At 38.6% G+C, this 243,818-nt stretch overlaps 1 protein-coding gene and 4 long non-coding RNA genes across 11 annotated transcripts; 2 read left to right on the top strand and 3 right to left on the bottom strand.

Annotated features, from left to right (window-relative positions):
* Positions 1-16,802: 16,802 nt before the first annotated feature.
* Positions 16,803-198,625, top strand: SLC9A9 (solute carrier family 9 member A9). Of its 2 annotated transcripts, XM_064666392.1 has the most exons (16): positions 16,803-17,146; positions 24,872-25,074; positions 28,011-28,088; positions 28,698-28,774; positions 57,124-57,239; positions 65,320-65,425; positions 87,877-88,020; positions 88,864-88,964; positions 97,280-97,368; positions 114,814-114,927; positions 116,710-116,821; positions 122,260-122,413; positions 147,735-147,783; positions 152,607-152,686; positions 194,928-195,033; positions 195,555-198,625. In XM_064666392.1, the coding sequence occupies exons 1-16, from the start codon at positions 16,972-16,974 to the stop codon at positions 195,759-195,761; spliced, it is 1,911 nt and encodes a 636-aa protein (XP_064522462.1). In that variant the 5' UTR covers positions 16,803-16,971; the 3' UTR covers positions 195,762-198,625. The 2 variants fall into 2 exon arrangements, with proteins under 2 accessions (XP_064522462.1, XP_064522463.1); XM_064666393.1 differs by lacking the exon at positions 114,814-114,927.
* LOC135419698 (uncharacterized) lies at positions 23,520-41,331 on the bottom strand. 4 transcript variants are annotated; one of them, XR_010433101.1, is made up of 4 exons: positions 40,944-41,331; positions 38,056-39,435; positions 31,668-31,771; positions 23,520-26,613 (listed from the first exon to the last, which is right to left on the bottom strand). It is a non-coding gene; the product is annotated as an uncharacterized LOC135419698 (long non-coding RNA). The 4 variants fall into 4 exon arrangements; XR_010433103.1 differs by lacking the exon at positions 23,520-26,613 and adding an exon at positions 28,770-29,009; XR_010433102.1 differs by lacking the exon at positions 23,520-26,613 and adding an exon at positions 29,166-29,262 and having other exon boundaries at positions 41,087-41,331.
* On the bottom strand, positions 142,112-142,754 carry LOC135419703 (uncharacterized). The gene is made up of 2 exons (XR_010433110.1): positions 142,625-142,754; positions 142,112-142,293 (listed from the first exon to the last, which is right to left on the bottom strand). It is a non-coding gene; the product is annotated as an uncharacterized LOC135419703 (long non-coding RNA).
* On the bottom strand, positions 173,484-238,995 carry LOC135419699 (uncharacterized). 2 transcript variants are annotated; one of them, XR_010433104.1, is made up of 4 exons: positions 238,873-238,995; positions 174,887-175,008; positions 174,667-174,792; positions 173,484-173,630 (listed from the first exon to the last, which is right to left on the bottom strand). It is a non-coding gene; the product is annotated as an uncharacterized LOC135419699 (long non-coding RNA). The 2 variants fall into 2 exon arrangements; XR_010433105.1 differs by lacking the exon at positions 174,667-174,792.
* Positions 238,996-239,096: 101 nt separating this feature from the next.
* LOC135419700 (uncharacterized) lies at positions 239,097-243,444 on the top strand. 2 transcript variants are annotated; one of them, XR_010433107.1, is made up of 3 exons: positions 239,097-239,193; positions 239,832-240,022; positions 243,330-243,444. It is a non-coding gene; the product is annotated as an uncharacterized LOC135419700 (long non-coding RNA). The 2 variants fall into 2 exon arrangements; XR_010433106.1 differs by lacking the exon at positions 239,097-239,193 and having other exon boundaries at positions 239,205-240,022.
* Positions 243,445-243,818: the final 374 nt, after the last annotated feature.

Raw genomic sequence — 243,818 nt, forward strand, 5'->3', positions numbered from 1 at the left:
GTAAAATAATCACATTAATCGTCTTAAAAATCTTATCAGAGAAGTATTTGATGTTATCCCTCCTTCAAAGATGAGGAAAATAGAACACAGAGAGATTAAAAGTCAGATTGAAAATTCTAGTATTACTTGTAGAAGTAGAGTTTTGCTTGTCATAGAAAAGGGTCAAAAGAATTAAAATTTTGCCTTACGGTTTGCCATGCTGGTCCTGTTATCAAAAAACCAAACAAACGATACACTAGGAGTGGAAAAGACTCAGAAAAGAGCAGAAGGGTGATCAAAAATATAACTTCCTTACTAGGAGCCATTAAGTAAAATAGGATTGTTCAGTTTGAGAAAAAGATATTATGGAGGGATTAAACCCCCTACAAATTAAGGTTGTAGGATCCTCTTTCAGAGCAATGAGAGCTGCAATGGGTAATTGAGCTCTCAGTATTAGGTGAAAGTATATGTGCATCCTATTCCTACTGCTTCCTAGGCATCCTTTCCATGGATACATTTAATGACAGGGTATTGGTCTACTTGGATATTTAGTTTGGGCCAGTGGGCTTGTCCTTCAGTGTCCATACCCCATAAACAGCATCTCCTTTCAAAGTATAAAACAACTATAAGGTATTTAGTCTTACTATATTTGGTTTTCACACATGAAACAAATGCAAATATTTGAACATTGTTGGCAGATCAACTGTTTGACAGTAGGTCCATTATTATTCTGTTTATAAAACGTTGCATCTTCAAACGCTTCAACTTCAGTGTAAACTGAAGGGTTTAAACACTTGCTTTCATGTCCATTCATTGACATATTTTTTAAAACCTAATTGAAAGTGTGCTGCCACTGGGATGAAACTTTTAAAGAATGTAGAAGTTCTCTTAACTGCATTTTGATAACTTTCAAGAGTAGGAAACATAATGTGAAATTACTGAGCTCATTAAAATTAAGTAATACTGGAAGAAACAAACATTTGGTGACTCTGAAAGTCCTTACCACAGTAATAAGATGCAGAACTGGCTTCCACAAAAGACACTACATTTTTAATATGATTTCTTTTCTATTCCTTTATGAATATCACTTATGGTGCATTCATACCACCCCTGCAGCACACACACACCATATCCCTGCTAGCAAAACCTTGCCACATAAACCCAATATAGAAATCTTCGAGGAAACTAAATATTTTGACTATGCTATACTTGCCAAACAATCTTAAAGCTTCACCTGGCAGATAAATAACAAATTAAAAGAGAAATTAAATAAATTTTACTGTCATACAAAGTATGTGCTAGAACCATTTATGACAGCTTATGAAAATAGTAGTAATGAGAAATATAAAACTAAATTTTAAACTACGGTAACAGGAATTAAGTTTTTGCAAGGAGAGTAAAATGCGAAGAATACAGGACATACTGTATGGCAATAAATGTGTTTAAAAATTAAGATTTTATATAGAAAAAATAGGACATGTAGGAATTGGTAGATAAGTTCAAGCCTTATCATAGGGCTGCCAATATAACTGTGTCTTTAAGTAGAGGTTCTGTAATACACTGCAAACTATTGTAAATAATTATAGTCAAGGGACTGCATGAATAATTATAATCAAGGGACCTCGCCATTTTAAGAATATTTGCTTAGGAAGGGAAGTTCTGAAATTGGCATCTAATTAGAAAATGCTGCAGTCAAGATTAGATATTCAGAGTAAAGGATTAACCATTGGAAGTGTTACCATGATCCACTAGTAGCCTACATGCCCTTCACTAACAAAGGATACCTTTTTCCTGTGGGGACTCTTCCCACCTTGTTTTCTCTGCTTAGATGACAACTGAAGTCACGGACACCTCAGCTGTCAGAACTGCCCCAGTGCTCTGGACACACCAGTACGAATCCCTTACAGGTTCCAGTGTAAATGATAAATGAACCACTCACTTTAAACACAATTATATCTGGTAAGTGAGAGCATCAAGGAAGTATGGGTTAAAGCAACAAACAGTAGAGGGTTTTTTAAAAGGCTCTCTGAGTCACTGAGAACAGGACTACTAAAGGGAATTGAGGTATTTTTCTTCTGCTTTAACACTAAGTGTGGGATAAAGCTTTGATTTCTGTGGAATGGAGAAAATCCACAAAAGGCAAAATGAGGCTTTTACGTCTTACAATAGTGGATAAAACCAAACTACTTTCATTACTCTTTTATGAAAGAGTACACATAGAGACACAACCTGGAGAATAATAAACCACACCAGGATACAGCGATTTAAAAAAAATTGTAAGGGCCATGCTTTCAAAGAAAAGTCTGACCACATAAGAATTTAGCCCACCTCTTTCCCAAAAAATACAATTCAAAGAAGAATGTAATCTTTTTCTTAACTATTAAATATGTTATTTAGTCCAGAATCAGAACTATTACTATATAGGAGCTATGAAAAGTTCCACATTGTCCAGTGAGATGGATTAGTTTAGCCTAGGGACAAATCTCTCCAAGGTATTTGTCTAACAAAATAGAAACTTATCTCTGGCAAGGAAATAATTCTCTAGAACAATTTTACTTTGTCTTATACAGGCAGATTTTTCTTTTTTCTTAGTCAAGCAACCACTGGGGATTCTTAAAAATTCAATAGAACAACCAAAATGTGTTGGAAGCAGAATTCTTTTTCAATATTGCATGTTGTTTTACAAGTTCAGAAAAAAGTTTTGCTGAGAGGTGGAATATCCTGTGTCAGTCAGCACCCACAAAGTATAGCCAATGACTGTTGGTTCACTGTTGGTTCACAGCTGACACCATGTCTGAGCAGGAAGGCACAGTTTGTTCCCATCTACCTGTAAAGCCCTGCAGAGCCACTCCACTGCTGTCCCAAGGTCTTAATAACAAGTTGGTAATGAGTCTAGAAGGGTAGGACTGGGGCCACTTGAAAGTAGCTGAAAGCACCTCATCCTGGACATGCTTTCATCAGGGAAAAGGACTAGGTGATCTGACTTCCTTTGAAACCCAAAATAATCTGCAATTCTGTGGGGTTTTTTCCAATTCACAATTGCAGAATAAGCTGCTGTTTGATTAAGCAGTGGATTTAGCTTAATGAAAGGGTAACTGTCTGAAATTTAACTGTATGCAGTAAGACCCCAAGCTGTATGATTCAGTACTCCTTTCTGGTCTAGGAAACAACGAAGCTCAGGAAAATGCAACCCATCTTTTAATATTACAATAGTAGATATACCAGAAGTAGAAAAATGGATTCAATATATACAGTCATCTGCTCAACACTCTACTGAGGCTTTGTTGAGAAATAAATAACAAATTGCTGTCAAGTTGGCGTAACTTAAAAGCCAGTTCTAGCTAGTTTTTGCTTCAGTCAACAGTTTCACACATGGAAAACCATACAGTGCTTATTCTGCTTTGCAGATGGACATGATAACAAGGCCAAATGTTTGCAGACCTCCTAATAAGGATGACTAGTGTAAGGAGTATCATGGTTAATCATGCCTCAGACCTTCAGGAAAGTTGATTATTTCCACACAACTGGATGTAGGTAGATCACAGCCACAGCAAATTCAGCTGAAAGGTTGGCGTTTGCTGGCTACTCTGTATTAGGAGACAGTGTGCTTTTGGTCTGAAGTTTGACCTAAAGATCACAATCTGGAAATACATGATTTCTAGCAAGTAACCATGAAGATGAGTAGAGCTGGGTTTTTTATTTAGCAATCCAAAGAAGCTTACTTTTAGGTATCTGAGGTCATAGCATTGAGCAGCAGTATTACAGAGTGCTGTCTGTAATACTGGTATGTCTTTCAAGTTCACAAATAATTCACATTTCAGAGCAAGTTTTGCAGCAGTCCATACTAATCACTGATACATCTCATATGAAGGACAGAAGAAAAAAGGAAATGGCCCCACCAAGCCAAAATATCAATAGTTTCAGCCTCTGATTCTGAAAACTCCTACAGAGACAAGGTCAGTTAAATTACATACTTTCTGTACTTCAGCTGACAATCTGCTGGTTATAATGCAAGAACACAAGGGCTCAAATAGATTTTCCTGCCATGCTGTACCATCTGGCACAGAGCAGTCTCACAAATGCTGCTTCCCCGCTCTGCTTCTGCAGATCTAGTGACGGGATAATTGTAAGCCCTGTCAGTTTTCAGCAGCAAAGTCAGCTTAATGCAATCTATCTGTAGGTATCAAAGTCACTTGCCAGATGCAAATGTTTCATGGTCCAAAGTTAAAGATGTAACTATATTTCCAGGCAGAAAATAAATCTCCAACATTGGAAGCACCTTTGAAAGTGTAGCAGGATTAAAACAAAAAGTAGGGATTATATCTGGGACTGGTTGGTAAATTGATGCTTAATGGAATAATGCATTAGGTAGCAAATGAGTTATTTCACTGTTATGGGCCCAGATTGTGATCTTATTTCCTCAGATGCAAGGGAGATGAGAATCTGCTTTTAATAAGTGAAGCAGTACCAGAATGAACCATCCTGCAGTCTCATGCTGAAGTGTTCCCAAGCAGCACTGTCAGTACATCTCAGTGCTGAGGCAGGAATGCGTGTCTGTCTAACTTGGATTTCATAGCATTCAGAATGATGCTACAGTGTGTGGTAATGCTGGGATGCTGCACAGATGGGCACTGTCATAAAATTCCTCTTTCATTTGTGATTCAACTCAGAATCCAACCTTAGGTCTTCAGCAGGGACAGGAGAGAAAACCAACTCACAACAACAGGTTTTTTTCTTTCAATGAAATTTTTAAAATATCTGCTTGATGCTGCTGTTGCTGATGAAATCTTAGTTCCTAAATATTAATGCTACAAGGAAAAAAAGACCTGCAGAGTTTACAGTAAAAGCATCATGTATTCTGATATGCTGAATAGCTAGATCTGCTGTTCTAAAAGATACCTTTTAATACAAAGATCCCATCCTATTTTTTCCATACTTATCTATGTATGGCACTAACTGGTGTTGATTTCATCTTCCTCAGGACAAAATTCAGTGTTCAAGTGAACAGAAGGTGCTCCTTCAACCATTTATGATATAATATTGTTCACTGAAGCCAATATACAGCTCAGACTGTAAAGGTACACAAAGAAATTGGGTACACTTGGATTTAACAACCATAATTTTGTACTCCTACAGGTAAGATTCCAGCTTTCTGTGGTTCTGCAGTTTTAGGAATGCCATTTTCCCATGGAAATCACTGTTCACTGTGGTAACTTAAAATTGGTGGCCCATGAGCTACAGTCCATAGGGTACATAGTGTAAAGCACAATTTAGTCCTTAAAGAACACAGACACATTAGTTTTCTGTAAATGGGACTGAAACAGAGGGCAATTGAAAGAAAAGATGTGTCTTCTGTAGAGTTATTGGCAGCATTTCTTCAATGGCATATCCAAATAGAGGGTTGGGCATGGTAGCATCAAAATATTAAGCCCCTACACAGCTGGATGTGTTCCTTTAGGAAAATGCTGAATTACTTGGCAATTCTTCAGTAACAGTACTGAACACTTGTATAGTAACTGCTCAGAAATCCAAAAATTGTTCATAAACATGAGTAAATTGTACCTCACAAGTCATAAATTCCCTATGGGAAGTATGTGGCAAAGTCAGGCAAGGAATTCAGATGTCTCATCTCCCAGAACTGGGCTTTAGAAGAACTAGACTTCATACATTTTACATTTTTTATAAGAAATTTTCACTCTGAGTGATCAATTGCTGAAAAAGAAAGCATCAGAGCCCCCAAGAGGTAACAAAAAGCCCCAGTTTTTGAGAAGTGGTGTCCTAACACCTTAGTGCTTTGGGACAGTATTTTCTCTCAGTTTACAGGATCCATCTATTTGGATGATGCTGCCTTCTTCCAGTGCCAGCTCAACACTGGTCTCAGTATTGAGGGCTCAGAGTTTTTCCTCAATTCTACATATTGACTGAATTTGCCTGTCCTTCCTTGTTTTCCTACAAGACAAAATGACTGTCCCAGAAGAAATAGTTTCTGCCTCTTCATGAGAGAGGGATGGGGCCAATTCCAGTTTCCTTGTAGATGTACTACCATCTGCAACAGTTGTCCAATGCCTTAAGAACAAGATGGAAAAATACATGGTGACTTGTTCAAAAGTAGTTTCAGTTTAGAGGCCCTTTTACATTTTACTTCAAGATTTCTTAATCACTGGCTGGTTTTTTTGTTGATTTTGTTTAGTTGGGTTTTTTTAAGAAAACCATATCATATGAAAAGAAGTGGGGGGAAAAATCCTATTTATAACCCCCAAAATATTTACTATTATTTAAGAAATAAATATCTTTTTCCCCATTAATAAAACGATATTGACTTCTATTTGCTTTGCAACAGAAGCTCAAAGGAGTAACTTTTGCTTACAGATATGAATGCTGGAAACAAAATCCATTATTTACAGTACTTTTGAAAATGTTATCTCAGTTACAGGAAGATGTTTGGACTATTTAAAGTAATTTTACCGCTTCCTTAGGACAAAGCACATACTCTATTTTACCATATTAGCTAGTAATAAAAAAAAAAAAAAAACAAATCTAAATTCATATCTAAAAATATCAAATGATATTTGTTTTTATAATGAATCCAGGTAGAATGACAGAACACAAGAAACAAGTAGTGAATTGCTTGTTTTTATGGCAATATCACCTTTATGAATTGCAAAACAAATGTGTCTGCATTAGATTTAGATTGCACAGAAAGAAAAAGCCAAGCTGAAACAGAACAATAATTTATGGCTGAGCAGATGGCAACTCAGGATAACTCTGGATTTGATTCCAGAGCAAAAATTCTGTTTTAAATACATCGTTAATCTGGCTAGCTACTTTTATGGCCCCCTCCCATTCATTGCAAATGAGTGATAAATTTGAGGATTGTCCCAAGGGGTTCTTGCAATATCAAAAATTGTATTATTTCCCTTTAAAAAAATATAATTTTAATATAAATTCTAATAATGTTAAGGAAGGACATGTAAATTTGATAATTCCCATTTGGAATGCAAATATTCCTCTATTTGCCTACTATGACTGCCATTCAGTTTAAGATCACATTTTAGCCTACTTTTTAAAATGCTATATATCTTTTGAAATATCACATGGAAAGTTACGTGACCCACTTTAAAGAAAAAAAAACAGTGTAGTAAAAGGTATTTCTCAGCTTACCATATTTCATTTTGGGGATATGCTGAATGACATATTAGTCAGTAACTTTAAATAATATATTAAAACATTTTTGCTGACTTTTTTCCTAAAAATTCTAGCTCTTATGTTAGATGTGAATTATTAAATTTCATAGTACCAAATTCTATGAGGGATTTAGGAGGAGATTTTTAAATCTGAATTTTCATTGGGAAAATGCAACCCATTGTATTATCAGAATACTAACATACTCTCACTTTCTTCTACTATTTTAAGACATGAAAAATACCTATCGTTATAAAATATTACTATATCTGCATTCCAAGTGTTATCATTAATATTATATTTTGAGATTTATAATTCCTAGATAGAGGAGCAACTTGCAAAGCCTGATAATGGTATTTGCAATTTTACTTCCTTTAAAACCCCTAAAACTAAGTTAGTATGCAAAATGTAAATGGAACTCAAGGAATTACTTTCTTCAGAGCCAATAACTGACTTTTTGCTCACCCACAGTGTGTCTTTCATAGAAAGGCCATATTCAAAACCAGACAACAGATTAACAAAATAGTCTGTACTCTGCTGGCAGAGTTTTCCAGAGTCACAAAGAGAACCTTTAAGCCTGCACAGGAATGTGGTAAACATGTTTTATGATGTTATACACCCCATTTAACACCCCAAAAATACCCTGGGTTTTTTTTTCCATGGGGAATATTGTGAAATATATTAAGAACTACATGCAAATACTATTTCTCTATACATTTAGAAGATGGGAAGAATAGGAAAGCAACAACAAGTGGAGTGCTAAATCTTTGTGACTGTTCTGTCTCCACATCCAGGAGAAGCCAACTGGTCAGGAAGTTCCGACTTTTCCACTTTTCCAAGGCCAGTTCAATTCATTCCTCTTTGGAGTGACAGAATATGTGGATGCACAAAAGTTGTGGGATTTGCTGCTACTAAAACAAACCAAAAAGGGCTGCTGTGAGACAGTGATCTAATACGTCCTTATTTATGGCTCTGCTCAGTGTAGAGAATCTTATTTGTGTTCGGTGAGGACCTATCCTGCTGTCCTCTGTACACATGTAGGGTGTGCTCTGCAGGTAGAGTGTTGCCAGCTTTAGACTGTCAGACAGGGAGCAGAGAACATTCCTCGAAGAAGAATTCAAGCTGTGCTCCAGAGGAGTTTCTAAGCTGTAATGGCAACGTTTCTCCATTTCATACTTCTCCCATAGCAAATGAAACACTCTGTTTATTCTGGCCTAGCACTTTAGAAAGGATCAATGGCAGTTATTTCATGTACTTTCACAATTTTCTTTCATCTAGTCATGACTGCTTAAAATGAGCAGATTTTCATACAAAATATGCATGGTAGAAGTCTTCTTATAGATTTCTGAGGTTTCAAATTTTGCAGCAGCTGTTGAAGTGGGCATGTCAGAGATATTATTCTGAGCATACCAAAAATCAGACATTTTGTAATCTTGCCTGTAACTTAGCCCTTACTGAGGGGATCAAGGGGAAGAACTTCTATTCTTCTGACACAAGCTCACAGCATATTTCCCCACAGGTTCACAAAAACAGTGGATAAACAGGAGAACAGTAATCAGTTCCTAAAAAAGCCACCAAATGAAGGCACAAGCCACTACAACTGACATATGTGATAATTTGGGTATAACCTAACAAAACAAACATATGTGGATGCACACATCAAATATAGTGCTTTCCAGTCTCAGTTTCTCCTTGAATTGGATTCCCATGACTTTAAAAGTATCTCCAGGATACCTTAAATAGAACAGAAATAGCTCAAAGGGAAAGTTGACTTTAAGACATTCTTCAGAGGTCATTCCCACAGTGTCAAAAAAGATTCAGGGAGACTGCCAAGAAATAATGTCTTCTGGAAGAGCAGCATTATATCTACCTTTCCAGCAGGGATACCACTTCTGTGAAGTGATGATGTCTTCTTGAAAACCTTTACTCTCTTGTCACACTTTTCTTGTCACACAAAGCAACAAAAGGGAAACATTTCTCCTGGAAGAAAAACAAAATGATCAAAGTATTTTAAAGATTTTTGTTTTACAATTCCTCTATTTAAAAGCATACACACACCATCCCCACAAGGACCATGACATGTTTGGTCTGAGAACTGACTATTTAGAATCACAAAATTTCTATATTATTCAGAAGAAAAAGACTATCATTTAAGTCAGACTTTACTAAAATACAGTCACAGACATCAGAGCTTTGTTACCAGGTTCAGCTATTACTGTCTGAATGAAGCCATACTCTGCCACTGAGCTGAAAGTAGATTCCTTTTGTTATTTATGGACTGGGGAGTTTAGGATCAAACTGTGGTCTCACTGAAGTTAATGGCAAAACTCCCACTGACTTCAATTAGAACAGAATTTGGCTCACAGTCTCATTACTGAGCATAACAATTAAAAGAAGCTTTTACAAGCTGTATTGCTGTGTAAAAGGGCATGAACCACGTAGCAGATTTCATTGAACCCACAGCCAACAGTCATTGCTATAGCAACTGAGGTTCTAACAAAGGTAGTCACTGTCTCTGTAATCATCAGGTGTCTCTATAGCAACTAGAGTTTCCAGAGAACAAGAGAAAAATATTTGAAAACTGTCAGTTGAAAGAAAAGAGGTCTGTGAATAAGGAGGTTGGAACCAAAAGCAACGTAAGGGTAAAACATGGCTCAGAGTAAAGAGAAATGATTGTCCTGAACATACACAGACAATGGCAAAGGAAGAGAGAGCACAGGCCAAGAGCTCAACTGGAGATGAGACACGGCTTTCCCTTGGGTAAGGAAAGCAATATGGCACTTCAAAGAGATATTCCCAGATCTAAATTAGTTATATATCAGACATAATTCTGTTAAAGAAAGATTAGTTACTATGTGAGAGAAGCAGGGCCAAACCTTGTCTGTAATAGGAGTTACAGTCCACTGGGGCTTTCAAAAGCACCTGCCTGCACTTCTTGTGCCTACATTCCTTTACAAGCACAGCCCTGTTTCTCTTCAGAATGGAAGAACACAACCTGTGTTATTGAGCTGCTGTTAGCACAGTGCAACTAGAAATGATGGTTAAATGTTCTTATTCACAAATTTTTAAACAGTGTTGAAGTGAAAAAAGGAATAGCTGCTGTTTGGATACTGATAGAGATGAAAACAGCATTGTTAGTCATAGATCTATTCAGTAAAATATGCTTTTAATCTCCAAGGTCGGAAGATAGCAGGGTTACACATAAGACCAGCAAATGTAAATATCAGACCCCACAAAACAATGCTTTAGTGGTATTGTCAGAACCCAGAAAATAAAAATTTTGGACTAATCTGATTCCTACCGATATCAGGGAAATATGAATTTGGGTGACGTGTTTAATTTAAGCAGGAATTATCTAAAATATTTCCGTTCACAGACTAAAAATAATTTAATTGGATCGGCGTGCTTCCTCTGAAAGTAAAGTCACAACACTAATTATATACTCCAAATGGGATCCTATCCACTATACTTATGCACTACAATGCGTTTCTTAAGTAAACCAAAACCCATCTTTAACCTGAAAAATTGATAAAAAATCCAGTAGTTCTAAAGTCAGATTTCCATTTCACGTGTAAGGAGAGCCCTCTAGTGGGATGAACTTTCAGATTCGACTCACGGAAAAGAGCAGTCCTTGTTATGCAAGTCAGTTAAATCAGGTATTTTCCCCACTTTCCTTACTAGCATTTTGTTACAACACAGTACAGTTTGTATCCAAAACAGAAGTCACCACACGACACACTGATGAACAATGAACCTGAGAAAAATGAAAAGCACTATACTGATATACTTTGTCAGGGAGCTTTTGTTTGTTTGTTTGGGGGTTTTTTGTTTGAGTTTGGTGGGGTTCCATGAGGGATGGCAGGAGGTTAAGCTTTAAATGGCAGTGACAGTCAGGGTGTTTGCTGCTGAGATATGGCAGTCCTAGATTTGTCTGCATTTCTGTAGTTGCTGTTTACCCAACACAATTGAATCAGTGCTGCCATATCACTGTTGATATGGAAGCCTGGGGTATTAATGTCACCAGCCCAGGAGAGCAGATTGATCTCCAAATGTGGCTTCTTCAAATCACAAAGACCTCCCAACATGCAGAAGGTCAAGCAAGCAGGGCAGAAGGCTGGTGTAGATGAAAAAGGAATACTTGGCTGAACTCAAATTGGAAAAGGAAGCACAGAAAGTGAAAGCAGGAAGAGGCAATACAGGAGGAATATAAAGATGTTGCTTGAGCATACAGAGAAATGTTGAGGCAACTAGAGTTGAAACTCCCTAGGGATATAAGGAAAAGCGCTTCTGTGACTACACCGGCAGCAAAAGTAGCTCTTGGAAACGTAGACCCAGGCCTCAGTGTGGCAGAGAAATTAGTGACAAAGGACATGGAAAAGCCAAAGGAATTCAATGACCTTTTTGCCTCAGTTTTTACTTCACACGACCTGTAGCAGAGTTTGTGGGACTGATGCATTGCCTGCTTTATAGGAAATTAAACTTAAACAAGTTGATATGAACTAGCCCATGGTCCAAACAGTTGAACATGAGTCAGTTCCCCAAAGTAGTCTCACACCAGGAAACACTAACTTCATTATCTTTCCATTTTTAAGTTAAATCTTGCCATCTAGATTCTTTTTGAGTTTATTAAAATGTGAAAGAAAATACCACAGGACAGCAGTTCAAGCTGAAAATGAACATTAAACCCACAAAAGTAAACTTGGAAATACCTCCTTCATAATCCTGACATTTAATGATGTGGATTAATTTAAACTGTATAAACAGGTGATATCAGTTCCCAGAATTTTGTAAGAACTCATTTTAGTTCTGAACCTATTGGTTAAAATTGTCTAAACTGGAACAGATTAACCGTACAATAACAACTCATAGAACCAAACTCCTCCCTCTCTTTCAGAGCTTTAATTTCTTCAGGTGTGCTGGCATTTCTGTCTTCTCAGTGAGAAAAATGCACACAAGCATTTCTACTCTCTCAGAACTGAATTTGGTCTCTAAAGGAGATCCCAGCATGATGATTACAGTGCGCTGAGCTGGTTGTTACATCACATGGTGCATTGAATTCATTCATGCTCTAAAAGGAGGAAATATTTTCCTGTGTTGATACAATGCCTGGAGACAGTGACATATGAGCAGAAGTATCACAACTCTTGGGAGATTAAAAGTCCAGTTCCACTCAACTTAATGTATATTCATCATAATTAGCACTGTATTGTGATCAGTCACTAAAACAGGCTCCAAATCAAGGAGGGAAAAAAAAAAAACCAACCTAGACTTTACCTTCTGGATAGAAAGATGTATTCCAGTAAGCAGAAATTATTTTTAAAGCTATTTTTGAGCTAAGGGTAATAGCTGTAATATAATAGATATATAGATTATGTGGATTTATTTCTGTCACTAGAGACTTTGTGACCAATGTAGATGGAATACCAGCAATGTCGAATAAGCAATAGTAAAACCAGAGTCTGACCTCAGAAAGAAAGAGAACAAGATCAATAACAACCTGCAAATAAACTGATTTCATAGGAAGCCTATTCCAAGCAGTAGAAGAATAGATTTCAAAATACACTGAAGCCTGGCAGTTATAAACTGACCCTTAGCCCAGTACTGTGGGCTTAGTGGCCTTAAGTGGCCTTAGCCCACAGTATTTCCTAGGCAGTTGTGTATCAGAACAGGAGCTAGCAGGGCAGATCTTCTTGGCTGGAATGGATTAGAGAAGGATAACCACTTGTGATCCCACTAATCCTGTTCCAGTCTGTCTGGGGATTTTAGGCAAGCGAGCTGTGACAGAACATTTGTTATCTGTGCACTCACAATGTGGTTGATTTCTCAGTTTCAGAGTTGGCTTTGCTCGTTTTTTTAATTACATATATAGATACACTTGTTTTCAGTGTTTGCTTTTACTTTTGGCTCTACTTTTCCTATGCTTGCAGAATTGCCAGTACTGCTAAAGCTTTGCATCTTTGCTTGGAATTCTCACTAACTATAATTAATTACAATTTTTACATTGTGCTCCTTTTCTGACTTTATATTTTCCAAAGTGAGAATCCCTCTACTGATTTACAAGATTCTTCTTGCTTTCTGTTCCATCTTGATAGTTTCTATAAGAGCAGACTTCTACATCTGCCAAGCTAAGGGAGGAAAGGATTATTTTTCTGTGAAATGCGTAGAGTTGATAAGGTGAACATAGAAAATTAGTAAGAACTACCTCCTGTTCATCAAAATTACATGCCAAGGGAGATAAAGCGTGGTATTATGAGAATTACTTGATGCACTGCCTTCCAGAAACTTCAATTTGTTTGGCTTTGTATTTGGCCTGTTAAATAATATTCAAAACACCCTCCATGTGAAAACTTTCTTCATTTACCTGGTAGCCTATTCTGAAAGTCAAAATGTAACTTTCTATTTTATCAAGTTCCTTTCTTCTTGAATTACCATCTGCTATTAATATTGCAAATATGATGCAACTGCTGCAATATGCTGTTGTCCTATCTGACATGCAAACCAACCAAAACTTGGAGAGAAGTTATTCCAGTTAGGAGGCGAAATTGGTGAGGGGTTTGGATACCACTGAAAATCTGGTTACATGTAAGAATGTGGAAAGACCTGAGCACAGAAAGAATCAAACAGATTACCTGGTAATATTGCCAACACTTTTTCAAATGAGAACCTATTGCAAAACCTGATTAGGTTTTCTGAGGCTATACAGTTTTCTTGTGTATTCTTCATGGGTAGCTCTGCTTTCTCAGTAGAGCTGCTTTTCATCTACCTAAACTCATTCTTCTTTACAAAACTGTACGTAGCAAAAGTTTCCTGAAGAAAAACTGGAGAGGTGATTTGGTTTAATTTAGCTCAAGAGGTATTTGGCTCCGTGTATCTATATTTCTAATAAAATAATATGGCATGCAGAGAACAATAATACAGCCATACCATTCAGCACAAAGTATAACAAAACTAACTGGATTGAAACTTATAATATAGCCTCTTCTATTACTTACAAGTTTCACATTAGCTCTTCTCCATGTATGAGCCTGAACATTTGGGACATCCCTCTGAGTAGCCTATAAGTGCCAAAATATCCTCAGATTATTAAAAGCAAAAAGCATTCTTAAGGTCCTGCACCATTTAGTTCCAATATATTTCCCCAATAACACATATATATAATTCTCACTTGCAAACATGCTGCAACAGATAGTTAGCTTGCCTTAATCATCATATCTTTTGCATATTACAGATGGTGTACTGTAATAATTAATTGATACAATGTTTGAGGATGCAAAGAGAAACAACAGTTTTGGATGTCATTTCTGGATTGCTCGTAAGTGGCAGCTGTGATGGGTGGCTGTGGCTGGAAAGCTGGTTTGAAGTCCCCTGACATCTCTGAGAGCAGAGCAACACCTGAAATCCCAGTCCTGTAACCTGATGAGCGCTCCCTAGAACCAGACCTCCCTGGAGTTATATAAGGAGCTTTGTCAGAATTTAAGCCCCAAGCCCAACACCTGCAAGCCTGGTAACTAAATCTGACATTCTGTTTTCATTTAAGCTCTGGCGTGGTGCAAATCACTGTAATGTGCAATTGTTTCATGAACATGCATCAGATTATCTTGTGAGATAGGGCAGAGTCATAACCCAATTTTGCTTCGGGAAATTAACACTTATGTGTTTCAAATATTTCATACTGCACCTACTCGAGCAGTAAGATTAAGGAACCCCTTTTTATTTGATGAAAAATATGGGTTTGGGTAAATGCAAATAAAAAACTGGACTTGGTCTCCCAAATCTGAGGTAAACAATCTAATCACTGAGATTCTTCGTATAAGTGACCTCCTTTCACTGTTTCATGCTTCTTCTCCATGGATTTTATTATAAGTGCTTGCAAATTACCTATTTGACAGGGTAGAAAAGAACTGGCTTTCATAGTAAACAAACCTTTGGTTTTCATTGCAAAAGATACTGAATGTGATTATTTTCAATTGATCTTTTTTGCTTACTTTTGATACCTCCACATTGGAGATGGATGATCAGACTCACAAAATTGAGGTCATTATCATTCTAAACTGTGAATATGACATCCACATCAAGTCTTCATTTTTATTTTTTCTCCTTTATAAAGGGTAGAAGCCTTAGCTATTTGACTAACACTTTTTAGACAGTTGCATCTGTTGTATAATGAAATTGCTGCACCTAATTCCCTTACACATTATTTTTTAATTCAAAATTTAGTATTGAATACTTCTCAAAAAGTATAGGTTACCACCATTATCCTTGCTTAAAATTGACTTGCCCGGTTCATTAGTTTGGGAAGTGTCATCTGGGCTTTGCCAACTTTTCATCTCACAGAGACTCCCTTGAAAATCATTTCAGAAATATAGTTTTGCCTTAACCAATGCTGACTGTGTTTGCAAATTATCAGGTAAAATTACAAAAAGAAAGAGAAAATGAGGGAAACACAAAGGAGAGAAGATAGTGAAAGAGTGGAGTGAACAGAGTGAAACCGCTCTCAGATAGAGATGGAAAAAATATCTGGTAAGCAAGGAGAAAGCATTAACTGAAAAGGAACTAGAAGGAGTCAACTTTTCTTACAAGCTGAAAGAAAAAAAATGAAAACCTGTAAAATGGGATGAAATTAGTTTATGCAGAGGACAGAGCTGATTGATTATCAAGCTAAAATTATTTTAAAACATGATAGATTGATTGAAGCAACAGTGCCTCCCCAAGAACACTCAGCCCTGAAAGTACTGAGAGTATGGACAGCTGGGTATTTCTGGTTTATTCACCTGTGACACATATCTGACTTGGAATAGATTGTGTTCAGATTAGTTTGCCCCAAAATGTTTTAAAAAATAAATTTTAGCAGACTTTAACATCAAATAATGAGAAGATTGTCTTTTCGTAATGAGAAGCAGAATTGATGTTTTTTTCTGATGAAGATGAGAATTTATTTGGAATTCTTCCATATAGACATGCATTGCATCCTTGAGCTTAGATAGAAAAGCTTCCAGGAGGATTTGCTGTACATAGTTAGAGTATTTCTACTGTTTTCCTGGCTTAATTGAGTAAATGAAAACATGCAAACAGCAGAAACGATGGGGAGTAAATTCCACTGCATTTTGTTCCATTTGATAGAGGTTTTTAATTACTTTTAATTCTAGGTAATTAGACCCTTGCTTTTACAGAGATCACTCTGTCTTCTGGCAGGTTCAATACATGTGCAATGCCTAAATCTTGAAATCCTTATTCACTGATTTCTTTTTTTCTTCTGTCTTTGCACCATAGTAAAGTGTCACTTGTATTCTACCTCACCTGCACTTAAACATGGGCAATTGGGAAACAGGAAAGATTTTTAAACTTCTGAAATGTAGTAAACGTTTCTATGTCATTCTTTTAACATAATTTTTTCTGTCTTGAGCTGTCAAGGCAAAATATGATTTTTAGGATTCAGATTGTGCTATTAACTGCAGGGACAAACACTATGAACATGTATTGAGTTTTACAACAGAATTTTAGAAATTAAGAGAGTCTGATGCTCAGAGGCAGTTTGTGCATCCACAGCTTGAGCAAGCGCAGTCCAGCGACACAACTGTAACATTAAAAATGAGACAGGGCAGCTTTAAGAGAGAAACAGGAAGCTGTAACTAGAATCCAGCTGAATTCTGAGCTGGGGCACTTTACTATGAGGCTGCAAATGGAACAGATGTGCTTGCTGTGAATTTCTGTAGTGTCTGGACTAATTGTACCAAAGGTGATAACACTTCTGTTCCTGTGATTTTTTTTTCTTCTTTTATTTTTCACATATTTTTCCATAAAGGGAATGAAATGGAGAAGTTGAAGAAATACATACCAGTGAAAGATGAAGATCAGTTTTATCATCAGGGAGCTGTGGAGCTGCTAGTCTTTAACTTTTTGCTCATTCTTACAATATTAACAATTTGGTTGTTTAAAAACCATCGATTCCGCTTTCTGCATGAAACTGGAGGAGCTATGCTTTATGGTGAGTAAAAATTCAAGTGCCAGCATAACATGGGGCTAGTTGCATATTTTTGATCAGGCACTTGAGATCAAGTGCTGACAAAGCTCAGAAAATGTGTGAATTAAATGTCATCAGCTCCTTAACTGTATGGTAAAATAATAATGTAGCAGCATCTTTCCTGAAGTAGCTGGAGGCTGCCTTGAGGAGAGAGCAATTGTCATGAGCTGGTTATCCTCAGGATGTGCATGTTCTGTTCCTCTGTGGTCCAACAGCCACTGCATGACACCTTGGGAGTTGGGGAGTTTGCTGTTTACCAAAGAATGAAATGTCCTCAGTGGCTTTTATAACACTCAAAGATATTAGATTAAGGAGCCTTGTGGGTACAGACATGTTGTCTAATAAAGTTTAAATGATCTTTAGAGTTTTCTTTTGGTTTTGCTCTGTGCCTTTGAAAAACACAATATGACGAATGCCTCTGTCAGTCTTCTCTGAATGCTGTCATTGTGCTGTAAGTTCAGTTTGCCTGTCTAGTTCTAATCTTTCATGAAGTTTTGTCATGTTACATATCGCTTTCCTGTAGAACTTCCTGCATTGTCCCCGAGCACTCACTGGTTTAATGGTATACACTTAACGTGTATGATGATTTTTCTTGTCATTCTCTTACTGTTGTTTCACTTTGAGAGATGTGGCTGCCATTTCTCCTACCATAAAACACATATAGGAAGGTAATGCTGCCAGAATGGAAGATAGAAATCAAGAGCTCAATCATTACCCATCTAAATGCCAGCCTGTTCAGGCACATTCTGTGCACATAATATACTCTAGCAGTGTAATATCCAAACCTGACTTTGCTAAGATTCCATATTCTGAAGAATATTTGTTTATCATGGGACACCACATGCAAAAAGTTTCATCTGAAAGCCTGCAACAGCAAAGGCAACTGAGCCCTACATTTTGAGGTAAACGTTTCATTTGCTATATCAAGCATTTTCAGGTGATCTCAGCATCTTTGGAGGACTGAAGCTGAAGCTCAGTCTTCCTTGTATCCCTTAAAGCTGTTTTGCGTGAGACATTAACTGTACGAATTTTCAAGAACACAGGCTGTTTCATCTTCTTGGCTCACTGTCTTCACAAGTAACTTGATACTTTAAAGGAAAGCAAGTAAAAAACAAACTCTTGTATTAATCCAGTCACTGAGCCCCTAACACTTGAGTATGTGGGATTCTTCATTCTCATCTGCCTTGCCTGTATTTTAAAGTTGTGGGAAAATATTTCTTTAATAATATACTGTTTTTCTAATCTTTAAATCTGTTACACATAGAAAACATACTTCAACTGAATCAGTTGAGACTGAAACACACATCACATGACACTTATTTGGGATACTTTTTGTTGTCAGACATCACCTGGATTGTTGTTTAACAGTTTTATGAGGTACAAGTTACAAAACACTGAGAATACATTTGCTTATTGCATTTCTGTTAACATGTCTCAAAAGGAAAATCATGAGACAGTGGGCAATATATTCATTATGATCCACTTGTAAATTGCAATGTTTTCCTAAATACATGGGTGCCTCTTCTGTAGTAGCTTTAGTATACTATTGGGCTGTTTCCCATGTACAGCTGATAACATTTGTTGAAGATTTAGACAAAAGCGTGTCAAAACAGAAATGAAATATGGAGAAATACAACATAACACAAACCAGTATTTAATTAGAGTTTTATCTGTCCTTTGGTTCTATTTTGCTGCCTGCCCAGGACATACTCTGCACATCATGAGGACAACGCACTCATATTCTTTTGATCAGTTCAGAGATTAGTGCTCCAGCAGGACAGAGCTTTTGAATTATTAAAACAGTCATGAACAAAGGAAGCATTCCTCATTATTGTAAATAAACTACCTGTTTAGTCTTTCATTATTTATGGCAATCTTCAAACAGGGAAAAAAGCTTATTTGTAGCATCCAAAAAGTTGATTATGTCCCTTTTATCCTTCAAAAGTATGGATATGGGTTTAGTTATCTTTAGCATTGGGGAGTAGCAATAATGAAAAGAAATTGAAATTTCAGAGGTCATGAGAGAGGTGTCAGATCAACAGCAACAGCTTCAGGAGTAAATCTTCATGGCACCAAGCACTGACAGCGAGTCAAATCCTGCCCTCACATAATTTTTGCCTTCCCTATCCAAACAATTCTGATTTATACCTGTTCAATACAAACTCAAAGTCTCAGTCCTACAGTTTGCTTTGCTCTTGCCCATTCAGCTATTCATTAGATATGTGAATAGCAACAAAAGAAACTGATAATTTGGCTTTGAGTGACAGAAGAATATGGCCACTTATTGCAGACTGTGCCCCACAGCATGACAGATGGGTTTGTATTTCTCATCAAGTGTGCCATTAGGGGTGCAGCAGTGGAGAGGATAGAGAAAGTGAAGTGTGAGGAAGATCAGGGGAAAAAACCCACAGAAATACAAAAACAGGAAGTTTTACAGCTACTGCAAAGTGCTGAACAGCCACAAATTGAACATAGCCTGATAGAAAGTTCTATTTAAAGTACAGAACAAATAAAAGAGGGGGTTGGCTTTTTTTTTTTCTTTTTTTGCATCAGCTTTGTAGGAAAATTCAGTTTTAGATTGAATAGTTCCAGCTCATTTAAAAATGAACATAAGCCCATAGTGGAAAACTGTCCATTTAGAAACTTTCAGAACTGAGGTGTTTCAGCTCTACTTTTTTATCAAAGAAATGGTTCAACACTAAGTATAGCTATATTTAATATCAAAGTCTTTCAGCAGTTACAAAGAAAAAAAACAAAGCATTTAACATAACCCAGTATTAATTCACAAGAAATAATTCAGCATGAATTCAACATTATTTCACAAAAAATTATGTGCACATATGTGTGTTTGCATATACATTGCAAGGCATTCAGCTTGAAAGTATTTTAAGACTCAAATTATTTTGTTTTGAGACCAAACTGAAAAATCACTCACAAACAATAAAGAATACAGATTCACCTGTTTATTCATTGATTCCTTTATTTTCCTGTATCTCAGAGAGCAAGTTTCTCTGCACGTTGCAGTTTGGTTTGATAAACAGACCTCAAATAATAACTTCAACTCACTTCCTGATATCTGTATACCAAGGAGGCAGGTGGTTATGAAACAATAACTTTGTGCCACCCAGAAGGGGATGAACATCCTTTCTATGCATTATCAGCACAGTTACTGTACAAGAGCATAGTGAGAAATAGTGTGGTAGATTATAGACACAAACAAAACCAGAATTGTCACTTCTCTCAGATCAGAGTAGGTGACCCCTCTCATAGCACCACACCCCAGGAAATGCCTCTTAGTACCAGTCAAGAGACAACCAGCCAATAAAACACTGAAGTGCCTGTAGCCACCTCCTGCAGGGCCTGGTGTCTTTAGATACCTCAGCCAAAAAAACATTAGGTGCCAAATTCTCCATATGATATCTAAGTCATGGCACTTCACATTAGTGGGGAAATAGTCTAGAGCTACACAATGAAAAACTGGGTACACATATCCCAGTGCCTCATCCTCCCCAGAATTTAGGTATTAGACCCACACAGAGAGGCCACCACTCACCTCTGATGAAGAGGCTAAAATGCTCCTGCAGGTCAGCAGCCAGAATTGAACATAAACAAAAAAAACCACCACCGCTCCCATCTGTGCCTTTTATCTGCAAGGTTAATTAGCAACTTCGTTGAAATTGTTTTCAGCTAATTATCACCCCTAGGGAGTGTGTGATACCCTTCAGGTGGAGGTGAGCCTGATTGGAGATGTACCAGCTTTCAAAGTTGTGCTCTGTGTTGAACAGACTGGAAGGAAAACGTGAAAAGGCTGAATGACAGAAGAGTCACTGGAGTGCTCACACAAAAATGGCTTTGTGTTGCAGTGCTTAGAGGGGCTTCCCCAAGTTTTGAGGGGATGTGTGTGACACGTGTGCAATGGGAAAGCTGACTCACAGCAGCCCTTCCCCAGCCTCTTCTGAGGATCCCATTCAGCATGTTTGGAAATAAGGCACAGTCAGATCTTGATTCAGCTTTGGTAGAGGTGTCTAATGATTAAGCAATATGATTCTTGCACTTTCTAAATCCAGTGAAAACAATTGTAGTTGCCTTCTGATGGTGAGCGTGTTCTGAGTAGCCCTAATTCTCAAAGGCAGCAATGGATGTAACAAGTCTCAGAAAAAGATACCTCAATAAAATAGAGTACTACATTGTCTTCCTGCTTACAAAATTCATAATGAAGAAAGATTGCCAGGATTCAGAAAACAGTATGGGAAAATCATGACATTTGGAAGAAAATCTAAAATATTTGGAAAAACCTGCATCCCTGAGTGTCATTATTAAGGAAGGTGCTTAATAGCTGACTAGATAGAATCCTGGGGAAAGAACAGCCCTGCTTAGCTCAGGAGTTTAGCATGAGTGACTTAAGAAAACCCTTCCAATGGTCTCATCTATGATTAAGAATTTTATCCTGCTTCCACTGAACAAGCTGGAAAACCTGAATTGCCTTCAGTTGAAACATGACTGAGCCGTAGTTAGTGAGGTTTTGCTGCAAGATCTTCCTTCAAAAGACAGTTGAGCCTTTTTAAAGAAATCTGTAACATTAGTTACAGCCATTCCTGTTTCACTGCTGCATTTAAATAAATGTGCTTAAAACAGGAATTAAACGAGGCCTTGGTAGGAAAATATCTTAAATAATGGGCAGCTGAGCTGAAAACATTTATAAGTAGATTTGGACACCTAGAATATAAGATAGGTACTTTGTGCTAGTACACTCAAGTTTTGCCTTGCATAAGACTTTGCATTTACAATTATCTACATCCTTAACTCATTGAAACTTAACTATTTGAAACTTTCATTCATGACAACCCATACCTCAGTGCAATACCTACTTGTGATGTCAGGTAACAGGTGCAACATCATTCCTGACTCATCTCCAGGGAGTTTTACCTGCTGAATTCCTAGACTTACATGGTAAAGCCAAGCTTTCTGTGTGTGCCACTGGGAAATCAGAACTATTTGTAGAGAAAGTCTGTTTTTACATGCCAAAGTCATAGAGCTTTGTGAGAAAAACTTCATGTTAAATTTTTTCTGCCATGAAACATTGATTGCAAAACTTACAAGTTATTGGTCTTTTTTTCCTGGTAAATACATCCACATGGTATTTCCCAATTTTTTTCCTTTAAATGAACTATACAGCACGCTTCAGAAGATACATCACAAAAGCATGACTTCAGTCTGGAAGGGGGAGTAGTGGAAAGGAGAGTACATTATACGCTTATTTAAAAATTAATTATTTCTATTAGAATATGATCTGGACTCCTGAATGCTCTTATGAAATAAATGCTATATAATGATTTAAAGTAGAAAGTGCATTCCATTAATGATACACCTACTAAAATATTAAATACCCTCTTCCCTGATTTTTAATTCCCTGGAGATTTTATAAAGCGTCTTTGGCACATTTATTATTATTGAAGGAAGAATACAATCCCATTACTTACATTGGCTTTTGCCATATAGTGTGTTGATGGCAATTGTCTTCATCTGAACCTTCTCTCGAGCATTTGAGAATATTCTGAATCAGCCCATCATTATGGATCTTGTCCATATTTTGTTCAAATTAATATATTTTAGAATTTCCTTGGGAGTTGCAAGGACCTTAAAGCCCCACTGAAACCCTGAGAATATCAATTATTAGAATCTTCTCTAATGTATTTTCTCCAGTATGTGTATGCATTTGTTTTCACTCCAGAAAATTCCTACAGAGGCACTTTGAAATGACAGCTGAAGATAACATTTCCTCTCAGAATACAGAATAAAAGAACAGTCCTCTACTACTAGTCTAAACGTGATACAACAGGTTTAAATAATTTGCCCTTGAACCATTCAATGCAATTGCATGACTATAATTGAGAACATTAGTTTTAATTTTTAAAACAATCAAATGGACTTTGGTTCAAAGGAAATGCTCTGTTAGCCAATATAGCACACCTACCAGGAATCTTGAAATATTGTAGGACACAGGACCTGACTCTCCAACAGAGACATTACATGCAATGTCAGTCAGTCTCCACTGGTCTCCCTTGAGCAGTTCCATGTTGCCATTCTCAAAGTTATTGTGTGATTTGAAATTGAATTTTAAAACTGTGGTTCTCCTAGAGGAAATCTGATAAAAATAAGCTGAAAAGCCTGACTGTTTTAACTAATGACTGGTTTCTTGGTTTCTGACTCATGATTTTGGACATCTAGGCTGACCACTGTAGAAATCATATTTCAGAGCACATGCAGTGTTTGCTTCCCTCTACACACACATGCTTTCCCTTAAAACTTTGAGGAATTCTCTCTTTTACCACAAGTGGATTTATAATGTGATTTATTGCACAAATGCTGTGCAACTTAAGAAAGTGGCCTTGGGATTTTCTACAGCTTACTGAAATCCTCTATCATTTACAGAAAGCAACCATAGTAAACAATAGATATTAAACAAGCACAAATGCATACACAGACTGAACAGGCAATACAGCTGTTACTCAGTTCTAGCATCAGTACAAGAGCCTACAAACCTGCCTTACATGTATGCCAGGAATCTGCAGTTCAGAGAATATCTGTTATCAGAAAACTTGACAATAACAAAGACATCCTATTTATGTCTCTAGGTGTTTGTGATCACTTAGCATCTGATTACAGGACAAAACTGAAACTGTAATATTTTGTCCTGATTACAGGACAAAACTGAAACTGCAGATGCTTCTCAGCTACTTCCTGTAATTTATTTTCTTTCTTATCTTTCATTAGTAAGTATATCTATCTAGATGTTTAGATGTCTTCCATCAATATTTAATCTAAGTATTCTTAGCATTTTACCATATGTTCATAATTAGTAACTTTAAAGCTGTTCATCCTATACATGGTACTTAAAGCACATAAGACATAAAAGAAGCATGGAAATTGAATTTGAAACCAAATCCAAGTCTCTGAGGGTGGAAATAATCTCAGCAATATTATCAGCTAAATATTAGTCATCTCTCCTGAAGTAAACATGCAAGCTCCCACTAGAGCCAACAGAAAGAAGCATACCTTCCACAGGATAGTTGCAGAAGTACATTTTCCTTTTTCTTAAATGTAAAAGGAGACAAAATATCTGTCTCAGATAAGAGTCCTAAATTGTAGATAGTCAAATCAATTAGTTCCATTCTTAATCTTCCTTCCCTTCCCCCTGCTTTTATTGTCCTATGTTTATACAGTCTTAAAAATAGTCTCCTACAGAAGGCAAAATGTGCCTGAGGATGTGTCAGAGTTTTGTCCCCACAAATGAAGTGTGTAAAATCACCAACAGCACAGCTGATGTTTTTATGCTCAGTACAGCACGTTAGTTATGCAGGCATCTCCCTGCTCTGAATATCTATTAAAAATTTGGTGCATGAGAAACTCAGTTAATAATTATGCCAGCAAGTGCATCACAAAAATAAGAATATGACTGCACATGTGTCAAACCAACATCTGCATTCTAATGAAATGACCACTTTGGAAAACTATTTTATGGTCATCCATGGCGTGTTGAGAGAGGTGTATCTCTGTGAAGGTAGAAACACTGCAAAGGGGTCCTAACTTTGACAGAGTTATTTTTTCTCTAAATCAGTAATTGTGTAGCATCAAATACTTAAAAGTACTTGAATCTTTCTCATTTTTCTTTTTTTCTTTACTCTCCAGGCCTCGTAATGGGATTAATTATACGATATGTGACAAAAGCATCAGATGTAGAAAGTGGGACCGTTTATGAATGTGAAAAGCTGAAATCTGGGCCATCCACTCTTCTTATTAATATAACAAATCAGGTCTATGAATATCAATACAAAAGAGAGATCAGCCATCACAATGTCAATGGACACCAGGGCAATGCAATGCTTCAAAAGGTAAAACTTATTTTTGTTCTTAACTGTGCAGGATATTTATTTTATTTTCACTGTTGAGAGAGGAAAACAAGGTTCAAGTTAAAATGTGACAGAGGGTATTTTGAATTTAGGGTGAGAAAGGTAAGCAAGGAAGGAGAACAGGAAAAGAAATAAGGTGCAGTAGAAACCTGACCATCCTTTCACTCACAGCTGACTGTATGCTTGTGGAATAGTTGCCTGGACTCTTTTAGAAGGCAGCCCCAGATCCTGCAGACACTGAGTTCATTGCAGACACAGCTGTTAACTTGGATATTCATTGCCACCAAACCTTTATAAACCCCACTGGTATCTTTATTTGTCCTCTGTCTTAAAAAGGACTTGCTCTGGCAGGCTAATGCAGGGGAGGTTGTCTCCTGTGTACAGCACAAGTAACTACAAACTCTACACATTCTTCAAAACACAAACTTGTAAATATGTAAACTCTCATAGATAAGTGGAGGGTTTTATAATTCTTAAATTCATCACAACATTCTTGTACATTCTTTCACTCCTGCAGTGGTCCTCAGCAGGGATTTCGCTGGCTGTCCCCAAGCTTGGGGAGATGGCATTGTGGCAATTTCGGCTGGATGGAAAAAGGGAACTGTGGGGAAAAGTTTGCAGTCTTTCACAATGTCATGGCTTTTTCTGTTTTCCAGTGCATAACAATTAAAATATTTTACTTTGTTAGTTAATTTTTTCCCCACCCATGTAATATGTAGTTGTTATAATGTTTACTTCCTTCAAAAATGGCAGCAATTTGAAGAACTCTTGAGTGCACAGGCACTTTTTAAAACCCAGCTTTTGTGCTCAGAGACATTGCATATTCACATGAAGCTTCTAAGCCCTTACCAGTAGCTTTTTACAATATTGCAATGTAGTATTTTGCTTTTTTCCAAGTGCTATTGTTTATCTAGCACAGTAATGTGTGTTCCTATATACTACAGTGGTTATCGTTATAACAACTTTTAAGTTATGCTTAGAATGTACACTGGGAAGCTCAGCAGAATTAGGACATAACCATCTGCTCAAATTTCTTGCTGATGCAGCACTACTGTGTGTCTATCTGCTGTGACTGCTGGACTTGCCCTTCTCAGAAAGAACTAGACTGTCAAGGACTGTTAGAGCTGTGGTGGGTGGAGACAGGAAAACACTGTGGCAGTCAGACTAATAAGGTTTTGCTGAATCTTCATCCATTTTCCTGCTAGTTGGTTGCAATAGCTTTATCTGAGGCAAAGTGTGTGTTTAGTTTCCAGGGCATATGTCCATTCCATTTGAACATCTTCATCTAACCTGGTACACTGGAGCTGACTTGTGTTATGAAAAGGGAGGAGCACTAACTTGCACAGAAGATTCTGTTGCCCTTACAGGGGATTGCCCAGTTTTCTTTCCATAGTCTCACTTTGCTGGAAGATTCTTAAAAGTCTCAACTGTGAATTGCTGATTTCTCTATATTACTGGAGAGGCCTTAGTCTTCCTGGATTTTCACTTCTTTTCCCTTTAAAATTATCTGGCAAATGCCCTCTTGAAAAGAAAATAAAGAAAAAAGGAAAAAGAGAGAAATGCAGCCATATTTAGGAGACAATAGCAATTGCTGACAGCCTTCCTGACTGGCAAAAGCACTACTGTAAAAAGCAGAAAGCATGATCACACCATTCCCTCAGTTTTGTACAACTTTAATTCCCTTTTGAGTGCAGTAAAAGCATTTACGTATTGCATTTATCAGAGAGAATAGATTGTGCCATGCCTTATAAACATGTATACTTTAGAACGGGGTTTTGAATAATAAAACATGCAGTCAGGATTTCGGATGTCTGTGGAAAAGATATTTTTACATATTTGCTAAATTAATTCCAAAACAAGCATTTGAGCCTGTTAGTTAATAAGTGAAGCAAATCTTTTTCTGTCATGTTTTCACTGAAGGTACCAGCACAGATACAGTTCTTAGGAGGTTATTTGCCAGCTCACTTTTTTCAGCTTTCTAATTCAAAGTAAGTAGAATGGAAAAAAGCCTCAACTCTCACTTCCTGTTTATCAAATCAGGTTGTCTGTTAATAAGACAGAAGTAATTACTCTTACTCTTTTGAAACGAAATAATTATTCTAGAATACTGTAGCCTTAAAATATCACTTCATCTGAACAAGTAGCTGCAAGCCTTTGTGTTAATTACCTCCTGCCTCTTTTAAAAGTATTGATATAATACAGCCCACTGACAGAACAGTAAGCAGCACGCAGGCCCATTAAAGTATTTTTTTCTCCAGCAGTGCTGTGGTTTTAAAGCAGATTCTATTTTATTGAAAGCTACTTGTAATGAGTTGCAATGACTGAACGTTGCCCTTGGCCTTTCTCTGTGCCAGAACTTGAAGGCCAATATGAAGAATGTACTGACAACAGCTGGAACAGAAACTTTTTGGTTTCCTCATTCTAGCATTACTTTAAAAATTTTAATGGGTATTTTATAAAAGGTTTCCTTCAAAGGAAACATTACATCAGGTTTGGTAGTGTAGGCCTTTTCTTATATCACCCTTCTGCACATGGGAATTTGAGGCACAACGCTGCCAATGCGTCTGTCCTGGAACTGAGCAGGGGGTCTGTGTCTGAAGCAGGAATTCAGCCATGGGACAGTCAAGTTGCCTGGTAGTGCAGCTACTATCACAGCTAACACTGCTTGTATGTGTTCCCTGGAACGTAGTACATGACTGATTTCCTTCTTGAAGGAATACTTTTCAAGTAATAATCTGCTTCATTAAGCTGTAAGGAACTACACATTTATACTTGCAAGAAAACAACTCAGAATAATCCTGCAGACATTGAAGGTGATCCTCAGATCAGTTCTGATAAGAAGTTACGATTAGAACCTATCCTATCAAATTAAATGTTGGTTTATTTGTCCTTACCCTCTGTTTTGTCCTTTCTGGCAGATGACCTTTGATCCTTCCATCTTCTTCAATATTCTGCTGCCTCCCATTATATTCCATGCTGGATATAGTTTAAAGAAGGTATGTGTCTCTTTTTTATATGACAAAAGGGACTGAATGTGGCTGCTTCTCTGTAAGTCCGATAGGCCAGTGACAGAGGAAAGGGCCAGTTAACAACTACGTTGCACAGGAAGAACTTGACAGGAATGGCAAAAAAATGAGAGATGCATGGCCTCATTCTGCTCCCTTTCTGCTGCTGTGCAAGGATCTGACTGTGTGGGTTATAACACTTGGGCCTTCCTATTTTCAGAAGAAACCACTTTGAATCTGGTGAACTGCAGGCAGCAGCCTGTCTGTGTTTCATACACTGCCTGATCAGGGCTTTGTTTGTTCAAGGGATGGGGTCATGATACCTTTTGGATCAGATATTTTCAGTGTGAATGTCAGTTATGGTCATGAAGCATTTGTCCAGACCCGTGAATGAGGGAACTTTGATGGCATTCCCCATGGAAAAAAATTAAACATCTTAAATTGTATTTTCCAAAATAACTCAAGCCTGTATTGTTCCATCTTATATTTGAGATATGTGTAGTAACAAATGGCACTTCTAGATGCAGTGTTTCATCTTGGACTGAAAGCTCTTTTATTTACTGTATTACAAAGGACTTTTTTTCAAACTTTTTTCTCCAGAGACATTTTTTTCGCAACTTAGGATCGATTTTAACCTATGCCTTCTTGGGAACTGCCATCTCCTGCATTGTCATAGGGTAAGTGAATGCCTTCTGCTATTATTGCATGCTTGATATCTTTTTCAATTAAAAGCTAAACTGTAAAAAGAATTGCGGACCTTGCATGGTCAATATAGTTACCAATTTGTAAGGCAAAACTCTTGAATAGCCAAGAACTGTCCCAGGCATTCAGAAAATTGTGTCCTTCATTTCTGGTCTATGACTGCTGCAAGCATGAGCTGCCTTCCACACTCCATAGGTGTAACCATCTGTCCTGAGAAACAGAACCATTATCTCAAGTGAAATTCCATGCTACTAGAATTCCTTCTAGAAAAGAGCAGATCTCCAACAGAAAAGAAAGGACTTTAAATCTCAGAGGGAGTAGGAACAGATACCTGGTAGCATATATGTTAAAAAACCCCTGGAGTCATTTCACAGACTAAGTGAAACTTTTTAGTTGAAGATCACAGGAAAAGCCTCAGTGTGGAATGATGTGTGAATTTAGCCTGGATGTGAATAAATGGCTCCTGCAAAAAAGAGGAAAGGGGGAAAGCAGACGGACAAAACATCCTGTTTTATTTTCATATCTCCTTAATGAAAAATTTCTAATTTTGTTTCAAAATTTGCCTAACTAAAAGAAGTATTTGCTAGTCAGAAATAGATTATATATTTCCAGCTGGCATGATGTGAAACTTCTGTTTATCAGTTTGATTAGCTCAATCAAATTTATACAAACCGTTTAAAAATCCTTTTGGATCTTAAAAAATCAAGTCTTTCACAATATTTATGAATATCACACAGACACTTCAGCTCTCATGTTCTGGGAAAATTCCTGATGCAGGTGAAAATAAATGACCAGAGTTGGATTCTGCAGTGAGAGGGTCTCTGTGCCTGCACAGAGCCTTACTGAGGGAAGCAGGTCACTGTTCACAGTTTAACCAGAGCATCACCTGGCATTTCTGTGCTATGGAGACAGCTGAGCTAGCTCAGTCTGTATGGTCTGGGGAGGTGATGCAGCAGTGCTGCATGTAAGTAAGTCTTGCTGAGAGGCCTTGATCTTGCTGGTACTGTGCAGAATTATAATGGAAAAAAGTCACAGAACTCTCTGGTGTTCAGACTTTAGACTAGGAAGCACATCCTATCTTGTAGGTCTTATTTGAGAGCCTGGGCTGTAGAACTCTAAAATATGCCATTTATATCTCTGCATGATATGGAAAGATATGTGGAAACACTTCAGGTATTGTAAGGGTGCTTGAATTTAAAACTGGTCCAAATTCTGTACATATAAATAGCAGTTTCAAGTTATAGAAGCAGTTAATTTTTTTAATGTCAGTCTTTCCCTTCCTTTATATTAAAGATGTATGTGCTGCGTCAAGGTGTAAGGTCCTCGCTGGCATTATTATGAGAAGGAACTTTCTCCTTTAATGCCATTTTAATGATAGTAAAATACATGAATGACCTATAACTTAGAGTTCAATGATTTTAAAACCATTCTTTTATGAGTAGCCATCATATCTATCTCGATAGCCTGGATTCGTAATAATCAAGTAGCTTAGTAAGCATAATGCACCGGAGGCATTGCAGTATTAAATGTTCTGCAAGCTGTGTTCACTCCAAATGTCAGGAAACTTTAGACTCTGCAATGAAAAATGACATTCAAAGTATGGTCACCTTCTGTGCTGAACTAAGGGGTGCAAGCTCTGTGTGTGGCTGCTTCCCTTTCGTAAAGAAAAACGATGGCACATCTGTGGGCTGAGCAGAAAGGAGGCCTTCAATTCCAGACACAAATCTGTACCTACAGGAGGAATTGTACTATGTCTCCTATCTATTGGAGACAAAAAGCTTAATCTCACTTTTCTTTCTGAAATCTCTTTTTCCTTGAGAAATGGCATCTCATCACAACTCGAAGATCACAACTTGGACAGCTACACCACTCATATTTTCCCCCTGTCTTTATTTGCAATAATACACACCTCTCTATGACCTCTGCTCATGGAGTTGTTTCTTTTTATATCCATTTATATGGCAAATAGCACCCCTAAGGTTGGAATTATAAATTCGGTTAAAAAATCTGTATCCTGACAATGGGGTGAGCTGAATGGTAGCACATTAATGAGGTAACAGTGATTCTGGACCACAGTAGGACCCTTCCTGTGCTTCCTCTCACTTGTCTCAGCTATTGAACATTTTTCCTGTAAACCAATAGCTCTGTGAGACTGCAGGAAAGCAGTAGGACTGTCCAGCCCAGTGATCCTTTTAAACATGCATTTGGTTTATGACTTTGACATGTGTCATTGCCCTTTGCAAATGGAAAATGCCAGAGCAGCTTTGATGAAATTGTTAAAAGAAACATAATATATTGAGTTTAGCCTATATTCCAAATACTTTCATTCCCGTATCCATGCAATTTTATCTAAAACAGAATGAATGCAGATAGAATCTACTACAGAAAGTTCCTGTTAGGAACATTTCCTACTAGCACTTCAAAGTTCAAGCCCAAAGTCAAGGATGAAGATCCAAATGAAACTTAAAGTTAAAGAGGAGTAAGAACTGGGCCTTACAAAGTGTTCTGTACAAACCCACAACCCCACCAGAACCACTGCAGGGAAGGCACTAATATATTCAGAGCAGGGCTTATGTGAATGTGAAGCATGTTTGCATAATGTACATGTCAGGATAAGAAGGAGATACTGAGTGCACAAAGAAGAAAGGTTATATAAAAACTTTACTGAAGGAAATGAAAAATGAGTCCTAAAAGAAAAACATGTCCTAAGAGAGAAGGGGTGAAGAACTACAGTTGCTGCTACAAAAGAAAGGACAGAACCCCAAGGTACTTCCAGGTTGCATTGCTGTGGACAAATATTTTGTGCATAGATATGATTAAACGTGCTTAGTTTTTATTATATATGTGTAACACATACATGTACAATACCTCAATATCCATAGGCTCAGGGTCTGTGTATCTGCAGCCTTGCACTGGGACTGTGCTCCTCCTGCCTGAGGGAGTTACAGGGCTCCCTGTGTGAACCCTGGAGGCTGTAACAAAGAAGGACCAGACCTCTCTTTCTCAACCAGAAACAGCTGGGAAATATCATTAATAAAGGACAGAAACATCCTTTGGGTTGCTGCAAACTCTTAGAGTGCTAAAACGTTGCCATGGAACACACTGATACAATGGTGCCTGTCTCCTCTTTGTGAGTCTTTGCTTTTGTGTGAAAGGCCTCAAGAAAGAGAAGCTGTGTGGAATTTGAGTGAAAAGGCTATAATCAGATATTCCCACTGAGGGCAGGGGAAGGAGGGGTAAGAGAGATTGCTTTATTTTGGTGAAAGCAGTGCTGAAATGTAATTGCTTTCTGCTAAATATGCTCTAAGGAATGCCTGCCCATGTTAGCTGTAACACTGTCCTTGGCCACTTAACACACAGGCAAGTTATACTAATTTCTAAGCTCTCACAGCAAAGCAAAATTATGCCCTTTGCACCAAGTCTGGCTAGCAAGGATCCATGCAGAGAGATCCCATGAGGTAAAGGAGAAATTCCCCCACTCCAAGCCTTTGCAGAATTGCTGAAATTGTTCCCTTCACAGCAAAGAGAGTCTGCTGACTCTGGGTCTGTATGACATAAGATCATATAAGATCCGGTCTCTCAACAGACCTTTTCTCTGCCAGTGGTTCCAGCCTCCTGCCTCCTGAAGAATAGTGTGGGATGATCACTGAGACAGCTCTTTATTCCTGAAACCATACAGGTCAAAACCCTCTTAGGCTTTCTCTGATACAGGGCAGGCAGTCTCTTGCTGTAGCAGAGTACTCAAGTTTCATAGACTCAGAGAATAATTTAGGTTGGAAACAATGCCTGGATGTCTGCAGTCCAACCCCCTAACAAATGCATGACTGGCTTCAAATTTAAATCCAGGTGCTCAGGACCCTGTCCAGTCAACTTCTGAGTATCTCCAAGAATGTGATTTCCACTGGCTTTCTGGGAAATACGTTCCAGTCTTAACCACCCTCACTACAACTGTTTTTCTGTATATCCAACTGGAATTTCCTTTGCTTCACCTTGTAGCCTTTACCTCCCATCCTTTCCCTATGCACTCCTCAGAAGGTGGGTCGTCTATAACCACCTGAAGACAGGTCCCCTCCTAGTTACAAGAGAAAGCTCACCTGCTGCCTCTTCTCATATGTTATAGCCCCTAAATTATCTTAGTGGTTCTCTGTTGGACTGTCTCCTATCTGTCTTCCCTGTGTCAGAGGTCCAAAACTAAACACACTATTCCAGATGCCACCTCACAAGTGCCAACAAAGACTTAATGGCTTCCCTTGTCTTGCTCACTGTGCTTCCATGAACACAATGTGGTTTGCAGTTATGCTTCACAGTTGCTGTTGTGAAATCCACTTCTGACTCGTGCCCAATTTGATATCCTCCTGGGCTCCAGGGGCTTTCTGCACACACCTACGTAGCCAGCCATGCTCCTGTGGGACTGTTGCACAGGGTTATTCCATCTTTTCCATATGTACCTTGATATTAGCTCTGCATTATGACTGATTGTAAGTTGAAGCAGCACTGAGCTGAAGCTACTCAGTGAGCACATGAAAACTGCTGCTGAAAAATTAAATTAACATCTGCCCCCTCTTCCCTTTTCTTAATTTATTTTTTACATATTAGGCAGAGGCAGGGAGAAGGACCTAATTTCAACTTTTGTAAGGAATAGTGTTCCCTTCCCTTAGATTCTATTTTTAATAAACTGTGCTGGGATGCATCTTCCAGAATTGATATCCATCACAGATATTTTGAATTTTGATCATGGAAGAGTGCTCAAGTATTTGGAAGAATCTTGACACTATGGTAACAGCCTATTAGAGCAACATACTGAGTGGCAGGGGGTGTAGAAAGATTTGCATTTCCCCCTCCTTAAATCATCTTGACTTGATTTTCAGCATTCTCAGTGGTAGCCAGAGCCAAGATGCCTATGCACGGGAGCACTGGCATCATTAAGTTGGCCTTATCTGTGACTTTTGATTTGGTTTCACTTGGGTTTTCTCAAATTGCAATGCCAAAACCACATTTTTGATATTTAGAATGCAGCATGTTTGCAGTCACTTACTCATATTTTTCCAGCCTGTCTACTACTTTTGGCAAGCTGATTTTTCTGGAATTTAAAGCTTTCCAAGTGTGCAACTCAAATAACAAATGTATTTGCAGACAACTTAGGCTAAGTTTGATCTATCTTTGTGGCTGCAGTGAGAATTTTACTTGAAAAAAGCTTTGAAGTTTGGATCAGAAAAAGTAGAGTAATTGCAGTTTTGAGAAGGTGAAGTTATGAAATTCACACCACTGATAATAATGGTATTAAGGAGAGTCATTCCAAGATGATCACTGTTTTAAGGGGAAAGATGTTGGTGTTTATATCAGCTACTCAGATTGCATAACCTTCCCTGGCTGGAGAGACTTCTCCGTATTTCAATAGTTAGTTAGTTTGACCTGATTAATTCCAGTATGTCTGTGAGTACATGAGTACTTGCTTTACAATAAGTATATCAGATTGTTGCATGGTAATCAGTGCTTTAAATTGAACTTCCTATTTAAAAACCCACATAGAATCAAACTATTTCTTTGTGCATCTGTGTTTAACTGCAGTGACTAACATTTTGGAGAAAGAAGTCTCTTTTGACATTTAAATTCAAGTGTAAAGAGTAAGTCATCATCATACTTGATTCTCCCAAGCAGTTCAAGAATCCTTTCCCTTGCCATTCCTCACCATTCTACAAATGCATATTCAAATGCTTTCTGCATATGATCACTAAAGGGTAAGATTATAATAATAGCATACAATACAGTATAATAAATATTTTCTAAATTCCTTCTTTTTAAAACTGAATCTTAAGTGTTTTTATTTGAAAACCAGAACAGTTTTTTGTTTCTATACACAGACATGCACATATATAAGTAAAAATTTATAAAAGAGAAAAAAATATTAAGGAATATCAAATACGAATCCAGATATTTTTGTAGGGGAAAAAAAGGACATGAGATTGGGTGTTCCATCATAACCTTTCTACGAAAGTAGAAATTTTCCATTCAAATGTCTGTGGTATCAAGATTTCATCATCACATGATGTAATTATTTTTCTTCACTCTTAACTGCACTGTTTTAACAGCCTCTCTTTGTGCTTCCTAAAGGAGGAAGGGTTGGGCTGAGTTAATAACATTGTTGCTCAAATGAAGCAAGGGCAAGAAATGTTCAACTTTTCTTTACACAGTTTACGTGGGTAAGATGCATTCTGACATAACTGTACAGTCAGAGATTTAGTTCTCTTATCATTATACTTATACAAATGCAATTCTAAAAGTTAGGAGACAAATTCCTTCCACTGGCATACCATTAAAAAAAGACTATCTACAATTAAAAATTTTTAGTAGAAAACAGTCTTTCAAAACAAACAATCAAACAAAAGTGTAACATTTTGTATGTGTGTGTGGTGTATTCATTTCCTCCTAAAAATGTCAGCTTGTTTTACAGCCACCTTCTCACCTACAAGTCGCTTGCTGTGGCCTCCTAGGAACATGGGGTGGGACTGGGGATGTACAGATATAGTGTTGACACAGGTTCCACCTCTCCCTGAGCATGGAGCAGGCAGTGCACACCTGAGAGGTTCAGCAGGCAATAGTTGTGGTTACTGAGCACGGCTGGGGATTTCTTTTTATTTTCACAGATACTTTGATAATTTGGCAAAGGCTAGATGGAGGTTTAGTTAGGTTGTCAGTGTGTTTATTACTTTCTGTTGGGAGCTCACTGGAATATACAAATGGGATCTGCTGATGTGAAACAGTCCTGAGTTTATAATCTGACTGTTCTTTCTCACTGGAGGGCTAGGGATAGACTTTACAACTTGGAAACAAAACACTTGTAGCTGTGTGCTTCAGCAGAGCAAAGCCAAATGTTGTTTGGCTTGAATTTACTGTGTGGTGCTGTGGGATTCTTCTGGATTTTGGAACTTTTTCTGCAAGGGAAAATGGGGCCAGGTTAAGGGTAACAGGAAAAAAAATCTTCTCTCAATTAGAGCTCTCCATAAACTAAGCAAATACCTTTACAAGGATCATCTATTGCTACACCAGCTCAGCTCTTGCCTTTCCAGATGATAACTTCTGTAATAATTTAGACTCAGTTAATGTTCAAAGAAAGTAGTATTTTTTTTCTTATTAAAATACTGTTTTCTACTGCATGTTCCCATCAAATGACAAAAAAAAACCAGGTCCATCTTTCCTCCACACACCACCTGTAAATAGCAAATGCTTAACCTCCCTACAGGCAAGAATAAAAGCTTTATTCTTGGTACAAATACAAACTGGTGAGGAGGAGTGTTAATGTATCTTGGTGCTGTAGAAATTAACTCAGGGAGAAATAGGGAAAAATTATATATAGACCATTTTCCCTCCTCCATAGTAAAACCCTTGGAACATCAGATGTCTGGCTTCAATAATTTCTAATGCTCTTTTGAAGCTGATATTCAGCCTAAGAGTGGAAATAAAGACAAAACTAGTAAGCAGATATTGATTTGAAGAGTACAGTGCCTGTGTTTGTAAGGGTAGAGGGCCTGTGTTGGTACCCTTTTTGGGGGGTTCAGCTGCTTTCGTGTCCCATCCTGGAGTGAATGCAGGCATTTTCTGTCAGTCAGTATTGCCCCAGTTTTGCATTGACTTAAGGAAACTCAACAGAGATGATTTAGCTGAAAAACCAAGCTAAGTCTCTCCAGGGTCCTCCAAAGAAGGCAGCCTAACAATGAGTTTTCCAGCAGGAAAAGAGCTGGTGTTTAGTTGTCCATGTGCAGCTCAGTTTCCCAACTCAGTAGCTTTGATTCTTTGGTCAGTCCAAATCTAAGGTCATTCTGTTGCAGTCTGTGGAGTTGCCACCTGCAACTCATAGCTGCAGTTGCAAGGGGTAATTCCTATTTATCACTTTTGTTTAAAGGTGTGTAGTGAATCCAAAATGGGTTAGTAAAGTATGAGTTTAGAGAAGCTTGAAAATATGCACCCACTGTGATACCTCGTTTGGGGGATTCTGCACAGGGAATAAAGAGGGAAAAGCCTTCCTCATAGCCATAACTCTCAGAGAGTTCTAGCAGTTCTAGAAGTTATAAAGTATTAAAAAAAAAAAAAACCTTCTATTTGTATGACTTGTGAAATTGTGGATAAGAAGCTGGGTTAAATCAAGACTGATATAAAATAGTGTTTCCCAGACCACTAACACCCACACAGAGTGAAAAGTTCTTCCAAGAGTACTTTGATGCCTTCAAGTATGTGTTGCTGAAAGTTCAGTCAGAATTTGTAGCTATTTCGCAATAAACATCTGACATTGTTTACTGCAGCAAAGCTGATCAAGCAGAAAACAGTTTTTCTTCTCATAAACAGATGTGGTGAGCAGCAGGGTGTAATTATTTGTATCGTCCAGAAGAACTCCTCAGCATACTAAGGATTTTGAAAGAAATATATTACAGGGAACACCAAAGGTGTGGGCTGCAGAGACAAGCAGAACCTGGAACAGCAGGAGATTCATCTAAAATAAAAAGGCTGCTTAATTTGGTATTTGATACCCAGTAGGTTCTCCAGGAACCCATCAAAAAATTTAAATTATGTGCTCTTCTGAAAAACATGAGAACAGCATTTGTTGCAAAACAGCCAAAACACTCAAGTCCAGATATTTCCCAAGAAGAAACCCACCCTGGAGGGATGAGTTTGTTTGTGGGGTTTTTGTTTGGTTTTGTGGGGTTTTTTTGCAAACTGTCTTCCCAGCTGCCTTGAAAGCCAAAGCTTTTACTGCAGGAATTAATACTTCTGGATAGATCTCCTAATGTCTTCTCCCTGATATTCATGGATCCTTTAAGAATTGACACCCAGTGTGGTCTCCAAAGACTGCCATCGCTTATTTCTCTGGCTATAGATCACCCCTACACCTGTACAACAGCTTCCTTGGCTGCAGCATCATTTGGAAGTCTCAAGTTTGCAAGACTGCTTTCACAGTCTCTATATTGACTTTCAGGGAAAACATCTTTACAGGGCAGGTGAAATGGAAAATATGCATCCCTTATGGCCCCTTATCCTGACATCCACTGCCTTTCTCAGTACATACGGTCTTCCCAGAAAAATTCCAGGCTACAGAGGAGATGAAAACACAAGGAGAAGGAGAGACATTGACTGTGATTAGTTCATTTTCCATCTCATACAGATATTTTTCCACACTGCATGAGAAACCTGCACACCAAGCCTATGACTGAGGAGGGTATGTCCCCTTCAGCCCATGCTGTGCATTGCTCCAGGCCCTACATACCTGTATGGCTTTGCCAGGTAGTGAGCCAGGCCACATTTCCTTCTGAATCAAAATGGGACCTCTGTCATGTGCACGGGAACTTGTGGATTGGTTGAAAAGTCCTTTGAGCTGTTTCACTGTGAAAGATGTAAGAGAAATTTAAAACAGAGGAGGAGAAACCTATTCTACTTCAGTAGCATGGAGCTGCCTTTAGTCTCTTCAAACTGGGGGGATTACTGTTAGATAAAATGCTGAGCAAGATTTGGAAGTGTACAGGCAGTAGCTCGTTGGAGCAGGAATAGAGTGGGTGATGAAGCTCTCCTACCTGTTACCTTGAATATTTCATAATATGTCAACTCAAAAGATGCTTTTTTCTCCCACCCACCACTGTTTTGCATATCCCTCTTCTGAGCTAGTTGATCAAATAGTGCACTTGCATCTGACAAATCTTTTACAGAGCACAACTGCTATTAGGTTGAAACGTTCTGTAAACACACAAGTTTTCATGATGGCCCTGGGACAGATCCTACACTCAGTGGGGACAAAACCTACAAAAGCTGGTCTGATCAAGTAACCAGATTCTCCACGGAATAGAGCAGATAGATCACATTTAAATAGTATACAAAGCTTTTCTTCAGCTCCTGGTTGTTCCTGAGTATTAAGATGACAATGAATCATCTAAATGTTTCTCTAGTCTTGGCTCTCTTCTGAATACTCATTGTCTGAAAAGTCCATTACATTTGATTCCATATTCCATACACTTGACTGTGATGATAAATTGCAGCAAGTTCAGTGGGTGGCACCAAGATGGATAAGGGCTGGGACATTTGCCCTATAAAGAAGAAACTGAAGAAACTGAGCTCATTTAGCCTAAGAGGGGCTTCCAGGGGAGATTATCAAGAAAGCAAAGCCAGGCTCTGCACAGTAGTGCAAGGTGAGAGGACAAAACTGAGAGACATAAATTGTAACTTAAAAAAACCATGACTTGATATAAGCAAAAACTTTTTCATGATGAGGACAGCCAAGCATTGGAACAGATTGTCCAGAGATGCTGGATGTACAATCTCAATCCTTGGAGGTTTTCAAGACCTAAATGGCTAAAGCTCTGAGCACTCTGGTTTGGTCTCATAGCAGACTCTGCCTTAAGGAGGAATTTGGACTAGAGACAACCTGTGGTCCCTTCTAACATAAATTAGTCTACAATTCTGTGTTGCTATAAATAACATATCTTACAGCAGAACATGTGCTGCCCCCAGCCCATCCCTTTCAGCCATTTTCTACTTTCAACTTTTCTACCACTTTTTCTGTTGATTCAATTGTCTTGGTCTCCATCATCCCATATCCAACAGTTAGCTTCCAGGAGGTTTTTCTTTCTCATCACCTTTTGTTGAAATATGGAATCTGCAATAAAAGGAAATATCACTTTCATTTCTGTAATAAACTGATTGGGCACTTCCTTCCTCTTTGCAACACCACCTCTCCCCAGTTAACCACTCTCCCTCTGAAGCTTAGCAGCAACCAAAATTGAAATTAAAAGACCACAATTTCTACCCCTTTTTGACCTCTCTGTTATTGGGAGCATGGGTGCTTTTATCTTTTGTGGGGTATTTATGTCCACGTAGCAAATTTTGAACAGTATGATTTCACTGGTAAAAAAATCCACTTGATCTGTAAAGACAATGACTAGTAGTGAAACTTCTGCAATAAGAATTTTAAGGTCACGTGTAGGCACACTGACTGACCCAGAGGCTGTGCCAGCATTGCCTTTCCATAGCCTGCTGCTGTATAAGAAGATTGCTATTCCTCAGACTGAAAAGGAAAAACAAATTTTTCTTTTTTTAATTGCTCACCTTTCTTTCACCCATCCTTACTACCCACTCAGTGATGAAAACAAAACTCCTCATTTTGCCGAGGAGTAGAGATTATTTTCAGAGTTCTGTTTACCTGTTTTATTTAACCCAAGTGAGACTGCACATGAAACCATTAGATGTGTTCCCTGAGAATGATCCTAATTTATTTTGGGAGGAGAAAGAGTGCATGTTTATGCAATCTCTATGGAACATAAATATCATAAAATGAAATTAGGAAAGCAGTGGAACTGATCTGATGCTTTCAGTTCTCTTGCAAATCATGTCATCTGGTTTATGCAGTTGCCCTCCATTGTTCATTGGGATATGATGAACTGGTTTCAGTTTCTCTCCCTTAGGATGGTATTCTGAGTGAGATTGCTCTTCACCACTCTTTTGTCATCAAATAATTTGGGGTGGAATTGACCTTCAGATCCAATCCCCTGACGAAAACAAGTTAGAGCAGGTTACTTGGAGCCTGCTGGTCACGTTTTGAATACACCTCAGTGTCCATCTCTAAGGAACAGCATTAGTATCCAAGTGCCAGCTGGATTTCAAACCAATGTTCATTACTCTCTGAGCCCAGCAAGAGGGTGGGTTTGCCACCTTCTAAAGTGGGTGACTTGATTTAGCCAGCTTTCAGTAATCTTCCTATGAATGTTGTCTTATCTAGCCCATACAGGAATCCACAGTTTGTGCTTAAGCATAACATATTACCTGTCTAAGCTACCTGCTACATAGACCTTCTCTTGCAAAGATGTTAAAGTACCTTTTAAGCTCCGCTTGATTTCTAGGAAGCAGAGTATTGACCTCACTTTAGATGTGGAAAAATGCACTTGCTGACAGGTTACAGATGTGACAGAGTTGGGAGAAAACTCCAAAGCCCCTCCCCTGCCCATCCCTGGGCTGTGCTTCACCATTTGCTGTACAACCGTGAGTAACCAAAAAGCACTTTTTTTTGCCATCACCATTCAGATGGCTCAAAAATTCATTTATCATGGAGGGCAGAACAGCCTTGGTGAGGCTGGCACCAATGAGCACTGCCAGAGCCACAAGCCTTACCAGAGTAGTTGAGATACTCAGGATCTGGTTTCCTGTCCAAATCCCAACCCCATTTTGGCATCTTTCCAAAGCAGCCCTCAGCTGAGGCCAAAGGACCATTTATGCCTGATTTCCCCCCCAGCAGACCGGTGCAAGAGCCTCACTTCTGGTTTCATTCAGATTGAATGGTCCCTTTTGCTGTTGGACGCAGTTTGCCCCGCAGCTCGCGTGGCTGTTCTCCTTCAGCTGTTAGACACGAGCCATCGGCTTTGCTTCCCACGCGTCAGAAGGGGGGGGGGGGGGAACCGCATCCTGACTACTTTTAAAATACAAATAAACCACGAGAGAAACAGCAAGCAGGAGTGAGTGTTTAGCAGCAGCAGCCAGCACCGCGGTGAGGAGCAGCCCGAGCGGCCACCGGGTGGCACCCGCGCTCCGCCCGCAGCGGCGGGTTATGGGGGATTGCGGGAAAACCTGAATGAGGGAAGGAAACACTGCGGTTTGTCTCCAACAAAACTTTCTTTCAAGTGCCTGGTTTCTATTTAGAGCTCCTCTAGGCGAGTCCTGGGGGCACCAGTCCGCATGGGGGGCCTGGTCTGGGGCATCCAGATTCAGGATAACGGGTCAGGCAACGCTCCAGTTCCAAATCGGGAAGGGCCAGTGTCAGCTCTGTTGTTGATCCGGTGACAGAGCAGCTTCCAAAGTCTGCAGCAGCCAGGACACTCACTTCTCTTTTCTCAAACGCTGAGCACGGGTTGTACTGGGAATACTACATGTTGCTAAACAAGCATCATCCTTTACACATCACTCTTCAAACACTGATCTACCCAGGGATTCTGAATAACACAGTAAATGAAACAATTCTGATGAAAACTAGGGGTGTCTTGGGGGATAAGAGGGAGTCTTTTAGCTAAAATTGTAGTGCAATCTGTCTAAATGTCCGAGTCTTAACAATCAGCCTGATTTTCAAATGTTTTCACCTAGTTTTCTAAGTATGGACTTAGTTACTGGAGTTGTGACACAATGATTTGAGGTCATTGCTAACAAAATTGCACAGTTGTGGGAACACTTGCAAGACTGGAAGTGACTCAGGAGCCTGAACTAGTTGTTAAAATGCCCTCCTAGTAAAAGGAATAGACTGCAAAACCCATTACAGTTGCAACCTCTCACTGGCAAATTGCAGCCTCATTAGTAATCTTGGCAAGATGACGGGGGTTTTACATTACTGATCCCCTTGTTAGCCCTCAAGTGTGCAACTGAAGCGCTCTTTTGGGAGCAGTTTGTGGAAGTGAATGTTGTAAATATATTTCCTTTATAGGCAAACAGATGCTCTCTGTCTTTGGAGCCATCAAACTCGTGCATTCACAAACACACAACTCACTTAAAAATAAATGGGAAGTGAAAGTAGTAGCTAAACCTGCCAAAAATGAATATCTAATGATAATTGTAAGCACATAAATTTTGCTGTGTTTTCCCAGTGAGCCAAGACACATAAAGTAACATAAAGTAACTTCCTCTCCCCCAAAACTGTCTCTTCAGGGGTGTGGATGTTCTGTATAGTTTTTCTGTATGGCAAGGATGAGATATATATAGATATAGACAGATATAGATATATAAAATTGAAAAACATTAATCAATGACATAGTGACTTGCAATGTACTCACAGTGCTATAGGGCAATAGCAGTTGTTCTCAGACAGGCAGTAGGTGATCCTGTTCAGGTACTCCACTATGACAAGAAATTTATATAATTAGGAATTAGTCTGACACAAGTGTCCCCAAGCACTCCCACAGTGTCCCTCTCACCACAGTCTGGCCAGTAACATGTGTGATGCATGGAGCAAAGGAGCAACATTACTTCTCAACTGTGTCTCAATTTTTCCCATAGGTTGTTTAAAGCAGGCTGGTTTTCCATTAAGTTGACCTGGGAAAGCTGTGGAGCATCCAGGCAGACTGCTTCCACATCAGTAGAGTACATTGGTAGGAGTTTAACACGTTTCCCAATAATTGCCCACAAATGCTTTAGGAGGGACAAACAGTTCCACGAAGCTTCTCAGACAATATTCCACCTGATTACAGAGCCTCAGGAAGGGCTTTTCTGCCAAGGAGAAAGAAATGTCACACCTTGAGGAGAGTTTGTCATGGGCTGTAAACAAGGTGTCCTTAGCCACACTGTTCAAAACTCTTTCTCCTCCATGTTCTTCCTCTATTCATTAGGTACTGGCCCCTGTGTGGCTTCTGCTTTGAAAGAATTAATTATTCAAGCTGCCTACGTATCTCTTTTCAGCAAGAACTACCCCCATTGTGTTACAAGGACAAAAACCTTCCATAACAGTCAGGACAGATGGATGGAGCCTGGCAGCACTTTTCAGAGGAGTGCCAAACCTCTGTGTTATCAAACCTGGGTTTATTTGCAAACCTTGTTATCTTTGATAATTTAATTACAGTGCTACTCTTGAGGATATTCTTGTTGTACAAAAACATCATCTTCAATTAATTTTTTAGTCTCATAATGACAAAAAACGGAAAACATGATCCAGATGCAAACTAAAAGCTGAACAATCGAAAGAATACAAACTATGTCATTTAATAAAAATCTTGTTTAAGAAATTATTATATATCTCTTAGTGGGTTTTTAACATGTTGGGGATGGAAACACTGCTGTATTATTCAGCAAATATCCCTACTGGAATACTTTCTTCTTTCCATAGTGATACTATATAAGCTGTGTTGTCTCAAGGGAATTGTAACAGTGCAGTGCCAAGATGCTGTGCTGAGATATTTGTGCCTTCATACTTCCTTTCCTGCAGGGCTTTCTGCCTCTAAAAAGATGTCTGAGTTGCTTTCCCCTGTTTCTCTCACTTCTTTGATCTGTTTGATCATTACAGTCTAACCTATTCTTAATTTCCTCTTGCTGGCCCATTTTGAAAGCCTTGTGTACGATTTCCAGTGGATAAAATTGCCATTGGGATGCCCTTTCTCTCCCTTTAGCATTGATCGTCATCAGTCATGAGCAGATGCTGGGGAGGCAGATGATCTTTCAAATGTAGCAAGGAAGACTAGGAGGAGAGTGCCTGGAGGCAGATTCAACCACTTAGAAGCATGTAGTCACACACCATGGTGTTAGCTTGCTTCAGGGAGGGAGGGGAGCGAGAGCTGAACATCAAAGTGCAATGGAAATGTAAAATCCTTAGTGCTGTGATTCCTCCTTTCATCTGTGCTTTTTCTCCTGGCGAGGTGTTGCAGGCAGTTCTGCTTTCTATGCTACTGAATAGACTCAGGCTTTGGTGAATGTAAATGGAGCTCCAGGATCAGTTTTTTTATCCTTTAGAAGTTCTAACACTCTAAAATTAATTTGAGATTGAATATTTTCAATCAGCAAAAGCAGGTACAAACAGTCTTTCTAGGACAAACAAGGCACAAGTATTCTTCAGGCTCAAGTTGCAACAAGATGGGGAAGAGCAGGAAAATTGGGAAGAATCCATCCTAGGGGACTCCATATGCCGAGTCAAGTCATATGCTGCTGCATGGTGGTGACAGACCAGAAGCTTTGGTTCAGGATCCTGCCCCTCCTTTGGAGATCCTGTCTTATCCCAGCTGCAGGGCTGTCAAAGCACAGCCACATGGGGTCGGGGTGCCAGGGGCTCCCCCAAGGTCTGTGGCCAGACCTGGATCCCACAGGCACTGCCCATGCTGGGGCTGCCCCACACTGACTGTGGGATCGAGTTGTATTCCCTGAGCCCCTGTTGCTCGTGCTATTGCTCAGCTGCTCTGCTGCACTCCTCTGTCTTGTCTCTCGTATTCCATTTGGCTTTCCCTGTACATTCAGTTACTAGAGAAAACATTGGCATCATTGTCTCCCTGTACAGCCCAAGCAACTGGTGCCTTCAGTTTGGGAAGTGTGAGCAATTCTGTAACACCTCTTTCAGTGCTCCCATAGACCCATGATTATTGTACACGAGAGACTGCAGTGAGAAAAAGAAAGCTGCGTATGTAAAAAACCCTGAAATGTAATATAGAAAGTATAATATAAAGTTAACACAGCAAGAACTCCAAACTGAAGGAAATAGAGATCTTAAGGCCAGTTTTTAAAATTTTGTCAAGAAATTCTAGAAGTACTTATTAACTTAATTACTTGGAGCTATACCAACAGGCAGCCTAAAACAATAATGTTAACTTATTTCTGAAGCACTTGTTACTTTTGTGAATAGTCTCGAAATTTTTTTCCATATGTGGAGGCCCAGGCTGAATTAAGAAAGGAGAAAGGCTTCTGTAATGTGACATGCACAGTATCTGATGACCTGTGGTTCAACCTATTGAACAAACTGCTGCTGGCAAATATTTTGAGTAATCAGTTTTCTGTATGAGATTAAAGGGGAAAAAATATTTCTGCAATTTACAGATTACAGTGAGGCCTGAATAGACACTGTGTGAAAATGTTTCTATGGTGGGTTGACCCTGGCTGGATGCCAGGTGCCCACCAAAGCCACTCTGTCTCTGCCCTGCTCAGCTGGACAGGGGAGAGAAAATACAATTAAAGGCTCTCGGGTCAAGATAAGGGTAAGAAGAGATCACTCACCAATTGCTGTCATGAGCAAAATAGACACAACTTGAGGAAATTAGCTTAATTTATTACCAATCAAATCAGAGTAGGATAATGAAAAATTAAACCCTTCTCTTCTTCCCTGGCTTAACTACTCATGAGTTCTCTCCCTCCTTCCCTTGGCTGCACAGGGGGGTGGGGAATGGGGATTGTGGTCAGTCCATCACACCTAATCTCTGCTGCTCCCTCCTCCTCAGGGGGAGGACTCCCCACACCCTTGCCCTGCTTCAGCACGCACTTCCCAAGGGGTCACAGCATCCTTGGGCATCCACCTGCTCTGACATGAGGTCCTCCAGGGTCTGCAGGTGGATCTCTGCTCCAACATGGACCTGTATGGGCTGCAGAGGCACAGCTGCCTCTCCATGGTCTGACCACGGGCTGCAGGGGAATCTCTGCTCTGGCACCTGAAGCACCTCATTCCCCTCTTCCATTGACCCTGGTGTCTGCAGGGCTGTTTGTCTCACATATCCTCACTCCTGTCTCCATCTGCAGAGGTTTTTTTCCACCTCTGAAGTACCTTATCCCAGAGTCGCTGCCACCATTGCATGAGCTCAGCCTTGGCCAGTGGCTGGTCCATCTTGGGACCAGCTGGCATTGGCTCCATCAGACACAGGGGAAGCTTCTGGCAGCTTCTCAGAGAAGCCACCCCTCTAGCCTCCCCCACTACCAAAACTGCCGTGCAAACCCAATACAGTGTTAAACAAATTTGGCTACAGCTGTTGCATAAAATCAAACTCAAAAGTTACCATAGTTCATAGTGAGCAATGCTCACTGATGTAGAATCAGTTAATTTGAATCAGTGTCCTCCCAAGAAGGGAATGTTCTTCAGCCTTGCTCATTTTGGAATATAATCTTTCTCTGATCTTTGAAGTGATGAAATGAAGGAGTCAATCACAGAGGCACAGAAATTAGAGCAATAAAAGAGCTATTAGACTGTAGAGCTCATTATTCCATCCCTAAAAGGCTACTCTGCAGTGCATTCTTGGGTACTTTGTCCAGTATACCTAAAAATCTAGGAGTATGGAAAGAATGAAGGAGAAATACTACTGCACAGAAATGTCAGTCCTTTTCTCTCTGTTTTGATCCAGCTATAGGATGAAGCAAAGCAGTAATCGCTGCCATTATAGAGAACAAATCTATTTGCATTTCTACAGTGCTTCAGCTCTAGCTGTGAATGCCTAATCAGTCCTATTGCTGGAAAAATATTTTCCAGCCTCTTGTCAAATTTCTGTCTGATTGCAGTGCATTACTGCAAAGCCACTTTACTCCATCCATGTCCTGGCCCACATCACTAGAGGGCTGTGGTGAAAATTTTTGAAGCCAACACTGGTGTGTAAGAAACAATACAGCAGTGTCTGTCAGTGGTTCAGTAAATGATCTTTCACCTCTGGTAGAATTCTGCCTAGCATAACATGCAATGGTATCTGTGTTTCTAGAACTGTAAAACTCTGAATAATGGGTGTATAAAGATCCCATTGCACACTTTTACAGGAATAGTGACATTTGCCCAATGTCTGTACTGGCTTTAGCCATAACAATCACACTGCGTTTCTCTCCCCCATCCTTCCCCAGCAGTGGTGCCTGCAGGCTGTGTTTCTCATTCCCTGCTGTACACGCTTTATCACAGTGATAAGCACTATCGAGTGACTGCTACATTCTGATGCAAAGGTAACTGCGCAGGTGACATGCATTTGTAAATTTACCCTGAATCTGGAGGACTTGCACCTGCTTTTCTACTAATCAGCAGCTTTGTTCTGCCTCCACAAACCCTGTAAATTTAAGGTCAGTTTAAGCTTAGTGCACAGTTCCCAGGTCTGATATAGCCACGTTGTTTCCATCACCAGGCACAGAAGTGTTGTAACCTGGCCAGGTTAAAGATCCCTGCAGGAAAAGGAGGTGGCTGGAATAGCACAGAGCTGGCAACTGTCAAACTGTGTGAGCAATAGACATGCAAGTGGTGAGGACAGATCACTCACTACTCCTCAGTTCCACCCCTGCTCACACCTTGATATCCCATGGTTCAGCTGCAGGAGCCCTAATGTACCATGCAAAGGAAAAGTGTCATTCAATCAGCTGTCATAGACTTTGGAGGAAGAAAAAATGAACAAAAAGTGTTACTTGCAATGAAATAATCAGCTTGTTCTTACAGAGGAAGTTGACTTTACTTTCTTCTTTTTTATTATCAGTTAATTTATGTTAGTAAATACTGCGTCTTACAAAGCCTTGTATCTCATGGATTTGGTTTATCAAAAAGCAAATGTTTATATGATTCATCTGACAGAATTCTTCATGCCTAGAAAAGAAAAAGCCACTCTTTCTCCAAGCTCTTCAAATACTGAAAGATCAATAAGACTACAAAACGTGACAAGGGACTGACAGTCATGCCCAGTGAGTAACAATGTAAGACCAAAGTCACTCGTGCAGTTATTCTGCATTTACACCCTATCGAGAGGAGTCAGTGCTGGGAGTGATATTCAAGCTGAGCAAGTGAAGAAAAGGAGACATAACAGTTTTTAGTGCTATTTTCAGCCAGATCCCACATGCTTGCCTTATTCACGCTTCTATTTAATTTGATATGTAATGCACGTGAGTTAGACAAAAATTATTTGTCTCGTGGTTTGCTGTTTTTACATACACATTTAAGAATTATATTCCCTGTAATCCTCTCTCACTATGTTAGAGCTGTTCCAAAGTTGAAATCTTTCACACAAATATCTCAATCTTTTCTCACCAAAATCATTCATATTTCATGTATTTACAAAGTAAATTTTCCCTGAGAAAGCAGCCAAAATCTCACAACAGCATTTCCATTTCATCAATTCATTCAACTCACCCAGGAAACACTTAGGGCCATTTTCCACTTAATCATTTCAACTAAATCTACAGTACTAGCTTTAGATTTTAAAGATTGCAAAACCTCATCCTGTAGAATTAGAAATTTTATTTGCTAAACAAGACACAACAATTATGAAAGACCCTGTAATGGGAACAGCATGTCCTGTAACTGGGCATGTGCAATCCTTAACCTTTAGAGAAGTGCCCTTCATGAGATGCACTGAATCAATCTGTCCTAGGGGTCCTACTTCCATAAACTGTTCAGAAATGCTGTGGTAGAACTGTCTTTTATACACCCAACTTGTGCCTATGTAAGTCTTCTTCATCAGATCCTAGTGCTAGAAAAATAAAATACGTTTGTTTAGAAGGTTGTTCTGCCCTCAGGGGAAAGGAAATGAAAATCTGGGCAGGGACTGAAGAAGATCTTGATACATCCATAGATTTATGCTGGAGGTTCAATCATATATCCTACAGAATCCTATAGGTTTATGGCCTAAACCCCAGAAGGAGTAACAAATAGCTGCTACACTCTGCCTTCTACCAGCAATAACTAACCAAATTTCCTGGCACTTCCTAAGCTTAAATGGGACCTGTCCTTGGCTGTTGTCAGTGAGGAGTGTGGGCTTAGGATAGAGCCACAGAACATATCCATACTGCTGTGTGTTTGGGCTTTCTGCAGTGAGAACTAGAACAAAAGAAGAAAAAAAAAGAAGAATTCTACGTAGGGCTTTTTACAGGGTTAAAGCCTGTGAGGATCTCACTGGTATGTCCAGATCTGACAGAAAGCAGCATGATGTACTCAGAATATCTAGTGCCTTCTTGGTAGTGGGGACAGGAGATTTTCATTGACCTTTTGGGCCAGTCACTGGCATAAAACCACACCCTGAGGCTTCCTGAGGAGCAGGGACTGGAATAGAGAGGGAACAAAGAAACACAAGTCGTCCCACTTGTATCTTGTGCCCAAATTCACTCTTTCCCCATTCCCAGTGCTGCTCAGGTATAGTAACCAACTGTGCTGTCTTTGCCAGAGGTGTTTTGAGGCATCAGAGATAGAAAACTCAAATCTGCACAACAAAAGTAAAATCTGCACAACATTCTCATCATCACAATTAGCCATAAGTAAAGAACTCTTTTAACAGACACACATTTGATGCATATTGTATAAAAAAACAAGAAAGCTACAATGAAGAAATAGCTATGTTCAATGGAGCAGAACCAACACCACTGTGTGAAAAAGCTGAATTAAGTATTTCTGTTCCTACTGACTCTGCAATCGTGTGATACAGTAACATAGTCTGGTGGGGAAGATGCAACTCTCACAAGAGGGCAGACTGGTAACTGCAGACTCCTCTACAGCACACTGATACTTGTCAAACGTTATTACAACTTCAGAAGCCACAAACCTATTAAATAAGAGGGTTTTAAAATAAAAATAAAGAAGCACAATAGTGGGCCTCTCTGGGACCCCGCTGCTATATTTAATGTATTAAAAATCACTTCTATTTAGCACATCAATTAAGAATAACTGTATAAGAAAGAGATAACCTGCTTGCCACAGGTTGTTTTGAAGCTCATGTCCTGCTGATTCATTCTGAATCATATCACCACAAATACTTTCACCCTGAGAAGTTATTTATTGGCCTAGAAGGTTCCTATTTCTGAAAGTTTATCACAGTATTTTCATGTCACTTTAGACCTATCTGCATACCTGTCCTTCTGTTAATTATTTTTTTCCAACAAAAAAACCTCAATTTTCACTTGATCAATGAGCATCATTACACAATAATACTCTTATATCCCCAGTAACAGGAGCTAACCTGGACACAAGGAATTTTATCATTCTTCTTCTTCATCCCCATTTGCCATAGCAAGGATGCTGTTTAAAAAAAAAACCCAAACTTAATATGTTTTTAAAGGTTGGATGGGTTTCTTTTCTTGTCTACACACTATTTGACTGAGCTAATCCAATAAAAATTCTAAAACAGTTTCAAACATGTTTCTCTATATTTCATTTCATGCCCTATTTTACATCAGGTTATTCTCTAATTTAATTTACATTATTCTGAAATCACAAACTGATCATAATTACCTTTTAATGGTAATACAAGCTCATTTAAAGGGAACATCAGGTGCTCCAGTGAAGACCTGCTGTAGCAGTTCCTTGCAAATAAGATCATGGGGTTTATGTATTTTGATATGAAATAGTAAAAGAAAATATGTTAAATTCAATATTTACACTGTATTTTCAAATGAGGAGCAAAAATATTGCTGTTTCAGAATCTCACGGGGGGGATTGTTCTGAAATTTAGATACTAGCTGAATTGTTCATGAGTTAGTTCAGCACAAATAATAACCAGAAGCATGAGTCTGTCTTCCACATAGATTGATGGCAGGTTACTATCCAGCAATGTTTCTGTACTTGGAGAGGGAGTTCAAAACATTATTGGTTCTTGCTTTCTTGACTCAAAATAGTTCTCTTCTGAATTTCTGCTGAATCAGACTTTTTTTTCCTTTTAATCCCTCAGATCTGTGAGGTTTGAAGTCTTTCCATAGACAGGTCTTTTATCCTAACATGCTCAACTGTCCTGAACACTATTTCTGAAAGTAGGATTTTGCTGCTTCATGGAATTCTGAAGAAAACTCACATAGAAGTTTTTATGACACCTGGAATGTTCTTGAGGTTGAAAAGACAAAATGATCCTCATATATCCTTCTGTCCATATAATAATGAGGTGATATTCAGTGATATTAAAGGCTGGCGCTTTTGAAGCTTCAAAGGTGAAGAAAACAAAGTGTTGTTCTTAGTCCACAGCTAATCTGTGACAATGCTATCAGATGTGGTTAAAGCCATGGGTTTAGCAAAGTCTTTCATAATGTCAGACATTTATATGGATAATGAGATGGGATTAGGGGTCTTCACACTTCAGGATAAAAAGTACCCGCTCAGCTGAGAACTAGATAAAATTCTCTTATTGAAGGCAATTTTATAATGGGCTGCAACAGGTTTTCTTGAACTTAAAAAACCTTTTAATATTTAGACCAGATTAAATTCTTCAGGATATTGACTTCTTTTAGGTAAAGAAAGAACCTTGCACATTATGATTGCTAGAATTATGATAATCACTGAAATACCTCATTGGTGAAGTGAATTCACTGGTGGCTGAATGAGACAATTAACTAGTGAAGCCAATTTACCCGACACTCTGTGTTTTAATCCCTGTATGTGACAACAGCTGCGTAATCTGAGAACTCAGAGTTATTGACATTTAATTACAATGTTTGTAACTCCTGTAGATAATACAGACACTGTGTTATTTTCCTTCTCCAACCTGGGTATTTTCAGTCCTTCTTTTTTCATAATGAAAGCCTCTTGGTGTCACTAATATTTTTCTTAGAATTCCACTACCTTCTGTACAACAGTGGTTTAGGAATTTCTAAAACAATCATCATTATTGTATCTGGAAAATCTTATGTCTGATTATTTTAAATTCTGTTTTTACCATCAGGAGAATACCTGTCTCAAAATATATGTGTAAGACTGTCAGTAATTCATTATCTCTTAGAGGTTCTCTCAATTTATAAGACTGAGTAAAGTAAATCTTGAGGTAATGTTTGAATCTTGCAGTGCAATAAAATATTAAGTGGCACTATGATTTGGACACAGTACAGTTGACAGTGTTTCATGGCTCATTTGCCCAAGTAATTATTAGATTTTACTCACAACTCAAACAGCAAGTACAGCTTTTTCATTGCAGAGGTTCAGGTTTGTACGTATATAAAGCATAATGGCTCTAATTTAAATGGAGATCAGGAACACAGGGATCCCAAAGCTGTGTTGTACTAATTAGAGAAATATTAAAAACACATTAAATAATACTGTGCAGTTGTGAGAGGTGCCAAATTGGTTTGTATGTCTTCAATGCAAAATGTTGTAAAACTACAGTACAGTAAAGGCTATCTGAAAGTCAGTCTGAAAAAAAGAGATTTGAAATTTTAAAAACAAACCAAAACAAACATGAAATATCATTTGAGACTTTTTTGAAACCCAAAAAACCCCATGAAATACCATTTACTGACAGTTTCCAGCAATGATTGGTGATCTCAACTAAGTTTTCAACTCATGTATGTTTACACCTGACTCCCTTTTTTCCACTCTTCACTTAGTTTAGCTACACTGTTAGCATTTATCAGCAAAATCTACAATTGCATTTTGAAATTTTGAAGCTGGATAAAGCGTTTTTCACCTCTATATTTTAATAGATATTTCCCATGGTTGAATGTACTACAGAAGACTAACCAAAATAAAATTCATACCAACATGTAGCAATTCTTTACTTTCATGAGCACAAATCCATAGGAAGTTGTTTTTAATTAAGCAAAGGCTCAGGCACTGGAGCATTCTGCATAGTCTCATTCAAGTCCATCCTAAAACATCAAGCACAAATATGGTTGGTCTTTCCTAAAGTGAAATTACGTGGGTTACTTGGGCATGGCAGCCTTGAGCTGGGGCAGAGATACAGCAAGGGGTGAGGATCCAGTGAGTGCTGTAACCTCTGCCCTTGCTTGGCTGACACGGGACTGACAGAGCAGCATCTTGCAGACGTGCACTGTGCTGAAGTCAGCACTGGACACGTGTGCATGTGTTTCAGTAAGGACAGGCACTCACTGTGGTTCTGTACCAATGAAGATGGGTTATAGAACTTAAGATAAATATTTTGAAGCCTGTTTCAGATCTCTTCACTGTTTCTGTTACCAGTGGCCCCCAAATTAACTGATACAGAAACCTGGGCTGGATTTTTTTTATTTACATTCAGTACCTGTTTTCTTGACTGAATAACTGAACAGCCATCACTTTCCCAAAACTCCAGTACCACAGGACTATCTAACAAGTCAAGCTACCTACAGACCCATGGTTACCAGAACACAGCCTTTCTTACTCACACCCACATACATCATATCTCTGAGGTGTAAAACGTGTTTCTCTCCATTTACCCTTCCCATCACAACTTCTGATTGAAGAAGCAAAAAGATAATCTGTGACTACTAACAAAACGTTGGTGGCAGATCTTTTCCATTGCTCAGTGGGAAATGCCAAGCAAAAGCACTTTGCACCTCACCCCGTGCCCTCCCAGGAGCCCAGCTGTGCTCCCTGGAGCTGTTTGTCAGATCCACTGATGCTCAAGCTTTGTGTGTAGTTCTAATGTTCAGCTCCTGGGCAGTCACTGTACCCCAGGTGACTGGGTAAGCAGTGGGTTTTTAAAGCCAGGTTCTTTTCTGATCTCTCAGTTATTTCTATGGCCAGAGGGTTTTTCTTCTTCTGTGATTTATATAGAATAACTTAAGGTAACTTCACTATCACTTTATTCTTACCTGACAAACTTCACTGAGGTTTTCTCCTGCTTTGATTAGTTGGCAAATGAGTTTTTGAAGAAAAACCCATGATATTACCCTTCCTAGTGACAAAACTGATTTAAAAGACGACTAAAAGAAGAATGTAATACTACATAGAACACTCTGAAATAATGGATCACTGCAGCCAGGACATTTCATGTGAAGCATTTCATTGTATAGGAAAAGGTTATAAAAATATATTGATATAGTAGAAAGAGAAAGATAAAAATAAAGGAGTGGGTATTTAATTTTTATCTCTACTATTTATATTTTTCATCATGTATTTTAAATTCGGATAAGTGACTTTTTGTTTCTATTATGGTATCCGTCAATCACTAGGTTACTTCATATATATTCTTGGCTTATTAATGTTGCTATTCCTTGAGAAAAGGAAGAAATGTAAAGGAAGAAATATTTTTTCATCTTTTGCTTGCATGATTACAATCTGTAACTATGTTCAACTGGCTTCCAGCTACAAGATAATCACATCTAGATAAAGTAGGATTCTTTAGAGAGTTGGACTACGAGATGAAAAATGCTCTGCAGACTAGAAAACATATTTTGCAGAAAAGATTTAAATTACAAGTCTCTTTCATGCTACACAACATAACTGCACAAACACTTTAAATCAGGAATTACGCTTTTAAAACCTTTAACATAATAAAGACCCTTAGTCCCTTAGTAAGATTCAGCAGTGATAATGCAATGAACAGCAAAACTGAAAAAATACAACTGCTGATAAAATCCTCAGGCAGATGGGGCTGTCTGTACTGAGGATACGGGGTGTGTTGTACATCTTCACTTAGCAGGTTTTCTTACATTCTAATTATGTCCCCTGCAGCTTTAAATTAAGAGTAGATTCTTTTAGAACTGGTAGGTTTTCCCATTTTAGCTTGCATGTGAGGATTCAGCTACTTATCAAAGAATCAGCATTCTATAAACCAACCTGCCATTGTGTGTAGCAATAGTCTGTAAAGGCCTTAGGAGAGGGCTCTCTCTTTTTCCCCTCTACAAGTAAACAGCAGCTGGTTCAAGAATGTCCCAGTCCCAGAGTAACCTTCCTAGAGAGCAGCTTTATAAACAAATTCACTGGAAAAATCCAGCAGTTCCCAGAAAGCCAAGGTGCTTTCCAAAGTCCTTTCCTCAGTGCACGACAATAGAAGGTTATTAGCTGCAGAACTGTAGTAGTACAAAAACTGGACCCTTTACAAATGGAGATTCATCCTCCCTTTTTCACACCAGCAAGCTTCAAAATTCAGTCCAGCTTCAAAACTGTAAGGACAACCCAGTGCTCAGAATAATTAAAGCCTTGCGGAGTTTTTGTTCTGGTTGTTCAGTGTCTGTTATTTACTTCAACTTTTGTCAGCCTACAGTTTATTTTGTGCCTTTGTGCTGAGGACTCGTGGTTTTCTTGCCAATTTGTACTGGAAATTATGGTAGTTAAAGTTCAGTTTCCCAGAAGAAGATTCTTACTTCAGCAAGTCAAATATTTATATGATGTCTCCTCTACTGTGTAATGACAGCATTCTATGTAGAATTTTTTAGAGATGAGACACTTTGTAAGTTCCAGACTTGCATAATCTGGAAAATTCTGAATTCTCCTGTGTTTCATTACATTTCTGCCTCTCTCTTTTCCTGTTGAAGTAGCAAAATACTTGCTCTAGCTTGATGAGCTCCTTCCTACATTTAAAAGAAATTTGTTTGGGTGTAGAAAATGTCAGGTCTCCTGCAGCAAAGCTCATCTGAGTTTTATTCTTCTGTTGTATTGCCTTATAATGTTCCAAATCCATGACCAAATCCATTATTCACAAATACAATTTGCAGCACTGAACCAACCTTAGTCCAACTGAGAAGTTTTCAGAACAGTTATGTTGTGTGGTACTGGATGATGTGTAATAGCACCACCATTTGGAGCTCAGGTATCCAGCTGAGATCAAACTTTTCAATATCATTACTAAATTTTACAAATAGTCAAGATTTATTTTTATTTATTATTTTAATTTTTTTTTAAATGAGGAAGAAGAGTATCTCTGGTCAAAACTGCAAGCAGGTCTAGGCAATTATTTCTAAGAGGCATCCCCATGCTCACTTCCATTGCTGTGGCTTTTGAGACAATTGCAAATTGGGATAGCAGAACCACAGTCAGGTTTTGAAGGATTCATTCCTGAAAGCTGACAAATTTGTGCTGGGGATAAAAAGACTAAGTTCACTACAGGGTCCTGAGTCTTTGTTCTTTGGCAATGGAGAGAAAGTGAACTCATCAATCAAGGAGAACCATAGCTGGATAAACAGTTTTAGGGCAATTGGTGGTGAACTGTTTGCTAGGCAGCTCCTGTAAATACAGATACTCAGGACCACTGGGGAATGCTGTGGAGACTTATCTGCTGCCCTCCTAGTGGAATACAGTAAGTCTGGTAAAGTATTTGAAAGCAATTTGTAATCAACTCTCAGACTGTTGGGTAAGTAACACTTCCTATGTCCCTCAGATCTTCTGCATTTTTGGAGCTTTGGTAACACCTTAGGAGTGTAGCTGAGGGCAAAACATAGCTCAGTATGTGCATGCGTGGAGCCCTGCTGAAATGGTTGGTTTAAAGTCCAGAGTTAGAAGAGCCCAGTTGTCAATTTATGTGTTGTATTTATGGAAAAGGGATGGAATGCAATTGGGTTTATTATTAACTAGATTGGAAAGATATAAAATTGTGAAAATCTACAACAAGTTCTAACAACAACTGAAATCTCTTTTTTTCGAGGTATTTCAAGATTCTTACTATACTTCACATCTCAGATAGCATTGCCTGGTTATATAAACCAGTGATAACATTTCCTGTGAAACTGGTGAGGATGTAGCAGTGCATTTTGAAGTGTGACTTTGTTGCCTCACTGTCACTGTGAGTTGTTAAATATGTCTCATTTGGAGACCTTATCTGGAACTTTGAGTACAGCTAACATTTAAAAGCTCATAGAATAAAACTATTCATTTAGAAATATTAGAGCAAGCCACAGAGCTGATAGTGGAACTGCCTTTGTTTAAATGTTCTTCAATATTAGACAAATTAGTCTTAATAATGTCTTCTTACATTTACATTATCTTTCCTTTTGAAAAATAAACAGCTCAAACCATTGTCCTCTGCTACCAGCAGATGACAATTATTCAGAAAAGCCTTTGCTTTGGAATTGCCTCTGGTGTTTCAATACAATATTTGACAGTTGAACAGGAAATAAAATTTTTACATGATAACTGTTTATGTTCAGTATTCGTGTGATAAGTTTGCTGAAAAGAAGCTAAAGAGAATAAGAACCTGTTTAATACTGTAAATTGAGCATAAGTGTTAAATGCTCTGTCTGAATGGCTGTCTTATCTTTCCTCTGACAGGTTGATAATGTATGGCTTTGTGAAGGCCATGGTACACATGGGCCAGTTAAAGCAATGGGAATTCCACTTCACTGACTGTTTATTTTTTGGATCACTGATGTCTGCCACAGATCCAGGTAACCATTTAAATAAATTGCTTTTTCAAAAGTCAGAAGAGTAAATAAGAACATCACAATTGTAAGTCCCATAGAAATGTTTTCTTCCGATAGCTGTTAAATGTCTGATATTCTGATAATCACAAGTCAAATCAGCTCCAGAGATCCCTTGTGTTTGTTTCAGTGACTAGTTTACCTAGGTTTAGCTCACAAACTTCATAATTGGAGTTGCTGGAAAGATTGGAAAAATGTCCTCTGATCTCCAGGACACCTCCCTGCTGATTGCTGTGAGAACTGCTGTAACCTGGGGCCTCACAGTTAAAAATCTCCACATCACATCCACGTGTGATCTAACCCATCTTAAAGATACAGGGAACAAAGCTTTCAGATTTGGCCACATGAACACTGTTTATAAGGCATCAGTTACAGTTTGAAGGCAGTGCTCATATAAATACAACTCTAAAAAATCCCACACCAACAGATTGACTTGAATTTGCAGACATGAGATCTAAAGCCTGAAGTTGCAGTAAATAGCAAAGTCTGGGAAGCAGACTCGGAAGCAGACTCAGTGAGTTTCGGAATCCCAGAAGTACAGAATTCCTTACTTTGAAGGGATGTCTGGGGGTCTTCTAGTCCATCCTTCTAATCAAAACAGGGCTTATCTCAAAGTAAGCCTAGGTTTCGTAGATTTTTCCAGGTTTTGTTATGTTGAAAATGTTAATAAGGGTACTCTAATATTAAAAGGAAGGTATTGCTATTTGCATCTGTAACAGTGAAGGGTAAGGTGAAAAAAGGATTTTTTAATATGTTGTCTGCTGAGACAAAATACAAATTTTGCAAGGGTATGTTGGAATTTTTCAAAATGTTCAGCTGAGCTGTTCCAGGCAATGTAACAGAAAACATTTTGTCATGCACATTAGTGTTAACTACCCTTGAGAAACTTCTCTGAGAAACTTAGGAATAAAGCTTTCAAATCCCTGGCTTTGAAAAGAAATGAGAAAAAGCCATTTGTTCTACAATTTTTTTCCATTCTCTAAATGATCTCTCAATATTTAACAAGATACTTTTGGCTTGTGATTTATCGTTCTGATGGCTTAAAAATATGGTCTAAAACAATTTATTTCCACAAAAGCAGTTGTTGCAAGATTGCTGTAAAAGCTGCATCAAGTTGTTATTCTCAAATTAATCCAAGCATCCAATATGCTGCCACTTATCACCCAGCTACATTATTAAGATTCAGCTCAGATTGGAGCCTATCCTCAGAGCAAGAGAAAAACACAGAAACTGAAAGCACAAGGGAAACCCTGGAAAATAAACTGCTTATGGAATGAAAAGGGTGCTTACAATTTCTAAGTATGTTTCTTGATGGTGCCATGAATAGGGTTTTGCAGCTGACTTGGTTTCTTTTCCCATTTTCCAGTCCAATACTATTTAGTTTCACAAATTAACATGTTGACTTATGAGGAGTAATGTATAAGACAAATGCACTGATTTTGATTAGAATGGTACTAAATCACCACTGATTAATCTGAAACAACCATGAAATAAAAAAAGAAAACAAACCAGAAGCTCCTCTTAGACTGTAAGGAATAAGAAGTGAAAAGGATTTCTTTTCCTAGATTTTTAAATAGGCTTAAAAATCTAATGCTGCAGTTGAGAAAACTGCTTTTAGTGTGACAAACTATCATTGATTAATATTGTTGGCAATTATTCCTTACTTATATAGTGTCTGCTCATGTCCAAGAGGTTTTTTAATGTTCAGTCTTGCTCCCTCTGTTATCTACTCGCAATATTCTAAGTTGTTCCATGTGTTCACTAACGTTATCCATAAATTTCAACCACTCAAAGACTTAGAAAATTTTGAATTAAGTTTGTCATTAATTAAATGGTGGAAACTGCTGAAACTATTTCATTGTGTTGCAGGATCTGCTAATGAATTATAATCTCAAGCCATGGAAAGAGCTCACTGGCATTCCAAAAGTTAAAGCTAAAATTTTGTGCCATGGAGGACTGATATGTATTAGAGCATAAAATAATCAGTCTAATGATTTTATATGTGATAACTAGGTTTTGATTTTGTTTTCTTAAAGAAATCTTTGGTAAAATGTCAGCATTATAGAAGTAGGCTAGAACAATAAATTAATGTCTTAAGATGAAATAATAAATTCCTGTCAGATTTCCTACATGATTTTCATTTAATTTTTCACTGTGTAGGATTATAAACTCATTTTAAAAAGATATTTAATTTCCCTTGGCTGTTGGAAGCAATTAAGTCTCAAAATATGCTAAAACTGATCAGTTGAGAGAAGTTGGTTTGATTGAGTTCTGTATTTGTAATTGTAAAGATGACTGGTAGATGTTTACATGATAAATAAAGACTTTTACTAGCAGGGCAGTGAACAAATGTCTGCCAGTTAAAGTTGCCAATACTGTTAAGAAGAACAAAAAAATATCATAGCACTCTGTAGGTTTTAGTTTTGAAAGTTATCTGAAGATTATTAATCTAGACTTTTTTGCATAAAAATAATTCAGATGAGTTGCTCTTACATGCTGTGTGTTCCTTTATATAGAAAACTAGCTCTTGAACTAAGATTAAGAAATTAATTTGAGACTGGATATACTTGGGACTGTGTTTTGCATTATAGACTGTGATCCCTAAACAACAGTGATGCTTTGGGATGCCTCAAAAGAACTTTCATGTCTCTAGACAGGAAAGTTAGAAACTTCAGGGACAAAAGAAAGTTACTTTCAACTAAATAATTCGTTTTACAGAGAATATCTCCTTTCAATAATTTATTATTTTCAGCAGGAAAAGTTTGTTATTTTAAGACTTCAGGTGAGAGATTTAATTTAAAGAAACAGAATTCTAAAATTCCCAAAATATCACTTCCTCAGTCTTTGATTTAAACATGACCAGTATTTACATTTTTCTTTATTCTGATCAATCTTGTTCTTTCATCTGTATCAAACAGCACAGATATCTCTTTTGCTGTAGAAAGGGTTTCCTCGTGTTGGTATTGCATTTTGATTTCTAATGTAACCTGACTCTGGGAGTGTTTTGCTGTGATCCCCTCAAAGGGGATGGAGCAGTTCCTTCCTACATCCTCGTGCATATGTCACCCATCAAAAGCAGCAGTGGGAGTGTGGCAAAGGTGCTGCCGTGGGCGTGGAGCCCCCAGCGCTCGGCCCCTGAGCAACTGAGACCTGGCAAATGAAACCCTCTGCCGGGCGAGCACAGCCCGGGTGTTCTGACAGCAGCTGTGCTGCGCTGGGGAGGCAGGTCAGCAACGAGCCCCAGCAATCGGCTGCTCCAGGGCGCCAGTGCTTGTAGCAAATGAACGGACAGAACAAAAGGGGCACGTGAATGTAAAGATCTGAGTTCTGCCTCAGCCACCAAAAATAACCCAACAGTGCGACTGGCACGTTGTCTTGGCTGCTGCCATTAACACGTTCTGTGCAATGACCTTCCCATCCAGACACATCCCATGTGTCTTTGGCACTTCCTTTTTCTTTTTCACTTTTGACATTTCAAGTGTAGAAAACAGCTTTACCTTACAAGGGTTTGGTAGAGCACGGCTATTTCTGAGATATATGAACTCCCTTACCTTTGGTCACACTGATAATCACAAGGCTCTTCCCTATTTGGACTTACTATGGTTACAGCTGAACTGGAGCTGTGGGTTGCACTGCTCTTGTTATTGATAAAATTGGATATTTATCAGAAAGAGCAGTTTCTGTTTCTCATAAAATCAAAGGATTTCATATTAAGAAGCATAATGTACAAATACAACAACATAATACATTTCATATACTGGTTATGTAAGACTTTATAAATGTGGTTTTAATTAAAATATTTGTATGCTTTCTTCTTTTTCACCACTGAACTAATTGTGAGTGGTGTGACTGCTTAATAGGGAAAGAAGACTATAACTTAAATTGAAATCTTTATTTTTAGACCAATTCAATAGGAAATATAAGTTAAATTTCTCTCATTTTCTTCCTGTTTGACACTGCCCTCCTAAAAGAATTTATGCCCATGAGAAAGATATTAATAGTTCTAGTCAGAGGATTGAGGTACAATAATACCAGTACTTTATATAATGGCCTCATTTATTTTCTGGGTTTCCTTATTCTTTTTAAACATAACAGCAAAGTAGCATTGGATACAGTTAGTTTAGGGATTGTTGTAGTTTGCTGATATTTCAGTTGCAAATACTTTTTACAGGAATCAATAACAAGCCCATTTGTTTCTACCTATGTCAAAAGTTACCTTTCACAAACCAGCTCCACAGACAGTTGTTATGACTTGGGTACAACTGAAAGCATGCTAAGCTTATCATCTAGCAGATGTTCCCTAAGGCCACGAAGTTAAGGAAGTGAATCAGATTTCTGCTGGCACAAGTACTGTGAAAATCTTAAATGCTTCACTATTTCCTGCTTCCCATGTCTGAATTTTTAAGTGAAGGTCACAACTCTTTCTGAGTCAGCAGCTCTCATACACATTATTTCCACTGGCGTCAGTTTTCTACTGCCACAAAAGGTGTTTGTGCTCCCCCAATTACCTGTCCCTTTAGCCATCAGGTTCTTTACCTGTCTTTATCCCTGTCCTCATATACTTACACTGAAATAAGAGATGAAGAGGTATTGTGTACTTTAACGAAAAGTAGTTTGGTGTCTTTATAATACATATTGTATCTATTGAATTGTGCAAGTCTTTGAGTAGTTTCCACACAAAACCCAAGCTGTACTTACTGTTCCTCAAAGTGCCTTCAGAAAGCCAGGGAGGCCATGCTAACTGCAATGCAGTGTCTATGGTCTTTACTTAAAGTTCTCACAGATTAGACATGTCATTGTGATATATGATTATTTTAGAATTAATTCCCTTGAGTTTAAAGTCAATCGTCAGACAAAACACGATGTGTCTACTTTGGACATGATGACTATTGCTAGGGTGTGATTCTGTCCAGAGAGCAATTTAAATTAACTTTCTTCCGTAGCAGAATGTCATGTCCCTTTTATCATGTCTATTCTGACCTATACCCATAGATTCTCATAATTAATGAAGGCAAATGTGATCTGGGGGAAGTGACTACATGCTGGTTGTCAAAACAAGGTGCAAATGTTTTCTTGAGCTCTTAAACAGGGTGGGTGTGCCAAAGATTCTGCAGTTCTCTGTTGTTATGCAGATACTATTTACAATGTTCATTAATGAGTTGGCTAATGCAACAGAAGGGGCTTCTTCAATGTATAATATTATGTATAAAGGAGATTGCAAACACTTTGAAAAATGTGATTAGAACTCAATATGATTCCTGTAATGATTTAAAATCAAGAAGGATAAATGCTACACTTAGAAAAAATCAACCTCATAGATAGCAGACAAGAAGTGAGCATTCACTTATGAGAAGGATTTCAGGTTTACAACCTGAAAATGAGTCATAAGTACCAATACATAGCAAAAAAAAAGGAAAATAGGATTTATTAACATGTTCTACAGCATCTTTTCATTCTATTTCTTGACAGCAAATGTGAACTACAATACTGGTGTCTGGTTTTGGGCACCGTATTTCAGGAAAGATATGCACTGATTAGAAGGCAAGAAAACCTTACTAAAGGGAGGAGATTGAAAGTGAGTCAGTTTAGGGAGGAGATGTCTGAAATGAGTCTTTGAATAGGCAAAATGTTGCTGGAAAGAAAAACTGAATAAATGTGACAAATTATCTGTGTCTCATGAGGCTGGGAATGGAAATTACAGACTTGAAGAGCAGGAGGGGAGATTTAGGTTAGACATCATTCAGAAATAACTGCATTTATAAATTGTATGAATACTGAAGAGTAAGTTACTTTCCCTTGGGATTTGTGGAACCAGCATCACTTCAGTTCCTTAAAAACAGATCAGAAAAATATCTGTCAGCAGCGATATGGCTGAAGCTTGCTGTGTCTTGGGCCAGACAAACATAGGGACAAAGCAGAGACCAGAATCCTTGGGTCAGGGACAGGTAGTTCTGTAAAGAAGATCCTACAACCTCCACTGGAAACGAGAAAACATTTGAAATAGAAGATACTTTGTGAAAACTGGGTGAACTGGACAATCAATGTATTATTGTGTCACTTCCTTTATTATTTTGCTTTCATTTGAAAAGATTTGAAGTCATATTTTTGGGGTAGGGTTGAGAAAGAAAGCAAAAGAAATCTGTTTACTTAGGAGGAAAGAAGAAGGAGAGGAATGTGTAGGCATCTGTCTAATTGGGTTGGCCTGCTACATGTACACACCAACAGGACTTTGGACTTTACTGCTTTCTTTTCCTTCTATCATTACCACAGGGACCATTAATGAGAGTCCAAACTAATTAGCCAATAAACAAAAGCTAGAAGTGGCAAATAGTTTTAGAAAACAAGTCTGTTGTTATGGCAATGACATCAAAGAACAGGGTACTAAACTGGGTCCACATTTAGCACATTAAGTCAGCATTGCTAATCAGGAAAAAAACTGAATATAGATGTTGGTGAACCAAGAAAATATCGTTTGTCAATAAAACTCCTTCCTACACCTTTGAGCTATTCTGGGGAAAGAACTCTTTTCCTAGTTTAAATTATAGCTGCAGTGGGAGTAGATGGGTGAGGTTACCAGGATGGTTAAATATAACTAGCTAATTTAAATATAGCTATATCAGCAAATGTTCAGCTACACACATCCCCTAAATTGTCTTCTGTAGGATAACACTTCCAAAATTCTTCAAAGATAACACATCAACAGAGATCACTTTGACATAAAATCTCACAGGAGAACTGAGAATCTATTTTGGGTTTATAAACAGACTTTTAGATTACACGGATATTTAAATGTCATTTAGAAAATCTAAGGAGTAATGATTTCAAAGTTCCAAGAAATATTATTAAGACAAAACGTCATTAGCTGTTCATGTTTTTCTGTGATTTATCAGCAGTCATGTGAATGTAAAAGTATATAATTGTCATATCTAAAATGTCAGAGGTGAACATGGCATCCCAGAGGCAGTCCTAAACTTTGGGATTCCTGGGCCTTGAGGACTGAGTCATTTGCACAATTATGTACTAGAATGAGCGCCAGTGAAGCAGTGAGTTATCATGTAATTTTTAACCATACAAGTAACTGGGGGCCTTTACATTAAATTCTGTTTGAAAAGAGAAAGCTCTGCTTCACCCATGCAAAGATAAAATAATACCAACACAGAACATAAACAGTCTTCTTCAGTTGGAGATTACTGTGAGAAATAAAGAATCGGTTTTATCATTATGAAGTGCAAGGTAGATCTTGGGAAGGACTGTGATACCCTGTTTGCAGGTAAGAAAACTGAGGCATAAAACAGATAAGGCATAAGTTAATAACTGTAGGACCTTATTTCCTGAATATGAGCCAAGTGTCTAAATGCCCCTGAGGATGTTTGTCTAAATGTTTTGCCCAACTTCAATTTAAATTCAACACACTCTATTCTTTTTCTACTACACCGGTAAACTAAAAATCAAATAGAGGATAGAACTCATGAAGGAGGAAGGAACGTTAGTTAATGATATTCTGAAGGCAAAGGGTTACAGGTGTCAGATATCCTGATCTTGATCTGAAGGCTGCATGACCACAGATATGCTAATCCAAGGGGAAAGTGGTTCAGGACAGGGTAAGTTATTATGCATATTCTTCAGTGAACAAGCATAATAGATGAATAAGTGAATAAGTTTTTCCTTCTTAAAACAGGTAAACCACTACTCATTACACACAAAGTCCATGGAAAAGCCCATCTTTTCATCACCCTTGTTTTTTTCTGTAGTCACAAGATCACAGTCCCTTATGCACAGTGAAACATGCTGTGACATTTTCATATATGCATGATTCTCTGTGTGAGAGGGAAAGTGTCTTCCTAACTCAGCTGAAACACCAAAACTCATAGACCTAATGGATTTAAGGATCTTATATACTTCAGTTGATCCCTTTTAACTTATTATTAACCACCTGGGCAATAAATGGGACTAGACTTCTCAAAACTCATATTCTAACATTGCTTTATTTCTTGAACTGCCAGAGCAACATGAAAATAAGAACTCACTTTGCTTTGTTTCCATACAGTGACAGTTCTTGCTATTTTCCATGAGCTGCATGTGGATACAGATTTATACACACTCCTGTTTGGAGAGAGTGTCCTAAATGATGCTGTGGCTATAGTGCTGACATAGTAAGTACACCCACCTCCATTCTTTACTTGGCAAGATAATTACAAGCTTTAATAGCTGATGTAATTCTCACTGATATAGTCTGAGCAAGTATAGATAGAGCATTTGAAGATTTTGTTACAGAGAAGTAGTTTTGGAATTGTTCTTGGTTTGTTAAACACTAGAATTTCAATATTGTTAATGGTAACTGTGTATCCAGAATGCAGTTTTTACTTCATATTCTTCAACCTGGAAAGCAGTCTATTCTGTAAAATTTGTAAAATTAATTCAATATTATTCTTTCTCATCTAAACAAGGTATCTTGAAAAAATAATGCAGAATGAGCACCTGGGATATAGGGCAACTGTAAAATTGGAGACAGGTTCTTTTTGTTTTCTGCAATCTTTTATTTTCTAAGATTAAAACCAAAAAGTGGTACACAGTAGCCCAGTTTATCTACTCTTACCTATTGAATCTGACAGAGCTTCAGCTGATAATATTATCTTGAATTTATATATAGCTTTTTTATTCTCAGGAATCCTCAAACAGATCACAAATGATGGGCCAAAATCACACAAGTATGTGCTGTCCTAAAAACACAGATGCTAAGTACATGATTAACAGAATCTCAACTCCACTCTACATGTATTATATGCTTCCTGAAGCTTTGCTAGAAAAACAAATAATCCTCTCAGATATAAGAGTAACAGAATTGCAAAATCAAGTTCAGTTCTCCAGGATGCTTGAAGATGCTTCACAGTAATCCTCAATTCAGTGCCACCTTTCTCCTTACAACATGGTTCCTTGAACTAGGATTTATTCTATCCTTCAGAAAAAAAGACTTTTACAGATTTTACAGTTTTTAAAAAACTGAGATTTATATTTTTGTCTGAAACTCCATGCAGTTTCACTTATAATAGCTGAATTGCAAAAAAAACCACCAAACTCGTTTCAAAATACAAAAAAAAATAGTATTCTTATTTGATTTATCATTCTCCAGTTATCAGTCTAGTTACATTCACCCACACTAAACTCCTCATATTGTTTTCAGAGCAAGAGTAGTATTTTCAAACACTGTCAAGTGTCTGAGCACAGCATTTCATGATTAGATACAGCATGGCTGTCACATCCAGTGACTGGGGCTGGAATGTGTCACTTAGAAGAGCATCTGGTACATCAGCAAATAAAATGCTCAGAAGGAAAACTAATCAAAGACAAGACAACTCGGTAGAGAGAGCAGACAGAAAAGCATTAAAGCAGCTATTAGAATCAGAAAGAAGCATGTAGGTGACAGTAAGTCTGGGATCTTTTTCCTCTCCCTTGGTGTTGTTTAATAGAGGCCTAGACATTTACAGCTCATTTAGACTCTTCTCCTGTTACTGCAAGATTCCTGGGCTGAGGAACTGTAAGGCTACAAGCAACTCAAGGGCACCCAGAATGTTTTAAGTATCTCTATTTTTCAGTCACTGTGATGTCAAAGCACACAGATCCCTTCAAAGGCACAACTCAACTGCAAAACAAATCTAGAAAGACAAGAACTATCAGATAGAACATGATCCATGAGTTTCTAAACTCTGCTCTTCACAGTACTCAAGTCTAGGTTTTGAATCTCAGCCTAAATCCTTGTCGTGTTTTCTTTGCTGTACATGGGAGATTACAAATCTTTACTATACAATCTCTTGTCACTGGAAAACTAATGTTTTGGGGTTTTTTTATATTCAGTGTGACTGATAGTTTGATTTCTAGAGACATTTTTAGCAACTGAAGAGAATATATGGCATCATCAGTTTCACAATTCATGACTCTGGCTTATATAATCAGCTTCTGCAGAAATACAATGTTTCTGAAACCTAATATGATCTTCCCGTTGCCATTTAAGTAAAGATATACTGTTAACAATGTCAGCTTCAGGTCATTAACACCCCACTAAGCCAACCTGAGTTTAAATGAAGAATATTATTTTTCTATGACTGCGAAAGATCAGCTATTTTTTTTCCCTGTAACCCATACCATTCTTGTGTGCAAACACAACATGTTCATAATTACAGTAAAAGAGGTCTATTTAAAAAGGTGTGAGAATAATGTTTACAAATCTGCAAAAGCAATAATGAGTGGCTTAGTACACTACATAATGGTAAACAGAAAATAGAACAAGAAAATACACAGTGTCTTTCATTATCTAACAGAATAGACAAGATAATGTCTGCAGGAGTGACTCACTGCAGGAAAAGCACGGAGAGAAAAGAGGGAAGGCCCTTCTGGCTGGCTGTGGCAATTGGACAAGGTGACGGTGGTGTGGCTGACTGCCAACAAGGGTTTAGATTGATCTCTCTCCTTTCCTTCAGCTTCTCCCTCCAACCACTATTCTTCCTGTGCTGTTTGTCATTTAGTTTAAGAAGGACAGTAGCAGGACCAGCTACTCCTACATTTTTCTTCTGGATTTAGTAAGTCACAGGAGCTCTGTGTTGCTGCAGCAGTATGTACAGACACTGTGGCCAATTGCCCTCAGAAAATACTGATCAAGGACACAAATCTTCCAGGCCAGTTTAGAGACTCTCCTCTGGCCATCCTGCCACACCAAACACCTGGGTGTTTGTGATAATTGCAAGATTTCATTTATACTGTGCTATTTTAAGATAATCCATGCAGGAGGGATCACTGTGACTCGAATAGACAGCAGTGGCTGCAGGAAGGCTGGCAAGCTGTTGTGCATCTGGGAGAGCTCACACACACAAGGGCCTCTGGGAGCAAGGGCATTGTAGATGTGACAAGGATTTTCTCCTATAAAAGTAACTTGCAGAGTTGCTTACAACTTTTCATTATTAGGATAAAAGTCTCATTTTAATAAAAAGTTTTTGACAATTCTCACAGAAAATAAATATTTTGGAAGAAAACAAGTATTTAAATTATTAAAAATTAGTAATTTATGAGCCTGGTTTAGATCAAGGATTCAAGATATTTAAGAAAAATAATAACAGAACCTTGCAAGACAACACTTACTAGATTAGTAAACATGTCTGCTTTTAGGCAGAAAAACCTGCATGATTAATTATGCCACAAATATTTCCCACATCCTTTGTTTTCCAGAAAATTAACTTGTCACCTGTGTCCACTTTCTATTTCTATTCACAGTAGAAACTTTATATGTAGAAGTATTTTATACATACTAACATTAAAACAAATAAATAAAACATAATCTTTATGATTACAGATTATTTCCCTATTTAGAATTTCATTTTAGACAACAGATTATGGAAATCTTTTATGAAAAGGTTGATCATATCTTCATATATGTATTATATTTTACCATATCTTTATTACAATTTTAAAGAAATCATTCTCAGTTCTTCAGATATACACCAAGAACTAGTAGTACCTTATGCAAGTTAATATTGTGTTCAAACCAGCCTTTCCTGGCAGACAGTCTCCTGGAAGCTTGTATGGGGCTTTCTAAAATAACACGGCAAAGGTAACTGAGACAAATGTATTGAAAAACAATATTCACTTCCAGGGGAAATAACTTAGAAACCAGAGTTCAGCTCAGTGTGTGCTGAGCTCCCTCTAAGGTTATATCTTCTCATACAATGATCCCTATAATTATCTTAGGAAGGCAGGAGAATTCCTTCTGACACACTGGTGATTCTTACTGGTAGGCACAGTCATCATATTACTAATTTCAGTACAGTTTAGATTTCTTCAAAATATAAGAAACTCTTGATGTAATGGACCTCAAATAAAAAATTAATAAGACCCTTTAAACCTTTCTGAGTTTAGGTCTCTGTTTATGTGTATTGTTAGTACTTCAGTGGGTTCAGTGCTGTTACTATGCCATTGAACTTGAAGGTACTTTACACAGGAGGCAAATGTAATCAGAGATGGAAGAAACAGATATTTGACAAACATCAAATATAATTGCAAATATTCAGTCTATGTTTCATGTTGTCATTGGCCCAGTGAGGTGACTGTCCATTATCTGCAAGTGTTACTTTCCTAGTTTTCACAATTTCTAATTGTTATTCTTTGTGTATTATATATTAAAATCAGTAGTTCTATAAAGGACAAGAAAAGATACTACAACTATGCTGTTGAATAATTAAGTTGGGAGCTGGGACTTGAGGGAAATAATATTGGCTTTGAAAGCTATGATGGGTGTCTCCTTGATGCTTATCTCAGTAGATGTGAAGCTCCCTTTATGATTATATTATGCTTTTTTCTTTTGTCATGGACTGTCTCTAATTTGGATCCTTTGCCCTTTCATTTTTGGAGCATTGTTCTGTATAGACTTTGCTACACTTTGATCCCTGAGCACATTGAATAAGAAATATTGCAGAGGAAAGATAGCTGAATATTCTTATATCATATTTTTCCCTCAAACTGCTGTTATAGTCAGAAAGTGGCCTTTAAAAGTGACATTGTGTGCTTCCGTATGTATATCTCAAAACCTTTTTTATCATGTGTACCAATTGAGAAACAAAGACTTTGTTTCAGTTTCCTCCCCACCTGTGGGTAAGTGGGAGTTTGTTCGGTCTAAGAACACGGTGAATTCTGTCAGCCTGAATCCCAAACCTCGTGCTGAGGCACTGTTAGCAAATAGCAGAAAAATATGACTGCATCAGTACGGAGCAATCACATATTAAAAAAAGAACTTTTGTTTCTCTGTTGCCCTTGTATTTTTAACCATTTTTTTTAAGCCCTGCATTCATGCAATTTCTTAGCATCTTTTAATGTTTTATCTCAGCCACTGGAGTGAAAAAGAAACTCATTTAAGTTCTATTTAGTTCCAACGTATATCTGAGCGTAGACATTATTCACACATCCTAGGCATATCAGTACGTAAGAAACAGTGTAAAAAAACACTTCTAAGTGGGCCCTTATGTGCCCACAGTTTAAAGTTTTAGTGTACCTACACATAAAGCTTTTCAGTCTAGGTAACTGGTTTTCAAAAGTATAAAAGCCTCATTCCTTGCCAACTACTGTACAAAGCTGCACAGAGCAACACTTTTAGCCAAGGAAGGAAAGAAGAAAATAGAAGCACCTGTGCCATTAAACACATGACAAAAAGGTAAAAGTATCAACACATGCAACATTTTCCTGCTCAAAGAAAATAGATTTCTAAGTGTTGCAAGAGGTGGTGAAATGGAGATGAAAGAGAAAGTAGGAAAAAGAGCTGGTGAAAGCAACAAATGGACATTGTGAAAGCACGGCTAGGAAAAAGATTCGAGAGTGAGAAAAGACAAGACATGGTGAGAAACAAAGATAAGGCACACTGTGTAACTACAGATCATGACAGTGATACATAAACCTGTAGCCAGGACTCCTTGGAGGGAAGAAAAGCTTGTTTACTCATAGGGATGCAGAGAAAAACCTGATTATTTTTCTCTGATGCAATTTTGCGGTTTAATCTTGATTTCTTGTAAATATCTATGTTGAAATCCTTAAGCAGAACATCAGAATCTCCTCCTGAACTGTAAAGAAACTGGCAACAGAATAGGAATTAGGACAGCCAGTTCTAAAGAGTGATAGGCTGCAATCAAGCAGTGAGTCTGAATTTAGAAAAGGAATGAGATTCTGCCAGAAATACAGGGGGTTGCCCCCAGACCCTTTCTTTGTAGCTGCCTTTATGTTAACTAGTTTGGCAGACCTGCAGGAACTGAGGCCTGTATGAGCTCAGTTTGAGCAGTGGCAAGCTTAGATAGGGGTTAGGAGAGTTGTTAGGAGAGTTGTTCCATGGTACTGACTCGCATGACCTTGAATCTTTGCCAAAGATTTAGGGATTTCAATGACTGTGAGCTACAATTCTACATGAATGACTGGCTGGATCTCTGGATAAAGGCCTCGCTTCATTCCAGATAAATACTATTTGTAATTTTATTCCCACTAAGATTCCTAAGGAAGGATGTCTGTAACACTGTGGAAGAGAATAGAATAGAACCACCTGAAAACCTGAAAGCAGGCAAGGATGGAAGCTCAGCCCAAACATTTCAGTTACTCGTTCCCCTTAGACAAGATGAATTTGGCTACTATTCCCCATATTGTTGGAAAGGCTTATATACCAAGCAGCCATTCAACCAGTCAAATAACAGAGTAATTTATAAATTAATAGAGCAAGGAGTTAATTGTGCAATGAGCTAGTGAGTGATTTCAAAAGGTGGATGAGGAATCCTTTCCCTCTATTATTTCTATAATAATGAAATTATGGTTGTCCATCTGCTCTTTTTACCTTTGAGGAAGGGTTTAGTCCCAGCTTATTTTGTTGATGATAATTAGAGTTTCACGTCACTGACCATCTGGAACAGGAGATGTGAGCACTGGGAAACTAACCAAACTTGCTATTAGCAGGAACTTTAAAAGAGCTTCTTTCCCAGAATAGAGGAAATCCCACATAAAATGTTTGTGTCATTTTTTAATAAATCTTCCTTTCTTTTTTCTCCATAAGCCTTACAGTAAAGGCCAGAGTTATGCTTAAATCAGGGGGGGGAATGCTATTGAATTTCTGTAATGCTTGTTAAAGCTGGAATTTCAGCATGAAAATGGAAACTCAGAATGTTTTCAGGAGGTAATTCTCCTTATTATATTTTTTCACATTTCATATTTCAGATCCCTTTTTCCAATATTAGCTCCACATCAAAATTTTACTTCATATCTACTTAATACACACTAAAGGTCTTACTCACTGCTGTATTGGCTCTGCCTGAGCTGCAGTTCATTCTCCCCACGGAGCCCTCCCAGTGCTGGGCTTTGCCTTGGTACCAGAGAGGTGTTGATAGCACAGCAGTGTTTTGGCTGCAGCTGAGCAGAGCTGGCACAGTGCCAGAGCTGCCTCCCCAGCATCCTACCCCTCTGCTGGAAGTGGGCAAAGTCTTGGGAGAGCACACAGCCAGGACAGCTGACCCCAACTGACCAAAGGGATATTCCATACACATGACGAGCTCGGCAGGGACAGCCCAGAGAAAGGAGGAAGGGGCAGGGGAGGCTTTTGTTACTGTGTTTATCTTCCAGAGCAACTGCTACACGTACTTGCTACAGATACACATGCTCTGCTTCCCGGGAAGTGTCTGCACATCATCTACTGATGGGAAGTAGAGAATAAATATTTTGTTTTCTTTTGCTTCCACACACAGCTTTTGCTTTATTAATCTGCCTTTATCTCGACCCATGAGGTTCTTTCCATGTTATTTTGTTCCCCCCACCCCACCCTGCTGAGGAGGGGAGAGTGAGAGTGGCTGGCTGGGCACCGTCATCCATCCAGGGTCAGCCCACCACAGTTACCTAATTGGGTCTGGATTGTTTGTGCAATTTATTTGAATAGGCAGCCTTCAGTCGCATTCTGCTAAACTAGAATATATTTCAGTGAGTAATGTTATAGAGAGTGCCCTCAGGGATGTATAGAAATGTAGCTTAGCTCAAATCAGCTGGGAATGTGTGTACTTGTCACACCCAATCAAATCAGACTAGCTGCAGGTATCTCTGTCCACTGATACACAATCAGACTGATAAGATTTAAGATCAGAATTAAGAACACTGCTTGCAGCCCTTGCAAATCACATCTAAGGGGCAATTATTTTGCCACATTTTCTGCACAAATGACGGAATTGGCATCAAAGACCTATTGGGAACTCTTCAGAACTGAAGTACAGCCTGGGATGAGTCAGCTTGTTTTGTGAGCTCTTCCAGATGTTTTTTCTTGTCCAAATAACCTTTCTCTAGTGAATAAGACAGATTTTTCTGAGACCAGGATAATTTCATACAGAATCTAATTCTACTTACAGAGACAACTCCCTTTTAGTTTAAAATGATAATATGATACTATTTCCCTTGAAAGGTTCCAAAAGAAAGCTCATTTCATCCTCTCTGGATGAGATACTGTACATAAGAGTCTGTCTGGTTCTTGCAGTAGATCAACATATTTTTCAAGTCTCCTGGCAGGGAAGAGGAGGAGTGTGTATTGGAAAGGGGGGAGAGCCTGCCATTTCATTTGCTGGGTACCCACCAATACCTATTCACTGCCCAAATCCTTTCCAGAAACACAGTATTGAAGAGCACAGCTATCTCAAAGAGGCAGAGGATTTGTGACAACAGGATAAACTCTGTAAAAATTCTGTTATTCTTTGGAGATCAGGTTGTGATTAAATGAAAGGAACCTGCTCCTAGAATGGACTGCATGTTTTCAGTGGCTACCCAGGAACACAAGGAAAGACTGAAGTCTCTCATGATCCCTCTGTGAACTCCTCCAGAAGCTGTGTGCTACAGTTCAGTTGGAATTTCATCATTCTGACCTGCTCTAAGCCTTTTTTTGCTTTTACTAAAAAACAAAACTGCTTCCTACTGCAAGACTTGATCTTTTAAGACTCAAATCCTTAAGCTACTGATTCTGTTAGAACCTACAAAATTCTCCACAAAAGTCTTTTGCATGTGTGTATGTGCATATATATGTATATACACTTCTGGATATATGGGGAATTATCCATAAAGCACATCAAGATAACGCAAATGTTATCAAGTACTCAAAATTTACATAATGCCCCAAGATTTTCATATCTTACTGAAGAGGAGTTGAGAGGCACCTTTTGTAAACATTTTAATCAAATGTAATTTTTAAGTTTTTTTTTTTCATACACAGAAACCCCCTCTCTCCATACCCAAGACACTATTTTCAGTGTGCATGTTTTACCTTTTGGATTAGGAGCTTTAATGTTTTCAGGATATACTTTTGTCACTTGAGCAAAGAGAATAATTGATAACAGTAGTATACAGCTGCCTTCCCTCAGTGCCAGGCACAGCAGAAGAGACTGCATACCTCTAGCTACTGCATTTCACAGCTACTTAAACAACGAGACTCAGCAAATATCTTTTCTTAGAATTTATTTCAATGGTTATGGGCCTTTTATATTGGTCACAATCTCATTCTTTCTCTCTCCTTTGTCTATTCACAATCTCTATCTTGCTCTACCCATTTCCCTGAATTGCACAACCTCCTGCACTTCTTCTGCTGCAGTCACCAGCCCTCAGCTCTCCCATCTGAGATGGAAAGAAATTATTTCTAGAAATAAGCTAAGACTGGAAACTCTTAAACCAATCTCCTGCATTCCCTAAAGCCAAGAGATACCCTGACTTCATTTCTGCTACCCTTCTGACTATGCTGGGACAAACAGAGGAGGTGATGAGGACAAGAGAGAGAGACGTGATGGTTCTGAAGTCTGGGGACACAGCAGCTGGCAGAGTTTGGGGAGCAGCAATTGCAGGAAAAAAACATATGGTTTAGATGGCACATGCCTAATACAGATGAGATCTTATCAGATTGTTTTAGTTGATGAAGTTTATCAGATCTCCACTGAGATTTGTCATCTAAACATTTCAGAAACCTTAAAGATTTGCACAATTTTGCCACATTTTCACATTTTGAAAGATGCGTAAGTAACAGATGGGTAATTTCCTCTTTCCTCTCCTTAGAAATGACAAGTCTGAATTTCAAAGTGGTACAGTGAGAAAGCTTTGTAATTATGTGGCTGTGAGGTTTCTGTCCAAGATAAGCACAAATGTGTTCTCTCTATACTGGATCTGCAAAATGCAAAAAAAAAAAAAGGTCTTCATGGAAATTGCAAATGCAACAAGGAAATGTAGCCTCAATGGTGGCATTTTGGCAAAGTCACAAGCTATAACTGAAAGAGAGGAAACACTCAGGGCAGCAGTTGTGCAAGTGGCCCTGAGAGAGGATAATCTGACAATGCTTCTTCATTTCTACTGTGTTGAGGGCGATGGGACTTATGAACATTTCCTGTAAAGACCACTGTACCAAAGAAAGAAATCCAGGCCTTTTATCAGATTGCTCTTAATGCATGAGGTACTTTGATTTTCCCTAACTAATTGCTAATTATAATGATCTACATATGCTGAACGTAATATGCATATGTGTATGTTATTTGAATTCCTAATGAAAATCCACCACATTTCAGGGGAGACCTAGTGACATTAGAATTTGGATTTTGAAAAGCAAGGTTTAAATATAATTAAAACTTTGAACAAAGTAGCATCCCAACAATACACTGAATAAACTGATATTCACATTTTTCCCCTTAGTAATTTCTCCATTACAAAATCTCACAAAAATGAAATAATTTTCAAAATTAAAGCATTTTCAATTTGTATCCCCATTCATTTAATGTTTACTTTATTTTCATTTAAAAGAAATCAAAGAGATCTTTCTTTCTACATTGTTCTACTCATCTGTAGCAAGCACAGCCAGAAAAAAGAGCGAGAGAAATGAGAATAATAGAATGCCAAGCAGGCTGCTGTGCCCTGCCTCAGACACACTGGGAGAGGGTTACAGCTAGATGAAAATATTCCTAAAGAAAATGTGTCAGCCTCCTGAACCATTTAACAATGTATATCTTCTTTATTACAGCATTTTTATTCCTAGAGAGTAATGTTAAAGGTATTTCTAAACTCTCATTTTAGGGTGTTCAGTTTTACATTCTATTTGTAGTGTTAGCAGGACTCAGCCCATAGCTAGGAGAGTGTTTTCACTGCAATGATAGAGTGAGGTGAATGCAAAAGTTTCTGAGCCAAGACTCCTACATTCTGGTAATTATGAGGGTAATGAAGCTAGGCAGAATTATTTTCATCTTATTAATAGCTGTGTTTAAGCCTCATAGAACTGCCTGTCTAGGGAAAGTATTTATTTTTAAACTAAGTGGTGGAAATTAATGTGTTATACTAAATGTTTATCCAAAAGTCAATGGAGTCTTTAAAAAGTCAGAAGGAAAAATTGTCTGTTTGACTGCCTATCATTTTTGTGAGATTTTCCACAGTGCATTGGATAGGTCAATAGCATATACCTTAATTTTAAACAAAGAAAGGTGTTCCTTAACTCTTTTAATCTTATCATTGATAAGTAGTTCATGATCAGCTGGCAGTTGTGTGTTCAAAACCTTAGCATATGCACTTATGAATAATGCATTCTTATCAAAGTAAGAACTCCCACCCAGTATATTTGTATAAGGTCTCTTTGATTAGGTGATTTATATTTAGGAAATTGCAGAGTTAGGGTTAGGATTTTGTTATCCAGATTATTTTCAAGATTTTTCATTAGCTTTTAAATTATTCTTTAAGTGGCATGTGTTTATGCAGCAAGGCTTAAAGTTGACTTATCATTTGAAACTTCTGCACCAAGGATAAAGAAATACAGACTTCCAGGTGTTTTGAGTATAAAATCCCCAAAGATGGAAGTCAGAGCTATAGAATGAGTGTGTGAATGTGTGTGTGTTTTCTGGTTATCTCTTCTTGCTATAATCTTCAAAGATAAAGAGAATGTTTTAGTATTTTGATTGCCTTAGAATTTGGGGCTGAAATTCTATCCACATCAATTTCACTGGCTAAGTGGTGATTCCTTCTCTTTATTTTACCCCCAGAGTAAAGGGTATTGGCAGGTGTCATAATCACCACTGACTTAAGGCTTGAGGAAAACAACTTCCACAAGGTTGATCTGCCACATCTCTGCTCCCAGCAGCCCCAAGCTGCTGAAATGAACCCCTGAGGCTGTGGGTAGCTCATGACAGTTCAGAATGGCTTCAGCCAGAGCAGCCTTTTACAGCTCCCAGGCAAGGAGAAAAGGTACAAGACAGATACAAAGCCACCTTTCAGCCCATCTGCCATCCTGCCCAAGTCCCATCCTCTGACAGACTACACAGTCTGCCTCCAAACACCTCTCTTGCTCATGCTTTGTGCAATTGCTTTCCAGTCAGCATTTACTAGAGAGATAACTCCAAACTTTTTTTTCACTTTGAAATAAGTCTGGATCTATTCCTCTATCACCTTCTCAAAAAATCTATCTTTAAATAGCTTTTTCTCTAAAGAGACTTAAACATACTATACTTTCCGAGCACAATGGATTTTTCCAGTGGATTGTTATTAGTACATGTTGGGACTTGCTGGATTACACTTTCTTTGCAGAGCACTGCTCAGTAATTTTGTTTTAATGTTCTAACTTTAAAGGTATAGCAGAGATGTTAAAGAACTTCAGGCTACAGAGTGGTAAGGCAGCAAGCAATAGGTAATATGAATTTTTAAAACTTCAGCCAGAGCTTGGATAAATGAGGAGAGCCTCAGGCCCACTTTTCTCCTACAGGAATATTACTGACATTCTCTATGCAAGGCTGACCAGCTTTTCTGGCAAGAGAAGTGCCTTTCCCTAAGGTGAAATTTCATTCTGTTCATTTGCAATATTTGGGTCAGGAACAGAGACCTACAATTCAGAATATCCCTAAATCCCCACCCTCAGCTCCAGTATATCAAGAAAACAAAACATGTAACATGTTTTGTTTCTGACATTATTACTGCCAACACTAGAGCATACAATTCACATCTGGATTTATTTTAGACTTTCTCATAACAACAGCTGCATTTCTTGTCTTCACTTGGATACATTTTTAAAAATGAAAATTGCCATGGCAACAGCTGCAACCATTTATTATAAAGCAATAGAAGTGGAACTAATATTTGTGAGAGAAGCTTTGTTATCAGGATAGTATTTCATTCAGACAATGCCCAAGTCATTTTTCCCTAGCTGTTTCATTTTTTTCTAAAATATAGAAAATATTTCCAATAATGAAATGTAGGTGGGATTGAACAGCTCAGGAGATTAAAAAGATTTTCTTCTTTAGATTACTGGCTCATCTCAAATCCAGATTAGCAAGAGGCAAAAATTATCATCTGTCTGGTGGGCACATGAAAAAAATCAATAAGGATATCGAGCTTTGAAAATCCCATTCCCATACCAGCTCTGTTCCCAACTGAAGCACAGGACCAGCAGACTGAGTACACAGGGTGTGTCTTCACTGGGGGAAAAAATGATGTGACCCATCCTTGAGAAGTGCTAATGTCTAATGCAAAGGAAAATTTCATAAGCAGCTTGCAGTGCTAACACAAAACAGTTCAAAAAGAACTCTCCTTTCCTCCATGTCAGCTGCAATGGACTGTGTTACCTGAGATAAGTGTTCCCCTCGTAAAATGTGGCTAAAGAGGGACGTTTGGCACCGACCTCGAGGTTACATTGCTGCAAGTCAAGACTGAGGAAGGGTCATCTAAGGCATGGTCTGGGTACACTAGAAACCACATGGCCCATTTTGTTTGCATCTGTTTACAATATTTCTCAGAGCATTCATATTGTTTAAAAAAATCTCCACAAGGGTCTGGGTACAAGATAGACAAACTGTACTCCAGATATTGAAAAGCTACATGAAATGTAGATTTTTCCTATTTATGTCCCTTCTGGCTATGATAAAATCTGTTTTGCATGCACAGGTTATACAGGGATGACACACCATGTTGTGGACACATACTGAGGATCACATTTCTTCCTATTTATTACACATTAGAGAGTCTTAGGCAGGAGTGAGGGAGAACACCGAAATAGAAAAAACTTTAAACAGACTTTCTTACTCCTTTCACTCTAATTTCTATGGAATTCGCTGTACCTTATCTTCATCAATTACACTCAGCATCAGGTCTCCCAGTGTACTGCTCTGCACACGAGCCTCAGGATCTTCCTAAGCAGAGGCCACAGAACAAAAAAGTTTTTTGAATATTAAATAAGAACCTGCTGTAAATGTTCTTCCACTGATCAGCTAAGCAATCTGATATTGACCCTCCACCCATTTGTTCAGATTCATTAAAGGGAATTTCAAGGAAAATTATAGTGTACTGTAGTGCTGTTTAACCAGCTAAATCTCAGGGACAAGTTGATTTAAACCCTGGAGGAGGGTGAGGTGAGCAGGGCTGTGAATTTGTGAAGGATGAGAACCAGCTATTATTCCAAATGGAAGGCTGCTGTTCAACCCTGGTATTTCACACCACACACAGGTGTAGTGAGTTCTGCAGTGTTGTGATGATGAGTCAAACCCTAAATGAAGTGAGTAGTGTCTGGCATAAAATATACATCATTTTCTGTTATTTCAATCTTAAGATGCTCCTGAGAAAAATCATGGGTTGTATAATTCTGAGAAAATTACTACTCAATAAAGGTTTAGCGCAAACTGTTTTAGCTTAATCTCTGCTAGTTACCCTCAAGGGCAAAGGATTTTTTCATGGCTAACCAAGCTCCTTAAAACCTCCCTTAAAGTGTTGGGGTCATATTCTGCTTTCCTGTAACACCAGTGTAAATTTAGAACAACTGTGTTGAATCAGTGGAGTTGCTTCAGATGCTCATCATTGTGACAGTAATTTGAGGCAGTTTCTCATCTAGAGAGCTGCAGCAGAATGACAGCAAATCATAGTAATTTTGATGCTGCAGCATCCTAACACTCCATGCAGGCAACCACCAGGCTACATCATTTTATCAACAGGGAGGTAGAGTCCAATTGACGTAGATAAATGTCATATTTGTTTGCAAGAGTACAGTCACTGCGAAAGACAAGGAAAGTTGAAAGGCTTTGTTTTCTCATCCTGGAGTTATCCCAGAAATTTTAGTACAAAGGGGGAGGGTTAATTAAGACCACCCATCCTTCCAGTAATCACCTTCCCTACCTCTATGGACACGTCAGTCAGTGTCTTGTTAGTGTGCTCTGATGTTCTATTCTTTGCACTCTGTGTGTGTAGAGTAAATTAAGTCCCATAGTATCATGTTTTGCCACTTTTGCACAAATAAAGCTGAGGTGTGGATCAAATTAGGCCTCCAAGAGCACATTAAACTTGTCTATGCTGACAGAACACTTGAAATTACACGTTGATTCGATTTTTGTCTTTCAAGAGTGATATATCATTTTCACTGCAAATCCTTACTCCAGGGTCTCATCACCCTGCACTGATGGTAAGAACTGTCACGTAAGGGAAGGTTCTGTAAAGGTTTCTGATAAATATTTATTAGCACTGTTCTAAGTAACTTTGAAGGCTAGTGGCTCACAAGTCAAGGAATTGAAAGACAACACAAAGGTGAAGAATGCTATAATAAGGGAGAATAATGTAAAGCTGATAGGAGATAAAAATCTGGCTGTATATGAAGAAAGTAAGTGCTGCACACTATTATTAGAGAGATACAAATCTTTAGATCATGTTACCAGTTCAGATGGTCGGGTCTAGAAGTGCGAGAGCTGGGAGTGGACAATCGCTCTCAGCTCAGATGTTGGGGTTAGGGAGACAAAAAGATTGCTTAGACTCACAGACAAGCATCAGCAGTAGTGTTAACACATACAGCACATCTAATTCCCTTAGTGGCACGATTATCATGATGCAGCAGTTTTGGTTCAAATAACATAGAAATCTATTTGTTTTTTCCTTCAGATACTGACTGGAGAAATTTTTCCTTGTTTATTGTTTCTTGTTAACTCAGAAGGTTGGTTGTTTGCACCTTTAACAGTCATGTTTGTTATGCAGAAAAAAAAAAGTGTATTTTTTACAGTACTGTTCTAATTCGTAAGTTCCATTTTGCAAAAGCATCAGTGATTGCAGAGAGATCTGCAAGGAAGAGGAGAAATCCAGCTCTTCATATTAACACAAAAATAATTTACTTTTATCTTTATCTGTTCCTTGGTGATTGATTCTTTGTTTCTACTTTCTTAGCACTATGTACATCTTCACAGTTGATGAAGCCACTAAGAGCTCCCTAACTGGGAGGATAGACTTCAAGCTGCTCTAGATACACAGGCCTTTTCTCTCCGTGCAAGGTTTGAAAAAAATGGAAATTAAACAGCGAGCTGGATTACAGTTGTGATATCCAAATGGGAAAGGATCATTTTTTCAGGCACAGAACTGTGTAATTTATATGCCTTTTGATATCATCAGCTCATAAGTAAGGACAGTCAGGCACAGAACAGAATGCAGCACGTGCTGTCATAGGGACCCACTATCAGCCATCTGCTTTCTGCTCATGTGCTTCATTTCTCTCAAAGATATGGGACAGGAAAAGAGTTGTCACTGGGAAGTGAGTATGATCAAATAGATTTATGAAAATTAGACATTTAGAAGCAATAGCAGTCATTTGAGAATGACAACACCAAGCCACAGATATATGCAAACACATTTGACTATTAAAGCCTTAGTTTTCTTTTACATAGATTTTAAACCTAGGCTTTCTTTCTGTCAAAGATAAAAACAGGATGGTGTTTGCCTAGAACAAAGTAATGAGGAGTTAAGATACTTGTACAGATGACAGCACATACCATTTCTCAGATGCACGGGGGTAGAGAAGCTTCACCCCAGATCAGAGACGACTTTAGATTTGAAATCTCTCAGCCTGCAGCCCTGTTAGCTCGTTACTCATTGTCAAAACTATGGTCTCTCACCTCCTGTCTGTGTGTCTTTAGTGACTACAGGTCTGTAGTGACTGAGTTCTGATCAGGATCAGAAGGAGGGGGAGTGTCCAGCATCTCTGTCAGGAGGGACTTGCAGAGGTTTTCCCTGGGCACCAGAGTATTTGGGTTCAACCCCATCGAGGTGGGTGAGTTACCAGGTACTTTTAAGGCAATGGTGGTGGAATTTTCAGGGCAAGAATGGGATCACCACAATAGATGGTTTCCAAGGGTCCCTAAGGAGGTAGAGCAGGCTTCCTAAAGGTAATGGGTAGGGAGGCAGAGAAGGAGGAGGGAGAATGACAGATTTTCTACAGTCCCCGATTTTGGGGGTCGATGAGAACTAAGATCTGCATTAGGGAAAATCTACCTGGAACGACACAAACTACTTGTCCTTTTCTCTGACAAACTGCTGCCATGTGTCAGTTCAGGCCTGAACATAGAAGAAAACTGAAAATAGTTACCAGTGTAAAAAATATTTATCATCAGCTGCCAAAAATGACTCCTGATGAGCTAAACTGATTTCTGATTGCCCAAGTGATGGCACAGAGTCACTCAAATTCTGCAACTGCTGTGTAATGCTGCTGACAACTGTAGTAAGCTACACAGTTATATCAGCTCTGAAAATGCTTTGTGTCACCTAAAAAGGAGCCTGAGTCTGTCAGTAGAATAAACCTATGATTTTTTATGTTAAGTGGAAATCTAGCAGAGAGTCTGATTTCCTATTTTCATGCAGATAAATGGGAAAACGGGTTTTCCATAGGGTCTGTGATAGCTTTACCTTTCCAGCATGGATGCTTGGACATATGTCATCAGCTAGGCCCTTTGAACTGATAGCAAATCCCTTTGGAGAAAGGTTTCCATAAACACCAAAATCTCATATACAACAACAGTAAGTGCTAGTGTGGTTTAAAGTCATCAAAATTAAATGTTCCGTAAATAGTTTATAGAGTCTGGAAAAGCCTACAAAGGAACAAAAGTAAGGTCAGAAAAAAGAAGAAGCAAATAAACCATGACCCAGAGAAAAAGGAACAGTGTAATCCAAGATAGAAAATAGTTCCTAAAACAACTGCTAGACCTTCTTCTAGAATTAAAAGCAATAGTACTCATAGCAGTGTGCTGAAACCAGGTTGTCAATAGAATAAAACCCATGATGTACTGTGTTGCCAAGGAGAATAAAGTTTTGGATATCCAGAAAAATGAAGGTTCAAATACTGGCCATTCCAGCAGCAATTCAACCACCAGTACCTTTTTCTTTATCTTTTGCAGCTCTTACACACATATCAATAGAAAGTCTAATATGTGTATTTCTGTGAAATCCATGTTTCAGGAGCCTTAAATATCTAAAAACATGCAAGTATTATCAGGCATATATTCCAGAAAGATAGATTTCATTATACAGAAGGATGTTCAAAAGATTCATCCATGTTCTTTTAGTGCACCTTCTGTGCATTTGCCTTACTTATTGATCACTGTTTTAAACACATCTGAAAAATAGTGTTTGTTGTTGGAAATTTTCATCTAGAGGATCTCCATGTATTTGCCTCAAACTACTGTTACAATTGGCTGCCTAAAGTCTTCCCACACTGATGTGTCTCTGCTTTGCCTTAATTGTCTTCAAACCTTCCCTGCTTCATACGTGCTTTTGTTGGCTTGGCACACTCACGTCCCAAACCTCCTCATTTGTTTTTATTTTTATAGTTCATCTACTTGCTCTTGCTGTGTGAGGAGCTCTTTTGTGAGGAAGTCTGGAAAGCTTTATCAACCTAAAACTTGCCAAGATAAGATGTAGGTGTCTGCATGGGCTTTCACTTCTAGCTTGTAGTTGAAACACTTATACTATGGGCAAATTACAATTCTGTCTTTTCAGCTTTCTTCTAACATTTTTAAGAAAACTATATAGTTAAAAAGTTGTGTGGGAACAGAAATTCAGTTCAATCCACTTCTCTTAAAGATCCAAGTTTTCTAACACAGTATAATGACCTACCTTTTTCTATATAATTATAATGTCAGGAAAAACAACCTTTTTTCCTTCTCAAAAATAACCTTGAACTCTAGAAGCCTTTTTTCCTGGCCTGTTTTATTTTTCTTAATTAGCAGCTGATGAAATTGCCATTTAATTCTATAATTATTTATCACCTGAGGGAGATCTCACTTCATTCAATGAAGGTATTTTAAGGAACATCTGACCTTTCTGTATTTTCATGTATTTTTTCTTCACATTATTCCCGATTTTCTTCTGTGCAGTATTACATGATAAAGTGGTACATAGGAAGAAGGCCACTGGGCTAAAGGAAGCCCTTTGATTTAGCAAGTGGAAAGAAATCTTCCTGTCCAAAGATAATTAGCTGTTTGTTTTCATGTTGTTCAAATAGACAGAAGGAGGAAGAAAGGAATAAAACAGTCTGTTTACTGGTTATTTCTAATAATTGATTCCACATCATTCTACTCGAAAATTTCTGCTGTTTAAAAACATTCTCCTTCTGATGCTTGAGTGTATTTTCTTCAGCATATTGCCTTTTTCTAACAGTCATCTGATGCAGATGTTGCATCACTTTGGCTTATATCAAGAAAAGGAACCTTTTCCACTAGTTAAAGGAAAATCCTTAAGAATAATTGAAGATGTAAAAAAGGAATCAATTAAGATGTAACTGGAAATGTAACTATGCTTTCTACTGTAATAGCACTCCTCTCATGCAGACCTTTTTTGTGAGATCCCTGCACAAGTCCATAGAATGAAAGTGCTTGTTGTGCTGAGTTTTCATCCTAACATGATCTTAACAGATGAGGGGAAGAAAGAAGTGCAATAATTAGCGTGGTACAAGTGACACAAACTGCCAGTCCTTCTATCTGCTTCAAGCAAGAGCAACCACCCTAACTTGCAATTTATTGTATGAATAAATATTGCCTAGATTTCCTTTTTGAAAGCTGTGAAAACACTTGACCATGTCCAATGTTGTTTGGTGTAGGAAGCACAGAAGAACTGGAAATAAAAAGGCATCTGTTAAATAACTTTCTAATATAGAAAATACTGGCTAATCCTTATAAGAACCATCAAGGAAGCTAAGTATTATTTCTAACTCCAACCTGAAGGAGAGGCAGAGGTTACCAAACTTACATATAGACAGATAGTAGAGACTGGGGCAGGTGTTTGTGAGATACATGTATAGGGCATTCAGTGAGGATCCAACAAAAATCTTTTATTACTATCCTTCCATTCTATATCATTGTGGGTGGCAGATAAAGCATGTCTTTGTCATTAATTCTGTTCATTTATCAGTCTCTGAAAAAGGTTTTCTACTGCATTTATTTTATGCATTCCCTTAATCCACCTCTGATACAAATTTTCAGAAATAAACCCTTTTTTTCTTAAACAAGTTCAGCAATTAGAGAGCCTATAAAAACTAAACACAGTTTGAAATTTTGTATCAAACTCTCCCACACTGCTTATTAATGAACTGCAATCAACCCCTTTTGTAGCAGGCACAGAGAGCAGAGAGCAGAAATGGCAAGTCATGCCAGCACGCCTCTTGAAGTGCTCTCTGAGGAAAAGGAAGAAGAGTAGAGGAACCATAATTTTAATTATGGCTCTCTCCAGTGTTAAACTTTGCAATTTTGTTTTTACGTCAGATAATTGGTTTTGCAGGAAGTACTGGAATAAACAGGATAAAATCCTGTTCTGCTAAATTACAGCTTATATAGAAAAACTGCCAGGTAAATTAGTGTGTATTTTGGATGGTTGAAAGGGTTAAAAGTTAGTATTAAAGACTAAATATATTCAGAAAAATAAATAATGGGTCTAATACAGAATAATGCAAAGTGAAAATCTGAAGTAAATACTCTTTGAGCTGCAGGGAAACACGAGTTCTAGAAAGATTTAGTCCAGGAACCACAGTTAGGACAATGAGCATGTGCTGTGTTATGGTGCTTTTAAAAAATCCTGGGGTTTCAGGATGTATTGAGTAGAAAAATTTCCCAGTGAGAATGAGTCACTTCATATTCGTTCCTGAAATAACTACATTAAGAATAGGATGCTTTCTTCTAATTTGCTTCATACCTGAAAGCTATTGCTAAGTTGGAGGGCAAACTGGAACCCTAATTGGTCTTAATAAAGTCAACTTTTCTTCCTTTAATATTAACATACTTAATAAAAAGTCATTTAATGACTATAGTTTACATTAGACTATTAAACTTTCACTCTGTGTCAAGGGTTTTTTGTTTTACTTTTTATTACTGAGCATCCCTACCATGGGCAAAGCCCATCAATGTCACAGAATCATTTTCCTCGATTCTAGGCTGACCTCTCTGAATTCACCACTCAGTGCTGTCAGCAGTACCAATGGCAAAAAAGATCATTTCCTGATTTATAATTCACTAAGCCAAGCAGAACAGCAGCTGAAGTCTCTGTATACTTGTTTGGGGCAAACATCAGAGAACAAAGTGGCTGCTTTGCTGTCAAGACAGACCTACAAGCTTTAGATCTAACAGTTCTGGTTACACTACCAAATAGTTCCAATTTTATATAATTAGCTAAAGCAAAGCTCTCCCTAACAACACAAAATACACTTACTAAATCACACTATAACCATACTGTATCACAGCTGATAGGATTCTGCCAGTTTAGGGAATGCATCTGTGGCTTAATATAGTTCTTTATTTCATGTGGGGTCTAAACCAATACATTTTGAGTAGGCCAGAGGTGAAAAACATTTCAGGAATAATCTGAAGGCAAGAGAAACAAAGAACTGTAACTGACCCTTGGTCTGAGAGAGTCACAGTTGAAAAAGGACTGAAAATTTGGATAGCAACATGTTGCTGATTAGCATTTCCTCTGCTAATAATATTTTGTATCCTTCTATCAATAGTACTTTCCACTACAAATAACCTCACTAGTTTTGTAGTGGTGCTAATCAGCATAATTGGAGAGAACAGATTTTAAGGCTTAGTTACTTCTGTTGTAGTAGATGAGTATTCACTCCTCATAATTATTGGTGCTCCACCATATGCCTTGAGAAACCTTGTGCCATTTTTTGCAGACTGAAAGCATGAGAACTGTTTTCACATATCTCCATGTGATTTGAATGCAACTATTTAAAAAATCCTTCAAACAGAACTTCAACTCTAAACCTTATTTCAAAGTGAAAGACTGCAAAAATCACATTTTTAATATGCAAAAGCTTAAAATACTTACAACTTTTTAAATTTCTAAATTTTTAACACTTAAAATACTTATCATTTTCCAGCAATCCAAGCTGCATTCTGGGATCCAATGCCAAGCTCAGTACATTTTCTTTGACAACTAACATAAAAGACCTACAGTACTCAAAGCAACAGAACACAAAGATCTAAAGTGTTGCTTAATTAGTTTAGGAGGCTTAGAGCAATTTTTCATCTGTTAAATATAACATTTCAACAAGAAAAAAAAGACATTCATACAAGGAGTAACTGGTGTCCTGGGTAATAATTGACTGGTGGCAAATAACAACCCTGAAACTCTCAAAAATTATTTAATGGACAGCCCATTTGCTTTAGTGGCATCATTTCCTTTTCAAAAATACTCATGAGGGCTGCACTCGGGGCTGGGATACAGGAGGTGACCTTTGACAACTGCAGCAGTTTCTTTCTGTGGGACAACATTCATCCTGCCCACAAGGTCTCCTATTGCTGAGCTCTTGATGTGGCTTCAGCTCTAGTTATGAAGGGTTATACCAAAAAGGGAACTACTTTATGACAAAATTGCTGCTGCAGGTTTGGTACCTGCTGTGATTTGTGTCCCCCATTTGAGCCTCAGCCACAAACCTGCACTTTTTATCGAGTATTTGTGAATATGTAACTGCTCTGAAGACACATGGACAATAAATAATTCAAAGTTATCTATCTTCCCTGCAGTTTTCTTATACACCTATCACCTTTTAATGTTTAGTTGGCCTTGTTTATGGCACTTCTACTATACAAATGTTACTGACTTGCAGTAGACTATTGATTTACAGTGTGACACCTTAAAAATAAATTGGTTGTCCCCAGTCTTCATCTGCTCTGTTCTCATCTGCTATTAGCCTAGAGAAGCTTTGGTTTGCATTTTGAGTCCCTAAAAATATTAATTTTCAATTATTGATTCTAAAATTGTAACAACGTGATTGAGTTTGTTATTCCTTTTTCTTTCCCTCTCCCCCATCCCTTTGTTTTCTTTTCAGCTCTATATCCATTTACAGTCCTAAGGAGAATCCTAATGCTTTTGATGCTGCTGCTTTCTTCCAGTCAATGGGAAATTTCCTGGGGATCTTTGCTGGATCATTTGCCATGGGATCCTCTTATGCTGTTGTCACAGCTTTAATATCCTTTATGGTTTGTTTTCAGAGAGAAAATTTATATATGTTGGAAAAAACACCTGATATTAAACACCTGATATCTGAGACTGACCATTTTTAGTTTAAGCCTGAACCTTTTCAGTCTAGATTCAAGTCTTTGCAAACCGACAGACAAATCATAAATTGACAGAAAATGTTATTTGTCAGAACCCACAAAGAACTTTATACTCAAATTTCTTTTGAACATTAGGCAAGAGTCTGGTCTTTATCTTACTATTTGGAAATGGTTGCATTTTAAAGAAAGTGTTTTGAAGTCAAAACATGAATTTATTAAATACAGTAACTTATGTATGAACTACAAGCTAGCAGCAATTATACAAAAATACAAGGGAAACACTACACCATGTCAGTGTGACTGACAACTTCATCAGTTTACCTAAGCTAGAAATTAAAGGTCTATCTGTTGCCCTGCATTTTTTCTTGGGTTTTACAGTTCTTCGTGTAAAATGCTACTGTAGAAAGATAAGTGATTTTCATCTTTCTTGCATGGATGCAAGTGTAAACAAATGCCAGCTAGCTTATAAAACTGGACAAAATTACTTCTTTTTTCTGGGAAAAAGAATATCAAATGCAAACAACTAGGCATTAATTCAAACTCCACAAAAGCACTTAAAATAGCTGACTTCAAAACCTGCTCTAGATTTTCCTCTTTGAGATAACTTAGAAGCTGTGCAGTTGTTCCTGAATTCAACTAGTATAGATGAGTATGGTGGGGGAGCTTTCTTTCTTCTATCCTTTATCAGGTCAGGAGCAATTTTAGCTTACAAAACTGTCGGGTTTTTATTTTTCCTTAGTAATCTTTTAGCACTTGACAAAATTTACAAAGCTGTGTGAGTTTCCTATGTTGGAGACAGGTCTATTTTTCCTCCTATCCTGGAGTGCCTTCTTATCAGCAGAAGCCGCTGGGCTTACAGGTAAGTGTTGAATTTTACTGAATAAAAGCAGTTTTATAATATGCCTCTAGTGTGGGTAAAATGCATGTTTATTTTAGGCATGACATCACATAAAAATTTTCTAAAGGCCCATTGCTATATTGAAGATTGTTTCATCTTTAAGAACATTAAGAGACATTGAATAGTTCTTCCAGACAAAGACATATTAGATCAGACTCAAGTTCTCAGTCTTTCTTCCCTAGATTATCCCATCCCTATTAGTCCCAGTACTAATCCAACTATTTTCTGCCCAGCCATAGGACCAAAGATGACAGTAAGTACAAGGAAGCGAATATGCAGTGGCATGTGACTGTGAGACTGTTTGTTCCTCTGCACACACTGCATGTCCTGGTCCCTTTTTGTTCTTCCCAGTTATCAGTGACTAAACAGAGGACAGGGCCATCCTCAACATTGCCAGTGGCATCCACCTCTGTACTTAGAAAAAAAAAAAAAGGTCATCTTGTTCAGTGCCCCTCCATGAACATCTTTAGCAACAGGAGAGGCACAGCCATGTCCCAGTGACAGGTAAAGATGTGTGATCTGGTTATTTTTTCGTTAATGTCAGGAAAGAAATTATACGATCGCAGTCAGTTACATACCCAGGGCCTCCATTAAAGAGTATACAGGAGTTTAGGCAAAAATTGTTTACCTACACAGCAGCCTACTGTATAGTGTAATTCAAGAGAACACAGTTTGCATGGCCCTGATTGTTTTAATGTTTTTGAGGCCATCACCCCTGAAATCTAGTGCTCTAACTAATGTCAGGGAAAGTCAGGGGAAGAAAACTGCTTAATGGAGTGATGATGCAGCCCATGCTTGTTTGTTTGCAAAACTGTTCAAAGCCTTTTGGAGTCAACAGTTATATTTTTATATGTTTACTGAGTTGTCTGGAACTAGCATATTACTTTTTTAATATCAGCCACACAATCGCACTATGTCTGAATGGGTATCAACATCTGCATCTTCTGGCATCCTTGTCTTATTAATTAAACTATTTTGCATCCTGCTTACTGCCAAAATCTTCAGGCCAATGAATAAAAAGAGGGGCATCTGAACTTCATTTTCCTTGGATATTGTGTTTTTTCTGTTCCTTCCTTCTTAATGAACTTCAAAGGATTAAAACTAGACATCAGTATTTCCCTGTAGCTATTAAGTAATGTAATTGCAAAATAATTTCATTCTTATAATGCTTTCCATACCAGTTCTTCAATCACTCTGAGTCTTTTGAAGTCTAATATTGAAGTATTTCATAATTTAGAAATAATGGCCTATACTGTTTTTGTGTGGGTATCGTAGGTGGTAGAGCCCACTAGCAGATTTTTTAAATAAATTGTAAATGGAGAGTAATACAGGCCAATGTTTTAGAAAATATCTTATTCTTTTGCCTCAAGATATCCTGTGATATATAACACACAGTATATGGGCCTGACCCTGGTTGAAAAATGGATGTGATTGAACCAGATAATCAACATAAAAATCCTGGATGACTACACAATTATTGTCATACTGATAACTGTAAAATTATAAATTAATGTTATGGTTATTAATCTTATAGCTATATCATCAAGCTGTGATATATGCATGATAAATTGATTCTTATACAGTAGAACCTAATTTGTGCATTTTCTCATTTGCCCTGAAGTATATAATTCCTGACTGCTGAAAAAAGCTGTAATAACAGAGTACTAGAGTAAGGTCAGTGTTAATAGAGTTGTTTTCATGTTCAAACTTCATTACAGAGTATTTACTAGTAGGCTATAAAAAAATCATAAATAATTTAAATTAAACACTTGTCAAAATAAATGAGGAAAGTACATCTTGCATGTATTAATTGCTTGTTCTCTTGTTTTGTAATTAACAAAATTTGCTAAATTTTAAATGATCACTCAGTCATTAGTCTGTGAAAGATTCCATGATGTACACAAGCATTTAATGTTCACCTCACTTAGACTCTATCTACAGCTGTTTGAAATGAGTAGATATTCAAATAAAAAGAGATTAATATACCTGCAGAAATACACCCAAATGTATGTGTGAATTTACTTGCATATATGTATTCAGTGAATGCATACTGCAAAGTCATAGAGAATTTATCAGTGTAAAGGCATCAAAATTGCAGCCAACCACCTCTGATTTTTACATGGTAAAGATCTGCACTATGAAGGCAAGAAAGAAATAGGTCTTGAAGGAAAAAATGTTGAAGAGCATCTTCTTTGTTCATTTACTGGTTTTCAGAGCCCTTTGTTTTCTGAACATTATAAAGGGAAAAGTTTGTGATAATAAATTACTGTTGTTTCCTCACCTTCAGCAATTCTCATCTGAACATTTTGTGATGTGTCTGACACCTGTCTTATTCAAGGGCTCAGAGGAGAGCACAGTCTACCTAGTAGGAAAGCTTTTCCTCCAAAAATAAATAAGCAGTTTATTATGGATGATGTACCCAGGATGAGTCCAAAAATCTGGTCTCTCACTGGGGCAATTTTGTGCTACCTTTGTGTTTAGGACATAGCAAGAACAAATGTCACCAGCTTCCATTTCCTTTAGTGCTGCTGACAAAGTGCATTTATTCTGCTGTTCACTGCTCCTGTCTGTTTGCTGTAATTTGTCTTGGATCCACCATCTACCTCATCGCTTTTTAAAATGTTGTGACCAGTTCTTCTTGTGACACTCTCAGAAGGGATCTACCAAAACATTTCTGTCTGCAGTTCTGAGCACTGCAAGCCCAGGTCAGGTTGGGACCACATGGGCTTTAGTTCACTGAGCTGACATTATTCTATAAAAGGAAGTTATTCTGGGCTTTAAATTCTAAATTTTGTGGGTTTCTTTCCTTTATTCATAAGTAATGTGCCATGTTGTGTCACACAGAGAAATAGGCAGACTCCTCCCAGTAAGGAAGGAGAAGAGATACCTTGGCTTCTAGAGTAAAACTCAGTTCTCCTAAGCCGTAGATCTGCCACTCCCAGGAGCACAGTGTGAAACCTGAGCCCAATGAGAAAAGCAGGTTCTTCTGAGGTAAGAAGACGGCCCTTGCAGTGCTGTGCAGAGACGGATAACAAGTGAGCCAGATTGCTACAAATTTGGAGTCAATTCTTGGGTCTGGCTAATTTAGGGTCTGCTGTAGGTATAGCCTTTTAAGACAGTAAGGGAAAAAGAGAAAGGTATATGATTTCAGAGAAAAGTACATATTCTAGCATGGCATTAGGCTGAGACCGATGAACAGTTGCATAAAATGAGGATAGTGGAGTCTTATTGCTGTTGCATAGATTCAGGATAAACAGGGTAAGCACTCTTAGCGTGTCTAGGATAAAAGCTGTTATGTGTCACCGTAGGGGTTCCAATCTAAATTGAATTCAGCAATTCATTTGAGGTTACAAAAGTACAACACTGCAGCTCAGGTCTCGAAGCAGCCAGGTGCAATACCAATGTACCATCCCCAGATAAGGGCCAAAAAAATCCCCTCAGCTCTATCTTTTGTTACTTTCTGTCACTTCAACATAAAATAAACCTCATACAACTTCAGAGATAAAAGCTTCATGAACAAAGTACGAGCTTTAGTTCTGCATTGGTGCAGGTCTGGTGAAAGAAACCTTAAATCTTTTCTTTAGTATCAAGAAAATGATTAGTCACACTTCATACCCTCAGTGAAAACAGAGTGAATAGGGATATTGTTGCCACTGGGTGTATGGCCTTATTACCACAGCAATTTGAGGCAGACGACAGTGCCTCATTTCCTGCCACTCACACAGTCACTCTGCATCCCAGTAGGTGCTGGGGAGATTCTGACATAAATATGACTCCAAAGTACATTTTATCTGATTTAAATAATTTCTCTTTTACCCAATCCTCATTGTTCTCCTTTCCACACATTTCACCACCTTTGATGAAGACCAGTTCCTGCTGGTTTTGCTTTACTGGGGGATTTGCAGTATGTTGTGCAAATCTTTAGAGATGAACTTTTTATCCATTCCCTTGCTTCCCCAGAAGGTAGAGGTTTGGGAGTTTTCTTTTTCTATCCCTTTTTTACCACTAAAGGTCTGACAGCTGGAGACATCATGTCAGTTTTATTCTCTCAAATTAGCAAATTCTCAAGTTTTGATTGTGGTCACTCACTTCCAGGTTTACATTAAAAGCACATTGCACATGCTGCCCTGTCTAAATGTTTCTTTTTATGCATTTGTGAAATGATCAAAAAAAAAATGTTTTTTAGTGAAAATATAGAAGATGTTTTTAGATTAACTCTTGTAAATTAATTCTCACACTGTCAGGTTAATGTTCACACCATCAACAAAATACTTTTAAAAATACAAGTTATTCATTTATCCTGTATTATCTTTTCATATTACTCACTTTTGTCCTAACAATCAGCTACAAGTATTGGTAAAAACTGATGTAAGAATAAGTTCTCTAACTGTATTAACAGCTAGCAAGCTGTGTGTTTCTCTGTTATATAAGGTGGGAAAAAAAATCAAATAAAATTGTAAGATTTTTATTTCTAATAAAACCTGTTCAAAGAGGATGAGCTGCAGCTGAAAGTTTACTAGTGACTATAAGCATTTTACTGTGAAGTGTCTCATCTTTTATATTAAGAGAAAAATTTCAATAATCTGCTAATAAACACAAGGAGCTGTATTTCACTTAGCAACTGATCACTCATTTCAAATCAAACCATTACCTGGTTAAGTTAGCACTTTGTTTGGCAATTGTAGTACTAAGTGTCTCAGTAGTTGCTACTTTTGCCACTTAAAAATGAAACCAGAGAGCTGAGTCTCCAAGTCTGAAATTACTCACTGAGCACTAAGTACTGCTAAAAAGACTGTCTTGTTTTATTTGCCTCCCTACATCTAATAGATACTTTCTGTTTACAATTCCAGTATTGCCATATTTGCTCTTACCTGTTTCTCTGTGAAAGCAAGCCTGCAAAAACTTAGCAACCTCATTTACGTGCCATACTCTGTTCATACAGTATTTTGCTACCCAACTAACTTCAAGATCTAGCTTTAATAGTCTTACAAAGAAATCCAGATTGCTTTTTTCTTCTAACTAAAGAGTTCTGTGTTTGCCTCTTTAGGTACTTCTCTTTCATTTGTAGTTGCATTAAAATGTAATTGGTCCTCACTCTTAAGTAATCATTTTTATGTAAATGCATTACAAACAATTTTCTCCAAGACTCTTAATGAACCATTCATTGCAAGAGGCATGGCTGGTACATTTTAAGCTTTCTATTGTAGCAATTGAAATATTCCTCTGCATTCCCCCAGTCTTCCCTGGAAACAGGGTATCTGGTTTCTACACTTGCATAATTGCATGGTTCAGTTCATTTATTCTTATTGTAAAATCAGATTTAGGCCATTTTTTTCCTCACATCACTCAGTTCTCTCACACACATAATTAACAGTTTCTTAGCAGTCAAGAACAGTTCATAATCATATTTAATAGTCAATTTTAAAAATGCAAGATGACACTATGATGATTAATAGAGAAGAAAGTGAATCAGAAGCTCTTATCTCCATTTCTGTTACTGAGCCTGGAGCTAGTGATACTTAGCAACATTACTGACTGGCTACATTTTTAGCTGAAATATCATTGTTAGAGCATCCCATTGCATATTATCAATGCCTTGAGAATTTTTAAACTCACCAGATCATTTCTGCACAATCAAATACAATTACTGAGAAAAAAGACTTAGACACATTTATGAGAGCAATTAGACCTCACGAAAATATGAACTCCCTGAAATGTATTTAGGCAGTGACAACCTCACTGCTCCTCACGTTATTTACTGTGAAGAAAAGTCTTAGTGTAGCTAGAAAAAAATAAATATCAAAGCCAACTTAAGAAAATAAATATTAAAAAAAGAAGACATTACTTAAAGCTTGGTGGAATTTCTCTTGGCTACAGAGACAGTTCTGCAGAAGCAGTACAGGTAAATTTACAATATAAAGATAACCCAGAAGCAAAGAAAATGTCTACAGTGGTTTGTGGGGGGGGGGGGGGGGGGGAATATTATTTTTATAATATATTATTATTATTATTATTATTATTATTATTATTATTATTAAAGAAATAATCATTTTCTTTCTGATGGCAGTTATCCCTTGTGCCAAATTCATCTCAGAATTATTTACTCCATTCTTTCTTTAAAGGCATATTAATGCCAGGCCTCAGTTCTTCCCAGAAACAAGAGAGTCTTGCAAGTAAAGAAAATTGGATTTTGTTGGCCAATATTTGCATGGGTAGCAATCCAAGGAGAGTCTAGAGAAAGATGTAGTAAGGTAATAATTAATGTAACTGGTATGTGACACCGCACAGATCCCACACACACCATCTCCCTCAAATGGATTAATTTCAGCATTGTCTAAATTATTACTTTGATTTGTTCCCTTATCTGTGCCATGGTTCAGGGCAGAAGGATATTTCACCTACCTCAAAGACCCTCCTGCTGCTAAAATTCAAACATTTAGAGATTTGGATAAGCCTGTTAAAGAACATGTTGAGGCACCAGTGCTTGAAGCACCTCACACTTGTTCAGTACAGTGCCATCCATTTTTCCTGTGAGTCTGAAGCCCAGCCTGCTTCTATTAACCCTTTTGAAGTAGCAGATTGTTTATATTGGGTTGCTTTGCTAAAGGTGCAGCACTGCAAATTCCATCCCCTTACTGAGCCCCTTCTTGCTGGCCTTCATTAAGTCAGGATAGTCCCCATCCTGGAGAAGATGGAGGAAGCTTTATCCAGTTTCAAGTCCAGGACTGAAGGAAGACACTGGGATTATTTTTACATTCCACTTCATGCTTTTGCTTCCAATACAACTAGTTTATATGTTTCAGTTCATGCTACTTTAACACAATAAATGCTCAGAAAGCTGCAGCACAATCACATTGCAAGGCTGGATAGTGCCTAAATCTGAACAGATATCTTTCCGCTTGCTTTGTTGCCTCAGACTCATCAATATAATTTCAGTAAATGTGAGCAGCCTATGAGCTAAAAATTACCTAACAACGTGCAGAGCAGCCCATGAGGAAGCAGAACTGAAAGGCTAATCAGGGCATGTTGTGGCTCCTACACAGGAGGCAGGGAGTAGAAGGGCTGAAAGGCACAAGGACTAAGGCACTGTGGAAAAGTGGTTGTGTGAGCCCCGGAGATCCCTGGCACACAGTGATGCCTCCGCAGGCTGGCTCTGGGCTAAGCCAGCTGTTGCTCACATGATGTGCAGCTCAAAACCAAGCAGAACTTGCACACTCCACGTGCTTCAGGAAAAGTGTGTGAAGGTTTTCAGGGGAATGATGATCAGAATTGACACCATAAAGCCCTGAGCTGTTGTGTAAATAATTATCTATGCAGGCATGCCCAGAGTTTAAGAAAAGCCCAGGGCTTTCTTCCCACGTGGGCACTTACATATGGCTACTGGTGGACATTTTATTTTGGTTTTCCATTTTCTCCCTGTATGGGCTCCTTCTTCATTATCTGTGTCCAGAGCTGACAGGAAACTACAGTTACAATCTTGTCAGCTACTGTAATTATAATACTGCATTACGGTGATGTTACTGTATGATTCTAGTGAGTTAGAACCAGGGCCAGGGAAGAAGTATTAAAAAATAGCACTAAAAAAAAAAAAAAAATTATTATTATTCCTGAAAAACCTGCTGCCCTGCTCCTCAAGACCTTCCATAAGCTGGGAATATAACTGCTGCCATGTGTCATTGACCTGGTTGTTCTGGGCAGTGCAGTTTGCACCTGCCAGAGCATCACTTCTAAGCAATGTGTTGTTGTCCTCCTTGCACATGATTATGAAAAGGCTGCAGTCAGGCACAGACTGAATTGACTTTCCCCTGCTGCAGTCATTCAGTACCAAGCGAACTCAAACCACTTAAATGTAATAAAATTATTTTTTTCCTTTCCTATTCAGTCTCTGACAAATTTTTTCAAAAGGTCTGAAGTCCTACATACTACAGTTATGTTAGTCCTACTTTTACAATTACTGTCAGATAGATTACGGTCAGATCATACCATGTATTAGTTGAAACAAATTTTCTACAGCCTCAGGCCAAATACACAACAGTAGAAGTGCTATGAATCCATGATCGTCCAGGTAGAAGATTCAAGATCTACAGGATTTTTAGCAAAGCAAAAAAAAAAAAAAACAAACCTAATTTATTTGAAAGATGCTCTTATAAAATATATCTCAAATTTCTTCTGTTATAAAAAGGTGATAACAGACTAATTTTCTTTTTTATGCAACCTTTTGCAAACCTAAGTAAGAAAATAGAAATAGCTAATGCTGTTTTTTCTTTGAATTTCAGGTATTGTTGCAGTCCTTTTCTGTGGAGTTACACAGGCCCATTACACCTACAACAATCTGTCAACAGATTCCAAAATGAGAACTAAACAGGTATGGAAATAATTGACTTTGTGTCTTCAACTGGTGCAAGGAATAACAGCTACTGGAATATAGCTGGATAGCATTTCATTGATGCAAGGCAAGAGGCTTATGTCTTCACTAGGGGAAAGACTAGAGAAACAGTTAACTATTCTCTGGATAAGAAAAAAATACAAGAATACAAGAATCTGTCCTTGCCAAGAGACCTGAAATGCCAGTCAGGTGTGCAGACAACAGTTTACACCAGCCTCCATACAAAAATGGTTCAAAGTTAAGGAAATCAAAGAGCTCTGGTAAGACAGAAGTGCTCAGAGAGGCTGGATCCATGTAGATTTTTGGAAAAGGACAGTCTAAACTACAGTCTGGCCCACAGACTTCATTAAAAAGTGACATAATTAGAAGGATAGTGATTTTTTTTTTCCACTGTGTTATTTAGAGCTTTAGAGATGAGAAATTTGGTCATCTGCTTTTTGTTCGAACAAGTGACTAGTGCAATTGTAATTATTTTTTAAAGCTTGGAGGTGTTCTCAGATCTATGGCATTGCAATGTTCAAAATACTTTTCAGCACAAGGAGTAATTTTAGACTACCCTGCCACTACCTGGATCCTATAAAAAGTCATTTAAATGCAGTTTTCTTCCCCTTTAATGTTGACTCATATGTCCCATGAACACCAGGTTGTAGAAAATCTATCTCCTAGAACAAAATAGAAACACACAGTCCAATACTATAATTTTCATAATGTGATCTGGTACCTTTTTCAGCAGCTCCTCTCTTCTAAGCATTGGAAATTTTACGTAGAAAATTTCATCGTTTCTTGCACATCTCAATTTAATCAAAAATCCAATTTTCTATCAAAAACAACTTGATAGAAAAAAATACTGGCCATAGTCCCAGCTCAACTGTTAGAGTCTTACAGATTTTAAATCAGAAAAAAACTTCTGGTCAGTACTTCCATAATAAAGTGTTAGCTATTGAACAGGGTAAGACTTCTCAATTGCATTTCTTCATACCAGCAGAGGCTGATGCTTTCAAAAAGTATTCCAGCAGAGAAGTAACCTTTCTCTGATGACTGTATTGTAAGGGAAGGACATTTATATCTACTGTAGAATTGTTTCTCTTTTGCAGAAATACTGAATTAAATTTGCCATTGCTACCCTTGCATATAACTTCAAATTTGAATACAAGGTTTTTTCAGGGATTCATCTGCATGCTTTGGTGATGCACAGCCTCAGACAGAGAAAAAGAAAAATGGTGATATTTCTAATTACATATGAAGCTTTTTCAACTACAGAATTAACTAACGTTTTGTTTAAATGCATACTGGTTTTATTCATGTTTACTTTGTTATTCCCTTCTATTCAAGAAGTGCAAATAAAATAGTGAAAATAAACTCGATTTACCCTTGAACACACAGAAAAGGGATTATGTGTTTCTCTATGGAGTTATGAGTTTTATGCACCCTTTTCTATTCTGTTTTTCTCTTCCCTCACAAGCTCTTAATCCTCAGCCTCCTTTATGATGTAGTTCAAAAATTGTTGTTAAATTCCTTTGAATTCTTCTAATTTATTTTCTAATCCAAATATTACCCTTTCACATGCAGTTGTTTCAGTGAGACCTGCACTGCCTCTTTCTTTCTCTTCTCCCAAGAATTCTCATCAAGCAAATTTAATAAGCCATACACTTGGCATTCTCATAATCATATATGACTTCAATGCATTTCAAATTAATATTGTTGCTCAGATAGTTGGCTTTGCTCCCAATCTGAGTCTTTTTTATTACTCATTACTGGCCAAAATCAAGGGCTTTTCAGTTCATTTATAGAACTATTCCAAAGCAGTCTCTCTCTTTTGTTACAATATGACAGAAGTTTCAATAAGGAGTGCTGAACTGTAATGCACACTACAAAACATTGAGTTAAGGCTCAGGCTAAAGCTAACAAAAACCATGGAAATTAGATTGAAAACTATAAATCTGATTGTGAAATTGTGTTAGCTGTTTTTAAATAAATGCATTTTCTTTACTACTTTGCATAATTTTCTTTAAATTTTTTACTGAATTTTAACATTTCATAGCTCGATGGTAAAATCCAGCATACAATGATAGAGAAGGTATTTCTGACTATGATGCCGAGTTCTGCATATCTCATAATACCTCATCATTTTTTCTAAAAAAATAGGTAAGGGAGAAAAAAAGACAAGTATGTTTTTCTTCAGTTATTGATATAAAATGAAAACTTACCTACAGTTCTTAAATGAGAATTTAAGAACCTCAGTTAAAAATGCCTGTTAAAATATGCCATGCAATTATTAGTCCCCATGTATCCTTTATTATCCTGTCAATCCCTGTTTAACATTCCATGAAAGAGAAATACTGGATTTCAAGCATCTGCATCTGGAAGTATAAAGTAACACTAATCTTGTCAGAAAAATTGATTATTGGAACACTGTCACAAGAAAAGTAAGATAACAAAGATTTAGTGAAAATGGAGGCTTTAGATAGTTTTCATTCAATTCACTTATCCCAATTCTCATTAAGTGTTTATAAACATTCTCTCTGTGTGTTTTTACTGACTTTTTTAACATGAAAGATGTTTTATGGCAGTATTTTTAAGTCATCCTCATTGACCTGACTATGGTCATAGTGGTTTTAACATTGCAATCGACCATGCCCTCCGTGGCAACAAGGTTAGGTCAAACAGAGTGCTCCTGAGTCTCAGACACTTAAAGTTTAATTTATCCAATATATCTTTCACGAAGGAGAAGATGAAACTGCTGGGATCAGATCGAAAGCTATCTGATTCTGAGCAGCTTTCTCTGGAATTATTTACAGCTGCTATATCACCTCACATTATGCTGCAGCCAAACAACAGTTGCTTCTAAATCTTGGGACATTATAGCTCAGATTTTACATTAGGCTTCAGATATACAGTAGGGCTGGGTTGATTTGCTCTGCTACAAGTAAGTCAGTAGCTGGGCAGGGTGTTGTGAGATAAATGGAAATCCCCAGTTTGTTGAAAGTGGGCAGTATAAATCCCTACAGGTCACCTGTAGAAAGGGATGCATGCACAACACTGTGTTCTCTATGGGAAGATAAGATACACCTCGCTATCTTTTTCTCTCTGCCCTCTCTCACTTTCACTCAAATGCCAAGCTAAGATAGTCCATTTTCCTGGTGGGGGAGTACTGACTAATGGTTATAAATGTTCCCCATCATACTTAGGAGTTGTATCATTTTCTGGTTATATTCCTTTAACTCTGGGGAACAACCACAGTGATGAGAATGGTACAGGGCAATACCTTTCTTTGGTTAAGTTTGCAAGGATATGGAGAATTCCGTTCACAGACAGCATAGAGTGTCAGCAACAAATTCTGGAAAGGGAATTCTGAAAGGCATCTCCTATGGGAGTAGAGCCAGGGAATTACAAGAAGACACCAGAAAGCATGTCCAGCCAACAAGGGAGTGTGTCACACACTGCCCTGCCTGTCTCCATTCATTCCACCAGTCTAACCCTTGTTCACATAGTCACCTATAAAATAGTTTGTCTAACAAGCTAGTGAAGGTTGCTATCTCAAATTAAATGTCCTAGCCTTTCTAATCACCTTAGAGTTAAACAGGGACCTGTTTTGCTGACCCTGAGAGCAACCCCATTATGGAACACCTGTCTTAGAGATAAAAGCTTGTGACCTGATTGTTCAGCTGCACTGGGCGTGCAGTGTGCACAAGATGCCACATTAAGATTTCAGTGGCCTTTCACCTCCAAGGTTTTACATGGGTGGGACAATGAGGTAAAGGAAAAACAAGAGAGCTCAGTGCTGCTTAACCTCTGAGTAACTTTACCAAAGCATGTACTCTCACTAAGATGTTTGAGCAAATTAGTTTAGACTGGAGGACTGAAAGTTCAGACTGGTCTTGGGGCTTTTCTCATTGATGGACACAGTACTGATTGGTTCAAATTTTACTCTCCACACTATAAATGATGTCTCCACAGAGACATGATTATCTCTGATTATTAAAAGTCATCATTTTGCAGAGGAGCAGCTAATATTTCCTGGAAATTCCTTGAAAATACCTGGAATTTTAAAAGCTTTCCTATTGTTGATGACATAGCTGTATGTTTTCCAACAAGGACACAGGCTCGGGATCAATCCAACTCATTGTTGGATCATAGATTAAGCTGCATTCCAAAGAAACTTTGGTGTAAAAGGACTGTATTTATATTAATACTAATTAATCATATTCATCAGAATAGGTTGACAAAACAGTCATAAAACATGTATTTTTTAATTTCTCAAAAACTGTAAATCAAATCATTATGGTCTCTTGACCCTAATATGTTATCATATAGTTTCAATATAGACTTCAGACTTAGGATAACACAATCACTAAGGTTGGAAAAGATCTCCAAGATCATAAAATCCAACTATTGACTGAATACCACTATTGCCACTGAACTATACTGCAAAGTGTCACATCTATTCATTCTTTGAGAACTTCTGGAGATGGTGACTCCACCACTTCTCTGGGGAGCTTATCCTGATGCTTAGGTTGATGCTGTTCCATCCATGATTATAGACTCAATTCAGAAGCAAATTGAAACAGTAAAGTAAAAGTAAAGTATGGGAATGGAGGTGTAAAATCGACTGAAAGGGAAAAAGTAATCAATTAATCAAAAGAGTATTATCTGAACTCCAGCAGAAAATTTTTACTGAAAAGAGCCTTGTAGGACTAAAGGCAAAGAGGTGGCTGAAGTCAGGTTTTGGCTCACAATATCCAAATGACACACTATCACTATGACTAGTCATTCTGCTGCTTTTCTGCTGGCCTATGTGTCTTGTAAACAAGTTACAAGCAGACCTACAGCCACCATTGAAACAACAGATCTCCTTTCTCCAGACATAGGATACAGCGACTGACTTTTAGGATTCTTCCATGAGCTGTCTTTTCATAAGAAAATTAATAAGGCACTGCAGATTCTGCTCCAGTTACAGAGTGATTTCTCCTGAATCTGTTGTTAAAAACATGTGCCAGGAGCTGCAGCTGCTGTTGTTATGTTTCTGTGAGAGAAGGAAGCAGCTGAGCAGAGCTGGCCATGTGTTACTAACACCCAGACTGCATCGATCTGTTTTACAAAGGGTCCCACCCAGGATATCTTGCACCTGAGAGAAGTAGCCCTCTAAATTCACTCTAAATTCACAGGGAGAAGCAGCAGCACAAAACGAAATAGGTTGAGTACCCTTATCTTAAATCCTCCACAGTCCACAGGACATGTGTGTGCCCTGTGGCTTTGGTTCTGCTATTTGTGTGAGCATCTAAGAGACTAAACATTGGAGCTGGGCTTACTTCTATAGCACACAGCCTATACTAATATATCTCTGGCTAATGCCTACTACTCTCTGTTATCAGACATTGGATTGTTCATAGATAATGTGTTTACACTTCTGGGAAGAAAAGTACACACACAAATGTCACGTTATAATGGCTCTTACAATTCAATCTCTTGACTTATAAAAACTTTGAGAGTATTTCAAGACCGAGAAAAACCCTACTTACAGCAAAATATCCGCGATAATTAGCCAGGCAGCAACTACCACAAAACGTAATTCCCATCCTTTTGAAATGAGCAGCCTAACTGACAGCTGTTGTGATTTGTTCAGAAACTCTACTTAGGGAAAAATGACCCTTAAGGCACTGCAAGAGGTCAGGTGTTTCCAAATACACGATTAGCAGAGAGAAAGACTGAGAGAAAAGAAAGTTATCTTTCAAACAATGTTACCACCAGTACCAGATTCTAATCAGTCTTTGCATATGTGCTGTGCAGGAGGAATCTGTTTTCCCAGCACAGTCTCAGTGCCTACAGGAAAATTTCATAGTAGAATTTTTTTTTTTATTGTCTTCCAAGGTGTACAGCACCACTGGCTGTTGGATATGAGATAACATATTTGATGGCTAGTACTCTGAGGGTAAACCGAAAATTCTTCTTAACTAATTCATGGCACTGAGGTCTGGGAAAAAAAGACTCAGGTCTTCAAAAAGTATACAAGAGGTCTTTGCCCAAAGGATCCAGTAAATTCCAAATTCCTGGTTAGCATCAAACAAGTTGCATACATGAAGCACTTTTTTCCATTTAAGTGGAGACTGAGCATAAAATTTAGCTCTGATGGGCACTGTCTCCATCTGTTTCATGGTTCCCTTTCTGCAGCTGAACAAAAAAATCCTGAATTTCCAATGCCCTTGAACTCCTGCAAGGGCATTCAAAAGTTAGAAAAACTGGGGCTTCAGACAATGCTGCTCAGAAAAGAGCACAGGTGACCAACTTAGAGAGGTCAACAGAAAGGTCTGGAGAAAAAGCTCATTCTGATAACAAAAATATGAAAATAAAATAGCATTTGGAAAGATTTATTTGTATTGGAATAGCATTAGTAGAGTTTTGCCCCTGTTTTAACTAGTTTTGCTTAAAGTAAATACTTTGGAAATGAGTAACATTAGGGAAAAACCTTGCTCTTGTTTTCTTATAGTGCACACAGATTTTTTTTTAATTTTTTTTTTGGTTTTTGGGGTTTTTTTGTGAGGCCTGTAGCAAAACCTTCATTTTGCAGCTGTTCAAAACAATCAGGGAGAACAGAGAAATGCCCCGTTGTTTTTCTTTCTGAGAGAAGAAAATGATACAAACATAAAAAGCTTGTAAGCACAGTTAAAAAAGAAGAATGGTTTATGCTGCATTTAGCATATGGCTATTAGGAGTAGACACCTGAAACTGTACAGAGATTCCTGCTAAGTTTGAGATAACTAACTTATACTAGAAACAACACAAGTCACAGCCTTCTACCCTTCTAAGAGTCCAAAAACTGGCGTCTCTATACATTAGCTGTCATTACAGCTCCAGCCTAAGTACCCTGGAGAGAACAGCCCCTCATTCTTGTCCTGTGCTTTCTCTTACAACCTCCCCTTTTCCCTCCTGAGGCACTGCTGAGCTGCAGTGGTGTCCTGGACATGCTGGCTGAGCCCTGTGTTCCCGAGCTGCAGTGCCATAGCTTGGGAGCTCAGTGCATCTCTGCAGAGCCACCGGGGTGTTACAAACACGCTGCTCTCCTTCATAAATTGCCTTCTTTTCTCTAAGTGAAAATGCACCACACACGTGGTGCTTGTAATAATTATTACCTTTAAAATGGATTGCAACTGACAGGACGTGTACAATGAATTCCAGATCTCCTCACAGCTATTTTCTGTGGTTAGCAGAAAAGGCTGAAGTCTGGAAACACGCCAGGTGCATTGTTTGACCAGATGTATCATAAGATCTTATGGAACCCTGCAGAATAGTATAATGCTATAAAGAAAGCTAAAGCTGCTTACTGTATGAGTTTAACAAGAGTCGTAACAACACAAGAAAATCTTGATTTCTGCAAAAGAAAATCATGTCTTTCAATCTGAATTTCTTAACAAAATCCCTCATTATCTGACTGATGTTCCTGATTACTTAACCATGCTAAAAGAATGTTAATCTGCAGTCTCTTTACATATGACTCCCCTTAAATTTATGTGGAAACGCTGTAATTGTTTCCTCTCTTTCAGCTGTGAGCTATATGATGGATGGTAAACAGCTTGGAAACATTGCTACGAGTGAAGCGATAACAGTAGACTTTATGGTGTATCAGTAATTACCTGCATAATTTATGGTTTATATCATAAATTAGCTGCTATCCTATCCATAATACTGAAAATACCAGGTGTGCACATACAGAAATCTTGTTAGAATATTCAGTCTTATACTTCATTCTGCAGTTTTCATTTTTCCTGTTTTTGCACACCTGCATTAGTGACTCCTTAACTGCAAATGAGCACGTGTGCTCTGGCCTCATTAGTTCCCATCAAGCAAAGTGTCCCCATATTTTATAAGGAAAATCATATTCTAGTATCTTACACACACAGCCCTCTGAATAAAAAAGGTACTTTGGATCTATGAAGAAGAGAAAGTCTCTTGAAAAAACAAACCAAAAACCGTTTTCCTTCATTTTGCTTAAGCACAGTAACTGGAAAATACAACATGCTCAAATGTAATTCATACCCTGAAGTAACCCAGAACTGCAGTGAAGCAGTATTTCTACAGAGAAGCTCATCTTGCTGAAAAATGATGTCATTTTTGATGCTGGTAGGCTAAGGAACATAATGCCATATGCAAACTAGTTTCCAAATGGCTTCATTAAAGTTTTTACAATCTGTTTAAACATTAAACATTTTCTTTAAATATTAATAAAGATCTTAGATTGTTAAGGTTATAGTTTACTCTTTACAGCACAGTAGCAGATGCCAGCAGTTAGCTAACATATACCAATTGGAATTATAACCTATAGGCCCAAATCTCATTGGCATATGGAGAAATGTGTAATGAACTTCCAAACTGAGACACATGCTGTAGTTTCTTTGAAAGGTGCCCTGAATCACAAATGAGACTCTCATATATCTTCATCTGTGCGGTGGAGTCAAACTGCATGGGGCTATGTAAGCTACTGCAGAGCCCAAAACTGCTTTATGTTACTATGCAGATCATGTTACTGTGTCTTTCTTGATCTTCTCACAAGATGTTTGAAGAGTGATCTCTGAAACTTTTCTCCCTACTGTGGGTAGTTAGCACTCATCCCTAGTTTTTAAGTCTGCATCCATGCAAATATCCAGCTTCGTACCCCACTTCTGTAAAGCACATCTGGTTTTGTGAAGAGAATTCCCTCTAAGCGTGTAGCCTGTCAAATCAAGGCCCTTCCTAATTACTGCCTCCCTCCTCATCACTGCAACTGTGGAGTGTACAGAGGAAGAACAAACAAAAATCAGTCTAGTGCTGGGGTATGAACATATTCTCACATCATCAACACGTAGTGCTGAAACAGAGCAGGGTGCAGGTCAGTGTCCTGTCAGTTGACAATTACAATTCCCTTAAACATGTAGTCAGTCCCTACTCTCTCGTCTGAGAATCTGTGACAAGGATAAAAAATAAAGGTGGGATTCTTCGTTTAAGTCTTTCTTAATTTTTCATACAGATAAAGTAATTTAGCAGAGTTTTAGATAATGAACCAAAGCCCATTGACGTTAATGAGATTTGGCTTATGCTATAAATGAACAGGTTCTAAACATAATGATAACAGAAGTCAACACAGTCTCTTACTTAAAATACAGTTATGTAATGGCAATGATTTTCTCTAACTAGGAAACACTGACACTTCACATTTTTATGTGATTTTACTACAGGATTTATCAATAAATTTTCCAATTAGGGAATGAATCTCCAGAAAATATTATCTGTTTTGTATTTCTATGCATAGTACATTATACTGCTAAATTGGAGTGCAGTAAAATTATTCAGCACATAGGTTTACATAGTTTTTAATGTTGAGGGTATCAGTAATAGACTCCTTAATTATAGCCCTGTGTTGCCTTACACTTGCATGAGTACGTGTCACCCTGATCATAATTGCTTTCCTGCGAGGACACTGTGTTTGGAAACGCAATTAAGAGAGCTATTTCTGGCGTGGTTGGAGAGGCTGCACCGGGATCTTTGCAGAGTATGAAGAGTTTTTTGTTGCAAATGTGGACTGGCCTCACTCAAAGAAGCCAGCCTGGTTTGGGAGCTTTGCTATTTTTTACTTTATATTTTTTTAAACGGTGATACTTTTGCCCTGCCCAGAGAGCCTTGGGGCAATGGGAGGCCTTAAGGAATCCGAGCTCATATTATCAAACTGCTATTGACAAAGATCCACTCTTGCAGTCTGAAATACGTTTTATATGTTTCTTCTTTTTGCATGACTGCTGATTCCTCACAGTTCTCTTTCAAGGGTTATCATCTGAAATATTCCCTATCAGCTAAAAAAACTGCACAAAAGTTTTGGTCAACACTTTTTAGAAGTATGTAGCTAACACTAAAATTCTCACACAATAAGCTACAAGAAGAAAATACATGTAAATAAGGCATTATAATAGTCTAAAGCCCTTGCCAGCATCCTGTCTTTTTACTGACTGCACAGCTGTGTTTCTATTACACGATTAATGGATTTGCTACCTTCAAAAGAGACATTTGTACCAAATGGTGGCACAGTGCAAGAAATACTAAACAGCTGACTATAGCTCATCTCTTTCTCATGGTACCGTCTGTGCACATAATTAAGGGCTAAAAAGCTCTTTTGTCAAAATTTTTCAGACTGAATGTCTAAATCATGACTGGGATTCAAATAAGTGCTCTGTCTTTGCACATATTTTGGTACCTATCCACTTCCATTAACCTACAATAATGAAACAGCATGCAAGTTTGAGCATCTATTTCAGGCTTTTGACTTTTAATTCTGCTCCAGTCACACCAATCAAAGGGGTTCACGCACCTTCTGCTTTCCTACAGATTCTTACAGAAGGTATTTTTAAGTTGCATTAGTATTATTTTCACTACAGAGACCTAATTTTATTTAAAATAGTCTCCTGATCTCCCAGGTTCAAGTACAGTTGAAGGTGTATCTTAGTTTAGGAATTCCAGATTCTGTTTGTTTCACTGTGTGCCTGGTTTGTGGGGGTTTTTGTGATATCAGTCATGGGTTTAGTAAAACATCACCAAAGAGACCACAAGTAATTTAGTAGACCTGAAAACCCTGAAAATCCTTGCAATACTTTCTCCAACAGCTCAACAGCTTCTATTCTGTTGGTTTCAGCTGGAGTCACATTATGTCTCATTTATCTCATCTCCATAGAGCCTGCACTCTAGATTACAGCTTTAAGTGTCAGATGAGAAAAGTCATGTACTCTAATACTTAAGAAAAAAACGTGACACACAAAAACAGATGTGCTTTTCACACTTCTCAGTCTTTTTGTCCAAATGGATCATCAGTTTTTGAATAGCAGCCTACATCAGGAGGCAGAGAAGCTGTTTAAAGATGACTGTAGAAATGAAACAAGGAATTCCCCAAATCCCCACCCTAAACATATAAGAACAGATCAGTGGACGTACTAATTCAGTATCCTGCTTCAGATACTGAACTGCAAACAATACTGCCCAAGGGTAATACCACCATGGGGTAGCATTCTCCTAAGTTGACTCATCAGTAATAGGTCTTCAAGAATAATAAAGAGAGCTTAATATCATCAGAATCTCAAACTATTCAACACTGTTTAGAGCAAGAGCAATTCTCGGAGTGAGGATGCTCTGCATATGTTAGGAAGAGGTAAGGTCTTGGTTCCATTCCCCTCCAGCCTCTATAAACAGACTTATAACAAAACAGTATTTATATGGAAAACCTTGAACAAATAACTGTGGCACAGAAAGTAGAGACGTTATTTAATAAACGCTCTTTTATCTTAGATTAGGCACTGAATAAAAACAAAACAACATGTCATCAGAAAAAAATGCATGCAAATACTGCTACTGCTTTCTGGGTTAAGGTAAAACAGATTTATTCTTATTTTGCAGTTCTGCAGCTTTTTTTTTCCACAGAATTAGTTTTACAGACTGTAAAGGGAAACATCAATATTGGTAGCTAGAAGCTGCACTATATTATCTATAAAAGAGATGCAAAGAGGGCAAGTATTTATCCTGTAATAGTCAGATTTGGAGTGAAATGAAGACCTTACAGATATGAAGAAAAGACACCACAGACTTCATAAGAATCTCTTTTTGTTAATTCCTGATAGGTTAAAAGCCCTCATATTTGTTTCAAGTTCCTAGTACATCAAAGACTAACTTTCCAACACCCAAAACTTGGCAAGGAAACAAACTGTTTTTATGAACACAGTTCAAGAATTAGTATTGGAGCATATTTTTAGGTACAACTTAAGGCCTGATGTATAACAGCAAAAGTCGTTTGTGCTGCAGGAAAGGGAGGGATCTAAAAAGTTTCCCTTTCTTACAAATTGAGCCATGTTTGAAAAAAACCTACTTTGCAGAAATTCCCTTTCCTAGGCAACTTAGCAAGACTAACATTCTAGAGCTAGATCCAATCTACCAAAGGCAAGGTTGAATTTAAATGCTAAATTCTAATTTAGCTGCCTAACTTTCAACATTTGCAATTTAAACTTCTTTTGTCAAGCAAAGCCATTCAAGACCAATGATATTTTTAATAATAGAATTTGCCTTTATATCTGAGGCCAAGATCTTTTTCTTTGCTATTGCTAGTCAGAACTGTATTCTGTGCCAGCAGTTTTATCCACCTTCTCCCAAGCTGAACTTTTGTGATGGTGCGTAGATTATGCCAGAAAGAGTAACCATACCATGGAAATGCAAAATATTGCTGCTCTTTCCTTTCCCTTGGTGCTACTGTTTCTTTATTTCTTTTTCCTTTTCCTTTCTCAGTTCTCCCTCAGGCCTTCTCAGTCCTTTAAACCTCCCAGCTCTATAGGGAAATGGAAAGGTATTGTGAGCCTTCAATAAATCTGTTGGGGTGAAATTCATTTAATTCAGTAGCAAAGCCTACTGATAAAAAAGGCCAGAATTTTTCCCCAGGACATTAAAGATCTTGTACGAATCTCTCTCTGCTACTGTGTGTGCAAGTCTAGAGTCAGATATGCTTGGATATCAAAATTAACACCATAAACAAGTTTATATTCTATCATGAATTTGAGTCACTTTTTCTGATTCTTTCAACTAAGCATGTTATTCAGAAATGAGCATTTTATCACTACGATGTGAAGATTCATTATAGCTGTATAAGACTTCAAGCAAAAAGTTCAAATTCAAACCTTCTTTTTCTGATTTTGAAACCCCTAATCAAAATAAAATTAAATAAAGCAATTAGGCTATAAAAAAGTCTTCTACAATCTCAGAAAAAATATGGTAGTTCAAATTCTAACTGCATTTTAATTCAAAACAGTTAGGGAAAAGCAATTTTCATCAATTATTGATTTATCAATATCCTTGATTTCATGGAACATTTTTAATAGCTGTGTTCTAATTAAATAGCATTATTCAAATATAATAAATTTTATAACCATCACTTAACATTGACTGCTTGGGTTTTTAATAGCTCTCTGTCACCTTCAGATGTCTCTTAAAAAGTATAATCAATTTTACATGCTCGCTTCCTGGCTGCTGTAGGACTAGGGAAACTCTCTGTGTTTTGATGCAGGAATATATCAGTGCAGGATGTACCCCCGAGACAGGTGGCATTTCTTTGTGTTGTGACCAAAATCAGTACAACCAGAGAAGGCTTGCAGGTACCTGCAAGTGGGGGATGACATTCCTTCAGCAGGTATTAAATCAAGTGAACAAATGCAATATTGCCATCAGTGAGTAAAATTCCCTACATTTTGCTGGGAGGAAGCTGTGGATGTGATTCAGCTTTCGTCCAATACCCCCATACTAACGTTATTCCCTTCAGAGAAAAGAATGCTGTTTGCAGTTCTGCTTTTACCCAGTCCCTTCGTGCTAACTTTATTCCCTTGAGATGAAAAACGCTCTTTAAAATATTAGGATTTGAAAAATCTTATTTTCCACCTCCCCAGCCACAAGGGGCTGTGGCATAGATTGTGATCATTTTCTCCTTTTGATGATCCTTTAAAGAATTCTATTTTTATTGCAGCTGAGATTGGTACTTAGTGTGTCCCATCTTCCAGGTGCACTAATTACTTACCTAGATAATCTTTCTAACACTCAGTGAAAATATAAGTAGTTCTGTAAAATGAATAGAGTTGCAAAAGCCATTCTGGCGTATCTTGTTGCTCTAATTGGCTTGAATTTAACTGTGGGGGTTGAGGGAAGGAAGGAGAAGAAAAACATGGTGCTTTCCTTGTCTTGCTTGAAAGATAAAGCTAAAAAACTTCTATATCATATAAAATTTTTCACTTGAGTTAAAATAATGCATCAGTATAAGATAAACTCAGTGGTTACAGCAAGGCTTAAGGTGCAAACAGCCTGGACTTATTCCTTCCTGTGCCAGTGAGAACTGAACTGCAAGTGGCACTTTCCAGAAGAAGGTTCCAACTTAAAACTGATTTTTTGCACATCCCTCTTAGCACTTACAATGGCTGAGAGTAATAGAAAAACTAAGCATATTTAGTGAATGATGTGGTTTTAAATACATAAGTATTACATAAATTTTACCATAAATCTTTTGCAATAAGTACTATTTACAGAGAAAATTACTAAAGCAAAGCAAATACCAGTTTTGGTAACTCACTGAGCTAAACACCTAAACCAAGTGCCTGGATTGGTTCTGAAATGGTGGGTTTGTAATTAATACTTTACTCTGCAATGTGTTGACATTGGTGATTTATTACAGCTCTTACTTTAAAAGTATAAGCAGATTTATAGACTTTGAGGTGAGGTAGAAATGTCACATTAAAAACGAGGGGGGTTAGTTGAAAAATTTTCTTACTACTATGTGTGTATTAAAATGGTTTCTAATATAATTTTCTGTTAGCCTTGGGAAACTAATGGTGGGATATGAGCACTTTAATGCTGATTTCATTTAAAGTAGAAAGAGGTTAGTTGTCTGTGTGGGTGGCAAGGGAAGGGAATTTATGGTTACAGACAAAACACTTCTAAAGACTCAGTTTCTAGGACTTTAATCCTAACTTTTTCTTCCTATTAAAGTAATCCCACTTGCAAGGATGTATATTCAGAATAAAGAACATTTTTTAATAGCATTTAAGCAGACCATGCATCATAGCACAGACCTGGCCCATGGCCATTCAAATAAAAAAGGACTACTGTGTATGGTACAACTCCCTGGATGACCCAGGAAATTTTAAATTCCAGTTGAAGGCCTATTCCTCCTGTTTTTCTGCTTCTCATCAAAAGGTCTTGACACCTCACCTTTAAAATAGTGATAGAAACATTTGAGTGAAAGGCATGACAATTTGGGGAAATGCTCCTACGGAAGCTGTTTCTTAACATGGTTTTCAGAAGATCTCTTAAGAATAAATCGTTTTGCACTGAAGGAATTTGTGCTGCACGGCGCTGACAGTTAAGTGGTAAATGGAATATCTCAATGGGCTCTGTATTACTGTTGAACAAAACACAGAAGTTGAACACTAAATAAAACACTATGCTTAAACACAGGAATAAAAGTGAAGTCAAGAGGACAGTGGGTTTTATGTCATATCTGCAAGCGTCCTTGTTCCAGCAAAAGGCATTCAGATATCAGTTCTTTGATGACAATAACTACTTCTGAAGCAGTTGGCTTTTTTGTTTGTTTTGGGGTTTTTTCTCATGGTGAGAAATTTGAATAAGTTGCACTCCGTGAATAAAGTGTCATATGACTGAGTGATATACTTTTTGAAAGAGAGAGTAAAAGGAGATGAATCTTTCATAAGAGATCATATCATGGCTGTGACTGGAATAGGAAGGAGCTGGGCCTGCTCTAAATGAGCTATTGAAATAGCACCTGGATTTTTGCTACACAAAGGAAGGAAAGTAGTCTGGATTTAATCTTATAGCAGGCAGGCAGTGGTCTGATAGTGGAAGATCAAAATACGGAGAAACTAGAGATAAGAGAGGAAAAAAAAATAAACCAGCACATTTCAGCAAACACACACACACACAAAGGTTTGAATTAGCAAGAAACAGGATGCATGTAGTCAGTAGAAGGAGGTAAAGTTATTGGGAAATGTAAAAAATGCACTGAAGTGGATTCACAAGAAACCCATAAAGATTTCATCTTGATCAGACTGCTGGAGACAAGTGGTGAGGAGTTCAAAATCAGCTATGTCATGAAAGCACTTCAGGCAAGAGTAAAAGCTTGAATTTACTGGTAAAGATTATTGAGAAAGAGTATAGAGTGAAAGCAATGATACAGCAAAAATTTGTTTTCCTCAAAAAAAAAGTATGGTAACAGGAGATCAGAAGATACAAGAAATAAAATTTAGTTTCAGAAATTGTATTTCTAAAATGCATCAATAGTAGATCTACTTTGCCTTTTTTTAAGTCTTGAATGAGATTTTGTAAATTAAGAATGAAATATCATTCAGCTTTAAAACCTCTGGGGCACCTTTATCTTATTCCAACAACCAAAATATGCAGTTATGGCTCTTCATAGCCATAGTATCCTTCCCTAAAAGGATTTTCATGTATACACAAATAGCTATTTTATATATATGTAGATCCTATCATGACACCACTGATACATTTTTCTAATGATTTAAATAATGTATCAGATGACATTCCCACTAAGACATGGGCTCATGGTTGCTCCCAAATGGAAATGCAAGGATTTACCATCATTTCTATGGGTCACAAGATCCCATACTTTGAGGTTTTTTGACAACTGGTTTCTCTCATTTAAATTTAATGAAAATAATTTAAAACTGCTAACCTGCAAATATTTTATGTGTTTGTTTTCATGTCATTCAGTATTGCAGCACAAAATGGGGCCTATGGAATATGTGCTTGGGATAATTGATGGTGCTGCCATGGGGTCCAAAATATCTTCCCACATGCTAACAGGGTTTATGCCATTTTGCCTCACAAATTTGTTTTAATGATTGTGACAGCTCTCATTTTTCCTTTGTTAAATCTTAGTGACTGTTATTGGATATTTATTTTTAGAAGCACAAACATATTACAAAAAACACATAAGCTCACTGAGGACAAATAAAAAAATCTCCATAGTAACATTCCAAATAGTGATGTATGACTGTTGTAGACAGACTGACAAACTTCAGTCCTAACTCTGCAACAGGATTTGTTAGCATAGAATCCTGAGCTCAAAAGTGACTTCAGAAGAGAAAAGCCCTCCTCTTCTCTGTGGTTATTTGGCAGCATTTTTTTCCAAATGTGGATAAATTTATTTTATTAGTTTTTATATAATCAGCTGCAAATGCAATCAAGAACATCCCCTCAAGACAAATGAATATTTTGGCTTTGCTTGTTTGTTCACAGAAGAAATTCTACCCTAATCGTGTATTTTAATCTTATTTTATAACACCTTTAAATGATATCTTAAATAGCTTGGTTTGAAATGAGTATTGATATTGATGTCCATACAGAGCAATAAAAGTTTCCACCTGTAGGATAATATTCATGGTAGTAAGAAAGACTGTGCTATATTTCAAAGGCACAGGTTCTTGGAAGTCCATGTAGGAAATCTTTTTTTCTCTCTTGGCATTAGTGCACCCACACCCAGCCACTTTTGTAACCAGGAGCCATTTCCCAGGCTCACCTCTGTAAACACGAGTGAAGCTAAATTCCCTCAGCTCCCTTGCATTTGCACTGAAGCTTGTATAACTTACTTGCTGTTTATGTATTCTACCATTTTCTATGTCAAGCTTTCATACACGAATCAGAGAAAAACATGCAAGCAACTATGATGTTTAAAGCTAAAGGACACTCGGTATACTGTATAGCAAATTAGGTGGTTTTAAAATCCACCCTTGCAATAGCAGCAATTTCTGTCCCTTTCATCTAAACAGTTCTGCATTCCAAGGGAATCTGGAATAATCAGTTGTTTGTTACAGACATGAGTCATAATTATGTTCTTTCTCTCTCTCGTTTAAGTTGTTCGAGTTCATGAATTTTTTGGCTGAGAACGTCATCTTCTGTTACATGGGACTCGCACTATTTACATTTCAAAATCACATCTTCAATCCTCTTTTTATATTTGGTGCATTTGTATCCTTTTCTTTAAAGAAGTATGTATCTAAGTGCATGTGTATATATATAAAAAAATGTATGTTCCATGAGGAAAAAAAATAAAAGCCAACAAGCAAACCAGTCAGTTCCTTGAATACTAAAAATCAATTTTTGTCAAGTCCAAGGGGAATGATCTGTATTACCTGTACCTTAATAACTGCCCCAGGGCACATAAGCACATGTTCTTTGGACAGTTGCTGTTTTGCTCACCTGCTACCAGTTAAATGGCTTTAAACCATCTGGGGAACTTTTGCCACTGGTTTACAAGTGGAGTGGGAAATTGGGATGAGTATTGGGGCACATCTCTGGGGACAGGTGCTGGCACACGAAATCTTTTTGCCTGTCCAGAGCCAGTGCAGATCCACAAACTGTAGAGCTGCCTCCAGATAGATGTGTGCCATAAGCAGGACTTCCCCAAAACTACTTAAATGATATTAAGTCCTTAAAAGCAAGCAGTTCTGCTTTCCTTCTTTATATTTGATATCTCTAGAGTACATAGATTTATTTATACCATCATGTGCCTGACTGGTAAGAAAAAGAGTCTGTGTCTTTAATTCTGCCATGGTTTCTCAACAAATCTGTGGTTTACTTGCACAGCGCTATAGATTTTTTTTTCACACTGACAATTTACACAATGATTTGTTTGGCTCAGAGCAGCAGCCCTTTGCTTATCACTTTAAGATGAACTGTAATAGCTTTGAAAGTTGGGATCACAGTGTTTACTTACAGTAATTTCTATATGTAATTTCTAAATGAATAACAACAACCCATCAGAGGTCCCTTGGCTACAGGTTGGTTGGATGGCAGAGAGGACCCCCCGAGCCTGTTGTACCCCCCCAACAAGGCAGTACAGTCCCATGTCCTGCACTCCTGGCATGGGAAGGCAGCTGAAGGTGGGAGCAGCACTCAGCACCCAGATGGGGCTGTGCTGCAGAGCAGGGCCCTGGCTCTGTCCTTCCCTCTCCCGAGAGCCAACAGGCTGCAGCAGCGGTGGCTGAGCACAGGGAACCGGCAGCTGCCAATGCGGCTTCTCCCAAGCCCAGAGGAGCCTTGGGCAGCTCTTGCCCCAGCTGATGTGATACCCACAGACATCCCCAAAGTGCTTCATCCATGCCACTGCCCACAGCACGTCTCAGACTGAGAGTGCCAGAACTGAGCCCTAGGAGTCACAAGAAAAGGGGAGGGTGGAACGTGCTAAAAGTGTGTATGAGGAGCTCTGATTGCCCTTTTTTAAATCTGATACAGCCCCATGTTCCTAACTAAGGTAACTTTTGTGATAGTTTCATGGAGAAGTAATAAAGAACATTCAAAGAATCTACACAGAAAAGGGGAAGAAAAAGGAAAACGTGCAAGGACAATATGAATCGTCAGGAAATAAGAAAGTAATAATCAGGTCCAAAAGCACATTTATTCTTTGCAAATTGCTGCTCAAGGAGATAATGCTATCTCTGCAATTGATGATGGGCATTTTACTGAAGGGATGAAGATGAAGTCACATGTGACACAAATGTGATGAGTAGAAGTAGAGTGATTGAAGTGGGATATATAATGATGAATATAAAACCAGGATGTCTGGGGAAGGCTAATCTTTGCCACTGCACAGTTTTATTGGAAGCAGAAGGATGTGACATGTAAAATATGATGGAAGATAATAACATATTAATTTTAATTACACTTTAAAATAACTTTAGAGAAATACTTGGTTAACTCTGGTTTTGTCAGTAGTTCCTCCACTATTTTCCTCAACATCTTACATTTCAGGTGGCAGTTTTTGTAGCAAGAGCTTGCAACATATACCCACTTTCTTTCCTTTTGAATTTGGGTCGAAAACAAAAGATTCCCAGGAACTTTCAGCACATGATGATGTTTTCAGGTAAGAGCTATTTTGGTATTTTTGGTATTTTTCCTCTCCACATTAATGACTGACAAAGATAGTCATCTATCACTAGAAAAACCCATATCTATCACAAAGAATTCATTATCCTCAAAGTCAAGGTCATCTCTTCAAAGCTACTGAAGCAAATGGATGCATTCTCATCAACTGCCCTATGCTCTAGACATATTTTAATTAACTTTTTGGAAACTCACCACCCAGGAAGCCATTGTCTTTCCAAACATTGCCCTCCATTTGTCTACACTTCCATGGCAAATTGGGAATACCATGTTTGTATGCTGTGTCATTTTAAAGGCACCTGTAGTATATCTGACAGTATGCTTACATGCCAGCAAATAAATACCCAGCTTGGACACTGTTAGTACTGATACTCACATCAGACATGGTCTTTGGCATTCCTTTAACTACAGGAACAGTTTTACTTTGAAACATGAGACTAGAAGACTTTAATTCCACAGACCTTTTCATATGTGTTCCAGCTTGATATTTATTGATTTTTGTTAGCATTGTAGAATAATAGAAAAAGAATTTAAAAATCCAGAAGAGGGAGCCGTGTTCTACTATGATTTGTACTCAGCCCTGGAACTGCCAAAATCTGAACTGGATTCTCTATTTTTTGATTTGTACAAGCTAGAAATAACTCCACGTGACTTTCTGACGCTAGTTAGGAAAAACTAACTTATAAGCTAAGAACATTTGTTCAGTAAAAGACAGAGATGCAGACCCCCCAATGCCATTTATGATACAATTTTCTAAAATTAGAAACTTAGCACTTTTTTCCCCTTCATTTTCCTGCTTTTTATATAAAAATCTATTCTAGATTCTTATGGATAAAAGTCCTTGATTGACAGCCTTGATGCACACCAATCCATTTAGCCAGATAACAAGTGAAATACAATGAGCCACATTTCAAGCTTCCTCATCAGGAGTGCTCCACCTCAGGGGGCCTCATTTGTGCCAACGTAATTCCAGCTCTCTGGAGAGCAACACAGTAGTTCATTTCTATATCTATTCAATCCTTCTGCTAAAAGCTGCCACTGAAAATGTCAGTTAATACCAGCTAGACTGTAGTGAGAGATGATGACACATCCAGTGGGAATTGCCTTTCAAACCACCTGCTCACCTGGACTGTCCAACGGGTAACTTGTGTATGTAGATCACTCTAGTAAAGACAGCAGGTGGCCAACTGGACAACAGCATGAAAAACAGCTCCATATCATTTGTTATCTAGTTTTGGGGCTTCATTTGGCCTTTGTATTTCATCAGCTAAAGCATAGAATTAAAAATCTTCTGAAGTGTATCTCATTCTTTAACTTTTCTGTCCTCATTTTCTGCAGTTGAATTTCATTCTCCACAGAGCAGGAGCAGAAAGTAGCCTGCAGCCAACAAGTGAACGTGAGAACTCACACTCACACATTAGCTTTCCAGGACAATCTGGCAGCTGAGAACTGAAACAGCAGTATTGCAAAGTTCTAAACTGTAAATGTTAAAATTCTCAGAAAAGTAATTTTTAACTATTCTTGAAGAAAAAAAAAGTGTATTTTGTAGAGAAAAATGTCTTTACAACATTATAGTAAAGTAAATGGCATCATCTGCAAGGAGAATAAAGACTGACTGTCTCTCACACTGCCAGCAGCTGCACACTTCACAGAACACTTAGGATACACAGATTATCTGTGTAATTGTACTTTTTAAGATGCACCAAGATTTGTGCTTAGTTACCAATAACATTCTTATGTGCTATAAGCTGATCATGCTGTATATTGTGATAAACAGAGAACAATGACTGTCAGAAGAGAGACACGTTTCTGACATAAGTAAATAAGACACTGAATTTTAGTTTGAAGGAAAACATTATCTACCAAAGGTCAGTAGCAACAGTCATAAATAGTTTGGTTGGAGGGGATCTTCAAAGGTCTAATCCAACCCTCTGCAATAAGCAGGGACATCTTCAACTTGCTCAGGGCTCAGAGCCCCATCCAACCCGACCTTGAGTGTCTCCAGGGATGGGGGATCCACCACATCTCTGGGCAACCTGCCAGTATTTACCACCTTCATTACTCTGGTGTAGCATCAGGTTCTAGTCAATCACAGGGGAAAATGGGCTTCACTCACCACAGCATCAGACATTCAGATGTAGAAAAGAATGAATTTGGGGATAGTTTTGTTTTCTATCTTATCATTACCAAATACACCAAATATTTACTGTTTTTTTAACTGAGTTTTAGAGCCACAATCACCAAAGTGCAACTAAGGTCAGGCAACTACATTTTCAATTAGTATTTGATTATAACTTATCCTGCAAAGAATTCTACTGAAATCATCAAGTTCTGCTTTTTGAGGAGTATTAATAAATTTGAGAAAAAGAAGTGTTAGGCTTGGAAGTGAATTGAGTAGCATTTTGATTTATCACATTCTTCATCTGCTTCTGCCACTCCTCTAACAACACATTACAGAGGGTGGATTCATTTCTACAACTATGTTTAATCATGATTCCTGATAACATTCCATTGTAAATGAAAACTTGATTAGTTCTTGTAAATTAAGCCTGAGCTTCTCAAATTAAGTTGATCACCTAAAGTAAACAGTCCAGCAGTCTCTGCTCATGTGAAAAAGAAATGCTTTAAACTCTTAAATTGTAAGGGAGATATCACCACACACTAGTGGTCTATGTTCCATGAAAAATGCCTCATTTCACTTCAGACCCTATTATGATGCATTTAACAGCTAATAAAATTAAAAGGAAAGGAAAATTAATGGATACAGATGAACTTCCACTCCTCTTCCAATATCCTTATTTACTTTTTACTGTGCCCTCTTCTCTACAGCATATAAATCAGCAACAGAGAGGCTTGTGGGACACAGTGCTACAGGGATTGTTGCTGTTAATGTAAGGCATTACAGCAGCAGTAGAGTCTGAAAGGGAGGAACACAAATGCCAAAATACAACAAAAAAGAATGCCAGTGTACAGGCAGCTGTTGTGCAGGCATTTACAGCTGCACACTCATACAGACATGGAGGTGGGAAGTGTCAACGTGAACTTTTCCAAGAGACACAGATACATAAAGAAATCAACTAAATAGAAGAGAAAGCAAGGAAGAAAAGAGCAGAGAACTACAGTTGAAACCAAAACACCAGATTTACCTACAGAAAGTCTCCCTTCCTGGCAGATTCTCTTCACACCAACAACAAACACTACATCCCTCAAAGCTCCTCAGAGTGCTGGGCTGGGAGAGATGTGTCTGTGTGGAGTCTGAGCAAAGGATGGCTAACAGCCCAACTGGTTTATTCCATGGGCCTCTGACACTTAACCCTGGGGTGGTTTTCTTTGAAGGCTCTGACACATTAAAGAATATCAGTTAAAAATGAATCCATAATGGCTGGCACAGCCAGCAGAAAAATCTGATAGGAAATCTGTGATAGAGCCCAAGGATGAATGGATCACAGCACAGATGTGGAGCTGCTGTCAGTGCAGCATCTCTGAAAGATGAGGGGAGAGAATCTCTATCCACGGTTCATCAAGTGTTTTCCTTATGCAGTGCCACTCTCTCCAGGTGGAGCTGAGGTACCAGTGTCCACTGCATCCAGTCATTCCACTCTGCTGTTTTGGCATTTTTCCCTGAGGTGTTACAGAAAATCTAATCCTCCTTATCTTTCTATTTCAGCATCTTAACATTTCCTGAGGTTGTTAAAATTCCATTCCTTCATTTGTGTTATTACCCAGAATATATTTTGATATACAGAGAGAAGGGGAGTAGTGTTCCTTGCTTCTCATTGAGTCTTTACGTTTGAGGTGTATTCATCTGCTTCCCCTGCTCTAGTTGGAAGCAAAGACTTTGATCATTTATTTCACATTAGACATTTTTTAGTTGAAACTGAACTAGCTCTTATGGACCATGTTGAGTCTTGTATAAATGAAAAATGCAGTGAAGGCACTCACTACTTTTCTAAACTGAAGAAACAGCCAGTCCAGTGCTCAAGAAACAGAGATATATTAATTAACTTTTTTTTTTCCTATATCCTCTCTTATCATAACAGATATTCTGTATTTAATATTACAGTTATGGAAAGCAGCATTGTTTTCCACTGAAATGTAGCTGGGCTAGTCATCCAGATTACCACTATAACCACTGAAAAATACCTTTTCATTCCCTGTTCATTCCCTTCTCAGACACATGTTTAAAATGAGCTGATATTTTTTTCCCTGTAAGAAAATATTAAAGCATCTGCCTTCTCAGACACATCTTCTACACAAAAGCACATCCAAGGACAAGCCCTGTTGCTGACTGCAGTGTTTGGAACCTGCTACACTGACTGGGTAACTACAAGCTGGTTCTTCCTTGCAGAAATGGCTTTGTGCTGTTCCCTGGATAAACTGCCCAGCTTCTATTGCAAATAATTCACATTCTGGCTATGTAATCTTTGAGCTTTAGAGTTCTAGGCCAAAAATAGCTGCATTTAGCAGTTAATTAAATGATTCTGCATATGCCATCAGTGCCTTACAAGAGGTTTAATTACTAGATTTAATCTCTCAATTCCTCCAAAGTACTTTTTGGATTCAGTGTGTATTGTATACATGTAATAGCTTTCCTCTCTACCCTTATTTTGTGGAATTCTTTTTTAGAAAACAATAAAGTAAATTTAAATAGATAAATGAAAAGCATTGGAAAATATAGAATGTTATTTGTATTATGCATCCTGAGGGCTGGAGGCACCAGCAGGAACTTTCCCCCTCAATTTTTAAACATGGAACTCTGTGAAGACCTATTTAGTCAGCTTATTACTACCTATGGGGCTTTTTTTAAACTCATTTAGCTGTTTTCACCACCTTTGTAAGTTATTGTTTTTTCAGTCTCCGTAGGTGTATAATTTTACAACTATTATAATATTTCAAGTACACTAATTTATTTTGCATCCCCTTTTAGATACTTAGAATCATCTTTTAAAACCTATTCATTGTACTTAAGCCATATTTTTTCTGACATTTTAAGAAATGTTCTTTTTTCAAGCAAGAAACAATTCGCATGTTTGGGTACAGGTTTTAATGCCAATCCTCTTTCTCACACCTGACTTCAGGAGTAGTCCCACTGAACACAGGATATAGATTTCTTTTTCAACATGCAGAAAGTTCAGATTACTATTTCATTTGCAATTATTCAAGACAAAGAATTCAGTGGATGTAAAGCAACTGTGTGATTATTATGTGAATATGAGAGTACTTTCATTGTCCACTTTTCAAAGTTGTTTACATTGCATTCAAACCCATCCTTTCAATCAGCACAATTCAGTATTTTATAAGGAGGATTATGATCTGAAAATTTCCTCTGCCCTTGGAACTGGGTTTGGACTGAATAGAGTAAAATTCTGTTTCTCCATCACATTAAGTTCATCCTTCCTGTCTTTTTTCTTTTTTCAGGTTTACGTGGTGCAATAGCATTTGCATTGGCAATTCGAGACGCAAACTCCCAGCCCAAACAAATGATGTTTACCACAGCACTGCTAATTGTGTTTTTCACAGTCTGGGTGTTTGGTGGGGGCACGACACCAATGCTCACCTGGCTTCAGATCAGGTTAGTACTCTCTTTACAGCATCAATCACTACCTTCTCACAACGTTCTAATGCTTACATATGCGCTTTTTAAGAGTTTTAACAAGCAAAAAGGAAGTATTTGTCTACCTGGTAGAGGCTCCAGACCACAAGGAACAGGTTCTCCCCAGGTTTGTATTGGGTTTACACTTAGGTCAGACCCATCCTTATTTCCTAAGAGTTTGTTTCACTACTGTTCCTTTGAAACAATTGCTTATAATTTATTCTATATATAGCATATATTTTCCTTGTTTACAAAATGATGTTTGATTACAAGCCTTTATGTCAGCCTCTTGCTGTAAAATACCAGCTGAAGGTAACCAAATTGGAGCTTTAACAAAGAGCATAGATAAAACTCGCAGACAAAATAAGGACTAGCGTGCAAATTTACTGTATAAACACAAAATGCAGGCATCCATATGTGTGTAGGGTCTTTCTATTTCTGTGACAGTTTGATTCTTTTACATGACATGTCTCATGTCCCATAATGTCAATCAAGTTCATCACAGTTTGGATACACTCTGGCAGTATCAGCTGCCTTTCTGAGATTTGCCACTTTTTCACTGTCAGTCAGCAACAGAGTTTACATGGCAACAGAAACATGGATGAGAAGGAGTGCTCTCATTAGGTCTTGGGGGCCATATCAGTTTGGATTTCTACAAAAGAAGAATAAGGAATAATTCTGAGACTACAGCAAGGGAAAGAGGCAGTGAGCAGTAGTCACATGTCTAGTCTAAGGACTTATCACTAGATGCCTGTCCTGGTTTAGCTTTCCGGGTAATTTTTAAATGAACATTGTCAAGTGCTTTCACTAAGCCAAGCAATTTAATTGGATGTAATTTCTTCTGCTACTTAGTGCTGCCCAGAGGTGCAGAGTCCCACAACACCACAAGCAAGGGGATCTCATGAATTGTTTATACCGTTCAATGCAATCATGTGCTTCTTTCTTCACCCACCTGTACAACAGATTTAACAAAAGACACTGAAAGCAGACAGTCATTATTGATTTGAAATGGTCATCTCTTTGAGGATCTACTCTGAATCCCAGCAGATCTTCCAGGCATTTTTCCCAATCAAATAAATTGCTTTTGTAATTGGGATATAGATTTTCTTACTATAAAGCTATTAGGTTCACAATTTCCAGCTAATTTCTTGACATCAGAGCATACAGCTTCACAAATTATAAGGTGGTCAAACTGAGATAAAATTTTAAATAGACAAATGTATCTTGAGGCTCTGATTTCTCTCTCCATTGAATATATTTCACTGTCTTTATAATTTATTATACCTCAATATGGAATTTTGTCCTTAGCTACCATTTGTCTTTTTAATCTTAAGTAATTTTGCTAAGTAATTGTATCTAAAGGTGGCGGTGGTAATTCATGACAGATGATACTTGTATGGATTCTAGCAGACTTGAGTTTGCTGAGAAAGTTATGGGCCTGCTGCAAAGTACACCACCTTGCTTGGTGCACTCCCCCAGTATGTTTGCAGCTGTGCCTAAACAGCAGTTCTGAGCTGCATCTATCCCCACATTTCTTTTTATAAATTTAGAAGAAAGAGATTGTATTTTTCAAACTAGTTTGGAGGGTTCAGCTCACAAAGCCAAGGGAAACTGCATTACAACTACGCAAAAATTGTATGATTGTCTCTGAAGATATTTATTGGAATGGATTGGGGTGTCATCAGTTACATATAAAAGGGGTGAAGTGCTGCAATGACGTCTCTAAGCACACAAGAGGGAGACTCTTCTCACACTAGCCTTCAGTGTTCAACTGACATGAACCTACATCAGGCTCCACCCGGGGCAGTTTGAAACCTCTCCTGTGGAATTCCCCAGTGCTTTGGGGAAGCAGACCTACCACTACTGGTCAAATCCAAAGCACAGTGCTAGATCAGTTAATCTAAACAACTGGAAATAAAGTTATGCACATTATCAAAATAAAGTGCTTACAGGAAATTAAAAATAAATGAATGTTCACCGTAACTACACTGGATTTCTCTATATAATCTATAAGTTGCTGTACTGGTAAACCTTCTCAGGGGGCAGTAATGATCAGAAATACCATCATTTAGCAAATAACAGTTCCAAGTTGAATATGTTTTTTTGACAATTAATTCTTTCATCATAAAATGGTTATCCAGCAGATAATGTATTTCATTGAACAGGAGGCATTCAGAGACTAGTAGAGAGGACCATGTGATTTCAGTCTATTTGGATGAATTGAATCTTATTCACAGGAGTTTTGTGCTCACCCTCCCTATGTGGAATAGGCTACAGTTCCCAAGTAGCTCCAGAGATGCAACTCAGCTCCTCAAGGCTGATCAACTCAGTCTTATCCTAGAGTTAAATGCTTATTTATATAATACAGACCAACTGTTTGGTTTTAAAACATAAATAAATCTAGCATCCATTGTGTTGAATATACGTAAAAATAACACAAATCAGAAACAACTCACACCAATATCTTTACCATTTGCTCTACCATAATGCATTACAGAGTCAAGGTGAAAGAAGGTATCCAAGGTCTGTCTCTTACTGTACATTATTGTCGACATATTGTACAATGTTTCACTTATGTATTGCACTCTCCATAATTTGTGAAGTTCTCATAACAGTGACCAGGACTCTTAGGGTATAAGGAAATACAACAACGACAATTTTAAAATGATAGCAGGAATTAATAGTCTTCTGAAAAATCAATCTTTGTTTCCATAATAACTGGAATTTCCATAATCTTCCATCTCTCCTCACAGCAATAGCATCAGATGTGCTTTTCTTTTTTTTTTTCAGTTAAAATTTAACATAATGTAAATATAATCTGTCACTCTATTTTTAGAGAAAAGATGAAGATGTGTCCTCAGAGATAACTACCATTTGATTTATTCCAGGAATATATATGGCTTATACAACACTTGCAAATTGTTGCCAAAACATATAGTAAGATATATTATCAAAACTAACCATGTGCTACTGAAAAAGGCTCAACTTCCACCCCCATTTAATGCAGCAATATCACTCAACTATCCCACAAGGTTGCAGAAGCCAGCTGTGCTAAGAGCTTTTGTAAAAACAAGTTTAAATAGATCCCAGGAGTTCACCAAGTTTATTAAAGTTCAGAGTTCTAGTTCCCTTTATTTAACAAATAAATTACATTGAAACATTTATTCCTACTTAAACTGTAGCTTGAATTTAAGAAAAGTTCTTAAAGCCTTGGAAATCTGACCTGCTAACGGCAAAATTTATGTCTACATGTCTCTATATGTCAAAACACAGTTTTAAAAGAAACCCATATGAATAATTCTCATTATTTTACTACCGCATTTACTCATACAGAGCAGCCTTTAAAATGAGTCTTGAAATTCTGGGCAAAGACTAAATATTTTTTAACTTTGTTCTAAATAAAATGAAACATACACTTCTGGAAATGTCTTATTTATTTTAACTGTCTCATTTTTAGATACCTGAAACACTGTGTTTCAGGAAGTGTTTAATGTTCTCTTACTGAAAATCGGGTCCTATTTAAATGTTCCCAGTAACTTAACATTTCTGAGCAAGAGGCACATGCACAGTCCATTACAGCATTATCAGCTGGCATTCAGAGAGCAGAAGTGGTTGCACCACATTCCTAAATAATACATTGTCTTTTGGCTTATCTGAGAATTATAACTCAGGGGAAAAAAATTGCTTTTACTCCCCATGTGAAAGGACTACAATATTCTGTCCCTGGCAGACAATGAATAAACCTGCATCAGTGTGTGAGAATAATTTCATGATACATCAACACCAAGACAAAGATAGCCATGTGGGTTCCCAGTCAAATTGAAGTACTCAATAAATGTGCCTTCAGAGATGCTGAGTATTACTTGCTAATGCTTTTGGATATATGTCTCCCTTCGTTCCCCATACTCTGATTAAAAATAGAGAGCTACATTTTACAGTAAATCTGCAATGAGAGGTTTGAGGATAAAGGATTCTCCTGACAGGCAGAGCAAAAATACAAAGCTGTTAATAAAATATGTCCCATAAAAGCACTGTGCTAAGTATTAGGTCTTGTTTGTTTATCATCACCTTCTGTGTAAATGTTTGTCAAGAGATTTCCAGACTCTTTGTGCATCTCTTTGCAGCAGTTCTTCAGTTAATAAGGATATTTTTATTCCATATTCTAAATAAATACTAAGCAGCATTGAATAGTAACTTTTAATACTGTGCCCATCAGGCCATTGCCTTTTGTATGTGCTTTAGAAAAGCGTGTGCCCTTAAAATCATGCCATCTCTAGTTCACCTAAAACTTCAACTTTCTCTAAATATTAATGCCAGAGGCCTGGCATGTCACATTTCTGGGGGATGGCCTAGGCTGTCCAAACTCACGTTCTCAGCAGAAGTAGTCAAGACTTTGGTTCCTTCAGTATCCAACACTTTAATCCATTGTTCAGTATCAAAGGCTAGGGCAGTGTGTATGTTTACCCGGATGTCACACTAGGGATGCAGATGGGCAGTGGGGCTAAATGCTGTGCCTTGACTGTGTGTGACTACAGCTGTCTACCACAACAAAAACAAACCAAACCAAACCAAACAAAAACCTAGTTGGTAGTCTATGATTCTGTGCTCATCTCAGACCTTTAACGACTAGTTATAGACTGCTGAAGGACAGAACTTTATGACCCAGCAATCACACTAACAACATGACCTTGGCCAGGATTATAGCACTCCTGTTTCAAAAATATTTTTTACATTATTCCCAACTCTATAGTAGCATTCCCTGTGTTCAAAGAGATGCTGCAGAATAACACAGTGCAACAGTGGTAGCGCTTGGCACTGCCAAGTGGGAAGCTTTGAACAGATTTGGTCTGTTTTATGCTTCCAAAGTTGTTCTTTCTGCTTCCCAAAAGAGGCCCTTCAAACTAAAAAAAAAAAAAAAAAAAAACCTACACAAATCAATATCACGGTCTTTGGAAACACTTCTGCCTTATCTAGAAAGGCAACAGTTGCAGTAAGAAATCTCAAGGGCTGAAATGGTGGTAAAAATATGACTGAGCTTCGGGGCTCCAGAACAGGAGGCACTGAGCAGGAAACTTCCTTTTCCACAGCCTAAGATCAAAGGAGGATGTACTTTAGATCAAAGGATTAACAGATTGGTTTAGACAAGGTGGATGGTGCTGCCTACATTACTATACTTTCCCAGTTACACAGAAAGATTGATACATCCTTTTTTTATAATGACATGCACGTCTTTCTTATTAAAAATCTATATATTTCTGAGTTTTTCCAGAGTTAAGATCCTATTTACCATCATATGGTTGTAGCATCTGGGTAGTTTTATTCAATCTCCTGTCTCAAGTCAGTCTTAAGAGAAAATAATCCTCCAGATCCCATTTGTAGAAATTTGTATGAATGGGACCTGTGGGAGAGATGGTGAGATAAACTGGACTTTTAAATTAGGATGCTTAATCTCACAGTGTTTGCTAAACAGAAGTCTTTAGACAATAACAAACTGATTTAAAAGGACATAAGCAATATTAAAACTCGTGGTTTTCATATCAGCTTCTATTTGCAGCATTTGCTGGTTTGTGGGCAAACTCAGGTCACATAGGGCTGATACTTCAACTGACCTGAAAGTGTTTGCATGTGCTTGACACCCTCCTGCCCTGGAGCTTTAGGAGCAAACTGCACTGGACCCTTTCTGGTGCTTTCAAGTAGGTGACTGAGCCCTCTCAGCTCCTGAGACCCTGTCTCTTATTGTAAATGCAGGTACTGAGAATCTTGAGACTCTTCTAACTGTATTAAAACTTTCAGAGAGATACAATAAATATGTCTGTAAATTCCCAAGCTTTAAAACAAATAATAGAAGGTTAAACATATGTACTATGTTCTATTACAAAGCTCTATAGTCAAAAGTGGCTTAGAAACTTAAGTCCATTGCAACTCAATGGAGGAGAAGCTCCTAAGTGACTTTCAGGAGTTTGTTTTAGGTAGTTTCTCTCAGTGATAAGTGGAGCAATGCCTTCTCTAATCTTACTGGGGTGAGACACAACTATGGCACTGGAAAGGATGGTGTCCTGATAGGTGATCCAGGCAAAGAGGCTGGAGGAATCCAGGCAAGCAGGAATGATCCTTTTGCCTGGTTAGAAAGAGCCTCCTCAGAATACTGTGCTCCATTGCTGAATTCTACTCTGCTCATGGAGAAGAGCATGAGATAGTACATCTCCTTACAGTCATTTGTTATGAACTAGATTCAAACTAGAGTTTGATCTCTGTTGTTCCTCATTTATTCCTATATTAAGTAAACACATCTTGGCCTTTCTTTTTCACCCTCACATAGGTGCACAAGGATTATCCTTCCTGAAACGTAGCTAGTCCTTGAGCTACTCTGAATGTACCAGCCAAGGGCACGTGTTCATATCTTCAGTTGATCCATAATTTAATAGTTATAAATTCTAATGAACTTTCTTAATTGTTTTATTTGTATTCCTATGAGCACATTTTCCTGTCACTATATGCCCAGAGGAAGTCAGTTTAGAAGAAGAGATTTAGTTAAATGTTTTCTCCTGGCCTTGATATGTTCTCTCTACTATAACCATATTCCTTTGGGTCATATTTCCTCTAGATTCCTGGAAAAGTTTAGCTGAAGTGAAGCATCTGTTGCTTTACTATTGAAAATGGAATGTCAGCTTAAGTATCTTCAACTGCAATTTGTGAGTGACCACAACATAGAGACGAACAGGGCAATTAAAGGCACTATGTTTTTAAGTGCAGTTATATTTTTTGTACTGTTTATTATTTTGTTTTGTGCTCAGAATAGTCATAATCAGCCTAACTGGTGTTCCCTCTCAGTAACAAATATAGCTCCAATAAACAAAGCTTGCTCTTGTTTCCAGGGTCATATTCATCTTTAGCCAGAGTACAATATATATTTAAAATCACACTGCAATTAACACTCCTGTGGAGAGCCCAGTTTCAGTCAAGTCTCTTCAGCCCATCAAGTTTCTTTTCACCCAGACACACTTTCAACAGAGATCACACCATCTTTGCCTGGAAAGGCTTATAATCCTAACAACCCTCTGAAATCCAGAAACTGCTGTAATTTAATGTAACAAGTCTAATCATTAATGCTGCAGCTATTTTTAAATTACTACTGTCCTTAGTTGGCCAACTATCTGCTCCTGTGAACATCTACAGGAGAGCCTTTTGTCTGACATCTTTTATACATGATAGTTTGAATATTCCTGCATTAACAGTAATTGCATACACATGAGAAAACATTCTGCTGACTCCCTGGGCTCTCCTCAGCATTAGGACAGTACTCATTTATGGGAAGATTCTTAGGTCACAAAATCTACTTTGCTGTTTAAAGGCTGAGTTTCCCAATTGTGAAGAAGATCTTTAAAACTATTCAAATAAAACTAAACTAACAAGGAAGCTTTTGTGTGAGTTCATGGACAGTCCGAAACCACGGCTCAGAGAAGGCCCTGTCCCACAGTTATTGAAGGAGTGTTACCTTCAAGACACCATTTTGCTAATGAGCTCCAGCGTTGTTCACACACATTACTCCAGATACAACAAAAAATAGCAGTTTAGGGTTAACATAGGAAACTGCAGGGCTGTCAATCCCTCTCTGTTCACCCAGTAACCTACCCAGTATGATGGGGAACAAGTAATCCAGGAAGAGACTGGAAAAAGCAGAGTTTTGACTTCAGCTATAAGACATTTAGCCACTATAAGTAACTATCAGCAATTCCAAGTGTAGCCAAGCACATCAGATATCATTGTGATTAAGCACTGGAATAATTTGCATGGTAATCTATTGATTACTTGTGACAGAGGTCACAGAGAGCATAAGATCAGATTCTAATTTATCACTTCATTCCGTTTGATCTCCTGTAGTAGCACAGACTAAAATATTGGCTTACATCCTAGCTACAGATCTTTTTTTAATACAAAACCATTGCTTGATGTGGTACTTTCTCTTTGCTTGGTGGTCTTTGCCACCAGTTCTGGATTTGTGGATATGTAAACCCTTAGTGTGTATGTGGTATCTACAAGAGACAGGAAATGGTCTGGTGTTCCTGACTGAAGTCATTTTAGAGAATTGCATTCTGGTTCAAATCCAGAGGTGTTCAACATCACTCGTGAAATTATCTGTGAGGAAAGAAAACACTTCTTGGGGCACACCCACATTGAAAGGGTTAATATAATACTGCTTTTGTAATAGTAGCTAGAGCACCATTAGCCTGGGAAATGCTATAAATCAAGGAGGAGTATGAAACTGGACATCAAATGTATTGGATGTTATAAAAAAAGAAAAATAAATTGGATAATTTCCTTTCATTTCTATCTGAAAATGAGAAATCGTCCAGGTAATGAATCTCAGTGATCTTCTGAAATGCCTATCATTTATTTGCAAGGTACAGTTCTGCTAAGATAAGGTGTGCATTTGATCCCTCAGAATTATTCACCATAGCATTTTGCCTGAATGATACTAAACAAGATTTATAAACAATTGTGCTTCATAAGAAAATAAAAGACCAAAAATACAGAGGACTTGGGCTTTCTGACTGCAACTGTGAAGGCAGTCCTGGGCAGATGTTGAACGGGAGATTTTGGATTGCAATTGTGACTCGTGCACAACTCCTACATGACTCCACCTGTCAGCTTGTTGGTCTTTATTGGCCAGAGGGGTCTAATTTTTAGCATAGTCTCCTAACACAACAGACAGTTAAATCCCACCTCACATATCTTTTATTTCTTGATCCACATAGCTACTGAAAACAGAAAAAGAAAGAAGAAATGAAACATACACTTTTATTGCTAGGATATTTGGTACAGGAGAGAGGAAAAATTACACAGCAATAAAAGATTCATGTCTAACAACAAATGGTAAGATGAATTTTCCACAGGCCAAAAACTCTGAATAGTTTATAGGTATTTCCAGAAAATTATAAATAAACCAATAGCTTGGAATATAATCCATCCAGCTGGATTAGAGTCAATTAACTATATAGTTTGTTATATTTTAAAGTACTGTTGCTTTGATATGTCTGAGTATGAAAAAAAACAATTCTTCCATTTAATGCAATAATTTTATTCTTCCATGAAAACTTTTCTCCTTGTCATACAAAAGGTAGCTGCTATGCAGCAGTCAACATGATGAAGTTCTTCTAATTACAAATAAAGAATCTTAAAAACCTATTTGGAAATGCTGCTAAGGAACATCTTAATTATCTGGGACTTTGGAACGAAGCTGATGATTTATTACTCTCTACCAAAATATCCCAGATTAATTTGGAGCTCTAACTAGTCTGTCAGAATTAAATTGGTGCAAGAATAAACCCAGTTTACTTCATGCATATGCCAAAACTGTGTCATTTGAGGGTAAACAGAAAATACAGAAAAATAGCTGAGCCTTTAAAAGTTATGAGATAAATATGTGGTATGAAACCTGGCTCTAGAAAAAATAAGGATCACATTTATTAAGATGAATCTTATATTCCTGCTCTGTAAGTACTGATCAAGATACCTCTTAATTCTTTCTATTATTGGTTAGAATCTATTTCTGCAAAATAATTGCTCTGGAAATTCACTGAACTTTCATATTTTAAGAATTGTGTGATGGACTGAAAAATAGAGGGGTACAGAATTAATGCTCTTCACAGTTGTTAGTTTGCATAATTTCCAAAGTGCGTATATTCATTCTTTTCCCATTTAGCTTGACTAAGAATATTAGAATTTCTTCAGCAAGAAAATATGAAATGAATGTTTCATTTTGAAGAGATGAAAGTTTTCATCGTGACTTAAAATATCATTTCAGTATGAAAAAAACTCCAATGTTTTTCAAACTTTCTCAAGTTTTTTTAAGCTTTCCTGTGGTTTTCTTTCTTGCTATCAAATATTTCACAAATGCAAGAACATATAATTCCATTTTTAAACTCTACATTAAATGTAGAAAAAAACCCCCGAATATAGTTTTTTCTTCCAACAAGAATAAAGGTGGTAACTGGGAAGAGCTGGGGTCTTACAGGCCTCCTTAAGGGTCTTATACAGCAAATGGACTGTGGTATAAATATTCTTGTAAATCGAAACAAAAAGGCATCACTGGGTCTGTCTCGGTTTGCAGAGGAACTTAATGACAGAAGAGAACTGTGACTTCAAATTTCATGAAACTTGCAACCCTTGTGAAACATTCCTCTGGAAATTCTGAAATTCCTGTCCTTTTTTGAAATGTAGAGTGGAAGAAAAGGTCTGGCATCCTTGATAACAAGCCTATCAAATTGTTCCAGAATTAGTTGAGTGTGAAAAGTTAATTAAAGCAGATATTAAATAATCTAGGCTCTGCATAGTGGTATGGACTTTTAGCTTTTAATAAACAGATGCAGATTACAGGGCAATACAGACTTTTTTTATAGTGAATTATCAGTGCAGAAACAGCCCAACAGAGACTGGCTAGTCAGTACATCGATGAGCTTTAAATGAGAAAATTACCCCCTATCTCAGTAAGAGGTACTTGATTTCAATGCCCTTAAATGTATATTTCTGTTTCTGCATTTTTTACTTCTTCTAAAAGATACACCATTTAATTACATAATGACAAATAATATATAAAGGAACATTGAAAGTGTACTAAAAAATCTGGTTTTATAATTCCAAAATATTTCCTATGCAAATAAATATACAGAACTGATGTTTATATGTAAGTGCTGTTTATGTAAAATATCCTAAACAGCAATCCTAAAAAAACCCATGTTTTGCTAATCTAATCTTACAAGTAGACAAGGTGTTGTACACAGTGACCTTGACCAGTTGCATTTGCTATTCACTTATCCATGTGCATTAAGCCTGGTCAGGAATCACTGTGTAGGTTCAGGGAATCTGCCTGAATCTTGATCTGAGTCTCAATCAGTCCCTGAGCTTTTCTGATCTCCACCCAAAGGGATTCCTACAAATGCCATGACAGCCACTGTTTTCCATTTAGACACAGCATGGGGGGCTCTGCTCTCCCTTTCCTGCTGCATCCACCGGTGGCATGGACACGATGGTTCCCTTCCTCTGCCTCATTCAATGCATGTGCATTTCTTCCACCTTTATGGAAGAATTCCAGCCCAAACCTCACCAATTTTGTGTGTGTATGTGGATGTATTCACAAGGTAAAGAAAACAGAGAAGTCAGAAAATAATTTTAATTAACCAGAAAATGAGGCAAAAATATTCTGTAGACTGATGGTTAATGTGTTCACTAGGAAGGGGTCAGCTTCTGTCCAAAAAAGTGTTTCTGTTCCATTTAAAATGAGTCATCAACTAAAATACAGTCATCTCTGTGTATTAAAGATGAGAATCCAGGTCTTCCAGTACCCTGTTCAGTAGTCTACAGAAGAATGATTGCTCACATGCTTCCTGATCTAGTAACCCTTACATATACATATATTTGAATTTACTTAAGACCAACCTTCTTTAAAAGCCCAAGGATCATTATTTTTTCCTCCTGAAATCAGTGGCACTGCATAATCTCCCACTGATCTGACTGTCCTTTACTTGGCTTTGTATGACAGCTCCCATTTTAAATGGGCACCACTTGGGCTCCTCAGTGCTTCTGTTCCTTTTGAAACTGCTGCTTGGGCACAGTTTTATATTTCACTGATTCTGAAAGTCTTAAGAAAACTTCTCAGCCCATAAAATGAATTGCCAAATCTGGTTCAATTGCCATGTCTTAGTTCACTGACCAAAACAGTTGCATTATTTACTTCTTTCACATTTTGAGAAATACTACTGTAATGCTTCCATATTGACAAGTGATAAAATCATCTATTTGCTCAACTTAATTCCAAAAGACAGTCTGCAGCCTATGTACTTTCTTATTTATGCTCAGTGCAATACTGGGGGGAAAAAAACATTGTATTGGATTCTCTGTCAGAGTTTTTTGCATTGTCCTATCACTTTGAAATCTAAGTCATAATGGCTGTGTGCCACTTTTCTATCACTTACATTCAAAATCAGAATTATAAATAAGTGACAAGCTCACCAATTTAGATTAAGCAAATGTCCCAGCTTTCAATATAGTTTATTACATATATCTCAAGCTGCACTACCTTACATAAGATGCATGTCTGAGAGAAGAGTAGTGATACATTTTAAAAAGTAAAATTAATTAATGTTCTCTTTATTTCAAAGCCTTCCCAGATGTAGATGTGGCCCATTCTTTAGTGGTGAACTTGGCAGTGCTGGGTTAGCAGTTGGACTAGGTGATCTTAAAGATTTTTTCCATCCAAAATGGCTCTGTGATTCTATGGGGAATTTTCAGCATTAGACTTGCCTTTCAGCTATCAAGTTTACTGGCTCTGTACAGCAAGGTAGGAACCTGAAGCCAATGCCAAAGTATCACGTATTTATGAATACACCAACAGAAATATCACATAGGCCTGAAGTCACTGGCCACTGAGAATTACTTAGAGCCCCAGGAAAGCTGGGTGGCAGTGGATAAATGGGGACAGATCCTCAGCTGGTGCAGGCTGTTATAACGACATTCATTTATTTTCTTGGCAGAAGCACACTGTGCTTTAAGAATCCCTGATCGAGGCAATTTCTCACTCTACTTTCTCCCTTCATCTTTTCATAATCTCTTGCAAGCTATTGCTTTCATTGTCATCACTGCTAGAATTTAAATGTTGGTTCATAGTTACTCCATACAGCAGTTTATTTTCATTTTTGCAAGAAGGCAATGAGAATGGAGTCCCTTTCCTAACCATGATGCAGCAAACACCTTCTAGCACACTGCAAAGCAACACAAGAAGCTTAAGTAAAACTATAAAACTTTATAGCATGCTCCCTATCTCATCCTCCCAGCACTCCTCTTCCCCTGAACTAATTTTAAACCTCAACTGGGTGCTTCAGAGTTTTTCCTCAAGCTGTATATGGTTATAAGGAGAAGAAAAAAAAATTAAAAAAAAATAAAACCAAACCCACAATCAGCTAGAAGCTTTGAAGAGCATCTTCAAATGCTCTTATGAAAAGATAAAGACTTCAATTAATTAAAATTAAAGTGTTTTACCAATCTTAACTACAGTGTCACAATTAATAAGTACTATATTAGAAGGGGGTGACTAGCCCTCCTCCTGGGTGCTCATAAAAAGCTTGCAAGGACTGGTGCAGGCATTACAAAAATCTCAAGACAGCACATGTTTAGGAGAGAGTGCCCAGCAAACCAGACAGGAATGCTGATTCAGTTCATCACCAAAAGAAAATCAGGACATTTTTGAGATCAATAGAATGACCAGAATCAAGAGGTTTTTAGCCACAGTTGAGTTGCCAACACAAAAGGAAAAAGCTACTATTGACATCTGAAACCTTTGCCTTGCCAGAATAAGTGTGCTCAAATGCAAATAAGTGCCTGATATTACCTAAATTCTCTGAAATACAATACATCACAATGCAAATACATGTATATAAGTTGAATTTCAACAATGTTAGGGCACTGGGCCTGAGTGTCTGGATCATTTACATTCCATTTAAGCTCTTATTCTCTCCAAATGAATGAATTGATTCCCAAAGTCATGAATATTTAGAAATGTGAGACTAGTAAATTCAGGAGTAAAAAAAACCTCAAGCCTAACATTTGTATTTAGTGCACTTTCTCAATTCTAGAATGGGACTTTGCACACTGTGAAATAAGGACGGTTCCTGTAGGTCTGGATAAACACAGCAACTAACTTTAAAGTGTCTGTCTTCGGTGGTGGTGGCGTGTAAGTAAAAGTTGACTGCAAACCAAAAGGAAAAACCACCCCACTGAATAACATTGTATCAAAGCCAGACATCAGTAATAGTTTGGCATTGCCTCACATTGCAAACAGTGCAAATATATAGATCATAAATAGATCAGTATCTATTTTAGATACTTACTATTTTAGTAAGCTTTTGTATGAATTCCCTAAATAGTATTTTAAACAGCCACACGATCTAAGTGTATCACCTGCAACTGGTAAGGGTGGCCAAGTTTCTTAAGCAAAGATTACACTGCAAAAACAATTCAAAATGAACAGAAATCTGCACTGTCTAAACTAAACAGTGCAACTGTCAGAACAAGGTTATAATGGAATAAAACAATTCATGAACTAAAAACAACATGGGATGACATAAACCCTAGATGAAAGGAAGCATACTTTTCCAGCACTTCTATAGCCACTCTGTCAAAAAGACTATTACACTGTAATTGATATTTGCTATATCAGCAGCATATAATGTATGTAGGTTTGGTTTTTTAAATGACAGAGTGAAAAATTAAATAAAATTGGTGTCTTTGAGTCTTTATTTTATTTCTTGTTGCTGAGAAGCAAAGTGGTGTAAAAAAAAAATTAAAAGATAAATTTTCCATTAAGCAGCGTTTTAGAACACTGCCTCCAGAGAAGACAGTACTGTTTATCCTGCTCTATTTAAAGTGGCTTCAAAGAGTGTTTTGACACAAATGTGCACAGGTGTTTTCCTGCCATTAAAACTGAAAGGGTAATAATTGTTGACACTGCACACATCAGACAATGAAAATTTAGGCAAAATTCTTCCATTTTAGTACATGACATTTTAGTCACTCTGAGACTTTTTCCTAGATGAGGAATGTGGAAAGATCCTATCAATGCTTATTCAGACCACACCCTGCAGTGTATCTGCCTATGAACGTCATGACCTCAGCTCTAGAGGCCTGTGTGCTGCATTCCCATTTTAAGAATTCAGAAATGCCATTTTGATTTACACTTTGATTAAAAGATTGTACAGGGTATCTTTGAAAGCACATTCTCCTATATACCATATATCTGCTTTATACACCCTTGGGTGAATCAATTCATACAAGTCCTTCCTATAATTCCCTGATGTTCTGAACATTTCAGACAGAGCTTAGGTGAACATATTTCAAAGTAGGAATTAGATATGGACTTAAGCAATGCAGCTGATTTACAAGCTGCCTGTGAAAAAAACAGCCTAAATGGACATATCAGTGACAGCTTTCATGCCACCAGTTCTCAGCAGCAAAGCCAGAAGCATTTACTCAGTGTGTTTTGGTCATCCCATACATTTAGCCTGACCAGCATTAGTCTTCCCTTCTGATGGCTCTGCACAGAATTGCTCCCAGCACCAGCTTCATATGATAAATTTCAAATGTCAAGGCAAGAGATGAAGTGCATGAAATGTTTCTCCCTGTGCTGTGAGCCCAAGGAACTTAGAGCTGGTCATCTCATTATTTAGACTAATGCCTCAGGAGGATTTAATGTTTTACTTTGGGTTAATCACATTAGCAATAATATAATGCATCTACAATGGCCTGGGCTTCTTTCCAAAGCCGTGCTGTTTATGTTCAAGGAAAAAAAGGAACAGACACCTAAAGTGATTCAGAGAACAAACATTTTACTGCTCTAAAAATCACTGACATAATTCACTGGAGGGAACTGTTATTTCTGAGCCAGGAATTAACTAGACTCATCTGTAGGAAATTGTCAAAATACATCTGAGCACAGTTGCTTTTCCTCATACAGATCTTTAGTAAAATCAGTTCTAATTTTTCCTGGCTGGTAAAGCTTATTAGTAGTCTAAGTAAGATGCCAACAAAATGGCCTAATTCCTGACTTTTTTTTTTTTTGAAAGCTGTATTCATCTCCACAGAGTTCATAAAAGTAGCAATTAGGATATTTGCTATGTGTGAAAATGATACTTTTTATAATGCATCAGTGTTTCTGTCTTTTTGCATTAACTGGAAATGCATTTTTAATAATGCTCCAGGCAGTTTTTTATTTATACATTTTCAATATTGTGTACAGAGCATTTGATCTATAGACTTCCTTGCAGCGGGGGAGAGGCACGGTAATAATAATGAAAATCTTAAAGCACATGGAGTTTGATCAATATTGTGTTTTGTGTACTGTCTCTTACTGAAGAGACAATATAGAGATGTCTTTGTATGCCTATACATCTCCATTTGCAACATCTTAAGTTAAAGCAAAGAAAAGCACCTGCCATCATCAGTAGCTCCCTAAGACATGTAGGCTGATATCAGTCCCAGTAGGTGCTATTGAAAATACAAGATCATTGACTTAAATAAGGGAAATCAAAGCATACACACACATCCCTTTTTTTTTTTTTTCTGTTCCCCCAAAACACAGGGTAGAGTTTGGATGAGAGGCATCACAGTCACTTCATGAGGACATCACCATGCTGTGTTGTGATTCAATATTTCAAAAGCTCAACTTGGTTGGGATTAACTGGGTTGGCACTCAAAACAAACACCACCATTACTACCAAAAGGGACACCCAATCCCATCCTTTCTCCTGAGTCAACACTATAATACAATATCAAGTGATCTTCTTATTCTGAGTCCCAGTTTTCATCTGAGACTTAAAGCTCAGGTGAAAACTAAACAGCAAATGCAGCCTTACTGAGAAAAAGATGATTGCACTGTATATCCCAGCTACTACCATGCACATTCCTCATATCTGAGCTTCTCCTGCAGTTTCATAAAATCATTCAAGTCACATCATTTTTCACATATTGTTATTTTTCAGTTTCTCTAATTGCAATGCAGCATTTCTGAGTGATGTGACCCTTGTAACAATATTTTTTTCTAGAGGTCTCTGCATCTCAGATGAGTTTGAAGTGGATTTTTTTTTCCAATTTAAAACAAACCAAATTTTTAATGATTTGTTAACATTTAAATATCAAATAATCTACTGTTAGCATAAGAATTTCATTTTAGAATTCTTCTGGTAGCAATTATCCTGAATTTTAGATTTACTGAGGGTTTGGGGTTTGGGTTTTTTCTGTAGTGGAGGTTAAAAATAAAAATTAAAGAGGATTACAATCCTTTCAAGCTTTCCCAGCCTTCCCCATTAATCTATATCTGATTCCTACAAGCAATCATTTACCTGTTCAATAAGTAGAGTGCAACTGCAAAGGGCAGTGACTATCAACTATAGCTGTGCAACTGCATGACCCTGCTCGGGTCTTTCTGCTCTTCTTGCACTTCAAAACAAGAGGGAGATTACAGACAGAATTTAAATGCTTGAAAAGCAGGCAGTAAAGTGCTTACCTTGTTCTATAGATCTCACTTTTTACATAAATGAGCTGCATAAAACTATCTATTTCCTTCACTGAGAAAATAGCAGATGACAGCAATAGCAGTAAGTGCCAGTCTCCAGTCAGTCTGCTGATGAAAACCACACTAGATGAGTGATGCCAGTACAATCATAAGTGGAAAGTTAAAATGACCATCACATCCCTGTATAACTCAGAAATGCTGAGAGATGGCAAAGATATTAAAGAAAGACTCTTTGGAAACACCCAGTGCCAGTGTAACTCTGCTGAGAGCCTTGGGGAAACCTCCCCTCACACACTGCAACTCAGAGCCTGCTCAAAACACAGAGGGGGCATTTTAGAAAAAGAATGGATAAAAAAAACTGCTCTTTTGGGGAAGGCAGAATGGAAAGCCTCACATACAAGTACGTGACATACAGACCGGTCCTTCCTGAGGAGTGGGGAACAGAACAAAGTTTTACTGAGCTGTCAGAGGGATCTGACAGGTTCCTAGAAAAACAATTGAATCTGAGATACGTGTTTACCAAATAAGGATATTAAAAGGGGGGAAAGGGGTAGAGTTGGCCATATATTTTAGAACAGAAAGTTTATTAATTTAAATATGGACTACTAAAAATACCATCTTATGAAAGATTTTTCTTCTCCCTGAGGCAGGAGTAAAAAATATGCAAGTGTATTGTTACTCAGCAAAGAGCTATAAACACCAAAGTAGAAGGTGATAGCTGGATCACCTACCACAGTGCAACGAAAGGTACATGAACATGTGACTATAAGCATATATAAATAGGAGAACAAAAAATAAAGGGGAAACAAAAAAAAGACAGGGGGAAGTAAAGTGAAGAAGAGTCTCACAGGAGAGACAATAAAAGTAAAACAGTATTGATCAGCTGATGTCCCTAGAGTATGTTAAACATTGCTGCCAAGGGTCAGTGGGTTTCACTAGTTGTCTATGGGCCATGTATTGAATATATTTGATTGGATAATTCCTGTGAAATCCAAGAAAAAATTTTTAGAGAAAGCACAGAAATCGAATTTCTCACACATTCCCTTTGTATCAGGAAGCAATTGTGAGTTTGGATCCCTAAAGACAGCACACACGTACGTATAAACACAGGAATGTAAATTGGCCTTGCCCTGTGTTTTTCAGAATGTAGGTTTAAAGTAGGAACCCCAAGCAGCTCACTGCCTGCACAAAAACTCCTGAACTGACCTGCAGCCACCTGCTGTGAGTTCAGCCTCTTTAGTTAGCTGGAAGCAGGAAGTAAGATATTGGGGCAGAGTGGGTTTGGCAGAGTCAGTAGCTGCTATTTGTCCAATTTGACATGGAATTCAGTATAATTCATGCAATTAGTGTCTGTTGACATAAACATACAACTTGCATTTCCCATTTAGCTAAATCTGGTGATCTTTGGCATAACAAGCCTGAGTGTCCCAATAAACAGTAATACTTCTTATTCTGTCATAGAATCTACTACAATAATCTTTCCTTAAACCTGAAAACTAGTCCCAGGTCAAACAGTCGCCAGAAGTTCACATTATTTTTGTTGCTGCCAACCTTCATGCTGATTTTTTTCCTATTCTATTCACATGCACTGATATTACTACAAATGATGATTTCTAAAATTTCCACAAAAGCTAAATTATTCAGTTAGCTTAGTTTCATATTTTTGAACAAGAGGCCTGATTCCTCACTACAGGTATATTCACATGACATTCATAATCTCCTACGTGTGCCAGAAGCATTATAGGGATGTAAATCTGTGCTGCTCAGAGCCCCTGCACTGGAGTGCCATGACTGTGAGACATCTGGCACTGCACTGTGCCATGCAGATGTACTTTGCTACTTCAGAGTGACCACATTATTTTAGCACCCCAATATTAGGATAAAATAGGATTAACAGAATAGAGAACCAGATCCCAGCTATCTATAGATCCAGTTCATTGTTCTAGTTACTATGCACATAAGTGCACAATGTAAATGTAAATGCAAGCCCTCATCTATTTTTAAATTTTAGCAATTTCTTCACATGGCTGCACAGCTGTGGGGAAGTGATTGGTAAAATTTTATGCAGTGATATTACCCACAATTTTACAATCTTTTTGATACTTAAGGTCACATCTAGAAACTATAACTTGTGGATCTCTGATAGAGCACTACAGTTCTTTCTTCAACCTCTTCTTCTACTTGCATTTATACATTATCTCAAGTCATCACAGCCCTCCTTTACTTGGACTGCTTTTACAGGTATATTAATTTAACTGTCACTTCTGCAACCAGGTAGTTCTCCACATGTCCACCAAAAGCAGTGTGTAGACCTTGAGCACAGAACTAATATTTTGAATTTCCAAAAAGATTATCTTACCAGTTTTATGAAATTGCCAGTTCAAAAGTCAGACTATGGCACATTTATCTCTTACTCACATAATTCTACAGGTTTAAAATCACACTTTTTGTTCCACTTGAGTATTTTGTGTATAGAAAGCATTAGCCACAAGACAAACAGCTGTCATACCCGTTTAGGAAGCATCATTTACCTGATAATTTATTTTAATCCTCGTCAGCATGAGATTAAACTGATTTGCTCTTTCTGCTGTGAGACACAAGTGATTACTCTTGCCTTAAACTTAAACTAAAGTGTTTTCATTTATTAACAAAATCAGCTTGAGCTGAACTTTGAAGATCTATACTCATGAAGTTCTCCATGGGGTTTATGTCAATCAAATATTGTGCTATAACAAAGCAGATGTATTTGGCAGCATCAGTCCACAGTAAAAGCAGCATGTAGCACTAATATAGCAATCTAGAAGCAAAAGCAGATTTGAGGTATCAGTTTGTTAGGAATACACATCACACTTACTGCCACACTGACAAGAATAATGTCCTAAGAAATCATTATTTATCCTGAAGGTTTTTTAATTTCAATTGCAATGATTTATTAGAGATCATGAAACAATCTTTTTTGGATTTTGCTCATGTTTCTAGTCTTTACAGTTAATAATTCTGTACTGAATGCAATATGCTGATGATGGATAGCTACAAGCTTCAGATTTATTCATGCAAAAATATTCAAGACTCCTGTTGCAAATGCTGTTTAATGGCCATCTTTGAAAATTGGGTTATAAATCACTTACTCAGAAAACCCTTCCTGGGATGTGTAGTTTTTGAGATGTAAGCTGAGGCTTAAAGACTGGTTTAGTTACAATGAGACAGCCAGTGGAAGGCTGAGGGGATTGCACTGATAAGGTGAGTTCCTCCAGTAAAACCTTTGACAAGAAGCCAATATTGTTATTAATTATTTTACAGCAGCACTCTTATGATCTCTAAACAAGATCATATCTCTGCTATACTAGATTTTGTACAAACATAATGAAGAATATGTACTTACAAGCTAAATACACAAAACAGATGAGCAATAGGGTGAAGGGACTATTGTCTCTATTTCACAGTATGAGGTCAGAAATAGAAAGAGATGCCAGACTTTTCACCTTTTGAAGTGCCTTTGTTTTCCCACTGATCTAGAAAAGGAAACAGAGGAGACATGGCTAATTCTGGCCCTTATGAGACAGCTCTGTGATATATTCCACCAGGTACACATTTACCATCACACTCTTAGATCAGGGAAGACTTGCTCACGTTAGGAGATATTTCTCTTCTAAACTTTCCCAAGCCTGATGCTTTGTTAATTAAATCATTAGCTGCATTAAATAATACACTTATAAACAATTGTTTCTAAAGGCTTCACTGGTGAACAGTGAACAGCAGGAGAGTGGATAGTGCCACCACTCATGGCACCACACAGGCCAGCATTTTAGGCACTTCTGAGAGGTGTGGTGTGGAATCACCTCAGTTTGAAGCGACTGATGAAACCAGACTTCCCTGTTCTTTGCAGGACACTTGAGTTGATCAGTCATTAAATAAAAAAGGGATGGGATCAATTATATGCTCTCAGAACAGGTTTTCAAACAAAAGCAGTCCCGGCTGCCTCACCTGGAGCACAACTAACCCATGTGCACATATAGGCGCAAACTAGACTAGGTAGAACTGCAAGCAAGATTCAACTTGCAAGAACCAGGCTTTGGTTCTGCAAATACAGAAAGCCTATACAGGCCCAGAAGGAGAACTTCAGTAATTAGAACTCAGATTTCAGAGAAACATCTCTATTTACAAATTTATTGGCACCTTAAGTGAAGGAGGGCTGAGAATCACAGTTGTAAGTGTAGACACCAAAAGTTGGGCTCTGCATGCCTAGATCCTCACGAAGATGTGAGTCTATATGCTTTTCTGTGATTTCACTGTAGAAAGCAGAGATTTTATCCTATAGTGTTGACTTTGTGGTGATTTCAACTGAGGGAATTAAAAGTTTACAATGCCTGAATAGTGATTTACTATTTGATATTCATATGGATTGGGTTTGTATTTCTTACTACTGGTTCCCCTGACAATTTAGGATTTATCTTTCGATCCATTTTCATTTCAAACCACATAAGAAGAGATGTTATCGACTGCTTTGTATTCAGTGACAAATTCCTCCTCTTATTAACAAACCGTCCTGGCTCTTGCTAAAAAGATGATGCACTTGATAGCACACGGGGATTTAAATACTGTCCACTGAAAGGGTACTTGTGCAGACTAATGCACAGACCCCAGCAATTCCTAGGCCTAATTGCTACAGACTGGCTGAAGTCACAAGCTTCCAGATTTTGAGTATAGCAACTTGAAACATTCTCTGAATTCAGGTTTAGATCCAAGCCTCATTTAAAAACAGAACAAACAAAAACTAAAAAACAAACACCAGACTACACATCCTACCCCACAATTTAAAAAAAATTTTTAAAAAATGAAAAAGAAAAAAGAAAGACCCAAAGCAAAAAAGACAATACAGAGAAGCTTTTGAATTTTGATTTCCTTCTTATCTAGGGCATTTGGACCTAAGACATTTCTAAAGCCTACCTAAATATATAAACTTAATTGCAGTATAGAACTGATTAAAAAGTCTTTGCATTTGTCTTTATGGGAAAGAAGTCATCCTAATATTTAATGTGTAGAATAAAAAGATGCAAAAAAAGAAAGGCAGAAATAAAAGCATGCAATATTTAGAAGACACAAACAAGTAACAGAGCAACCAAGGAAAGTGGGACAGAAAGATGGAAAAGAGAGACTGCAAGAAGTACAGCAAGATAACAGGAGAAAGGAGACAAAAGCTGATAACAAAGAAAGGAGAAAAAAATGCTAAAAAAATATTTTCCTGAGCATCTATTAGATCTTCTTACAAGAATGTTAAAAGAGGAAAGATGTTTGTACAAATATTAACAACAGGGTATTTTTTAAAGGTCTTTGTAGTCATTTATACAAATTTTAAGTTTGCAAGTTCTACTGGCAATAGCATTAGATCTAGCAGGTCTTTTGAAGAAGCCAAGGATGTTAACTTGAAGTGCATATTTGTGATGAATTTCAGTTGCCTTGACCGTCTCATATAATTTTTTATGCTTTATTTTTTCAATATTTAAAAACTATAAAGTAGCATCCTAGTTCATGTCAAGTATATCAGAGTTAATTATAGCAGACCATGATTTGCAATGCTACGTGCCTCATGTTAGGCTGCCAAGCCTATTTTTGGATATGAAATAATTAGCCTCAATTTCAAAACTGACTGGACCAAGTCTGCTTCGTCCATACTTAATAAAATTCCCAATGGTGAAATTATTACAAAAATGTGTTGCTATTTTAACACATAGAATGCAGAGAATTTTTTGGTTCTTTTCCCAAGGGACTTTAAATCAGTTGGTAAGATTGTGCTATCCACACTAATTCCCAGTAGTGACATAGCATTCCATGAGAAAAACAGAAAATGCGTCTGACCATGTGTTTTAAATGAGATTAGAGATAAGAAAAAAGAAAAAGTGTCAGCTCTCTCTCTGTGACGTTCATTGGCATACAAGCCTTCTTTTCTTTCTCATACGTGAAAAATCTAAGACAGAAGTTTGATTTCCTTAGATTTTTTTTTTCTGGTTTTAAATGTAATACTTCCATTAAGATTTCATGTGAGTAGCTTCATATGTGCCATATTATAATAATCTGTTGTCTGCAAAATAAATTATACATGCAGCATATAAGTATATAAGCTAAAGTATACCACAACTTCTGCAAAACTTGGAAAAAAAAGTCTGAATTTACAATGCCAGTTGATTCCTGTTGTCAGTGTGATTAGCTAGTGGTTATATCAGTGTTACTGAAACAATATCACAGCCAGAAACCCTGGTTCCTGTTGGCCCCACTGCCTACCCTTTTCCATTTGCTATTACAGTCCTTTTAGTCCTGGGTGAAACATTCTCTGTTGTCTTCACTCATTCTGTAATAACACATCACAGCTCCAGCACACACAGTCAGGCAGAAGTGGCGGTTTCTCAGCTCCAGTAAGTTCAGAACTCCATGAAGACTAAATTACTTCTGTTCCAGAACTCACCTTCCTTGAGATCAAGTTAAGCTCCTTAAGGAGACAAGAGTTTTGGGAAGTCTGTGCTGTAGCCTTGCTACACCTGTCACACGTAAACACTTTGGATTTTTGTATTTCCACAGCTGTGCAGACCCAGCACTAAAATGCTGGTGGTTTTCACATTGCCCAAGTCGTGCTGCTGGTGAACACATCCAGCAAATCAGCACGGCCTCATAAACAGGGCACATGACTGTGCTTGGGAGACTGAGATTCCCTTTCTGATTCTGACCCGTCTGATGAGTCTGGGACCATCACAGCTGCACTGTGCCATTGCTCCAGCCTTCACATCCCGCTGCGCTCCCACTGCACGCGCTGCGGGGCAGGGCTGGCTCACACTGCTCAGTTTTACAGTGCCAAGCACAGACAAGGCCCTGGACACTTCTGTACATGGCAGTAAGAAATCCACTGTTAAACCTCTCTGCAATTATTCTTTTTCTTTTCACATGTAAATGTTCACATTTTAATGAAATGGAAATACCTGACTTGCTTTACTCCGAACTAATGAATCAAGTTAGTGCCATCAGAAGCTTCTTGCAATTTAGGGACCAAGAAGACAATAAAAGAAAAGAAAGAGAACCAGCTATTCATTCAGTCTCCTTGTTGAGTCAGCACCAGGATGGTTATTTTTAATAAAAAGATAGAAATATTTATGCCTGAAGGACTAAGATTTGTTGAAGCTCAAGAGCTATGATAGAAAGAAATGGGGGTTTTTTCCTTCCATTCAGTATTTACATATTAAAATCATCTACTTTGCATATAGTACCTGTCATTGTCTCCAACTCAATAAGAATCTATGCATAATATTTACAGGAAAGAATGCTGAGGTATGTAACTGCTAATATTAAATATTATTTTAAAGTATACTTCGATGTGTTATTACCAGAAGTGAAACTATACTCCAGAAGGAAGACTGTCAGAAAACCAGTAAAGTGGCCTTCAATTAATAACTAGTTAAAGAGTACATTTTCTTTGCATCAGTAAATTCTGTTTTAGCTTGGTGAACCTGATACTATGTGGGAGCTCGTGAGGAATACAAGGGGCCCACACCTTAGCTGTGGGCTTCAGATTTGGGTGATAAAAAGGTGCATTGTTCATCCTCTCTTGATGCTCTCTGTACTTTCTTGGTGTGAACAATTTGTAATATTTCTCAGTTGCATTTCCCCTCAGCTCTGAGGATCAGCCATACTCAAAATATGTCAATTCTTCCACCACATCCCTTTTAACAGCCAATTTTATTTTTTCCCATCCATATTAGTAAAAAGCCACCCAGGTTATCATCATCTGGCACATCACCCACTGCAATCTCCCCTTCCCTCTGGTTTGCTTCCCTGGACCTGGTATGCCAAGTAGAGCCCTCTCCAAATGCTTTCCAAGCAATCCATAATGCAGCACAGCCAGGAAACACCTGAGTCCTGTAATCCTATCCTCCACATTCCTCTCTAACTCCAGTCCCTCAGCACTGCTCTTCTGCCAGCAACCAAGGATTTCCTAGCACAGGTTAACAGCTTGATTGTCTCTCTCCCCAGGTATGGATCAGAGCCAAGGTAAAGATCTAATCTCAGGTGTTAGGAGTGGCAAGAACTTCCTTGATTAAAAAAGTATTCTTGATGTTTTGCCAGCTCTTCTCCTCACTTCTCACCTAGTAGGAAATGAGTGACACAAGAGAAATATTTCTACCCTCAAAGATCTCTAATATGGATCAGATCATTACCATATGTCTTCAGGTTTGGTGTTCTATTTTTTTACAGAGTTGGTGTAGATCCAGATGAAGATCTTAAAGCTGAAGCTACAAGCCAGGTATGTCAGGATTTTAGACATACATGCTAATTTATTTTTTTTTAAAGTGTTCGGCTGTTGACAAATCATGTCTGGAATTAAAAAGGAGAATGTGTAATGTTCAATACTAATAGCTCAGGTTTCTAAAAATATTTTCCAGTTAGTTTTCACATGGAAGACTAAGTACATTGTGAAGTTGAAACCTTTGAAGGGAGCTCTTGAACAAGCTGCAGCTATTCATCTGCCTCCTTCCCTTTTTTGTCACACATGTAAGGCATTGTTCCAAATGCAGGGCTGCCTGCAGCAGCAGGAGAGATCTGTAGAGAGTCAATGTACAGGACACAACGTGTGCTTCAGCATGGCAAGGGGAACAGCAGAACCACTGGGGAGAAGCCACACTAGAGCTGACAAGTTGCTAAAGCAAAAAGCAAACAAGTGTCTAATGCCACATTCCTGTTTCTAGGAATACCATCCCATGCACACTTTCAGACTATGCAACTGGAACTGGAACTCAGCAATTATACAAATGTAGAAAATAAGTTGGGGAAGACAAGAATAAGATACTTTATTCACTTGAAAATACATCAGAGATATCATTAGGCAGAATTTTAATATATCTTACATACTGAGTATTCCTAACCTTTACACATTTGCACATATCTGAGGGCACATAGGGTGGGTCTCAGCTTTCACTGAAATGGAATGGAATTCTGATGCCTAAGTGTCCTGATGTTTCTTTGAAAAGAAGAAAAACCAATATTATTCATACTGACCACATCCTCAGTTTTACAACCCAGTCACTATTAAAAAGGCTGGAATAACACTTCATTGCACCATGCCAACATACTGATTTATTCTGTCTGAGGAGACTTGTGACTAAATTCACTTTCCTAAGCATCTTGGTAGGAATTCCTACAATGCCTCTGTCCAAATTCTGAAAAAGGGCAGGACACAAAACCAGAGTCTACTCTTGAACAGAGTTTAGAGATACATAATTTCAGAAATTTTCTACTCTGCAGCACTCATGAATTATCAAAGACTGGGGAATGCAGAATAAAGCATAAAATTGCCTGAATGTGTGTTTTGCAAAAACCCGATTTCTTCAGAAGCCGATAGGCATCTGATTTTCTCAATCTTCTATTAAAAATGAAAATAGTAATGTTTATTCATAACAATAACACTTTCAGTGTCCCAGCTCTGCCCTGTGAATTAACACCTATCTCTGCTGACAAAACTCAGCAATACAACATGGAAGGTGTAAAAAAATATAACACCTTTCATGCCCTATCATATCCAATTCAGCATTCCTTATAGTAGTAAATTATACCTTGGAAAATAATTTTGCTGCTGTGATTAATTCTCCCACCCCATCCCACCCCATGGTACTCTATTTTCATATTTTTCTGTATTTTATATATCAATCTTTCAGACCTTTGCTACATGCCATGTAGCACTCTCTGGTTTAACTCAGTACCTACCATAGTTATTCAATTTAAATCAGGTTGTTTCTTTTAATTTTCTCTTTCATCTCATGTCTCATTTCTCTTCTTCCTTTTTTTTCTTTCCCTTCATTTCTAACATGATGTTTTTATTTAGTTTGCCTTTCATTACTTTTCATTTTGTTTCTATGTTTCTATGTCTTCACAGCAAAAGCAATTGATTTTCCTCCATATATCCCTGGACAAATAACGTGTCAAGTGCCAGTAACTCCCACTGCCAGTTAAAGCTCTCACCCAGATGAAGTTCAAACCATGTGCCAGCTCCCTCTGTTGTTAATTGAAGCTTCATGGGAGACTGCACCAGAAATAAGAACTAAATATGTTCAAGAATAAGATGTTTAAAAGAGAGCAAAAGTTAATGGAAAATAAGCCTCTAGGCTCCTCCCTGATCATCCAGAATGGGAAAGCCACAATATCTGCTACTGAGATTTGAATTTAGCTCCTCTGGGACCACTCTAACTACCAGGATTCAGGGGACCTTACTGTATAGATCTCAATCTATATCTCTAACAAGACCAAGACTTTTTTAGGAGCAGAATAAGCTTTAAACACCTTCTACCTCATGGGTACTATGTCAGATGCAATACCAGCTATATAACTGCATAACACTTTTTCTTCCCTACCTCTTCATCTTTACATTCCTTCTTTCCTTCCTTTGCCTCCCATAAATTCAATTTCTTTGAAGAGATTTGATTGATTTATTCAAGAATTCCACATACACGGTGGTTTCTGGAATTCTGGTTATGCTCTATTCTGGGCTCCCTCAACCAATAATTTTGGCAGCCAGCTGGCAGCAGATTCCAGTTCAAACTGTAAGACCTGGAGCCCAGGGCTCCTTCCCTAGCAAAGGCATAGAGGCTTTTAATGTATAATTAACCATGATCTCATCCAGCAAAAGCATATCTCAGTTTCTTTGTGTCAGTTCTCCCCTGCCTTTCCTTAAATTTGTTGATCATTAAATCATTATGCCAGCATAAGCATAAACAGAAAAAATAATAGCCCCATATTCATATCCACTTATTCATTGATGGACTCCCATAACTTAGTTTCGAAAGAAATTTCATAATACATACTACTAGTAATACATATTACTGTAGAGAACAAGCAAAAGCAGTTTGCTGTGTATCACATACATCCAAACACCAAAAGGTAACTGAAAAGCACAATGCAGGATACATAGTCACCAAGCAGAGTTGCAAAGCTGATCTATTGAAAAAAGGCAAAAGCTTTAATGGCAGTGGGCTTTTTAACTAACTTTCCATAAACAAGGACAACCAATAGCATATTTTATTCAGGTGGCTTATGTATCCCAAACTGTGCTGCATTAATCTCAACTGAGACAGTGTAAGAATATATTTTCTACAAGCACTTTGGAGAAAAAGTACTTTGTAGATGTACTATTGATCTCAGGAGAAAACTAAATAGCCTGAAAAACACCTATCAGTATCATCTCTGTCAAATTAATATTCACAGTTGATTTAACCATCCCTGTATTTTTATAAGTATAACAAGGAATTTAGTTATATTTTTCTCATCAGTTCCATCTGCCAGCTGGTTGGTGAATTTATTGCAAGTTACTAATGAGAATAATCTCCATATGAGCAATTCCCATATGGAAGAAATGAGAAACACTGTCATCCTCACTTTCCAGAGAGAAAATCATTGTGTGGAAGAGGTGGAGAACTGTCCCCCCCACTTTTACCTCTCTGAACCGTAGGGAAAATGAAAAGTTACTTTTTAAGATCACAGGATCTACAACAGCCCAAGAGCATTCACACCAACATCTCCCACCATCCCTTGACTGCACTATTTATGCAGGAGCTGCACTACAGGTAACCACCCAATTCCCATTCCTGCAAAAGCTGGTAACACAACACAGGTTTCACAGACAAAAGGAGGAAGGTGCAACACATGTCAAACTAGAAATAAAAGGAGGTCCAGGTCAGGCCCAGAAAACCCCTGGGGAGTTTTACCCTTGTGTAGACTTCTTTGTCCACTGCTTTCAAACAGGAACAATTCATGATCCTGTATAAGGAAACTTGTTCCCATAGGAGGAAGCTGGATATACAATGAGTTTGGAAAGAGGAATTAACCAACAGCACTGTGGCTTCTGAAAGCATTAGTAGTCAAACCAAGGACATACAGGCCATTTTCAGAGCTCCCTGTGCTTTTAAGAAGCCCTCCTCTGCACTGCACACAAGAAGCCCACTCCATGATATGTTTACTTCCATGCCTGACCTTCTCTTTCTCATCTCTACCCCTGTGCACTCTAGTTCTTCACTCTTTTATTCAGTGTTCCTGTGGTTCTGACCTAACATAGACCTTTCCTGTCATCACACTTCCTGCTTAAATGTTTCAACTCTTTTCCCAATCTTTTATCTTTCCAAAATGCATTATTAGATATTAAGAGCTTAGAATAGTGTTCTGCTGCTAGGTTAGGGATGAGTACCATCTTCTTTCCCCCTCCAGCTTCCCCAATTACTAGGGAGAGTTGCTAGAATTTATGTGTATGCTAGTGTTTAATAAGAAATCATGTCTTAATATATTATTAGATTAAAACATGAAAATTAACAGATAAATCTGTTTAAAATTGCATAAGGAAAAATATTTCCATTAAAAATAACTGCACTTGCCACAAAACACAAACAAGACAATAACTGAGTATCCTTAGAAAACTGGCCCTCCCATTCCTAATTCCATCCTACCACTAATACTTCTTAGTACTGATGTGATGCCCAGAGTAAGACCAAACTGGCTGTCTGTACAGATAACTGTTCCTAATGTACTATTCCCAGTTATGACCATGAGTAAAGGACAGTCCACCTCTCTACCTGTGCAGCACACCCCAAAATGAGCATGCAGAACAGAAAGTGGCATTCTGAGCCTTCTTGATTCAAGTAATGTTCCTCTCCCCTTGGAAAGAAATATAGAAAGGAGTTTCATAATTATTAGAATATCTCAATCCCTTTGGGAATGACGTTTTGTTAGACATACATGAATAGCATCTGATCTTGTAGGAGTAAACTGAAGTAATCCCACAATGGCAATTAAATCTAAATATCATTTTATTGATCTCAGAAATATAGTGCTTCTCAGCTGCTTAATAAAATTGGAACCATTAATAAAAGTAAATGAGTGCAGCAATGAAAAATGTGCTATATGAACCAATTTGCTCCTGAACTGATTCACGGAGATGACATCTGTGCACCAACAAAGCTTTTTAAATTAAAAAAAAAAGTGCAGTTAATTTTAATTTGGTTTGACATGCATTTTTAATATGGGAACTCTATGTTTTATTTATTTTATAAAAATGCTTTTCACTTCATTCATTTGTTTGTTTTGCAGAGTGCATCTAACTTGGATAAAAATACAACCAAAGCTGAGAGTGCGTGGCTGTTCAGAATATGGTATGGCTTTGACCATAAGTATCCTTTGCTGTTATAAGCCATGCATTATAGTTGCATTACAAATGTCACCTTCAAAATATTTAGGAATCAAAAATTATTATACTTTGAAAAACAAAAGCATAATCTATTTCAATGGGTTTAGTAAGAAGAAATTGTGAGAGTCCAAAGCAACAGAAGGTCTAGAGAAGCCGGGTAATGTGGTGGTTGTACATTCCTGACTTAGGCTACAGGGGTGAGAACAAGTTAAGAAGCTCTGACCTACAATAGGTTTAAATAAATTAACCTTTTTAAATTCCTGGATAAAGCTAATCCAATTATTATTTAGATAGGGTGTAGATACTCTGTTTGGGGAACCAGGTTAGAGACAGAAGCCTCCAAATGGCTGCTGCCTGCCTGCATACTCACAAAGCAGTGAGTACCTCAGAAAAAATAAGACAACATTGGTTTATCCACACCTCTTACAGAGAAAGAGGCACCCATTGTGAAAGGTTCATAGGACTTCCCTAAAACTTATACTTCCTATTCCCTGGATTCCTGAGCCTTTGTGCTTTTACTCACATTCCTACTGAGGTGTGTATGGTGGAGATCTTGAATATGGGTGTCTGATGCTTTATTCCAGAAAGTCTGGTTTCCATGTCTTTTGCTTTTCATGAAAATATTTTAAGTGATAAAAGAACATCCTCCCTAAGCCAAGGCATTAGTCTGCCACTAATGCCCGTGCAAAACCAGCAACAGCTACTATTGTCATTTTAAACTACCAAAGCTTTGCATACCTGTCAGTGAGATCCCCCAGTAACAATCATGCCCTAAGCCTTTAACACAGATATTCAGGGAATATAAGAGAAGCCTGCCTGCTAATTTCCACACATCCTGGCTCAGGAGCTGAACAGGCAAAGCCCTACCAGTACTGTCTCCGTTATCCAATAGCACATCTATTGGTCCCTCACCCTGCACTACTGAGCAGAGATTAATGTTCAGGCTGTATATATATTTTTCTGATACCAGCTGCAGCAAACCACGATGACACATTTCAGCTGATAAAATGTAACTCTTTGGGAATACAGCTTCCTTAGAGAGTTCAAGTGAAGTTATCCTTCAAAGAGACTTTTTATGGAAAAAACATCTTTTTGGTTCAAAATGAATATATTGCTCTAATTCATCTAGCCAAGCAGTTTTAAAGGCCAAAAAGCACTTAGCATTAAAATGTTTCCCTAGGATAATTCTTCAAGAATACATAGAAATAGTAGGTGAATGTTGTATGAGGGGGGAAAATACTTTTAAATGTTAATGCTGAGTACCACCATAACTGGCTTTAACCATCCCTTTTTCACAAGGAATAGCCTGTGGTTACGATATATCCTTGGAAATATAAGTCAGAAAGAACAGAAGAGAAAAAGAGAGAAATCAGAGAAAGAAAAAATGTGGAAAGCAGGAACAGGAGGAACAGGACAGAAGCATGAGTTAAAAAAAAAAGACATGAAAGAGAACAAGGGTAGAGCTAGAAAACAAGGGACAGAGGCAGAAGAGGGAAACAAATAAATATGAAAAAGACAGACAACAGTACATGTAAAATGAAGCCTGTAGAAGGCACCAGAAGCACTACTTCTCAGAGATTATCTGTATGGTAGAGATCTTGAACATAAGTGTCTGATGCTTTATTCTAGAAACTCTGGTTTCCATGTCTTTTGCATTTCAAGTAAATATTTTAAGTGATTTTAAAAAACAATATTCTTAAAAAGAACAAATTTATTCATGTCAATCTCTCTTCCACTTAAGTCATAATCTTTCTTTAGAATTCAGATGCTCAGAGATTATAGCTGTGCCATTATCCTAAAATATATTTTTATTAAAAATAATACTTCTACATTTTACTAATCCTGAAAATGTATGCCCATATTCCTGCACGGAATGATGGTTCAACCCACTAATGCTGTGACTCACAGCTCTAAGCATTTCTTTGGTATGACTATTTCTGAAAGACATTCTTTTCAGAGAGAGAGAAATTATCCACCCAAACTTTCTTCTGCCTTTCCCTGCCTAATGTTACAAAGCTGAGTTGCTAAATTTAGAGAAGTTGTCATGTAGAACAGTATTTATGCCCAATACAAGATTGCAGAGAGCATTATGATGAAGTTTTCAAAGAAAAGATACAGCAAACTAATAATCTATGTGGTTATATACATCGAAAGCATACAAGACTGACATTTCTATAGTTTGACATTTGCTCTTAGGCATTAGCACAAATCTACCCACTCTTCTGGCAATAACATCTCTTATGCCTACTTATTTCACCAAAGGAAAGCAAGAGGGAGGAAATACCACTAAGGAAATCAAAAAGTTGTGCTGTTCCTTGCTGTTCTTATGAATGATTTCCAATTAGTTCAGTGGTCTTGGGCAATGGCAACATGCCATGCTAGGGTAGAACTATACAAAAAAACCTGCAATCCTGTCTGAGTCAAATTTTATTTTTATTCTGAAAGAAACAGCAGGAGCCTGATTCAGAGCCAAATGGGTTCAATGAGGGTTGTTTTCTCTAAGTATCTTTGAATCCAATATTGACACCTAGGAAAAACATATTGTTCTCTAAAATCTAGGCTAAGAAATGTTAATATTGGAATAATAAAAATGAAGAACAGATCATTTAATTACTTAGAGTTATCCTCTTGGATTTTCATCTCAGTAATTTAAACACGGAAAATGCAAAATAAAATACTTGTATCTGACAGTGGGCAAATTCCAGTGAATCCATTTCAGCTTCTTTGTTTTTACAGCTTACAATGCATTACACCATCTGAAGCCGTAATATCCTACTTAAGGCTAGGAGGAAAACAAGGGAATAAACAAAGGTATTTCAAGAATTTATTAGGAAAAAAGACCCCACAGATTTATAATTCATCACTATATACATGTCTTAATACTGTTTTTTTTCTCAAGGCAGATGTAGACAATTTTAGTTAACAAATTAATAAGTAGGTGGAAATTTCATCCTGCAAGGGCAAGAACCTGTGTACATATGAGCAGAGCTCAGACAAATGGTGAGCAGAGGTATCCCATTCCAGAGCATCACAAAACAAAATTATAACTTTACTTCCAGGTAGTAGCAATTTGCTGTTAACTCTGCTCAGTCCCAAACCTCTCTACTTGCTTAATCTGACGAATATCATTTGGTTTTGCCTGCCTAGTCCTAAAACACTGTATATCTGATGAGAGTCAGAATTCCCCCCCTACAGAAGCCTGTTCCAAGTTACAATCTACTGCTAAAAAATAAGGAAAATTCATGTAATAAGAATGTCTTCCAAACTACCTTCACCTGTTTTACCAGCTACTCTAGACTAAACTCCTGCAATCATTTCCAGCTTAATATTATCGTTTACAAGGCTCTTTGTCCACTGAGGCTTCTTTCTCTCTCATAATTCATATAATTCTTGCTCTTGCTGACTGTTCTGTAGCATCAATCAGGAAGACAACTAAACTGTTCTCCCAGCTTCTCATGCTGTGTAGTGAGAGGAGAGGGAAGGATGTGGGATTGCTGCACTAAAATACAAAAGTGAAAAAATAATTGAAAATGAAGATGAGAAAAGCAGAGCATAATGTATGCACTAAGATGTTTCTATCCATAAATGTTCACCATCTTCATAAGGAGAAGCCTACACTGTGTTGCAGGATATGTACTTTAATAGTACATGCTGAAACTTGCACTGAGAAAAAATAGTTACTGCATAACAGGAAAACGTGCAAGAATACAATGGAAGAAAGCAAGAAGGGGAGGAAGAGGGACAGAGGCCTCAAATGCATGGTAAGTCTCTTTGAATATTCTGTAAGCACTAAATTGCAAGACACAGGTCTTGGACCCACCTACAGCTAAGTCTGATGTTTTTTTTGTGGACTGAGGTGAGGATAACATTGCATGTGGTGTAGCCTTCCAAGATTAAACAGCATGACCAGAGCACTAACACTGCCTACCTCCAGCACACGTGAGGGGCCAGAGAGGCACGAGGGTTGTTGTTTGTTGGCTGGTATGGGTGCTGTAAGTATTGCAGTGACAGGCCTACTGCATCCCTGATACTGCTCCAAGCTACCAAATAGCAATGTAGGCTGTCCAACTTGCACAGGGCTTTGCTTTCTGAGTGGCTCACACACACACTGCCATCAGTAGAGTAGTAGGAGGAGACCTTTCTCCTTCTCTACAGATTTCATTTCAATCCCAGGAACTAACGTTCAGTTACACTGAATAGAAGCAGCGTCTGGGACGGAGTGAGACAATTCTCCATAAAACAACTTCTGAAAGTGTTTCTACTTGAACTGCAGTTATCCATCATTCAGATGCATACCTTTCAGGGTTGTTTTTTTTAGAGAGGCTGTTTATGTCCTTTGCACTTACCTGAAATCAATCAGCCAAAAGGAATTGCGTTATTTGTAGACTTCAAAAGTTTATCTGCCTTATCAGGGCACCTATCATTTTATTTCTCCTGTGCTTTGTACGTGGATAAAACAGACATAATGGCTGCCTATGGAGCAAGATAAGTACTATTCCGTGCCTGTGAGAAAATGGAAAAGCCACTAAAAGCAAAAGTGCATTCTAGGGTGAACTGACAATCAAAATAAAACCTCAGCATTTTGTGGTCTTCAGCTGAATTTTCCTTCTGGGCTGACTTGTCACTCTGGTATCAGAGACAGACATCTTTAGAAGGGAAAGACAAGAAAGAGACTTTAAGCATGTATGTGCACACTATTTTCATTTACCGGCTGGAGAATTAAAAGTTTCTTAACTACCAATATCCTGATTTGTTATTCTTGTATCACTTCAGTGAAAACAGCAAGATAGCACACAGTGTCCTGATTTTGGACCAGAAGCTGATTTTGCTAGACAATTTTTAAACAGAGAAAAGAATCTTATCTCAGAGAGACTTCAGTCTAACCATAAATCAAAGAAGCATTAGATAACACTACAATTCAGGTCCCACTCAAGCACTAATGCAGAACTGGCTGGCAGGACAGGTAGTCATCACAGCACAGATATGCCAATAAAGCCCAAGAATCAGTTCTGCAGGTGTTAAAAGCAGATCATATTAAAAGCTGAGAGGAAAGCACAGATCTCAGTAAATGAATTATAGTGGATATCATAACATGAAGATGACAAAAGCAGCTGACTGTATCATAAGGCTTTCTCAAATACTGCAAACTCGAGCAGCACAGGGCAGGTCCCCTGAAGGTATTTTATCATTGACAACAATTGCCTGAACTTGGTTCAAAGCTCATTTCAACAACACATTTTCAAGTACACGATCTAGAAAAACTCATTGTACTTTTCAGAGCACAGATAATCATTATAGCTGATTTGGTGCCATTTCATGACCCTTTCCAAGGACACGGGATTGTTGAAACTCTGCAAATTAACCTAATAAATAAACATGGCTAATCACAAACCAGAATAATAAGTGACCTCAGTTTATCCTTCATTCACAGAAAGAAACCTGGATAAATAATTCTCAAATAATTCCACACTGAATATGCAAGTAAAATCATTGTCATTTGCAAAGTTTCTCTCATGTAAATACTATGAAAATCTCATTCATATCCAGGTGGTTTTTTTACAACGGAAAATTACCAAACTTGACTTAAATGCAAGTATAAATGAAAAGTTAAAGTGTTAAATGAAAAATCTCTGGTTCTTTTACAATACTTGATTTGCGATCCTTTTCACCCTTACATGTGAGGATGCACATAATGATTATTCATGATCATTTCTTGATATATTTATCACAAAATATAAATTTTAAACCCACTCTCTCCCCCACCATGATCCTGAAAGAAGGGAGCTTCAGGAATTTTGTTTCCACAAAACATAATCAAAAGGAAATAAAGTTTTTACTGTTTAGCTCTTTCACTCTGACACTAAAATTCAGTACATTGCAGAAAGGACTGTTTACAGGTTTAAAAAAAAAATAAAGGGAAAAAATGAAGTTAGGAAGAAAAGGAACTGACAAGGGAAAGAAACAAAGATCGGATTCTTTTTTATAATCTAATTTTAGCTCTTATAGATACATAAAATGATACAAAAGCTAAGGCTTTCTGGAATAGGACTTTTTTCGCAAAGGTTTTACTTCACTGGTAACAAAGCCATTATATCAAATTTCTTTATTTCTTTAAAGCCTTCACAGTAGTATGCAGTGCTTTTGCCTTTAAAGGAAGAAATAAAGAGTCATATGGGAGAAACTTCGTGGGATTTAAAAAAAAAAAAATCAATGTTCAAAATAATGGTTAAACAATGGAGGCATGTGACAAGTGGAGAAGGAGAGCATGTCATTATTGTTGCAGTGTGAGAAGCAGGGAAGTGCTTTTCTGTGAGCTGTTATCGGATCCTTGTTGTCATCCATGGGAGACGTGCTGGGCTTGGGTTTCTGTTCTTTGCATCAAATGGTCGTTGATTTTCATAAGAATTTTGCACAGCATCTAAGGCAGAACCTGACCTAGAGCTTATTGTGGACAATTCAGTGCAGAAATACCAGCTTTTTTATTTAACTTCCTGGCTCATTTGACATATTATACCTTTTGTGTATGCTGTTCAAGGGATTCTCTCAATTCTTCTGGTAACATGGACCTCAACTGAACACAGAGACTTTTTGCAGATTCTGGTTGTCCCAGTATAAATCCATGGGTCTTTATGCAACTATATCACTTTATTTCAGGTAATATATTAAAATGATTAAAATCTGCAATAGATAGAAACTACAAACATCATCCCATATGGGATTCTAAAATTTAAGGTAGGAAAACACATTTTAGTCTTTCCAGTACAAAACCACTCCAAAGCTTGTTTTAAAAGGAAAATATATAATTTGATATATTTCCAAAATGTTTGTGAGGCTCATGAATTGCACAGGAGTGGGGCAGCCCACAAAGGAGGGGAGAAAGTTGAACAAAAATGTAGAGAAGTGGAACTGGAGCATCTGAGGCCCTAAGAAATACGGCTTTGGCAGGGCTCTGGGCAGAGGCTGTTATGGTTTGCTCCACATGGTTTTACCACGACTAGAGGAGCAAAGGGGAAGGGGGCAGGATACAGGTAAAGTTTCTGTCTAAACACTGCTGAAAGTGACTTTTATTTCAGCAAATTTGCACTTTCGATACAGAGATAACATGTCCGAAAAATTTTGACTGGCTATGACTAATATGTCTATGTTTTAGTGACTGGCATTAAAGAAGCCTCCTTCTCTACATTCTCTACATTGCTACATTAAAAAAACAAACAAAAATAACCAAACAAACAAATAAATAACCCACTCTCCAGTTCTGCAGCTTACTTCTACCTGCATAGCTACCTGTTACAGTACCTGTCAAATCAAAATACAGAACTTGAAGGAGTTGATCTAAAACCTAGTGAAGCAAATGGACTCACAGTTTATTGCCTGAACAAATTATAGGTGAAACCATCATAGTATCTGATTTTATTGATAAGTATTATCATTCTGTATGACAAGAGTTTATTTTACTTTATTTTTCCCTCCCGTTCTCACTTTATTATTCCAGCATACTGTAAGCTGACTGTACAAAGAAGCAGAAGCCTAGGCTTGTATTAGTCCACCCAAGCATGAAATTATAGTTTGTTGGCTGACAATACTTAAAAGCACCCAGGAGACCTAAGTATGATATAAGAGTACCAGAAACTTGTAGCGCAGATTTAATCGAGCATAGCTTAAAACCTTCTTTCAACTCTCTTATTATTTCCTTTACAGCCTTGTATGTGCAAAAAGTTATTCTGCATTACATCTAAAGTGTTTTAAAATGTTCTCCTGCATGTTCCACTGTTGCCTCCCCAGTCACTCAGCATATATTGGAATGCTTGGACGTGCACGCAGCACATGCTGCATATGTAACACCACCTATAAATGGCACTGCTTTTACAGCAGCAATTGTCACAGCAAGATATTACTAATTATAACATCACCTAGGCAAGAAATTGGTAACACTTCCTAGTAAGGGTCTGTTATTAATGTTAAATTACAGTGGTATTCCGGTAAAAGCTGTGAGACTAAAGGAATTCAATACAATTAATGTAACACCAGGAATGGCAAAGAGCACATTAATGATTTTCCATCAGAAAATACTGTTGAATTGAACACTTTTACAGAGAGCTAATATGTGGATGCAAACACCATAACAATCAATGAGATCACAGAATGTGCTGAATTGGAAGGGACCCACAAGGATCAGAGTCCAGCTCCTGGCCTCGCACAGGACCATCCCCAAGAGTGTTCCAGTGCCTTCAAGCAGGGGTGGATGGGACCCTCAGTGGAGGTCTTATGTGGAAGCTTACTCTGTACTACTGACATCCTTCCCGTTTTAGGTGGTTGCTCTGGAAAAAGCACTGTTGGTATCTCTAGTTTGTGTTGGCTATGATAGTTTCCAGTTTAGTTAAACTACTTTAGCACCCTAACACAGCACCACCAATAAGGCTGAGGCAAATGTGCAAATGTGAGAGGAAAAGAAATTTTTTTGCCTCCAATTTTAAGAACACTCTGGAAATCAGCAATTCAAAGTAATGCCATTTTTGGCAGCACAGAAATTCAAGAGCCATTTTCTATTTTTTGATATTGAAATAGAAGCCTGATTCACTTGAACATGTGCAGCATCATGCATTCAAATAGACTGTAAATCAACCAATCTTGGTACCAGTTCTTAATCCAGCCCTTCTTCTCAAGGGGCTTCTAAGGAAAGGGGGAGAGGACAGATCAGAGGAATGAATAAATACACTGATGTAGGGCTGACTACAAGTTTGCATGAGGTATTGCAGCAGATCATCACATCTTATGAGCTCACTTTAACTATTGTCAGAGGATGTAAAAGTCCCAAGACAAAGGCTGCCTTTCATCTTACTCTATCACACAAGCTTATTGAAATGCATACTTAATTACATGAAGGAATAGAATGAGTATTTTGATCTGATTATTTTTGTCAATTTTTTTAACTTGTGCTATTATAACCAATGAAAAACACTTTTAATCTCTTAAATATTTATTTTAAAAGTATTGCAAAAGATGCCTTATTTATGCAGATGATTTTTACAGATTTTTTTATTTTGTTCTTCCATGTAATTATGTACTGAGGACAGTTGTGCTATGAATGGTAAAATCTCTCTCAAATTCTAAGTTCCTAGCCAGTGTTGATGGACTTGGAGTGTTTTGCTCTCTGTTCATCAGAAATTTACAGGGTGTGTTTTATTCAATCTGCCAAAAGCAACCTGGTGATTTTCTGAACTGATTCAGTAAATTGTTATTTATTATATCCCTATTAGAAAAACTTCTGCTTGTCTTATCTATTTTAAAGAACAGAAAGCCCCAGCTTTGCAAAATCTCTTAAGTAGTTCAAGGGGATGTTCCTTTCTTGTATCATTTTGTTGTTTGTACCTGTGGTCTAAACTGGGCAGTTGTTACAGGGATGTAACTTCAGTAACTTCAGCACAGCCCATTAGCCTTGGTTTGCACAGTGCAAGGCAGCTGCCCCTGCACACAACCCGCGCCTCAGACACGTCTTTGGCTTCAGTGTCTTCAGTCTCAGGTACTCAGGTAAAACAAAACATCCCTACTCACATCTTCTGTTTCCCCAAACTAGTGGGAAAAGAAATTCCCTCCATTCTACGTTGACTTAAATTGGATTCCTTGCGAAGGAAATACAGGGAAAGTGAATTTTTTTCCTCAGCTACTGCACTATCCTACATAGCCCTGGCCAGGAAACTGCTGATGCTTTCTCCTTCTCTGATCAGCCCTCAGGTGGGAAGGGGGAGCACAGCCTCAGAATACAGAATCCTGATTTCCACTTTAACTCTTGACAGAACATCTAAAACCTGTTTGAGAAATTTTGAACAATAACAATAAGCCCTAATATTTCCATTCTTATCATTAAGATAAGAAGTGATAGACTGTTCTTTAATGGGAAAGCACAGAAATGAGTTTTACTCATAAAAAGACCAGTATGATTTATTCAAAGGTTGAGTCCTCATTAAAGATAGAGAATAACAAGTCACAAATGGTTAAGGCCTTGAAATTCTTTGTGGATTATTCACTGAAATTTGCATTGCTACACAGCATGAACTATTTTTGGATTCTGCATAAATAGAATATCTAATATAGAATTACATTATAATGTAATATGCAATAATGCAAGTACCCATAAAGTGCTTTTCATTTACTCCAGGCATCCAAAAGTTTCAACTGCATAAAAGATGATTGCACTTACTGCACAAATGACTGCATATCAGGTTCATTCACGTGTAATTAAAACTCAGATGTAAAAAATACATATGTACAGTCTGCTATACATAATTAAACTGCTATTGATATTTTGTATCATGACAAGTATCAGTGGGAACTGGAGTGAATAAAGATTGTGACTGGTCTTTAGGGCTTTGTCCTTCTAGCTAAACTGGAGACTTACACTTTGTGTGATGCAGAAAATTCTATTTGTTAATGATCCATTAAAATGCAGATAAAGCAACTCTGAACCTGATTGGTCCACAAATTGCTACACAAATTTAAAGAGGCAATATAAAAATACTATTTTTATGTTTAATTATATTTTATATTCAATTAAATAATACCTTAAATCTTAAAATACAAGAAAAATATTTTTTAAATATGTATGTATACATACATATGCAGTCCATAATTGCATATAATTTTTTCAGCTGTCATTTCCTCCACTTTCCTCACTTACACAACAGTACAACCTCAGCAGCAGGATGCAAGGGAGAAAGCATGGCCTCAACTCAGGCTGGTCTCTATCTTGCCTGCTAGGATATTCTTTTAGGAAATAGAGAGAGTTGATCCAAACCTTCCTGGGCTAAGAGGAAGCAAAAATCCTGATCTTTTACTTCCCAGATCAGTGCTTTAACACCTAGGCTACTATGTAAAGAAACAGCCAGTAACTCACCTGGCAGCTGAGAATTTTTTTGGTTGAATTCACTGCTGTCTCAATGAGTTTGGGATGGTACAAGGACAACTAACTCACCATGTCACTCTAGGAAGTAAGGTAGAAATGAAATATTTCCACAACCCTCTCCAAATTACAGTGATACCAAGGCATCTACCACTTTGAAAACTCCCTTCCTAGCCCAGGTTGCTTCTTAGCATTCACATGGATATGATTAGGGACCTAAGGAGATTAGTGGCTAATAATGCAGGTGATTTGTGGTTTATTCTTAACAGTGCAAAATGCCAATGTGCTTTTTTTATTGGGCTATACATCTTCACCAATATTTCCAAGAACATAAAAGATAGCTGAAAATTACATTTTTATTTTAACTTTTTACATAGCAATAAATACACCTACTTCTCTATGTTTTTGCTTTAGGCTTTGTTGCTACTGATTTAACAACACAGCCAGATATTTATGGTGATAGCTTTACTTTTGCACATAGAAGAGCCAGACCTTATTTTTTAAGCATAAATGCGTGGATGCTTCCATTATGGTGCAACTCCAAATGAACATTATGTCTTGCATTGCTTTTTCAGTATTCCTCTATTTACATATCCATCATTTGTACAGCACAGAACAATAGTCTATTACCTATTTCAGTAATGACACACAATATTTTCCTAATATTAGACATGTCTGATCAAAATAAACACTTCCTGGACCAAACCTTACTGCACTGAGCCTCAGCACACAGCAGTTGTGAGCGCACAACACCCTGCCCTTCACACAGTGGGGTGTACAGCAACACCCCAACAGAACTGGTGAGATCAAATCTGACACGAGGCATAAAAAAAAGTTTCGGGTATGATTTCGTGCACGCAGTGACAGGTCCAATCAATGCAAATGAGCAGAAATGGCTGCACACTCCCTAGCAAGCAGGTGTATGCTTGCTTTGCCTCCATGGGCAAGGCAACTGCAATCTGAAGCTACACTGCACATGGGAGCAGTGCCGAGCCTGCTAATGTCTCAATGCAAATGTCAGGAACAGATCACGTAGTTATGGAGTGAAATACAGCTGGGAAGCTGTAAGCAAATAGCCATGGATCAGATTGGGTGGGAAGCTCAAGCAAATGCACCACAAATGCTTTCTTAAGAGTTCCTCAGAAGATACATCTGGGATCTGCTCCCATATCCCTTCCTGGAAAGGTGTGCCTGTTCCCTAAGGTGGGGAGAGGAGTTCCTGCAACAGAACCTTCAGCAAGACCTTGTCCCCCAAAACCTCCCTCTGCACAGCTGGGGAGAAAGGCTGTATGCTTGTCACTACAGATAGGTAGTTTCTACTCAAACTTTCAGAGGTAAATAAAAAGAAAATTCAGATTCTGTAGAGCAGCTGATCAGCTACAAAGCAAATAGCTATGATTGAGTTTATCCCAATAATAGAATGGGAATTAACATTAACAAGCTAATGTTTCATCTGATTGTGAGGGGGGTTTTATAATCTTGTTTCTAATTAATTTTGACAGATTGAATTAAAATCCTTATTTGCTTTGCATTTGGTGTGTATGGGGCCCTTCCAGACTTCCACTTGTAAGATATGCTGTCAGCACCAGCCTTTGTGAGCCCTTTTTCTTCTGGACACCGGACAAGAGGACTAAGTCCTTATTTCCACTTGCTAAATGTTTTTGATTTATTAAGAGGCTTCTGTTTCTCAGCAAGGTTTTCTTGCTTTTTTTTTTTCTTTTAATTTTTCAGATATAGAAGTTTTCTTTTAACTTGAATATTATTGCATAAGCTCCCATTTTGATTCTGGAGCCCCCTCACTATATTCTTTTTTAAAAGCCTTCCTGTGTTAGTTCCAGCTGAAGTACCAGAGGAATAGGTCTCTTATCCTTCTCTGTACTTTCTGTCAAAACACTTGGAAGAACCTCTTTTGAGCCATTTCAGCTGGAATTAACAAGAGAAGACTGATTTCCTAAGGTATGCGTTCCTTCTCCTGACAGAGTCAAGGAGACAGGCTGCTTCAGGAGACAAATTACTTTCCTTGCATTCTTTTCTCCTTCTGATGTATGAACAATTCTCATTATCATTAATTTGAATTCTAGTTGCTTACAGAGGTGGGTGTAAGCTCCTCAGCAATGAACATTTTTTAGAGCTACTGTGTGCAAAACTGGAACTATCAAACAATGCTCAAGACTAATTCTCAAGAGCTACGATCTGTCACAGTCAGGAGATTATTGGATTCCTGTGTTTCTGTACCCTGTGTCTTAATACCTGCAGTTTTGATGACTGCTGCTAGAGCACAAAAATTTCAGGAAAGTGGAAGCAAAAGACAAGAGAGAAAAGTCTTCTAGCAACAAATTTCAAAGTAAATGATAAAGAGCTTGGAAAGTCAGAGGGTACAGTGGTTCTGCAGAGAATTTCAGCCAGTCCCCTTAGACTATACATTAATTACATTTGTAAAATGCATGTTATCTGAGCACAGAGGTGACTTTTTTGTTCTGTGTTTATCCTGCCCATTTGGGGTTTTTTTTTAGGATAGAGTTACACAAATTGTTGTAAAAATAGCATACAGGAAAAATATACAAATGAACTATATGCAAAAATAGCACACACATTCACTGCCACCCTGTATTAGCGTCAATAAAACAACAAATGACCCAACAAAAAAGTAAATCCAAAATAAGCCCTTTGGAATGAATGGAATTGATATGACTCCTGATATAACTTTGCTCTTGCTCCAAGTGCTAAACCCAGCACAGATGGATTCAGTTACTCTGCATTAGCACTGCTGTAACTGAGGGCAGAATTTTCCTTGGTGACTCCTTCCAGTTATTTCGCTGGGGTGGTAAGACCAGTGTAAAGTCTTCAGAAAAAACCATCTGTAAGATGCTATCCTTTTGGTCATCCTACAGGGGTTTTTTGATTGATCTAAACCTATTGCATGTTAACCATTATTTAATAACACCATATGCATAGAAGGAATGATATTTTGGTGACCTACAATTACTATTTTTAAAGATCCCCATAAACCAACACGTATTATTTCCATAAATTCATAGTTTTTATTTGACTCATCCATTTTCTCAGTATTAGCTGGCATTTTCAGACTTTCAAAGTGCCTCCTGACCAGTTCTAAGAGCTACATGCAGATCTTATCATACCTATACACAGTACACATTTTTTTAAAACTTCATATATGTTAAACTACATGAATTAGATATATGTAAAAACTAAGAAAAACCCTTTTCATAAATATTAGTTATGCCCTATAAAATACAATAAAACTCCAAACTGAGTCATTCAAAACCCCACCATTTACTGTGGAAGGCAACTTCCATAAGTACACACAGAGTCTACCACCGGTGTAATTATCCCACTCTTCCCCACGAGGACAAATCGCAGTGTTTTGAACTGATCTCTAAGGGCAGAAACATGGGATCCATATTTAAATGTAGCTCTCCTCCTATTGCATGAAAATTACAAGCCAGCAAACTTGTGATTCAGAAAAACCTGCTGTGGTATTTTCTCTAGCACCTGGAGAAATCTCCAGGGCAGAGAATTCTCTGCAGTGATTGTTTTTGTATGGCAAGAAAAGAAGTTCTGCCCACTGCTCTATTAACAAAACTGTCTCTTGGTAATTTGCAAAACTCTGAAGGAGCTGAAGACCTTGTCCTTCCTCCCCATACAAAAGCACTGAGCTGTCCTCCATTTGCAACTCAGCACTTCATTGCTGCAACACATTTAATAGCTTATATTTTGTTTAGAGACTTTTAAAAGATGTTCTTCACAATTCAAGTGCAAGTCTCTTGAGGTTTCTCATTCTTCAGTTCAATATACCACCAGCATGGCCACTGCCTAGCAAATTGTAAGCTGTATCAGCAACAGGCTCTGACTAACAGTCATTGGAGAAGACAAATTGCTAACCTTGTGTGAATGGAAGCTTATTTTATGATTTTCACAAGCTTTTGATAACATCCTGTTAATAAAACTTCAGTTGCTCTTTAATCCTTACAGACGAGAGCCTGTTCTGTATCTCACTAGATCTGGTGACTGTGACTACTCCTGCCTGTTTGCTTCTAGCAGTGCAATGCCTGCCCTGACAACTGACAGTTCCCTAAGAACTGGTGCACCCCGAGCCGTGCTGCTCCTGCTGTTGTGCTGCCAGAGCCGGAGCGAGCTAATGGAACAGCAGCAGGAGCAGCCCGGGAAAGCCACCGTTGCACCTCTGACAGCAGCACTAAGCACATCATTGGATCTAGAGGATAAGTGACAAATCAGAAGAATGAACTTTGGCATGTTGTAAACAAAACAATGTCCTGGCTCACAGAGCTGACAGCTCTTCAGACACTGAGGTGAGGTGTGTCCTCAGTCCTGGAAGGCAAAAATGGTCAAAGGACTACGCGATTTTTTTTATAAGATGCACAGCAAGATCATTGCCTGCTGAGGGCACAAAGGAACATTTGAGGAAGAATAGAGGCACAGTTCACCCAGCCCCTTTTCCACTCTCTCTCAGCACAGCATATGCAGCCACAAACCCCAGCAGCTGTGCCCTGGGGCTGTGTGTCTCCAGGGGCAGCACCACCTCGCTCCCCAGAGCTGGGCTCCAGTAAACCCCATCAACTCCACTGGCATGAAACAACTGAGCACTTACAATGCTCAGACCACATCACTCCCATGGTAACTGTCCGTATTCATTCCAGTACCACTGTGTGAGCCTGGAGTGGGCAAGAGACATATTTTTTCATTTTTAACAAAATTAAAAATATGGATACATATATTATATTTTTTCTTTCAGCAATTTCTTGTTTTTCTTTACTCCAGTGTTTCCCTTGAAAAGCAACTATCCCTTTTCTGTGCTTTCTCTTTCTATGGGAGTCCTTTTTTGAAGGCTGAAATCTCCCCCAAATACTTTAAATATCGGTCATGAATGGTTCTCACAGCATTGATTATATGCCATGTGGCACCAGCAGATATCATCCACTCCTGAGAATGAATCACTGTCTGTAATGATTGGCATTTTCACCAATTAGCAATCCTTCCATGAGATGCACATGTCAAAACAGTATGCAAGTTTGTTTTCATGCTGCTGCTACATGTCTTAATTTGTTAATACTGCTTGAACATAAAAGCCAAGAATACTGCACAGCTATTTTTTTTTTACATTTAAAAATGGCTTTAATTTTAGGAGTCAAATTTCACAAAATATACAAAATATTCAAAAATGATAAATCAGAAAGCCCCTGACATTTTAGGAAGAGTCTTGGGGAAACTTCTACTTAACTACCCATTTAACATAAGAGAGAGGTTTGTAAGTTAAAGGACTTTCAACTTCTGTGCCAGGTTCTCAAAAGTTTCACTGTGTAACTCGACAACAGTTGTACAGGCCCCAGTCAGCACCACTGAAGTCACAGGGAAGCTTTTAAATCTCTTTTGTATATGCAAATTTGGCCCTTTTTTTGCCCAATTTTCAAACCAAAGGTCTGTACTGCATGTATCAATGAACTCAATCAGCACAGGTCTCAATATTTATTCTTTCAAAATCACCTATGATATAAATATTACTGTTCCCTGTTTATTCCCTGCAGCTGAATAAACCTCAATACAAAGTCATTAAGGTACCAACTGCTGACCCAGATATCAATTTCTACAGATGCAGCAACAACAAATTGCTCCTGTAACTTTTCTTTCAAAGACAATTCACGCTTTTTATGAGGATGTTTTCTTTTCACAAGTTTTGGACGTATGAGTACTTGCCAAGAGATAGGAAAAATGATTGTGGTATGGTAGACAGTCTGGAGAGAAAAACTAGAATGTTTTTAAATGGTGAAAAGATAGAAAAGAGCAACTTCATACATCCCTATTTTGCTATCATTCCAGCTCTTATCAAAACATTCTCATCAGATTTGATGTCATGAGAGAAGCAAGCCACAAAACTGGCTAGTGAGCATTTCTTATGTATCAGTGCTGTCTGCAGGCAGGGTCACTGTTCTTGCTACAGAAAGGTAGGTTGGTATTTAGAAGAAATAACAGAATAATAAGCATCTTTGAGAATTCTGCTTTTGTGCAGAAGTTACGCAATTGAAGAGAAACCAAAAAAAACCCCAAAACCAAAACATTTCTTTCAGAAAGGTGAGAGTGATGAAAATGCCACAGTTACACAAATGTAACTGCCACTGCATCAATGCAGGACTAAATGCTTCTATATATACAAACACATATGCTGCTCCACTGAAAGAATGCCTTTTTTGTAATCCAGAGGAAAAAATAGAAGAGAAAAAAAAATTCAGGAACGTAATTGACATAATAAAGTAGGTGGAAGAAAAGCTCAGTGCAATCAGAATAGGTGGAAACATTTCCACTGACATCAGTGAAGTCAGGATTCCACTGCACCTCTATAATGGATTGAAAGCTCTTTCCTTTGAATGCTGACTCATGTTGACAGTGAAGTATATTTTTAGTTACAACAAAAGGCAGTTTTCTAGCAGAAGGGTTTCTAAATAAAGGTCAAGTAAAACTGTACATAAGCTCAAGGTCAGGTTTAATATGGCCTTTTGGACACAAAAATGAGGAATAGTTTCCTGTTTGCAGTTAAAGAGTATAAATGTTGGAAGAAGTCTTCCTTGACCTACTTATATGTGAAAGCCTGATGGCTTCAGAGTACTTCCTACTGGGAAAAAAAAAATCTAATAGCATCTGTCCTTTCCAAAATGCACACATTTGCCAACATTAAAAGATCCGTATTCTTATTTTCCTGTTCGCCACAAAACAAAATACTTTTTAATATTCTGTAAACAAATAACTAAAAATATATTGTGTCCCAAAAATTGACATAATGATTTCATTTATCATTAATATAAATTCATGTTAGACTTTTCTCCAATCAATGGATTATCATACATTTTTCTTCTCACCCTTCTTTCCCTGTAAGGGAGAAGAAATATGTGTTTTCGGAGGGAATGATTCACTGGTTTCTGCAGCTAGAGTGTCAACCTTGGCTAGTCTTGGAAAACCCAGATGAGCACATATGGTTACTTGAGGTGCCATGCAGTTCTTTCACTTCAGCTCTTATCAGGGGATATTACTTTCCTTTGCAGTAATCTAATCTGGGGGAAAGCTTTAAAGTACCATAGGCAGTAAGAAAGGGAGTAAAATGCACCTTCTTTCACTGTTCAGATAAATAAAAATATTAACTATGTTTTGCCTTTACTAGTTGAGAACTTTTTAAACAAAGTGAAGCTCATGCAAAATGCTGCTCTTTGAGAATCATTTATCTCATATACTAAAATGCCACATAGAGTCTTCATAGATTAACCGAATATATCCAAGCCCTGGTTCTTAACTAACATCCCTAGACTTAGAAGGAATTCTAAAATTTCGCACCATTTTTCTCCTGTTAGTCTGCATTTTATAAAATTTTCTCTATTTTGCAATCCATGAATCTTGTCCAAAAGCTATATGTTTACCAGTAGGGTGATATACTTATGTGACCTTCAGGTATCTTTACTGTAGGCTAGATTTAGCTCCCTTATCTTGAAGTTTCTGGTGGGGCTCTGAATTTCATCAAATATCATTATGAGAATTTCAGTGACATCTTCCTCATCTGCCCTTCTATTTGTCATATTTCTGTGAAGCAGCTCATACTGTCTGCCAATCTAGAACAAGCAGCCACATGTAGCCTCGTGGAGAGTGGCTGAGGGCACTTGCTCTGTTCAGCCTGGAGAAGAGAAGACTGAGGGGAGACCTCACTGCAGTTACAACTTCCTTGTGAGGGGAAGAGGAGGGGCAGACACTGATCTCTTCTCTCTGGTGACCAGTGACAGGACCCGAGGTAATGGCCTGAAGTTGTGTCAGGAGAGGTTTAGGTTGGATATTAGAAAGAGGTTCTTCACCCAGAGGGTGGCTGGGCACTGAACAGGCTCCCCAGGGAAGGGGTCACAGCACCAAAGCTGACAGAGTTCAAGAGGCATTTGGATGATCCTCTCAGGCACATGGTGTGACTCCTGGGGATGGTCTTGTGCAGGGTCTGGAGTTAAACTCAATAATCCTTGTGGGTCCCTTCCAACTCAGCACATTCTGTGGCCCTGCCATCATCGATGTTGATCTAGTAACTTTTACCAACTAGATCAAGAAAACTTTCTTGAAGACAATCTTGTTTTTCTTTTAAGTTTCTTAAGGACACTGTGCCCTCACACCATACTGTGATGGCGTGTCTGTGCCTGCAGTAATATCTGCCATATACAAAATAATTACTTTCTGTTACTTTGATAGGTGTGAAAGACATCTCACGAACCTCAGAACAGAGGACAATAAGTATTAACATTGCACATGAAGTATCAAGTAATCATTTTCCATTCTAAGCACTTTTTATTAAGATCTAAAACTAGTGTACTAACAAGCTCTGTACTGAGCAGAAGTATTTGAATTTCCTCATAGAGGAGCCAGAATGTGTCTCAGATACCATTGAATTATATGATAAATGCATTATACTAGATAAAAATCTTATACTGCCTAATGCACAAGCTATTAAGTCCCTACTATTACATTTGATGCCTGGTAGTAAATCCAAGCTAGGATGAAAAATAAAATAGATCTTTGTGTTTAGTTGTGTTGTAGTAACTCTCAAACAACACTAAGGAATTTTTTCTCACTAAAGGGCGTGCTTTCAGCAAAGCAGGACGTGAACAAACGTGTTTCAGGTTACAACTAAAGAGTATGTTTAGATTCAAGAGCAGAAACTTGAATGTTTCCTGCAGTTCTTTGGAGAGATATCAAGCAGTGACATCAGTTCTTGTGTTTCTAAAAGCTAAAAAAACTATAACTAATCCACAAAAACAACATGTATTCAAAACAATACAAGAAATTTGCAATGTAACCCACACACCTAATTCAATGTTTGGTTGACATAGAAAAGCATAAAGCAAAAACATTAGAATCAAATTTCAGGCTTAGTAATCACAAAGGTCAATTGTAATACTTAAAGTATTTGTGGGTTTAGATACAAAAAAGAGTGAAAAAAACCAGAAAAATATTACTGATGCTGAGTTAAAATGTATTATATTAAAGGGAGAAATCCTGAATATAATTCTGAAAGTCAAAAAAAAAAAAAAAAAAAAAGATTGAGTTACTGCCTATGTAATAAAAAGTCACAGGGAAAGAGAAAAATACCTGGATCAGAAGCCACAAAAAGGCAAAAGACTAGTGGGGAGGAGATTCACTGGAGAGATTACAGGATGTTTGTTTTATCTGTGACTGACCAAAATGGTGACCTGCCAGTACACAGTTTGCCTTACCTCAATTTAGCGGGGAAATGAGGAATATTGGATTAATCTATGTTTAACAGAGGGACCAGGGAAGGAAATGAGCCCGTTGTGCAGTCCCCCCCTTTCCCTGTGTGTTCCCACTGAAAGTCTCCCATGCCACCAGCTGTCTCTCCTTTCCTGCTTTTCTCAGTGGCTTGATCCACTTTGGATGATTGTCTTTCCATGCCCTGGCTACTGGGGAGCACAGTTCTGAACAGAGCAGGCAGACCTATAGTTGGTAAAGAAATGACCCAAGAAGACTTATAAAGAGCAGGTACATCTAATTTTGTTGATTAATTGGCAGAGCACTACTCCACCTCTTTAATGAGGTAGTAAGTAAGGCATTTTGCCTGATGTTTTAAAGTGACATTGGGATGACACAAAAATAGTCCTACAGCAGAACTGCCTAATGTGGGCAAAATCTAGTCATTTGGCTACTACTTTTTTCCTCTCAAAATACTCATTTAGTTCTGCTTTCTTTTGTATGCATTTGCTATGAATACTTTTCTGACTGACTCCAACAGCTTCTTTTCTTAGTGTCCAGCTTCAAACACAAAGAAGATATGTCTGTCTGGATACTAAAAAGAAAAAAAGCAGTTGACACCTTGGTAAAAGATCCACTTTATTAGAAAATACTATGGCCCACACATCTGGCTTTTTCAGTGCAGGAAATCCTCAGCGTGACTTGACAATAATCTTCTGGATAAACACCTAAGCCTGCAGAAATCAGTGCATCTCAGTACTAGACTATGCTGCATTTGAAAACAGAGAGGACCAACCCAAAGTTACAGAACATCTGGCACTTTTTCATAGTAAATAGTCTTCTTGGCTAACTAGTGTAAATGAAAGTCCATAAAATATTTTCCCACTTTGCAGGCAGATATCCTAACCAGATTTCCCAATTCTAATAATATTTAGATTTATTATGCTATTTCTCACTTTTCTATTTCCTCTTTAGTCTGTCACCCAAGGGTATCAATTACTTGTTGCTTTTTAGTATATACTGACTTGATTTGCATACATGTCTCACATGAGATATTTCTTATATTACTGTTTCTCTATGTAAATAATTTTCTCAAATGGCTGCAGTGCTGAGCTAAAATAATACGTATATATTATGCTCCTGATATATTTAGGGCTCTAATCTTGTTTCCTAAAGCTATAGCATGATTCATAGGATAAACCCAAGGGAACAAAACCGTTGGATTCAAGGACACACTTTCAGTACACCCAACTAAATCTACAAGGGCATGAGAAGCAGTACAGAGAGTTCTATGATTTCCAGAAAAAGTGTCCAAAACAAGTTAGAAGTTTCCAAGGCTTTGCACATGCTGATTGTTATCAATCTAAATGGCAGACATGATACTCTTCATTTGTGAACTATTCCCAGACTCCACTAGGCAGAGAGAAGAATGGACTCTGAAGCCTGTCTGTGCCTCATATGAGGAAAACTGAGGCTCAAGCCCTTGTCCAAATGGGTAAATAGTAATACTGCTACTGCTATTAGAGATGGGACACACAGAGATGTACCACAGAATGCCATGTAGTCCTGACTCTGATTCAACTTTTAACTCTGGGTCGGGCAAAGTAAAAATGAACAAAGACTTCTGAATGTGCTCCAGCCCCCTGGCCATTAGGTGTCTGGAGTTATGGGAGGAGGCATTACTTCCCAGAGAGAATATCTAAGAGGAGACTCCAGTTCAAGATCCCAAGATAGTGATCCACTGATGGCAGTGCCTGCCAGAGCAGGGAGCTAAACAGGGAGAGGTACTTATGCTTTCTGCCCACCTTCAGCATCTCATTTCTTTGTAGCTTCAGTGGATTTTCACTCATCTGGACTCTGAAACCTTTTTATGCCTAAGTCTTGTTATTATAGAGCCCAAAGTTCATGATTCCAGCAGGTACTTTGGGATCCTGGAGTTAGGTGGTGCAATGCTGAGTGTTACAGCACCCAAATAACCCTAAAACATCATTTTCAGCAATAGATTTCACAAGGACTGTACAATACCTCAGTAGATGTGGTTCTGTAACTCCTGTGCACAACACATTACACCTACACAAATGAGCTGGGTCAGGGGCTTGGTGACAAAATGGATTGTCAGCAAGGACTATAAAGCTGCATCCCTTGACCTATTATGACAAAACACTATCATAACTACACGTAAGCATTCATTAACATTTTTTAAATTATTATGTAACTACCAGCACACTTGGTTCGCAGCTGACAACAAAAATGAGTTACTTCCTTCTGTTCTCAAAAGAGATGTTTCCAGCCCAGGCAGTGGCACAGGGTATTTCTGTTCCAGAACAAAGTCCTGCCCAATCACACTGGCTTAGACAGGATAAGAGAAGAGGGAAGCAATCCATCTTTGCAGGACTCTGTGTTGCATGAGTTTGCTATTTTCGTCTGGCAGTTTGGTTTATGTGACTGCTGGTCTGTTTGTGTTACTTGTGAAAAATCTCTCTTCCCCTGTTCTCAGCATTACCCCATTAAACAGGTTGGAGAACTTACACCCAAACTTTATTCAAAGTCACGTTGCTCCATGGTGGTATTTCAAAACTGACTTAAAGTGGGGCAAAACCTTGAGTGGACACCTTTAAGCACCAGAAACACAACAATTTATGATCGAATTACCTGATTTAAGTTTCAGTGGTATAGTCCTGAATATAAGTGTGCCCAAAGCAAACAAATTAAGCAACAAAACACAGCAAAAAGTCTGAGCGTTGGTGCAGTTCTTTGGAGAGATGCCAAAACTTAATAGCATGAACAGAATAAATAAACTTTATGGAAAAAAAAATCAATTTTTCAAAGGTAACAGCTGTTCTGCACTGGCTCCTGGTGTGAACAGATTCCTCTGCACACACAAATGAGTAGGCTAATGGGATTCAGTGTACTCAAACACCCAATGCACGCTTTGTCTTTGTCAAAAACTGATGTGAATGGGACTCCAAAAGTTTCTTTCTGAAACAAACAGAACAACTTTACCTATTTTGTGAAGTGTTTCATGCAGATTGCTACATTAAGTCCTTAGAAATCAAAACCTGAGAACGTTTACTCAGAAATGTCCAAAGGGAAAGGAATCTGAAAATATGTCGGAGGCAAACTGGTAACCAGGGAGAAACATTTTTGAATTCTGCCTTTTTGATACATTCCTGAGACTTCCTAAACACCAAAACTGTGCTGTGCTAGAAGTCATGTGACTGCTTTACCTCACACTATGTTTCATCAATTCAAATCAAATTTTCCACAAAGTATATGACACAACCTAGTTATATCAAATATAGAAGAGAAGGTGCATGAAACAAATTGCAAAAAGGATCTTTTATCTTTGTTTCATGAGTTCTCTGAAGAAGCAGAAATCAATGCTTTAGCTGGACAGAAATTAAAGATCATGCTATGCACAAGCACAGGTTACATTTTAAAATTATTAAATTTAAAGTTATTAAAGTTAATACTATCTTTATACATCATGTGGATTATAAGGAAAGTGGTCAGTTTAGTGTGTTGAGTTCTTCTTCCCTACTTCAAAACTGCACTTCGGTTTAGTTTCTTTTCTACAAGTTTATTCACTACTATGACTTTATAAAAGCCCTTTAATGCTTTCTTTTGTTCTTCACCAGTATAGTTTTCATTGAATTTTGCTCATGATGTAAAGTTATAGCACCCAGTAAACACAACCCTTGCTAGCAAATAAAATCATTAATTATTAACAGGAACTCTTAGTTTGAGGACAGATATCTGGACATTATGTTATTGTAACATCTCTTGGGAGTTGGGCAGGTAGAGGGGAAACCAAGCAGCATCCTGCAAAACCTGGGAAAAGAGGCTGTGTAGACTGGGTCAGAATCTTCCTTCATGTATAACAGGGCAGTGACAGCTTCACCTTCCAGGAACTGCTGCATCGACAGCGCTGCTGCAGTGCAGAAGGGAAGTTGGCAAGTCCCTCCTCTCAGCAACACCTCCTTCTAACATTATAGCACTCACATTTCACAGGGTGAATTGCACAGAGATTCACTCCAAGACTTTGCATGGGGTTGTAACCACTGCAGCTGGTCACAGATGTGGCACATGCAGAGAGGTGAGGGGGGAGGGAACGTGGTTTGGTCCCTGTGAGAAAATACCTAAGCTCCAACATCACTCTATTAAGGAATTTTCAATTTCAGCCCCAATAAGACTCAGATAAGCAGCTGTGATTGACAGGAACAGTCTATAATTCAATTGTAGCCAGTTTCAGGATCAGATAATATTCAGTAGCAGAAAGGAAATTGGTGCATTAATGCCCAAAAGCCAAAGAGAAACTCATTTTGAGGAAATCACTCCTGCATTGGTAAAAGGGTACTGAAAGACAACAAAATGAAAACCAACAAAAACGTGTTGTTTATTATGTCTTAGGGTTTGTTTTTTTACTTTTTCTAGTTTTAATTTTGATCTTTAACTGAACAATGCAAAATCATGAGTAGGCACCATTTTAATTTTAAATCTCTTTTTCTATTTAACATTTGGGGGTGGAGAGCATGTGTATAACCACTGTGATAGAAAACTCTTTCACAATATAAATGCAAAATTATCTGTTTATATTTTTATTGTTCTTTCTATACTCTTTGTTCACCTAATACTCAGTAACAAAGTGGAGGCTCTGCTGTGCTTGGCATTGCACAGAAACCTAAGAGAAAATTCCCCCACAGTCTACAGGACAGAAACCTGCAAGACATCAGACAGAGATACAGATAGAGAAAGGTACACAAGGAAATTATCAGAAACTATATTTTTTATATAATATTATAGTATTTTAAGGAACTTTAACTAGTTTAAGTTTTTCTGAAGTATTTTTCTAAGAAAACTTACTGGATGTGTGAGGGACAACACAAAGAACATGCTTCCTGGAAAATTTAATAAATAGGTAACATGAGCTAGGATGCTGACAGAGGTAGAGGAACAATTAGTAATCCTGAGAGAGAGAGATGAATGAAGAGGTGGGGTTTATCCATGAAAATTATGTCAATCAGAAAATCTATGGAAACAGACAAGAAAGAGCCCAAAAGAACAGGAGGGAAAAGAAAGGAAAACATATTATGTACATGAACACCCCTGGGATTTAGCATGACTAATCATCACCAAGCCTGAAATCTGGGGGATAAGTTAACAACCCCTTCGCAGGATCTCACTCTTAATAACAGCATGCAAAATGCTTTGCTGCTCTTTTAAAGCTGTAGTGTTTCATCTTGAAAAGTTAGAAAATATCTCTGCTTTTCTCATTCAGCATGCACTGTGCACTATGATACAAACTAATATTTTTTTCACAAAACCCTTCTTTTTTTTCCCCTCAAAGCTATTTTACTCATTTTTCAGTGATCAGTGCACATGCTGGTCCTTTTTCTATCCACCTTCCCACTGCAGGCTTTGCTCAACCTCCTGACTCTCCATTCAAACATCAGGAGTGAGCATAATGTGACAACTAAGTGGATGAGCCCCCTCTCCCAGCCCCTTTGTCTAGCTTGCCTGACAGACACTTAGGAGCAGAATTCATCCAATTATGCTGTTCCTCATCCCTTATTGCTACCTCCCAGCCCCTCCAAGCTCACACTATTTTTTATAGTGTAAACACAAATGCACATGTACACTAGTTTATCTTGGCAACTAAAAGACAAAGATCATTAGGGCAGGTCCAGAATTGGAGAATGGTTACTGAAAAAAATGTTCAAAACAGAAATGTTTATGAGTTCAAATAATTTAGCTACTTTCCCATTGTTACAGGAGTACCACAAAGTAAAACTTACCAGCACTTGTAATGACTACAACTACAGAGCTCATGTTTCACGGATTTGTAGATATTTAATTTTCTTGAGAGAATACTTCATTTGATCATGAAGTGTTTTATAACACATCCTATTTAGATTACAAGACGCTGTCTAGTCTGAGGGGGGTGCTCTTAGGTAGCACTCCACTACCAATAAGAAAAAATAATATTAGTACTGGTATTGTGTATTTGAATTTTCTGCCCTTTGTCAGGCCATCCCATACTGCTCTCCCACACACACACATCAAGGACCTGTTGCTATGCCTTAACTGAAAGCCAAACTGTGTAGGTAAAGCCCGTGCAATATAGAGTAAACCAGAGTGACTTCATAGAGCAGAGGAACAAATACTGCCTGGGAGTTGGGACCTACCAGCCTCAATTCCTCAAGGAGACTGCAGAGTATTTGCTGTTCATTGCTGATTCTAGGGACAGAAGTTTATGTAGCTCAGCAGGGAATGGCCACAGACTGAATGAGTTCTCATGGTTTCCTCAGTGATGGAACTGAGATGCAGGCAAATAAAACCATCTGACACACAATCTCAAAACGATGCTGGGCCTGTTCAAAGTTCCATCTCATCCTTAAACAAACACAGGAGCCCAATTCACCCATTCAGACAATGTTACTGCAGCCATAAAAGATAATCTGCTGTCATCTTTTCTTTCAGGATAAAAAGCTTTCTACTGCCTCTCTATATAATGTTGTAAGAGTTTTTTTGTCAAAACAGTGAGGTCAAAAGACTGCTCTGCTATTAAACCTTTCTGCATCTTAAATTTCTTCTACTTCATATGTCACAGGCTCCTTTCAGTTTGCTGACCTGGGGAGGTTCACAGGACAATGCCTCAGTGTCCAGAGTGACAGGACAGGAAACAGGCACTTCTCAGGCACCTTTCTCACATTGTCACAGTGTTTTACTGCAAGTCACAATCAACCTGATACTATGAGAGAAACAACCAGAAATAAAAAAATCAAGGAGGGAATGACACAGAGAGGGCATAACATTTTTCTAGTACCTGATATTCACAAACCCGGAGAAGGACAGCCCTGCAGACACCACCAGATTCAAAGCTACCTGTTCCCAAGACTAGGGCCTGAAGCACATCCCATACAGCCTCTCTCCATTCCTAAATGCTCTTTCTGAGATGACCCAAGCTGTCTAAATGGGAAATTAATTTCTTATCTATCTTCTAATGCATACTATTGCCTTTTGTCTCTCTCAAATAATAACGTCCCATGAGGCAACAGACCTTATGTGTGTTACTTAAACCTACATATATGTATTTGATTTGCTACTTCAACCTTGTCTAGCAAAACAGTTATCTTATCAAAGAGAGATACTGGTCTAGTGTGACACAATCAGCTTTTGTTAAAAACACATTGCATTTTATCTGATTTTCCATGTAACTCCATGTCCTTGAATTACCCTTTTCCTTCAAAGGGCATTCAAAGACTTGCTTAGTTCTGAGGTCAGACATCCATAGCCATCCTCAAACCAATTACTTATAAATCTCTGTCCTTGACTTCTGTTTTAGGTCAGACAAAGCTGTATTTTTCTATATAGCTGGACCTTAAATATGATGGTCGAATGTTTTTCAACAGAAAAATCAGCTTTCAACTGAATGAAAATGCCCTTGGAAAGATTCTGACTTTTCACTGAAATGTCAAGCATCTAAACCCAAAAACATTTTCAACTGAGAAATGAAAGATATTTTTGTTACAAATGTTATTTTAGCATCTTGCAGAAATTTAGTTCAGGTCCCTCACTCTGATCAGAGCTTTTCTGGGGGTGGAATAGTCAAGAACTACTAGACAGAATCCAGAATAACACCCACCATCATGCACATATACAGAAAATAATATTTAAAAAGGGGCAGACAGAGAGCTCTTGTCTGCAGTCTAGAGGTGTATATGCCAAAAATAGCAGAGGCAGCTGCTCCAGTGGTGCTCTGGAAGAAAATTATTAGCTAGAGAGTCAAAAAAAATATATTTTTAGTAAAGATGTCAATCTCCCATCTAGATCATGGCAATGCCAATGATCCAAATGGATGAAGGGAAATTGGCCCTCCATGGAACTTTTGTGGACTGCTGAAGTGTAACTAAGGAAAGGCAACTTCATTTAAGTCTTTCATGACACTGATACCCACAAATCAACACACACTAGATATCAGCTACTGCCACACTCTTAAGCCTTCTGGACAAAAAGCTATCAGGTTTCTGGAGTCCATACCTAGTATCTGTTACAGCTCACTAACTCCCCAGAAACTGAGCATCTGTCCCTGGAAGAGAAAGTGCCAGGCAGAGGCATTGGGAACACCCTGCCCTAAACAGCTCCCTCCTTCACTGCTGCTTTCCTAGGTCCAGACACCCCAGCTGACCACACGCACAGGTTTGCTCTAACTCGCTGGGGAGCAGAGGAAGTAGCATCACTGGGCTGGGCAGAAAGGAGGGAAAAGCTATCCTTGCCCAGGAGAATCAGACTGTGCTAAACACCAGGGTGGGAACTGGATAGCACAGAAGTGAATAAAGACATCACAGAGAGAGGATGGCCCCGGCTATCCAGGGCAATCTAGGGCCACCTACAAAACTAGTTACTGTAAATACTGCCACAACCTGGCAACTTCACTGCTGTTCACCAGTGAAACTTTCATCATCATGATGCTCATGAAGATTGAGTCTAACTTCAGCTTTAAGTCAGGTTCTCTGACAGTACTGAAGGTATCTATTGCCTGGGACACCTATTGTGTGCAACACCTGCAGTAAAATAAACATTTGAGCATCTGAAAGCTGTACATCACTAATCATGTTCTGGCTGGGATAGAGCTTTCCCTGTGCACCTTGCTACAGCATCCTAACAACAGTCCTGCAGAGACAGAGAAATCTTTGCTCTGGTGTCAATTTCCATGAGATTTCAATGTGATTTGGATATTTTTCCAGAATAAGAGATAATAGTCCATTACTATAAATTGTATTCTTATGTATTAGAGACAGGATTTAAAAAAAAAATTACTTTAAATCTAAATACTTTGCACAAAGCATTTTTCTCAATATACTAAATGTTAAATGCTTTTTTGTTGACAAACTTCAAGCTATTATAACTGAGTACAAAGCCAATACAGTACTGTAAACTCATCCAAGAACTACAGGTTCACACACAAAGACAATGAAGTACTTACTCCACTAGTGGAGGGCAAAGAGGAGCTTAGATGATGTGCTCCCACAGAATGTTAGCAAGACAAATGAAGCAGAGCTAAGTAACTAGAAAGACAGGGTTTAGCAAATGTAGTCACAGAGACATAACCTGGGACAACCAGGTACAAAAGATTAAATATTTCCTCAGGTACTAAATCAACCAACTTTCCAGAGGGAATTAACTTGAACAAGTACTTCTATGACTTTCCTAGTGCTGAACACCTTTTAAATGTGCTAACTAATTAAATTTATAAAGCCTAAATTTTAGGCTGCACGGGGCCTTTTACATTATCAAGGCTGAACTCCTGGACATCAGGACACTTAAGTCTCACCTTGTATTGATTTCAGAAATTTACGTGTGTTAAAGGGTACCAGATATGAGAAAGGTATCCCTTCCCAATCAGAAAATACCAGCAATGGAGAGTTCATTACTTCCTTTAGGAATATGTTCCACTGATTAGTCACTATTAAAACATCTTGTGTGTTTTAGCACAGATTTAGTGTATTGTCTGCATTAAGTTATCTTTTAAATGAACAGTCCAGCATCACATTGGGTTTTTTTTCATTAAAAGGTACTTAAAGAGTCCATTAAGTCACTACTTCACTTTTTCCTTTAGTTTTAGTATTTTGGGAGAAGAAAGAGGGGGGTCTTTCTTAGATACTTCCCAAATTTTTGATAACCACTTCAAAACATAGACCACCACATCAGACACAGTGTTCCAGCACTGGCCTCAGTAGTGTCTAACACAAAGGTTGGCACACCACTTTTATTCGCTGCTCACTGTTTCCATGTGTTGCTTTCCTTAGAGCTCATGAAAAGTCTCGGAGCTACAAGCACTACAGGGAAGTTTGGCCCTCCCTGCTTGTTTGTTTCCAGGAATCCAGTTACAGGAAACATTTGAATGAACAGCTTACCAGGCATTCAGGGTATATCAACTCATGGCAGTTCTCCACTGGCAATTACTCTTTTAGGTCTATCAACCAGCCAATTCTTAACTAATTTAATGTGTGTCTTATTGATACTGTACAGAGATAATTTCATCATAATGCCATTTCAAATGCCTTAGCAAAGCTTATTAAATGCAGGTCATTTTTATCAGATTTGTAATTTCATCTCAGGATAAAATTAGATTGGTCTGACAAGATCTATTTTCTATAGAAACAGCCTGAGCAGCCTTATATGTAGGTTAAATAGATGTTATTGTCTCTGTGTTACAATTCTCTTCTTCTTTGAAAGACACAAGAAAAAAGTTCCAAGATATAGACCTAGAATGGTCTATATCTCCAAGAGGTTGGAGAAGGTTACTAGTACCAAACACCAGAAAATAAGTCTATCTTTACAATTTATATTATGTAGTTTTAAACTAGTTATTATTCACTAATAAAAAAAGCATAACTTTTGACAATTTACAATATTAAGCCTATTTGATACTTACTACCTGGATTTCACTGTAAATTGGCTGAAGATAAATGTAGCCTACTTTAAAATAATTTCCTGGAAATTTAAATAATGTCTAGTGAAAGGCAATAAAAATTCCCAATTTTGACAAAACCAAGACATTTATTTGAACCTTTGCTCTTCCTTTTCCTTTTTTTATTTTAAGAATTTGACTTGAACTTTCCAGGCAGCTCATTTCCTGAGAAAGCAGTGCAAGCTCTGTATCTTCTAAGGGTGTACCTTGATGCCAGCAATTTCTATACTGCAGTGTTACATAAAATTCATTAAGTACTCAAAAATATGTCTGCTACTGCTAAGATACCCAGTGAGTATCAGTATGTTTTAAGTTTCCATACTTTCTACAGGTTTTCTGGGAGGCTCAGGTTTCTGTTTTGTTGGGGAGGTTTGTTTCATTTGGGGTTTTTCTATTTTTTTAAGGTGTCATCATGGATTTTGATTTAAAAAATTATTAGAGGTTATCCTTCTCCTGCCACATAAAAAGTGACCTTCTATTTGGATAAAAGAACAAGACAAATCTAGATGTAGTGGTCCATACCAGAGTACTGGAAAGCCTTGCTCAGTCAGGTGTCTCTGGCAGTGTTGCACACCTCATGTTGACAGGGGCTTGGAGGACTGTGTGACCTCAGACACTGCCTGACGTGCTAAGGAAGGCCTTGCCTTGGGACTCTTAATGGTGAAGCTCTGCACAAGAGCTTATTACAGTTCAACAGGAACAATTCAGGCCTTAGACCTCACAAAACCGACACCGCCTCAGTATGAAGGACAAATCAAAATAACATGTACTATATTTGGATTTTCACTTCCAAACACCTGCCACGACTTCAGCAGTTCACACACAGTGATTCTTGTCCACTGTCTTAGCTCATATGGAAAGCTGGAGGCATGTCATGCCTGGTGCTGCTCAAAGCTCTTCCATTTGGGGAAACACGGGTCCTGAGAAGATTTCAGTTCTTTGCTTTATGTTCTGTTCACTGCCCTGGAGTGCTGTGGTTGTTACTGAGATAGCTCCAGCCATGCCATTGCAGAAGACCAGTTCTTTACAAGACCATGCTATCCATGCTCCCCTTACTGGCTTAGAAGGCATTTTGATATCTGACACTACTTAGTCAAAGGCATTCCAGGAAACCAAAGCAAGCAAGGCTGCTAAATTATAAATAAAATAAATCCTGAAAGCTGAAACCTCAGAGCAGAAAGGACCATGCTTTGCTTCCCTTCCACAGCAGACTGCAGAGCTATGTAAGTGTGCTAGAGGCAGTTAACTGCACTGCTGAAAAATGGGTCCCCTCTGCACGCAACAAAATTCTGTAAGAATTCTGAGATGTCAAGTGCGTCCAAGTGACCAAATTCCTTCTTATGCTTTCTCACGAGGGAAAATAGATCAATGGGATTAGTTATCTAAATGTTGTCATCCAATTCATCTGTCAACAGCAGCTGCCAAGCAATAATTTGACTATAGTTTTATGTGGGGAAAAAAATAGCTGCGAAAAAAAGGAGGTAAACTGAGCATAAGGTCACACAGAGTTAGGCTTTTGAATAGACGTGTAAACCTATAAGTGTAGGTCTAAATCAATTAAAATGTGAAGGTATTTGGAAGTGAGCCATTATGGTGAAATCTGAGTAGCAAACAGTTTTGAAATCAGATCTGGATTGGGAGTTGAGAGCAGGGATTGTCAGAGACGGGAAAGGAAAAGAAAAGCAGTGATCTCAATAAATGCGCTTCTTAACCAAGTCACATTCATAGAATAACTACACCTGCTCATGCACAGTATTGCTGGCTTTTGTATTATGAGCAGCTCATGACTGAAACCCCAATAAGTGACCTCTCTATCTGCAATAAAACCCAGAATGAGAACGCCTGATGCTCATTCGTGCACCGTGCTTTCCCCACCTCTGTCACTGCCTGTGTTTGTGCCCCTGCCAGCACCAGTACATGTGCACAGTGTATTGCAGTAATAAATAGAAGGAATCATGCCACCATAGAAGTCACTTGTCACACTGCCTTGTTCCCACCCTCCCCACCCACCTGCCCCACGTTTCTCAAACCTTCTCCACCACAGCTCCCTGTCCTCACTCCACATACCATTCTCCGGCATTCCCAGCTCACAGGAAAGCCTCTTGTGCTCAGACAGTTATCCTGCTCCAGGCTGGGACAGTGATAGGAGCACTGAGATGAGCCATCCCAGCTGGAAATCTAGCATTTGCTTTTGCTATTTCTGTTTTATATTTGATAAGCTTCTCTGCTGATCAAAAGGCAGTTTGATCTCTTAATATGTATCTTCTGATCTGTTATTTTAATCTGCCACTGTTCATAAACAAAGTATCCAGTTTACCTATTCAGAATTTTAAGCTCTAATTTGAATTGAGTATTGAATGTTAGGATAAATATCTCATATTTCTTTCTGTGTTCACTAATTTTTATTTATTGGATATGTGCCATAATTCATTATCCTCAATTGTTCTTTGCACTGAATTTGGTTTTCTAACTGGTCTTTATCTGATTTAAAATATCCTTACAACAGCAAAGATCTGGCTTGTCAGAAGGCTGCTTTCTTTGGATTACAACAAAACCTATTCCTGGGCAATGTGTTTTCACTTCTTCAACACTGAGCCCCCTCCACTTCTTAATGTGCTTTCTTCACAAACCTATTAGAGACTTCCAACTTCATCCAGCTAGCTAATTGTGCATATAACATGGATTACACATTGGTAAAAGCTCCTAGAGGATCTGAAGACAATCTCTGGGCCAATCTGCTCACGGGAGTAGAGATTTTCAGAGCCTATATTAAACTGAACAAGCTTCCTATTAACAGGACTCTACAAAGGCTGTCCTGCTCTCAGTGGCACAGCACAGCGAGACTTAAAGATTGCTTATTTTGAGCCAGTCCCAGCACCTCACACTCATTACCAAACCAGCCAGAAGTACAACACGCTACTGAGTAAAATACAATTCTGCAAAAGGGCTAAACCATGTCCTGAATTTGTCACATAGCTTTGGAATCTACTTCCATACCTGAAATGAGCATGGTTTCTCACAGTCACACAATCAAATAAGCAATGATGTATCTCCATGTTCTCCTATTGCTGTCAGTGTGGCCAAGGGCTTCACCCAGCACAGTCATGCTGGGCCAAGAGAACAGCACTCTGCTCTGAACTCTTACCATACCAAACAGGCCTCAAAAAGCTTTTTCAGAATTTTCCTTTTCCTCGGAGCTACTATTCTCTTTCACTTCTGCCATGACACCAGTCTCCTTATTTACTCTTTATCCCATAGTCTTCTGAGAAGACTTCTATTATCTTTATACAGATTTTTTTTTTTCTAAAAGATACAATGAATTATCACTTTTGTTTCTGGTTTTGTTAATATTTTACAAAAACAAGCAAGCATCAGAATAAAAGCCATGCTGCTCCTCCAAGACTTCCCCCATGTTTGTATCTCATCCTTCTACAAAATTGTGCAAGAAATTCCTTACAGAATTTTCTCCTAAGGGATCATATTTCCCTTTCAAGTTGTACCTTTATAACTGTGAAAGCATCCTTTGACTCTTGGCAATGCTGAAGCTGGAGATTTGTCAAAAACAGTCTCCACAGATCTGTGAACTATTTTAACTGTTATTGCGCTGTTATATCTAATGCAATGATGAAATATCTCATATGATTTCCTGAAAAAATGCCAAATAATTATTTTTCTAGTTGAAGACAATTTTGGTGTGCTGGCTTTAGCTTTCAATCTGCATCACCAGAGGCCCATAGCAAAAATATTACTCCAGCTGCTGCTTACAAAGTTCCAGCAGCCATTTTATTGCCTTGCTTTCACTGCAGTATTTAGTGTGAGTAGAATGATGTCCATTTGTTTGGAAAGTCTTGTTCCCCACTCTTTCCACCACCCTCCTGGTCCCAAAGTTCTCCTGTTACAGAATAGAAACACTACAACCATTGCTACCCTCAGGACCTGCCTTAGTAGGTGCAAATTCATTGTACCTGATATAATTTATTGATGTTTCTCAAAGTTTTATCACTTTCCCTTTATTTGAGTCAGACCTCCCCTCTCCTCCTCTGTGATGCAACTGAAGTAATTCATTTGAACAATACCAATTTGTACGTATACTTTGCTGCATTTCATCTTTAAGGTTTACTCTCCCTGTATGTTGAAATGATTCGACTCATGGTGCCACTGCCATTAAATTGTCATTAGCAAGGTGTGTAACCACTGCCAGTCCTCATTCTTCACACATCTGTTCTCTGGAATACCTCTCGGGCAGATGGTGATGCCAAGGACAATCTCATGGAACACAGTCTTCCACACAGAGTGCAAAAATCCCTCCTAACTTGCCTGTGCCTCTAAATTCATTCCCTCTGCCAGCACCGGGGTTCAAGCATTTTATACACTGACTGTGCTTCATGTGAAGAGCTTCAAAGTGATCTCATCTGAGGCAGCTGGCACCTGAGACTTTCTAAGGCTTTAAGGGTCTATGCACAGCCAGGTCACAGCAGTGTTCATCCCTTCCAATGCAATAATTTAGCTTACTCATGCCATAGGTATCTCCAGTTTTGTAGTCATGCTAAATGTACCATCTGCAGAAGTTCCTTTTCTGCAGGAAAAGAAACCCTATTGCCAAGCCACAGGTAGACCGGTTTTGCAATGTCCTGAGAAGTTTTCTGTACCTTCACACATGCCAGGAAATATTTTTAATGAAATTTTCCAAGGTGAAATTTCTTTTTATGAATCCCATGTTCACTCAGGTTTTCACAAGCTTAATGATTTTAAAGTTTTCATTTCTGCTGGTGGATTGGCGCCATAGTTATTACACGGAAATTTATACACTTTTTATCTTTTTCTTATTCTAAATGCATTTAATATAATATTTCCTAATTATAAAAATAGATGCCTTTCATACACTCTTATTTTTCCTAGGTATGGAGGATGTTGTGTTTCACTTCTTATATTTTGCCTCATGAATTCTGCATTCTCATGTCCTGAGGCAAGATTCATTTCACCAGGTTTTAGATACTTAATTATTAGCCACCTAAGTCTAATTTAGTTTTTTAGACTCTTTTATAGTTGATAGAGAGAAAGAAATTCATTCTAATCTCAGTTCATTCCAATCCTGCAGTGCTGGATTTAACTGCATTGGGATTTGGCCATTTCTCTTTATTGAGGAAACAGCAAGACTGGTAGGTTAGAGGTCTTTCAGATATCCAACTGCAGGGTGTCTGCAGACAGGGGCAACAAATCCTACCAATGATGTCAACTGAAAATCACACATACACTTCAGAAGAGTCACATGCATGTCATCAATGCTGATGGCAACACAGTCTGACCTCTTCACTGTGTGTGGAGCTGACTCGTGCATCTCTGTTGGTGCAAGTGAGTTGGTTGTATTTTTGTTCACGCTTTCCATTTGTTTGAGGTTTTGGGTTTGTTGTTGGTTTTGTTTGGTTTGTTTGCTTGGGGGTTTTAGGAGGGTATTAGGGAGGTTGGGTTTTTGGGGGGTTTTTTGGTAGATGAAGGGTCATTTCCTTGTTACTGTACAACTGATGTCAGGGAAGCTTTTTCTTCTTCTCTTTATCTGCCTCACATAGTCTGCATCTTCCAAAGCTCCTTCTAATGTTAATTTGTCTGACATTATTGCCTCTTTGTATATTCCTTTTGAATCTTATATGAGTATTCTCCCATCCTCTGCACAATCTATCCTATTTTCAAAAGTAGCTGCAGTACCATTCATCAGTTATATAAGCAAGTCTTCACTTATGTTTTAAGATTTTTTTTTCTTACATAGAGGTGTTCTATTCAGAATATAATAGGCTTCAAATACCTAGAGTAAGATGTCTGTTTTCCTCTCTGCTTTAGTGAGCTCACAACTAAAGACTGGTCTGCAAATATCCCAGACATTTTACTCAGCACATATAAGAGAACAAGCCACTTCTCAGTCTGCAGCTACTCATGTATAAAAAGATCTGACTAAGAACAGTTCTATTAACTTCCTCCATTTTTCCCACATCTCTGCAATACTTCCAGTTTCAAAGTTGAAAGCAGGAAATTTTCAGCCATATTCTGCATGACAGCCAGAGTTAATTCTTAGGGTCTAGAATTCATCTGGGTCTAGAATCTAAGTCAGACAGACTTTCCTGTAAGGACACATTGGACTAGATTTTATTAATACTGATTTTCATCATCCTCCCTTCTCTCAGACATGAGAAAGAGAGAAGGAATCTTATCAAAAAAAGACCTGATTACTTGACTTTGCAGAGCAACTGTATGATTCCTTTTATCTTCAGTTGTTTAATATTTTAAGTTAGAGTAGGAATTTTCAATTTTTTTTACACCTCTCTATAAAAACATTACAAAGTCACAAATAACTAGAGTAGATTTTGCTAGAAACAACTAAGTTTAAATATCATTTAGACCAGATTTAGTGATTCCTTCTCCACTTTCTCCACAGTGCAGATCAGGTTATCTTGTTAAATCACTGCAGATCTCATGTCTTTTCAAAAACATAATTCTTAATTCTGACAATTAAATCTAACACAACCATTGCCCAAGTTTTCAACTCCAATAACTCCCCATCCTCTGGTATGTAAGAAAACAGCATCCTCTCTTGCAAGAGCCAGAAGGAGAGACCCCTGTAAAACACCTCTCCTTTGGGTCACTTTAATCCTCTGTGCACGCACTTAAGACCCGGCGATGTCTCTGAGCCTCCCCAGCTCAGTCACGCACACAAGCTGTGCTATAAAGTACACAAATAATCTCAGTCAGCTGGTAGCAGGAGTCAGCCACGTGCAGAACCCAGCCAGATAAAAGTTTCATGGTTTGCCTGCTCCCACTCAAACACTACCAAAATGGAAATGTTTGATCTTTAGGCTAACACATAGCTAATACCAAATTAGCCTTTAAAAAAAACAGCACACACAAACCAAACAAAGAGCAAAACCTCAGTTGTCATTATCGCAGAAAATAGGTTAAAGAATAGAAGTGACATCTTTACTTCAACACATTTCTTGTGTATATTTCTTCATAAGCACAACAAAAAGTAATATTAAACTCATAAGTAATCTACAAAATAAAAATATTTGCAAAAGCGACACTAAAACAAAAGGCTGCAAATCTCAAGAAATCTTAAAAACATTGGACGAAAGATGGATTTGGGGAGTGGTGGAATTAAGTTCTAGAGACTCATGCCTACAGCAGAAATAAAGCACCCAGCAGTAGACTATCAAATAACATACATGTAACAAATGTGTACTTATACCAGTTTGATATAGGAGAATATTCTCTGGAAAATTTGCCATATGTAGTTTTGGCTAGTATCACAAGAACTCATGTGCTTCGGGGCTATTTAATAGTAAATATAATGTGAGCAAGTTTGCCCTTAGAGAGGATGGGACTGCCTTCAGTTACAGAGCCCCCATTATGTGATGAGGCAAAACTCATGCCATCTTTTGGGCCAAATGCAGGGCTTTACAGAACTGCCTTATATATTTCCAACTGTGACTACATCTGCTGCTTTGCTGGGGGGTGTTTGTTTTGGGATTTTTTTGTTGCTGTGGTTGGTTTTTGTCACAAGTTCCCCCTTGAACAAGTTATTTCTCTCTCACTATGATGTTTTTCACAGCAGAGTCACACTTGTACTAGAATTTTGTTCCTCCAACAAAAGAAAAGTGAACCAAGTCAAAACAGGCACAACATTTTTACCAGAGTATATTCCCCTATCTGAACACACTAATGCTATTTAATCAAAAAGACAAGTAGTGATTTTTGCCAACACCCTCAACATTCAGAGGAACATGTCAATTTAACAAAGTGCAGTCACAGGAATTTTTAGGTTCTGATTTTTCTTCCTAATATAATGTCAAAATTGGTTTTACATCTCAGAATTTTGTGCATAATGAAAACCTAAACATTCTGCAACATGGCTAGTGTCAGCAGTGCTTCTCATCAAATTTACCTGAGACTTCTCCCTTGAAAAGTGTCTTTCAGATTTCCTGTATTTTTGTGAAGCAGGAGGAAGATTTCCATAATACATGTTTGTTTCAGACATAATATTAAAGAAAAGCACATCACACAATTCCATTGTTTGGTTTCTCAGGAGATTATTTTTAAATGCACTGCACTTAGAGTAGAGACCTCACATTCCACCTTGAAGATGGCTTTTGCCATTTCTTTGAAACTCTAGTCTAAACTAGATCACATTGGAAACTTGGGCCTTTTTTCAAGAGTGTGAATAACCAAACCACTTCTCAGTGTCAAGAGCTAAATTCTGAAGGTCCTGCTGCTACTGAGCACACAGGACCTCCCCCCCCAGCCCTTATTTAAATTGTTCAGCCCCAGCAAACACCCTCCCTGTGGTGTAACTCGGGGCCACATGGTTCACACACTTGCCTTCTGTGCTCATTGCTGGGCAGCACGGCACAGGACAGGGCAGAGGCAAACTCAGAAGAGACACAGACTGAACCAGCAAGGGGGAAACAGATTCAGATGTCAGGTATCAGTGAGACAGAAAGGGAGAGGAACTGTGCCTGGCTAGTGGTGAGGGAAGACAAACTGCTTGGGCAAAGGGAAGGTCAAATAGCAAAGAGAGGACCCAGGGTAACCATTTCTGGCATGAGAACCAAGAGTGGAAGCCTGGAGATCAACAGGAAAATTGGTATTTTATTATAAAAGCAATGCATGGTAACATGCCAGCACTGTATAAGGATTAAAATTCTATGCACATACAAATACTGGCATCCCGAATTCAGTTTCACAACTTAGAAGTTACCACCTTTACAATATTTATGATGTTGTTTAACACAGTGTGTTGTATGGCTTAGTCTGAGCCATGCAGGTGGGCTGCTCTGCCCACAGAGGGGTGAAGTGCAAACCTCTCCTGCTATCTTCTCCCTGTCCCCGATTAGGCAGGCATGAATTCGGTTCAACTGTAATTTTTGAGTTATGCCAAGAGGTTACACTTAGGCTGCTTTAAAAATTGGAAGGAACTTAGTGTAATAGAAAAAGGTAAGTTTTGCACTATTTAAATTACTTCTCCCTGGAGATGTAACCAGAGCAGCTGGAGTGTGATAAGACTTCTTGCCAGCCTTAAAATGCTGTAGACCCACGTCTGATACACTTTTGAAATGCCAGTGCAGCACACGGATTTTTCTTCCTCTTCTATGCTGCACTAAACGAGGTGATTATGTCTGTAATGCTATAAAACAACTGTGTCAACAGTAAAGAGGAAACATTTATGGCATAGGTTATTAAAACAATGAAAAATAGGCCAGTGCAATTTAAGTTCCTTTAGTGGGCTGAATAATAACTAGTTAAATAAGGAACAAAGATAAATTATTTATTACAGAATCATCACAACAAGCACAAGAAAATTGCATTCACTTTAAACTGCATCTCAAGAGGCTTCAAAGCAGAAGCATGGATAATACACAATGAATGTGTCAGAGCACATGCAAAAGGAAGGGGATTTAGAGAACCTGTTGCGAAATGAAGTAATCACTCAAATCCAGGACATTGCTGTACACACACACAGCAACCAGTTAAATACACAAGACACGAGAGTTTATGTTAAAAGTAGTAGTGGCTCAAAGGACTGAAGGCTACTGTGGTGGCTGGGTAGATTGCCTGCTTCAGCATGCAGCCCCCACTGCTGCATGGCAAAAACAGGACTTGCTTTTTTACAGAGTGGTAGAAAAGCTCATTATGAAGTTATAAGACTCCTTACAAATAAGGCCTAGCTCAGACACCATCAGATTAAGAAATGTAGAGGAATATTCATCTTCAGTTACTTATTCTGGAAGAGAATAAAAGAAGAGAACAGACAGAACTCAGTACAATCAAATGCAACTTCCACTACAAGCCTGTATTTTTCACACTCAGTCTGACAGCTCAGTTCAAACAGTTCAAGTTGTTTGTAACAACAAAGCAAATATTTCCAAAGATTAAAAACGAAAAGTTAGGCTTGTATTTCCATTTTTGGCCTTTTAATTAGGCTTATCTGAAGTGCTGAAAACAGAACAACTCTAATTGATGGCTTTCATACTTTGCTTTTTAATAATAGCTCTTAACTGCTTGGCAGTTTGGAGGTTTCAAATAAGACTGGGAATTGATCAGAAGAGGATTTTTTGCTTGATTTTACTCCACCAGAAATCAGACAATCTAAACCTTCCCCACACAATTTGATCTCACGAGATTCCCACCTTGATCATGGCTCTGATAAGAATATTGAAATCTCACCATTTTTTTTGAACCAGATTCAATTAATGTTTCACACTAACTCAATATATGACGTTGGATAAAGAAATCACCCAATTTTCCAGCAGCTCCAGCTTAACTTTAAAAAAAAAAAAATACAAATGCACACACACAAACTTCATACACTATAGAACAACTTCCATGGCTGCAGTACAGAGCCCAGAACAAGTTATTTGGCCTTTCAATTTGTAACTGAGATCATAAGCATATTTTACATAACAGTTTCTTCAGGATAAATAATCTCTGCTTTGTATGTAAAGCAGTGAGACCATAAACAACCAAAACTGAATGCAAAGGAGGCACTGGTGTGGTTAGGTCTAAGAGCCAGTGTTCCTCCCTCAATATTTGTACAATATTGCAGCAGAACTTGAATCGCTACTCAGTGTTAAGTTTGTTCCTCTCTTCTTTAAGGAAGTGGGAGGAAAGAGTGGGGAAGATGGCACAAGCAAGGAAGCAAGAGAAAGGAGCAGGGCAGAGAAAGTGGGACAACAAATCAATAAAGCAAATTTTCCTAGCAGCAAAAATAGCTGACAGACCTGCTTGCCAAAGAACACTGAAAATTACTTTGCGAGTAGAAGTAGCAGAGAAGATAAGTCGGCTTGAGGGACTCACGGGAGAGCTGGTATTGACAGATACGCAGATGATGTAATTGCTCGAGATGAACGGGTTTTTCTTTCATCTCAGAAAAGCACTTCTGGATGAAAAGACTAGAAAGACAGGTGTGAGACAATAGCACAAAGCCTCTTTCTTACTTAATTTTATATAAAGAAGCATTGATGTATAAAGTGTAAAACAAATGTGTTGAATGCTGAAAGTGAAGTATTACAGAGAACAGCTTATGAACACTCCCAGCAATAAAGAAACTTAATATTTGATGAAATACACTTTGTCTATTGAAGAAATGCACTGACTTTACAAAAGATCGAGTACATGTAAGAAAATGTTCCCTACTGTTCTTACATAAATTGGCTGATAGAGGGGCATCTTAAATTGTCCTGTTTACTCTTCTAGTCTACTGTTTGTTTAAAGTGTGATCTCTTATGTAATTTTAACAGGAAACAATCTAGTACACTCTTCCTCTCTTCCAGCTCCTGCTGCATCTGTGTATCCCATGACACATTCCCTTCAGCCATTCTGGTACCCTTTCAAAACAGGTTTTGAGCATCAAATCGTTTGAGGTTTGTTCTGGGGTTTCTTTTTTGGTTTTTTTTTTTGCTATTACTGAAAAGAGTAGAGAGAGTCTTTTCTATATTTCCATTTAGTTAGATGACTTACGTGTGCTTTAAAATGAAATTTCTTTGTGTAATAGAGCAGCATGTTGATATCAGTGACCCTACAGGAAATATTCTTTAACAAACCTCACAGATACCTAAAACCTATCTTAACCCACGCTGGTCCACCCCTCACAACAACGTTACCTGAATGGTGCAACCCTGTTGCCAGGATTCTGACCAGCCCCACTGCATATGGGGTAAGTACCTACTTGATTAATTGTCCTCAGGATGTTATCCAAAACCTGCCACTTTTGATCAAACACTTTGGTATAGTCCCTTTTCTAAAAACTTCTTACTTTCAGTGTAAGAATTATACAGTTTCTTCAGAGTTGTGAAGATGAGGTCTCAGAAGGTACAGTGCTACATTTCCATTACTGGCCACTAAATACCGTGAGTTTCAAATATGACTGATATATTCTAAATAATTCAGCCAGATGCTGAAAGTATTGGCTACTCATCAGCGATATTCAAGCATTAAAATTATCTAAAATATCTGAAGGGCAGGTTATGTTTCTCAACACTGCTCAAGTGCAGAACATGATAGGCAACTATTTGCTTTAATCAACAATAAGATGGTAAATGAACGCCTGGAAAAAAAAGCAAATAATGAAACAAAATGGAAGCAAAATTGCACTAGACTTGTTCTTCATTTAAGCTTTAACAAAAATTCTCCTCAAGAGTCTCTCTTCCACAGATTTTTTTCTTTGTTTGAATACAGGATCAACTCAAGGATGGTGACACAGATTATATCATAAATAATGATGAATTGACCGAAAACTATGAATCGTCTGCTCACATACCAGTGCCAGCACGGGACAGGACAGGCTCTACCCAGGCTACAGGCAAGGAAGATATTCAAGAAGGAGATCTGGGATTAGGAGGGTACAAACTCCAGCTTCAACCCCAGATGAATTCCCCAGCATGAACACGGAAACGTTAATGACAAGAAAGAAGACTAAAACAAAGAAGCAAAAGATCCTATTGTGTGAACAAGAGGCCAGAAAAATGTACTATGCACAAAAATCAAAGACAACTCAGATTTCACCAAATAAATGCCTGCTCCTCCCATAGAAGTAGTTTACTATCATCCACATACCTACAACAATGTGCAGGTTTTCTGACTTCAGCAGATGTAGGGCAGTATCAGCCCACTGTAAATACAGTTACGGTCATGTGTTGTCTCAGCACTTGACTGCACCTCTCCCCTCACGTGTACCCAGGTCTTTGAATGTTGCTTAGAGTCTTCAGCAAGTTGGAATGGAGAGAAATAGCTTCCTGCTCACATGATGACAACTCTTCTATACAGCTGGTCCTGAAAAGATCCACAGTTAGCTACTACTCCAGTAGCTATTACTTTTATAAGGAAGAAGCAGAAGATTTCTTGTCCAATGTGTGTGTAATCTAAAAATGCTTAACACACATTGCAGTACCTCAGCCTTGATAGATAAATCTCCCTCAAGCTCACAGTACAGATTTTTCCTGACAACCAGCCAAACATGTCTTCTAAATGCACATATAGCCTAGTCCATATAGGGTTTCACCAACTGAATATCGACAGTAGGAGGCATTGAAGTCCATAAAATCAGCAACAAACACCCGTTTATGGCAGCACTGAATGGGCACAACCACTATTTAAACAGCAGTTATTCCTCAAGGCACTTGTTAGGGCCTGGCAACACACAAAGCTTACATGGTGGGAAAAGTTTTGTTGTTTTCAAAGATCATTCTAAACATTGTTTTGATTTAACTGTTTCTTTTGTTATTGTTCAAGGGGAGTTGTTTCTAATCAAATATTTCTGCAAAACAGCTATTTCTTAAGACTGTCTGCTCCAAGGACAAACTTGTCTCTCTCCAGTTAAGCCGGGCACTCAATATCACACTAGCAATGAGGACAGTGGTGGTTAGATATTAAAAAAAATCCCAAGAGGAGAGTTTATGTATCAAAGTATTAATTGTTCTGCATAAACACAGTAACTGGATGAACAGCTGGTCAGCCATACATACAGCTAAGCTGCCATATACTACTATCAAGCATTAGTACAGATCAGCTTTGGCACATATCAGCTAAGCAATGCAAAACCAGGGATAGAGCCAGGCTTTCATTAGAGCACGTGCCTTTTCCCACCACAGAAGTTTCAACTAACTATGCATGATGATATTCGTACTAAGTCAAAGCATCAGGAGTTGTCAAGTAAGATCATTCTTAGCATACAAAGACAATGGGCAAGCAAGAAATTTGAGATCTAAAAGAATAAAAATCAAGCCATCTCCATTAATAGTCCTAAAGCTGAATAGGTCTTGATTTCATCACAAGAACCTGAAATACAAATGCAAATATAATCAAGTTTTAGTTATCCTTTTCCAGGCTAATTAATTTCTGGTTAAAAGTGACTATTAAACAGCCATTTTAAGCATAAATTTGAACACTGAAGCTCTACGTGCTGTTATGAAAGATCAGAAGCTTAAACTGGCATTTTATTTTCCCCTAAACACTAATCAAGGAGCTTCAAAGGATCTTAATCCCAACGTGGTTTAAAACAAATAATATTCAGGCATGATAACGAGTTCTTAGAAGAACTAATGAATTTCCAACTCCATGCTTTGCTTTGTTTAGCTGCATGAGGTGGGGAAAGATGCACAGCAGGTTGCAAGCAGGGATGGAGAATGGATAAGGAGGTAAGGTTTTATGGGCAAGTACTGTGCACTGCAGAGCATGCCCTGGGAGACAGAAGAGAACAGAGGCAGCATAGGCAGGCAGAGACACACTGGGGTGAGGTGAATATGTGGCAACACAGAGAGAAGGTATTCTCATGGATGGCTGCTAACACAGGCCTGACTTCAGCAGCCAGACTTTCTGATTTCAATCTTCAGAAGTATTGAGTGCAAGTCAGGCAGCTTCTTAAGCTTCTTGGGAAGCACAGATCCCAGTCTTTACATTATAGTGGAAATCAATAAACTGCTGTAGTATTATGAAGATGCAAAGCTGTATTTCACAATTGCTACACAAACTGGAAATGACAAGCTCTTCACCAAGAGTTCTGCTCTTATACTCTACTCTGAAATACACCCTCCAGCATATTGTATGGGGTTTTTACTGATTTATTTATTGTGCCTATGCCCAGATTTCTCACATTTGTGCAATGTGATAAATTGAGAGCTCTGGGGTCTGAAATTCTCTGTTTGTAAAAAAAGTCTGTAGCAAATACTTTTCACACTGTTCTACCCAGATGCCTTAAAGGGCTACTTTACTTGGTAAAGAAAGTCATCCCTTCTGACAGAGGAGTCGTACTTCCCATCTTCACAGGTCAGATTTTTATGCTACAACTATCAAGAGGCTGAATCAATGGTCCCAACAGGATGGGTACCATGCTCAACAACTGAAGTATCACTGGCTTTTAGGAAAACTACTAATACGAGCTACAAGCAAACCTGAAGCTTCTACTAAATAGCAATAAGAGTCTCAATTGTCCATTATGCTGTTCAGCCTTCCTATTTCCTAATTTTAAGGTATTCTTTTCATGACATGCAGATCAAGAGAGTTAAAACAACATTAGAACAAGATGATATATTTGCATTCAAGAAGAAATTACAACTAGTAATTCTGCATGACTTTAAACAGAAATGGATGTTAAGAGAGGCCTTTAATGTTAATTTACAGTTCATACACGGGAGATTTAAACTACTCAATATCACATAGTGTTTGACTGAATGTGCAAGTCACTCATGATAAATGTGAAGCTACTCTTCGTATCTGAGTTAATCTAATAAAACAGTGCTTGGAAAATGAAATGTAATATATACTGTCAAAATGTAGTGACTACATACTGAGTATGAAGGCCAAAATTATAGGAAAGGTGGATATCTGCAATATTACTAAACCTTTCAGGTTTCAGAAGCAATAACTGAAATTTTATACTGAACTGTGGAGAGCATTGGCTAAGGTTGAAAGCAGTGGAATGAATTCTGGACATAGAGCACAACCAGTCCAGAAAGACACTGCACTAAAAATATCAGATCACTATGATAGCTTTCACAGAGAAGTGCAACATTTGTAACCCCACTGAAAGCAGGGGCCAGTGAAAGTAAACATCTATGTAGCTGTATTAAAAGCTCAAACTTGTCCATAGTACCACATCAGGGTTATCTCCAAACCAATCAACCCTGTGCATAATTTAAGCCACTAAACTCATTGTATTGAAGCCCTGAGAGCAGGTCACACCCTTTCCACCTACGACTCACTGAAGTACCTTGCTGACCCAGGACAGTCTGTTCAGTGGGTCTTTGTTTCCCTTTCAAAGCTGGTCTGTATTTTGCTATCAGCCAGCAAGTAATGCTGAGCTCGGTAGCAGCCTGAGTGCTGTGTACATTTGGGTACAACACGAATGCAGCAACATACAGAAGTCTATTTTAGATGCACATAAACATTACATGTGTGCTTTCAAAATTCTTTCTTCTCAGAGACTGAGAAATCTTAGGATACAAATATTAACCATGAACTTCGGAGAACAAAGATGATACCCTGAATATTCATTTTACAGGTCAGAAAATACTACTTCTGAAGACAAAATTGGTTTTCCCCTACTTCCTTCTAGCAAAATGGAAAATAGCCCTTTTCTACATCTTAAAGTAAACCAGTTCTGAACATTTTAAACAACTTAACACAAGCAAGCTCATCTCTAGTAATATAGTCCCAACAGACAAATTCTGCTCAGTGAACTATAAATGACTTGTCAAAGCTTTATTTTATAAAGTCTTTCAGAACTTGACAATTCTCCAGTTGATCCAAATTTTCTAAGCAAGTATTAGTTTATCCCACAGTCTTGGTCCCACTACCAGTCAATTTTCAGATCATGAAATCCCCTGCTTTTTGTTCTTGTTAACACACACATTTTTTACACCATAATCACATAGTCAAGTGCATGGTTCCGAACAGTACAACAGAAAACTTTGCCAGTGCAGTACTTCTCTCTTTATTCATCCTTTTCAAGCAATTAAAAGAATAAGACAACCTAGTGCAAGCATGGGCATCATCCAAGCCAAGATCCCCTTCAACAGCCTTGTGGTGCAAGTCACACTTCAGTTTTAAAACTCCCAACTGAACATCCTGGCATGTGTTTAAAAATGCAGACAAATTCCTCAAAAAGCAAAACAATGTCAGTCAGCTCTGTGGTGCCCACCTATGGCCCAGGTTTGTCTTTCCTCTGTGAAAGGTACAGGGACTTTCCTACAGTTACCCCAAGGTAACCAGGTCTCCATCTCCAACTTTGGCTCCGCTCCTAACAGTTCCTTGGCACCACCAGGATGGGCCACATTACTTTCATGGAATTCCACAGCACAAACCCACAGCCTTCATGTTTCCAATTAGCAAATTGGAATTCCAACCCTTCCAGCTTTCCCACTGTAAACAACCACACTGGCTTCCTCCCACACCAGCCCACCCTGGCTCTGGGCAGTCTTCCCTCCACACACCAGAGGAGGCAGCGAGTGCTGCACCACATGTGTAACAAGAATTATTCTGCTCACAAATAAACCTTTTTTTCACCAGTGTCAGAGCAGAGGCCACATTTTCCCCAACTAATTCAGTGTTACTGGTCAACATTATTCCCCTACAAAAATCATATCTGAGGTACGGAAGAACAAATATTGTTTCAGGTCTCAGAGGATCCCAAATCCGAGCATGTCAAATTAACACCATCCTTCTGAGAAACCATCAGGGCTTGAAATTCTGCTGCAGGAAGCAGCAGAGAATATCCAGGAGTGTTTTCCAGCTACTGTTCTACATCACTGTTTACCACATGCTGTCTGTTTCTGGTACGCTACAGCAAAGGCAGATGGACAAATAAAATACTGGTACTTTATTAAGAACTTGAAACTAGAGAGAGCCATATACGTAACAATCTAAACACTGAAAGAAATAACTTTATGCCATGGCACTGGACATTTCATAAGCCTAGGACATAAGTGAGTTGAAATAGGGTAATATCCCATAAGCATAATGAGATTTCTTATTCCAGAGGTACAGGACCTTTAGAATGCATGCCTGACTGGAAATGAAAATATAAAAGAGAAAGGGACATGAATAAATGAATGATGAAGGAAGGAAAAGGGGAGCAAGGGCAGGAAGAATCAGTGCCAAAGATATTCAAATTGAAAAAGTTGAGAAAGATATTCATAGCAACTGCAGACTAAACTCCAAATTAGGTGTTCGACAGCAGTGTGAGAAACTAAGGGTTAGTTTGAAGAACACTCCTAAAAACTTTGCTGAGCCATAGATAGTCCTGACACTACAACTGCACTGCAAAATCTTAGGCATTCCACAGGCCTAAAAGGTATCTGCCAGCTGAAGGTTGACCAAATTTAAAGAAAATGAGGAAAAAGAACCCAAGGTGAAAGGCTAATCCTTCAATAGCACTGTTGGCAAAGCAATAAAAGCAACACAAGCTTGATATTTGCAGAAGTGCGGAAAAACAACTGAAGATATAACTTCTTCAGTCTTCCTTATTTCATCTCTCCCTCATTCACCAGCTGTTCATTTTCTTCACTAAGTTGTCTCTTTCACCATTTCTGGTTTACCTTTACTTTAAAATTAAAACTTTACTTTTCCCACCCCTTGGGCTAGCAAAATTTTATGAAGTCCTATTCTCCCTGTGCATGATATTCACACCCAACACAGTTTTAACAGTTCTTCAAAAAGCAACTAATACAATGCAAGACTGCATAAACTATATAACTCCTCCCCCCAAGTGGTGATCATGCCCAAAACCAGGGTGCCAAATGCATTCAATATCCTTTAGGCACTTCACTATCACTACAGAGGTTCAGGAGGGCAGGGGGGTGCCCCACACCTGCGGCAGAGGTCTCTATGTAACCTTTGTTGACCTCACCAAGGCTTTCGATACTATGAGCAGGAAAGGTCTATGGCAGATTTTGGAACGCTTAGGTTGTCCCCCCAAGTTCCTTAAAATGATCATCTCACTCCATGAGGATCAACACATCCAAGTCAGATATGGCAATGCACTTTCTGAGCCCCTTCTAATAACTAACTAATGGTGTGAAACAAGGCTGCGTTCTTGCACCAACCCTATTCACAATCTTTTTCAACATGATGCTCCAAAGGGCCATGGCAGACCTCGATGATCAGGATGGTATCTACATTCAATATCATACTGATGGAAGCCTTTTCAACCTAAGGCGACTGAAGGCCCACACCAAGACCTTAAATTATCTGATGTCGCCGCCCTTGTTGCCCACACAGAAGCAGCCCTGCAGTGTTTAACATCCTGCTTTGCAGACGCTGCTGAGCTCTTTGGGCTGGAAGTCATCTTAAAGAAGACAGAAGTTCTCTATCAACCTGCACCTTAGGAAGTCTTCCATCATCCCCATATCACCACTGGCAAATTAGTGCATAAATCATGTCCAGCAGTTTAATCACCTAGGTAGCCTCATTTCCTCGGACGGTAAGATTGCCAACCTGTTGTCTATCTCTCCGTCAAAGGCATATAGTGCCTTCGGAAATTTTCATAAAAGAGTTTGGCAAAATAAACACTTGAAGAAAAGTACCAAGATCAGTGTTTACAGAGCCATAGTGTTGTCTACTCTCTTACATGGATCCGAATCATGGGTCATCTACCGCCACCACCTGCATCTCCTAGAACACTTCCATCAACGCTGCCTCCAAACAATCCTAAACATCCACTGGTCAGATTATGTGACCAATACATCTGTTCTAGAGCAAGCAGCAGTCACCAAGTATTGAGGCCATGTTGCTGAGAACACAGCTGTGCTGGGCAGGGCATGTCTCAAGGATGAAAGATCACCACCTCTCTAAGATCTTGCTTCATGGTGAACTTGCCACCGGCTTCCACATGAGAAGAGCCCCAAAGAGAAGATACAAGGACTCCCTGAAACAACATCTCAGCCTTGGCCATATTGATCATCACAACTGGTCTACTCTGGCCTCCAGTCAGGAAGTCTGGAGACACACCATCTATAACACTGCTGTTTCCTTTGAGAAAGCACACAGGATCACTCTCAAGGAGAAAAGACAACGCAGAAAGAACCGTGTCTTGCAGAATATACCACCTAAGGAGTCTTTCTGCTGTGCCTTTTGCAACCGGACCTGCTTGTCTCGTATTGGCCTTATTAGCCACCAGCACGCTTGCAACAAACGTGGGTAAGAGCCCTTCCCAGAGCTTTGTTCGCAAAGCCTGGCCATGATCACTACAGAAGTTAAGAGCAAGCGCTCATGTAATTTTAACCAAAGGAACCAACAGGAGAAAAAAGCCCTAAGAATGGTTCTGCAGCCTTTCTCAGGAAGGTCAACATGACATGGTTGCAGTGCCAGGGAGCAATATCATATGAGCAATCTGTCTGCATCATTTTTTCCCCATAGCAAAGCTTGGGCACTCTGGCTGACACCCACTGCTGGGGAGATTCTGGCACAGAGGCAGTAGCTGCAGAGCACCAATACACACCCCAAATCCAAACCGTTTCTTTTCACCCTTTGCACATATTTCCACAGCCTGGGGCAAATCCAGGGGAGAAAGCTCCCTCACTGATGGAAGAGCTCACGTTTATCTACAACAAACCAAGCTGGCAGAGCAGGGAAGGTGGTGCTGCTCTCTTTCTGTTTGTGGTCCAGGCACGTTTTCCTCCTGGTACTCCAAGAGTACTGCTGCCACTGCTGATTAGAGGAGTGACTGGAGCACCTTTTCTGATGAAAGCTAATGTGAAGTGGACACTTGAGACAAGTACTCTAGTTTCTGCTGCATGAACCATCAGGCCTACGCAAAAAAAAAAAAACACTGTTCTATTTCTTAACTGTTTTGTTTACTGCAAGAATCTGTCTACAAACACCAAGCCCCTGATATTTACAGGCCTGAACACCAATAATGGAGATGTGTTATTAGCCCTCAAAACTTCCTAAATTTGGCTCAGAACAAGCACCCTCCTCCTCTGCACAAGCCCACCATATGCTATCATCTGACAGGGTTTCACTGGAAAATTGCAATGGTCTATCCCTAAACTGAAGTTTTCAAACAGTGGAAGATGATTTCAGTAAACATGGATGCAGATTCCCTGATTGTTAATGTAGTTCAGGTGCTCTGAGAGGGCAAACCACCTCTACCAACAACTAACTTTAAAAAAAAAAAAAAAAGAAGCCCCACACACATAAAGAACACTAATGGCAAACGTTTGTAACCAAAGGCAGGTATTCCAGCTAAACTTCCCAAGAAATAACACTCTTTGGGCTATTTTACAGAAATTCTCATCTTCTGTACATAGAACTAAAAAGCCATTTGTAGGATTCCTTTATGCTCATGCAATACCCACAATGAACAAGTAGTGACACAGTGTGTACCATTAATACACAGTCAAAACCACAGTTCTATTGCAGCTGCATGAAATAATAATAATTTACTTTTAAGCTTGTTTTATGTCCCACCTTAATCAGAGGCCTGAGGAAAACTGTACAGCCTTGACAACTGGAGTGGGGAAGATACAGATGCTGTCTGAGGGCACACCCTCCCCTTTGCCACTTCCCCCTTCCTTTCCTACAGGAACCTGATCAATGAAAGGGTGGAGCAGCGTATAAGAAGTCCCAGTTCATCTTCACCAATAAATTCATTTTTTATAAGTCTAAGGTTGTCCAAATATTTGCTTCATATTAAACTCTGATAGTAATTTTTAAAAGTGAATGTAAACTTAAGCTCCTAAAATTCATGGGCTCCTTATTAAATAATCTATTTTTTACAAGAGATGAATACTCAACAACTCACACTGAAACCTGCTACAGCCTTAAAGTCACACTGAAATTAGCCCTTAGGAAGTGCAAAAACACACACTGCTCCCAGCAGGGCCTCCAAAGCAAAAGTGCAGCATAAAACACACTTTTTTCAGATTGGCACAATAAGCTCCCCACACCAAGAATGAAACCAATTTTCACCGCAGGGTGAGTCAGCTGCTGTGCAAGGAATAATTTAGAGACCTGAACAGGACTGACCCTTTTCAGATCATTGCTGTTGGATTTGGTTTTTTTTTATTTCCTTTTTCTTTTTTTTTTTTTTTGAAGGCTACCTGGGGAGGACCAGGCTAAGACCTGGGCAAGCACGTGAAGTGGTGACCTCATCTTTTGTTGAGCCTCGCAGCCAAGGCAGCGTGGAGCAGCCTGCAGGACTTCACAGTGGAGTCACAATTTGTGTGAAAGCCCAGTGTGTTGCAGCTTATTTCCCTTGGCTGCTTCAGCACATGCCTTCTGTATGATTTGCTCATAACGGCCTTAGTTGACAGGGATTTTTCCTCAAACTTCTGTACAGAAAGGTATCACTTCAGGACACCACAGTGCAAGGCTAGAAATGTGGTTGTTAGTACTAACAGTGCCTGAAACTCTGGGATTCTTCATGGGTTTAACATCCAGGATTTATTCATGTTTAGAGCCTGGTTAGGACTCAGTTTATTTAGAAGAGCTTTCACCATCTGTTCTTTCAAATTCTGAAAACACGAGAATACACTTCACAAGCAGCTACAAACACAGATGAGCTCGGCAATTTATATTGGGATATACTGCACACAGGGAAAATCATTCACTGTATCTGTGAGGTTTCTCCTTCAGGCATAAACTGAGAACTGAAACTCTAGCGCTTTCACATTTTGTGCCACAGTGAAGCCACTCTCTGAATTTGCCACCATGCATCTCCACAGTATTAAATGGAGACCTGAATTGTTTGAAACTTAGACAACTTAAAAGATTTTCTAATTAAACCGGTCAACTTCATTAATATATCACCTGCCATCACACAGTTCTTACAAAGAGATTTTTCTTTATCTAGAAATTAATATCTCTGAATAATTAGCAAGCTAAGGTACAGCTACATTAATTAAAGTTTCAAGCTATAGCCCAGTGACAAACATCCATTAATATCTACTTTCCAGAAAGTGAAACTCCCAGCCCTTATTCCTGAGTTTTCAACCCATTTCCACCTACTCGACAAATCATGCCTCAGCAAACTCTGCCCCAGTTTTCCAGACATTATAAGTACCATGGGGATGAGGCATTGGAACTCCCCTGAGCAGGTTTCTGTGAAGGAAGGATGATCTGCTTCACAAGCTCCCAAGGGAGCAGGAGCCTGGCCAGACCCTGCCTACACCTGCATGGACAAGAGCCATTCCAGACAGGCAAGAAATACACCCTTCCCACTCTCCTCCTGCAAGGATGTGTATTTCCACACTTTACACCCAGGTAAACTGTTTTGACAAAAAGTCACCACCCCTGAAGGTTGGAGAAACCAATCACTCATTCCCAGCACTTATCCCCAGTGTCTGTCAGTGTTAGGCTGATGCTTCCCTGAAGATGGCAAACTGCTCTGCACTGCCTGCTCTCCTGCCTGCCATCTTCAGAAGGGGCAGATCTGCCTCAAATCCTGTGAAAAATGCAGTATATGACAAAGGTAAAGGTCAGCAAGCATCCCCCCCTTTGAAGGGAGCCATAAACCCTCTTGCCCTCAGTCATGTCCTTTTTTCCTCCCCTTTATATATAAAATATTCTTTCCTGTCTCAACAATGCAGACATCTGGCAAAGCCTGTACAAGTGTTCCCAGGACAGAGTCCTATGGTCTTGACATTCATTGATGTTCCATTTTCTTCACCCTATTTTATTTCCCCTTGGACAGTCATACCTTTGCTGTTCCACTGCAGTGCTGTCCATAAGCTGTGGAATTCAGAGTGTCTCAGGCATAGTTAAATTATCTCTCCTTGTTGCAGAGCACTTATTGTAGAGTGGTCAAAAATACCACTCAGATGTTTTGCAGTAAGAAAGCACCTTGGCATCAAACTCAAAGGCCGTACAATACTGTGCTGATTTCATTAAAAGCTTCATGGAACAGAAGTGTGATATTAATCATTTTGATTGTTTCTTTGTTTTGGTTAAAATTTTGCCTGTTTATCTACTTAATGCACTAAATATTAGTATAGAAGGATATATTTGACACTGTATACTATACTCAGATTTGAAAGCAAATCTTAAAATATTCCAGTTATATAACAATACTGGTTAAGGTCCTCATAAAAAAAATATCGGGATTTTATGCTAATTCAGAAGGGGAGGAAATATTTCAGATACAAGGAATTTCTGTCCCCCCAAGGATTAACCATCATAAGAACATGAACATGTCTCGTTGAACCTTGGCCAACAGCCTTTTTAGGCTTCTCCCAGGCCCAGAGATCAACTGCTATGGCCAAGAGCCCCTCTGGGGACACAGGACATGCACAGGGCTTCCCAGATAAGAAAGAAGAAGTATCTCTCTGCTCCAGCAGGGACAGGGTAGTAAAGAGTGTCATTTATCTCATGAACTCCAGCCCTCTCAAACCAGCTCAATTCCTCTCTTAGCTGGTTCCCCGTTGTCTTCACCCAAATAAGTCCCATCCCACAGCAATAATCTTTTTCCATGCTGAGCCCTCCAAACCCCCAGAGGTTTAAATGGGAACATGATGACAAAGCCAGGAAACCGACACTAGTTAAAGGAAGGACAACTGTCTATTAATATGACCATGAGCAAAAGCATCTGGTAGATTCTTTTTTTAACATAATCTTAATTTCAGGCTTAACTCCAGTTTATGAATACATGAAAGACAAATTTCTTGCATAAATTATTCAGTATGAATTAAACACCCAGCTGCACATAGCTGGCAGATTTCTTTTAAAAATAAAGTGATAAGTCATTCATATAAGCTGCCCATCGGGCAAACATTCCTTTTATACACTTATAAGGAAAACAGAGACATTTTTAAGTATCACGTACCTTTAAGTCAAAAGGAAACTTATACAGTAGGAATCATACATTTGGGACAACTTGGCATGATCCCAAGGTTTGCAAAGTAGGAGTTTAGGGGCTATTTTTGTTTGGTGTTTTGTTTAAGAAAAGTTCCAGGGGACAAAAGATGCACCTAAGAAGAAAGTTCATACAAAAAGAAAACACTTTCTTGAAGAAAGAATACATAAATCCTTTCCCCAGTAAAATCACTTTTGCTAATATAAAATCAGGACTCCTATTCTTAGAAGAAAACACTTTAATTTTCCTTGGAGTTTTTCCCTTGGACAAACTAAAAATTTTGTTTAAAAAAAAGAAACAGTGCAATAAGCGCCTTTTTTTCCACAAGATCTAATTTGTTATTGCTTGAAAGGAAGCTAGGAGGTAAAAAGTAACTGAGAAGTATTAATTTCCCATTTTTCTGGTGGTTTTGGTTTGTTGGGTTTTTTCTTTCTTTTAAATGAATTAGAGCAGTTAGGAAGTTCTGAAACTTGAAATGCCCTTAGTTTCAGGGAGGCAAGAGGAGGTAACACAGAGAGGAGGCCCCAGTCCCAGAGTCCTGGGAGCCACAGGAGCAGCAGCACTTGCAGGCTGCAGCTCTGCCTGCCCAGCGTGTCAGCAGAGGGAAACACACCCGTCTGTCACCAGAGCTGGGCTACCCAGGACACCCAGACAGCTCTCACATGTCCCTCCCACCTGGATTCCCAGTGTTGGGACAGATGTTGCTGGCAGTGTTCACAACGTGAACTTTTAATCATCCTGTTTCCCAGATGTAAGCAACAGGGGTAAGGTTCACCCTAAGAGAGGGGAAGGTTATAGGGACCCAGTGTGATCTTCATTTCAGATCTACCCACTGAAATCTTAATATCTGCATTAGGCCAGCTGCAGGTTTATCATTATGTGCAAAAAAAGCTTAGTCCTAACTAAGAAGTTAGCCCTATCAGACAGTATTCTTGTGCTAAGAAAGGGGCTTGCCAGGCACAGTGGCAATTGCCCTGTAAATGTTTGCCTTTCAGTGGTGCCGCTTTTTCCTGTCGTGCATCAGTGGCTTGAATTCAAATACCTTAAGTAGGTTTTACAGCAATCTCAAGAGCCGAATGGAGCATAAATCTGGACAGTGCAGCCAATTTCTCTAATGCACTGCCAGGACTACTGGTTTTTCTGAGAGAATATATCCTTCTGACTAGGAACTTGGTTTGCATTTTTATATTTTACAGGAGTTTTTTTGAAGGAAGGGAACCACTTTGACTTCAGAAATTTAAAAGCTCAAAAGGCAAATATCAAATAGTTTTGCTAATCTTTGAACCATCAAAAATATCCTGGCTGTCTTTCACCATAAAGCACTAGGTCCCTTTGCATTTGGGGATCAGATGCACAGAGCCTCCTCTTCACCTTATTTTGGGGAACGTAGCTTAGAAAGTTTACCAGGACAGGCATCCCAGCCACATATCACTGTGCATGTGTCTGGCCTCCTTTGCCAGTGCTGCCAAGCAACCCAGACACGGGGAAGGCTGTGCCTGCCCTGAGCTGAACTCAGTCACACTGAGGGACAGGGAAGCGAAGCTGCGAGAGAGCCTTTGGAGACATCTTTTCCGCTGAACCAGAAGATGAACCCAAAGTCAGTACCCCAAGGAGTAGGAGGACAAGGGACTTCGGCACTGCTGTTACACAGCTGAGGCATTAGTAAGAGCAGCTAAAGGAGAACATTTCTGAGGCTGGGTTTGTTCACTGATGTTTTCTTGCCGCCTGAGCCATTATTACAGAGAACATGCCATTTAGTGCATTCCTGCTGTTTCCCGGCCGTCAGAGTGGGGGGCAGTGGTTTTGGTTTTGTGGGGCTGTTTTAATTCCCTCCTATTCCCCATCCCACTCAAAAAACTAACTAGGAGATTGACAAATTGAATTCATCTTGTTGTATTCCACCCAAGCTACACATTGTTTTGCTGGAAGCAATTATGTGCAAATCAGCAGCCGTGAGATAACTGAGGGTCTCATTTACTCCAACAGAAATCTGCTGCTTTGCCCCTGTTGTATGACAAGCTACAGAAGGGGTGGGGAGTGTGTGTTCAGATGAACAGGCATTACAGTGGGTTTACATTCAGAGTAGCAGAGAGCTGAGGCTGAACGCTGCAAATAAAAGCTGACCCATCTGGTGGGAGCAGATTGCATCAGAGGCTGCTTCTTACTCCTTTTGCAAAAATTCCACACACAACAAGACAGTCACACTTCAGACAGATCAAGCTTAGTGCTACCAGTCCTGAGGGGACAGCCCCTACCTTAGAAACCAAGACCTCAATAGTCTCTATGCCAAGTTTAAGGTTGGGAATTACAGTTTGAGTCTTCTATTGCAACTCTGGTTTTGACTATTTTCCCCATCTCTGTAGCCTTGTTTCTGCCACAAGCCAATACTTAGGTAATCACCAGTCCAAGACTCCAGATCTCCTCTAGGTACTTCAGCTTTCCAGTGCCAAAGGGGAATATGCCATATTAAAAATAAATTATTTCACAACCAGCCTTTCAGGCTGTTTCTTCAATCTGAAGCCATAGATGCCTACACGTGCCTGTAGCTTGGAGAGCACGGCATCACTCAGCTGGGGAGCGTGGCAGTGACCCAAATCTCTGCCATGCACACCAGCACTGAGCACAAGGCATAGAAACAAAATGACAGCCTTGGTCTCATTGAATGTGCATGTCAGACCCTCATGCCATCACCAGCTATATCCCAGCTACTGCCAGACCCAGTGGCTCAATGTTTCAGCTTTTCCACCTTTACAAGAGCCAGTTGCTGGCATGGTCTGTCTCTTCCTCAGAGTGTGCCAGTGGCACACAGGCTCCATTGAAAGACAATGTTCCATGATATAAAGCCTAAATTTTTCTTCCCTTAATTTCAGTCTGTTGCTCCCAGCATGTTGCTTATAATTATGGAAATGAAGCCTCTTTCTTCTTGGCATTTACACCCTTCAGAACTTGAAGACTTGAACGTTCTCACAGAAAATGAGTTTACTTTTTCTGCTTTTTTAAACGGCCCAAGCCAAGTTCACTTCAGCTGGAAAAGAGACTGAAGCATAAGCCAAAGAATTTCTCTCTCTTTACTTCCACTCTTTAAAGTGAAAATTTAAGCAGAGAAGTGGTACTTTCAGCCCCTACACATTTACAGGCTTGGATAAAGCAATGGATATAAGTTTCATTTAGAACAATAATTTTTCTTGCTGAAGCAGCTGACCCTCCATATGAATAAATATTTTGCATTTTTTCAGAAAGAAGGACAGGCATCTTCTCAGAAGTTACCAAGAACTCATGACCAGTATTGAGCTAAATGACAGGCAGCAGTGTGCCCCCCGGCCTCACGGTGCTATAGGACTGAGTCGGGGAGAACACTACCATTTACTGAATCAACAGAATCATTTCACAGTCATTTCTTGGAAGGTTGTTTGTCTGGGAAAGTCTAGCAGTGCTTAGCTTCAACTGTCGACAAAGATCCCAGAGTTGAAAGTGCTGTGAACTGTAAATAAAACAGAGAATAGCACTACCATAGGAGCTTTGCACTGTCTTTGCAAGTGTTGCCCTTTCCCGCCCCAGCAGAGATGTGCATAACCTGACTAAACTCAGTCATTTGTTCAGCAAGGCTGCTGGCTGTTTCCACCTCCCCAGACAAAGGGCTGATTATTTCCTCTCATGTTAATGACTACTCCTATAGGCAGGTAAGCTGCCATCTCGCTCTCTCATCACTGCCTTTCCCTCTCACAAAAAGAAAGATCCCTCCCTGTAGCACTGAGGGGAACACAGAGCCCTTTGCACTGTCTGCAGTACCTACCTGGCAAAAAAAGGCCAGGGCTTTTACTGCTCTGAATATCCCCTCCTGAGACCCACTATATTGTCAATTCATTTCACCAGCCTCAATAGCATCCCCTTTGTGAAGGTTTGAAAGACAAACCCATCCTTGGTGTAACTCTACTGCCCTCAGTAGAGTTGTAGCAAAGTTGAATTTGGACCGAACTTCACTCTGATTTGCTTTAAAAAGCCACATTGCCCATGTGTATAATTATTACAGGCAGATTCCTTCTCTCCCAATATCAAATCTCTTCTCTCTACCTGCCATTTCATCTTAACACAGCCATCTGAGTTACAGACATGCCTACATGAAGCAGATCAATAGATGCTCTCCCACCCCTTCCAGTAATAATTCTTTATCAGACATGTCTGTGCCACTTGCCTTTTTTCATGTTTTTGTGTAGGAGGTAAGGGGGTTGGCAAGTATTTTTGTTAGTTTGGTGTCTTTGTTTATGATAGATGGAAAGCTTGCCAACAACACACCAAATGCTCTCTAATTAAAGTCAGTTCAGTGGCTGTGATTAGTTAAATTGTGACTGACTTCTAAACCCTTTACTTCTCAGCCATAAATCCCTCCTGCTCCCCAATCACCTGAAGTGATGACTAATGCCAGGTTCCCCTAGTTACACTGGAAAAGGGGAAAGTGCTTGGGGATTAGACAAAGTCTGCTGCCTCCAGCTTATTTGCAGGCTTTCAGCCCCATCAAAAAATTAAATATGAGGAAAGAAGCCATATTAACTGTATTGCTCCTCTCCTTTTCATCCCTGGATGTCTTAAGTGCTGTACACATCTCATTTTCCTTTCAGTTGATATTAACTGCCATTTCCTGACATGTTCTCCTCCATTCATTTCCTGATTCATTTGTCATTATCATTCACACATGCAGACTTCCACTGCAATAGACAGCATCTGTATTAAAAAACCAAAAACATAGGGGTCCAACCTCCTCTCTTTCACCATAATCACATCACTATATCTGTGGATTTTTACTCCTGACTTATATCAGCAAAAGACAACCAAAAGGTTTCATTCTGTCCCATGCTGGGCATCCCCAGCTCTAAGGCACAAAACTCAACAGCCCTCAAACACCAATTCTTATTAGAGATAAAATGAGTTAGGCATGACAAACAGATTAAGCCTTTCCCACGTCTTGAAGTGCAGTTTGCAAGATGAAGTAATACCTGTATCAGCTATGGTAACTGCAATACTAATAAGCTTATCTTTTATCATAAGCATGAAGCCCAGTTCTATTATAAAGAAGAGGAATTATCATGCATCTTCATTTTTTCTGGCTGTAGGGGAATTGCCACCTCCTTCCCCACATTTCCTCTGTAAATGGCTCCATTGCACAAGTAGCCCTCATTATAGACAACTACTTTTCCTGAAGCTAGGTGGCTTTTAAGAGCCAAAAATTAAGAAACTTCTCATGGAATTTACACAGCATGTTTTTTATAGCACAGTTTTCTCGGGGAATTCCCATTCCTGTCATCCACCCCTCTGTTTTACTACCAGCACCTACAAAGGTAAAGCAATTGCAGTCTTTCAGCAACCCAGAGATAACAGCAAATTGTTTGCCTATGAAATATGTCAACAGTTCCCAGCCTCACCCAGAGAAATTCTCACAAACTAAGAACTCATTAAGCACAGGATATAATTAAGTCTTTTCACACCGTAAATAGGGCTTGTTAACAGAAAATGTTCCCTCAGAAAGCACAAGAAGCAACCTCTTATCTAGTGAGGCTGCACAGAAAGGTTTGGGCTACTGTTTGCAACAGACAGTCTTAAGTGCCTGATCCTCACTAATGACAAAAGGCTTCATTAGATTTCTCTCGGTTTTATTAGATTTATTCATTTTCATTGTGAAAAGAGGGTTAAGTACAATTTGTTCCTTACAGTGTTCTTTAAATTAAAATTGTCTTAGCACACTGCAGAGGTTGAGTTGTCTTTTTGCATCTGCTGTATGACAGATTATTCTCATCACAAAGTCCTCTCCATAAAGAAAAAAAAGAAAGACATCTGGGCGGTCTATATTTCATTCCTGTCCCCAGAATCGAGAACAGTGTTTCCTGTAGCAATCTTTAACCAATGATATATTCTGGACATTACCCATCATAAACACTAGCTAATATCTGTCACAATGTATTTCATCCTAGAGTGCTCTGAGAACCAAGGCACACACAGCAGCAGTTTTTTAGCAGGCCTGCCATTTACAGGACAGCTGCCTCCCAGTTGTTCGGGCACAGAGTCCATCCTCTCCCCCGGCCGTGGGCAGCGTTGGAGGCAGGACAGCATCCCTGAACCGCTCCCGCCTGCCAGCAGTGTTGCTAGGGAACTTTGTCATGGCAGGAGTGTCAAACACAGCTGCTGTCACCAAGTTGCTATCGCTGTGCTTCCAACCCAAAAGCCAAACCACTGCCCCATCCACGTTGTGTGAAAATCCCCACTAGCTTTGGCAACCCTCAAATTACAGCAGGGCCTGTTTATCCCCCGTGGAGAGAGAGATACTGCATTATAAGGGAGATGATGTCAACTGCAAATCAATACCTAAGATCACAATAGAGCATCTTTGCGTGTGAGAACACTGCATACTCTGTTGGATGTTGGCCTGTAGTGTGCTGTGTTTTTTTAAGCTAAATTCAAAATTGTATCTTCAGAAAATGGTCAAATCCCACCTCTTACAACTTAAAAAAGTCACATTAGACAAGAACCTTATATAGGACTAAAATTAACTGATAATAAAAAATTGCACACACCCCAAATGCTGAATTACACCTTTGGGTAACAGCATACAGTGTGGATTTGCTGCTGTCTTAGTAAAGGGGAAGAGAGAGAGAGAGTGTGGGTAAGAGCAGAAGAATCTCATTTTATCTTCAGCACCTGCTGGAGAAAGAACTATTGGATCCAGCTGAGCATCTGATCAAGCAGAAATCTGCAGACACATTAACAATCTGGTTATTAATTTTCCTTGCAAATGCAGCAGGTAATCATGTGGGGGAGGGGAGAAGAGCAAGGGGAAGAAGTAAAACACTGCAACCATTTTAGTTCCTCACCCATGGTTTTGATCCCTTTAACTGCAAATTGTACCAAATGCCAAATCAATTGTTCCATGACCTTGCACTAAGTGAAAGAGCAAAACAATCTCTTAAAATGATAAAGGTAGGCTATCACAGCTTGTGAACATAGTAATCAATAAACCACTTCCCATTTAACAACCCTCCTTCTAACCAGATTGGGATTGAATGCACTCTGCCTACACTATCCATCTGGGGGGAAAAAAATCCAACACCACAAAAAACACACACCACATTTGGGCCAGATAAACACACACAGGACACCAACTAATCCTTTTGACACCATTATTCCAAATCATAAAATTAACAATATGCACCTTATGTAGCCATAGAAGTTACAGACTAAGAACTTGTTATCGCCTCTTTTCTCACAGCAGGAACAGTATAATCCATTCTAATTCTGTGCCCCTCTTCCCTAAGTATCCCAAGTCTTATTTGGTTTTAATCTTCACCTGCACTGAAAGGTCAGGGAAAGAGGGAAGACTCTTCTCAGTTCTGTCTATAAGCATTTACTTTCTATCTATGACCAAGAACTAATATTCTGTGAGCCTCATTTATTTGATTCTTGCCATTTCACCATTATTCTTCACTTCCTACTTATGTCCTCTTTTTTAAGGTGTAACATATTGCTGGGTCTCTTCTAACAGCTTCCTTACAGTGATACATAATTATACTTCAATTATTTTTAAAGCTGTCTGGGCATTTCTGCTGTTTACAACACTTGGTATAACAAGATTCAGACCCTGACTGGGATCTCCAGGCCTTCCCACACACAGATAATGGGCACACACCCCAACATTAGACTGAAGATTATTAGTGTCCCTATTTTAGGAAGGGGAGCAACTTAAGGCAAAGAGGAACATAATTATTTTTTCAGTCTTTTTCAGTGTCATCTGTAGTAGAAGTAGCTCCCACAAATGTACTCTTCTGTCCCAAGACATTTTCAGCCTCCCGATTGCTCTTGCCCACTATGTTGCAATATTCAAAGTTCTCCATTTGCCCCTCCCTGCTCCATTCCTCCCCTTTCACTTTAAAGTACATCATAGTGGACATTAGCAGCCTTCCTGACTTTTCCCCCCTGCTTTTGCTTTAAGGTCTTTTCCTTGTGGATGCATTTCCCATTACACACTTCAGGAGTGCCTGTGACAACCTTACTCTGCCTCACTGTCCCCACATGCCCACAGAACAACCTCCTCTGCCTGTTGCCCACCCAGTTTCTCTCTCTGGGTACAGGTGGGAACCCAGTGCTGCCACAGTCCCTTGGTTACTGACCTCCAGCTGCCCTGGTGCTTCAGGCAGGTCTCTCACAGTGCCTTCACTGTGGCAGTATTACATGCTGAAGTTGTTCAGCCAGGCTGTTATTTGAATTAGCTCAGAATTTTTAAAATAATATTTTCTGTTACAGCTGTAGGCTTGGCCTTACGCACCACTGCACCCCAATCCTTTGCTCCTCTTCCCCAAGCAGCTGTCATTCCCTCTGGAGTGCTGGCAAGCTTCTTTCCTTAGACAAACCATCAAATCCCCTGCTGCACTCAGTAAGTGCCTTTCATCATCAGGAATGGGAAGCAGGACTTCATTCCCAACCAGTTTCCCTCAGTTGCTGGTCTCCTGGAGCGAACGGCAGCAGTTTGTGCTCCCTGGGCGCTGGCCAGCCAGGCAAAGAGCCCAAAGAGACAAACAGAGCAGCACAAACGATTCCCTCTGGTGCATCATCCTCATTTTAATTCAGCATTGTGTTTATTATCCAGAATATTAAACTCATGTCCTGCTTCTTCGCAGTCAAGAGAAATTTAGACTGTGAGGGTGGATCATTTCTTTGGCAGCAAGCCAAGCCAGGAGTGCCAGGCCACTTGTTCTCCTGCTCTAATTTGTTGACACGTATGTATGTACTTGGAGAAGACCAGGCTTGGCAACAGCAATTTGCAGCTTATAACTTACAGATGCAGAGCTGCTCTGAATACCAGCTCTGTTTGCAGCATCAGTCGAGCTGCCTCCCCAGCTCTGCTGCTTCCAACACTACGTGCAGCTTCAGGAAGCCCTGCAGAGCTCATCCACAAAGTCTGCTTTTGTCCAAGGCTGGGCTTCTCTTGTAACATGAAATATCGGAATACACAGGTCCGTGTGATGTCCCCTCATGAGCACTGGAGACACAAGAGCACAATTTGCCTACTGTCAAATGGCAAGTCCTAAGAGAGGATTTGCTCTCCATCCGTTACCAAACTCAGGCATGGAGTTCTGAGGGAACAAAAATGTTCACAAACCCATGTCAAATTCAGCAAACATGTTTGAAAAAAAAAAGTGTAGATGGGGTTTCTTGAGGTTTAAATACACAATTTTTCACATTTCATATTAAGTTATTCTCTTGAAATATACCAAGTTACTATTTTCAAAGCAAGTGTTCAACTAGACTAGACTCATATTTCTAAGAAGCTGTTAGGGGAGGGGAGGGTATGGTGGTGAAATAATCCAAGACTCTATTCTGTTTCATGCAATTTAAATAAAAAAACAAAACAAAACAAAAAAAACCCACAACAAATAAGAATCAGTTGCCACTAAAATAAGGATCTACTTTTTTTTCACATTTTGTTGAAAAGTATATGCACAAAGTTTTAGTCTAAACAGTTTTCAGTTTGCCTTTTAATTTGATTTTTTTGCTCAAATTTCAGTTTTTGAGCAGCTCTTTCTAGCATCAGTCTATAAACTATTCTACTCTGAATCCTACAAGCTCTTCACAGCCATAGAACTCCTAAGGAGGTAAATACATTTTTGCAAAATCTAAACTCAAAATGGCAATAGATTAAAACTCTTCAAGATTGAACTCTCATAAATGTACGGATGCACCCAAAAAACATTGGATTCATTGCTGGAACAGCTACATGAAGTCACAGAGGGCAGCTTGGGCGGTTACACAACAAATATCTCATCACTTCCTGGGGACAAGCATTACCTCTCCCATCTCTATTCCATATGACTCTGTTTGAAGGAGGTGTGATTGTTCCTATATTTTCAGATGTACATAGCAGCCAACTGTATTTCTTCCAGACTGTTTGATGAAGCCACTAGAGCATTTAAAAATGCAGTTCCATTCCCAAGAAAATATTGTATATTTGAGTTTGGATAATGCCTGGGCAAACACAAAGGGATGCACATGCGTTTCCAGAGGAAGAAGCCTTACATCTGCACAGCTGGATGCCTGTGGCACATCACTTGTAACAGTCAGCCATGCTGCTCCTAGAGCTGCTTTTTGCATACACTACAGGGTTAGATATATAGGACTTTCTTATTTGTTTTTTCTACTGTTTTGACAGTCGTTCTGAAGCAGTATCTAAGTTTAAAAGGCTGTTTTGCAAGTCAGCCAATTTGAAATCAGATCTAAGATCAACAAAGCCAAGTCCTTGAAGGCACGTTTTTCCAGCTGACACACACAAATACACCTTCTTTTCTCGGTCACTAATTAGAGCCACGTCAAACTTTAAGTCTGGCTCTTCCATATGCTCACAGAAACTTCAAAAACACAGGAAATGGCACAAGATTATTTGCTCTGAACATTTGGCTAAATTGTTATTTTTTCCCCTGTGGTTGCTGGGTCTGCAGTTAGTTCTTTTTGTTACAGATTACTGTATTGTTTATGGCATTCCACATATTACTAGTCTCACATACTTGAACACTTAATTGAAAATAAATAGAAATTGCAGTTATACCCTGAAAAAGCTGAAGAAGGCTTTTTGGAAAGGAATCCTTTCCAAAAAATTGTAGGGTCATTGATTTTTGGGCATAGACTATGCTCTCCAACTTTCACTTGTTACCTGAGGTGACTAGTTCACCCCATGTTAACCACTGAGAAACTGGCACACATACCACATTGGTATCACAGGACACAGAAAGGCAAGTCACAGACAGCTTCCTCAACTATTTATGCAGTGCATCAGCACGTACCCATCTTCAAGATGATGCAAGCTGATGTCAAAACTGTAAGATACCCTCCTAAGCAGTTAGAAAATGTCATTGGTGTAAGGCAAATAAGGCACAGCTTTTCCCTGGAAATCAGCTTATTGCCATTGGAAAACTTTGCACAGCAATGATAATGCTGCATACAGTCCTTGTGTTTGTTTCAGGGTGAATAAATATGTACATACATAAATCAAGTTATATATACAGTTTATCTGCAATGCAGTCAAGAAATGTATCTGCAGTACATAAGAAAACACTCAAACTAGCTTTGGGCTAGACAGCTCTGTTATCCATATCAGTAAGACTACAGATCCCTGCTATCCATCAGGGCCTGCACAAGCCCATCCAGGATGCCAAGTGCTCTTGGTAGCTCAAAACTCTGCTCCAAAAAAGCGGCTGCTTTCAGAGGGGGAGCTTTACCACAGCATGTCATCCTAGCCATATCAAGTCATCCTTGAGTCTTCACATGGATCAGTTCTACCTTGGACTGCAATAAGTTATGCTCCTACTAGCCCCTTAAAGTCTGCATCTTGCTTTTCCTCAGAGAAGTTGACACTAGACATGTCAACTTCCCCCATGATGCTAATGCCACAGTTGAACGCTTGGAGTGAAAAAAGAGGAAATGGTTTAATTACTGTGCCTGAAAAATACTGGAAGACTTCTACATTCCCTATAAATGTACTGTCTTGTAACATGATGCACATTGCTGAAGAACTGCTCAGAAACCTCCCATATTGGTTGGTATTAGTGATAAAGCTGCTGAGGAACCTCACCTGAAAGTGCACTGCCTCACATGACTGGGTATTCACTGGGGAGAAACTCTTGAATATTAAGCATAATTGAAAGTCATGCTTTGAAGTAAAGAAAACAAAGAAAACAAGAGAATTGAACTCATCTATTTTTTCTTACACAACTTTATTCAATTTCTACCTCCCTTTGTTCTTTCGCGACATACATTTACTAGAAGAGTGGAGAATTAACATACAGAACTGTCCTAAGACACATTGATCCCCTTGAATAAAATGTAACAGACAGAAAATAAGTTCTTTGCTATATTTTACAGGAGGGAGATCATCTAAAGGTTGGACAAGATATTTGGTGTATGGTCAGCAGTCTTTTCGTCATAATTACAGGATCCTACACAGTGCCTTAGTGTCTGAGCCAACAGCACAACTCCACAGACCAAAGATAACCATCTACTGACCAGAGGTGACCCTGTTTCTGTTGTCTCAAGTCCTGATATCAGGACTAAGACTTCAAGTCTTTCTAATTCCTTAAACATGATCCTTGAAGTGTTCAAGCTCTTCAGAGCATACACTAATTTACATTCAACCTTCTTAGATATCAAACAGCAAGCTTCACATAGAAAAGGTTATGATTTTAAGGAAAGCCATCAAAGCAATATACATCTTACATAATTCTTTAGAAGAAATCTCTCATGCCCATATTAGTTTCTATCAGTGATAGAAGTGTCATGCTCTCAGTCACTCTCAGAGTTCACCCCTTCTCTTAATTCCATGATTATTTTGACCTTCTAACTATTCCTGATAATTCTCCTATCAAGATCAAACTTGAAATAGTCAAGCATATTTTGACACTGCCTTTGAGCAGAAAGAAGAGATTTATTTGCAAAAGCAAACCCAAAACTGCTTTCAGGGAAGTATTTTATAGAGTAGCTGCATCATCATCTTTTGTTGTGTTCAACCAGCTATTTCAGTAAAATGTTGTTTCATAAGTGTCTTACAAAACTTTCTCTCAGTAAATCATGCTACATTGAAAGTGTAGTTAATAGAAGCCTTGCAGTCATGGAAAGAGAAGATGAGAACTGTGCATGTGACAACTTTAACTATGCTAAAATTTGGACAGTAACAGAGATCTTGTCCAGCAATCTATTAGAGAACACAACCAGCAATAAAACCCTTATAACTCAAAGTTCCACCCAATTTATGATGTCTTCTATGGGTCACAGAATTCATTTCTCTATTCAAACACCATATTTCACACATAACCAAATTCCAGAGGCCCACAAACAGATAGCCAAGGATCAGTGATGAGAAGTTCTACAACAAATGCAGGAGTTTCTGCTCAGGTTTACTGCTATATCCATTTCATTATCCTCAGTAATTAACACTACAAGCTGGAATTTTTAATAAAGGAAGCAAATGTGACTTATCTCACTGTTACTGACAAAATCAATAGCAACCTTAATGAATTATTCTGTCCTGAGATGATGGCCAGAGTCCCCATGAATAAAAGGATGCAGCTTATAACAGAACACAATGCCAGTGATGAAAAGATGTGGAGAATAAGTTATCAGAAATTAGGGCCAACCACATCTTCAGGTGATATCAAGACAGACATAAAATAATTTTAATTCAGTTTAAGATTAATATCACTGAATACAAAAACCCCAACACAAAATGGCTTTGTTCAGAGCAGCATTAACGCAGCGTGTCTTCCTTCAAGGAAAGAGAAAACCTATACAGTTTTTAATAAATTATTATATTGTCTGCTTCAGTCCTTGTGGCTTTTCACAGCATACATTTGTTTTGATGTTATTTAGGCTTGTTGTTGTTTCCCCCTTAACCACTTTCTCCTCCTCAGTGTATAATTAAGCATTTCCCCCAGACTATGTTATAAATTAGATTTTTAGTTGAGCCATTCTTAGCTATAAAACAGGAATGAATCTGGGATTGTACAAACACAGCTAATTTACATTTTATCATCTTCAGAAGAGGCCTGAAGGAGGCCACTGCACTGCTCATAATGCTTTTCTCAGAACTCATCTGAAGGGCTCAGACAGCAGCAGCCCCCACAAAAGAATTCGCAGGGATGCTGGGGTGTGGGTGGGGAAAGAAAGGAAAACAAATAAGAACTTAAGATAATAAACTAACAAATGGTGGGTGTGACCAAGCATGGTCTTATGAACCACTGGTTTTAAAGTAGAGCTATAATAAGTATATCCAAATTTGACATAACACAGTAAAAACCAGAGGGGAGAAAAAGGAAAATTCTGAGAAACAAACAGTCAGTTAAATAACCGGTTTCTATGGGATATTTGACGTTTGACATGCAAACAATCCCAAGAGAACCTCTACAAAACAGTCCATTCCTCCTGCTGCATCTTTACTGTAGGAAAATATTTTTGTGGCCTGTTCTTCCCATAATGCCAAAAGCTATCTGTTTGCAGGTCAAATTATTCTTTCAGGGAGAGGACAAGAAAAGAAACCACTTCCTCTGTTATGCACTACTACTTAGCTCCAGCTTGGGGGGTGGGGGTGAGCGCAGTTTGGCAATGCAAAAACATTCTGACAAAATATTCATCAAGGCAAGCTGTGCAAATGCTGCTGCCAGCCCAGAGACAAAGGCTCCATTGTTCTGCACAGCATTGATTTGGGAGCAATTTCAGAGGGTCCAGCAAGGAATAAAAGGTAACATTTTTGCAAATTCAACTCACTTTCTCTGCCTTAAGAGTGGCTTTTCTTTTTAGGAAAGGATGTTGAGCTGTGCTTAGTGTCCAGGCTCTGTTATTGGAAGCAATTGCTGCTTTGCCAATTTACTGTATGCTAATTCAATCTAACTACCTAATTCAATTAGATACAGCAAAGAAATGTGCCCTTGATCATGTTTAAAAGGACTTGAATGAAGAATGAAGGTCAGAAACATGTGATGCTGGGTTATGGTATTAAGTACTTAGACACGCCTTGTAGAAGCCTCTACCCCCTTCTCCCCCACCCACTTAATTCCAGGGCTTTTAACTGTGGCCATGAGACCAAGTTCACTTTGAAGCAGAGAAGACTCTGTAGCATCACAGGGCAGTGGGACTGACACAGTCACAGTACTGAAGCATAACACCAAGAGTCTGTTAGCAATGTGAAAGAACAGGATTGGGGAATATTTCACATCCACGTTCTGTATTCTAACAAACCTGAAAAAGTGCTTTTTGTATCATAAAGAAATAGTATTTGCAACTCTTGTCTTTCAAACCCTGATCGGCAGAAAAAAACCCCACATTATTTTTTTATTTGCCTCCCATCAATAATTTATTGGCATAGTTAATCACACTACCCTTATTTGAACATCTTTATTCTACTGAAAGAGAACACTGTAGACTTATGATCTCAAAAATAATAAGTTAGACTTAAAAATTCATCCAGAATAATTCAACCAGCAGCACGTTCAATGTTCAACCCAGCAGCACAGTATCTGCTCTTAGGCAGGACCTTAAAGTGATCCAGAATGAGCCACAAAGCAACAATTAAACCTCAGCAAGGCCAGAAACAGCATTTATTGGAGAGAAGGGAGGAAGAGAGGGAATATCAGTGCACTGCAAACTACAACAGTGTAGTGTAGTAAGAGTCAGTTGTTCACAAGACTTTATGGTCAGTCACCAAATCCCCATCCAGCAATACTGCAGCCCTCAGCCTCTTCCCTTTGCTTCCACAGTTTCATTCCCCTTACCCATCCTTTCTCCACCTGTTCTTCCAGGCTGTCTTTCTCTTCTTTCACATATTTCCAGAGTGAAATACACAGATGCTAAACAGTTAAAATACAGAGATTCCCCCAAGACACTTCACACTGGGTGAGTAACTTCTTGATAACAATTTTATGGGTTTGAGTGACTGTGTCTGGATTCCAGACTAGACATACTGGATGCCAGGTTCATGTTCCCCAGGAGTTTCCAGTCACAGGGCTGCTGGAACAGGCAATCCTACACAGGAGGATCTGCAGAGAATCTGATGCAGCTTCCAAAGGGATTTGTCCCACACGGTTGCCGAAGAGGCCTCATCAGCCTCCTCAAGTACCAGTTTCTCAGAGGGACTTTTCTGCTGCAATTCCTTATGAGCACAGAAGAGCCTTCAGTCAGCTGAGCACTAACAGTTTTCACAATGTGCAATGGGGTGGAAAAATGAGGACATAGCTCAAATCATTTACATGCACTGAAATATTCCACAGGGCTAGGTTTGAACTGGAAAATATTCTATTTGAAAGTGTCATATTTATTTCATCTAGCACAAATCAGTTGTCTGCCTTAATTATCAATAACAGGTGTCAGGCTACTGTGTCTTATTGTTATTTTTTCATCTGGGAATCGCATTTTAAAGTTTGAAAATTATGTATAGATAACATTAGTTAAATACTTGAGCATATTTCTTCTCATGCTTTTAAATGGGCTCAGAGAGGAAACAGAACCAGGTACTGTTCTGACTTCAATACTTGCCCAGCATAAATCAACTCACGAAGGTGAGATTGTATTTTTTTTTTTTAATTATTTGCTCCTAGTCCTGGGGTGATCAACCTCCCTATTAGACTGCATTTACTTAAAGTTTTCCATTCAGTGGTAAGGAAATAACTACAAAGGCAGAAGCACCAAATAATGAGCAGGCCCTCCAAGCTCATGCTGAAACAAGTGAATTCTGTCTCCAAATTCTCGTCTTGTGAGCGGGATTAACAGCTCAGACCCCAGTTCTTATACCCACCATACATCCTATTTTACAACTAAATGCTTCCTCCTTTGGAATCAGCCCCATGTTCCAAAATCTCCACAGAGTAATTCATTGAAAAGAAAAAAAAGGGAAACATTGACTATGATTGACAATTTAATGTGGGATTACAACGTGCACTGCTTATTCTGCTGTTATTCACAGGCTCAGATTTGACTGCAAAACAATTTTCCCATAAGGTTCAAAACATAAGAAGTCCCTTCAAGAGCCCTTTGAGCCACGGCAAATTAATCATGGAGTATTTTGGTGGATCCCACTTTCAGCCAACAAATTGTTTTTGTTCAACTATCCTGAAGCACTCTTATCCTACAAGCAGCCAACAATCCTAAAAAAAAAAAAAAAAAAAAAAAACCAAAAACACCCCACCAAGCTCAAAACACATTTACCTGAAGGTTTTTTCCCAGAAATTATGGCTTCTAAAATACACTCACAGCCCTTCAAAGCAGTCCCATGAATAGTTTTCCAGAAAACAACATTTTGACACCCCTACAACTACCCATATATTTTTCTGGAATTATTAGGCTGAATAATACAGGCAGGTTATGTCAAGTGCAACAGCTCTTCAGGTAATGTCCTCACCTTGAAGTTTACATTAATTTGGTCAAGCCTAATGTGGAGACCTTGTGCCCAAAAGCTTTCTGACCTTCTCCCAGCTGAATCAGACGTTCCAATAAAATGCATCATTTCAACCTATAAATTTTGTCTTTTATACCTGAATAAGTGCAGGATGTCAGACCTATGAATACCGCTATGCATGGATTACCCAATCCATACATTTAAATATGAAAATCAATACAAATCAATAAGGATGCCAGATCTGCAAGTCAGAAGCATAATGATTTTAAATAGTAACTGAAAAATAATAGTTTCTAAGATTGTGCTACCAGCCTTCGTTTGACACATTTCTAACAAAGCAGCAACTTGAAAATATTTGGCCTTTAATTCTGAGGTACAGTTTGTTAAAAACCTATGCTCCCACTTAAAGGATGTCAACAGAAATACATTTTCACCATGTTAAATAATCACTTCAAAGCAATAAGTGCTTAGAAATATGCTCATATCTCAGGTATTTAATGCAGGTTTTTTCTCCTCTCAATCTCCTCTTTTGTTGCTCCCAAAATCTTTCCCTCTGACAGCAGAAATGCTAATGGATGCAAGATGTTGCAGGCACACTGATCCAAGGCTGTCAGAAGAAAGCTTTGGGGAGGGCACCTGGGTTATAACATACTCTGGCAACATGCATTAAAGACAGGGGAAAACTAATAGCTGAAAATCTCAAAATGGATCTGAATAGCCTACAGTACAAAAAAGCCCAATCCTTGGGATCTGCTTGGCAGCATAATTCCCATTACACTTATCAGTAATTCAACAGTACAGAAACCTTAAAGATAAAAATTCCCCATTAAGCAATATTAGACAGACTGCTTACTTTGTGGTATTTGCAGTGTCACAACAGACAGTGGTTGTACAGTCCCCACGAGAACCAAGCCAGCCCCAAGGCTAAAGCAACAGTTGTACCTACATGTTACCAGCGTCCTGAAATTACCCCTCCAGCCTTCCGTGCTGCAACTTGTGCTCCACCAGATTGAAGAGGACTAAACTTTCGCTTGGGACTGCACTTAATCACGTCTCCAGACAGGCAGCATGTACCTCACGTGAGGCTTTACTGCAGTGTATGGTGTAACAACCCCATCATCTTCCCACACCTTCAATGTCAAGAAGCCTCTTGGTACAAAGGCAAGAAGGTTCAAATGAGCCAACACTGGTGGAGCAACCCAGGAACACAGGAGAAAAAAGTGCAATCCTTTATATCTAATCATAGTTTCTAAAAAACACTTTCCAGCTTTTGAGGGGAAAAAGAAGAGGGAGAATAAACTAAATAAACAGCATTTTCTTTTCCTGATTAGACAAAGGCCATCAGAACTTGAGACACTGAATGGGGGGAAAACAACTGTTTTGCACATTATTAATTTCCATACTGAGGTCAATCGAATAAATAAAGCATAAGGAAACATGTACCACTAACACTGAAGTTGTGCTGCAGGCTGGAACCCACAAACCCAGAAAGAGCCTCCTTTGATAAGCCTCCAGCAAGTTCTCAGCACAACCTTTAACAGGACAGCCCATGGGACCAACCAGGACAAAACTCTTGCATTTATGTCATCACTCTGTACTTGGCTTTGCCAACAGATTGCCATTTCACAGGAGCCCGTGGCCTTCTTAGCCTTGGGCAGGGGGTGTGATCTCCAGTATATATTGTGAAGTATTGCTACTGTAAGAAAAACTGCTAAGCTTTGAAGAGAAGCAGCAGGCAAAGCTGTAACAATACATGCTTAATTCACAGCAATGATTGCACTCCAACACCATAAACCAAGGGAAGCCAGCAGGAGAGGAAACCCCCACACTTAGACATTTCCAGAAACATTTTGAAAAATTTGGTTTATATATTGCTTTGGACAATGCAGAGATGTTTAATTTTAATTACCATAAGGGTGCTGAGAGCACAGATGGATGCCTGTTAATTAAAGCTAGCATAGTTCTGCATAAATTCAAAGAATAAATCAAATAAATAAATATCAGCCTCACAAGAACATTTGAAGTAAAAAATGGTAATGAGTTTTGGAAGGAAGGAAGGAAATTGTTGTCACTGGAAAACAGCCAGCAAAGATAACAGACCCCTACCAGCAGGTGACCATCAGTAACAACTCTTAACAGGAAGCAACTTGTCAGCCAAGGCTGTAGATTAGAGGGACAGCCAGAAGCCAGGTAGATATAACTGTAGGTATAGACCAATTCAGTCAGGTCCTGTCCAAAATCCAGGGGGAACAGCAGTAGTAAAGTAAATCACCTCTCCTGAGGTAGGAGCAGGAAATAAATTGAAAAAAAAATCTAGTCAACATGGATGAAACTAAAACACACAACTAAAGACCACCAAGAAAGATCACTGCTACGTCTTTAATGAAAAGGCATGAAGTGGGAAAGCAAGGACAATGAAACATGGACAGCTAGATAAGTCTCCATTAACAGCAGTCTCTGCTAGATTTCAACAACTGAGATATCTATATCCTTACATATTTAATTTAGGACTCCAGAGAAGTGACAGGTTCATAGCCCTGAATACTTAAGTGTCTCAAAAATATCAAACGAGGAATATTAAAGTGGGAACAACTTTTGCAGACACTGTCACATGATTTCCTTTTGACACTGAAAACAAGGACATCAACTGTAAGGATGAGTTTCTTGCTAGAGTCAGTATCTGCAGTCATCAGCATCTCACAAGAAAGAGGTCAGCAAATAGCCTGAGCCTGTAGCTACTTTCAATAAACACAAGCCTAAGATGAACCAAAATCATCACAAAATCACACCTCATACTTGGCAACAGACTCAAGATGTCACTCCACAAACTACTCTGGGATATAATGTATAAGCAGAGTCCCACAACAGCCCCTCCCTTTTGCGCCTTTTGGTAGGTTTAACGAGAAAGGAGCAGTTCACAGTACACCCCAAAGCAAAACTCTCCCTTCAGCACTGTCTTATTCAAGGAACAGGTGTGACAACTACAACTGAGCCATTTTAGGGGATCTGCATCTGAAGAGAAATAAGCCATGGAAGACAAACTTAATATACAGAAATGGATTCATGAATGAGAAAAGCTTCCATGAAAAGCCAAGAGAAACAGATTGGTCCTGATAAGGAGCATTTACCACTTCCTTAAAATACAAGACCTGGATAAGTGGCAATACCCCGTATGGGAAAGACAACTGATTTTACAGGTGAGCATTCGTAGTTACAGGCAGCACAAGACAACAAGTAGAGTCACCAATAAAATGGGTTATATAGATACACATTATTTATATAATAGAATTGTATATTTATTATATACAATATTATATTTATTTATAACATAAATTGATTTATAAATAATATACAAAAATCAGTCTACAGATTCTATCAAACTATTTCACCATAAGGAAATACCTCATCATCTTCTTAAACATTTGCATGGTTTTCTTCTCTACAAAAAAACAGCTGTAGTAAGACTGAGATATAATATCATGCCAGTGTCTTCAGAAGCATTAAAAAACCTTCAAAATATCAACTGCAGCATCTTGCAATCTTACCATAACAACTATGCAAAAACTAAGCTTAAGTATGGCTATTTTAAGTATAGAAGATCTTGAGGTACAGAAACGTGACTGAGTAATCACATTTACAAAGTACCCTTAAAAAAATGCAGTGATACAAAACGCACTAATTTATTCCAGTAGCTTAAACATTCCAGAGAGACTTGCAAGACCAGCATTGCTCCTACTGATACTACACACCACCATCCTCTTCAGCTTGTGTTAAAACTACTGGAGAAAGCAAAGAAGATATCAGTAATAGCAAGTATGAGGCACTGCAGACGGGAAAATTAATTTTAAAGAGACCCTCAAGGAAAAGATGGCTAGGTTTATGTTGAAAAGCTTAGTCAGACCTCCCCAGTCCTGGAAACAGTATAAACACATCACTGCAGCCTTGTCTTTAGGCTAATCAGCTCTGCCGAGCAGGAGGGCGTGTTTGCAGAGGCAGAGCACAGTGTTAATGCAGTTATGCTGTTCCTGGGACCTACCTTGTTAAGCACTGCACTGTGTAGGCACATGCTAAATGGTTCTGGATAACAGCCATTACTCCTCTTACATGTGACTCTGAGAAGAGCTGAACTTTTGCATTTGATTTTAACATTTTGTTTTTGAAATCTGAACAAATAAAAGCAGCCAAATAACTCACAAAAGGTCAAGAGCCAAGAAAACACTGAAAACCTAGTGATTTCTGCAGCATTAGAGCACAATTTAAGATATTTCCAAAATATGGCATTTGAAGATTGCTTTCTCTCAGTTTTCAAAAATGTACATAATTCCTTTACATAGTAAAGATGACTACCAACAGACATTACTTGCCAAATATTAATTATTCTGTCTTTTAAATGTGGTGATTACAGAAGTATTCTACAACTGTTTCCTCCTATGACACTCTGCAGAGCTGTATACCACGGGTTTCAGCTGCATCTGTGTTGAGCTATTTTAATTGTGCCCACAAATCTCTTGACTAAATGCTCTAAATAAAGGATTGGTACCTTAATGGTTCTCACCTTTGACTCAATCTGAAGCCCTATTGGAGATTACTTCCAAATGTCAACCATTAGCACAGAAAAGCCCTCTATTAGCCTGCCTGGTCAGTCTCCCCAGGACCCATTAGCCACTAACAAGCTGCAGAGCCCTGACAAACTCAGAGTGATGTTAGAGATGCTGGAAAAGGAGCACCTTCAGGAAGTGCAATCTGGAAGATGTGGCTGCTTCACTCCTGGGAGGATGATTACATTTTACTGAGTGCCTAACACAGTCCTTGAAGCAGGAGCCAACGACCACTTCAATCTGAATGCTCTGATTAGGAGGCTACAGAGCCAAGGTCTTTCTTGCCCACTGTTTTCTAAGTCTCATCCCAGCTCTAAGACCTAGATTTGAGATACAGAAGGCCAGGACCTTACCCCTCCCTCCAAAGTGTACTTACAGTGATGGCTAGGAATATCTACAGCCAAAAGAGAAATCAAGAGAATCTCCTTACTACCTCCATGGGCACTCCAACAGCTTGGCAACCTCACCAACTACAGATTGTAAACACTGTTCACCAGCCCTGGGAAAAGAAATTGCATCTGCACAAGGTGCACACCTGATGTGGCTCCCAGGAGAGGCAGGGAGGCAAGGCAGAGCTCAGCCCTACTATTTCCAGAGGTCACTGGGGATACCCCCCTATTCAGCCCGCTGGAGCACCATCTGTCTTGCCTTTCATGCCCACCATGGAGCAGTTAGAAACTTTCACATGTAACCTGGATACTGCATAGCCCCATTTCAGGGTCAGCCTCCTCTTAAGTTCAATACCACCTACATCATATGCCTGATGCCAGGGGCCCAGACACAGAACTGTAACAGCCCACATTTGCAAGTGTGCAGCACCCTAATAACTCATTTTACAGTGCAGAATTTCAACATCAAGCTGGCTGGACAGGTTGCCATCCCTGCCTCTGTCTCCCAGGCACTCAGTGCCTTCCTCCCTCCACCCACACCTGAGGTGCACATCCCTGCCTGCTGGCCATGTGATCGATGCTCACAAGATCAGTGACATAATCCAGGTTCAAAGTGGATTATATTTAACCCAGCCCCCCACTCACTGATCTAGTTCATAGCACAACGTTACACCAGTTGTACCAGCACAGCCAGTGGGGCAGGGAGCACAGCCAGGCACGAGCAGAGAGTAAGAACAGCTGGAGTAGCAGGAAACATCAGGTTACTGCAGAGGCCATGAACTGTGGCTTCAGAGGTGACCAAGTGCCGTGTCATGTAGTTCCATCCCCAGTATGGTTCTGCATTCCGTAGGAAGCCAGGGTGACACAGTGTAAAATACACAATGATTTCAAAAATGTCATGATTAGACCACACAACAATCAGGCTGCTGAAAGCCTCCTGACCCTACAAAATGCTCATACAGTCTATTTCTTTCCAAATGCAGTGCTGCCAAGCTCATTGGAACACCAGCCTGACCCAGGAGTTACACCAACCCCTTCAGCTTAATTATGGCACTGTTTTTCAGGTGACAAAGGAGACAGCTTCACAGAGCAACATCCTGACACCACTGCAGTCTTCAGGTCCCTGCCTGCTGCTGAGGTAAAATTTCACACCACGTTTTTCTGCTACAAAAAGAAGTGCTGGAAGAAGTCAATCAGGTCTAAATACGCTGGTTTTAAGTAAAGAAATCCAAGATCCGTCCTAGCAGTAAGTTGAGTTGAAGATTTACCTCAACATCTGCTGACACCTCTAGCTTTCTAATGTCAGTCTCTTTACTGCTTAAATGGTTAAAGAGTTTTCCTCTTTGCTGTTCACTCTACATTTTCTTCATGCAACTCAATCTAACTTTCTTGCTGATTCAGTGCTGCAAAGCACAGTGCCCATGCAGCCCACAAACTGGATGGACACAAATACTGGGGAGCACATCAAGGATGTGGCATCACTTCTCATTTAGCCATTTAATACATTTAACCAACCAAGCTAAAAGTAGTGATTCCAAAAATTTGAACTCCCCCTGCACAAGACTATCACAGAAGACCAGTTTGGATTCTGGGCATTCATCCCTATAAATCAAGCAGGAGACATCAATCTCCATGCTAGTTAGAGACACTAATCAAGCTACCCAACTTAAAGCATCTTCCTGTACTCAAACACAGCAGCATCACACCAAGGAAGATGGTGGCTTGAACAGCCTACTTGCCTTAGATCCTAAATGAGCCACAACAAAGGCTGATGACAAATAGCCAACTTGCTCACATCCCAGCTTTATTCTCCTCCACACTTGTAGTACAGTTTTATGGCTACACCAAGCGCTTGTCCACACACACATTCTGAGAAAGAAAAAAAACTACAGCCACTTAATATTGTCAGAGCAGTGTTTGGGATCACATTAAACAAGGCCAAGTTCAGAGCAACTTCTTAAATAGCTCATCCCTAGCCTATGAGGCAATCACAGGCTGTATGATACATGAGCCAGGAGCACAGGCTGCTCTCCTGCTCTCTGGCTGACAAGAGAACCCAGAAGGCAGCACATCTGGCAGAGCTTTCACAGGAAAAGAAAGGCTGCTTCAGTGAAAGAAAAGCTCAAAATTGGTAGAGAACAATAAATGATATCGTCCAGAGAATGGATAGTACCCAACCCTCCTATGGATCAACTGAAATCAGGTGTTGCAAGCAAGTACTCAGAATTTCAGCCAAAATTTCTAATCTAGTGCTAATGATTTGAAAAAGCACAGATGTCCATTGCTGTGTACCAGCCTGCAGACACTGTTTGCACAAGCAAAGTTTAATCTCAAAAAATAAATATGGGCAAAGGGAAATATTCCTGTTTACCAATTAAAAGATCATTTGCATAACCACCATCTGGAGTCACTTTTTCCCCCCACAATTTAAATGAATGAAGAGACCCTTTCCCTCTATGCACAGTGGATATGCCTTTAATGGCTGTAGCCTTTATCTTGTTTTGAGTCAGATACTGAATGATCTTTACTTACCACTCTAAATCAACTCTGAATATACCCTTTGATAGGACTGTTCTTTCCCAATTATGTCCATTACTGTTAGTCATCTGCTTCTTTCATTTACTCTGGGTCTTGTCATGTGCTCTTAATATAAATGGAGTTTTGCCATTGATTTCAGTAACAACAAAGTGGGAAAAAAGCATTAGTCACAACACAGCATGGTCTGACAGCACTAAGGCCCAATGCAGATTTTCCTTGCATCCAATTTATTTCTCATTACAGTGATGGAATCCAAAACTCAGGCCTTTCCTGCTCCCCTCCTTCCCAGTTGCTCTGTGCAATGAGAAACTGAACTTTGGATAAGTTCCATCACAAAAGTGCCAGAGGATTGTTCTGGGGGATGTTGCAGATGAGGCATTCCCTGTAGGAAAGCAGTGAGAACCACCTCTCCAGCACACCCATGTCAGGCACTGTGAAAGCTTTCTGCTCTGGCTCTACTCTAACCCACTCATTTGCACTTCCCTCCTAAAAAATGTATATTCTTCTAACTTTTAGACTTTCAAACACCTAAAATCAGAAACCTCTCATTTGCTGACTTCAGGCCTCTGCTTTGGAATTATAGTCAAGAGACAAACTTGGCCACATACAAATAGATTAAACTGTATTCAATAAAAATGGAGATGACTACAAGATTTCAATAACTAAAAATACTTGGGATTTCTGGAAACATGAGTTCAACACAGAAATTCTTTTCCTCCACCAGATTTAAGAATATTTCATGATAAGATACTCAATAATATATCTGCTCTGAGCAGATATTGAGCATTTCATGGGCTTTTTATAAAGAAGTCCAATTGTGACAGTAGTTGACAGAGTACCTAGTCCATTGTAATTTCAAATTGAAACCTTTGCCTGAAGATTAATTTTCATATTTGGTACATAAGTAGATGTGTATCCAGATATTGGTGTTCAAAACAGTTTTCTAGTTAAGGAAATTATTGGCAATTATCTTAAGTTCTGCAAAAAGACTGGTGTTGGCCCACTGAGTTACACTGATAGTTTCAGATACTCTTTGAATGACACGTATTGCTTGAGTGATAGTTATTCACACTGCTTTTGATCCACAAGTATACATGGCATGAATAAGCGTGACAATATCTGCAAAATATGTACAGACTCTTTTACTCAATAATGCCAAGAACACACAAGGAAGTCTTATTTCATTTGGTTTTAAAAATGAAATTCAGTTGACTTCACACAAAAATACTGTGGTACAGGAAAGCAGCAGAATCAAGTCTCAAAGCACATAAATAGAATAAAGACTAAATGTAGGGCCAAGAACTAAAATTGAATTACTTGAAATACTGCTATCCTAAATACAAGATTTAGAAAATAAAAACATACAAAATTTAAAGTGTCCCTGCCCACGGCAAGGGGGGTGGAATTAGATGATCTCTAAGGTCCCTTCCAACCCAAACCATTCTATGGTAATTATATTGAACTTCACATTTCATGTTTTTCAGTACGCAAAAGAATTTTGATGTTCAGTATGTGTGTTATAAACTATCTATAAAATCCATTCTGATTTGATCTGTAGCCCAAGTCTGAACCATATGTTAGATTTGATTTAGAGCACATTCACTAGATTACTGACGTGGTTTAATTCATGTTATTTACAATTGGGAGAGCTTGACAATAAGTAGAAAATAAATTACACAAGTTTATTGCACCCTCCCTCTCACTTACACAAGGAGTGATTATAATGAGAGTTATAATCATGGAAGATTTAAAAGAGATGGACACACAACTCTGCTGCTGGTTCAGCATCCAGAAACACAACATAGGCCCCACATACTGATGAGGGCACATTATGCACAGACAGTTGTCTGCAAAGCACTGGCACAGCACTAAACTGGGCTTTCCTCTCTCGAAGCTGATCTACATATTTGACTGTGTAACTCATTTGGGCTCTGTCACCAAACACTTCCAGCGGGGGCGGCACGTCACACAAACAAAGAGCATGAACCCAGCAGATGGCTGCCAGTTCTTAGAAGATGACACATGTTCCTGTAGCTGGCACTCAAGATGCATTGAAGATCATTTGATTTCACAGAAATTTGGTCTTGCACTGTTCATTAGGCTGCCATGGATGTTTAGTGCCTCACAGTTGACTGCAAACAGCTTTATCCCACTGTTGTGTTCCATAATCTCACTTTTCCTTTCCAAAGGAAATTCTCTTCCAAAACAATCCAAAAACCTTAGCTATATATAACACTGAGGAACGTAGAGCTATCACATGGCTACTTTGAACCCTGCAAATGCAAATACATTTGGAAGTACTACCCTGTTTGGAAAGTATTCATGCCAGAAAGCTCTAAGCCACAGAATCCATCAGCCAGTCCTTCTCTAAGAAGGTAAATGATTAGGCAATATTTCAACTTCATTATCCACAGGAAAATTCTTGATTTAGATTTGCACATGACCAGATTAAAGTTATGTGATTTTTAAAAGGAGAGGAACCAATTAAGATATATTAATAGTTCTCTATACCTCTTAAGCATTCACCATTCTAAAGCTATAACTTCAAGAACCTTGTGTTGAAGAACTTTGGGACAATATCTCTGAAACAGATCCCAGAGAGCAGGGCTTTTTCTGTGGAAATTGGCCAATTCTAAGAGCTTTTTTAAATAAGCTTTTTAATTTGTGTATTTTTTAAATTCACTCCACTAACACATTTGATCATCACTTGTGTACTAAAACAAGGTACCATATCTTAAGCCAGCACACCCAAAGTTTTCTAGAAAACTGAGTAATGCTTTTTCAGAGAGAAATTTCCAGCCAGCTAGTCCTGGATTTGGCACGGTTATGAATCTGATGAGCTTCATTCAGAAATATTCATCCTTGCGGAACTGAGAAGGCCATTCATCTCTCCCCACCAAATAACCAGCTGATTTCGTTATATTACCTACTGTACATTTCTGCTTCCCATCAGAAGAGCTCAACTTGCCATTGAAATAGAGGTACTCAGTAAAAATCAGACACATTGTCAAATGACTCAGTGCATGGCCCATTACAATGGATTCCCTGCCTATCATTTCACATACTGAAATGTAAGGCATTTTGTGCTGAATATATTTAAGAATATAATACACAATCAAATCTGAATCCTGATTCATAGCAATAATGGCAGCATCCTTTTTAGTCATTTCAGTCAATCAATTTGCATATTAAGGGCTCTTTTCAAGTTTTTAACAGTAAAAAAACAGGGTGAAGAGACATGGCCCCTCAAGGTAGCACTTCAGTAAGCATATTCTTATACTAAAAACCAACCCACACTGTCCCTGTGCCAAAACCCAGGCATATGCATGGTCAAAAAGGGTATGGAGGGAAAAAGGACTGGGCTGCATCTGCCCTATCTGAAGCTTGACTTCTAGGTTTTCCTTCAGGGACTGCAGGAGTATTTTCTCTGTTGTCTGAGAGGTTTTTTTCTTTTACCAGTTACCAGAGCCAGCCTGAGCCAGTACTGAGGTGACTGCCCAGGCCATCACTTAACTGGATCAGACCACGATCCATTACTGAAACAAATATTGCAAGTGAACTTGATAGATCAGCTGTTTAGCTTGTTGCTTCCACTTTCCAAGCAGCTGCAGCTTTTCCCAAACTCACCATATTGACTTTCTGACAACAAATGTCACTACAGTGAAATCATGATGAAGCAGCAGATAAGAAAGCAAGAGTGCCAGATCAGCAACACCAATTCCCACAGCGCCTTAGAAATAAATAGGAGTGTTCAAGAAGCCAACTGCTTTTATAAAGTATCTCTCTATATATAAAGTATTCCTGGAAATACAGGGCAAAATCCCTCTTTCCTTTCACATCAAGCACCCTAGTTTCAGTGCATGAGATTATGCTAAATTCCTGCTAGGACCAGAAGTGTCCCTCTGACCCTAAAAGCTTCATTATAAGGCAATTTGTAAACACAATCCTCACTGCCTGGACACAGGTTGCCATAAAACTCTATGTGAGAGAAACTGCTTGCCAGAGATGTTGCTGGGATGTGGCATAGTTCCAGACTGGTACAAGTGCTGGGGCACCTACTGCTCTATACTCAGCTGCAGAGCAAAGCATGGAACTTACAGAGCCATCCAGGGCAAGAGGAAGTGCCAAAGACTGAAGAAAGCCAAACCCAAGAAGCAAGGCAAGTCTAAATCAAAATACAAACACACCTGGAAGCAATTATTAGGGATTCCAGTTCCACTTTAAGAAGTGGGAGAATATACTTCAAGGACTGCTCAGCCTAACAGAAGGGAAGAAGTGTTGTTACAATGCAATATGCTTTATTAGAACAAGACATAAAACCCTATACTTGCACCTCTTTACCTAACCTCTACTGTAAATCTGTCCTGCCATACCTAACTCCCAGTCCTAGTTCTCAGAAATTTATTTTGATTCTGCTGCCTGATAAGCTCATGCTATTAAGTGTAAAAATGAAAGTGATTTCCATTTTTGTTCTTCAGACACCATGTCTTCTGTGGCCTGCTCATGCACCACTTGTTCCCTAAATGCCTGACATAAGCATAAAAAAAGGCTTCTTCTTTCTAAATTACCTTACAGCTCCTTTTTTTTTACTTAAGAGAGGTTTATCTGAAAATTAAACGTCTATGAGTTAAGATCATATTCTAATCTTAACATAATTATATTTTTAACTAAGCATAATTTTTAAATTAATACTCTGTTAAATTAGCAAGCCAAACTGTTCCCGTGCCCAACCATGGCCTGATCCTCCAGCCACTGAACCACCTCTTGTACCACAGCACCTGCCCCTGTATATGTTTATCACACAGCCTAAACCTGGATAGCTGAAATACAAATGTATATGCAATTAGCAACCTTGCTAGACCATTTTAAAAAAGACTTACTGCAAACATTTTCTTAAGTGATTGACTATTTTTATGGCTTTTTTCCCCCACAGCCATTGGCTCAAAACACTTGATTATTCTTAGGGGATCTGGACAGAAATCAAGAACTCTTGGACACAGGCTCCCTATCAGGCACAGTGCCCTGTAGGCTGCCCATGGCTGTTTTAAGTCCTAATTGGCCCCATCTGGGGTTGTCCAAAACCCCCAGAGTCATCCAGGAGCAACATGATCTCCTCCACCCATCCTCATCATAACCTCTCTCTGTAGAGAAGCTTCGCTCAGGTTAGAACGAAGTGTCCCACACAAGACATGAGGTGCCTCTCCCAGGTCACACTGCCTCTAGAAGAGTTACCAAGACTTTATGGCTAAGTAAGTGGATAATGGAGAGGAGTAATCTGCATCAGTGATGTATCCAGTGGCCTGAAAACAGAGTTCTGCACATACATAAGGATGCCAGAGTGCTGCATTTGTGTCAGTATTATAGTCCAATAAATGCCAGAGATACATTGCTTTCACTGAAGTACCAGAGCTGAGTTAGAAACAGTAATAGCTTTGTATAATGAGGTATTTACTGTTTGTGTTAGAATAGCCATATGTCAAGCTTTTCAGACAATAACATGGTCATTGTGCCACATATCTCCTCACTGCCCCCCTTGTTCCTCAATTCCCAGAGTACCCAGCACAACCTTGTACCAAAGATGCTGGTGCACTAATAGGCAGTGTGAGTACAGGGAGTTTATTCATCATCTGCATATCATGGGATACCCACCCGTCTCCCTCCAAGCCCACCTGCATAACATGGAAGCAGAATGCCCAGGCACTAGCAGCCTCCAAAGAGAGCCCTTTGCTCTCCCCTCTGAGCCCTTTACAGATGAGTCAGAGAAGAAATAATAAGGGTAGGCATCTTGATTTAGCTTCAGTAAGCTAATGCAGAACAACTGCTGAGAACACTTGAGATAATTGTCTTAATTATAGAACAGAAGTACTAACTAAATAGTTATGAGATTTTTTTTAAACATAAACCATTTTAAATGCATCATCCGCCTGTGCACTTAGCTCCTCTTTCTCTAAAATTATGTTTAGATTTTTCATTTCTTCCATTTCACCTTCCCACAGGAATAAATTCAGCAGCTATGCAGAAGGTTGTTACACATTGCCTGTATACCAAAGGCAAGAAAATCCAAGGTTTACATGTGAGAATAACTTATGTCTATTGTTTTAGCCAGGAATTATAGATTATAGGGACACATATTCACAGGGCTCAGAGCAGTCAATAGGACTTCAGCTGTGAGCCCACACACATGCGTTTTCTCAGCATCTCCTATATAGAGACTGATAAGAGAAAATGAGGAGCCATTACCAGATGTTGTACCAAGATCTGAAGCCTTCAGTGAGGAAAAGGCCATTGATTTCTTGATAGGATTTAAGGCATCTGTCTAAGTATAGTTTACAGGCTATGCCACAGCCAAAGCCAGCAATTGCAAAACATTAAACTTCAGAACAATCATTCGGATAGAAGTGACAAAGATAAATGGCTGGCTACCCTTCAGAGCAAAGCACTTACCCAAATTATTCATTATGAAAGGACTAATTAAGCGACAGGGAGTCTGATCACCTCCAGGTTCTGAATGAGACAGAAGCAAAGAGACAAGAGCTCACCTGTGCAAGAGGGATGAGAGGTCAGGGCAGCTGCGTTCAGTTCAGAAAGCAGAGGAAGAGAAACAGACACTTTCTGTAATTCATCAGCAACTGCAGGCACGGGACAGGTCTAGATACACTAAAGGACTCTGCACTGAACCCCAACAAGACTTAGAAATGGTAAGGCAGCATACACAGATTTTTCTGTCAGTACATGTGTGTAATGAATGATCAGCTCCAAAGCCTCTCCTTACCTGTAGATTTGTCTGAGCGTTGCACGTCCCTGAAGAGGTGAGCATACACAGGAGTGCTCAGGTGCCCGGAGCCCAGCAGAACACGATGCCTGTGGCACCAAGCAGCCCACAGCGGTGTGCCAGCATTCCATGGCACAGACAGGAGCCCAGTGACCTCACAGCAGCAGAGCACCCACCCCACACCCCAGGCACACCAAACCTTCCCCTCTGGCTGCAGTCAACAGCCCATGGGCATCATTGCTCCAGAAAGGCCCCTCACAGGCTCCAGTCATTCCCCAAAATACATCTGGGGCTCCCCAGCAGCAGCAACTGGGCTGCCAGGTGGGAGCTTACTCCCAGCTTCCCATCACAGTTCACCCACCCTGGGCTCACAGTGAGCAGAGGCCTTCCCCACATCTCATTTCCCCCTCAGAGCCCACTTGACCAAGCATGGGCTTTGTGTTCTATTGACTCATTTATTACACTTCCCCAGATGAGTTTTCTTCAAGATTCAGCCTCTTCCACTGCCAGCCCAAAACAGCCCTCCCAGAGCCCTGTTGCCAGTGCCCATGTCCTCAGCACAGTTCAGCAGACAGCAGAGGCCCCATCCCAATGCCACAGACACCCCCACCCTCCCCTTTCCATGCTACCCCCACAGCTCAGCCGCCGTCAGTGGCTCACCTTCTCATCCTGAGGCACCTCACGGGCTGCAGCTCCTGCGCAGTGCACGGCCACCTGCATCACTTGGGAGTCTTGTTTCTTGCTTCAATGCACTCAGGAGCTTCCTCAGTCCCAACTGGTGCTCTTCCATGTGTTTTGTCAACTCTTTACACTGAAGAGTGTCTGAGCACGGCAGTCCTGCCACCTCTCCCCATTGTTCAGGGCACAGCAAAGCCTCTGCACTGAAAGGAGCTTTTGCTCAGGCACCTTCCTGCAGACTCACAGCAGTCCTGGGGCTACGGACACCCTTCCCCTCAAAGGTACCTCAGGCAAAATCCCATCAGCCCAGAAAGCACCTCCCCTGCTGCATTTATCCTCCCTGAAGGCCACCCCCAGGAGAGCTCCTTGAGTGCTGCCCCACCTCACCCAGCTGCAACCCATCAGGCTGATGGCACATGGCAGCCCTGGAACCATGAGAGCCAGAGAGCCGGCTGGGCCTGGCAGGGCATAGGTATAGACAGAAATAACGGGGGGCAGATCAGTCCTGTGGGACCTGGGAAGGCAGGGAAGACTTCTGCTTTGATCCAGTTTTCCTGAGAAACTGTTACCTGTCTGTGAGGTGAAAGGGTTGAGCAGCACAGCCCCCAACTGCTTTCAGGTGTGCGTTTTCTATATCAGGTGTCAGACATTCCTAATTAGCACCTGCAGGGCACAGCCTCCAGAAAGGCAGTGGTTGCCTCTCTAGTGTGGCATCAGACAACGTTTCCTATTTAAAGTAAAATAAAAGGGCGGGGGGGCCTTGTATGTGAGTTGTGCCCTGGAATGAGAGCTCCTGGGTTAAAATAACACAGCAGGTATTCTCTGGGCAGTAGCCACATTACTGCACTTTTATATTTTTACCTCTTCTCAGTAGGAAAGAATGTGCAATTAGGGACTGGATATTGAACTCTTACAAAATCGAAGTGTTGTGGTCAGCACCGGCTGTTGCATTCCCATAGAGGAGCAGAGAAACACAAAAAACTGTTTCCCACCACTTACTCTTCACCACTGTAATTCTTTGAAACAGGTATCCTTTACCACTGACAGCTCTGACAGTTTGCACTGGAGCTACAGCCAGTGAAGCAAGTGCAAAGCACATAACCCCATCGAAGTCAGCGTGATTCAGCCCCAAGCTCTGCTCTGGGAGTCAGATTTTTTCATTGCTTCATGAGTTGAAAGACCCCCAGTGTCTCTAACCACCCCACTGTGGCATTGGCAGCGTCTGATGTAGCCATCTCACTGCAGAACCATCTAGGTTGGGAAAGACCTTTAAGAACTTTAAGTCCATGTCCCTCAGCACCTCAGCTACGGATCTTTTCAATACCTTCAGGGGTGGTGACTCTACCACTTCCCTGGGCAGCCTGTTCCAGTGCCTGACAATCCTTTCAGTGAGGAAATTTTTCCAAATATCCAGTCTAAACCTCCATTTATGCACCTTGAGGCTATTTCCTCATTTCCTATCACTTGTTACTTGGGAAAAGAGAGGGTAAGGAGATATAAGGGTGTTCTGAAGAACAAAACAGGTCACCACTCGACCACCTAAAAACACCTGCTCACTGAGCATGCAAAGTGTCTGATTTTAGCAAATGGACCAAATAATGTGAGATCTGAAGGGCTGATCCCAGACCAGTACAAGAAACATCCATAGGAACCACCAGTGGCAAATAAGCAAATAATGAAAGCTGCCAGAAGTGATTCTGGAAGTTACATAAACACTAAATATGTCACTTTTCCATTTTATGTCTCCCATGATAAACTGTTATGAGACATGCACATGGCTTGAAACAGATAATTGTTGATAACCCTGACTGGTGGGAGAAGGAACCATCTGGCAGATGGAAAATAAGAAGGTGCCAAGAATTTAGCAGACTAGGGGGCTTGGGAATTTATGCACAGAGGTCTGAAGAAAGGAATATTTAGACAAAAGTTCAGCAACTCTGTTTCTATCTATACACAAAACAAATTGGAACATCAAAAGTATCCAAGTAATTATGAAAATAATTCCTCTTTGAAATTCATCATGAATTGTGAGCAAAATAAGTGAATCTAAAACTGTGAATTTAGAAGTGAGGAATTCTTTGTGCATATCATGATTAACCACAAATGCTTATAGCACATAGCATCACCACATTTTATCTTCTATCCTTCAGGTTTCTATCCTCGCTGCTTTTAACATGCAAATGCCTTTATTCATCCTCTCCTGACCTTGCTGCGTGGTATCATTTGTTTCTTTCAATTTTCCTTAGCAGCATTTCTTTCTTCCTACAGCAGAGAAAGAGCAACTTCTGATAAGCTCCGCTTTGTATTCCTTTCCTTTCTTCTAAGTGAATTTCTTTTCCCTCTGCTCTCCCCTTTATCCCTCCTGGGTAAAACAATGGACATTGCTGGATGCAGCATTCTAATTGTGAATCCGCATTTTTCCACTGAGATCACTACTCGTTAGCCATTTTGCTGCTGACCCTTCACAACAGCTGAGCTGCAGCCAACATCTATTGCAGTCAAGGGGAAGTGAGGACATGACCCAAGTCAGTAGTCACAGGCAAAACACAAAATTAATGAATTTATGTAACATAATTAGTGATTTGGGGCTGGTTTTGCTGAAGCATCGTGGGTCACCATGAGGACCGTAAAGCACTGCAACAGATTGCTTGGGGACATTGTGCTGTCTCTGTCCTTGCAGGTTTCCAAGACCCACCAGGATAAAGCCTGGAGCAACCTAGTTTGATCTCATAAGCTGGCCCTGCTTTGGGCAAGAGGTTGGATGAGAAACCCCCAGAGGTCCTCTCCAATTTGAATTTATGAGGCCATGATTTCCAGAGGCACCCTGAAATATAACTCCCACTGATTCACACATAATATTCCCATTGCAATGAAAATGGCATAGGAAAATATTCTTGAAAATCTCACTTAAAGCTAACTAGCATCTTCAGAGTTCTTAAAATTGTAGCTGCAGAGCCCCTTCCAGTCAGCAACTCTCACTTCAACAGATGCCATTACAAACAGGTTGCTGAGCAGATCCTACCAGCCTTCCTCACTCAGACTGCCCTGCTAATAATTTTTCGTTTGGGGAGTTCCTACAACCCAATTTTCATCTTGTTTTTCAGCACAAAAGTCCTATTTTCATTCAAACCCCATCAGAATAATGCCATTATATCCAGGTAGAAGTCTGTGGTACCTCATATTAAAAGACCTGCAGGCTGTCCTGGCTACTCACCAATTTTTTTGATAGGAACAATGAAATGGTAACTTACCACTCAGCCTCAAGTCCCTTCTCATCACCCTGTTTATAACAAGCACATTTCTAGCTCAGACACTGAAATGGACACCAGAGAACTCACCCACATCAGTGGCTGTAAATGGGTCCCTTGCATACAGAATTTTCTTCTGTGAAGGAATATGCCACATATTTTTACACACAAATTTACAGCCTTATGTTTCACTGCAGAAGCAGATGATTCTTTAATCCCAGTTCTCCCATTTGCAAGGCCATTAATATTATGAATTTTTTTTCATAGTTTTCGTGGTATCAGTGTGTGTGAGGAGTGCTGGCTCTTCAAGAATCGAGGGAAGACAAGACACCTGAAGTTTTGCGCTGATTCTCTTTGAACTTGCACTGATCCAACTCTAAATACTCAACAATGCAGGCCCACTCTCGTGATCCTTTCACGATCTCACGATACAAGGAACCCTGAGCCTCAAATTAAAATAAATACAAGGAAATTTTCCAACTTGAAAACAATTCTGTGTTGTACCAACTCTATGCTTTTTTTTTTTTGCAGAAATGACAACTTACACGAAGAATCATGGATGTCATGGCAGCCAAGAGCCGTTATTTAGACACATTAACAGAACTCATTTGTTGCCAGGGAATCCAAATAAAGCAGATAAACCTTACTTTTTTACTTTAAATGTGTGCAATATAATGAGTATTGCTGAAATGTTATTCCATGTATTTTTTAATTATAAAACTTGCACAGTTGTGTAAGATCTTGCTCAGGATCTCTGATTCAAAATGCAAACCACATCTACAGACTGCCAGGGTAACTACAAGAAAGCACTGACAATTGAAGTTGGATACATCAATAGAAAGCAGTCTCACACTCAAAGCCTCCAAATTAAATCTGCTTACCTTATTCATATGCATAATTCCAGCAGAGTAATATTTATACAACACTCTTAATTGAAATGGCACTAGAATAAGAACATTTTTGATCCATTTGATTAAGTAACATAATACAGGCAGCATTTGCCTGATGTCTGTTCATGTA

This window comes from Pseudopipra pipra, chromosome 10, assembly GCF_036250125.1.
Source record: "Pseudopipra pipra isolate bDixPip1 chromosome 10, bDixPip1.hap1, whole genome shotgun sequence".
Lineage (NCBI taxonomy): Eukaryota > Metazoa > Chordata > Aves > Passeriformes > Pipridae > Pseudopipra > Pseudopipra pipra.

Excerpts from the sequence above, each read along its gene's own strand:
- SLC9A9 (XM_064666392.1), top strand. The coding sequence starts at position 16,972 with ATGGAGAAGTTGAAGAAATACATACCAGTGAAAGATGAAGATCAGTTT. Across the intron at positions 57,240-65,319 it reads GATGTCTGCCACAGATCCAG|TGACAGTTCTTGCTATTTTC; the intron begins GTAACCATTTAA and ends GTTTCCATACAG. Across the intron at positions 114,928-116,709 it reads TTTTTATATTTGGTGCATTT|GTGGCAGTTTTTGTAGCAAG; the intron begins GTATCCTTTTCT and ends CTTACATTTCAG.